General features: G+C 43.9%; 5 protein-coding genes across 5 annotated transcripts; 3 read left to right on the plus strand and 2 right to left on the minus strand.

Moving 5' to 3' along the window:
- Positions 1 to 23,333: 23,333 nt before the first annotated feature.
- LOC309411863 (sphingosine-1-phosphate transporter SPNS2-like) lies at positions 23,334 to 156,344 on the plus strand (the record flags this gene model as incomplete). Its single annotated transcript, XM_082008618.1, has 12 exons — positions 23,334 to 23,628; positions 60,077 to 60,142; positions 86,296 to 86,432; positions 107,144 to 107,295; positions 109,518 to 109,584; positions 112,209 to 112,351; positions 113,524 to 113,676; positions 115,089 to 115,278; positions 122,107 to 122,172; positions 129,674 to 129,772; positions 141,085 to 141,248; positions 156,302 to 156,344. The coding sequence occupies 12 exons, from the start codon at positions 23,334 to 23,336 to the stop codon at positions 156,342 to 156,344; spliced, it is 1,575 nt and encodes a 524-aa protein (XP_081864744.1).
- Positions 156,345 to 169,635: 13,291 nt separating this feature from the next.
- MYBBP1A (MYB binding protein 1a) lies at positions 169,636 to 228,264 on the minus strand (the record flags this gene model as incomplete). Its single annotated transcript, XM_082008609.1, has 27 exons — positions 169,636 to 170,271; positions 170,905 to 171,029; positions 172,209 to 172,310; positions 184,073 to 184,186; positions 204,032 to 204,100; positions 205,953 to 206,084; positions 208,381 to 208,492; positions 209,730 to 209,864; positions 210,704 to 210,861; positions 211,626 to 211,790; positions 212,506 to 212,646; positions 213,321 to 213,410; positions 214,110 to 214,261; positions 215,370 to 215,457; positions 215,865 to 215,973; positions 216,577 to 216,780; positions 217,541 to 217,666; positions 218,265 to 218,372; positions 219,194 to 219,483; positions 221,888 to 222,005; positions 223,967 to 224,134; positions 224,425 to 224,615; positions 225,587 to 225,694; positions 226,110 to 226,184; positions 226,589 to 226,672; positions 227,856 to 227,951; positions 228,097 to 228,264. 27 exons carry the CDS (start codon positions 228,262 to 228,264, stop codon positions 169,725 to 169,727), a joined length of 3,975 nt encoding a protein of 1,324 aa, XP_081864735.1. The 3' UTR covers positions 169,636 to 169,724.
- Positions 228,265 to 229,300: 1,036 nt separating this feature from the next.
- On the plus strand, positions 229,301 to 239,375 carry EIF4H (eukaryotic translation initiation factor 4H; the record flags this gene model as incomplete). Its single annotated transcript, XM_082008704.1, has 7 exons — positions 229,301 to 229,359; positions 234,956 to 235,137; positions 236,115 to 236,179; positions 236,288 to 236,387; positions 237,055 to 237,120; positions 238,981 to 239,139; positions 239,239 to 239,375. 7 exons carry the CDS (start codon positions 229,301 to 229,303, stop codon positions 239,373 to 239,375), a joined length of 768 nt encoding a protein of 255 aa, XP_081864830.1.
- A 13,883-nt stretch (positions 239,376 to 253,258) lies between these two features.
- On the plus strand, positions 253,259 to 265,944 carry LAT2 (linker for activation of T cells family member 2; the record flags this gene model as incomplete). Its single annotated transcript, XM_082008757.1, has 13 exons — positions 253,259 to 253,922; positions 254,592 to 254,631; positions 256,176 to 256,219; positions 257,105 to 257,159; positions 257,722 to 257,765; positions 258,177 to 258,215; positions 258,777 to 258,807; positions 258,957 to 259,012; positions 260,471 to 260,536; positions 260,851 to 260,922; positions 261,339 to 261,407; positions 262,266 to 262,350; positions 265,887 to 265,944. Exons 1-13 carry the CDS (start codon positions 253,835 to 253,837, stop codon positions 265,942 to 265,944), a joined length of 747 nt encoding a protein of 248 aa, XP_081864883.1. The 5' UTR covers positions 253,259 to 253,834.
- A 3,023-nt stretch (positions 265,945 to 268,967) lies between these two features.
- RFC2 (replication factor C subunit 2) lies at positions 268,968 to 276,298 on the minus strand (the record flags this gene model as incomplete). The annotated part of the gene is made up of 11 exons (XM_082008378.1): positions 268,968 to 269,078; positions 269,740 to 269,853; positions 270,191 to 270,271; positions 270,775 to 270,840; positions 271,214 to 271,371; positions 272,059 to 272,159; positions 272,777 to 272,878; positions 274,076 to 274,182; positions 274,597 to 274,638; positions 275,275 to 275,344; positions 276,177 to 276,298. The coding sequence occupies 11 exons, from the start codon at positions 276,296 to 276,298 to the stop codon at positions 268,968 to 268,970; spliced, it is 1,074 nt and encodes a 357-aa protein (XP_081864504.1).
- Between the last annotated feature and the right edge of the window lie 12,060 nt (positions 276,299 to 288,358).

Raw genomic sequence — 288,358 nt, forward strand, 5'->3', positions numbered from 1 at the left:
ATAGCCTGGCTGGGGTACTGCAAAAAAGAGGTGTCTTTAGGTCTCCTGTGTCTTGATGATACTCTCTGCATCTCCCTGTTAATGGGAAGAAGTTCCACTTGCTGTGTGGAAAGGTTGTGGACTGTGGCTGTTAACAATATTGAGGAGTAATCAAAAATACTTTATGAATGGGGAAACTTGTTGAAATACAACCATGGTATATAAATAACTGATGCTATCATATATCATGATGTGTTGATGAAGATTCCGTTAAGTAAGATGCTTAAGCCAAGGCATCTTGTGACTAACAGGATCGTTATTCTTTTGTCTCTTTTTCCATTACTGCTTGCTCAGGACTAGAAGAAAGGGAAGGGAGGACCAACATGGAGAGACTCCCAGATAGTTGCATTAACTATAGATAATAAAGATCCAAAGTGCACACAAGTTAACAGAAGCAGATGGTAAAAAGATAAATGAATGGGAATTGGCAGCATACCTAGAGTAACCCTAGTCTCAGCAAAACAGGGAAAGAGAAAGAAAAATAATCACTGTGTACCACTTTGAAGTGACTACATGGTATCCCTTCATTTGCTGGAAGGCTTCCCAAACCCAGTCTTTGGGAGCTTTACTTGTAAATTAACACTACTGAGGATGCAGTCTAGTTCAGTGAATTCTGGTATAAAGTGAACACACCTCTGGAGGATGTATTATCAACACAAATGTATGGATGGTTCTTCCCTCATTGGTTTTCTTTATGAGAAAGTGCAGTGAAAAAGATTATTCCCATCAAATTATTGACATGTATCCCTTATGCTTTCAGAGGGAATAGCAAGATTGCAATTAAATTTATCCTTATTAGCATTAAGGCAATCATGTCAAAATAGATCTGAATAAGCATCCCCAAGGAGTATGAAAAGTGAAGAGGAAATTGTTTTTACATTCTTAATTCTGGCTGTTGGTTTTGGTCTCCTCCTATGTTTCTGTGCTGATGAATTATACATGTCGAAGAGAACAGTATCCCCACAACACCCAAGCTGATCGCAATCTTCTCCTGGAAAACTCCTCAATGGACTTGGTCACCTCTCCTTTAAGATTTTTTTTTTTAAGGAATTTTGGCAGATGGTTAAACAAAGGTAGTCATTTGCATAGGACTTGGAGAAGCCCTACTCTGCCGCAACCTTCCTATGTGATAGTGTTGAGTCTCTTAAACCCAGTTATTCTGTTATCAAGGTACCTCACTCCTTGTCCAATACAACAGACAAGTAGTCATTACATCTTGGGCACCCATTGCTAAAATGGGGACACCCATGCCACTGGGTGTTTGAGGTTAAGTACATCCGACAGCATGAGCTGGACAGTAGCTAAGGTAATGATGCCCATGTAAATAACAGCAAGAAAATGAGGTTGAATAACAAAATGCAGTGGCCTGTGAGAAGGGCTATTTTCTAAAGTGTTACTGACGGAGATATGTGCTCCCATTAGGTGTATTTAGAAAAATGCCATGCTAAAGTCTCATGGAACCTGTCTGACTTTAAAGAATGAGGCCAGTGGGAGTTTTTTTGTGGATTTGATGATTGGAACAGAGTCTGGTTCTCTGTGGTAATTTGTTGCAGTGAAATGTTACTGGCAGCATTAACAGATCTAGTTCTGCAGATACCTTTATTTCACAAAAAGGATCTGCTGGCTAGTTAAGTGCATACAGACCCACCCTAAATCTCTTGCAAAGGCTACTGCTGTGAGTGATGCTAAAATCTTCTAGGTATGGATGGTGTATCCTGTTGTATTCAAGGTTGAACTGATTATCAAATTTCAGGTTAAGAAGAAACTCTGATGTTCCCATTAACTGGTACCATTGGAGCTTATGTCTCCCCCACAACATGGCAATTTCCTAGGACTGTCAGGGCACTACTTATTCAACAATGCCCTCTCAGGGACCAAAGACACTTGCAGTGACCTGCCCTTCTTTGTGGTCTTTGACACATGACAATTATAGCCTTGTTGTCAAATTTTGGGCCTGCCTTGGAGGGGCGTGTGATGTGAGTACTGTGGATCCCTCTGGACTGAATGTCTCATGTATGGTTGTATGCCCTTGTGGCAGGGGACTAGATTCAGGCAGTTGGGCCATATGTCAAGATGCTAAACTGCAAGTGGTTTTTAGAGTGGTGACATTTCTATCTGTCCCTCTCTCAAGCCAGGGATATGTGGAAAAAACAAAACAAACAACCCATATAAATAACTGATCTTATTTTTAACCAAAATAATTTCATTTGCCTTGAAGCAGTATCTTGAGCAAAAAATTAGCAGAAAGAAAACAAAACAGAAAGCATGTGAAAATCATACTCAGCCCTAAGTGTGAGTTGTCTTGTCCCTTTCAAAAGGCACATATAGCCAAGAACAGCCCTGCAGTAACAAACCAGGGCAGGAGCAAGATGTTTTAGGAGTGGCAAGTGGCTATCAGGGTTTCTGCACGTGGTGCAGAGGGGCTTATTTAAGGGGGTATGGGCGACTGATGAGCATTTGGCAATTTTTGTACATCTGAATCCAAGTGCTAGGGAAAGTAAGTTACAGGATGGTCACAGCATAAAGACAGATTTGAACAATCAGCTAGAAATGCCTGGAAGGATCTGGCTGTTCTTCTTCTCCCGCAAACCTGGGCTGAGGATCAGGTTGCGTGGAAGCACCTTCAACTTTTAGGAGAATAAGGTTGCTCTTACCCCTCTGAACAGGTTAGGTAGAAGAAAGTTGAAAATAGCAATCTCTTCTGGGAACATTCATAGATGAAGGCAGACTAATAAAAAAGTGTTGCTGTAAAGCTACTAGTTTTAAGCAACTATTTATAATAGGTAGCAGAATTTCTGTAGAAAAACCAGAATACTTTGTATTCCTCCATGCACCCAACCCTTCTGCTTGTAGCTTGAATGATTTATTTTTTTTACATATCTGGTATTGAATTGTACCTGCAAAGTGCTGTATTTCTTCTTGCTTTAAGGAACATCATGTGATGCCAGGAACAGAGTTTGAAAGACTGATGGCAAAGAAAGTTGGGTGAAAAGTTTTGCTCTCTTGACAAATGGATCCTTGTTCCTGCAAATGGCTTTATTCTCAGCATTACTGACAAGCGCATGCAAAAACTTCTGATACTGCCCTAATGTTTTAGACATTGCCTGTAAGGGCTCTAAAGGTAGATCTGATTTTTGGCTGGAACTCCAGACTTGAAGCTGGGAAGTAGAACAGGTCCTTGGAGTTAAAAATAACAGGGAACACCTGCTTTTGCCTCTTACTGAGCAATAAAACATCTTTTCCAGGCTCCTTTGCCCACCTTTCTCTCGCTTTTTTCTGTATCCTCTGCACAAGGACATTATGGGAAATCCTTTTCTAAGTCAATAGCAAATTATGAGCCATTGACCACCTGGAACTATTCCTGGTTAGAACAAGCAGAGAGTCAATTTCTGCTGTAATCCTTCTCATGTCCCTGTTCCTCTTGCAAGGACTGCTTTAGCTAATGGAGCAGAGAGCAACAAGCAGTCTCTGCTGGTAGCAAGAGAAGGGGAGGAAAAACAGGAGAGCTTGGCCAAGAGCATCACCTGTGGTTTTACCCCAAAACACTGATAATGAAGGCAAGGCATGCAAGTGTTTCTGCAAGGAGCAGAAGTTACTCTAAGGCCAGTAAACTAGTTAGGGACCTTCTGTTGCTTCAGATACAGCAACCTACATTTATTATTTTAACAATTTGTTTCCTTAGGTCCACAGACCTTTATGCCTCTGCTATAACTAGAAGGGAGATACCTCTTTATGCAGAAGACTGAGGGTCACTACAGGTCTCAAGCTACAAAAAAGCATAAGCACTAGTGTTTCATATGGCAGCGAACTACATATCGGACTGAGCTGGAATTCCAGATCTGCCCATACTGCTTTTTTGAGATGCTTCTGTTAGCTCTGCCTGATCTGTTGAGATGGTTGGTAACATAACGATCCAAAATAACTGAAGTGTAACTATTTGTTTTCAGCAGAATGGGGTCTTACGTTCAGATAAAACTTTGAGATGCTACTGTAAATGCTCTACCCTTATTATATCTTAGTGTGATATGTTAAGACAAATTAATTAGTGTGTAGTATGCTGTGCCTTTGTGTACCCCTTTAGTACCACACTTCTGTTGCATACTCTAAAAATACCTTGTTTCCTCAGAATGCAGGTCTGAATTCTGCTGAACAACTTCTTTTGGCCAGAAAACACTTTTCATTTTAAAACCATGCATAATGTAGAAATTTACTTAGATTTAACCAGTTTTTACATGTGTTCTATTGAAATTTTGGTTTATTTTTCTGCTGGAAAATAGAAACAAAAAAGCTGGGTCATCTCTAAGTATTTTTTTGTTTTTCTGTTTAACTAAAAGAGAAGCTAGCTATTGATAACCTAATAGCCTTCTCATTCTGGCACTAGCCTGAAGAGAAGATGGAACTTAGAGACTGATGTAGGTGAATGGTGACTCCACCGCCTCCCTGGGCAGCCTGTTCCAATGTTTGACCACTCTCCATAAAGGATTTTTTTCTAATATCCAGTCTAAACCTCTCATCAATCTATCTAAATATAAAATATATGAAAAGACAACTCCAGAAAAACAGACTACACCTTCATCTATCTAAATGACCACAGCAGGAATGCAGGAAGCACTCCCAGGAGAGAAATAGCACTTACCAGTGCATACAGCAGCATCTATGAAGTGCTTGCCATATTCCAATTAGAAGAGGATAAGTATCCTCTTTACGCTGAAATGAGGCTGCCACAGAAACTGGAGAGGAAATGGTGTATTTCATCAAAGGTACAGACAGCACTGTAGTACCCAAAGCAGGCTCCTGGACTACTAGTCCCCTGTTCTGGCAGGGACCATATGGCACAACTTCTGAGGCAGCATCACCAGTGGGAGCAATTCCAGTATTCCTGTAAGGCTTATTGTGCAAGGTGTTCTCCTGCTCCTCACGGTGCAGGCTGTCAAGGTCAGCTGCCAGGGTGAGGTTTAGTACTTAACAGCCTGGTGAGGTCCCTCATCATCAACGAGTGAAATACATGGAGACAGCAGAAGGGATATTCTATTTGTTAACATGTTCAGTATTAATTATTTAGCACGTAGGGCTAGGTGTGCATTGGATCCCCTACAGAGCAGTGGCAGTCACTCCCTGAATTGCCTGAAGACCAAGGCAGAAGGCAAATATGATGCAACTTAAAGCATGTTTTGACTATTTCAGAGTTAAAGGGATAGGTGAGCCAGACTTCTTCTATTGTCTGCACTCTGTTTGCAGTGGCCAATCTTTAGGAAGGGATAGAAAGTGCTCTCTTCCTTCAACTAGAGCTAAGGCACAATGACCTTGTAGTTGTCTTTACAAGCAGTGCATTAATTCACTAAAGAAACTGGATATCAGGCATGTTCTGGTTCAAATATTGTTTCTTCATAAAGTATTCAGGCTTCATAAAATACCCTACGCACTCAATGTAGCAGCAAGCAGTACTTGTGTATCTATGGCACCCTCCAACCAGAAAGCTCAAAACTAAAGCATCGTGTGTTTTTAGCCATTTACCCATGCAAGGATATTTTATAGGCAACCACATCTGGGTTACAGGAACATGATTGTTTTAACTGGCTACTACTAGGCTGGTACAGGTCTGAGGAGGCCGTCCCAAGTTCTGATGTCCCTATATTAACTGAGTTTGCAGGCACCTCCTGAATTCTTTCCCCCCCTGTGTTTAGTCTACAAGAGGAACAGACCAATTCCTTAGAAACCTGTACATGATTGAGCTTAGGAAGGGCTAAATGAAGGTTAATGTTTCTTCTGAAAAACCTTCTTTGCTTTCTGCAGAGACAGGTTTACAATTAGTAAAAACAAAACCCAGGCTTGTCTAGTTCAAACACTGCAAGTTCCAAATGTCATTTGGAGGCTGTTAGGATTCAGTTTCTGTTTATACACTTGTTTTCACCAGAGAAAGACTCCCTTTTACTGGGCCAGAACCAGCACAGTCACTTTTCAGCTTAGTCACTTTTCTACTTCGGCCAAAGCCTAAACCACTAGAGGTCAGGGGAGGAATGGACAGAGATACCTTCTGAAAAATGGAAGTAAGGATAGAATTTGGCAGGGATGGTATTTTTTTTCCCACGCCTGTATCATCTAGGCGAATTTTGATAGACTTGACTTTTTTAGATATTCCCCTGGGGAAAGCACAGGAGTGTTACTGGCATTTAACATCTTTATTCAGTCCTTGGCTTTGCTACAGACTTACAGTAGGACCTTTAGCAAGTCATTTAATTGCTCTGTGCCACAGACCCCCACCATCTGTCATGTGGGGTTTTCTATTGCACGTTGTGTTTTCTTAATTCATGTGAAGCAGCATGTGGCAGTGATTCTTTTTCACTGTATGTGGGAGAGGTGATATGGGAGAGAAGAATGGGACCCCTCCATCCACTGGAGCTGACTGAAATGGAGATAACTCGCCACCTCTTATCTCCAAGCATTTCTTTCACCTAGAAATATTTGCCAATAACCTGGCCTGAGGTTCAACTGCAGGGTGAAGGCGCTCTGACGTAGATGAAACACATTTACCAGATGGTCTCTTCTAATTTTTTTCTATTTTTGCTTTTCATCTGGAGCATGTTGGTTATATGCAGAGAAGTCAGTTTGTGCTTGCCAGATGAGTTCCCACGGGCGGAACACAGGGTGCTAAGGAACTTGGTCCTCCTGCAGCCGTGTCTGGAGGTGAGCTGAAGGTGGTAGATGGCCATCCACCAGGAGAGGGAGCTGCCCGCCCTCTGAAGAAGCGGACAGGCTGGTGTGGTTATATGGGAATGCAGGACCTGAGCAATGCCCTGTGCCCCCCTCCCGGCAGAAGGACAGTTTGTTACCTGCACCTCCTCCTTCAAATGCTGGAGGGAGCCCAGGGGAGAAGGGCAGGAGAGAATGTGAACAGGTCTTGCATTGGCCTTTTTCAAGGCTGAGACAGGTGTTTATTCCCACCATTGTTCTTAGAGCCAAACAGTGAGACTTGGATGCAAGTGACCGGTATTCTGCTTGCCTGCCTGGCTGGGATGGCCATAACAAAATCAGTGGGCACAGGATACTGTAGAGTATTAGCTTTGGGAACCCTGTCCACATGGGAAAGGAATGCCAGCAAACTCCACGATATGCATTTAAATTGCTATGACTGAGCTGGTGTAAGAACAGTCTTCACTGTATGAATATTTTCAAATTGCTTTGAGTATTTCTTCCCCCCTTTCTATTTGTCACTTTTTATAACAAAATTGGACTAATCCAGGAAATGCTTATTTATGTTCCAGGTTGAGCATAGCCATGCAGGGCACGGTACGGTTACACCTAGAGAAACATTCCCGTGGAGGTATGCTCAGCACCTGCTGCGGACCTCCCAGGTTAACCAAACGGCGTCTCTGGCTCATGTACAGGGCACGTGCTCTTACTGCCTGTTAGGGGCTGTGAAATGAGAGGTGAGGAAGTATTGGAGGGGATTTTAAGGTGAGTCATGTGTGTGGAGGATGTGGGATTTCTAATGCATCTGGTTGTTCACACTATTCTGCAAGAAACAGAATATTTCTTTGTTCCTATAAGGTGGTTTGATTATAATACTCAAAGCCTTCTTCCCCTGCTTCCCTCTGCTTCATGGTGGTAGGATTGTGACCTGTCCCCTGGGGGTGGAGGAAAATACTTCACATATTTTTCCTCATCACTGCTCCTTTGCTGTAACTCTCAGCCCTGGTCTCTTACAGCTCGTGGCAGCAATGAGTCTCTTTCTAACTGCCATGGGGAGCACCTGTGAACAGGATCTTCTGGGTTGCTGTGTAAGGGAAGGACTGTGGCTGTTGTAGTACCAATAGTAAGCACACTCTTCCATAATGAAAGAAGTGATTGCTACTCAGAGGAGTATTGGGCACGTGAGAATGACTGCACTCACAGCTTCAGTGTTAGTGCTGCTCATTCTCCATCTGCTCCAAGGAAGATCCAGGAAAGTTGCCAGGAAAATATAGTAGTAAATAATGTTTCTGTTGCACATGCCATCAGAGACTTGCAGTGTTTTGCAAGCTATGCTGAAGTCCTGCTACCACTAGGAAATGGGAACACATTCTTCTGCTTTCTGGTAATGTGCATAATGGGAGGTGTTAGGAGAAGACTTAACCCTGGGCAGCATGGACCTGGTGGAGTCTATTTCCAGGCTTGCAGTACGAACTCTGTTATGGGAGGAGCACAGGAAATTAGATGGAGGCCTCAACACGGCAATTTCAAGAAACTGGAAGTGCTACCAGATTGCTCAGTGAGGTAAAAATCCCGCAATGACAGAATGTTTGTGCTCCTGGGCTTGTTATACCACAAAGGCCCACTGGGCGGGACGCTGCACTTTCCTTCGCATGCCATAGCGATGGCACTTCTCCATCAGGACCCCGTGGTAGCTGTCACGGTTGCCTTCCTGAGAGGTTACTGCTTCATCCAAAACTCTGTGAGACTCTTCTGCAGTTTCTCTTATCAAACATCTTATATTCAAACACTGTAACTAAAACTCCTGGCTACTTCTCTGCCCCTGTATGTAAATCTGCAGCTCTAAAATGTTTTGTCCTTGCAACAAGCATCATGGAAGTAGCCTGCTTTGACTTGCAGCGCAGAGCAGACTGTGTTACTGTAGTGCCACAAGAAGCACACTGCACCCAAAGGCAAAGAATTCAGGCTCTTTTCACTATGCAGACCCAGCCTCTCCCCTTACACGGAAATAATTCTTTTGAAAAGAAACCAGAAAAATAAACGTGAAGATGTTGGTGTGAAATGCCTTGACTACAGGAGCGTTGCACCCAAAGGCAGAAGGAGCATGGGCTGGCAGTGGTGCCCAGTAAGAAGCCAGTTCGGGTTCTGTGCTTTATCCAAGCTCATGCTGCAAGAGGTGGGCAACAGCCTGTGGTGAGCCGGGTCAGAGGGAACTCGCTCTGCCTCTAGGTTCTAGCATGGGCAGGCTGGCAGTGGCTTGCCTGGAGGCTGGTACCGGGCCTGCCAGCGACCAGCTGCTCTATTTGACAGCCTTATGCTAGGTCTTGCAGTGCAGTAAGTTCTGATGCTCCTTGAGGGCTGGCTACTCTTTCTCTGTTTCTTCCCCCCCTCCTTCCTGCTTTTAGGATCTTTTCAATAAATAGGTTCACAGCTTGGTGCTAGATATATTTATTTGAGGCCTGACACACAATGGGTAGGTACCTCCTCATTGCAGAACATCCGATCTGGAGCTCTTTGCCACTATTAAAGATCAGGACAAGCCAGGCTGCTGGTAAGCCCTTTCTGAAGGGATCCCTTCTTTCCACATCTACAAACCTAGATGATGATTCTGGAAGAAGCTGTCCCCTAGTCTTGGATTTCCTGCATAAGGAAGTAAAAGGCCACTGAGGGGGCTGCACAGCCATTGCCATTTATTGGGGGACACCTGCCATGCTGGCTGGTGGTGACAGCTTTCCTAGTAGTTTGCTTTGCAGCTGCTCAAACTAATCGGAGTTTAGCAGAGAGTAACTTGCTGCTCATCTAGAATCTTATTTGGACTGTCTGGATGTTTGAGTATTTGTGCATGACTTCAAAGGTGATTACAGACGCTGAGTTCCCCTTGGAAATGCTCATGGATAAGCTGGAGGTTATCAGCATGAGAAAGTTCTACAGGTATAACCTATAGATATTTGTATGGGTCTTGGAGGTAACATTAACTTTTAAGTTGACTGTGAACAAGTGAGCATTCTGTGGGTTTATCTGTGCAAAGGCTTGCACCCACTTGGCTAGCCTCACTTTTTTTAATCATGTTTCCACCAAAGTGGTACTGCTTTCCTATCTCTTCACGGAGACTTTACTTTTACTTGGTGATTACTGAATGGAGGAAGAAAGGACGTGAAGTGGCTTGTCCAGGGCCAGCAATGGAGCCTGTCAGAACTGCATTTATTTATCTGGTATAATTTTTCCCCAATGCCAAAACCATACCTCTCCTGGTTAGATGGACTAGGGCATTCCTATGGCCTGGAGTTAGCTGGGGTTCTGCCTCCTATAAAACTAGGGTGTCTGTGGTGTGGTTTGTTGTTTTTTTTTTTTACCCTCTCAGTGATAACTGAGAAAAGCAAATCAGCTCCTACCTGTGTGATCCAAGCAAGCTGTAAATCCACTCTACTGTGTTTGTGGTGGTAGAGGATGTTTCCAAGTGCTGGGAAGAAAAGCTGCCTTTTACAAAGTTAGTTACCTAATTACGATGATTTTATGGCACACTTCTCCATGGGCTGGATGTAGAGGAAGGCAGGGCTATTCCCATGGTGCTCAGATGTGAGAAAGTTTGTGTTTTACCACCCATTCCTCAGCGAGTTCAGTCCACCAACAATCAAGGAAAACCCAAATGCTAAAAAAATTTATATGAAAAAGAAAACCCACAGCACATTCATGTGGTATCAAGGGCCAGCTACTTTGTGGTGATAAAAGTGCTGTGGCTTGTGTATTGTGAGGACTTCACAGTTCAACAAGTTGTGGTTTCTTCAGAGAGAAATATCTGGCAGCTTTCTTTCAACAGTAATATTTCCAAGGCCTTGGTTTTGCTTATATAAGCAAAAGCTGAAGACTCAAGGGTATCACTGAACCTATTTTTCATAATGGTAGCAAATGTTTTGTGGATGGGATCAACAGTGATAATAAAATAATAGCTGTTAAAGCTTATCTTCTAGCTGTTGTCTGGCTGTGGCGCAGACTAACACTCATGCAAACAGAACTAATGGCAGGTGCCATGTTGGTTTTTTTTTTTAGCATAAAAGGTAGACTTTATGGTGTTATTTCAAATTTCTTAATCTTCCTTGCAAGCCAGAAGTTGTGTAAATTACTTCTCTGAAATCCATCTGCATTATCCAGAAAATTCCACATATGACAACTGCTACCCTTTCTGTCTTGTGCTAATGACAAGACAGGCTGTAAGGAACTAGAAAAGGAGAGCATGGATGAAAGGTTCTGCCAGGTTGTTGCTAGAAGGCTTCTCTCTTTTATTAGAATCATATCTGCATAAAATCTTTGTAGTGTTATTAAAAAGACACGTATTACTGGGAACTAGCATACGAAGACAAACCTCCCTGATAATAGACTGGAGAGCAAATGCTATTAAATGTAAGGTCAGATAGTCCTGGATATAATATCTAATAGATTTTTCTCATCAAAATGTGCCTGAATCAACAGATGATATGACTTCAAATATGATTCTTGCAAGTGTTAAGGATATGATAAAGAAGCTGCTGAAAAATATTATCCTAGCCTTGGTGATCATAAATTGATTCTATTTAAATTAAATGAAAGGATAAACAAAAGGAGGTTTGCGATTCAGATTTTCTGTTTCAAAGGGAAAACTGATTAGGGAAACCAACATACTTGAATATGGAAAAGGTCTGGAATTTCTTTGCCAGCTACTGTACAAATACTACCAGGATCTCTCCTGAGTACAGGACTCTCTAGCACATGGAAGGAACTGACATATAGCAGCAGAAAGTGTTTGAACAAATCTGCCTGTTGAGAATAGGACCAAACAGGTGGAGAAGAGGGGACAAAATCACACGGCACTGAAATGAGATGAGGGTAGTGAGTAATGACGTTCCTAACAATACATGAGATCTTAATCAATATTTGTGTTGGTTTACATTTATGGAGACTTAAAAAATGTAGTGGAATTGAAATGGATAAAATACAGTAGTACAGAATTGCAGGGTTATGAACCTACAGATCAACAAGGATTTATGCTATACACAATATCTAGGTGCAATCGGATGATGGACAACGATAGATGTAAGGGCCGCTCAAAGGATAGATCTGACCTGCCAGATAGGAAAAACATGTTTGTAGTTCTAGCATCGGGAAAGGATAAGGGGGTGCTAATGCCTTGTACTAAGTGGAAATGAAATCTTAACCTGGAGTTTTGCATCAGGTTCTTAGCTCTGAATCAAGTGCAGAAAAAGCTTATCCATTTCCCAGTCATCCCCAGAACCCATTTTAAGAGGAGTCTACCCTGTGAGGGGCAAGATTCCATCTATAAATACACTACAGGAATGAGCAAGAGGAAGAGAAACATATTTAAACCAAAGGATATGGCTGGCCAGGAACTAACTTAGTCTGGAAACAAGATAAAAATTTAGACCCTCTCTGTTCTGAGGATTATAAAAGAATCTCTAAATTGGAGCTGTGGGGAAAAGAACCTTATTTTAGAAAATGGAGGTCTGGAAGGCCTTTCCAGCCCCATGTTTTATGGAAAGGATAATGCAGATAAAACTGACCTAGCTGACATTAAAAGCACCAGGTGCATTCAGGAGATAATTTTTTTGCCTCTGACTGGTGATAGAACTATTTTTTTAGGAGCAGCATTAAGGTGGGGTCTGGTTATCTCCATCAGTGTTTACCAATGCCACTCACTTCTGGTTTTTGGGATAACTGGGCAGCTTTCTGGACAATACACATTTTGTTACAATACTTTCAGATCTGACTTGTGAATCCATGTTGAACTTATGTATTCAGAAAGAACATGTGCCAGCCCCTCCCTTTACATTCTCTTCTCCTCAGAGCAGAAAACATGTTTCCTGGTTCTGCAACCAGGCTCTATTCAATTAAAGGAACTGCTGATGGCAGTTCATGCAGCTTATGAATGGCAGGAAAATGTGAGTTACAGTTGCATTCAACCAGACCCTCTACTGCAAGACACGGACCTCACCTGCAAAGGTTTTTAATGTTTTTTACTGTGATACTGTGTGGAATTCATAAAATAAGGCATAGGATACATCTGTGTGAATATTGATGTTTGGGTCATTTTAGGAAATGATGCAGGTTGGAGACCATATAACATTAGTCCTGCTGCAGTGGATTTTTTAATATGCAGCCCAGCCCTCTATACAGTGAAGAAGTCCGCCAATGAATGCTCAGTGCTCTGACTTAAAAACAAACAAACAAAGTGTCTCTGCAACCAAAGTGTTTTCGAGTAAACTGGGATGTGGCAAGAATTGATCTGTTGGAGTCTTCGTTGCCATAACTGTGTCTGGGAGCTGGTGTGTTGAAGGAAAGTAGGACTCTCTTGTAGGTGTCCAGGCAGATAGCCCTGAACAGCAGCAGAGTGACAGAGCTTCCAGTGTTACGCTTCCAGACATAGTATTACCTTGTTCCTTTTGCCTTGGCTTGCACGGTTATGTGATGGGATGTACGAAGAGCTGCACATTGGTCTCACTGCAGGTTACACTTCAGGATGAGGTTGGAGATCAGCTGCAGCAGCTCAAATGAGCAGTAGTTATGCCAATGTATCTATCTTAAATGACTCAGCTGCTAAAAAGAGCTAGTTGAAAACTATAGTCTCAAGAAGTTTGTTGTATTCTTGAGAAGTAAGCACTTAAGGAATGACCTCTAGCTTTGTTCTGACTTTGTAATGCTCTGCTATTTAGCAAAGATTATAAAACTTGCCCTCTTGCTGTATATGAATTGTGGTTCGTTGTCTTTTGCAGTAATAAGCATAATAAGCATGGAAATGGACAAGTGATAAGACCAGCTGTCACTCAGGCACCTCAGTAGCACCAATTGTCGCTTGTAGTTAAAGCCTCCTTTTTTTTTTTGTCCTCTGCACTTGCTCAGAAAAAAATGCTTTTGAATAAACAGAAGCATTTGCCCTAAGTTTTATTCTTATTTTTATGTGTGTGTGTATGTATATGTACATGTATATACATTTCAGTTTGCCTATATTTAAAAACAGATTATCAGAGCAGATGGGACTTTTTCTGGCTATTTAATCTGATAGCCTTTATGTTATAGCTATAGATTCTGTAAATTATTTCCTGTTTGAACTACACAGGTTTTAGAAAAATACCTAACATTGACTTGAATAATTTTTGGTAAAGTAGAACTGCTACAATTGCTGGTGACTTGGTCCAGCTAATTATCCTCATTATTAGTAAATATGCAGCTTGTTTGTATCTATGTAGCTTCACACTCTAGCTGGTAAGAGCTTTTTTACAGTTTTTCACACAGATGACTCTGTAACAGTTGAATTAGTTCTCCTAAGTGTATGCACAAAAACCTGTGCAAATCAGCCCTTGGCCTAAAAATCTGAACCCATTTGTGTTTCTTGAATCTGTTGTTACAAAACATCATTTCCAGTCCTTTCACCTTTCTTGCAGCTGTTTCCTCAGTGCTCTTCTATTTATCAACAGCCTTGATGAGTTGAGTGGTAGTCAACAAAACTGTACTTGCTGTGTCAGAAGTAGATGTGACACCACAGTTGAAAGGTGTTACTACTTGCCTCCTACTCCAGGTTCCTGCGGTGCTCATAGCTCTCTTGCCTATAGCACCACACTGGGAACTCACGTTTAATTGACTTGTCACTGTCAGCCTAGTCGCCTTTCCAAAGTGACTGCTTCCCAGAGTAAAATCCTTTGTCCTGTAAGATCTGTGGTCTGTGTTCCTAGCCATTAAAATGTATTATTCCACCTTGCCAAGCAATCCGTATCATTCCAGCAGCAAGCCCTGCTGTCCTTATTTACTAAATGCTATAGCATTGGAACATGGTTGTTGATTGTTTTCTTCCTTGTCACTGACAATGTATGAAAACAGACCTAAAGTTCCTGAGGGACTCCTTTGGAAACATGCTTAGTAATATACCCCTACTTATAATTATATTTTGTGACTTGTTATATAGCCAGGTTTAATTTCATGAGTCATGGTAAGTCTGAACTGTTGTGGATCCCTAATCGGCATGTCACGTGATACCAACTTAAGTGTTGTGCGAAAGTCCATTACAATGACTTTGCTACCTTTCAGCAGGCAAGCAAACTTTTGATCCTATTAAAATAGAAATCAATTTCATTTTGCAAGTTCTACCTTCTACTAAACTTTTGTTTATTGGTACTAATTACATGATCCCCCTGTTTCTCTATTGAGTCCCATGTCAGCCCTTACATTATTTTACTCAAGACTGATGCTAGGCTGGCAGGCCTATATTTATGTTTTATAAAGTATTGGCACAGTATGAGCATCCTTCTAGGCTCCTGGAAGTTCCCTCTGTTAACAGGTATGAGCATGTCTTGTGTCAGCAGACTAGAGAGCCCTCATCCTATTCTCTTTAACATCTCTGAAGTTCTGACTTAAAAGCACCTAGGCCTTACTAGCTTCAGACTGCAGCATACTCTGATGTTGACAGCGCTACTCCTTTATCTAATGATGAGGTAGTATACTGTCAACACTACTCTTATGTTAAAATAGACATGAAAATGAAAATATTCGGTGTCCTTTTGCTTTATTATCAATTTGTTTTATTTCTAGATACCAATTTATCAAAATTTGTCTTTTTATGGTAATAGTATATTTTTTACAGCTTCTTTCTCCGTAAATGAGTGGCTTCCTAAATTGCTATAATTCTCTAATTTTTCTTTTAACTAATTTGACTTATGATAGTTTCAGCTTTGTGAAACAGTCCCTGTTAAATCACCAAGCACTATATACTGGTCAGGTAATTATTCACAGGCTGTATTCTATTTGCATACAAAAGATGATCCAGGTGTAAGCAATCCTACAAGAATCACAGCTAACATTTAATTATGTGATCAGTTCCCTTTTGTGTTGAAAATGAAGCCTAATTTGAAATTTCTCTGATTAGGACACAAGATTACTTGAACTAAGAAACAGTAGTTGACAATAATTTACAGAGTTGCAGTTAATTTTGTAATTGGCACCGCATGTCCCTTTACTCTGCATCTACCTCACTGAATTCTTCTCTCCCTTAGCCTTCCATCCCCAAAAAGTTAAGCTTAAATTCAAATCTACCCACCTCCTACTCCATGCTACTTTACTTAGGCAGTGGATGCAGAACCTCCTTCTTTCTCTTTCCTTTTAAGACATGAATGATCTCAGAATAATTTGGATGTTCTTCTTCAAATTGCTTCAAATTCCCTGATCTTGTCTACATTCAAACAGTGATCCCTTCAAAGAATCTCGCTAGTACCTGTAACCACCATTACCTTGGGTAGAAACTTAGCCCGGCTTTTTAATTTTGGAATAATGCTTTGGCTTTGAAGAATGACTTTGCCTTTTTTTTTTTTTTTTTTTAATGCTTATGGTATAGAATTTGCTGTGATATACGAAGAGCTCTTTGACCAATGTTGGGCAGGGCAATTCACTAGTGAAGCAACCCCTGCATGTTCTGTTTTCTTTGATCAAGTGGACCAGTCATCAGTGTGGACTTTGGAACTTGAACTGTTGAACCACTAAGACTAACAGCCTGTTCCTGCCATCCTATATACCTAGTTGTCAAATCCTGTCCCATATAATTGTAGAGACAATCATTCAGTCCAAGGATGTAACTGCTGTTAGTCCAGAAGAGTGCAACCCCAATATCCTATTATAAACCAAATGACTTCACTGTAAATGCTGAAAAGGCATGAAAATTACTAAGTGTGAAATAAAATAAACCCGTCTTCCAAAAGCACAGATTGGCCCTTCAGGTGCTGAGGCTATAGCTGTTTCTTTAACTGCAAATGCTCCAGCCCACATGGAATCCTATAGATTCAAGTGACCCTGATGATGTAGTAACAAAAAACACATGAAGTTATGAGACTGGGATTGTAATTTTGGGGACAATATCTGGGACAATGGATTCTGAGCCCTAATTACAGCTGCTAGTATGAAGCTGGAATTTTCAAAGTTGCTCGAGGAAATTTGGTCTTGAAATGAGTTAAGTCAATTTGACTGAGGAAACCATGCAGTTAGAGCTGTACAGTTTCAGCCTGTTCTACTTTGTGTGACCTCATCTTTTATCTGCCCTCATGTGGGCAAAAACAAACAGTGGAATCATTTCTGTTAATGTTGTTTTTGTAAGGATCTCCTTCTCATGGCTTGAGCCCTTTTGTAAGATGCCAGGAAGCTGTTTATAAATTGCTAACTGCTGGGTCTGTCCTTATTGTTTTGGGATTCCTCTGCTCCCACATGGACTTGGCAGTCCCTTCCTAAAATGCTGGGGTAGTGCAAGAATGCTATTTCTGGAACTATCCATTCCACACTGGATTCTTAAATGCTAGTTAATCAGACCTCAAGTATTTAGCTGTTCTGAGAAGAGGGATGCTAACGGCAAATATGCATATTATCATCTGCAGAATCTGACTCCTCTAGTGGGCGGAGGCAGTAGTTCAGGCTCAACATCCTTCATTCAAACATGGGACAAAACTTGCCAAAAATGTGGCATACTAGTAATTGTAGTCCCCGCTGGGACCTGAGGTGAGACCACAAACTCCATTTATTTGGAGCATTGAGACTCCTCTGAGTATAATAAAGATCAGTACTTCTGGAGATGGATCACTACATCCAACAGTCCTGAATGTTAAAGGCCATTCCCAAAGAAATTGTAAAGAACAGTGGTGGTGTTTGCCTGCTGTACCATCTGCCTCTGGATACTGGGACTCTGAGCAGTCTGCTATGCCTGTAGATTTTTGGTTTGGGCGTTGCATGTGCTTTTTCTTGTTGGGTGTGGGGAGGGTAGGGTGCTTTTGGGTTGTTTGGAGGGGGTTAGGGGGTGGTTGTGGGTTTCTTTGGGTTTTTTTTAAGTTTTGGTTGCCATGAGATGTTATATGCCAGGCAGGCTGGAATGCTATACAAATGTCGTCACCGAAAAATTTACAAACAAATATTCAGGCGCTTATGTAGGATTGTAGGGGAGGGTGAGAGCAGCTGCTTCTATTGTTGCAAAAGCTAAATGTTTTCATGGAAATACAGCTGCTTCTGCATCCAATTTATGGTTTCAAGCACTACAGCATGAGGATTAGAAAGGAAGGGGGCCTTGGGATGCCAACTTCTGTTTGTGCATTTTTCCTTTGATTCACTGCCTTTGCCTCCATCACATTTCTGTTGAATTCAAGGAATTAAAACACCACTATGCTTTCAACATTGAGATTAAGCCTAATTTGCCTTCTGAGAGATTTTTAAAACTTCTGTGTGTCTTGGGGCACTGTTCGTATCTTCTCTGCTTAATGACATTGTTCTGAAGGTGACACGTGGTCTGGCTGTGTTGCTCTGTGCATACGGCACCCTGCACAAACAGATTTCAGTGCACTAGTGCTCAAAGCTCTCCTCAGTGAGACACGTCATATGAGCGTGGAGGGAAAAGGATGATAACCAAGGGGTTACCCGCATCACTGAGCGTTGAACACATACTTTAAATAGCTAAATTGAGGCTGGTCTCTCTAGGTAGTTTAAGGGTGAGAGCCTGTTTGAGAGAGTGACTGCTGGAAAACATGGAGGTATATGCTAATGTGTATCTGCCTTCGCTGGTTTGGAAGACCTGCCTGATGCTCGGCATGTCTCCCTGGTACAACATCTCACACAAGAAACCTCTGAGCTGGATGAGCTTGCAAATGCTGCTGCATAATATCAATTGTTAGTAATAGGTTAATTCTGCTAAGAAGTTTCTGAAGAAAAAAAGAATCCAGGAGATAGAGTAGGCATAATGGGAATATAGGTGTGTAATTGCAGGGTTGAGATTCTTGTTCTTGCAGAGCTGCCATCTGTTTGAAGTCCAAGAATGGGTAGGGCTAGAGAGAGATCTGTCACTGTCCTGTGTTTTGCTCTTGCAACCTTGATGACCACCTGACGATATGACCTTTCATAAACTTTCATAAAATTTGGTCAGGATAAGGCTCATATCTGGATAACCTAAAATCTGGGGTTTGTGATCCCGCAGTTTGGTGTTCTGTGTAGCTTTATTTTTTCTTATGTGAGAGACTGTGTCTGTGTGTGTCTCCCTGTGTTTGAGTCCTGATTTTGAACCAGATTACGCAAAACATGGCAAAAGGACAAAAGTAGTTTTGTCTTGTAACTACTTCCAGTCTAACATACTAGACTATTGTAGGCGGTTACTGCTCCTGATAATAGTGGTGGTGAGACTGGTGTACCTTTTGGCAAAGCATTACTTCAAGGAGACTCCAGTCCTTTGACAGTTGTGTATTAGAGATTATTGTTATTTTTTCCAAGTACAAAAAGTGATTTTTTTCCAAGATTTTATTTTTAACTGAAGAAGGAATCTGGATTCTAAGTAAGCTGGGCTAGAGATGGAAAGGCATTTTCTTTTTATTTTCATTCTTTCAAAAACAGCAATTTGATGTCCTCTTGATGGTCTAGTTCTGTGGATGTTCTAGGATGTTCTGTGGATGGCTGTGGTAACTGTTTAGATTAGGTAAGGTCCAACGTGGTTATCAACAGGGCTCAGGTCTGGATTTTGCCTTCCACAGGTGGTCCTCTGCAGAGTCCCCCCCCCCCCTTCCCCTTACAGCAACAGCTGGCAGGGGGGAAGGAGGTGAGAGAAAAGGCAGTTGCTGGCACCAGAGGATCAGCCATCGCCCCCTGGGAGAGAAGGTGGCAAGCTGGTCATAAACTTCCTGTGGGCCAGGTCTTGCCCATGGATCAGCTATTGGACTCTGTCACCGTAGTTAATACTGGTGCGTTGGCAAATGTGGTTTTGTTTCCTCAAAGATAAATTATAGTTGTTGTCAAACAGGAGTGATTTTGCTCATACCAGCCACCCTTAGAACTCTGGAGATAGGGAAAAATCAGTAAGTGCAGACTAGGATAAAATAAAATAAACATTTCCAAGCTTTTAAGATACTAACAAAATAATGAAAGGAAGAAAATAATCGCTGAAGGGATAAGCTCTGACTGCACTGGGAGAAAGCAGGGCAAGTAACAAGTGAATTTATTCTTTTCCTCGTTGAACACTCAGCAAGATGTCTGCAAGTACTCTTCAGCTGAGCATGGTTAAGGACTTGTGCATGGTTTCATTTGGTCTCATCTGGACAGATATCTGTGTTTGAGGCCACTGGAACAAGACAGTGATGGGGTATGGGCTGAGGTGCTTTTAGAGACGTGCCCAAGGATATGTTAATTCTCTGAGGAAAGGCTGCTCATTCTCTTATCTCTAGCTTGTATCTGTTACCTGGAATCCACAGACACTGGCCAGAGCTCATTCTGGAGCAGAGATGATATGCATAATTGGGAAGAAGCAGAAGGATGAGCTAGCTAAATCCAGACTTGCTTTTAGTTGTGTCCACACACTTCTTAGTAGTGTTCCCAGTGTGAGGGATCTTCCTAGCTTTTAGGATACAGTATCACCAGTATCTAGAAAGATGGTGTCCATCTTTATCACCAGGGCTATGAGAACACTACTGTTTTGCAATCAAGATTAGGTTGGTGTAATGTGCTTTCCTAGGGGCTATGCTCGGATCAATGTTGTGTGCTTGGTAAGAAGAATAAGAACTCGTATCTTCAGGGTTGGGACTTTAACCCATCACAGCCTGACCTCCCATATCATCAAATTACAGTCAGTTCTCTCTGCGTGGAGTCCAATAGCTCAATTTGAGTGTTTGAGTTCAATAATGCACTTTGTAGAGAGGCAATTAACTTGGATGCAAGGACATAAAGGAGTAGAGAATACACCCCTTCTTTAGCATTTTGCTCCAGGGGATAATCACTCTGTAACAAATGTGAACCAGATGATTCATTAGGATTTTTCTAACTCCAGCTCTCAGACATTGTTCTGGTTCTTGCTATGCCTTTTCCCACTTGATTAGAGCTCTTGGAACTGGCATTTTTCTCCCCGTGATAGAACTTGCACACTGTAATCAAATTGCCTCTCAACAACCTGTAACAGCAAAACGCAGCAATGTGTCTGAGCTAGAATCTACTCTGTTCCTCTTAAGAAGTAGTAACCAGTGATTTTAGCAGTTCAGTCATATGAATCATCCTGCCAGTAAGGCCAATTCCATCACATTTTTTCCAGTTCCCTCTGCTTTTCCTTTACATAAATCTCATGACATGGATGCACTGGCATCTGCTCTGTTTGCCTGTGAATTTCCATGTACCATGAAGGTGTTAGGGTTGGCTGTAAGACCCTGCATGTCCATGTAACTAACTGCCTAACCAAAGCTCTTTGCACTGTATCTGTAGTTGTCTCTGAGCTGAAACTCATCTATCAGAAATAAAAGGATGTTCTCCCAAGCCCCTTCAGATTGGTCCTGTGTTGCTCTGTGTCCAATGGCCATCAGAAGCCTGCCCAGACTTCGGAGCATATATATTGACCTGTAATAGTAAGTTGGTAATTGGGCTGGTTTCTCTTTTCTTGGGGATCTGCTGGATCGAGGGGATTTGGAGAAGCCACTCCCCAGCCTTTTTAGGCAGTTAATTTTAATGTGCAGTAAGCCACTTCGGCTTCGGTGTCAGCTGTGTGTGTGTGCTTGGTTATTAGTTACAAATGACAAGGAAGAAATGAAATTAAACTTCCATTTCATGAGAAAACTGTGCTTTCTTAGTTGCTTTCAGGAGAACCATTTGATCCATGATATTAGGGTCTTTAATTTTGCCTTACCTTTTAGTCTTAACATCTTCTGAACAGTGTTTTCTGTATGCAAAGCCCAGGGGTAGCCCAAGCAGTGAAAAAAAGAGTGGAATAGGCTTCGGAACAGACCATACACATTTGAGGGCTCCTGGATACTTTGGCTGGTCTTTGCGGGACTCCTTGATGCTGCAGTTTAGCTGTGTTTAGTGCCTGATATGTCTAACTTAAAGAAGGCACAAGTGTTGCCTCCACTGCTGGGCAAGCTGCGTGGTCTCTGTGATGCCATTTCATTCCTTTTCTTTCTTTATTTTTCCCCTTCCCCCCCCTTCTTGCTATATAACATTCTGGGTGACCACTGTCACTTGAGCATATTATGTATACCACTTGAATTCTGAAATTAGTGGGAATGTGAAGAAGCAGTTTTGTTAGGATAACCATTACCATATAATCAGTCACATCTGAACTGCAGATGCTGCTATGGAGTTAAAAATGATTCCCTAGACTTCAACAAGTCAACCAGAACATTATCCTACGTTGATCCAGCTATGTTGTTTCTGCTACCGAAACTAGCTCTGGAACACCTGTGCAGACCTATTCTCAAGATAAAAATGTCACTTACCACTATTTGGGAGTGTCGTGCGTCATCAGAAAAGGCGCTTGCTCCTTTCCTCAGCGGCACGTTGCTCAAACAGCACCGAATCGCACGCTGACTCACCAGAAAGTGCCCTTTTCACCGCAGTATCCTGGGGGTTCCTTCTGCAGTATCTCACCAGATTTCTGGCATAGTCCGGCCCTGGTGTCATTGGGCGCGAGCTGTGCGGAAAGGGTGTGACACAGCCAGGTATGTTGAGCGCACACACACCACATTGTGCCTGAGCAACTCCGGTTTCCTCAGAGGTAGGCGACGGGAGTTTTGTTTAAATGCGTATCCCAGAGACAAAGGCTTTAATCATGATACGGTTTTGTAGGTAAGATCAACAGACTGAGAGAAATGTGAAATCGTAACCTACTGGTCTTGGATGAGTGCACGCTGGCGCTCTAGCAGTCATTTTATTTCTCTGTTTTCAGTTAGCTTTTGTAGTCTTACTACAGGTATGACAGGCTGGAGCCACTCTGGTTGTGAAGACTTTTATCTCTTTGAAGACTTCTCCTTTTGAAATGAAATTTCTCTTGACTGTTCTTAGCTCAAAGGTGGAACTTTATGAGGAGCGCGATGAAACTGTTTTCGGTGCAGGGAATTTTAGAGCAATTTAACTTCTTTTGAAGATGCACGTTGTTCCTGAAGCAACTTCTGTGCAATAGGAAAATTGTCCGGGGCCAGGCAGGAAGCTGTGAGGTTGGTAGTGCATTCCTCACCCTGCCTCACGCCACTGTCCCTCCCCTGACAGTCGCCTTTTTGTGACTGTAGACAGTTCTGGGGATTGAAAGTAGGCAAGAAATTTTATTTTCGGGTACGTTCTTAAAACCATATCTGAGGGGGGCCCTGCGTGGCACACATGGAGTTTACTGTTGGATACAAACCAGTATTGCGGGACTCCTTGTTTTTGTTTGGCACTTTTTTTTCCATCTCACGCGGCAGTTCTGCCCATCGATGTGTTCTAAGCTGCTGCGCAGCGCTGTAGAATAATAAAACCTAGATGAAGGGGATCGAGTGCTTCGCCCCGCCGCGCTGGCCGCGCCGAGCAGGTAAGCCCCGAGCTCTGCCGGCAGCGAGGGGCGGGCTGGCTGAGGCGGGCTGAGGCAAGACCCCTGCCCGCCCCGGGCGCGCGGCGGCCGTTGGGACGGTGCGCGCGCGGCTGCGCGCGGCCGTCGGGGCGGGACGGGGCGCGCGGGGGCGGAGCCTGCTCCGGGCCCCGCCCCGCCCGGGCAGCTGTCAGGCGGCGGCGACCGGTCCCACAGGCAGGCGGCTGGGGTGGCCGCGGGATGCGGCGCTGAGCGCGCACCGGCCGTCACTCCGTGCCGCGGTTGCCTCCCGCAGCCCATGATGTGCCTGGAAAGCGACGGCTCCTCCGGTAGCAGCCCGGGCTGCGGCGGGCGGCTCCGAGCCGGCGACGAGGAGGAGGAGGAGGACGGCGAGCGGGGCTGCTGCGGCCGGGGCGCCGAGGGCGAGGTGCAGACCCTCTCGGGCAGGATGAACCCGCCGGCGGCCGGCAAGCACCCCGAGCGCCCGGCCGCCCGCCACAAGGCGCCGAGCCTCGGCCGGGCCCGAGTGGCGGCTGCCGGCATCCTCAGCGTGGGCAACGTGCTCAACTACCTGGACCGGTACACGGTGGCAGGTGAGGGCTCCCCTCGGCCTCTCTCCCTGTGAGGGGCCTCCCCTGCCGCCGCGGGGCGGGCCTGTGCCCGGGTACGGTGCAGCCGCCTCCACCCCCGCCGGGCCGCGCCGGGGGCTCCGGTTCACCCTGCCGGGGCTGGAGTAAAGTCGTGAAGAGATGTGGCGTGGCCGGCTGCGGCCGGTGCCATTGTGCAGACCCTCCGGTATTGTTCTCTAGTTTGTCTGAATTTTACCGAAAATAAAAGGAGGTGTCCTTTGTCTCGCCTCGATGGCGGAGTGAATGTTTGGGCGGGGGGGGGGGAGGTGTCAGAAGGGAGCGATGCCGGGGCGCGCTGGCAAACGCGGGGTTTTACTTTCCGTGGTTTTATGGGCGGACGGGTGGAGCGTGACTGATCTACGGACGGTGCCGGTGCTGCGGGGGCAGGTGCAGCCGCTGTCAGCCAGGCACCGGCTGCTGTGCGGCGCGGGAACGGAGGAACGTGATCGCTTTTGGTTTTGCGGGAGAAAATCGCACCGAAGCGAATCACCTTTGCTTTGTTTCTGCCGAGTCCCTCCAGCCTGAAAAACCAGGCTATCCTCCAGCCCCTTGGCCGAGGAGGGTCCCTTCTCTGCAGAACTCGCGAGCAGGGCCCGGCAGAGCTGCCTGCTCGCTCTGGCTGGCGGTGGGGCGATGCGCAGAGGGAGCAGCAAGGCAGCCGCATTGCACTTTGCAAAGCTTCTGTTTTCTGGAGGTAAACATCTTAAAATCGTGCACTCCCTGACGGCCGCGCTTCACCAGCGGTACTGCCTGAACGGCACTGGGTGCCTCGGTGGTTACTACCACTATGAAGCTCTGCTCTGAGACAAATGTGTGGTAGGATGTTTGCTGTACAGTCCCTAGAGGGGACTCCTCATTCATTCTTGTCAGGCAATAACAGCAGGGAAGGAGATGATTACCGAACTTTTTCTAATTAGAAATGAAGTAGGCTTGTTGGTATTCAACTGTCTCATGTAATTAAAATATAATACATATTCTGTGTTTGGTAATACTGATAACTTTATCTTCAGAGCTTATAAAGGGGGTTGTGCATGTATAAATTTTGCTCTATGCATATACATATTTTAATCACTAGGACTCAATGTGGTGTTAAGCAAATCAGGTATTTGTTTATACTACATTAAAATAATATATGTTTGTAGGGCAGTAATAGAGTGCAAGGTAATAGAGTGACATAAATCTAGTCACTGTTGTCAGAGTAAGTTGGCCAGGTTGGCTTTGTTTTGTCTGGGGTACGGAGATGGAGAGAATTAGAAGGAAAATTTAGCTGACACTGTTGTGGCTGCCTTATTATTTTCAGACAGGGCTTGCTCCTTCAGGAAATGTAAAGGCCAGCCTCGGGAAGTATTGAGTACTTGGTTAGTAGTCAGTGAATTACAGGAGGAAGCTTGAGGATACAAGGCTGATCTGTTATTATTGAAGGAAATTGTAGTTTGCTCCCTCACCCTCAAACAGGAATCTCTCTAGTAGAGAGTTTTACCACAAAGTACCATTTTCCTTTAACGCATGGAAAGTTTTCTTTTCAGGGAGCTACCCCCCCACCTCGTGCACACGTGTTTTGTTTTTTTTTTTAAATCACTATCTTGTTTACCTATTTGCTCTAGTGCTGTCATCAAGACTCTTGTCACCTGATTTTTCAGCCTGCAAAAATAGAAGGCATGGGATGCTCTGGTAAAGGAAGGGAAGGGAGAAACATTTCTGTGAGGGCTGAAAAATGCCTGATCAAAGAGAGAATAAAAATGCCTGCCTACTGTCATGTAGTATTGCCAATATTTCTAGGGTAAGCTCTGGTTTTACAGTGCTCAATAACTGCCCTGAGGAACTTGTCTGTTAACATTCAGCTTGAGATCAAAGGTTTCAGATCTTGGACATTGGACTTTCCTTTGGGGACAGAATCAAATTTTGCATGATATTTTTTTCTTCTATTACCTGGTATTTATTTTTCAAACAGGTGTTTTATAAAGTGGTAATCCAAAATAAGGAATAATTTAAATTCAGTCTAATAGAAGAGGTTGTGGTAATAAAAACGATGCGTTTTGAGCTTAAAACTGACTTTATAATAATGTCTTCTCTAAAAGCAATCTTTGCTTTCATATTTTGGGTCTTAGTGCATACCACATGCTTATGTGACGTGCACTTGCGTATGAATCAAGCTAGCACTTTGAATATTCAGCTCATGTCTCAAGACAGGTAATAATTACTGAATACAACTCTTCAGACCTTCAAAGTACGTTTCAAATATGAATTGTTGCAGCAATGTAATGAGGGAGTTTAACGCTAGCCACGTTATGGCAGGGGAAGTAGCATCATAAGTTATGATTTACCTAAGGCCAGTGAACAGTTGTGAGAACTAGAATTAATTTCTGGTTCCGGCTCTATTTGAAACAAGTGTAAGAAGAGCAGCAGTACCAATGGAAACTGGTTCCTGAGGATTTGTGTCTCTAGGGTGATCCCTCCCGTGGGTTCTCTGACGTCAAATAAGACTTGACCTTTGTCATTAACCTTTCTCTTCTTGTCTTATAAGAGTCTCTCCTCTACCAAACCATTTTTTTAAATTGAGAGTGTTGGGAGCTTTTGGACTTCTTCCTGCTGTCAAATTTAGTCAAAAGGAGGTCAGTGGACTCAAAAGCAATTAGTAGGTAGCTGACAGATGGACATAAGCAAACAGAGAATCCAGTTGTATGGGTATGATACAAGAAGTACATCTTCTTTCTTACTTAAAAGCTTGGTTGTGATCATTTTGGTCTTCCTGGTCACAAATGCAAGTATTAAAAAAAAAAAAAAAGTATGTATTTAGTGTATATCTATCATAAGTATACGCAAGTATATATTTAGTTACTAGAAAAAAAAACTTATGTGGAGTTCTTTGCAGATGTAGTACCCTGGTTATCTTCTGCTATTTTCTAAGATAACCACCCAGGAGCTAGGTAAAATGCATCCAGTCAATGCAGGGAGATCTTATGTAATAGAAAGAACTAGGCTGACCTCTCCTATAGCACATCTTCCTCCTAAAAATAAAAAGCAAATGCTTTTGTATTGCTATAAAGTAAACAGCAAATGTGGTTTTTCATGGTGTTCACACTCTGGATACAAAGGCATTGTATGTAATATGTTGTTCTTGGGTAATCTTTTTCCAGGTGCAATAAACAAGGAAGTAGCTGCCTGTTTCCCTAGTTTTGGTTTAATGACTTCGCAGTATGGACTTACATGAGTTTAGGATGGGATGTACTTTTTGGTATCTGGGACATTCCACAACAGAACTTGAGTGCGGTTTCTGACAGACGGGACGTATATATAGCTTCACACCTGACACTAAATTGCAGCTCTTCTGGGAACACATGATGAAGCTGGGCCTCCACTGAGGACTGGCCTGCTTCTTACAGTTTGAGAAGTATCTTCCAATACTTTAAAAATAAAAAGCCTGCACAGTAGTAGTGGATGTTTCAATAATGCCCTTATGTTTATGGAGAGTTGGAAATTTCCAGTGTGTATGGGGAGCATTAAAATATAATGATATTTGGGAGAAGCTGTCCCAGACAAAAAGTGGGAGTGCCTCTACTGTGGCTCCTCTAAACAAAAGATTGAAAACTCTGTGCTGAACATTACTGACTTGAAGGGAAATGATCCTCTGCAATTTTCTTAATAGGTCTTTGATCACACTGGAAACAGTTGCCTATGGAAAAAGCATTCTTTCAAGAGCTGTGATATTTTGCTGCTATTAGGAAAGCAAAGAGTAAGGAAAAGGGAAAACTAACAGTAGTGAAACCACTGTACATTATCTGTGAAACTACAGCATTTCAGCCATCTGGTGATGCTGGGACATACCTTCTTCCTTAATGAAGTTTTGGGAAAAGTCATCTTCCCTTCAGAAGCTTGGAATGTGGTTTCACAATTATGCTATGGATGACCTTTTACTATGCCTGCTGTTGACGACGAAAATAGTCTTGCTTCATCAGGGTGTCACCTCCACCTTCTAATTCAGACGCTACTTCCTGGCATTTTTGTAGTGCCTTTAATTTAAAGGTAATGATTTAATTAAGCTGGAGAACTATCCAGCAAAGTAAATGAGTCTTAGTATCCCACTACAGAAGGGGAAACAGAGTTGTAGAGTGTCGGCGATTTGCCCGTGGTAATGTAGTTAGTGGCAGAGTCTTGGCTGGTGTTAAGCTCATCCTTGAGGTTCTCTATCCCTGAGACATAGTATGCCATAGGCTTTGGTCTGCTGTTTTTGTCCTGTAAATGTCTGTAACTCGCTAATAACCATATTTGTGTTAATTAGTCTCTCATTACAACACATAGTTGCAAATCAAATACCATTCTTTGAAGATACATACATGCAAATGATTATTGAAAGTTGAAAGTCAAGTTTAAAACTATGTAGTACAAGCTGTAACTGAAGGGTTAGGAAAGGTTCAGCAATAACTCTCAACGGCAAAGACGTTCAAACTCTCAAGTTCGAAGCCAAAACTGCTTCTTTTTACTTGTGAGCTCACATTTGTGATAGTAATATATTATGTCATAGCATGTTTAATACTGAGTGATCTTCATGCAGTCTGAGATCTCATACATGTAACGGGATACAGCGAGCCCCTTATGCCCACTGTAACAAGGCTGTGCTCAGTGCTCACGGTTTCAGGGAGGAAACCAGTAAGTGCCAGTGCCAAACGCTTAATTTTTTGTCTCTTGTTGAGCTCATACCAACCTAAGACTCAGCTGTGGAAGGAGTGTAATGTTGGAAAATACTAGAAAATAATACTGGCAGAACATACTTGAGCCAGCAGTGCCACTAGCTCACGCGTGTGAGAATTTCCAAAATGATGACAATGTTTTGCTTGGACAATAGGTACTTGTTACTGGCTCAATTCAAGTAGTACTGCACTGTGAGCGGAAGATAGAAGGACTGAACCTCGTGGCCTTCAAGAGCAGGCGATAGAAAGCACTCTGCAGCACAGTGACAAGGACTGTGTAGTAGCATCTAGTTCTCTAACATGGTGTTTTCCTGGGGTGATGGGCTTTATTGCATAGTCAGCAGCTTCCTGTTTGCTGGTTCTTATGCGAGTTGGCAGAGTTTGTTCCTGAGTATTTTACATTTCAAGTGAAGTCTTACTATGTTTAATCATAGTATTTTTCTTCCTTGTGATGTAGGTTTGCCAGATAGTAACTATCTTTGTTATTATGTGCAGGTTTTCCTGTTTGACTCCGAGATCTTCTTTCATGCATGTTGATTAATTTTATCCCCAAAGCATCCAAGTCATCACAGTCAGTGAATGTGGCCTTTATTACATGGAGTTAAGATCCTCATAAATATTGAGTGTGTTCTTAAGGATAATGTGATGAGCTTACAAGTCCCTTGATCTCTGAGACTGTCAATATCAGGAGCTGTGTGGAAAAGCTGCTCTGGTCAAAATTGCGGGGAATTCTGTAATCATTCCTTCAGGAATTTTTCAAATACCATGCCAAGCTGTAAATAGGGTTACATTCCATCAGTTAACTTGATTTTAGTTGTCCCTATTTATTATACATTTATGCTTTATTGCTTCTGGTAGACTGTACATCAGAAGAAAATAAGTTGCCGATTAGGTAGCATGGTGGGCTAGTAAGTTCAACAGGTGTTGTTAAAAGCTGGTGACTTTTCCCTGAATATGAAATCCCATAGCCCTTGCTTCGGCTTTCAAGTGCTGGGGAGCTTGTCATTGAAAGGTGTTATAATGTGTCACCTGAATCAAATAAGGTTTGTAAAGGTCTTGAGGTTCCTTATAACTGTTAATAAAGGCTCATGGTACCTGTTCATGAGATTCAATAGGAAACTATAGTTTTATTTTACAGGTAGAAATTAGGAAATTCAGAGATCAGAACTCTTTCTGAGTTGCTTGTTTGCATCATCATTGCTTTATGTGTAAAATAGACCAGGACATCATTGTGCAGCTTCTACTGAATCAGATGGTGCACCCAAGATACTTATAATCCATGTATATCACGAGATATCGGAGAGCTTTAGGCCATGGATAGGAGAGTCTGATGGAGACAAGAGACAGTATTGGTTAGTGTAAGGGGCCCTGGGAGATTAGCAGATATGACTTATTTGGTAGGCAGCATAGTGAAAGAGTGAGGAGGGATTTGAGGGAAGACAACAGTAACTTTCAGCGAATGTTTTTACAGACAGCATCTACTAAACATGATGAGCATCACAGGAGAAAGCTGAAGATGTCTGTTGGAAATGGATGATGAAGGATGATGCCCTCCTGCTGGTTGAGAGAGTTTTCTGGGAATTGTCACTATGGATGTAGGGTGATGAGTGTTCTAGAAAAAAAACAGTGTATGTTCAAAATGAGTTCTACAAAGGATCTGTGAAGTGCTGGAGAGGCCATGGAAGTTAATGGGAGCTGAGCAAAATGGGCTTGGGCTCAGAGCCCAGAGAGGTGTAACAACTCCTAGTGGCTTCCAGAGGAGTTTGGATACAGAACTTTGCACGGACCTCTCTTGAAAACTGCATTTTTGGTGAACTGGACTGAAATTCTTGGTCTGAAAGTCAAGAAACAAATCTAAAATGGGTGCAGGCAAAATAAAAGAACAAACAACAAAGCCCCAGACCCTTAGTTCTCTTAACTACTAGAAACCTCCCTTTGAATTTGGTACTATTAAAATAGTTCACCGTACTATTCATAGACTGGACGAGTACTTTACTTAGAATTGGCACACACAATAGGCATCTCGTACAGATTTTTTTCTGTTTTTGATAGATCTGTTTTCATTGTTATTTTGTGGATGTTTCTGTCTTATGTAACCCAACTACTTCTGTAGTGTTGCAGGGAAAGGAAGCGAAAGGGAGGTCATGCTAATTTCAGTGCTTCTGGTTTTACAACAGTATAAACAATCAGGAAAGTGAGAATGTAAGGTGACTGAAGGGATGTAGAATCCTTCACTTTTGAGGTCATTCCTTTAGACCTGTTGCCTGTCAGGAGTAGCTGAAGGTTTCTTTTGGAAGGCTCTTGAATAAGCTGTTCAGGACCCTCTGATGGTCTCTTCCCACTCTTAATGATGCTGTGTGTTTCATGAAAGTGTCCACATAAGACATGGCTGGGAACCACCATGTTATCTCTCAAAATATAAAATGACAGAGTAAGGAATTGAGTTCTGTCAGGCTGATCCTTCTAGACAGCAATGAAGCATGTTGGAAGAGCAATGTAGCTGCTCCCACCTTTTCTGTATTTCGGTTTTTGAGGGAATAAATATCAATCGTCCTTCTTCAGAACTGTTCATCTTCTACCACAACTGAAATCACAGAGCAATTTTAGCTGAAGAGAAGGGAGAGAAATACAGAAGAAAAACTCAGCTCTATGCTTGTCAGACCTAAACTCAGGCTTCAGCAATATGAACATACTAAGGTTATATTGTTGATGAACAATATTATCTCCTACAGGCTTTTTTTTTTTTTTTTTTTTAATACCTTTCCTATGCTTCTGTTGGTGGCCAGGAACTGCAGTGGCTGAACAGAACAGCGGAGGGAAAAGATCAGGGTTTCTGTGGAGAATAGCTGCAGCAGCAGCTTGGTGCTTGGCTGGCAGACTGAGAACCACATGCTGGCATGAAAATCCTTTCAGCCTTCACATGTGATGATGTTTTTTTATTTTAAGGCTGCATTGAACCAAAACTGCAGTAATCCATTTTACTCCTTATTCAAGCTTCTGCCAATAATTATGTAAATAACAGAACACAGTTAATTATTTGTTTCATAGCTTCCCATTTTCTTTGTGTTAGAAACATGTCATTATTGTCTTAGAATGTGTGCCCTGTGTTCTTGGCAACATGGAAAACAACAAGAGTGGGTGAACTGACAGAGTCAACAGGACTTCTGTCTGTGTGAGGCCTGCACGGCTTGAATTAAACCTACTGAAAGGTTAACTTTGATTTATATGGCTGTCCTATGATTTGATGATCTGCTCTCCCTGCATGTTCTCATTTCAGAGAAATGATCCTTTGGGAGAGTATGCCAACAAAGCAGTACAAATCTGAAAGGGGAGGGGGGTCTTGCCCTGTTGTTGACTTGCAATTTTTACTTCTTTCTGCCTGCCACCTCTGTATTTCCTGATTTGTGCCTCTGTTGTAGTGGTGACTTGGGATGTTTTGCATTTATGCTGGCGTATATAGTTGCTTTAGCACAGTTTTGCTACCAGGTGTGCAGTTTGGGAAGTTTACAAACCACCATGTGCTCTTGCTGTATACCTCTTCAGTGAGGCTTTTCATTTGAAAATGTGAGACTATGACAGGATTTAATTTTTTTTTTTTTTTTTGCATGAGATACTGGATTCTCATTTTTACACTGCCTTTAGTGTTGGGTGTTTTTTTCCAGAAGGGTTGTGCTTTTAAACTTTATCCCAGCTAGACCCACTGTGGCTTAGCGATCCTGAGCAGCACGAGTTAAATAATTTGATGTGACATCAGCTGACCAACTTACGCTACTATCCAGGCTTTAGTAACTGAGCAGGTTGGTGTATGAAATGTTGGTTATGGGACACTGAATCAGAGCTGCTTAAACACTTTGGGACAGGGACTAATTTTGTGCAGTTCTAGGCATACTGTCAGGGCTAAGTAATAATTAATATAGAATTGCAACACTATTAATAAGTGCTGACTGTATAAGTTTGGAAACAAACTATGCAATAAGGAAAAATGCTGTCTAATGCACCAATGCGGCTCAAAGAATGGTCGTTGCATGTGTTTGTGTGTTAATCTATTAGAATTGAAATACTGCTGCAGCTATACTAATGCTAAAACATAATAATCTTGTTATTTCCATCTAGCAGCCAGAAATGCTAGCTAACTTTCAGCATAACAATCTTCCATATATTCAGGAAACAAAATACCCAAGGGCCACTGGTGACTGACAGCTACAGTGCTCTGATTTAAACTGACAGCTCCTGATCAGTTGTATCTTGGATGTGTTAGTTCCTTCTCTGGGGAAGAGAAAGGGAGGACAAAAAGACATGGAATGTGATAGTATTGGGAGACGAGACTTTTTTTTCCCCTTTGCAATTTTTGAGGAGCTTGTAACTTAGAACTACCAAAAAAGGTACCTGATTAATAATGCTTGGAAGGGCAAACATTGATCTTTCAGAGATGACTTCTGTATAACAAGATAGGGAAAATTCTAAGGTGTCGGTTTTTAGTCACTGATTTTTTACTGTAACAACAATGTGCCAAGATTCCTGAGCTTCTGATGATCCATTAAGCTATGGTGTTTGGGGCATTAAAAAGTGTGGGTGTTTTATTCTCAACTGGTATTAAGGCAAGGGAGATTTTTTTTTCCCCCCTCTCTAAATGAGAGGAATCCTGGTGGTTTTGTTCATCTCTGCTTTCATACAGACTGCATAAATTACACAGTCCCTAATGAAAAACCTTGAGTCACTGGTCAGAATGTTCTAATTCTGGTCAAAGGTTGAGCACTCACCCACTAGTACTCCACACAGTGAGTGCATCTTCTACCCTTTTCTCCCTGCCTTTCTCCACGACAGCATGTTTTAGCTGTCGAGGGAATAACCAACTATTTCATTTACCTCTGTGCTCATTTAATCTATTTTTTTATATGTATGCAGGTACCAGATGCTTATGAGCAGTTTGCAGTGTTTCACTAGCATGTCCTGGTGTGTGCTTGCCGGCTCTCCGGTATACTTCGAACTGTATACAGAAGTGCCAAAAAAGCGATAGTATTAATGACTTTGCTTCTCTTGCCTATTTCCTTATAGCAGGGTCTTGGGAGAACTGCTAAAATTTAGGGTCACTTGCTATTTCCTTCATAAAACATGTATTTTCAGGTAGCCATCTTTGCAGCCCTTACATGTTGCCCAATTCCAACTTGACATAAATGGATATCACTCTCAGTTATTTTCGAAGCTTAGATGTGTGACCAGTTTTGGAAGCTAGTGTGCTGATTTGTATGTGCTTTAACACCCATGAAGTTGGGCAGACCTTTCACTACTTAAATACATTTTGGGTCATACTCTTTAAGTTGCTGGGGTTGGGGGTAGGGGAGAAGTGGGGCATCTTTAAGAACCTGTGTGTCTCAGAAGTTACAGATGCAGTGCAGGGAAGAACAGCTGCACTTCTTGGAGCTTATTTCTAGTGAACACACATTTGTTGAGTTGCTGCATAGTGCCCTTCCAGAGGTTCTTTGTCTCTCATGTCATGCTTCAATAAAGCTCTTAGAAGCTAAAACACTTTTCCAAGTAGGGTTAAAATTACCTTTGTCCTTAAAGGTGTGCTAAGATGCATGAGATACTAAGGCACATTTTTGGCAGCTATTCAAGGTACAGTGAGTATACTTTAAGTTGTTACAAAGCTACCAAAATTCTCAGTTTTTTGGACTGTGGATCAAGAGGGATTGCAACAGTAGCTGAAGAAGAGAGCAGTAAATCACTTTTGCTCTGCATTTCATTGTTGTTGTTAAACTTCTTTTTCTCCTTTGGAAATGACTCAAAATTAGTAATGCTTCTGTAGTCATATTATGTTAAAAAATATGTAATGGTATAAATGTCAAACTCAAATGTACATCATTGCAAGCTTATATTTGCCTCACAAGTGTACATTTAAGTCACTTGCATTGCCCAAAGCCACTTAACAAGAATAAAGTAGCAGTAGAGCTAACGTTTGAATAAAAACATAAGTTACGGGAGTGGCTGGGTAGAGGTTTCTATCTGTAAGCACATGCAATACAATCTGAATCGGGATTTAACATTCTTGATTTAAATATTTAGTCAAGCTCTTGTTGTACCATCCCTTCACGTTTTCGATGTGAATAGGGTATACATTCATCACCATTTAGGAACTACTGGACGTTGTAACCCGACAATGTTTGGTTTTATTCATTTGAAGACTTGTGCAACTGAAGTACAAACTGCTTCAATCTTGAGTATGAGAGATTTCCTATGCAATTGCTATCTGTAGCAAGAGGTTTGTGTACACAGAACAAGCCCAGCAGTGAGAGTTCAGTATGTCTAGATGGTCATAGACATTCAGCCTCTGGTCTCTGTGCAGAGACTGCGAAAAAACAACAGGCAGGATCAGTCATGGTGTGGATGTCACTAGTTAGTAGATGTAAATCACTGATCTGATAATTAAGCTGTTTGTAAATTTCACTAATTGTCCTTTTGGTTGGCAAACTCAGTATTTTCCTTGGTAGATTAAAAGAAGTACATAAAACTTTTTGCTTGCATGAGTTTGGCTTTAGTGAAGGAAGCTGGTAAGAAGAACGTTTATTAGCAGCACAGTTTTTCCAGTGTTTTCAGGGTTTTCTTTTGTCCTGCAAGAGTAAGGTTTGCTTTTTCTTTTCTTTTTTTATCAATGCCATTGACATAAGAAGATCACGGCAGCTTCCATCTGAACATGTTGACTCCAGTTGCCTCTGCTAGTGTTGAGTCATAAAGACAGGAGACCTAAAATACAGATCTTACAGTCATGCAGAAAGTTTCTATTTTAAAAAATAAGTTTGTAAGTATGGTGTTTCTAAAATATATCTGCTTCTTTATAATTACACACTTTAGATATTAATACATATAATTTTGAAAGTATAATTTAGACGCCGGTAGGTAGTGTCATGACAATTTTAAGGTACGTTTAAAAAAATCCTACCTAAATATCCCAACAAGAGCAATTTTCTTTTTTAGTGATATTCTTGGGCTTAGTCTGGAAGACCTGATCCTAGACTCTAGTGTTGTTTTTTGTTGTTTTAGTTTTTTTCCCTTTTAACCCAGAATGCAGTAGACGGACTTTTTCTGTCTTTTAAAGAAACAGTCGCAGGGCGCTTCTGTAAGATAAGGGCTAGAGGGAAGCAAGAGCACACTTTGCGTACTTTTAGGTTACAAGTTATGGTTAGAAAAGAGCCTCCTGGCAGCTCGTAAACAGCCAAGTAGTAAAAGACTTGGTTGGTGGTAAGCTGAAAGAGTGTAGCACCTGCAAGTGTTATGGATGAAGTGTCAGTCTGTGTGCGTGGTGGTGTGTTCACACACAGATTCCAGACTCTCCTGCTCAGTGATGTATTTCTTTTAACAGATTAGTTTCCCTTTAAATCTGGGATAGTGTCTTTCCAGTCAAAATTGCTATGCGGCATGTGGTTTGCTGAGGGGAAAGCAAGTAATTTTTTGTCTACCGAAGGATCATGCCATGTCAGCTGTCTGATCCCCCTGTAATTTTGCTGTGGACCACTGTTTGGTACCCCTGCTGCTGAGGCTGCAGCTGCATGCGCCCTTTACGTTCAGCATGGGTGCTCAGAGGGTCCTCACTCTCCTTTTTTTCCTTCTCTCCCTCCCCCAGGCTCTCACTTGTGTGTAATCGAATTAACCAGTGGTACCAGCCCCAGTGGAGAAGAGCTCCTCTGTTAGAAAGCTGTCCCTCTAGAATTTGCACGCAGATTTCATCATTTGCACCTGCCATTGCTGGCTGCTGCTATGACCTTGTGTGCCAGCAGCCTGTGCTGATAAGTGTTCCCTGTTCCTTCTATCTCAGTTAATAGTTTTAAGGACACTTAATTCCTTGCGAGTCTTCTAAAGCTTGTCTTTGTCCATAAACGCTCTGCATTATCTTTTTACAGGGTCCAGTTGAAATGTGCTTTCAGTGCATGTAATAAAAGCTAGAAAGGGCAGTGTTAGGAGTTTCTGTTAAATACATAAAGGAAGGCAGCAACCCAAATCACCAGCGATTGGCATCAAGTGATAACTGTGCAAGGAGGCTGGGTCATTCAGGACAGCAGCAGTCACTTGTGGAATGCTGCAGACTTCTATTTGAAATCTGTTGTAGGTTGGTAAAGCCTTTCTTGCTGTTTCTATTCAGATCTTCCGGGCAGTGTGCCTTCTCTGGGGCGCAGGCTGCTGCCTTTTCCCCATGCAGGGCCCTTACCAGCTGCACTTTGAGTAGGATCGAGGTGCAGCAGTACCTGAGTGTGAAATGGCCATTGGGCTGTGAGACTTGCCTTCTCTGCACAAGTTCTTCCATCATGCTTTTCCCTGTCTGATGAACCCCTTGGAGTCAAACCAACTCTTTTTCAATGTGGAAATTTGAAATCACTGCCTCCATCAGTACCTACAGGATATTTTTTATGTCATGAAGCCATCTCATTTAACTGTCTTTCACTTCAAAGTATTCACTTGATTCAATCCAGAATTCTTTGATTCCACACAGACTTTGTATCCACTCTTTCTGCCATTGAAAATCAAGACAGCATTGTGCAGTGGAACTTTCGAAGAGCCCTGCTTAGACGAACAGTGAACTGTGGCATCTGGTTTCCTTTGGGATTTGTTGCTGCAGCCCCCTCATTGTGGATAGTTTTCGTATGATGTTTTCATTTGGGCAGTGGATGTTGCACATCACACTGGTGGGTGTTAGGTAACTATACCTATGGAAGGGTGGATCTCTGACAGAATCGGAGTGTTGGGAGAACTGAAGAGGGTGCAGCCTGCCTTATTGCTTCTGCTATTGAGCTGTTAAAAATATTAATCTCTTTAGCTGCTAAGTATCTCCCATTGGTGATTGCTAAATGTGGTTACTTATGTACAAGCAAGCTCAAACAATGGGAAATATATGAAATATGAACCCTTTCTTTGTGCTCGGGTGGGAACATTCATCTTGCTTTGGTGAGGAATGTTCACCTCGCATTTCCGAACATTGTATTCAGCAGATGAGCTGTTTCCTCCTACTCCTTCAGGTTTTGGTTTCTCCTTTGGAGAAGGGGGATGAGAGGCTGTGCTTAGATGGACTGTTAGAGTAATTATCAAAATGAACAGGCACGACTTTAAAGATGCTGTTGTTTGATTTTACTGTTATTGGGTGGAGGGTGGTGGAAATTGGCTTGGTTCTTGTTTTGTTTTTCCACAGTTCAGTCTGTTGATGTGTAGATGAGCAAGAGTCACACTGGGAAGCAGTTGCCTTTTGGCTCTAGCGGTGTCCCCAGTGGGAGAGAAGACTGAAGAACACAAGCAAACCTCAAAAAAAAAAAAAAAAAAAAAAAAAAAAAATCTTACAGCTGACAGCCTCCTGTCAAGTGGCATATTTGCAAATATTATGGAAATTTTCATGTTGCTACTGAGTTTTATCTTTGCTGGGTGACTCTGTCACTCTGTTAAATTGCTGAGAGAAACCTCCTTGTACAGGCATGGGCATAATGTCACACATCCGAAGGTGGTAAGAGTAAATTATGGGGAAACTTTGTTCCTGAACAGTTGCTCTCAGCCCAATTTCATGGAAACTTAACAACACAACAAATACAAAACCTTAAAAAAAAAAAAAGCTTCCTTAAAAATAGAGATGAGGTTAAAAGGAGACTGTGTCTAATTTTGTTAGCGTTGTGGTCTTAATTTGTCGCTTCTGGTGACTTGAATTCCTCACAAATTGCTGGTTTGTCTGCAGATCTGTAATTCCCACACACTGTAATTTTCCCTTAGAAATGTTGGCCACTGGCAGCTCTTTTCTGAGCTGGAATTTTGAATGTTTTAAACTCCTCAGCGTGGTCTTTTTCTGTTTAATCTAGGTGGAGATGCTTGCCTGTCAGGGAGGACTGAGAAGCTGTCTCTTGTGCTGTAATAGAAAGCCCTGAGAAGGCAGCAGCGATGAGCAAGGTGCTGGGGTGCAGAAGGTGCCCGCTGTATGTGTGAGGAATGTGCTTGGTTTGCCTTTTGGCTGGAGAGAGAAGTTTGTGTTCTTCAGCAGCACTGTAACCATCCAGCAGAAGGATGTGCTGGAGAACCAGGCTGTCCTCTTCTAGGACACTTCAAAATATGAGATCAAGAGCTGCTGCAGGAAAAATTCCAAGGTGTTTGCTATGCAAAATCCAAGAATCTCGCAAATAATCTGCTCTGCTCTTTAGTTCCTATCAGCTTGTGGAAGCTATTGCTTTTATTGCTATTGCCTTTGGCTGGTTTGAAATCACTAGCTACATTGTTTGAGTTTCAGTTAGCACCCAGTCTCTCATTTTAGGCCATATGTTTAATTGTTATGTCATAAACTGAAAGAATATATCATTTATTGTAAAGTCTGAAAAGTAGAAATGCTGAGATGAAAGGAGAGGTGGGTCTGAGTTGCATTTTCATCTGTGTTTCACCATTTCAGTTGACTTTTCATCATGGTGTTTTTTTGTTGTTGGCTTCTTTTAGGAGCCCTGAGAAATTAAACCTTATTCTTTGTTTGCCTTTTACATCAATTTTATCCTCTGAGCATCCTCTGTTGTTGTTATAACCATTACTGTACTCATAGTCTCAGTATGGATTTCTCAAGTAAGAGGACATGACAAGTAAATGCAATTAACCAAACTATTCAGATCTCTAAGTGCTTGTGATATAACCTAACCTGTGGATGGAGGTCAGTCTTGAAGTACAGAGATACTTCAAGCTCCAAATATTTTTACTTTTCTGCTCAACTCTAAAATGAAGTGGAGCTTTGATACTTACTAAAGTAGTTATGGGTACTTTTTAAACAAATCTGAAATGCCTGGGGAAAGCTTTCTGGTTATATACTAATTACGTATTATTTCCATTTACAGTTAGGAATTGCAATTAAGAACTCTGTCGTGCTGTGTTCTGTGCAGACGAGTAACGACGACTGTCGGGAGAGCGGAGCTCTCTGCTTAGCACATGGATCACCTGTGCCATACCTTTACGCACCAATTCCTTCACTGGCCTTTCCTTATGTATAATAGGATTCTCTCTGCTGTTGACAGCCATCAGCCAGTAAGGCTGATCATTGTTATCTTTGCTTCTGAACAAATTAATGGGGTTCTATGTTGTTTACTACGAAGCAGAAGACTGGGTCTAAGCAGTTTGAGAATGCGTATGTGGTGCAGCAGCAGCAGTAACAGTGCTGCAGTGCACTCCTGTGCAGTCCCTGGTATGGCAAGGAGGCAAAACCACATTCTGCAATTTTATGAAATAAGAGTGTGTAATTTAAGCAAAATGCTTTACTTGATAGGCTGCAACCATTTATTTTTCAAACATGCTGTGAAATGTTAGTATTGGGTTTGTATAAAAATGTTTGATTGTGAAGGAGGAATGTTTATTTTGGGTTGAAAAGTTTCAGAAAGGAAATTATATTCATATCTTGATCAAAGTTGAGTATCATGAAGCTTGTAAGGAAAACAGCTGGGCTGAAATCTCTTCATGTTAGTGTGAATACAGGGCAGTTGCAGAGTGCTTATACTGTACAACTGAGATCAAGATTTTGCTTCTGTATTTTCCTGTGTTAGAAAGGGTGAACGGAAGAAGGAACAGAGAGCTCAAGCTAGGTTTTGGACACTGCCATGAAGTATTGCCGTTTCTGTTACCGCAGAGTCCTAAGGTCCACAAGAGTGGATCCTTTTGCAGAAGTCCCTGTGCTCTTTAACCCTGCTGCACTGCTGTAAGTGGTGCTGGAAGCAGGACTGCAAAGAGAAAGGACAGGGAGGAGGCTCAGTCATGCTGGGGGACTTCAGCAGGAACACGTGAAAAATGCAGATGGCCCATGTTGCAGAGTGACCATCCTGCAGAGCTGCTGTGTGCTCTTGGATGGGCACAGCCTCCCTAGCTCTGCTTTCCCACCTAGCATAGCAAGACTGTCTAGCTTATAAGAACTCCTCACAAATAATCAATACTCACAGTGGTCCTGTAAGTTAATTATTATTAATATCCTAATGTTGGTGGTGATGCTGGTGTCTGCCTTGTGTTTGGAAACTGAGAACAGCAGCTGGAAGAGGTTGATCCTGAAATGGCTTCTCAGAGAAATGAAGGTATCTTTTCATCTATATCTGCTCCAGTTGTTTTCAAGCTTCTAGAGAAACACTGATGCTCCCCGAGCTGCCCCTTGTTTGGTAAGTGCTTTGCAGTGTGGCAAAGCACCACGCTCCTGAAAATGAACAGGCAGTTAATTTGTGAATGGGTTGACTTGCATACCTAATCTCCTTTCACACCTCCTGTTTGCAGCTGATGTTAGTGTGTATTAAAACATGAAGCTTTCCCTGTGTTATGCTGAGAGAGAGAAAGTAAGTGTGTGTGCGAAAGGGGAGAAGGAAGGTAAGGGCTTTTAAGTAAAAATATGATGATGGATGGCATTTAAATACCTGTACTTTGACAGAAATTGATGATGTAATTCAGAGCCTATCAATTAGTATGAAGGACTTGGAGAGGAAATTGTTGCAACTGAAAGCATCTTTAGGAGGCTCTGGAACTCCTCTGTATCTAGCTGGAGCAATGGAGGTAAGTATTAAGACATGCTTCTGCTGAAATAAGATGTGCATGGTCATTTCTGAAGGCTTACTTTGAATATTTGTAGGCAGTAACATTGTTAGTTTTGTCTTATAAGGCAAATTAGTTATTGTTTTCTGCAGGGAGGAGGAAGTAAAGCAAAAACATGTTCCCCTTTCCCTTCCAGGTGCTTTTGTTCCCCCTGTAACTGTGGCCATGGCCACACAAGTCGTCGTTTTGGCAGGTGACTTTGGGAGCAGCAGCAAGTGGGTCAGGGCAGGGCAGGTAGGTGGAAATAAGTAGATGATAAGCAAGGGACTGGGACACTGTGCCGATCAGTTAAGAAAGATAAAGCAATTAAATTTCTGTGGGGGTGAAAAACCAGATAAATAATCTGTCCTTTGTCAGGACAGATAGCCTTAGTAGTCTTTTGGTAGCAAAGCAAAAGGCAGAGGATTTTATTTACTTCCAGCTTTACAGGAGCAGGGCTTGTTTCACAGCAGTTACATGGAAAAGAGGGCATTGAGTTGGTCAGGATACCTGTCAGTGACAGAAACAATGGGTTGTTTTCTTGTATTCTCCTTTCATTTGTCCCTCTGTTAACGTGTGGCCTTGTTGCCTTAGGTTTACGCAAGCTTTTTGTATTAGGAATCATCGTTTTTCTGTTTGCAAAAAACAAATAAAAGGCAGGGTGGTGGTGGTGTCTGATGGGAACTTATACCTTACAGAGATTAATTGCTACAATAATGAGCAGGCCTTTCAAGTTTGCCATGGAACTTAGAAATCTAAGTACTTTTTGTGTGTGACTGAATTTTATTCTGGATTTGGAGCCTGTTTTTTTTCTGTTTTGGGGATTTTCTGCACAACCATGCGGTTTTGAAGAGTTTAGTCTTGAAAGAATTCAGTGACTGCAGCAATAGTTGTTTTAAGGAGAGTGCCAAATATCGCAAGGGTAAACCAACGCACAGGAGATGGCAGTTCTTAAATCCTACTTCTTAAAAAGTTAGGGCTGATTCTGTGTTTCTTTAAAAAGGTGCGGCATGAGGCAGAGTGTGTGCTGTTGTCAGATAGGGAGCTAAAACAAGACAAATGTCTGCTGGTGACTCCAAAAAGATTTGCCTTCTGTGAAGCTTCTGCTTTCCTTGCTGAAGTAGGGAGAAGGTTTCTCAAGACTCCATCTACTTTTATTAACCTCCTTCCTTCAGTCCTACTTTCAAGATCTTAATCTTTACCCTGAATTGACACATTTCCCTAAAACTTGCTGTAAAAATAAGTTCTTTAAAATTATATACACATAAGGTTTATTAGAGAGTATGTAGTAAGGAGTCAAGAAATCTCTTGCGTATATTTTTAAATAGTTCTTGCAGTATGACTACCATTAGGTTTAGGCTGTTTTGTTGATGCTGTTGCTGCACGACAGCAGAGATCTCACCCCAGCTGCATAAGTGAAGGGTGTAAATATTGGAACTAGCAATTTTATTTTCTTTGCATTTGAATGAAGCACAAAAAAAAAAAAAAAAAGGCATCTTATCTGACAAGCAAACCTGACGATGGCTGTAGGAAAACACTTTTTTTGTTCTTGTGTTCAAAGCAATTTCTGCAGTTTTTCTCCACTTCTCTACTGCACAGTTTAGCTGAATGGAGATGTATTATGCCTCCAGCACTCAGCAGGATTGTTATGTCTATAGATGTTTTATGCAGTCATTTCTTTTTGCAGTATCCTAGGGTGGTGTTCCTGGCGTGAATATTTTCTTTCTCCTTGCCCCAAAAAGTGGCATTGATAGCAATATAAAAACTAGGAAATTACACAAAAAAGAAGGTAAGAGTAGAATGGAGTATGTCTGCATTTAACAAATGCTTTCATCATTTCTAACATCTGCATCTTCTAACATCTAAGATCTTCTGTTGTCCTTGAATATCTGCTGTCTTCCTCTGGGCCCTTAAGAGCATCAGAAGATAGGGAACAGCAGTTTGTGACCCCACCAACAAGGAAATTAATTAAGTGTTCTCTGAAATTCCAGGTCATTTAGAAGTAATTGCAAGAGAATTCTCTCAGTCTCTGCTATTTCAGATATCGAATTGTATTTTCTTACCTGTAGCAGGCACTTAATAGGAATGCAGCTAAGTAAAGAAAGAAATTTGAAGTCAGTTCAAGATTGGATAGGGTTATGTGTGTATTTTTAAATAGTGGTCATATAAAAGTCAAACTGCTGATTGTGTTTCTGAACACAGAGAAAACCTACAATATTTGTGTTCTGTTTTAGTGGGCATGGAGCAGTTCTGATTCCTCAGTCAGCTTCATCACAAAATGGGAGCAAAATGAGCAGGAGACAAAACCAAATCCATTGCATGGTATTTGAGTTGACATGAAAGGCAAGTTTCTTAATTGAGGAAGGAGCAATCCAGATATTCCAGCAGCAGAAAAAAGAAGTTAAACTGATTTAGGGCATGATTTTCTCTGAATATGTCTATCTTATCAGTCCTAGTAAATACAGCATTTTAGGATTTGCTTATACTTTCATGTGGAAGTCTCTTTTGTTTTAAACAGTGCGTTGAGAAAAGGACAAACGGTAACTCTTTCCCAACTCAACTTCTGTAGTGAATAAATGGGTGACTATGATCCTTCTTGCTATTAGGAGTGGTATATATTAGGAGGCTGCTAACTTTCCATGTGTTCGCTACAAGTTTTAGATTTTAGGCAGCACAGCAATGGAGGTATCAAAAAGCAGTAGATACGTGATAGGCCCTTCTCCAACTATTTTTGTTCTCTGTCCAACTTTTCAAGAACAACCAGCTATGTGACAGCTCCTCAAAATTGCATCAATTGCCTTGCGGATCACCAGGTGCCTTCTAAGCATGCCTGGGGTATTTCAAGCGAGGTGTTAATAAGACTCATTTCCTAGGCAGATTGGTGTTCCAGACTTATATATGCATTAACACAAATAATTTTCCCCTCAGTAACTTCTAGGGTTTTTTATACATTTTTGATCCTTATGAAATTTAAGTCTGTGGTTGGGGACTGCAGGAGGCTGATGAAGAAGTATGAACAAGACTTTCAAGGTGATCTACTTATGAGTTTTTGTTCCTTATTAATTTCCATTGTTGTAATGAACAGGTGGCTAGTGTAGTGAGCAGGAGGAGCACAAAGAGCAGTTTTTCATATTTCTAAGAAATGCATGGCAGGTAAAGAAAGTCTACTGGTTTATTTCCTTTCCCAAACCACTTGCATTTGGTCCTTCCTCACTTCCACTTTCTTTTATGTGCCAAACCAGGCAGAGCACAGCGAGAGTACAGCTTTGCAGTTGTGCACAAATCTCTTTCACCTTGCCACAGAGAGAGGAAGAAATTGGGCAACATAGATGGAATTCTTTTTTGTGTGATTTCCTTCCTCTCATTGCTGCTGTCATGAACATGTGAAAATTACCTCTAGCAAAACACTTAAGATGAGATATAATCTGCCAAGGGAATTTGGGCGTACAGTACCTGCTTAAAATAACAATAAATTAGACAATTGGATGCCATATTCTCAGTGCAGCTTTAAAAGTATCTGGCTTGAAGTATAATTACAAATAAGATTTAAATGATGCCATTTATTTATACAAGCTTGCTATGAGTCATGAATTGCATCTTTCTAAATTAATGAAAAGATTAATTTTCTCTCCTTTCCATTTCCATCATCCCTAATACCTTGTGGGGAATAGCTTACAGAGTCAATGACTTCTGGGACCCCATTTGAAAACCATGCCAATACGGAGGTTGGTGAGGAATGCTGCGGCTCCCTCAGTAAAGTGCGTACCTCCTGGGAACACCTGGCGTGCCTGTTCAGACCTGCACAGAGCTATCTGCTGCTGTTTGGGTGGCATTCATGTCTGGCTGTTGGACTGACTTGAAAGCGCCATCACTAGCTTGGCACTTGCCTGGTTGAAAATGAAGTTCTTTGTGCTATGGTAGCTCACATACCTATCTTGTCAGGTTCTTGTGGATTTACCTACCATCTATATATGCTAAAACACGTTCAGCGGTGAGCTATATCTGTACTATGGTGTGTTCTACACTTGTATCCGGACCAAACTTCTCTTAGTTCAGCACTGAGGGATTACACGAGCAGTGGTCAGCAGGTGCTCTACAGCCCAGCTTCCCGGCAAGTATCTTGCACACCATGTGGTTCTTGGAGTCAAGCATGATTCCAGCCACTGTCATGAGCAGAAGGAATAAAGGCTTTCGGGCATGACACACTTCTACAAGATCGCAAGTCTGCTCTCCGCTTGCAACAGGTATGTACCGCACAGCAGAATGCTTGACAAGGAGTTTCTTTTATCTGAGAATCACTTTATGTGATAGCACCGATTTTGGTCCTCAGACTTTGCAGTACTCCCTGAATCCTCATTTACTTTAAATTTACTGACTGCACAGGGACTTTATAGTACTTTTGTGAGTTACTTTCAATAATCAGACAGCACTGAGGTTTGGGGTTTTTTCCCCTTTTGCCTCAGACTGGCACTGCTTTTTTTTTTTTTATTTCATCCCCTTTATATTATGTAGGGTTCTAATGAGCATACATCTAAGATGCTTTATTTTCTTCTCAACATCTAAATCGAGAAGAAATGATCAGAAGGATTGACATGTGTCCTAAAAGAAGTACCTTTAATACCAGTGACTGACGTGCAGGACCAAAGAACATGGATTACTGTTCAGATTGAGGACTGGGTTGCCTTTTAATTTTAAAATGGATGTTTTCAGTGCAACAGCTTGTTCACGGGACCCCAACAGGCTATTTCTTCAAAGGGAGCTTTGCATTTTATGTTCTATACAAATCTGGTGGCTAAGCATTTTCTTCCTGACCCCATCTCTTCAGCTGTTTAGATATTTGTATGCAAAAGTAGGGTGTGGGTAGGGAGGGAAAGATAAATACTGTTTTGCTTTTCATACATTGCTGAAATGTGATAGTCCCTTATGTGCAGCCCCTGTGTCTAATCTTGATTATCTCTGAAGATTTAACAGTTTTCCGCTTCACACAAAAACATCCTGAGATAAGGAGTAAGAGTTTGGGACTGTCTATCCCAAAAGTGATGTTTTATTGGCCAGCTATGAAACTTCAAGTTATTAAATGCCATTGCAAGAAATTTAGCAAGGTTCATTTTTCACCAGCGTTGTGTGGTGTTTTATCTTAGTAGAAGACTGACAGTGTTGACTAACAGAAGAGAGAGTTGTAACTGATACGGGAGGATGCTCACATTTCCAAGTTTATAGGTACAGTGGAGTAATACTGCTGGCTTGCTTCTGTATAGAGAGGAAAAGCCTCTGTGGCTGGCTTTAGGTCTATAATGCATCGAGGTGTTCTGAAGCAGGAAAGTCACTGGAATAAAATGTGGCCACTATGACCAAAATAAAGAACTTTAGCAATTCTAATAAAGGAAGACACGAATTGCAATGGAAGCAGTCTCTTTTAAATAGAGGGCACTTTGTAAGTCAGTCTTCCTACATTATACTTTATTTCCCTCACCCCTTACTCTCGTAATCCGTTGGTCAGTTTTGGCCGCACGTGAAGAAGGAAGACTTCTCAAAGATACAGTGCTGCTAGAGGGTTCATAGAAATTTGGAGCCAGGGAAATGAGGGAGTCAATGTAACATGAGCTTAACATTTATTAGAAAGAAACCACAAAGGCAAAAGATTTTGAACATCCGCCGCCTCTGAAAAAGCTTGGAGAATGCTGTTTCAAGACGTAAAGCCGTAGGAAAACAGGGATCATTAGTTACTAAAAAAGATGTGGGCTTCTATGAGCTATGTGCTGTGGTTAACTTGATCTTGTGATTAGCTGTCCTGACTCTGAGGTGCACCTGTCATTAAGGAATTAATGCACATTTCATGAGCAGAAGCTGAACAAATTAGAGCCTTTTACTGTTTGTAGTTGAGGGGGGGAAACCCAAACTCCCTCTTTAGTTAGATGTATTGCAGTGTCTCCTGAAATGAGTGGAGGCGATGTTCTTTTTTCTTCTACTGCGTTGTTAATTATTACAAATGAAAGTGTAGGTGACTTGCTGACAGCAATTAAAAAAAAAATAAATCTGACTCTTGAGAAATGAAGGGCTCAATACCATACTGTTGTTTTTTTAAAAACACACATCTTTCTGTGCAAGCTGAATGAAAGGGGTTTCTGTATCCTGGAAAGGATGTACAATTATTAATTTTTTTTCCCAGGTTCCTGTACTCATCTATTTTTAAGAAATTAATTCCTGAATGCCCTAAGGAGTAGTTCATGGAATTTGGTATTGCTTTGAAATTCACGCAATGAAGTTAAGATTGTCACCAGATGATGTTGAATTGCAGTATGGTGCCTAACACTCCTAGCATGCTGCAGGAAGAACTGGGGCTCATCTTTGGCAAAGGAGGAAGCCTACTCCAGTGGGTAGCAGTCCAGGCTGGGGCTTAGGGAAAAGTAGGGAGCTGGAGTCTCTCTCTGGGCTGTGCTGCTCAACGAACGTGAGCTCAGATGCATCGCTGCATCTGTCACTGTGTCCCATTCCCCATGTTTAAAAGAAGTAATGATACTGACCTAAATGATAAGTGCTTAGTCCTTCCTAGCTAAAAAGCTCTGTAGAAATGTTTCTGTTTGCACAAGTCTGTTGTTAAATTCCCAAGTGCTTGTTAATATCATTTCATTGCAACATTTCTCACTGGTGAGTGTGCTCACTATGGTGTGTTTATCCACAGGAAATGTTTCCTTTTATTCAGTCCTAGTCTTTCCTTCAGAGTGGGTGTAATTTTTTGATTCCTTGTTTTGCCTTGCAACAGTTAAAACAGAGGCAGGCCTGTGAGCTTTGTCATATCACAGACGCTAGTTACTGTGAAATCAGACTTTTGATCAAAGGCCTTTATGTTTGCAATAGCAGAGGCTCAGCAGCCTTTATCACCTACCCACAATCTACAAATAAAGTTTGAATGTGGAAAGTGGTTAAAATGGGTCTGCTTTACCAACATAGAAATAAAAGCTGCCCTAAATCAGAGAGCCTCTCTCTTAATAATAGCAACAATGGAAATGTTCCTGTCTGTTTTTTATTTGGGATGCACATGTCTTTTAATTAATCTTCCTTCTCCTAATTTCCCTTTCATCTGGCGCTCTTTCAAACACTTCACAAGAATATAATAACCAAGCCCTACTGTATCTGTGACACACATGATTATTGTTATTATCTTCATTAGACTAATGCAGACTCTGAAATTCTGAATGATCAAATAACTTACCTAGGGTTAAATAGTCATGTAGTGTCAGAATGGGGAACAGAGCAGTCCTGTCTCAAGCCTGGGTTGAATTCAGGTTTTGCTAATGTGAGTGCATCATTTAGGAGTATGCATTGCTGTCCATAGCCCTTCTCACAGAGGTCCTGTGGCAATGCAGCCATCAAAACTGTTGCTGTGGAGGGTATTTTAGCCTCAGAAATTGCTACCATTTGCACTGAATAAGACACACTATAAATAAAATGGAGCAAATCCTGTTTGTGCGATGAGGATTTCCTGATACCCCTGTAGTCATCACATGTAGTACGCCAATGACTGCTTCCAATTATAGAGAAGTCCTAGGTGTCATGCTTATTTTAGTGCACTCTATTCTCATCTAAGTACACACCCTCATGCAGGTATAAGTTTTTTATACACAGATTATACTGCTCTATCAGCTATGGAGCTATTGTAGAATGTAGTAAATTCTTTAATTAAATCAACTCCTGTGATAACTCCAAGGCTGGTTTCTTTTCTCTTTTCCCTAATAGGGCTGTGGGTAAGTTCTGGGTTCTTTAACAAGCTTTTGTGTCCCCCACAGATCTTCTCTGAATAGCTGTGTGTCTTACTAATTAACTGTACTAAGCCACTTGCCTTGTCAGCTAGATGAATTTAAAGACACGTTTGCTAATGCATCCATTGACAGTTACTCATCATGCTTGATTGTTTCCTAGCACAGCATGGCTAGGACCCAAAATGAAATACAAATGCTTGATGCATTTTTGTGGGAGGTGCATGCACACGCACGTGTGTGCGCGCAGGAGTGTCACATTGCTTTGTGCTTAGGGAAAGATGTTTTCAGTCAGTGGGAGACATTGGGAGTGGGCAATGACAGAAGGGCATTTCCACCTATAAGCAAATTAAAAAATACCTGTGATTAGAGGACTGCATGTAGTAGGATTCTTGCATAGATCAGTGCAGTTGTGGTAGAGTTCCCTGACTGAATACAAGAATGAGGAAGGGGAAGGAGGAAGGGCATATGCACCGAGTGTGGGAAGCTGCTGTACAGATCATAGTGCCCTCCAGATCACTGGGTGGGTGAGGAGACCCAGAAAGTCCTGATTATGGTGCTGTAGGGAAAACAGGTGGATGCAAGGCTGGACTTGGAGTATCTTTATCCTCCTTTCTTTATGCAGGTTGACAGACTCATAAACCTATTTGCCATATTCAGCAGTGGCATCTCAGAGATGTTTAAAGCATATATTTAACAGTAAGGGCCATTCTGGGATTACTAAAGTTAGGGTAGGTATTTTTATCTGCAGCCAGAAGCTTTTTCATCTGAAAGTTAAAACAAGATGATTTAGGTAGTTAGTTGAAATAGTAGGGCTTTGCTTTTTGTGTTGTTTTTTTTGTTTTGGTTTGGTTTGGTTTTTACAGATTTCCTGTCTTAGAAGTGGGCTGCAGCACCAGGTTTGCATCACAGTTTTATCCAGGTTTCCATCTGTGGAGTGTATGCTATAGGCAATTCCAGCTTTACCCGCTTTTGCACTTAAAGCCTCATGATCCTATCCAGTTCCAGAGGGAGATTGGTGCAGTAGACGTTAACTAACATTGCAAAGCCACTTTCTAAAATCAGTACGCAACCTGGCAGGAGCACTAGGGATGTGCTCATATACCCCATCCTGACGTGAAGTTGATTACCAGAACTCTTTATTAACCCAGGACCGTGACAGTAGAGCTGTTATGCTTTGAGTGAGAAACCGGTGATTCTGTGTAGCAGAAACCTGCCTGGAACGTGCCTGACGTTCCCTGCTGGGCTGCTTTACCACCTGGCTGCTCTTCTTCTGCAAGCCACTCTGTACAGGATACCTCTGCATCTGGAATCTCCCCTGCATTTTAGAAAACATTCTTTGTAGTAAAAAAGAATAGGAAGCTCCTTACAATTATATACAAATATACCAGCATGCCCTGGACAGCTTGTCATGTTCCAAAATAGCTTCAAGGCATTGCTAAGCAGAAGCAAAATGGAAATGAGAAATGAGATGCAGTGGAAGTATATCTAATCTGAGTGCATATTTCTACAGATTTGATAGAAATCTTCTTAACTGGAGAAATTAGCTGTCATCTGCTGTAAATCATCAGTCACTAATTACCCCAGTTGTTCACTCGTATCTCAGTCTTCTGTGTCACAAAAGCGTGTGTGGCTATAAAAGGGGAAGGAGTGGGTAAAAAAATCCTCACTCTAATGTGACATTAGAGAACGTAGAGGCTTTCTTCCATTAGCCTTTGCAACCTTGAAACCTGCAATTTTTTTATTTCGCTCTAAATAATTTTTTTTAGTTTAATGTTTTGAATCAGTTTTATTGTCGTGAAATGTGATGTATTGACAGCCTCAGAGACATGACTGCTTGTGCATAGAAGGTAGTCCCGGTACCACAGGCTTTTTGGTGAGCTTCCTCTTCCCAGCCTGCCTGAAAATCTCGAGTCCAACTGGGGCTGTGTGAGAAGATAATAGTGCAAGTTCTCATGGTGTGCGTGGCTGAGGCAGGCAACAAAGTGACCAGCTAGAGGTTATGCTTGCACAGAATTAGGCTGAGAACTGTTATCCTCATGTCATGCATGTCATTAGTTCTCAGTTTAATACTGTTAAAATATTTGCATGTACTTTGGCTAGTTCCAAGGGAGTAATACCTGCCTATTTACTAGATAAGGTGATACCAAGCGTTCAATAGGATATGGTAGTATGCTTCAAATGTAAGTAAGATGATGTAAAAGTAAAGACATCAAATTGATTCTGAGAACAAGAGCCTAATCATTATGTATTGTCTCTAGAAGAAGTTGTAAATTATTCTTTCTTTTGTTGATTTTGTCTAGACAGAAAACCATGAGAATAGAGCTGTGAAGTCCATAGCCACATCCATACAAAGCCAGCAAAAATCTCAAAAAAGTTCTCCAAAAAGAGATTTTGCAGATGCTTATTTTAATTTCCTCGCAATTTGTGGCTCATGCCAGTGTCCTGACTCATTGTCACTCCGGTACAGTGATATGCCGAGTTTTCCAATAAGGAAAACAAGGGAATGGTGAGTCACTGGCTGAATTCATATGCACTTGATGTGCTCTATCATTATCTATACTGTTTTTATTTATTTTAATTAGTTCATATACAAAGTCTCTGAGATATGTTTCATTGCATGAATTAGCTTGACTTGTTAGTCTTCTGTAAAGATGAGAAAGCCAGAAGACTAGAGCTTTTGGTGTCAGGCGCACTTTTTTCTGCTATAACATGCATAAAGAGAGTGTGAACAGGGGGAGAGTCTTTGAATTTTCTAAGATTTGAATAAGTGGAGCAATAATGTCCATATTTTTTCAAGTTCTGCTATTTGGTCTGAAAACCTGTTAAGACTGCTGATTTAGATCTGAAATGGCACAAGAGCAGCCTTTTCTCTCGGTAAAAACTGTGTTTTGTTCTGTGTTAGAGCAGAGGTATTGCAGTGCAATGTGTGCCTTGCTTGGTTTGTGTAAGTTAAAAAACTCGAAATGGGGTCTGAACTGAGTCCTGAAACAGAATAGAGATGCTAGATGTGGGAGAAGGGTTTGGCCAGCTTCATCTGAAAGCTGTTAATGATTCCTGTCATTTGAGATTACTAACATAAACCTTAGCTACTCCTTATATTTCCTTTTGTTGTTTAAAGCTGTAACAGCTTCTGATTTTTACCATTCCACATAAAGGAATCTTTCCAAGTCTCAATGAATGAGTGTGTTTTTAAGTTCAGGTCTAGGTGACAATTCATTTTAGCCTGTTCTTTCAGCCAAATCACGTCATTTATCTGTAATTGAAGTCTTTCCTTGGCTTGTGGGAATCACAAGGCTGATTAAGATAGGCTAAGGCAGAAGTCTCAAAGTGAGATGAGGCAGGGGTGAAATTAAGGATCTCTTTATAGGGAGCTCTATGGCAGGGGTGGAAAGGAGAGCAAAGTGACACTGTCAGCTTAGTCTCACATTTGACCCCCATGTCATTTTGCAGTTTTACTGGTGAGACCTGTTGTTGCATCGAATCATAAATGGAAAATCTTCCATGTTTTGGAATTTATGTAAGCTCTTAGGCTCATGTTGGCCGAGTATCCCATGTTCTCCATTTGACAAGGGCTTCCTTCCCAGCCATAGTCCTGGGAACAGACCTACGCTGTAATTAGGGAGATGAGGGATTTGATTAGGGTGTGGTTTTGCCAGTGAGGCACCCAGCATTTGGCAGCCACAGTTGCATTCAAATTCCTATTTGTTTTGAATTTTTTTTTTTTTTTTTTTTTTTTTTTTTTTAAATCTGAGCAGGACTAGCTGTCCTGTGCTGCCTTCCGTAGATGGCCTGGCCCTCTGTTAATGATGCCTTGTGCTAACTGATTCTATACCTGATGAACTTTTTTTATTTCCTCCCACTCTTGCAGGCAGTTTTATGATAAGACTTTGCATACAGTGTTACAGTGGAGCTAATGTAGAGGAACCATCATTTTTTACTACCTAGCCCCTGCCAGAGATAGAGGGAGAAATTGTTTTATAATATATTTTCTTCTCCAAGCCCTTAGTTAATTGTATACCTTTTTTTTTTTCCTAATGATTAATTACTCATTACATGCCATGCAAGTAAGCCAATAGCCTTTGGGAATGAGTGAATAGCTCATATACATTCCCACTGATATTATAATAATGATAAAAACATTGAATGGAAAAAGTGGGTGTGACAGGTGGTGCAAGTCTCTGAGGATAATACTGGTTTTAGATTCAGAATAGGAATGTCACTACAAAGCAGACAAACTTTTATTTAGTTACCCAAGCAGTAGTGTGCCTGGCAGAGCGTACAGCACCTATCCTAATGAAAGCCCACTGAAAATGCTGCTGAGGGTAAACAGCAAGTCCTCTTGCGTGTCAGAGCTACAGATGCATGCCCTTACGGGTTTGCACTCGATTTCTAACACAGTCTTCTGAGATGAGCCTTCAGCCCATCCCTTGTCTGTCTGCGCAGGTAGTGGGAGGCTACCGGTGTCTGTGAAGGCTTTGAACCCTCACACTTACCTACTCTGGGGTTTTGTTAGCAGATTTTTAAGCAGCTGTTTCATGGCCTGTGAATGACTGCCAGTGCTGGGCGCTGAGCCTCTGGCTCATTCTGATCCTCAGCTTGAACTGCTGTGCTGGATTTCACTCTGCTCTGCTTTATTACTCAGGGAAACCCCTTTCTAAACATGCCGCTGTGGGTGTTGGCAGTTGCTTTTCAATGCTTTCTAGGTCACAAGTTTCTTGCATGCCAGTGTGAGCAGCTCTTGGGAAACCCTTGTTTTGATTTGTCTAGTTGCTGGTTTTGTTTTGTTTATTTCTTTTTAATCCTGCAATACTATTTCAAAACCAAAGACTGTTTCACCAATGTGTATTGTCACGTTATGCAACGGTGGAAATTAGTTTTGCAGAAGGTAAGTCTGTGTGTCAGGGAATGCTTTCATGGCAATCCAAAGAAGATGGTACTGTACTTTAGTTCTAGACTTGCTCGTTCTGGTAGCAGTGGGAATTTATCTTGAGGTACAAATACCAGCAGGGCTACCACGGTGGTTTTCTGCAGCTGAGTATTTAAATAGGGTCCAAATTGCGAATCTGGTGTTTAATAGCTAGTGGGTGGCTGAGCTGAAGCCAGCTCGTTTAAAGCTTTAGGGATCTGTGTGTGAACTGCAGTCACACCTCGGTGTTGCAGTGAAGATACAATCACAGAGACCTCAGAATAAACTTCTCTCCACCTAATCTTTTCACATGTCTCCGAACAGACAGGTGTGTACACCACTCCTGTGTCTCCTTAATGCATTATTTGAAACAGGTTGAATATGGCTGCAGGCATGAGGAAGAGCCTGATGGTATGAAGGTGGCTTGTGCCTTTCATGACTAGGAGGCCAGGGCTTGGCTATCCCTGCTTAGCTACCTCCACCTGAGGGAGCTGGTCCTGGAAGAACCAGGGAGCATAACCCAGGAAGGAAAATGCCTTCATAGGAGGAGAGGTAGGTAGCAACAGGTAATGGAGGAAAAAGAATTGTCAGTACAGAATATGCTCTGGCTCTTTGTGAGCCAAGGGAGTGTGTGAAGCAAGCTGGATTCTCCTCCACCTCCTTTGAGGCTTCCCCAAACAGAGGTGCAAGTCCAGGGCGGCAGTGGGGCAGGAGAGAAAGTGCTGGGAGCACACATGATTGCTGCCAGTGCCCAGCCTGCATCGTGTGGAAAGTTGTCTTCTGGTTTCTTTCAAGCACCATAATTTTTCCCCATTACAAGATACCTTTAAAAATGCATGTGCTTTTTAAGTAAGCAGTTATGTTGGCCAATGGTATTGCAGCACGCACGCAGTGTGTAAAGAATGTGTATTGGCGTTTCTGACGCAAGGCTTGCTGAACTGAAAACCTGTGGCTTCGTTTCTGTAGCTTTGTGCTCAGTGCACAGGCTAACGCTGTATTTTGCACCTGCCTTGGAAGCAGTTTGAAATCAAACCACCATGTTTTGTTTTGGTGAGTGGAAAATGGGGCTCTCCCAGGGAAGCTCTGATGTCTTTCTGCTTTGAAACTGTGATTTCATTGTGGCTTAGCTTACAAACACTATTTCTTACTGTGGTGACTCTTTATTCCTATATACAGGTAGCAGTGGTTAGGTGAAGTGCCCACATTTATTTTAAATATAAAGGACAACTAATGCACTGTGCACACCATGGACTAGTTCTGTAAATGATGGTTACCACAAAAAACGTATGTGCTAAGATGACCTTCTGTTCTGAGTACCTTTTTACCACGTATCAGATGACCTTCCAGTCTTGCAACTTTTGTTTTGTGGTAGCTCTGGTCAGTAACACAAAGTCTTATCTAGGCAAGCAGCTTGCCTTGCATGATCAGTACTACCTACCTCCCTAATTTGAAGCCTGAACCGTGCACTTCCAGGAAAATTTGCCTTTCCCAAGGCATTTCCCCTAACTCAGAGATAACGTAGGCCATTAAATGTGGACCTGCATTCCAAGAGCCTCAGAATCAGGTCTTTTATATTCACTGTGAAATGACCATTAAAGAATGAGAGGCAAGAGTATGCTGGATCCTGCACTAGATCCTAGAAATGCTCTGACAGTGTAGGTGGATGAGGTCAGCCACGTTCCTCTTCCCCATTTACTTGACATTCCCTCCCTATCTAACACTCCACGCCCAAAGACCTTTTATCCTCCAAATTGCTCTTAAAAGTCCTCTTCGTGCCCAGTGCCCGCAAAAATCCGATAATTGCTTTGGTGTCTTTGTCAGGTACTTTGACATTAGTGCAGCAGACCTAGTAAAGTAACCTAGATAGGGATGAAGTAACTAGTCATTCCTCTGTCTGGGTTTCCCAGTAAGTCCTGTCTCTGTGCCCATCTTGATCAGCACTCCTGGCTAAGTGCTGCCCGTATTTCATCTCAGGGAGTTCCAAGCTCTCTATCAGCATTAATAGTGTCTGGTTCAGCTGGTAAGATACTTTGGAAGGTTGGCACCATGTTTCCTGCATGTTTGTTCAGTCTTGAGAATGCTGAATGTGCTTAAGAAATAATAGGTGATAGCACTAACGTGTGCCATGTAATCATAAAGACATCCCACATGGCCGTCAGCCCTCCTGAGAGGCCATCTCGGGAAGAGTGGTGCCTCTTAGCTGCTTATGGCTATTTTGAGATCCTCCTGGGACATAGGTATGAGCTTTAATCCAAGAAAGGCTTTGTCAGCCACATGTGGTGGCTTCCCTTTCTTGGATTGCATCAGGTGTTGTGAGACACCTGGGAGCACATGTCTACAAGCAACATGATCATTGTCTGGAGCTTGGCTCCAGTCATCTCTGCCTTCCCATCATCTAGAAGCAAAGGAAAGTCAAAAGCTCTTTCATTTTCCTGTATTCTCCCCTGGACTATCATTGCTTAATTGTATCCCTAAATCTTATTAAAGTTTGGGGTGAGTCATTGCCATGGCAAAGTGAAAACAGAGCTGAGCAAATTTAAGAGGGGAGGAGTGTCTTCCAATAGGAACGTGCTGAGCAAGAAAACTCCCACAGCAGTGAGAAACTCCTATCACTTCATAAATGTGTTGCATCATCTGCTTGCTGCTGCCTTTAATTTAGTTCTCTACATCCCATATCAAAACACCTGTAGTCCAAAGAGAATATAAAACAGACTTGGAGTAGGAAATTCATGCTAATTAGACATGTAGATCTCTCTTAAACATCTGAGACCTTCCTCCAAGCTCACACAGGACTTACAATTGCGGTTCCACGTTGTCCTGTTGCATTGACTGTCCACAGAACCCACTTCTCTCTCCACCACCAGAATGAAGTTGTAGGCTTAATCCAAGGTGGCTGCACTTCAGTGTCCTAAATGTATTTAATTTGTGGCTACAGTAGTTTTAAGCTTGTAAAACACATTATGATCTCTTGTGGAAAAAAGCACTGTGGAACTGTAAAGCCATTGTCACTGGACAGATAATTTCTTTGTAATGAACTGGAAGACTTCCTCTGCTTTACTGTGTAGGCACCACTATAATCCCTTGCACTTGCTGTTCTCGTTTCTGATGCAAATCCAGAAAAAAAATCTTCTTTCTGAGGCTATGTTTTCCATCACATCCCAGGCTCCTGCTCCCTGTAACTTTTGGTGATTTAATGTGCCTCGCTGGCATTCTGGTGTGGCTGGGGATATGTTGCTGTAGGCAGGGCGGGCACCTTTGAGGTGGTGGAGGGAGCTCTGGATGTGTGTGTGTGTATTCCATCACGGGATTAGCACAGAAACCCAGAGCAGTTGAGACCGGAAGAGACTTGTGGAGATAATCTAGTCCAACCCCCCTGCTCAAAGGATCTGCCTTCTCGGACAGTTTTAATAAGGCAGGGCTACAGGTCTTAATCTCCCTGTTCGCATCACTGAATCTGTCCCTTTGGTATCCTGTGGCAGGACAGTAGGTTGTGCCATTTTGCTTCTTGTACAGGTGAGATTCTGATGTTGGCTTGCTCTTGCCCTTTGTACACCACCTATTTTAGAAGGTATGAATCCTGCTTGGTGATCACTTCAGCACAGAGGTTTCTACCATGAAACCAACATCAGGGTAGTGTGTCTGCACTAGCTTCAGGGTAAATTTTTTTTCATCAGTTACCATCCTAACTAAAGTATTTGCTGGGAACAGTACAGTTAGAGTGTCCCTTACTACTCTGTTTTTCCTTGCAGACTTTAGGTAATATACTTGTAGCCTGTTTCACAGAGTTTAATTATTAAAATGAAAATCTTTCATCATGTCAGCGGGAATTGAAGCCCCATCCTGAAAGAAAGGTGGGTGCAAAACTTAGCCCTTTGTTACTGAAGTAAAAGAAGCTTCAAGTTATTTGGGCTGAACAGGAGCATGGCATCCATCAGCAAACCATTTGCCCATGGATCAGGAGGTGAATGGGCATCACTTTGACCACGCAGTGATATACCTGCTTGGATTAAGTCTTGTCTTGAATATGCCTGTAAAAGCAAGGAGAGCTTGGATCTCTCTGACTTGGCTTCTCCAGCTGGAGTGTCTGGGGCTCAGCTGCAGGGAATTAGTAGGGTATTTCATTTCTGTGTAGCACAACTGAGTGATAATAGGAGAACATAAGAAAATACTGTATTTGGTATTTCCTCTCTTCTTCCATGTTGTTCTTGAGAATGTTGATGGGTTTATCTTCTATAAAATCATGATTATAGTACCTGCAAGTTGTTCTGACTTACTTCACCTGATGTGGGCAGTCTGGGACCAACCAATAATGGAGCATAAATTGAAGGTGTTCAGAGCTGGTTAAGCTAAATAAGGTTTCTAGGTTGGGTTGCAAGAGAACTGTTTTTTTGTGAAAGGGTGGGACACCAAAGGGAGTAAGTCAGTCATCTAAGCCACAGAGGGTTTTACTAGGCAAATATAAAATTTATTTTTATTCAGCAGATATTGCCTGGATAATGATATCTCAGTTATTAATGGAGCAAATGAGGGAAGGACAGCCAAGAAATACCAGGGCATTTTGAAAACGGAGCCTACATCTAAGAGGAAACTAAGAAGTTCCTGTTGCAATTATAGTAGACAGCAGTGTTCCAAAGGAAGAGAAGGGACAGGGGAACACTGTGTCACGCTGGTTATAATCAGGCAGTTAAGACTTCAGAAAATTACAGAATCACAGAATAATTGAGGTTGGAAGCGATCTCTGGAGATCATCTAGCCCTGCTAAAAGCAGGGTCAACTAGAGCAGGTTGCTCAGGACTGTGTCCTGTTGGGTTTTGAGTATCTCCAGAGATGGGGAATCCACAACCTCTCTGTACAACCTGTTCCAGTGCTTGACCACTCTCACAGTAAAAAAGTTTTTTCTTATGTTTAAATGGAATTTCCTGGATTTCAATTTGTGCCCTTTGCCTCTTTTCACTGGGCACCAGTGTGAGGAGTCTGGCTCTGTCTTCTTTAGCCCCTCTCCTATCAAGTATTGATGCACGTGGATAAGATTCATGCCCTTCCCCACCCGGAGCTCAGTGCTAAACAGTCTGATAGGGTATGGAAGTGGGGATTGTTGCACTAATGTTACTGGGCAGATACTGGTAGTCTAAAGCCAGCCTAAATGTTGCCCTGAGTAAATGGTGATGTATGAGTAACATAGAAGAGGACAAATGAGTTTTCTTGCTTTTTCCTTCATTTTCTGTATCTTTTTTTCCTTTAGTACCTTTAATTTATGTCTGTTTTCTTGGAATTGTCCCAGATGTCTTCTGGGAATAGTTATCTCTGGATCTTTTATCTCTGTGTGTTTGTCATTTAGTGTGATCCTGGCAGTCCCAAAAGCCAAGACATTTATGGTGAGTGAGTTCAGGGTGCTTAGTTGATTCCCGTGACCTGCAGTGGTGGGCAGGAGATCAAATTTTAAACTGCAAGTGAACTCTTATAGGTGGTCAGTATAGTTGGAGAATGGTGTTTCTCATTTTTTAAAAAAGATACTTGCATATCCTCAGTTTTGGGGAAGACAGTAGCCTAAATGAGGAAGTCCGAGATGTTAAGAGAGCAACTGTCTCTGTTCCAGACCCAAGAAGTCTGAGTGCAGTTTGCTTAGACCATAGACAAACGTTCAGGCCTAAGGATCTGTATCTGATGCAGCTGGCCCATCTACAGCCTAGCAAATGCGTGTCCCCCAAGATGAGTTATAAAAGGTCTCTTGTAGGTTTTCCCTGTTGTCTAGTTGGTTACAAAAGCATGGCTGTTCATTTGTACCTGACATTATATGTTCTTATATGTTTGATACCCAAGTGCTAAATCTAGCTGAATATGTGAATGCTACAAAACCTGTTAATATTGTTTATGCCAATTAATATATGGGCGTGCAGGGAAGAGAGAAGGTTGGGTTTGGTTCTGCTTGTAGCTGCTTTAAAGCTAAGCATTTGGTCACTTACCTTTACTAAGCTATTTTAAATTTATTTTCTACATTTGTTTTGGAAATGAGAACCCCCCAGAACTAGTTAAATGTGAAAACTTCCATCATTGCTCCTATTGCTGTGTCATATCTCCTCCCAACAGAGATTTGTTAAAACTTGCCTTGGAAGTTAAATTGAAATTTGTTTGTCTTGTTAAACCATTTTAAGCATCTAAGACGCAGAATCAGCTTCTCTATATTTCCATAAAATAATAGAGGTAAGGGAACTGGATTCTGCAGAAGACAAACAAAAAGAAAACCCTGATCGATCTTAAGTAGAAACAAAAGACCAGTTTCTCATGCATGAGGATTTTGTTCCCAAACTCTTTGCATGATGTTACATCTACCTACCTCTGCTGTTACTGTAGTAGCCGAAAATTATTGAGTGTGCGTGTATAGTAATGAAGCCAATGTGCAAACTTTAGAAGTTAGGTGTCTGCTGGAATTTGAAGCTTTGCTGATGCTTCACAAAAGGTTTGAGTTGTATGCTTTTCAAAGGCTGAAGGCACTGAGTATGTTCTCTCTGTTTTCCTCGCAGGTGTGTTACTAGACATCCAGCAGCACTTTGGAGTCAAAGACAGTGGGGCTGGCTTGTTACAAACAGGTAAGAGCATTTGTTTTCTTGCTGGTTTTTGTAACCTTTCTCTTCTCAGATGGGCACTTTCAGATTTCTTCAGTTATGGCCCTTGGGCACATCAGCTGTGAAACATACTTTTACTAGGAAGATGAGTGAACAATGAGGGATTTTTGGTTTTTGATTTGCTGGTGGGCAGAAGATAAGGGCTCAGAATGACTTAAGTGCAGAATGGGCCAAAAGCAAACAAACCTAATGAAATTATTTATGACAAGTAAATTCAAAAAGGAGATGGCTACTTCCCCTAGATCAGAAAACTCATGATAAACCAACAGCAGGATCCTGTTGTTCTCACTTAAATCTCTGTGGGTTGGTAATAAGTGTGCTGTATGATGCCCTTCATGTGCTCTACAGAGAATCTGCTGAATGTACAGTAACTGGTAGTATAGTGTGGCATGAAAATGTAAAACTCATCAGGACAAGTACCTGAGGATGAAAACTGCAGAAAAGGCTAACAATCACTGTATTCATGGTAGCTCATGGATTAACAATATCCCTATGATTTTGGTACTGTTAGCTTCAGACATTTCTCTCCTTATTTTTAAGAAAGACAGACAATTGCAATTGTGATGTCCTTTTAATGTAGCAGACATTTTAATGTTGCAGACAGAGCTGTACAACCTCAGGACAAACCCAGCTTTTCTGGCCTCTAGTCCTGAGGTGAGGAGTGCCTTTGTCAATGGGCTGGATTTGGTGACATTGAGTAGCAGTCTCATGTAGTTATGACAGCACATTTGATCTTTATGCAGAGTTGAAAGGACTAGCCAGAGAGCAAATGCAGTATTATGAAGAGAGAAACAGTCTGGTTTGGAATCTTCCTACAAAATTATTGGTTGGTGTTGTGGTTGTCTTGTCACTGTCATCTGTCTGAGGGAACCACACTGGAACAATTACATCTCTGAAAAAATTAGAATTCAATTAGGATTAGAAATACCAGAAAGACATTTTTTTTTCCCCATGCTTTTTTTTTTTTTTTTTTTTAATGCTATCACAGTGAATACCAAATGCCCGTCAGGAGCTTGTCCATGAAACTGTAGCCAACAATACAGCATATAAAATCATGCATTCTTTATGATCACGCTAGAGGTGAGAATGTTCTGGAGCTCCATTGTTGGCCTTTGATTTCAAACTATGTGAACCACTGCAGTATCTCCTCCTTTTTATTTTCTGCCACCCATGGCACAGCAGGGTCCTCATCTGTGGTTACGGCTTCTTGGTAACGTTGCAATACAAACGATTAATAACAGTTTGTATTAAGGCCTTAAAAATGCTCTCCTTATGGGATGGTAGAGTTCAGCTAAGCTGATATGTGCAGCACATGTCCAGAACAGAAGGCCTGAGCTTTACAAGTGTAACTGATTATAAGTAGCATCAATCAGTTATGCCCAAAGTGTCACTGGTTGTCCATCAAGTTCTTTTCTACAGCAATTATTTGTATTTTTTTATTGTACTCAGAGGAACAGGTCTTCAACGTATCATTAGACATGAAGTGCCTTCAGGAAAATATTCTGGTGGAACATGACACTTGCCACAGCATTGTATTTAGTCTTCATTCCCCTCAGTGGATGAAATCCTTCTGCAGATGATTTACTGATAGCAAGTAAGAGCTAAGCTCCAACGGGGCGTTTCATTTGTTGATTGTAAGAAATGTTATTTATTTCTCTAGCAAACATAGACAGCATCTGAAAACAGTATCACTGAGATATTGCAAGATTGCTGCTGAGTGGGTGTTGAGTTTTGTAACTGATAACTGTTCCTTTAAGTTTTTTTGCTGATCTGAAAACTGAGGGCTTGACTTTGCCCCTGCAATGTAGATAATAGTGTATTAATCGCAGTGCCATCACAAGAAAAGAGTGCTCACAAAATAAAACACCATTTCATGTAAGTAAGGTTAGCGGCATGTAAGTGAAAACTTATTACATGTATTACTTCAGCTTAACCAGTTTCTGTGTTGGCAGCTGGCCCATGGCCCACGTACCCTTAACTCCGGTGAAATAAAACACGCTGGCCTAAACCACCATAAACACTACTTTTAATCTTTTGTCTGTTCTCTAAGTCTGACCTCTCTAAATGTGCAAATTGGCAAAAATGGATGCAGAGTGTACAAGTATTTGACCAAGGTTGCAGATGAAGCCTATAGGGGAGCTGCGACCAGGACTGATACCTGCTAGACCTCTGTCTTAACCTTGAACAGTTTCTTTGCAAGCAGAGAGACAGAAATACCATCTTATTCCCAAGAGATGGTCCTGCTAACTAATTGAGTGATGTGAGACAAAAGACTGCTCATCCTGAATATGTCCTCTGAATAAAGAGTGGATTAGTCCTCAGGTTGTTAATTCTGCATCTAAATGAGTCCTAAATTAATTTACAATGTTAATGAGGGGGAGTGAAATGTAGTATTTGCTGGCAGTTCATATCGTTCATCAAACAAGCTTTAAAAAATAATAAAGAAAATCCTTTTAACTGGGAAACAAGACTGCACACAGTGTTTTAGGAAGAGATGGTACTAAAAACTCAAACAGCAACAGAAAAAGAAATCTACCAAAGGCAATGTGTGACCCTGCATTCATACCATAACCCATTCTTTGCAGGCACAGCCAGTCTCAGCTCTCTCACTCCAAACATTCAAAAGCCAACTCATACACTCTCAGCTTCTGCTACTCTCTGGAAAGCAAAGGTGACTGTTTTCTTAGGAATTGCAAGGGCAGACTTTGAATTTTTGTCTTTTGTATTAATCCCTAGGATACAAGTGGCTCTTTGCCTAGGACATACAATGAAAACTGGTTAGAGGGGCACTGTAACTCCCTGTACAGAAAAATCACAGGGACACTCCAGCCTCATCCACAATGGAAAGGAGCAGAATGTGGTAGTCTCTGCAGCAAGGATCCTGTGACAGCAGAGGACACAGTGACAGATGGATTGCAACTGCTGCTTGCTCCGTAGCATTGTAGAGTAACAGGCGTATAACTATGTTGATTCCAGAGCCTCAGTTCTCTCTTGATGATGCTATAATTCTGTGCTGATCTTCCTTTTTAAAGCCCTACACATGCAGTTATATAAATATTAGTTAAGTACTAATTATACTGTTACTGCAGGTCTGCATCCAAGCTTTCTTGTTCTTTTTATTTCTTCCTGGCTGCTTTTCCCAGATGGGGAGAGGATAATCCTGGCTGATCTCAAAAGGTGACAGAGCATCTCCTTGCCTACTTGAGCTGTACAGCTGTGATCAGTCAATACATTTAAAAAGCCAAATGATACAAAAGGTCTTTCCCATGTGTGAGGTTAGATGAGTGCAGCAATTTGGACTCACCAAAACTACAGGCCTCTAAAAACAAAAGACTGAGAAGGTGAACAACTAGATTTGTAGAACTGCTTCAAAATAGTGTTATCCTTCTATATATACTTAGACCACAGGAGTAGCGCCCCAGTGCTGTACTTGACTTTTCACTAGGGGTTTTTTCCCTTCTTCAATTTTTGTGCTTTATTGCTCTTTCCACTTTCCCTGCTCTTGATTTTATTTTGCTTTTGTGTCTCTTGCCAGTGTCTATTTAGCACACAGGAGCTCTAATAATAATATAGTGCCTGTCTCTCAATACAGTTTGTCTTCTGTAGACCTTAGGATGTTTTATATAGGAAGGGATAATGAGGCTTGCCTTTTTCTACAGATGGGGAAACCAAGAAAGCCAGATGGGAGAAATGACCTGCCCAAAGTCACACAGCAGGTCTGAGGCAGAGCCAGAATGAGAGCTGCGGTCCAGTTCCGGAACACGCAGAATTCAACCAGGTTAATGCTTAGACCCAGAGATCTGGTACTTGTTAATGGGCACCTTAATCTTCCAGCATAGGTAGCTCAAGCTCAGGGGAAGGCACATAAAACAGTGGGGACTTCTGCAGGTGGAAACTGTGAGGCATCAAATGGAGGGTACGGCAAGGATTCCATTGAAATGCAGAGGGTAAAAGTGTCTGTCTTCAGAAAGAGCATAGGGATGTCATTAGAGAAGACCCTGGTAACCAAAAGCTTATACCATAAGGTCAGAAGCAAGGAAATGTAAGGAAGCGAGAAATCTGGAAGGACTCATTAAAAGTGAATAATCATAGATAACTGGGGCTCTGAAAGAACTTGTCTCTTCTCATGTGGAGAGAGATGGGCATTCTCCCAAATGCCTTTCAGCCCCTGGTTTCCCAGGAAGCCTAGCAATGCCAGGTACTTTCTTAAGTCTTATTGTGGGCTCTTTTTTCCTGTAAGGGTCAAATCCAACTAAAACCTCTGTTCATTTGAAAAGTGAAATCTTTACCTACCTGAGTTCCTCTACCTCTTGAACCGACCTAGTGTACCCTTGCACTATATTGCAACCTTGCAAGTATGTTAGCAGCTCTGGTGTGCGGTGGTTCTGCCAACCGAGCTATAAGCACGTGCAGTTAGTAGGGGACTTGAAATAGTGGAGTGCAATGATGGGATAAATCAGACTTGCTAAATTGAAAGTTTTTCTTTCATCTCCCTTTGACTCCCATCTTCTTGTCATTGGCTTATGATGACAGCCTATACTGCTCTAACATTTTTTATTTATTCCGCACAGAGACCACCTCCTCTGCATGCTAATCTTGAGTATGTGTATATTACATGAGTTGCAGGTGCTGCATGTTTCTTTTCTGCCATCTTTTTCTACCTGAATTAGATACTGTCTTGCTCCTCATCTGTACTATGCATAACTGAATCAGATCTTCATCTTTCGCTTCCTATGGCACCTGCTTAACTGTTTTTTCTAGAACAGAAGAACTCCTGGGTGCTTTCTATTTAAAATTCATGGACTTTCCTTTTGAGTGAATGACTTCTTACACCAGAGCACCTCCCAAGGCCCTGGTGTCTCAGGTGTCCAATCCAGAAGGTGACACAGAATGCTTTGTAGTTGGTCTTCTTGATTTATGACTGCAAATGGTTTGGACCACCATGTTCTATCCAGAGCAGGTCATGCCACTGTCACCTTCCCTTCCCCCAGCCATGCTAAGCATTCTTAAATCCAGGTTACTTCTCTGTCAATCTGGAGTTCTGAATGCCAGGACAAGGTGGAGCTCTCTTTCTGCCAGAAGTAGATCCTGTAAGTCGTATCAACAATGAGCAAAACCTTTTTCCCCATTTTCCCCTCCATACCTGATTTTGTATCATTTTTTCTGAACTTCTCCAGCCTTCTGTAGCATTCCACTGATCTAGGGATGAAACAGTTTGTATAGGACACCTCCGGTTTAAGCAATAAAGATGAAAAAGCAGGGCTCTGTGTTCAGTGTACCTTGATTAATGTTGTGACAAGGGTAGGTCTTTTACTTATCAAGGTAGAGTGAGTTGAGATAGTCCAGAGCTTGACTATTTCCCGCATAAGTCCTTTACAAGTTCCGACAGTCCTTTTTCCCTCTGTGCTAGAATGGTATCTGATATGCTAAGAAGCCATGGCAATCTGAGGGTCTGATTCATGAGAGTAGTTAAGCCTATTTGGAAATCCCTCTGCAATCAAGAATGAAAGTATTTTCTCGAATCAGTGAGCAGGTTATAGGAAAATGTGTTTGTGCCCTAGCCCAGTCCCCCATACACCAAGGACCAAACTATAAAAATGCTGTTTACAGCATGCGCTCTCACCGGACAGCCCTAGATTGCAACGTAAATAATCTTTGGTGGAGAAAAAGGGGCAGGGAAGGGAGGGGAAGATGTCCTTGCCTCCTGCTGATACGAGGTAAGTGCTTGCGCCAGTGTTGCACTTTGTCTTTTTATTCTACGTGTCAGCAGGTGAGTGCAGGCTACTAGAACAGGGACACTCTCCAGACTGGCTTGTCTTCATTAATATCTTGATTTTATGATACTGCATGGCCACTAACACAACATAACAATTCATTTTGCCATCCTGTCTTCCTGCTTTTGGGAAGGAAGGTTTGTCCTAACTATTGCCCTTTCAGACAGGGCGGGCACTTGGCCTGTTTGGTGCAAGAGAAACTTGCACTTGTGTTGCCTGTGGCATGTCTGTTCTGCAAGTAGATATTGGCCTGTTTTCCTGTAGGCTGTAGTTCAAACACCTCTTGCCAAGGTTGCATTGACTTCTGTAATTTATTACAGAAAGACTTCCCACAGATTTTAGAGAAGTAGTTACCATTCCATCCAAAGTCCTAACATATCCATCTCCCCCTACACATGTTGCTCAAACCTCAGAATTTCACTCAAGCTCTTCATAGTGGAAGATGGGATTTTTCTTGGTATTGTGTAATTCTTTTAAACAACAACTTCCTCCTAATAGCAGCTATGCAATCTTACATAGCAGGCATCTGCACTGCACTGTTCCATACACAAATAGCTCAGATGGGCTAGTCTTGCCCCCTTTGCTTTTTTCATTGGAATTTTGAAAGAGGTTTGAGTTACATCAACAGTTATTTTAATATTGTTATGAGACATCTAATGGCTACCAGTTGCTGGAAGAGAAGTGTGTACTTATATTCAATACTTCACAAGTAGCTTGCTTTTTTCCCTTCCCCTCTGCAGTGACACTAAAAGCTTTTGGTAGTGAGTGGAAAACCTGCTGAGCTTTAGTTCTTGCTTTTCGCTGAGCCTGTAAGTTTACTTTTCAAGTGTGGTGACCAGAGGAGTGTTTGTATGTGGTCTAAATCAGAAGGAGCTCTGTATTTTGTCACTATACCCTGATCTAGAGCTGTGCATACAGTTGCTACCGATACCTGTTGGGCCCAATTTAAAGGTGTTAGCCCAGAGGGGATGAGTTTTTGCCTTGACTTTAAGGGAAGTTGGATCAAGATCTTCTATGAACTGGGAGTGAGAAAATAGAACAAACTTTTGTAGTACATTTTATGTATTTAATATGCTTCATCCCAGGCGAGCCATAAGTGTTCTCTCTTAAAAGATTTATTTTAAGATTGTTTTGGTTTTATCTTGCCTCCCACACCTGAAGAACTCTCATTTTCTTAGAGCACATGCGTACAGTTCTGCAGGGCAACATACTGTGTTGTGAAAAATGTAAGCAGCTATGTTCATACAGGGATCTGAGATCAGGTGATAAAGAGGTCAGGCTTGGTCTGTACCCGCTGGGAGATTTCCAAGTTAATATAGTATAGTTGGAAGCATTGCTGTTGGAGCAGGTGTTTGATTTGAGAGAGAGAGAGAGGGGGAGATCATTTGAATAAAACAAATAGTCTTGACAGAGTGTGAAGGAGCTCTGGAGCACTGAAGGTACTGTCTTGCAATGAAGCGAAGGGCACTGACGTTAGTTTTGTGATACAGCAGCTCTCTGTCTAGTGGACTCTGGGAGTACCAGGATGTCTTCGTAGTAGTGGGAATGTTTAAGTCCTAGACTGGTCCATGCGATCATTTTGCTTCTCTAATATCCTGTCTTGAGTTCCAGGTGGCGTTTCCTCCAAACCAGTGCTTCTGAAACTTTTGGGCTGAGTACCAGACTATTTTGCATCCTTACAATCAAATTTCTGTAGTGATTTATCATCAGACCCCTATAAAAGTAATATTGCTATGTGTCTGGCTGTAAAGAACTTGCTTTTACTTGGTGGAACACAATTTTGGGAACCGTAGCCTTTAACTGTTATAAGCTGCTGAAACAGGTTGTTTTTTTCCAGGCAGAAGCAGCTATATTTCGGTACAGGCTGCAGCAATTCCCATGTATAGACCCATACACACTTGAGAAGGAGTGACTCATTTGTAAACACATATACCTGGCTTTGCAAATGAATTCCAAGGCATCAGTTACGTAAAAAGTGAACATTCCTCACAGTATTTGGTAGTGTTACAAGCCTGCAGAACTAGATTCCAATTAACCCAAGTAAGTCTGAATTGCATGAATGCTGTATTGTTACACCAATTCAAAAGGAATCTCCCAATGCACTCCCCTTACCCCCAATACGTGCACATATTCCAGGATTTCTCCTGTATGCTGATGTAAGGTTATAGAGAAAAGACCAATTTTCTGCTTAGATTACGCAGGGAACCTGTTTTGGGTGGGAAAACATTACTGATCATAGTCCATTACTTACCCCAATTCAAAGTTAATTCTCACAAGGAATGTAAATGTAGGTAAACGTTTTTTGCTAAAAATCTCTTCAGTAGTTTTCAAGTTTTAGTCAAATGACTGAGGATGGCTTAGATTTTTAAATCTCATCTGGAAAACAGTTATTTGGTAGGATGAATAGTAGCAGGAGGGGTTCACACACATTCTTGCGTTGTTTGTGGTGGCAAGCAGGGAAGTGCTTTGGTTTTCAGTGGAAAGGATGTTTTCAGGGAAAGTTCAGATCTGACATCTTTTATTCCCCGACTCAGTTATACGTCAGGTTATTCCTAGTTAAGCATTTGGACACATTTAACCGTTTCTTCCTTCCAACCTTTTCATCCACTAATGTCTACAGAGGCAAGATTTGTTTTGCATATTCTCCTACCCTGCAAGCCTGTGATGAAGTGCTTCTTAAAACTGACCTTATGAAGAGTTTTGGCTGAGTGAAATTTTCAGGATAGGATTTGTCTATCTGGTGTTTTTGGGGGCATTTGGGTTTGTTTTGTTTTGTTTTCCTGAAGGATGTTTGAAATATGCTCCAAATTCTTTGTTTTTAATTCCATCTTAATCACAGTTACTGGTTTTATCCTTGCCTTTACCCACCCTGTGATTTGGGTGGTCCTGGTCACCACAGCAATTGATGGTGTTAGCTGTCAGCTCCGTGCCTGTATATTTAGCATCCTGTGTTTTTTTCCAACCTACCTGGCAATATGAATAACAATAAAATTGCCTTAGTGCCCTTGGCCACACCTTTTAAGCACTAGAAATCATTGACGAAATCTGACAAAGAAAGGTACTATTTCACGAGAGCCTTTGTGACTAGAATGAGTCATGTAAGAAAGATGAGTGAGTTAAAGAATAACTTGGACACAAAAAAAAAGTAAGGCTTTGGGGTTTTTGCTCACTCTGGAATGTGCAGGGTGCTTTAGAGAGCCATGTGTTATTGAACTGAGCTGCATTCAATTTAAGAATATGGCCTGTTTTTAAAAGCAGCCTTCCATTTTACAGGTGTAGTTTAGGATATATAGATGCTTAACTTGCTAATTGTGCCTGCAAATCAAAGTAGTTAAATGGCACTAATTCTACCAGCAAGATTGCTCCCAAGGCAAACTGCAAGCTCAAAATTAGTGATTGAATTGAGGATCTTTTAAAAACCTGATACTAAAAATATATATTAGTTCAGAATGACTGATGTAAAGAGTTACTATGGTGAGAACCATGCAAATGTTTGACTACATAAATCTATCTGCTTTATCAGTCTTCTTGAAGGTAAAATTCAAGAACAGGAACATGAATATGTCTCATAATTTTTGCTGGTTTGGTCCCCCCCATCCTCTATTTTGTTTTTAAGTTGACGTCTTTCACCATCAAAATGCTGCCGATATGATGTCACCCAGGCAGGGGTTCACAGGAGCGCTGCTGGAATGTATAAAGCCAAGGGACTACTGTGTTGTTATAGCTCATGACGCTGAAACTGTCATCAGCTATGTGGTTGCTTTTGCTTAGTCAAGTGGGCCTATAAAGAGGATCTGTCTCTAAGGGTTATTTTGTTGCGTTTCTTATAAAATGTGATGAGATCTTACAAAAACCCCTACTTCAAGATGTCTAGCTTCCCTAGAATCTGTCATAATCTGTCAAAACATCAGCCTTGCAAGTTGGCTATTACACTGAAGGTACTTGGAGTTTTGTTGGCTACGGAGTCGCTGTCAAGGGACAGATGTTTTTAGATGTGGATACAATAATAAATGGAATCTAGTAGACTAGTGCCCTGCTCTGGCTCTTGTGCTGTCTGGTGTCCTGGGCCATTAGTCATTAGTGTGCAAAAATCTGTTGTTCACAAGGGCCGTTCAGGCTTGGGTATGCGAAACAGAATTGAGCATGCCTTGGAAACATGACCTTCCAGTTCCTCACAAGATCACCGAGGCTAAACCCACAAATGTGTATCTAACCTGCCGATGGGTGAGGTTGTCGTGCTCTACTGCGGTGTGGGTCTGCACAGTGCCCTGCCTCCATCAGCTGGCATCACCAGCCAAGAAGTGCAGGTGGTTTCATTTCTGTTTTGCCTATCCAGAGCCTTCAGTTACTTCCTGATTTTTTGATAACGTAGCAGCAATCATGCTGCGTGCTAACTGCTTTGAAACTCATGGATGTGATAATATGGCAAAGTATTAGCAAGTATGATACAAAATACATCATTTGTAGGAGGAAGGCTGGCAAGACAAAGAGAAAATATTAAAAGAAAATATATCTGGAAAAAAATGCAGGGAGAGAGAGAACAGATTTTCCTGAAAAGCAAGTTGTCCAAAGTTGCCCTTGTTCTCACTGAGGATGTTCATCACTGAGGATGGCAGCAAAGGTAATAATACAGGTTATTACACAATGGATGTTGAATTTTTATTAAAAGCTCCCCAGTGAGATATTCATACCAGCTGCTAATATTGTACCTTCCAGTGACTTGGACAATACAGTACATGACACACTGAGCTGAGAACATTTGCACTGTGTGTAAAAGACCTGTTAATTTTCCTTGTTTGTACTTACTGAACTTCTTCTTTACTCCAGAAACTAGACTTCATTTTCTAGTCATCAGGCAAATAACTGTTGGCAATACCATGATGGGTTTTCCCCTAAGGTTCAGTTTTCAGCTCGCTTCTTGGGACGTTTATGATGGTGTAGTCTCTAGGGAGGGGAATGGAATAGGCACTGAACGCAAGCTGACTTCAGATAGGCCACTGATCAGTCATCAGTCTCACCTACATATTTAGGCCTGACTGAAATGGGCTTTTTTTAATATGTTAACAATCCCTGGATTCACCAAATATTGTCTTTCCTTTTTTCCATTAATGTAATTGATGATGCGTGAAGGCACTGCATTTGCAAACCTTGCGCATTGCAGTATTTATTTCAGTATGTCATTTTCCAGTAGTACTCATTCTACCAGCAAGATACTACTCAGAAGAAACTTAAAATGAGGGATTATTTAAAAGAGGGTTCAGTTATGCACCATGGCTATTGAAGCTGCTAGTAACCATGTGATCTTTTACAGAGGTCTTGTTCTTTCATACACAGATGCAAGTTTAGTTGCAAAGCTCACTCCTGGAGCTGCAGTTCAACTTGGTACTAAAGTGTTTTTGCAAGTCATGGATTACACTTTGGAAATTCATGTGAGTGATGATCTTAGAAAAAACAGCTGTAAGACAGACAGAGACCCGATTCATTCTCCAGTGTAGTTATGATCCTTTTCCTTTTCCAAACCATGGCAAATTAAACATTGGGATATATCAGTTTTCAACAGTTTCCTTGAATGAATTTATCCCTTTTTGAAGGTCATCCAGCCACCCTGAAATGCTTTCTCTTTGTCTAAATTGCCATTTATAACAGCAAGAGGCAAGAGCATTTCTAAATATTGCCAGCAAAACTGAATCGGCAAATAATTTCTGTTGAATAGTACTAGCCACTTAGAATTGTGAGAGAGGCTTCCTTACGTACTCTGTGATTCCTCTTCGTTGTAGGATGAAGACTGCTTGTCATTGTAGGTGTTTATTTGTGGCCTGCTGTTTGATCAGCTCTCTTGTCCTGCTAGTCAATAGGTAATTGCAAATTGCAGTTGATAGCAATGTTTCGTTGTATTTACTTTGTGGTACAAAACCCTACTGAAATGTTGCTGGCATCTGAAAATGGGGATGGATAAGCCTGTGGCTCTGTGCCCTGGCAGACAGTTGTTTAAGTGCTGATGGGTGTTGTGTGGGATTGGGTAGGAAGTATTTATGACCTCTACCCTGTGCTCAGACCACTGCTGCTTGAATGATGATGAGACTCCCTCTAAAGCGTGCTGGACACGCAAAACCGTGGGAGTTGAGGCTATTCTGGATGTCATAAGGTCATGTTCTTAACTTCCCTGGCTCGCTTATGGATCTTGTTAGGAGGTTGGGGTTTGGGGGTTGTCTGGAAAGCCTGTCTCTTGTAGTTTAGGTGACAATCCCCACAATAAGCGTAAGTGGAGTCACCCGATGTATTCAACAGCAAGAGAAGGCAGCACAGTAACTGCTGAGAAGCTAGAGCCATGTTTTCTGCCAAAGGTAGATCTTGCTGTCTGGCACATCCAGACTTTTCCCTGACCTGCACTGTACTGTTAACCAGCCTAGGTTAGTGGTTCAGTGTTTTATTTCCTGGCCCTTGCAGCTACTGGTGAATCGTTTTTGTCTAAACACACAGTGTCTGTGACTGTGCGAGTATAATGGCTGGGGTAAAAAAAAACAAGTAAGAATTATTTCAGGGTACTGGGTAAGTGAGAGCACAAATGGTTCCTTCCTTGCCTTTTAGAGAATTTGTGACTCATAATGGAACTAGACAGCAAGTGCATTTACACACACCACGCTCTTGGCCAACGTGGCTAGTCCCATTCAGCCAGCCAGCTCCGGCCCCTCTGCATACCCACATTTTGTCTTCACATGCACACACTTCACTTCCTTCTTACAGGAGTAGTTTGAAAGATAATCTGTATTATTAACTTTCTCGTTCTTAAAAATAAGGGGGGGGGGTGTGTGTGCAGTGTACAAGTACATGAAATAATGAACATCTTAAAAAGGTGTGTGGTTTTCTACTGTTTTCCTCATAATGCAGAAACAATCCGTACAGGTCACTTTGCTGGAAAGCACTCTAAAAGCTTATCAGTGAACAGTTAGCTTGTGGAAATGAATGCTACAAGGAGTGTTGTCAGGGCCAGAGCTTAAAGGACCAGATCTCGATGTGGATGCCACATTATAATTCTTGGGAGGGCTTAAGCCAGATGCTGAGTAATTCAGCTGCCTGTGAAGGAATTTTGTAGACTTTCCTCGGAAGGATGTGATTGTTGTCACTGTCACAGATAGGATGCAAGACTACATGGTTTTCTGATCTGTTGCCATTGTTCCTGTGTTCTTACGAAGTGGTCTCCTGAGGTTGTGTGAAAGATCTTTTACTGGGGGACTTGTTACTATTTATTCACTGCCAATGCCTTAGGCAGAAAGATGGACACTGCTGTTAAGGAGAAACTGTGAGATTCCATTGAGAGATGCTTCTCTTTCCTTCTGTGTTGCTGCTTTGAATTGAAACCCAGTCAGCAAAAAATTCCCTCTGTAAAGTTAGTGTGGTTTTGGTCCTGTTCCTGAGGGGTGGTAGCTTATATAGCAACAGTTGTCATTGCATGAGACGCTATTGTATTTTACAGACAATTGAGCAGGACGGAAGACTGAAATTCTCTCTGTGACCAGCAAGCGGCTTTATAGAAGTAAGGGTTTGGTGAGCAATGTTAAGAAATTTATGTGCTTCCTCCACAAATAAATGTGAAACTACTGATGTCAAGCACTAAGATCGCTGGGAGGGGGCAATGTTGGAAGAAAAACTTTGAGGAAATAAGACGATGCCAAGCTGTTGGATTAGCATCAAACAAAAGCAATTACCCACAATGGCTTTTTCATCCATATCTTCTGTGGATTTTACCATATTCACATTCCATGGTGATTTCGATTCCTAAAAAATTGAATTAGCATAAGGCTGCAGATGGCAGGTTTTTAAGAGCAATACTGCTTGTTGGTGCTGCCTGCATCTTAGAGCAAGTGCATACAAATCAGATATTTCAGATGTCCTCTGGAAGTTCTTGGATTGAGAAGTAATATATTGTCATCTCTTAAAATTCGTTTTAATCTGATAGATGTTTGCCTTCTTCCAGATAACGAGAGGCAGGCCATGTAAGACCAGGGTGAAGTTAGTCTGTTTAGAAATTTATAAAAGATGTGAACTGACCTCTGTGAAAGAAGTTGGCTACAATACACAGAGATGAATCAGTGTTTTTTTCCCTTCAGACTGATAATTTTCTGGTTATTGAGGTTTTATTGATTTTAAAAGATGCCGTTTTCCTGGTCTGCTAAAAAGACTCTTGAAGATATTATGGTTTCAACTGGAAAAGTAACAATTTTGCTACCAAACCCTGACACAGTTTTATTTGCACATGTATAAATGTTACGAATATGATTCCTTGTCCTTCCCAGTCCAGACCTGGGTGCTCTGCCACTGCACTTCCATGCTAACACCGAAGCAGCATCTGGAGTGCACTGGAGGTCTCACATTCACCCCAAAGCCTTTCCTGCCCATTTACCGTGTGTTTACATGCTTTCCTGAGCAGCTTCTGGAACATGTAATCTGCAGATACATCTTCAGTTTTAACTCTCAGCAGGACAGCTTTGGTGGATGTCAACGATAGACATTAAAAGCTTGAGAGCAAAGTCTCATTTCATACCTCTGTCCTAGCCAGAGTAGAAAATGTAATGAGGCTGTCAGTGCTGTGTTAGTTGATAGCCAATTGCATAATTAAAACGAGAGTATGGCCATTTTCCTTTCAAAAGAGGGAGCATGTGTTTTGCCAAGCCCACTGTAGATGGTACAACAGCCCCCTAAAGAACTGTAATAATAATTAAAAAGAAATCAATCAGTCTCACTGGCTGCCTGGGGAGAATGTCAGCAAAGAACTGTGTCCCCCCTGCTCCCAAAGGAGAGCCGTGTGGGTTTGCAAGGCTTTGATGTTGCTTTTCCTTGCCACTCTCAGCATCCCCTCAGTTCACACCAGCACAGCCCTCAGGACCGAGAGCTGCAAAATCCCCGCTGAGCTTGCGGCCCGGGTGGAAGGAGATGGCTGAGGGTCTTTTTCTGGCTGAAACTACTAGCAAAACCAGCATCTGTGCACCAGTCTTCCGCAAATCCCTTGCCCTGTGATGGAACTGTGACAGAGTTAGCTGTCCTGTGCCCTAGCTGTTTGTACGGCGTGGTTATAAAGTGCATGTTTGGTCACTGCAGGCTTTCTCCAGCTTTGTAAATGCAACCAGCAGCTATTAGGAGCTCATGTGTAGAGATTAGCAAGGCATTCCTACTGTGGAATATTCATTTATTTGTGAATTTCCTTTTAAAAACAAACCCAAACAAGCCTCAAGTCTGACAAAAGCTCTGGGATAAGAATGACAGATGAACATTTCTTTTAGCAAGTTTCCGTGAGTACCGTGGCATCAGGAGCTCTCGATTCCACTCTAAAGAGAAGGGGAAGCATTTCCTATCGTATTTTTTCTTAGGAAGCTGCTGCTGTTGGTAAATCACATGTAGCAAAGAATATATTAGTAATACGCTGTACTTTCAAAGTGTCTCTTCTCGCTCCTGTTCTCTGTTGCTGCAGGAAGTAGGTTTTGAGATTGATGTCCCTTTGAGACAGAATAACTCCTATTGCACGCTAGGTAATGATTTGAACGTAGAATGTTAGTTGAGGTAGGATGCAGGATTAGTGGTGCGGTGGTAAAGAGGGATGATAAACCTCATTTTAGGTTGAAAACAGTCTTCCCACCCTATCTCAAATTGGAAACAAGGAACATTATTTCTCTTTATACCAGATACAAATGATGTGTCATTCTATTAAGAGAATAACAGATTTAAAGTATTTTATTGCTAGTTAAATCTAATTCATGGTACTCAGTGCAGATTTCGGGGATCAAGGGATTTAGATTATTCTGCATTATCAGCTTTAGGCTGTCATTTCTTGGTGAGTTTAAGTGCATGCTGTGGTTGAAAGGGCTTTGTGGGCAAAGGTGCACATAACTGTTCCACAGCCCCCTGATTTTGCTCTCCAGATGGCCACACAAGCTCTAGTACTAGCACAAGGGAAAGTTTGACCAGTTCTTTCAAAAGATTTCACCTTTCTTTCCAAAGGCTTGTGTGAATGTGGTCGTAGTCTTGTGCCTAGTATTATAATTGCAATGGATAAAGAAACATATCAGGTGGAGAAAGGGAATAGAATAAAGTAAAGACCCTTTGGTTTTGTGGCTATCTAAATGCTTCTCTCCATGAGATCCTCTGGGATCTCACGTCTAATTCAGGACTGACCAGAATGAATACGAATTCATCCTAATTGGCTAGCTAAGTTAATGAACTTTCCCTGCAACTGACTGGACAATGGCAAACCACCCCATGTCACGCACTGTATGAGCACTGAGGCTGCAGCCAGGACGGGATGATGTCCTCTTTCGCTCCACTGTGTTAACCTGCGAAGTTCTCAAACAGTCAGGGCCAGTTAAGTCAAACGGAGAAGAAAAAGGTGACAAAGCTTCTGTTAACTGACTATCTGCTTCATTACTCTGCCCTGTGAGTGTGTATGTGCAGGGACAGTCACTTGTGGTTTTAGGAAAGTAACTGTGAACCACATTTCAGCTTTTAGAAGTAATTTTAGGTGCAGCTCAATAATATGTTACTAAGCCATTACCCAATCAAGCTGGCAGAAATGATGCAGATGCAGTTTTGTCTTCCTAATTTTTTTTTTTTTTTCAGTATAACATGGGAATAGTTGTACCAGTCCAGACCAGAGGTCCTGTTAGTATATTATTCAGTCTTTGGTTGTGATCAACAGCACATATATAGGGAAAAAATAAAAGAACAGAATGACATTATGGTGATAATTCCCTGGTATACCCTGTCAACTAGGTAGTTGAGGACTTTCTGAACCAGAGGAGTTATCTTTAACAGTCCTTAATTACTATTCTTCCAGGACTTTGTCCAGTCCTGTTTTGCAATAACATAAACTTGGAGCTCCCATAGCCTCCTATGATAAAATCCCAGAGTTTCGTTAAGTTTTGTGCATGAAATATCTCCTTTGATTTGAATTTTGCAACTGCCAGTCTTATTTGATGCCACCAGGTCAGTCTTCTAAGAGAGGAGATGATTCAGTTTTCCCCTTTCCCATGCTACTCATGGTGCTAGATCTCTGCTATATCTCACATCAGTTGTTTCTTTTCCAGTATGTTTAATGTTTTACTGTAAAATGGCCTGTTTCATCCTTTTGACTTTTTGATGCTCTCTGTACTTTTCCCAATAAATAACCTTTTATGTTACTGGGATGCAGTAAACTTACAAATACTAAAATGTGTACCGGCAAAGAGGTTCTGATCTCTGCTGTCATTGGGGATTCGTAAGCAGTTACATCTAAACAGTGGGCTCTAATGCCCCCTGAATCAAGTGGGAGTCCTTCCAGTGCATTTGGTCAGGAGTCTAAATCAAACCATACTAAAAGCATTTTGTAGAAATACAACTCAAAGTGGAAGTGGCTATAAAACAAAAGTGGTCTTGACTTATTTAATCATTCATTTTTGAGAGGCAAGAAATGCAAAAGCAGAGTTTAAACACTGACAGATGAGCTCATTTTCTGAGTTCTGCTGCTAAGTGTCAGCAATCTAATGCTGTCTTAGGCAATAATTTGCACACATTTTGTATGATACTGCCATGGAAAGCAAACTCTGCCACATCCTCCTGTTCCTGCCACCTCTTTTTGCCCACCAGGTAATGAACCAAGTTGTGCAACTGACCCAGATGTGCAGATTTTTTTTGTAATTGATGGGGAGAAGTGGTGTCTGCTCCTCATATGTTCTAATGGGTAAATTTAAATCCCCTAATTAAACACACTCTGTAGCCACAGAAGATATTCTGCTAGCAAATACACTACTTATTTGATTGCAAAAGATGTTCATTGGGGTTTGCTATCTGCTGTTCTTCTCGGAACCAGCTCACTGCAGGGTTTAGGCACAAGGGAAGCAGTGGACTGAACGCTGTACGTTGGAACTGTTCCTTTGGATAGCTGCCTGCAGCATTGTATTATGAAGCACATCTCTAGGAACACGGTAACTGGTTTATTGATGTTCAGGTTGCCCAAATCCCTTTAAAACAATAGTAATGTAATCACTGTAATTCCCAAAGTAAAAAGCAGAAGGTGGGTTTGGGTTTTGCCTCTTTTCTTTTTAAATTATGTTGTCTGTGTACAGCTGTTCAAACTGTAATCAAGTTAACTCCTGCTCCCAGAAAATTTGCTGGACAGCCAGAGAGACTGAACAGCACAGTAAAATGCTAGCTGTTCCACTGAATGCTTAGATAAAAAATTCTGAAGTACAGCATGATAGAATTTGACCTCAGTGGATGTGGAAAATGGTTGTGAAATAATAACTGTGAATAACCTTCTACTTAATTGCTTAACAATAAGCAAGATGTGAATGGCTGAATCTTTAAATGCAGCTTCAATTGACATAATATTGGAAATTAATTTTTAAAAAGTGCAAAATTTGAGTGCTTAGGTCTTGGCTTTAAATTCAAAGCCATTTTTTCCTTGCATTTACAAATGCTGATCACCTGTATCAGGAAACCAAGACTGATTTCAAACTTTGCAATGTTATAGCAGTATTTGTGAGGCTTAAGTGAGAGGAGCACCGTTACTACTCTTTAGGGAATGCTGGTATGCTATGGACCATAAAAGTGAGGATCACAGAGCGATTCGTTTTATAGAGATACTGGCTTAGGTCTATAGAAAGTAGGCTGGAGACATTCTTTGTCTTTCCTTTAAGTTTATGTGGGAGGCAGTATACGTTATGGCAGGGTTGGTGTCCTCAGCAGTGCGTTGTATCTGATCATTTCTGGGCCCCTCTGTCTTCTAGTCACAAGCAGTAATGCTTGCTGGCTGCAGGCACGTGCCTATCTCGGCCCGGCAGTAGCAGTGCCAGGGTCAGCAGTTGACAGCTCACTGGTTATAGTCACCTCTCGCTGGTGGCGATCAAACTGTCCTATATCCTCTGAACAGCTGTTAAAATGGGCTCTTTAGAAGACCAGAATGACAGTAGTTCATGTCTTTAGCGATGGTTTTACTTCCACTACTGCACATGCAGCAGTACTTGCAGATGGATCTGTTGAGTGTTTCATGGTTTGATTTGTATTTGAATGATTTTGTCTGTAAGCCTACTCTATTGGACTCTAGTCTTTGCCAGTCCGTGGACAACAGCACTCACATGTAAGGATTGTTTCCCTTTTTAGGCTTCACTTTTGTTAAAGTTATTTCTTGTAGCTGTTATCTAGGCGTTTGGGACTAAAGAGGAATATTTCTCCATCCCTATATAGTGATGCATGGACTGAGTGAAATACCTCTCACATCCCTAACATCACATAGTCACCACTGTATAGATCAATGATATACTGTACTATATATGGCAGTTTTGACAGCAGTTACCTATATTTGACCACAGTGGTTGTTTTTTGCCCAACACAGTTCCTCTCAAAGCTCAGGTGGTATTAGTGTGTTACTAGACTGGGTTTCTGGCTATTCTTATCTCATTTTCTGTTTCCAAGAAGTGGATTTCCCAGCAATTCCCACTGAAGCAATTATTCTTGTTGGCTAGGGTGAACAAAGTAAGCCTTCAGGATATCCTTTGCTGGGAATATAAGGGCCAACTCTTGGAAGAATCTGGTTTCTGCAGTGAGGAAAAGGGATGGAGTTATCAGTACTGAATTATTCCTGGGGCTGCATCTTGTGTGATGTTGATTCAATCATGAATTTGCCAGGAAAGCTGTGTTCAGGCCTTGTCTGTCTTCACAAGTGTGTTTTTGTAATTGGGTTCTGACCCTGTCACAGCAAATGAATTTGAGTGGTATCGTACAACAGCCTTCTTCTCAATGTAAACCTGTATGTCAACTGTGTGTGTATATAGTCACCCTGAACATGTTGTTTATGTTTTACATCAGTTTTCTCTAAGGAAAAAAACTGGCATCTCATGGTGCAACATGCTCCCTGCGTAGAAGGCAAGATTGGAGCTTGCATACTGATGAGTGGCATCTGCAGTGAGGGAGGGGCAATCTAGAGTGTCCTGCCAGACACAGACATACTGAAGAAATGCAAAGAGTGTGAGTAATTAGGTCCACACCTTTTATAGTACTGATTTTCTCTTTATTAATTTGCTGAGGACACAAGCACACAGAAATGAGGCATTTATGAAATTCTCTATTTCATCTTGTATTGTGCTCTGTTCTGGAAGAGCATTTAAGGCCATGTCCAAACCAAATATTTGTATACTGAAGTCCAACTGACTTGGTGTGTTCTCAAGTCTTATTTTTTTTTTTTTTTAAAATGCTTCCATGTTCGATACTGTCACTATAGGACAGCTTTGCATGACATACGGACTGATGGTGTATTTCAAAGTGCTTTACACTTGTCAGAATCTTCTAGTCTGCATGATAGTCTGGAATCCAGTGATCTTGTGTTTTGCACTTGGCAAAACACAGTAACACGATCCATCTGTTGGCTGTTGAATTCGAAATGAAGTAGGACAAAGTCCATGTGGAGAGTGATGTAGCAGCATACCTATAGTGGAATTTGTGATAATGATGATTTGACGGGTGATACTTTGTACAAATAATTGTATTATACGAATTCATCTTCATCAAAGGATGAATGTTATAAATCACATTGCTGAGATTTCCCAGAGCCTTGGATTGCCCCATAGGCAGATGTCACTTTTACCTTGGTCACATCACTGTGGTTATCAGGTTCAATGATAAATAGTACGAAAGGATCGTCATTCTTTCTTGGCTTGGATAGTGCTGTAAGGAATTAACTTTTAACTGTGGTTGTAGACCTTTAAAAATACCTTTAGCATAGATATGGTCCTGTAAACAGGGCACTGCTGAAGCTGGAAGACCTGTGTGTCTTCAAGATTTCTGTAGTTCATCCTGGGTAGTTCACTTTCGCATTGTCTTAATTTCCTTAGCCCTGAAGTAGAAATTAATGATATTTAAATTCCTTTCTAAATTGTCCCAAGCCTCGCTGTGATTAAATGTGCTGTATATGTATGTGCTGAGTAGTAGTAGTATCGCATAAAACTATGAGGAAAATAAAAAAAGAAGCATTGTAAAAACACGTCTTTGAAACAGAGGGGCTGGTTGGGCTGTTGGGCAAGTCTTTATTCACCATTGCAGGTAGATGGCTGCTGGTCCCATGAGCAGCTTGAGTAACACGTGCATTCACGACCGAAAGTCCCTGGAGTAGAAGTGGCTCAAACAAATCCCAGCAGGGCAGTGTCTCATGCAGAAAGAGCAGTATTGTTCTAGTACACACCCGTAAATTATCCCATCCAGAGCGAGCTGGGTGTTTAGGTGTTCTCATTGTTTGGAAATTTGTTGTTGGGAAAATGTTAACAACTTCACAGCGCATAGTTCTTTGCTGTGTCGAAGTGGATTGCCAGTCCCTTGAGGCAGAAGCTGTCCGGGTTTGCCTTCCACTGAGCCAAACACATTGTCAGCACTCAATTAGACATGTATATACAGTTTCATGCTGACTCAGAGCTCCAAGATAGCCACTATTTTTTTCTTGTTGAGTATCCCCCCGTAGAGCGAGCAAGCTATTTTTACCTGAATCTTTCTAGTGTTATTCCTGATAGGAAAAAATAAACCCTGCGTGTTTGAAGTCAAAACTGAAAGAAGGGATCTTTTCTTGGGGGTGCCTGTGATCCTCTAAACCTTTCAGTTACTGAGGAAATGCAGCTTCTGTGTGTGCCTCTGTGCTCTTCCTTCTTGGTTATGCTACATGGAGGACCTGCTGGCAGGAGAAGCACCCTCTGAGCTACAAAGGGCTGATCAGTCCATGTAAGAAAAGAGCAAGTGAGACAGAGACAACAGTGTCTTTGGAATCAAGGGGTGGAAAGCTGATGGGTCAGAGCCGTTTCAGGGAACAGTTGTAGAGCCAAGCTGGTAAACTTTTATTTGGAGGGAAAAAAGACAAAAATAAAAGCAATGAAGTCTAGTTCCAGTAGGCAGGAGCTTTTTGTGGCTGTTAAATATAAAGTCTACAGTTTTTTCCCTCTCCCCTCATCTCCTTTGCTTCGACTGTCTGGGGGTTTACTTTTCCACTGGGTACACAGCCAGCTCTTGAGAGGGGAAAGTGTGGCCTGAATAGCAGTTCCCTGGCCATAATCCCTGAAAGATGACTGAAACTACAATACATGAAGTAGACAATAGAGGCTGGGGAGGATGTTTTCCTTCTCTGGTGTGTGTTTGGCTAGGAAGTGCAAGATTGTTATATTTTTTTTTTTTTTATGCTGCACATTTTTGTAATTCCAGCCATGCACAGAAAAAGCTGGGCTGCGAAGGTGCCTGTGCACCTGTACAGGGTGGGACAGGCATTCAGAGGCAGAAATAGACACCGAGCCATCCTGTTTGGGCAATTAGACTCTTCCTGCATTCTCACCACGGTCGGCATTTCAGCGGCTAAGCCACAAAGGGAGGTATAAAGACAAATGTGATCTCCTTTTGAAAATACCTGTACTTAAAAGAACCTCCCTCCTGGGATGGCATTCATTATGTCTCTGTTTATTCATCCTTTGCTCACATGATAATTTGCTTCTGCAGAAATGTATCCCAGCTCCACCCAGTGCTGGGACTGAGCCACTTCTGCTGGCACGGTTGGAGATCGTTTACCAAGAGAAATTAGCTGTACAGCATACATAATGGTGACTGACACAGGTATACCTGCCCACAGCTGCTCTGAACATCATCACTACCCTTTCAGTAGCTCATCCCAAATCCCAGTGGATTCCTAACTCTTGCACTGTACATCTTCAAGAGTTAGTAATATTCTGAGATGGCTTTAAGTGTAAATGGGAGGAGTTGTTGTTCACTGGGGAGAGGCAGACGAAATGCCAGCCTCTGTCACAGCTCTCTCCTAACGTAAAAGATTTGTGGCAGTGGGTTGAACCGAAGCAGCAGCTGCTGTGGTGTCACTTGGATATTGATTGGGGAGTGGGTGAGTGCAAGGAGCAGAAAATGCTGTAGAAGAGGGGCCAGATAGGAAGAGGCTGGCACAAGTGCCGGGCTCCTTTACTAGGATGCATCCCTCTGCCTCGCACTGCAGCCATCTTTCTCTGCAAATTAATCCTGTTTCTGCTGTGCCTCTCTCCAACTGAACATGCTAGCAGGTTTCTGTCTTCTGGATAAGATCTCTCCTTCATGGTCATCAGTCGTTGCAGAACCTCAACTCCTCTTGGTCTAGAGTAACTCAGGTTTCCATCCCACCTGGTAATGTGCCCCAGATTCATTCACCTCCACTCTGCCAACCCAATCTGTTGTTCAGGAGTCTCGTCTGTCATTTGCAGGAATAATTGCAAAAATTGATTCATGGGAAATGCCTGTAACAGGCACATCCTTTTGACAGACCACACAGCCATCATATTCTGCATTTATTTGAGTCAATCAACGCTCTGATGCATATTTGGGTCATAAATACTCTTGATATAAATTGCATTTATTATTATGACAGCTGTGTTCCATTACCTATTATTTGTCCTTTCGGTTTGCACCTTGTGGAGCTGTCAGGTCAGCTGCTTACTGATGGCGAAGCTCACAGCTCAGTTAGAAATCTCAGTTAAAAATAAATTCTCTGAAGGGAATTGGGTAACAGCAGGATGTATGTTGTTGGAAATGCATTGGACATTCTTTTTTTTGGTTTGTTGTATTGGAAAGAGGAGGTTTGCACTTTTTGCCTGCTTTTGCCCAAATTTCAGAATTAGACTTTGCATTTATGATCCAGAGGTCATTGAAGCTAATAATCCTACTGATTAATGTGAATTTTGGATCACACTCCCCATGTCTCAAAGCTGAATTAATCAGGTTATTCGATATTTGAAATGGTGGGATGCTGACTTGGATGTTTCCAGTTTTCCCTTGGAAGCTCTTTTAGCTTCATGTCTTTTTACATCGTAAAAATAGCAGAATATATGATTCTGAATTGAATGAATTTCAGTGTCCTTCCAAGGGTAAGGTCAGATTGCAATGGGCACACTGTTCTGTACGAGTCAGAGTCATTTTCTGCTTCTCACTCCCAATAAACAGTCACACATCCTTCGTGCCAGGTTGCACCAGCTTTGGAAGTTGCCGAGCAGTTTGGTGTTAATTCAGGAAAGCACTTCTTCATGGAATTGATGACTCTAAAATGCTTAATATAAGCATGTGCTTAAGTGCCTTGTTGGACTGGGGCCAGTGCAGATGCACCCTTGCAGAGTAGAGATTTGTAAGCCACTGCTGGTCTACTAGAGCCAAGTTCACTGGAGATCAAGGGTTTCAGGGGTGCGCAGCTCAGGGAGCTGGACTGTGCTGCAGGGGTGGGTGAGCATGACAAAGTGCTCCTGTGTAGGAAGACGGGCAGTTACCCAGGCAGTCCCTGTCCTGCGACTAAGCAGGGAACCTGGCTCAGCAAAACGGTGGGGCTCTGGGGCTACCCCGAGCATTGCGTCCAGGAGGTGGGAGCCTGCGTGAGCAGGGACCTGTGCTGGAGACGCGCAACAGCCCGGTCTGGCAAAGCTGGGCTCTGCACCAGGGTGTGTGTGCTGCAGGGAACGGGCAGCTGCCTGGTCTTCTGAAAAGGTATCAGCCCCCCATGGGGACTGGTTTCCTGGGGATAGAGTGCTAAGCTGGGTTTCAGACTAGTTGTGTAGCTTCTGTGTAAAACACGAGGTGAAAACACTGCGTAAGTGCTTGTAGCTGCGTTCAACAGGTTTTGTTTGCCCAAGGATTTTGGGATAGGCGCAGGGATGGAGCGTTCTGCCTATCAATAGGGTTTATGTGCTAGCTTAACTGCAACGTTGCTCATAGCATGACTATTGAAATATGTGTGATTTAACAGTGCATGTGCTTCTTTTCATGTCTTAACGTTTCTGTATTATCGCCATTTATTTTACTCTAAACATAAAAAGAGGAAAGCTGTAATTCCTATCAAATATCATAGTGCAAAATTGATATACACATAATCACGGCTCACAAAATATAGATGCAAATGGCTATGTATTATTTATAAAGCAGCTTTGACATCTTAATATATTAAAAGAGACGTTTAGATCATTTCATAGTTCAGCATCCTGCATGTTTTTGAGCTATCGTATATCATGCATGAAAAATTAATAATTTGGGTCTTAACCGCCTGAATTTTATGCGTGCATTCCAAACAAAGGGGGGTGTGTCCTCGTCTCTTGCCTTTTTTTTTTTTTCCCTATTCTATCCCTCCCACCCACTTTTATACAATTAAATGTAGACGGCTAGGATTAGACAATGCCAAAAGCCCACCCTGCCTTCCAAGAACTACCCAATAATTAATGTGAGTCATAAACCTGAGAGTAAAGCGGTATCTTGGGGTATTCCAGTGTCCCACCCAAATCCTTCTGGGTTTACTGAATGCAAGGCAGAAAGTGAAAGTCAAAAAGTTCATACTACTTGGCAGTAAAATTAATGCGGTTGCTCTCATCCAAATCTCTAATGAGGACAGACAAAAGCCAGGTATAAATCAGCTTAAAATCTAGGAATTTCTGCTAAGTTCAAATTAATAATGAATACGGTGCGAGTGCCTCCTTTCAGGCGTTTTCAGTGGTGTCACTGGCTAGATTGGTTTGAGCTAAGCTGGAGGAGTGAGGTCGAGGAGATTTTGCAGAGGTTTTATGCTATTTGTGCTATCAAGAGCCTCAGTCCTACATGACAGAAGGTCTTGGGTTAATGCTTTGGGTTTTTTGGGGGGAAGCAAAGGGGAAAGGTGACCTTGTAGTCTTTCAGATGAGGACATTCCTGGCCTGTTAGGGCATTCTAGGTTAAAACTCTTTTAGTGAAACTGTTGCTCAGTAATGGATTTAAATACAAGTTCAGTGCAGGTGAAAGGAGCTAATGAGGAGGAAGGAGTTTTCTGTCTAACTACAGGGCTGGTGCTGGTAGGATGATAGTAGTTAACTGTTTTTCCTCACTGTTTCATGGTTGCTTTAAAATACTGCTAGGAAGGATGAAAGAACTTCAGTTTCTGTGGCCTATTTCTCTCTGGTCTCTACTGCAAGAGACAACAAGGAGCCCTGGGCTTGATTTCTGTTTGCTTGAAACTCCTTCCAACCTCTGCTTCACCTTCTCAGTGACATTTAGGCAGAAGCTCTTCATTTATTCTGCCCTGGTTTTGCCTATCCCCGGATACTGAGCTCTCAGCAGACTGTAAGGTGCCGGTGCTTTCAAATGTAATATGAGTTCACTGGTTTCTTTGGGAATGAAAAATCTGTTTGATTAAGGAAACACTGACTTCTGAAGCCCTATCAGACTGCACGACTTTGTAAGGCAGGGCGGCAGAACGTCTAATTAAATGGAACTGCTCTCCAGAGGATTTGGCTTGCAGAAAATTAGTTTTCATGTGCTTGGCCTGATGTTTATTAAATGTTTCTTTCCTTTTCCTCTCCTTTGCAGTTTTCATCTGTAGTTTCATGGTTGCGGCACCTATCTTTGGTTACCTCGGTGACCGTTTCAACAGAAAGATCATTCTCAGCTGTGGGATCTTCTTTTGGTCAGCTGTCACATTTTCAAGCTCCTTCATCACTGAACAGGTAAGATCTTTGCAAAGGCACTTTAAAGGGTGTCCTGAAAAAATGGACAATATGTTCCTAAAAAACGCCCATCACAGTGTGCTCAAGGGGAACATATCCCTCTGGTGTGGATTTGACATAAAGCGTATTGCATTATCTTACCTTTTGTAGGTGAAGTGTGGTCTGGGTAACTGTGTTTTCTTAACTGTGAAAGCTGTTATTCTTTGATCATCCACGTTTATTAAAAAAATAACAGGTGAAGCATATCAAAGCAAGAGTTTCTGTTGAAATAAGGGTTTTGTTTTGAGGGAGATCCTAAAGAAACTGTAAAAGGCTTTAAAAATTACTTTGAAAAAAAGCTGTCCATGCCTATATAGTGGTTCTCTTCTGATATGTAAGAGAAGCTGTTGGAGTTTGTTGGGAAGTCTGCTCGTCGTATGTAGAGTGACACAATGCGTCCAGCAGTGGTTTTATACATGTGCTTTGTTTCCAGTCCGTCAAATGCAGTAAAGGTGGATGATAGCATAGAGATTAGACATAGTTTCAGCTTCTTTAATGCTAGTTGATGGGTATGTTTGAGGAACTGATGATGGAGTTGTCAGGGTCACTTAATTTTGTCAAGCTATGCACAGCATCCCTCACCTGCTTTCAGGACAGCAACAGTACCCCATTTTGAGGACTCCTCATTGCATTAATTTTCTTGCCTGTAAGAGGTACTTGTAGGAAACAATGATCTGGCAGTTTCTGGGGAAAAATATCTTCTTGTTTAAATCATGTTCTAGAGGAGGTTTAATTGCTGCAGGTGGCAACATTCCTGGAGAGACAAATCACAGCTCCTGGCATCATCAGGCTGATTTCCCCAAGGGAGGCAGGGGCATTCCTCATCCTTTCTGTCCATCTGCGTTCCAGAGATTGCAGCATTGTGGTCGCGCCTAAAGAACGACAACCAGAGACTAAAACTCTCCGCCCTGCTCCCTCCTGCCCACACACATACTCTGCAGTTTCTAATAAAAGAGAATTTCCACCTAAAGTGGGCAGTGGCAGTCACGTGTCTGTCTGGCTTTCGTGTTGGATTGATTGTTGCTGCATTTCTAAAGAAAAATGCATATGGACAAATGTAGAAGCCTTTAAGTCAATAAATTGTTCTGGTTTAAAATTGGGCAGGAAGCATCCTTTCTAGAGAAAGAACATCTCCCATCTAAAATGAAGAGGGTGTTTTGGCTTGCCTTTTTTTTTTTTTTTTTTTTAAATTCCTCTTCATAACATTCTGAAAAAGCAACAGAGCCCAAAGAGGGAAGCATTTCATGAAGGAACCAATTACCTGCTTATAAACCCTTCTTCTGTTACGAACACACATTCATACTCAGGTTCTCATAGCTCTTTCTGTAATGGACCTAGTCCTGTAGTTGCAAGTAGTGGAACATTGGAACTGGACTGATGTAATCTGTGTTTTCAGAGTTGATTTTCAGTTTAAGGATTTGGGGCTTATTAGTTGAAATAGTTCAGGGATTAATATATATGGTCATCAGTATACAGGAGCTCAGAGTGGAAGTGGCATATTTTTAGCCAAAGAAAGGGAGAATTAACGTTTATAAAGCCAGATTATGTTTGGAATCCAAATCCCAATTGTTTTGGAAGTCACAAGAGAGCTATAATAGCCAGACTTGGGTTAATTTCTCCTGGATTTGCATCAGTACTAACTCTGGACCCAAACTACAACCTTGGATAAAACCCACCCTAATACTGAGAAAAATCCCCTGTCCTGATTGTGCTGTGATTCTCAACTCTACCGGAAAACTTGCCTGTTAAGCTAGGTGTCTCATGCCCAGCTCTTGTTATCGGCTCCAGGAGATAATGGAAAATCTTTCAGCTGCTCTGTGGATGTGCTTAACCCAGTGGCTGCAGCAGTTGAGCAAGGTCATAAGAATAATCCCAGCTTCACATAGTATCCCTACCACTCTGGTATCCTTTTTGGAGGCCTGATCTCTAATTGGGAAGACATGCCACATTGAACAAGGTGAATTTCTGAAGTACTAATGAGAAAAAGGGTCAGAGAAGAGCTGATGCAGCTTTTTTCCTTTAGACGGTGACTAACTAGGTATTTTTCTTGATCTTTGACTTCTAGGATGTATTTGAGGAGCAAAACACTGGCTCTTCACTCAACATTTTTTATTTCTTTTAAGACTGTAGGTGTGTTTGTCAGGGAGGAAGGCCAGGAACTGAAATATGAAAAACTCTTGTCAGCACAAATAAAAGCAGTAGTGAGGCTACTGTAACTAGGTAAGTACTCACTCCCAAGTTAATATGAAAACACAGGGCTAGAAGGGGCAAGCTAGCACAGGCTGAGGCCATTGAAAAACTGTACAGAAAACTCCTTTATGTGGCGACAGTAAAAATACTGAACTAGGTGAGAAACAATAGCCATTCCACAGAAATAGCAAACTGTGTTTTCAGGCATCGCCTTTCTTCAAATTTTGACAGTGTCTAGTGCCTCGTGCATGCTATAACTGTGTAGTTAGAGTACACTTCCTCAGAGTTCAAATTTGGAGTGGAAGTGGAAGGAGACAGCTTAACAAAGGCAGAAAACAACTACATTGCTCGTGGAGTCCAAAGGCACCCAGTTTGTAAAGGTTTTTGGCAGTGTGTTGTTGATATTAGTTCCTGGTTGAAATTTGGACACTTAAAAGAAAACAATCAAAATGCTATCTTTTGTAATTTATTGTGCAAATAAGCATACAGAAAAGGACATGTTAATTCTTATCTGTCAAGTTATTCAATGAAGAAATATCCATGTGGCAAGAAAAGGACATGGAGTGAGAAATTATCTCAGTGAGATAGATTTTGATCTGGAAAAAAGGAGCAGAGCACAATGAAACTGTTCATCTAAGATACTATCTAAATGCTATTTCATGCTGTTTGGGTTAAAAAGATAGTGACTGAAAATTGGCAGATAAAACAGGGAATTGGATATATATGCTGTGCAGACATGTAGTTGCTAGAGAGCACCACATTAAGGTTTGTAACCACTTATTAAAATATCTTTAGTTATTTATTACCAAATATCTTTGGGCTTTTAACATGGAATAATGACCATCAAATAAATGAAGAATGAATCTCTCATCTGCTAGCAGCTACTAAATAACTAAATAATAGGCTCTCACAGGGAAAAAAGAAAATCAGACCAAAATTTAAGGATAGTTCCAGAGTATATAGGAGGTGATAGTTACAGAAAACAGCAATACATGAAGTCCATGCCTAGCAAAATAGAAACAGGACAACTAGATACTTAAATGTTTGGTTACTGTTCATGAAGTCTTAAATTACATTTAAAACAAATCAAAATAAGAAACACAAATACCATATCAGAGAGTAATTCAATAAATACACTTGCTTTCATGGATAAAAATAGCTAATGATAAATTTAACTAAAGAAAATCATCAGAAGGTCACTTTTTATTCTGTCAAATAACGTGATTTGATACTTTATATTAATGCACAATTTCTCTATAGAAAAATAAGAAATTAGTCCTCCTCTACGTTGTCTCTGGTACTTTCTGCTCTATAATATTGTTTAGCACTTTCTAAAATAAAAGTTGCATTAAAAAAATCATTAACAAACTTGTTTGTTAATCTAAAATTAGTTAAAATTGGTACATATTTAGACATATCTCTAGATTAACTCCATTTATAGAAACTTCAATAAAGTATGTATATGTCTTAATTTGTATTTTGTAAGTACAAACACCTGCTTAGAAATTACCTCCCTTTATGTATGCCTTTTAATCAGTTCTGCACCTGTGGGTAGACAAATTTTGGTACTTTCACCTGCAAAACCCTTTCTTGTCTTGTTTTTAGCTTTTGGCAAGCATTTGGAAAAAACACTTTCTGGCTGTTGGTTCATGCTCCTTAATAAATCAGCAAAAAATAAGTATACTGCTGTGCAGTATAGAGTTGTATCACAGAGAAATGCACTGAGCACACAGACATCATGGCGTTTCTTTACCAAGATGCATTTCCATCCATGCAAAAAGCTAAATATGTGTCTGTCTTCCTCTGTATCAGTATAAACTCTAATTTAATAAGTAACCAGTTTTTTCTCTTAAGTGGCATTTTGATGAGCATAGTGCCTGACTGCCTGTGTTGTGGCTGATCATCTCGAGCTGGTTTATATTCCAGGACGTCATTGGAAAGAGTCTGTAATCCCAGTTGCACCGTTTCTCTCTTTCTGGCCAGTTTCACGTGAAGCAGCTTGGTTATCGGGAGCGATCAGGCCATGTGCTGAGAGTTTGTTTCTGGCTGCTGGGATATCCACATCTATTAGTCATAATAATAGTTCTTACAGCTGACTACTTTGCTCAGAAATTTATCGTAGACAAAACCTTGCTTTTGGTGATAACCTTCCTACCCCTCTCAGCACAAACTTCTGAGAGACTGAGACCCCTCTCCCTTGTGGGCAGACACCAGCTTCTTAAAGCAAGAAGGAGCTTGGAGGTGGAAAGTTGCAGACAGTTTCCCCTGTCTTGTGAAATACTGCTATTTCCCATGTAAGTATCTTGAAAAAAGCATATTTCTATGTAAAAGGGATGCTGTTTTACAGATGAGCAAAGTATTTTGCTAACTAGTTTGGCTCCACTAGGCTGAGAGACCAAGTGTACCTAATAATCAGCCAGACCAGGCTGTGGTAACGCGGGTTCGCTGGGAGACATCAGAGCTGCAGATGGTAGAAAGTTTGGAAATGGAAAAGCAAAGAATTAACATGGTGAACCAGGAATGTGCCTTTGAGTCCTTCAGTTCTTGGTAAATATTTCTCTTTAAATGTTGATGTAGCTAACATGATGAAACCTTTTTGCTCCCACTGCAAATTAATCTGGATAGGTATTTCTACTAGTGTTTCTTTTTCTTTTCCTCTCCTTTTGATTTATCTCTGAAAGGGGAAGAAATAGTCAGCTGTGGAATTCCAGTTAGCCTGCAGTGCTGGATAAAGTCCTGTCTTTCAGACTTGCCAGATGTATATTTATTTCTAAAGCTTGTCTTTCAAGGAGTGCTAAAAGAGAAGCAACAAATTATGTGCAGTACGGAACAAATGGTTAGTTGGGTTACTTTTAAAAAACATAAACATAAACCAACCTCACCCCCCTACACATGGTGATTCACTACAAGGGGGGGAAAAAAAAAAAGCCTGTAGTCTTACATGCTCTGGCAGAAGTTGTATTATAAAAGATACAGCTTCTGTTCCTTTGCTTCCACTGCATAAGATAAGTCCACGGTTTGAAAAACAGAAACAAACAAATCTAAAAGCCCCAAGCCATCGTTTTGTACATGAGAAGGGTACTGAGTGTTATCTTTGAAGTCACCATGAATTACCAGATTGCTTATATCCCCACTATTCCATCCTATTATTTTTGAGCAGAACTCTCATTTAGAAAGAGGCAAATTAGATTCTCCCAAGCAACTTTGTGAAGTCTGCTGCACATACATTCAATCCCTCCCCTTACACGCAACTCCTGATGGTTCGTGTGGCTGTTACAGAAATCAGTGCTGGAACTGACACAGGGTGTTCATGGATAAAGGCTGTTACTTGGCTCTGGTGTCTTTTGCCAGCCTTTAACGTGGTACTGGAACCCTACAGATGAGCACATGCTATTGACATTTGGATGTCTGCACGTTTGCCCTTTTGCTAGACTGCTCAGGAAAAATACAATCCACTGCATACTCTCTTATCGCAGAGGAAGAGATTAGGGTGGGTAATATCCTGCAGCAGTGCTGCTGCTCTAACTGCCAGCAGTGTCAACGCTCAAATTGCTAAGTGCTATTATTACGGCTGTATGTGTAATGCTGGTATAGTGCCCCGCTGCACTACCTGGTAGCTGTAACCTGCTCCTGCTTTGCCTCTGCTAAGATGAGACATGGCAATCTATACTTCTCTTCTCCCCAGCTACCAGGGCTCCCTCCTCACCGCAGGAGAGCTGAGGGGCCGGGGATCAGTGGGTGCCAGGAGAGGAAGGATGCTGTGCTGGAGTTGGTGGCTCTGAAGTCTCAGAAGAGAGGGAGAGGATAGGGATTCTCATCACTGCTTTACATGGCAGAGTGAAATCCTTTATGGACTGATTCCGCCTCACTTTCCCTCTCCTGTATGCCTGAAAGCAGATGGTTTGAGGAAAGGTAATTCCCACAGCCCCCTTTAGACCTGCTTCCCCTCTCAGCAGCCTGCTATGCAAAAGGCTTACTTGCACTGCAGTGTGCTGGTGATGGCATTGCCCGTCAGTAGAAGAGATGAGCCTACCTCAAGTCTGGTTAAGTGTACCTACACTTAAATGGCTGCTGGAGGTGGGGATGAGATCTCTAAAGCTGCAGTTCTTAGGAAGTAGGAATTACCAGGTTCCCACAGCAGTTCTGCTGTGAGAAACTCCCTCTGTGTTTTCATAGCTACCTGACTCTCCAGCTCTAGCTAGGACTAGGTCAAGACATTACAAAATCTATGCTCCCTGGACAAGGAAGTATGAGAGTTTCTACGGGAATTGAAAAGCACCATTTCTTTTATTCCTCTCCAGCAAGGCGGCACCTGCTGCTCCTCCCCAGTGCTATTCACAGCACTCTTACTAGTTGTACTATCTTGCATTTTTTAATATGAATTATGTGAGATATACTGTAGGAAAAGAATACTCTATTGCTTATTCCTTCAATAACGAAGCATTGGCTGCTCTGGTCTTAAGGTATCCTGGGCATCTGTCAAGTCTGCTAGCATCTTCAGCACAGCTGATACCAAATACGGTGTGGGAAACTCTTTTCATGTAAGAGCAACATCTTCTCTTGCACAGACAAGTGTAATGTTTTGAACTCTTGAATTTTGGGCCCTCATTGTTCCCTCAAATTTTGCTGACCTAGGACAGAAGAGGTGGGAGAAGATTTATAAAGAAGAAATAGTCACAGCTTGCTGAAATAGAGTGCAGAATTACTGTCATGTGTTTGTCTCCTAGCTGCTTTATATTCCTACCTTGTCCTTTTCTACCTGTCTCTCTTCCAAGGGAAACTATAAATGAAAAACAAGTTAGGGTGTTCTCAGATTATCAGCCCCAAAAAGCCAATCTATGAGAGGAGGAGGCTTTTCATAGGTGTTACCAGAAATTGAAGTGTTGTATTTTCTGCTGTGAGTGTTGTTTTTTTCCCTCCAGTATTTGGAAGATACTGGGAAGAGTTATTGAAAACCCAGCTGGTGATGGCTGCCAGGGGAGAGGCAGAGTACAGTTCCAAAGCTTACTCAGAAAGCTTATTCATGTGATGAGAAAAACTAACCTAAGAAACTATTGTAAGGAATATGTCTACCATGCATTGAGTTTCCTGTCTGCAGTGTGTCTGGAACAGGATGGGTTCTGCTCTCCCCTCCAGGACCTGAGAGCAATCAAGATTACACCCCCCAAGTCCCACCTTCCCCAGGGCAGAGGCAGTCTGGCACCACATCCCATTCCAACTCCTCAAATCACCCCAATCGTGTGCTCTTGTGTTCATAACTGTGCCTCCTGCCCTCTGCTACCTACTTTTGGGTCATTAATCAGTCTGAAATCATGCAATATCTGAAACACTGTGGATGCTGAGAGAAGAAGAGATGTTTCTGTGCTGGAACCGACGCATGCTGCTGCAGAGGCTTCCCTTGCCAGTTCATTAAAATGAAGGCAGCAATTTGCACTAAAATGTCAGAACTGTTCCTCTGAGCTCAGGCATTTTCTAGAGCAGGTGGACAGAGGTTTGTGCTGGGAGAGTATCAAGAAACAGGCTCGAGGCTTAATGCTAATTTGCAGCAGGTCTCTGTGAGGGCTCCCTGTAATTGCCTAACCTCTTTTTTGGAGAACCGTTGGTTATGTAGGTTACTGGAAGATGTTGCAGTCATTATCACAGGGTCTGTGATTGTGGTTCTGATTCAGCTCCTGCTTTGGAAGTCTGTGGGAACCTTTTGTGTGTCTTTGTGGGGATTGAGTCAGACCCCACATCTTTTTAAATCAATACGCTTACATTTGATGTCATTTCATCGGATCATGAAAATACCTAGAGACAGCAGCTGGGAACTGTGGTGCCAGCATGAAAGATCTTTACAGGCTGAAGACCTTTACAGCGGTGTCCCATTTTTATGCAGGAACCTGAATTTACAGCCTCTGGGTTGAAGACTAGGAAAGTTCAGCCACTATGTCAGTTAATGGATGGTTTGGAAGCAATGCCTGCCTTTAACTATCATCATGCCTGTCCTGCTGTTACTGTGCCTGAGCAGGAAATCTCACCTGGGTCAGTTATTTTCTGAGGCGGCAGAGGGAAGAAGGCATATTTATCTCATTGCCAGGCTGTGTGTGTCTTGGAAACATTCCTTCTTCTGGTGTTGTCTATTAAAATGTATATTCTGCTTGTCATACTGCAGTAGAGGCCTAACCCCAGAGTATGCTGAAGGAACGCAAAAAGGATGGCTTATCGTGTCAACCCTGTCTTATTGGAAGGCTCTATAATGCTTTGGCGTCATGCTGTATAAATAATTATTACAGCATCTTAAGTTCAGCCTCATTCAAAACATCCCAGGAATGGAAAAATAGGGAAAATTCTCCTTGAATAGATGGACTGAACCAGCTCGAGGGAAAAAAAAGAATAAAAATTTTTAAAAAGTTAAAAAAAAAAAAAAAAAAAGCAATGCTGCATGTAAGTTTCCAATTGAATGTTAAAATATAGAGTAAGGAATTATAAAATTTCCTATCAGCTTAACATGATCCCTGCAGAAAGTGTTTGTGACCTGAGGAACTCAAGTCATTCCCAGTGCAGTCTCCGGTGTTGCATGCTGTGCTTCAGTAGTGGGGAAGTCTGGCTTGGTTAAAGGAGTTCAGGAGTCAAAGTAAGGCACTATGCAGTGTCTGGACGGCACCGTGTGATCCTGTTCCTTTGGAAATAAGCTTCCCAGATAACTGTGTTTTGATGGTATTGAGAGGATGCCAAATTGGTGTGGTAGAACATGTCACTGTACCTTCGTGCTTCACTAGGGTGTTCTAATATGGGTCTGGCAAAATGTTACGGTTTGTTTAAGGATGCAAACTGACATATACTTAGCATGGATGTAAATGAGGCAGCTTATGGCTTGTGTTCTTGAGGCTTATGACTTGGAAAGAGGCATGATACTTCAGGAGAGTTCGGTTAACGATGCCTCACAAACCAAGAAAACAAAATTAATTTAACCCAGTTTTAGGCTCATTAGGAGGCCTGGAAACAAATCTAAACTTTGTATTAGAACCTTAGTGGTTCTTGAAAGTTGTGCATATTGTCCTGAAAAACAGGATGCCGGAGAGAGGGAAAGTGTTATTCAGCCTCTTTATCTTGTGTTCAGATGCAAAAGTATGGATTTGGGCCTTTCTTTGGTTGACCTCTTGGTTCCCTGCTCATATAAAAGCATCAGTCATACCACAGGAAGTGTAAGCGCTTCTTCAATGGTACACACAATCTGTGGCCTGCTGGGTCATGCATAAAGGCTGAAAAAAGGACCATTGTATTCTGAGTAATGTGCAAATAGTGTGAAGATGGGAAATGTCTTACAGTACCAGGTACTAAATTAGTCTTTTGAAGTGTTGACATTTCTTTTAAATGCATAAAGTTCACATGCTATACAAAAGACTGCATTTGCAATTCAGATAACATTGAATTAGAGCACTAATCTCAAACCCATGTAATAGATTTTGAGCTGGAAATCCCTGGGAGTCCTGCTGATCGTCATGTCTGAAAACATGATTGAGGTAGTTTCATGATATGATAGTGACAAAACATGCAAATGCATTTAATATAGTTAAAAAGGATTGTCATTTTGGTAAATAGACTGGCTGTAGAGAATGAAATGAAGCTACAACATCACAAAACCTTGCTAATGAATAATGCTTCAACTAGCATATTACAACAGTTCAAAAAGGATGATGAAGAAGAAGCAGCTGCTAGGAAGGAGGAATTGGTAGATGCATCAGGTTCTCTCTGGAAATCTGATGCTAAAAATGAGCCATCTCTCATATGTAGGCCAAACATACTGCAAGGTCAGCCTTTCTCACAGTGCTCGGTTGCTTCTGGATCTCAATTGAGTCAGAAAGCCAGAGAAGTGTGAAAACAAAGTAGGAATAAAAAATTTCAGAGTTTGGAATGATTCAGATATTTTTTCAGCAAAGTTGCCTAAAAGGTCTGACCTGCTGGTGTACTTAATTTTTTAGCATATGCAACGTAAAATGCGCCAAGAATCAACGGAACCAGCAGTGTGGGTAAAGTTGCCAGGACTATAACTTTGTGGTCATTTAATTTAGACATTCCATTAAAATGTGTCCTTCATGGACTCTCAAAACTTGTTCTTCTCTTGAAAATGCATATAGTTAGGGCAAAACATGCACACCTGGGTGTCTCAATCAGTTGGCTGATGCTTTTTTCAGAGTGCTGAGAATTCATAGTTTCTGCGATTGTCTGGGGGATAGGAACATGGGGTTGAGCTCTCCAAGAATGAGAACTGTCTGTTGGATTTGACTATATTTCAGTTTAAGAATTGGTCCAAACCAAAGAGTGTGTGAGCCAAGGCAGCCCCTTGGGTTAATGTAGTGAGATCTCATGCATTTCTGTAGATATCATTGAAGGTGGAGTTATGTCAGTGTTACGTATCAGTGCCTGTAACTATTTGTTCTGAAAAATCTGGTATCTGTTTATAACTGGGTTGCTTGGATTCAGTCTTTGCTTGTGACTCGCCTGTGGCTGGAACACAGCAGCCTGTGAATATTCCTTAGTTTTGTTTATGCCAGGTCGTGTTTTAGCTATATTTGAAAAGTATTTTGAAGACTTGTGTGTGTCAAGAACCTGGCATTGTTTCCACAGTTGGAAAAATACATTGTAGTTCTCCCAATCCCTATTTTTGTGATTATGTTACGGTTGTCTCTGCACAGCTCAGGATGGGAATGGCGATACTGCCTAACGCCAGAGATATTTATTGCAAGCGCTGATAAGTGTATCCCACCTGACAGATCTGGAACAAAAAGCAACAGTTTGCTTCCGACCCAGAACTATTAAGGTTCTCAGGGGAACAGTTTTGGAAGATACCTTCTGACCAAGCTGCATGTAGTGGTTTTGTAATATGGATAAATGACCACTGTTTCAGCCATGTGAAATGCTACGGACTCCTCTGTTTGTGTCTTACACCAGATCCACAAGGATGAAAAGAAGTGCTTTAACTCAATATCCTGGCAAGCACTGGTAACATGGGGCTCTTTATGATCCCTGTGATCTATTTGAAAACATCAACCTTTTCCTTTTAAGGTCTATTTTATAAGTAGCTATGCACATAGCACTCCAAAGGGTGATGTTCTGGCAAATAAGCAAGCTAATCTGTTACATTCCTTCCAATTACATTCCAGATCCCTGTCATTAATGCAATATTAATGACCAGGAGACTAAATTGAGAACATAAATCCCACCATTTGAGTGTCATGTAATATTTTTACCACAGGCAGGTCAATCAGATGAAAAGCCCTTCAATTAGTAAGCTGAAATGCTGCTTTGTCTCAGCTGAGGCTATTGTCAGGACCTGGTGGTGCTGCTTCATCACCCAGTGTCTTGTAACTACATTACCTGTTTGGATGGAGAATAGGAATTGGGCTTACTCTTTATTCCCCCCCCGCCCCCCTTCTTTTTTTGTGCTACCCAAAAATTACTGAAAAGTAGTAGAAGAGTCTCTCGGGACTGCCCCAAGTTTGAAGGGAGGGCAATGATGGAAACTTGGATTTCAGGCACTGCAATTTTAATGTCGAAAGCCAATTTCACATTCAAAATTCGCAAGTAGCTAAGAAAATCTTGGCCCTGGTTTTTGTACTTGCAGAGCACACAGCAGCTCCCTGCTGAAGCTGGGAAGCGCTGTGGGAGTCTTGCTACTACCAGGGTGGTTTTGTTTTTGGTTTTTTTCTCCAGAGTGCTTAATTAGGTGCTTCACTTTAGAGCCTATCTGTAGGTATCCAGCTGTTAAACACGGTAGTTGCTGACTGAAGGGTGTGATGAGTGAAAAAGGAATATCTTACAGTCTTTATTGGTTATTTTTACGTACTAAATCGTACATTTCCAAATAAAACTTTCCACATTCAATTAAGTGTGCCTGAACAGGTCACCTGGGAGAACTAAAGCCATTAGCAAATACTAGAGACAATCAAAGGAAAGGTGAGTGGACTTTGCTTCATCTCCTTTGCTCCTTTCTATATTTAAATATGTATTTTGTTCTCTTTCTACTTGCTGTAGTCTCTCCTCTTCCTTGTGAGTCTCTGAATACCAGCTGAATTTTCCCAAAAGGGAATTCTTCAAAGGTTAGGTGCTTAGAGCTGAGAATTGGTAGGACACTTAGTGCATCCAAAATGACCTGAAGTTTTAAAGTGTTTGATATAGTGTAGGTGGATGCTATAGAAGAATCAGAACTGCTTTAGAAGCTATACTGTAAGTCCATCCTAATTGCAAAGGGTTTATATATTGACCCTTAAGCAAATGATTAATCAAGTGTAATAAGATTTCAATAACTCAGTAGCTTGCTAATTAAATCTTGACATGGTGTACCAATCTTATCTATAACATGCTTGTAGCCTCTACGCATCATATAATAAGCATGTGTGTATAAAACAAATGTGAATGTGTGAATAAAATGTGTACAGACTTGAAGGAAGGCCCAGGGCATTTTCACTTCAGTGTTAGTGATCTGCCATTCAGAGTTCAGGGGAAGACCTTTGGGTAAGAGAAGCGTCCTTCATTGGACGCAAATACTTAAACTTCTATACTTCCCATGCCAAGCAGGCTTCAGGGAAACAAAGTGAAGAAAAACCTGCTTAGGGTGAGTGCAACAGAGACACAGTACATGAGGTGGTGTCTGCCATATGGATTTAACTGAGATTTTGAATAGCTTACCTTTGCTAAAGTGGCATCCTCACTCTAGAACTGTGCTTCTATCCCTAGGAGAGCCTGTAGTGCTGCTTCAGTGTATATCAATACCTGATAGGAGGCAGTAAAGATGGAGCCAGACTCTTTCTTCTCAACAGTTCCCAATGAAAAGATGAGGCAATGGGCACAAACTAAAATACAGGAAATTCTATTTAAACTTAAGAAGAAGAAATGTTTTTACTGTGAGGATGTCCAAGCTCTGGAACAGGTTGTCCAGTGACGTTGTGGCTTCTCCATCCTTGGAGATATTCAAAACTCAACTGGACATGGTCTTGAGTAACATGTTGTAGTTGACCCTGCTTTGATCAGTGGCTTGGACTAGACTACCTCCAGAGGTCCTTTCCAATCTCAACTAGTCTCTGATTCTGTGACGTGCATGCAAAGGAGAAGAGTAGTTTGAAAATGGTGATGAAAGTCAGGCTTGGCATCAAGAGTTCAATTCAGAGAGAGGAAACTGTAGAACTTAAATCCACTGGTGATAGAAGTTATGGGAAGTGTTGTGTGCAGTAGTGACTTAAAAGGCACCTGTGATTGTAAAGAGATGGGAAGTGAAAAGTAGTTACGGGTAAGTGATGACATGCACAGTGAGGGAAGAAAGAGGAGTCTAAACACAATCATGTCTCTGCAGTGGGCCAAATGGCAAAAGAACCAGCAACTGCAGTGAATCTCCCCTAGGCTACCTTGCCAGCATGACTCACGTCTGATAAGGGAAAAACATACTGTTGGAGGTGAGAAGAGTAGTTTATAGTTACATTTATCAGACAGGTAACTGTAGCATGAACCTCTAAGTGTACTTGTATCTCTACAGAAAACAGATAAAATGCTTATGGCTCACAGCATTGCGTCAGAGCTGATAACTCATCAACCTGTCACCAACCAGGCTCCAATCATGTACCCTGGCTAGTTGCTATCTATGCCACCCAGAGTTTAAACATAATCAACTCCTTTAGGTTGTAGGAAATCCTGGAAACAATGCTTACCCAAACTTTTAGTGGGGGAGAAAAGTACCAACCAACGGAACGTCACAGTAAACCGTTCTCACCCCATGTTATTTTGTATTTTGGTCTTTCTACTGGCAATCCCCATGAGGGATTAGTTAAGATTACTTGTAGATAAAGGTAGATTACTCGTCTTCCTTTGTTCCTGTGTGGAGATCTTCCAAACTGTAAGATATCAAAAGGCCAAAATTTGGCATGAATATTCAGTTACTTAAAAATCTGGGCTGGACTTGACAGGAAGACGTATTCTTCAGGACTGGCATGGAACAATTCACCGGTACTAAATATGTAACCCTGGCTAGTTCTTTACAATATTTATTCCTCTTTTGTTAAAGGAGAGTTAGAACCATTCACATTTGAGAAGGTAGGGCCTGTGACTTTGTGGTCTGCATCTAGATTTGACGCACCATTCTGAACAAGTGTGTGGACCCAGGACTTGTATCTACCAACGGAAGCCATGTGCCTTGGTTATATGTGTTCAAAATTTGTAAAGCTTTAGGGGTGCACAGAGGTGGAAGATGTATTTAGGCTTATTTATTCTGCTATAGCTTTTGTCATCTATCCAGACACAGAATGGAATTTAAAACATGAACATCATCATTTAATGTCCTCTTGTCCTTCATGATATGTCAATGTCCTTGTTTGACTTGGAAACTTTGAGGTTCTTAAATGTGCCCCTGTCATTACTGGGAGGGCTAAGAGAAATGGAGTGTTTAGTACTTCAGCAAATATGTCACCTGCATTTATAATGTCATGCCATTGCTCAGGTCTTCTAGTGACTCTCAGCTAACGAGCTGGAATTTGAACGCTAAGTTTACAGGAGCCAATGCTCTTAGTCACAATACTGATACCCAGAAGCATGTTCCTGGTTTGGTCTGCGTCATGGTTAATGGCTCATCTACACTGTACCTGTGGTGGAGGGTGTGGTGTGTCGTCTCTAACCACTTAACCTGCAAAGCACTGATACGGTTGGGAAAACTTAGTGGAGTGCAAGAGGAAATGGTGTTTGCCTGGCCAGAAAATACAGGTTCTGCTCGGGAAAGGCAAATGCTTGCACATGAGTGTAGCTGTCAAAAGGGACCACTGTTGTGCAGCCCTTGAACATATGTTTGAGCCCTGTGGGTTTTACTTCGGTGAGCTGACTCCTGCAGTATTTCAGATTTATCTATCTTCAGCTGATCTAACTGATCACTTGTGACTGCTGTGGTACCCTGGATGTTGTTGGTGCAAGACCCTGCCAGCTGTAGAAATACAAGAGTGTAACTGCAGTACAGTGCAATTCAGTTTACGCTAGAAACTTGGGTACATTAAATCAATCCCAATGCTTTCTCCTTAGTTTATTGTCATTCCACAGACATGTATTTTAGGCTTTGTGTGGCAATCCTAGCTGCCTGGTGGCATGGATAGTTTTCCTTACCCATGTCGTCTTTCCAAGGATGCAAACCTTGATTCTATATCCTTGTTTGCTGCATAATGTTTATATAATAAAAGAAGGAAAACATGGCAAACCTCAGCAGTTCAAATGTGGCATTTCAAGGTGCTGAGCCCTCTTTTACAGAAGCTAAATGTAGAAACCGTAGGAGGTTAACTCAATGTCCTCATACAGGAAAGGGTGCAGGTGCAGTTGCTGTAGCTGTATGGAAGAGCCTTCTTTTAGACTAGCAATATCAGTTCAAAGCATGGCTTGCAAGGGTGCTGTGCATCCATACGAGTAACGTGTACTACGTTAGCTGTATCTGTGTGATCCCATCGGTCCGTGTGTCCCTAATCTGAAAGAAGCATGTGTTCAGCTCGTTTTGTGAGACCCTTACAAGCTATTCCATTCAAATGCAAATACTTAATAACTGAAGCTTAAGGATCATATGATTCTTTAGACGGTAAATCTGGTGGCTCAGAGTTGTACACATATTTGGCAGATTATAGGTTTATCACTGACAGCTAATCTTTGAGAGAACTGTGGCTTATTTCCTTTTGTTAACTAATTAAAAAAGGAAAAAGAAGTTAAAGCTGTAATTAGACCTATTAAAACATGTATTACTCTCTCAATGGCCTATGCAACTGGGATAAATGTATAATTAAGAGGTTTGTCCAAACATGATTAAAGCTAGTCATGTGTCCTAGGCCATCAAACATTTATGTGTGCATGAGATTGAGAGGAAAGTCAATATGAGAATGTGAATATAAACTATGTCATACTTTGCAGAGAAAGTACATGAACTATCATCTGGCATATTATAAATATTTAACTCAACTGTTTAAAGCTTTTTTCAGATGAAAATTCTGGAAAGTTTGTGTCACGCCTATAGCTTCTAGTAGGATGGTGTCATTGGCAACAGCAATCAGAGCAGGGCCATCTGACCCCATGATCTGTCGCTGCTGTTGCCTATGCTTCACTGATAGTTTAAGAAATTTAGAAATTAGTAGGTTTTGCATTCCTGTTAGTGATTGGTGCATTGCCTGAGGCATAAGGATTTGTATCCCTTCCAAAATTCGTATCTGTTTTGGGGGATTTGGTTTCTTTTTTGTTTGGCTTTGTTAGTCTTCAAATTACAAAATAGTGAAGTCTTCAGCTTTAGAACTAAGGCATATTTTTCCTCCCGTAGCGTTAAGAGATGGGAGGAGAGCAGGTCCATTGACTTACCTACCTCACATACGCACATATGAGTGCTTTCTCTGTGTGCTAGTTTCTGTTGATGGCATCTCTTGAAGGGAAATTCCCTGGAACACTGTGGCAGTTCTGGGTCTCTGGCAGCCACCATTCTTTCCATATGCTGATAGTTTATTGTATATTGGAATCTTCCCTGGCTTGTGGTCTCATCAGCTGCTTTGTGGCACATACAAGTTGGAGAAGGGGACTCGGAGCACCTTTGCATCACAAACTACGCCCAGAGCTCATAGCAGTCATGTTGTATGATAACACCTCTCCAGCCATCCGCATCCAAGCTGGTGCCCAGGAGCCCTGCTGCAGCGTGGCTGGGACCGCGATACTCTCTGTAGCGCTTTAGGCTGAAGCACAGGCAGGGAGGGGGATTTTTGTCATACAGTCATTCGAAGAAAACCATTGCCTCTCTACAAACCAGGAGATGTGAGAAGCTCTCATGGAGGTGCAGACATCGCTGACATGGCTGCTAACCAAAATTAAAGACATAAATAAATTGTTTGCTATAATAACTCTTTGTTTCAGAAAACTTTGTTGCAGGCACTGACCCAGTGAAGACACTGAAGTATTGAGATTGCTGGACTTAACCAATGGAAAAGCTCAGGTGCTGAAGGCTGTCTGAGGTGTTTTCAATTTTCCTGTCAGAGTGAGAACTATTTGCACAGATGAACAAATTACAGAAGATCTCCAAAGTAATGTGGAAAGGAATAAACTGCTTGAATATATATCTGTTCCTGCTTGGGGAACAGTGAAATTCAGTTACAAGTCTTAGCTGCCTGTACTGCTTTTAAGCACAGATAATTGAGAGAAGAATTTGACTGGTGTCAGCCCTTTTTGTCTTACTAAACTGCTGAGAATCCTGGGGTAGGGGAGAGAGGAAAAAGCACTTGGGGGAAAATCTGGTGCAGAGGAGATGGTAGAAGTGTCCTGCTATGGCTGTGGAGGAGAACGGTGCTTCCACTGTCTGGGTAATAGCTGACTTTCCCATTTGTTTATGTTGGTTGTTGTGCTCTCATACACTCAGAGAGAAATGTGCTTATGGGTGTATGTGTATATAAATACACACACAAAAAAATAGCAGTTGTCTGTGTTGCACACACGGTGGTTTTGGGACCGGTTTCTAAGTGGTTCACGGTATGTCTGTGGTCCAAATGAGTAGCAGTGTAAGAATTTTGGAGTTGTTTTGTTTGGTTTTTTTCTTCCTATATGAAAAATGAAATGATTAGGCCTCTCTCTGAAAGGACAACATTTTGTCTTGGGGAGCTACCCAGCTATCCCTCTTCAGAGATGATAAAAACTTAATTTTGACTGACTGATTAGAAGATTGGGGGTTCTAGCTTAATGTGACAAATTACTGCATAATTTTGTTGTAGAGGTTTCAATAGGATGTGTGCCAGCCAAAGATCCAGAAGAGATCTTTCAGCAAGATAAGAAGAGGCATTAGGTCTTTAATCCTAGATATAGCACTCTAAAACCATGCACAGCGTAGACCTGATTACAAATAATTCCCGAATATTGTTTTAGTCTGATGTATATTTTGCCTAGTTGTTACACCTAAATAGCTGCATTGTCTGTAGTCTCGAATATATCACCTCAGAAGGGCAATACCATTTGTGTCTTTATGTAGATCATGCTTTTATAAGACTGCTTTTATTGCCAACTGAATTCAGCATCTCATGACTTAAATTTGGATACTGCTGCTTCAGAGAACATAGTTTGAATATTAAACAGCTATTTGGAGTGTATAAGCATGGGATAAGCTCAGGAGGAGGATTCAAGGAGGAACTGGGGGAGAAGAATAAACATGTTACTTGTTGCAGATGATTTCATTGTATTGGGTCTCTGATTCAGTGGTATTGATGGAACCTCAATACCTCACTCTTCACCACAACAGGAAATTTTTGTACAGTTTTCCTGCTTTATGCAGGGATTATAAGAGGAATCTTTAACAGCATTATTTGGAAAAAATTCCTGTCCAGTCAGTGTATTCACTGGGAATGATACTGGCTGGTGAGCTCAAACTTGCATAATTTTTATGTAGATATTTCAAATTTTAGGAACATCCAGTACATTTGCAAATTTGTCATTCTGCAGGTGTAACTAGTAGTGTCTACATACTCATTCCAGGTCTGGCAGATGGCTATTTTGCCTGTCACCCTCTATGTGATCCGGATCTCAACCTCTTAAGAAACCAAAATCAGCCTCCAGTTCCCTCGCTTTCTAATTCTGCGTGACTAAGTCATTCAGCATGTTATAAATACTGTTGCTCATTCCAAATACATTGGTTACCTGTGCACCAATCATTGTCAGCATATTTCTGCAGTGGAGTGGTTTAGCATTGGGTAATTGCATAAATTAAAAAGCTTGAGTCACAGTATTGCCCTTTCTGCATACACCCACCTGTGTCTGTTACGTATGTGCAGCTAATGGGAGATAATATGAATGATAGCAGCACTGCTAACGCCCTGCCAGCAAACAAGGAACTCAGAAAATAGGTATTGATGCAGAATTTACGTCAAAATAAGAGGAAGTGAAGAGTGCACAAAAGTATTTATTTTGTGTGACTATAGGAATCCTCAAGAAATTCTTTTCAACCACAGGATTACTGTGAGGAAAACAATGAAAATGTGTCAGTAGTGGATTTTTGGCTGGTGCACGTGTCTTGATGTCTGCATGGCATTTTCCATATTTGTGAATGAGAGCCCTGTACTCTGGCTTAGCTTTGCTGCAGGGCACAAGGTCCATCGCTTCCCTGTAACTCAGCATTTCCTCATCTGTAGAAGGGGAATCAGTAATCACTAATTGTTCTCAAAGCACTTTGTGTTTAAGGACATGTCGTAACCTCTGCTGGTTTTCTCACAAATGTTCTGTAGAATAGTAACAGTAAATTGAGAATTTGTAGAGGGTACATTTGTAGAAATAATTTCCTTGGGCTCACAGTTTTCTGCAATTGTTTAATTTCTGCACCTGCAGTTACTTCTGGGTGTAGCTCAAGCTGCTTACATGTCTGAGAACTTGATTGTGCTCATGTATCAGGTATTTAGGCATCAAAGTATTGTGCCTTGCGCCTTCACACAGCAGCACCCAGAAAACTGCAAGTGTGCTGAAAGAGGTCGGCTTGAAAATCAGGTCCTTGCAGTTTATGAAAGTGTTGGCTGGAACAGGGAAATGGGCCATGAAGAAAATTCTGTTAGGTGAACAATTCCTTTTTGTCCATTTTCGATTGTGTTGTGCTGAATGTTGAGTCCCTCTCCTCATCCGGTTGGATTGCCCTTTACTCTGGGCAGCTTAATGCCTTTGCAGGCTGTGCTGTTGCCTTGTACGACTGAATCCTTCAGCTGGTGGTACTACCTACTGAGCACACTGATGCTCCTATGCTTCACAGTACAGCTCAAGGCTTATTTCTTTGTAGCTGTGTCCATCTCAGCTCAGATTGTACCCTGAGGTTTTTCAGAAGTGTTCAGTGTTGACTTACTCTGCCTTCCTGCTGTGAAGGGGCGGTTGATGCTTTTTTCCAAGGCAAGTGGAGTGAGAATAGGTGCTTAGCACTGTTGCATTTCCTTTATTAAGTAGCTTCTAATCAAGGAGAAAATGGAGAATTTAGGGGATTGGAGGTTCAACTCTTTCACAGCCTTGAAGAACCTTCAGGATTTCACCAGTCTTAACTTGTCCCTTGGCATGCTGGGGAGGTTGGCGCTTTGCTTGGCGGGTATTGTTTTTTCTGGATCTGAGAGCAGGATTCGTTACACTCGCCCGCCTCCCCACACCTCCCTCTGTCAATGCAGTTTGCTGGCACTTGGGCTTAGCAAGGGTGAGCTGCATCCCAAGAATAAACTGCATGTCTTCTGCCTGTATTAGAAATATCTTCTTGGGTGTCACTGGGTTAACATGTATTATTATTACTTTTCTTTCATACCTTTCAATCTTCACAAAAAATACCTTTTCCTCCACAGCAAGAGGCAAATGAAAAGAGCCTGAGGTTTTAAAAAATAAATGTGTACAAGGTCACTCTCCAGTCACATGTGTTCCTGTTTTCCTGTTTGCGCACCTTTCACTGTTGTCCATCCTGAATTCAAAAAGACAAGGGGGGACCTGCTAAGGTGTTTTATTTCTTTTCTCAGTATTTCTGGCTGCTGGTGCTCTCACGAGGTTTGGTTGGCATCGGTGAAGCAAGTTACTCCACTATTGCACCAACCATCATAGGAGACCTTTTCACCAAAAACACGAGGACCCTTATGCTGTCTGTTTTCTACTTTGCAATTCCTCTTGGCAGGTAAGTGACATGACGCTTCTTTCATCTGGTTTTAGCTTTTCTCTCAAAGTAAGCTCACACAGATCTGAAGTTGCTAATGATGATAGTTCTTGTGTCTTTGGTTGGAATGTTTTAGGCAGGAAAATATTGTGAGCAGTGACTAATTAGTTGCAGGAATTGGATTCTTTTTCTAGCACTGTTACTGGTTCAAGTGTGACTTTTGGGAATTCGTGGGAAGGATTTTTATTTTTTTTACAGCAGTGGGGTGGAAGTGGAATCAAAATATTTTAGCTGACTTTTTTTAGCATTATTAAATTAAACTATCATTTTGAATAATGTTATATTGCTTCTCTGACTTGTTGCTTTGATTCATGTGAGATCTAGGCCGTTTTTAGGCAGTGCCTTTCAGGTTACTGTGAAATCAAGATCTCTTGAGATACTGGGCTGAGTTTTCAAAAGTGAGCAAATGGGTACCTGCTTCTATGTGACAGTTTACATATCGGAGGTTTCAAGAGGAGTATGCTATATAACATATACAATTTGAAATTTTGGCTTTTAAAAATACACTTTTAGATTAGGTTCAAATTCTGCCCAACCTTGAATTTGGCCAATCTGACTAAGTTTGGAAAATGCTACTAAACCAATCTTAGATGACTTGGTAGTTGCAATAGCAGTGGCCAGTCCATTTTAGTGCTCTTGCCGCTGAAACATCAATTAGTAGAAATTGTGAAGTCTAGTGTAGACAACAAGGCTGAAGAGAGAAACTGTAATGATCGTTCACACTCAGTCTTAACACAGGATGGCAGAGAACAGCCAAGCCCGTAGATGCTTGATGAAAGCAACAGACAGAATCAGATTTGGAGTAGATATTTCCTCTGGCACTTTCTTTCAGTGGAGTCCCCTTATCAGCCCAGTGCAGTATCTGATTGCTGGGACAGGAGAGATTTTTTTAAATAACAGTGGACCCTCTATTGTGAAGGTTGTAGGCAGGGTGGATTCGCATAGTTTGCATACCGATTCCCGGAGCTGGACAGCATCCTGTGCAAAAGTGGCATCATAGGTTCCTTACCAGCAGGATAAACATGGGCAGCAGTTTAATCCACCTGAACTCGGGGAAGAACTTCCAGTTTAGGGTGGTGCATTTTACAACTTAAAGCACTCATCTCTGAGATCAAACTCACAAATTTGCTCTTGAGGAAAAAGAGATAGCCAAGTCCTTAACTGGTGAGAAGAATATTTTCCCAAGAGGGCCAAGGATGCCAAGTATTTACATAAAGAATTCAGTGAACTATGGATAGCAGGAAATGACAAATATTCATCCTGCTGAGCCTGATTCTGGGACTTCATTATCTCAATATCCAACAGAGGTGTGGATCTGTGGTTTGATTTGGGGGCTTGTTTGTGTAAAAAGCCCAGTTTTGGGGTCATTATAGATGGCAACCTCCAAAGCTTATCAGACTGTTCAACAAAGGCATGTGATGGCTGACAGCTGCCCCACAGCAGTCCTGGCAACTTTTAGGCAAGGCAATCTCAGCAACAAATGCAGAGGTTTTGAAAAAAGGGTATTCACTTCTGTTCAGTTCACTTGAGGGAAGCGTGGCTACATTCACCATTATCTAGTTTCTTGTGAGCTACTTTTTGTTACCACAGTGTAATTCTCAGCATGTGGCTGAAGGTCCTGTTGTTCTTTTGTCTTCCGAGTGGATTTCCAAGTTTCAGGTCTGATGTTCTCCCATCAGACTGTCTTGCATATTCTTCTTGGTTTTTCTTACAAGTTTAGGGAAAATGGTCTCTTCATGGGTAATTAGAACCAAGTACTATTAAATGTCAAGGAAAAAAAGTAATGGTGGAATACGGTCCTTGAAAGGCATTTCTTAATTGAGAGCTTGAATGTAAAATTGTTAAGTATTCATATTGGTGCACAGAAAGGCCTGATGTAGAAATTAAATTGGGAAATAAATTCTTTTTGAGGCTTTGTTTCCATCCACTGTAGATTGAAAGGTCAGCTATAAACTTGAGGTCAGTGTCCAAATTCTCATCAGATTTTGAGCATTTTTAGACCAGCAGTGCTGGGAAGAGTTGCGTATTAGCCACCATCCGCTTCATCCCCTGTGTTTCTTCCTGCAGGAGAAGAGCACCTAGGGGACATGACTGTGTGCCTCTTTTTATTTTCATTTACAACAGCTGCGTTTGTGGTACTCTGTTAAAGCTCTGACTTACTCTCATCTTTGTGTTTCTTGCAGTGGCTTGGGATACATCACCGGGTCAAGTGTGAAGCAAGTCGCTGGAGACTGGCACTGGGCGTTGCGGGTAAGCCACTCTTAATAACATCTAAATGACAGTTGCATCGGTTGATCAGTGTTCAGAAGAGTTCTATTGCACAATTCCTCAACCTGTAATTATATATAGAAGGTAAAAGATTGGAAATTACATCTATGGATATTAAGCACATAGCAGATGCATTCTCTAAGCAAATGGGAAAGGTATGTGGTTCTGGCTCATTGTACTTTTTTTTTTTCCGTACCTGGGACCAAGAACTTTCTAATCACTTTATTATCAGTCAACCATGATTTCTTGATGAGGATGGGAAGACGAGTCATTGGCCTTAAATCAACTCAACAGTCTTTCAGTCCCCTGCTGTCAAGAAACTCTGAGAATGGCTTCCTGCTTTGAGGAAAAAACACTTTGTTCCAGTTTCCGCTTGTTTTTCTGCCCTGAGACAGTCGGTTTCCGTCTATTTTAACCTCTTGGGACCTTGATAAATGTGTTGAAAAGATAATACACTCCAATCACATACGCACAAACAGATCCTGCACACAAAGATGTCTTGGAAGAGCCGAGAGGAAGTGGCCCAGCAGAACTGTTTTCTGACCTTTGGGAGTCTGGGTGGCATGAGGCCCCGTGAGGTGCATTCTCTGGCTCTGGCACTTCATGAAGGCAATGAATCTCATGAAGCTTAGGCCAGCACCATTTATAACAGCAGGCAATGAAATACATGGGTTCCCATCTCAAGCAAATGTGCCCTTCTGTGACACAGGCCATTCCCTCCCTGTCCAGCACGGGTAAGCAAAGCCAGGAAAATCACCGTGAACAGTTCATCTGCAGCTAGGAGAAGGGAGGGTCGTTTCCAGCTGTGAAGCTGAAATGAAAAGTTTAATAGCCTACAGCTTCACATCAAGAGGATGGCTACCTCATTCAATAGCAGAAATGCTTTAAGGGTAAAATTAATTTTTGAGCAGAGGCCAGCACAAGGAATAAGAAACCCCAGATCCCTTCCTCCTGGTGTGTGGGCTTTAATGAGGTTGATACATTGGAGTGCTGTTTCTATCTGTAAAACCCAAATGATTAATTTGTGCAAAGAAATCTTCACTAGCATCTTTCTTTTCAGATGAAGTCTCCATAGTTATCCTGACAAATCCAGGCTGTCTGCAAGGCTGTACCCCTTATGGGGTCATGAATTCCACTATAAATGACAACACTGATGCATGATTCTCTGACTGTGCAAAACTGTGGGGAATCTCACAAGCTGCACACTTCTATGATGGTTGCTTTGGACAGCATTGCTTTGTTTTCATAGTCAACCAGCACATGGTGAAAGCTTCCAGACATCAGTGTAAAGCAGCCTCTGTCCCTGTGGCAATTAGTGTGCTTCTGCAAGATCTGAAAGATTCCCCTACGTGGTGCTTCCCTCTGTGATCTCCTGTGATCTCCAAATCTGTGGGAGGTCAGGAATAATCTGTACTTCAGTGGGCTGAAGAAGACAGAAGGGCACATTGGCAAGTGGCAGCTTTGTCTCTGGTTCTAGCAGTAATGTCAGCGTTTCATTGGAGCATTACTGAGTATCAATGGATATTGTCCTGTTGGGGGATTAAGCCTTTAGATAAAAATCAAAGAGACTTTAAATTATATGGCCCTAGAAAATCCCAGCATTTCCTTTTTTTTTTACCAGTGCTGTGTCTTGTGTTCAGCTGTAATAAGGATACTGTATCAGGCTTCATTTATCCCTGGAGGAGGGATTTTCCTGAGTCTCCAGATGTGAAAAATTTTTGCCTTCCCTTACCTAGATGAATTCTGGGTTTGTCATCTTTGGACGTGAAACACTGCTCCAGGTGTAAAGACCATTCTCAGGTTATTATTGGAAGCTTTTTTTTTTTTTTAACAAGAATTTATTTTTTAAATGACATGTATAGAAGAGATGATAGTTCGGTGAAAATCTGTGTTCCTGTTTTCCTAATGGAGCTATTTTGCATTCTGACAATGATGGAATTTCAGTGTCAAAACAATAATCAAGTTTGTAGCTTGCAAAAAACTGTGGGATCTTTGTATTTTTGCCTAGTGATTGGGAGAAAGGATTGAAAACTAGGAAACTTAACCTTTACTGTCATTTTCCTATCTTCCAGCCTGAATTTTCAATGTTTCTTGGTCTGCTGTACATTGAGGTACTCTGAGGAAGCTTCCTGAAAATGGGAAGCCATTGTGGGTTAGCTGGAAGGGGGGATGCATGTCAAGCAACAATTTTCAAAACCAGCATGCTCCCTTCATCCAGAAATCTTTCACCTGGCCTCATTGGCTTTAAAAAGCTTCTATGCTGTCCTCAAAACTAGTTGGTCTGTTAGCCCAGTTGGGAGTAGGTTTCCGAAGAGTTAACCATCACTGAAGAACCATATTCAGATGAATCTTGGTACTTCAATAATACAAAGAAATGGACTGTCTTAATCAGGGCACTCCCAAAGCTGCATGCTTCCAGAGTGAGATAATAAAGTCCAGGGAATGACAAGGAGGAAGGAAAGGAGCAGATGCCTCAGTATGCTCAGATTCTGGCTAGCTGGAAAGAATTGAATTGCTGAAATGAAACTAATGTAATCTGCTTCTTCCCGACTAGTCAAAGCAAACCCTGCTGACTCCTGTGCTAATTCCCTGTTCCTTTCTTGCAGGTATCTCCACTCCTGGGAATGATAACAGGGACACTCATCTTGATATTTGTACCTGCTGCTAAAAGAGGAAATGTCGAACAACTTGGGGGACAGCTGAAGGCTCGGACCTCATGGCTAAGAGACATGAAAGCACTGATTAGAAAGTAAGAGCACTCTAGTAAAAAGCATGCTTTGCCTCTGATGCTTAATTGGAACCTCCAATGGCCTGTACTTCTTAGCGCTGTGAGACTGGCGAGTGACAACGTGCAAGGTGTTGCAGGAAGCTTAGTCTGTGGACCTAGGAAAGAAAATCACAGTTACATTTTCACAAGGTATCAACTGCAATGACAGTGAAGGATTCCAGCTTTTGCTCTAACCTTTCCAAAATTCATATTACGAGAGAGTCTGCTTTGTTTGGCTCATACTTCAGACAAATTCAGGCTTTTGAAGTGTAGAAATTGCCGTGTTCCTTTATTAATTGTTGTGCCACTTGTTCAGACGCTTAGATCTTTTTTCTTCCTGGAAAGAGCTACTCTGAGGGGAAGAAGGGAGTTAAATGCCAGAGCAATTTCAGAGGAGAAAATACACAAAAATTTGCACTACATGACAAGTTTAGATATATATGTTTATACAACCACATGTGACTGAATGCATGAGCGCAAAATATGTTTGGGTGCTTGTATATGTGCATAATGCTCACAAGTGTTTAAGCAGCTGCACTTGCTTCCAGAAAGCTTGTGAATGTGTAAATACTTACATTTGTGAATGCAGTGTTACATAGGAATTCTGATGGGAAACTTGTAGTGTCCTTCATTTTTAGAACTGCTGGCTAGTATGCCTTCCTGGTATTGTCATCCAGTATCAAAGGACTATGAAAAGTGATGATGGTTAACTTACCAATATTTCTATATTACTTATTTTGTTAGTTTATCCAAGTAGTAATCATGGTGGCATGTATGGGGAGAGAGAAGTGAACCTGGTACTCCAGGTAAACAGGTGATATTATAGTGAAAGCCCTGTAGTTCACACATCATGTCTTAGTGACTAAGTACTGATTGTCTCCTGAAACGGTCCTGTGAAAAATGGTCTCTCTGAAGCGCCTCTGAAGAGTTGAGTACACTATTATCAATGGAGCAACACATACGAAGAAATATTCCATGCCCTTTATTCTCCATTGGTTTGTACCTCGTATTGTCTCTGCTCCTTGGCAAAGGGAGGTGGGTAGTATGGGGGAACACTGTTTTGTCACTGAAGCACTGGCTCCTATCCTGATGCTCCTGCTCTTCCACTTTCCCCTCTAAACCTTTTCTTGGTTTTGTCTCTTGCATCTCCACAGCCGCAGCTATGTGTTCTCATCGTTGGCCACCTCAGCTGTCTCCTTTGCCACAGGGGCGCTTGGCATGTGGATCCCTCTCTACCTTCACAGAGCACAGGTCGTGCAGAAGACAGCAGAGACCTGTAGCTCGCAGCCCTGTGGCACCAAAGATAGGTGAGATTCATACTCCACTGCTTTAAAGAGGGGGGAAAAGGGCGGGGGGGTGCGCTTATTTACCAGAGGAAACAGGCAAGTCCCACGGAGTCAAGTTACTAGAATGTCTGTAATTTCCTCTAGGTCTTTGCAACAATGATAGGAAGTGCCGCAATTGTAAACTAGGTTTTATTTCTCTTCTTTTCTTCATTGCATGAAGTCAAACCAAGGGAGAAGCAATGACCTCAGCTCTGTCTTGGTTCCCAGGCTATAGTGCAGCAGTAGAAAAGAGACTGCTGTCTTTGCCTTAGAAGACGCTTGGAGAGCTGAGAGAGAATTTGGTTTCTTAAGACCCACGCTGTTTTCTGTGATAGCAGCAGAATCAGCTGGCAGATTGGGTAGCCACGCTGGTGACTATAACTCAGGGTTCCCCTAAAGGCTGTAGGGACTGACCCTGAAGACTTATTTCTGTGTGAGGGAGGACTTCACTGTGTTCCATTGCTCTGTATACTACAGTGTGCTGAGTTTTGCTGAAAAATGGTGCAGAGATCTGGGACACTTTGGTCTGGATCACTTGATATTATGCAGTGGTTTGGTTTTTCAGTCCCAGTCGTATAATATCACTTGCGGCACATAAGCTATGAAAAGTAATTCATTGTTTTGTGCTTTACCATGATGGCACAAAACATAAAATGCTAAAAAAAACATTTCTCCAGGTGAATAAAAGATATGAAAAACTGCCTTTTTTCAGCCCTTTTGCTTTTTAGCTTGTGAGGGGAAAATAGTATTAGGAAAACCTTCTTGCTCTAGCTGACACAATCCCATCTCAAGTAAACTACTTAGTGGTTTGGAGTACCATCAACTAGAGCACCCAGCGGGCAGTCTCAGTCTATTCTGCAAAAATGCAGTGAGCAGAAAATACAGCTCCAGTCAGACTGTCCATCTGCTGTTTACAAAGAGAAGTTTTCCACTCCTTGATGACACCTATATTTTGAGCTGCCCTGGAGCTACTGTAATGTATTCACCAAACATTCTGTAATCCAAGTCCTGTACATACAACACAGGGAATCCTTGACAGCTCCTGGCTCTTCAAATTTAAATTAACACATTTCAAATGTGTAACATAATGGCAAAATAATCTAATCAGGCTGCTTTGAAGTAGTCTGAAAGGAGTTAGAAAGTCAAAGTCTGTTGAAAGTCACTGATATTTAGCGTCTTATTAGGTTTCCTTTCCCTTAAGCTTCCCAGTGCCTGCTCTGTCCATGATCTCCCCTTTGCATGATCAATGTGCAGGTTGTTATTTCATTTGGGGCATACATAATTACCTGTGCAGTGCACTTGATAGGAAGCTCTGTTCCACCTAAAGAAGCAGTATGAGCCCTTTGCATCTCTCTGTGTGTTGATCAATGCCTATGTTTTTTTTTTTTTAATAGCTTGATCTTCGGAGCAATCACATGCTTCACTGGTTTCCTGGGTGTAATCACAGGAGCTGGGGCAACCAAATGGTGCCGGTTAAAAACCCAGCGAGCTGATCCTCTTGTCTGTGCTGTTGGCATGCTAGGATCAGCCATCTTCATCTGTCTGATCTTCGTTGCTGCCAAGAGCAGCATCGTGGGAGCCTATGTAAGTATAATCCTTTGCATATGCCAGTGTCACTCTCTCTACCAAACTCCTTAGAAGACTGCATGCATTGTCCCCTGCAGGAAACCTAAGATATTGGTCTTGCTTTTCCCCTTCTGAGTGTCCTTCATTTTTGCCCTTTGGCATTTTTGGCACTATCTAGATGTGCCTGGAGGGAAAAACGATATCTCAACTATGTATCCCCTCGCTAACTGTCATCAGAATTTAGAGCTGTGGATTTAGCGCACATTCCCTGCGCCTTTGAGTTGTTTTATCTATAACTCTACCTCTGTTGCTCTTGCCTAATGTTTTGGTACAGGAAAATTGACCTCTTTCCTTACACAATAAGAGTATTGTAGCTGCAGTGGTACCAAATTATAACTACAGTATAATTTGTCTGTGGGCATGCTTTTGGCTACCTATAAGTACCATTAATTTCCATAACTAGGTAGCTTGCTGCAGACCAATAGCAATTACCGTGCAATTCCAATTTGTTGTTATCTGTACTACCATAGCACCTGGAAGTCCTAGTCATAGCCCAGGAACCCACAATACTTGGTACTGCACAGATGCAGATTAAAATATGTCTCCTCCCAGAATGTTTGTAATTGAAGTATATAAAAAGACATAAGATAGATCTAGACAAACCGACTGAAGGGAAAAGGAAAAATTCAAGTATAATAATCCAGTCTCAGGCTAGAATCTTGCTTTCAGTAGAGAGTAGAAATCCAGTACACTGAACAGGTTCCAGGTTCCCTTTCAATGTAATAGAGAGAAGCCTGGGACCTGGGAGAAGTTTTTGAAGAGAAAGCATGAGATAGTTGGAGTAGTGGGATAATTTCTGAAAGCCCACCTTTAGCTTCCACATTGCTGTGCATGCTCCACCCAGCAAGGAGAATTCATTTACAATCTACAACCAATCTACTGCAGTTCCTTGTTTCTCTGTGTTTCTAGCACTAGCCTAGCCGTGGTTATTTTCTGAGTATTTCAATAGCTTCCAATCATTATGGGGAAACACAAGAAGAAAGAGCAGAAGTTTAAAAATATTAAGACAGAATCAAGAATGCCTACTCTGACTACTTAGAAAGTGTCAGAAAGAGATTTGTTCCTCTGGTTTGTGTCATGGTCTAGAACTAACCTTTGATTCACTGATTAGCAGAAAAATGATCACCTCAGACAACCTGTAAGAGTTGACCAAGCATTAACCTTCCTTTTATCATCAGCTGTTTCCAAGTGTCACATCTCTCCGCCTGCCCTTCCCCGCCACCTTGCTGTGCAGCCAGACCTGTGATTTTTTTTCCTTTCTCAGACTTGATGACAGACATGTTCATTTGTGGTGTTTAGTCTCTTTATGCAGAAAGTTTCTTTTGAAGCTTTTCAAAAATTTTGCATCAAAAGGTGGCTCTTGGTCTTATTTTAATCTTTTTTCCTTAGTTGTTTTTTTAATAGCCATGTGACTATTCTGCATTCTGTAAATATGTAAATATAGATGGTATTATTTAACCAATCTTAGAAACAATTTATTTTTATTATGTATGAGCAGTAAATCTAATAGAGTGTCAATGATTTGCAAAGGAAGTTATACCTGCATATGGAGGGGGTATGAGGAATATCAGCCTATTTGCTGATGCATATGTTTGTTGCAGGTCACACTGCCTCTCTGTAGCCTTAAATATGCTTACTCTGCTGCTGGAAACTTGATGCATAGAAAGCAGATAAGAGTCTAGTTCAAGTGCCAGCTGGGGAGTCGGAGAGCTGAACTCTATAATAGATTCTACACGTGATAGTTGGCCAGCCGTTTAACTTCGTTTTGCCTCTGCAAAAACGAGGATTCTTAACTTAAAAAGGGTCAGGATAGCTTAGATCATTAATGTTTGTATATCACTTGGACTTAGATGATCTGTGGCCTAGCCATCTGCTATAAATTAATATTAACAGAAAACAAAGGCACAACACCTCTTACTGTTGCTGGTTAGTGTTACAGGTGCTAACCCCACTGAGAGAACAGGTTTATGTTGGAGCTACCAATGTCTTATAATACGGGGTCTTGTCATGGTGGTGCTATGTATCAGTTGAATTGTCTTTTCAAGGCAAATTTCAAACATGAGCCCTTGTTTTTTCCATGCCCTTCAATGCTATTGCAGTCTTACAGACTTCCAGAGTGTTTAATTCACTTTTATTTCCCTAGGAGACCTGTCTTGCAAGTTTGCATGGTGTAACACTTTCTCCTTGCTGTTTGTTTCAAGTCTCATTGGTCCAAAAAAAAGGAGAGACTCTTCTCTGACTCTGGAGTTGGAACACCTAGATATGGAGGACAGCATGATGGACTAGGTTACCTTCCTTATCTCAAAATCCATGATAATAGCTTGTTCTGGAACGAATGCAATAAAATTTATGGGTGGATTTTCTCATCTCTGATAGCTTCCTTCACAGCTGTGCCCTGGCGCTCATCCTGAAACAGCATTCTTGAGTTCTGTGTGACTGTGAAAGGCAAGAGCAATGTCTGTTCCCCAACATGGTGGTATTTCCAGACCTTCTGTACTGTGACTGTCCTTAGATTTCTGTCATTGATCACACCATGCTAAAATTGAAGGGTTACTGGTTTTGCGCCCCATATTGGCTCAGAGCGTTAAAATTATCACTTTTAAGCATTTAGGTGTGTTCTCATGAGATGGTGTTCTCTCACACTGAGCTGTGGTGGCCAGCAGATCACCATCTCCCTTCCCCGCTCTAGTTAACAGTTGAGAGGTTTTAATTTCAACTGTTACTGGCATCAGCATAAATGAAATGTTCAGCACTCCAGCAAGAATAAGCAGAGCCCTTGCTTTTTAATTTCTTGGCTTTTTGTGTTTTGGTTTTTGTTTGGGTTTTTTGGGTTTTTTTTTTCAGAGACCTGCATATCCTTTGGCATGATCACCTTGTCCCTTACAGGCTGTCAACTGTCTGCTCTCTTCCTCCCCTGAACGTGTGTGCTTTTTCTCCCGTGCTCAGTCCTGTCTTGCCAGGTGGTTTTGGTCCCTGAGGGCAGCTGCTATTCCAGTTTTGTAGCAGCCACTCCTACCTGGAGCAGATAGACAGACTTCTTTTTTACATCCAATCTTTTAGTACTAATCCAGTAAATTATTGGCAGTGGTAGAAGTGGCTGGAAAGGTGGAATAAAACAGTGTTCTGTATCATTTAGCTGCCCAGACACTTGTATTTCTATCTTTTACTATCTTGCTTAGCTGTGTAGTCCAATCAGTTCTTACTCTGTTTTCCTTATGGCGTGTGTATGTGTGTTGTAGTCCAGCTCCTTACAACAGCAATTTTCATATCTTTAGGTCCTGCTCTTTCTGAAATATGTACTTTTTGAAATGTTGGTTTTCAAACCTGTCTCTTGAAGCCCATTAGCTGTATGGCATCATTGTATCACACTACTCAGACATTTCAACAGCAGATTTTAGACTAGTTTAAAACTGAAAATGACTGGAGAGAGAGGCTGTGCTTTGCCTTCCTTTTGACACTGTTCCAAGTTCCTGTTGTACCCTCGATTTCAACATCTATTTCAATTCCTCAAAGACGTTTTATGATCTCACAGAAACAACAACTCCCAGAGTAAAACCCATAGAGCTTTTACAGCATCTCAGGCTCAACTCCAGGGACTTTCTGTTGGCATGGTGTTGGTCACTTACCTACTTCTGAGGCATTGATATTGCCCAACACTGAGATGGAGTTAGACTTGCTTCAAATTCAAGAGTACATGTGAGAGTCTTACCCACCATTTCAAAGAGAAATACAGGCAATCATGACGTAGACCGATACGCACTTTGCAAATAGCTGTGGAAGGAGTTTATAACCTGCTTAGATCTTGCTGTGAGAGCTGCTGGTGTGACCATTCTGAAACTACTTGCCATTTTTGTGAATCAGAATTTGCTAACTGATCACGTAAAGAGAAGACTTGAGGGGGATAGAACTTCTATCAGCTCATCACAGATAAGCAACTGGACACCACATGGAGATGGTGAGGTATTATACAACACAGCTGGATTCAGGAGAGGATATATCTCTAGAGCTGAAATCTCAGTGTAAAATGAGGCTTCTAAAAGCGTGTCAGGGGTCAAAACCGTGACCATTTCAGGAGCTATTCATCTGTTCTGGAGGCTGCCCTATTTACAATAAGCCTCCCTAGAGTCTCTCTCCAGCAGAAATGCCACATATCCTCATATGCCTTATGCAGTGGATGAACTGATTTTTATAAATCCCCATTAGCAGCTGAAGGACAGACTTCTTTTAATACTAGTATCTTTTGTCCTACTTTTTGATCATCTTCTTGCTCTCCTTTTCCTTTTACCAGTCATCCACATATTAAGCACGTGTTTCATGGAAATGTGTTGGGTGAAATACACATTCAACAATTCAAAACTGGTGTTTTGTTGCCACTCTGAAGTTTGTGGCATTTCAGTGATTTTTATTTATGGGACTTGTGCTAAATTCCTGCAGAAGGGGCAAGTTTTACTTGCTGCGTGTAACAGTTCGTGTGTGTGTATATAATTTATATAATCTCAAGGCAAGCAGTTGCCTGTTTGCAATATTGTATGAACAGGCAGGGCATATCGATGCCACGTTCAGAAGTGTGATTACATCTTTCTCAAGCTCAATTTAATCTATCCAGCCACAGAACCCCAACAACAGCAGATGACAAAGTTGTAGTAGGAAAGATTTCAGAGCAGGTCCTGAGAGCCCACCTGGGGCTCTGGTATGCCCTTGCTACATCACACATGGCTTCAACTCCCATCGGCACCTTCATTCATTGATCTGTGTTTCTTAGCTTGGCAGTTGTCGTTTCTAGTGAGAGGCAAGTTCAAGACCAGTGGACAGGGGGAAAATGGAACGAGGAGATTTCCTAGCTGCCCAGCTGGGCTGAAATGACTGGCTCAGACACCATCACAGAGGAAGCAGATCCAGTCACAAAAAGAGGGGACAGGGAAGGGGAATGTGTGGGAAACAGACAATTTTAGAAACAAATAGAGGAAGCTTTCTCTAGGTCAATGCATAAGCCTTGCTATAAATAAAGCAAACTATTCCTGGCAGTGACATGATGGCCTGAGGGATTTAGGCAATCTTAACCCGTGTGGGGGAAAGACAATTGCAGTGGTCACATAGCTACCAATTTTGGAGGTCCTTCTCACACCCCAAACTGTGCCTGTGCAAGCGGCAGGGACCGGGGCAGTGGCCATGACTGTCAAAGTCTGTCAGAGCTCACAAGAACACCACAAAACAACATCCATCTGTGAGTGTTTCCTCAAAGCAAAGTGTACTGTGTATTTCTTGCCGGCTTTGTTTCATTAATGAATATTAGCCTATTCAACCTAACAAAAACTGAACATAAGGCAATTAATAGGGGAGTCTTCAATTACCAGAATCCAAATCTCTATAGCTGTTATCTCTAACTGCCAGTAGGGATTCCAGGAGTAATGTTTTCTCTCTAGATGCCACAAAAAGAAATGGGTTAGCTGGGCAAAAAGCAACCTTTGGGGGAGATTAAAGGAGTTTTGCTTGCCTTCTTACTGGTGGGGAATGGGGAAGCTGGTTTTTACAAATCTGGTTATTTAAGGAGCATTTTGTCTATGTGTTCTGCTCTTCATAATACACAAAGGAAGAGGGAGACATGAGGGTGGAAGCTTTTCTGTCCTTGTTTTTTCTCTGTTAAATTTCTTCACTAAATTGTTAACATACAACATAAAAGGAAAAGTTTCATGATTGAAATATGAGTAAAAAGCTTTTTGATGGAGGCGATGTTCCTCCTGAAGCCACATCACCCTTGCTCCGTTGGACTGAGTTTGATGAACATTTAATGATGAGGCCAGGTTAAATTAGTTTCTCCTCTTGATTATTTCCAGTCCTTCAGTTGCTACAACTGTTTGTAGAACTGTTTAGTGAATTGCACCATGGAACTGATTTGGGTTAAAAACCAGCAAAAGAAGCCCCTCTTCCCCTACCTCCCCCAACAAAAGATTCTTTGTCCCATCTCAGTTTCCTGCTCTGAATCCCTGCTTGGCTCCATTGTACCAGCACAGCTAAGAAGGCAGTATGGGATGGGAGTGCCTGAGGTGGAAAGGGTATGTGGTGGCTGTTTATACCACACCACCACAGAAAGAAGCTCTCATCCCACTACATACACAGGTGGTTTAATGTATCTCATTGACCATCTCCACAGAGTCAAGAACTGTATTTCACCTTAAGACACTGATGTTGCAAAACCCATACTTAAGTCTTGTCTTGACTGTACATAGATGTTACCAGTGTAACGGCTGAGATGTTATAGTGCCTAGATCTATGTCCCCCTCAAAAAGGACGGCAATATGCTATTGGGAAGGGAAGGGATCTTGCACATGGAGAACCTCATTTGGTTTGCTACAGAGCTTTAACACATAACTTGATTCCTAGTGATGAAAATGACTGTGTTTTGGGGAGTTGTGGCCTTGCCTTTTCTAACTGGCTTTTTTGGAACAGAATGATTTAAGTGTGGAAGCCCACAGCTGTCTCTTCTTGCAGGCTTCTCATGTTGTTCTGCTACTAAATGTGTCAGCCTTTTATTTAGCTGCTCTGTAGATCATAAACAATTTACACTAATGAAGTTGCAGGCCAACCCACTCGAGCTCTGATGAAAATCTATAGTTTTCTAATATTCGGGATAAACCACAAAAGTAATCAGGAGTGTATTGTGTACAGAAGAATCCTTTGCGTAGGTTTGAGACAAATAAGCAACAAAGGAAAGTTTGTGACAGGTTATTTTTCCCTTGAATGTCAAGTGAATAAATCTTTTCTTTTTTGTGTGTTTTGTTGCAACAGATTTGCATTTTTATCGGAGAAACTCTTCTGTTTTCAAACTGGGCTATCACAGCAGACATACTAATGGTGAGTGTACTTTGGAACAGCATCTTTCTCTTCTGGTGGCCAGTTTGTCAGCTTGCAAGAACAACCTGAAGTTCACAATTTCTTCCAAATACCCAGCCCCTACTTCAGCCTATTCTTTTTTTTTCTTTCTTTTTTTTTTTTTTTTTAACTTGCTGAAGAGGAAAGTGAGATAGAGGGAGGAAGAAAAAGATTGTTGTCCTTCATTCTGAGCACCAGGGAGAGAAAATGTCCAGAAGGGACACCATTACTGAGTTCAAATAGTTTCCCCAGATTTCAAGTATTTTGCACAATCCCCCATATGCAAAGAAATCAGCCAACATTTCCTAATAGTCAGCACATTAGTGGATTTTGTTATCAATAAGTAGGCTTTGTTCTCCAATAGGAAATCCTTCCCTCCCTCCCTCCTCTGACCACAAAGGCAGCCATCTACCTCTCTCTCTGGCTTAACTCCAGCAAACCTACCATTCAACACATACACAATAGAAAACCACCTCTGGGAGAGAGGAAAAGAAAGTATAAAGAATTTTTGGACTGTGTCCACTTTGTCCAAGAGGAAACTGTCAGGGACTTTTCACCTCATGTCCTTCATTTTCCATTCTTTTTCCACCATAGAGCTTTTTAAGTCTTTCAAATTGGCAAGCTGACCTCAGCAGATAGATTTTCATACGAAATAGTCTGGATGTTTGTTAAAGAGCCTTGCATGGTTTGTAATGCTTCCATCAGAGACGTATGGAGCCTATCAAAGATACTGCATGTTGAAATCCCATTGTGAGGGAGGTTACCTGTTGCTTATTGTATGAAAAAGAAAGAAAGTACAGGACTTGCCTGGGGTCTTTCGGCAGCTTGTTGACAAAACTAAAAATATAATCAGTCTGACATCAATAGAAAACTCCCTTGACTTGTATTTGTTGCTTATGCAAACATCAGCAGGAAAACAATCTGGCTCAGTATTCCTAGATGTAAAGATAATGGTGTTGATATATTGATTCAGCAAAGAACTTCAAGCTTCTGCTTAAGTTCTGTTTATGATTTAAGTTCAAGGTTGTGTTTACATTTTGTTTACATTTTAAGGTAACTCTGTAGTTGCCATAACTGTGTTGCCTGATGAACTTTCAATCTTTAACTCATTTGTGCAGAGAACACTTTGGGAGGTAGGGTGGGGTGGTTAATCCCACTTCTCTCAGATGTGAATAAAGCACAAAGAACTAAAGGTTATCAGTGCACTTCAGTAGCATTAGATAGCTTTTAATTACCAAGGTTTGTTCCTCCTACCGGTTTATCTTTAGTGTGATAGAGCTCTGCTTGGGCTGAACGGGTGGTTACTCTGTACTTACATGGGTTTTGCAGCTTGTGCTGAGTTCACGGCTGCCGCAGCCGTTCTTTAGGTGGTATCTCAACACTTAGATGTGCATTCTGCAGAGAGCTGTGTTGAGGAAGAAATTACGGTACAGTATTAGTAGTTGCTCATTACTGCTCCTGCCAGAGCTTCCTGTCGCACCCTGCCTGTGGCTGTGATGTTCACAGGAGCGCTCCCAGCTCTCTCTGGTCAGAATTAGCTGTCTGGCTTAAATAGAAAATCTTTTCTAGCATCACTAGCATCAGCTGAAATAAGTGGGGGCCTGGCCATGGAGCACATCTGTAGTCCTCCAGCAGTGAGTCTCAAAGAGCAGCTGAAGTAGTCATCTCTGCTGCCAGCACAGCACAGCTGGAGGGAAGGTACCTGTCGGACGTGTTCAAGGTCCTCCAGACAATCTGTGCCAGAGCGAGAGCTGAAACTTGACTTATGTTGTCTCAAGCTAACCTCAAAAGACATTTTTCAACCAGCTACTTCATTACAGCAGGTGTACTAAGGATGCCATCATTGCCCCATTTTAATTACTGAGAATTTTTGTGTTGAATTCAGTGTGACTTCAGTATCCTGTAGCTTTTTAATAGCTTTTATAGGATTTGCCATCTGTCTTATGTGACCAGCATCCTATAGCCTGTTGCATTTTGTAGGGATGCATTTGCAGTTACGTACATTGCTTTAGTGCAAACGAACTCCATAAGAAATGATTGGAAATAATTAGAAATAATTTCTTAGTTCAAATTTTCAAAACACAGGAAAGAAATTAAAACTATGTTTTAAAACTTGGACTTCGGTAATTGATACCAGCCCTTTAGCTAGGTATTCTCTTGTCTGCTTAGAGAAATGAACTGAGTGTCATATATAATGCCCAGCTTACTGCATTATCAGCACAAATAGACCTGTAAAAGTGCTATACAAATAAATGTAAACATCCACTTAGATCAATGCAGGCCTGTAAACAGATGGTCTGAAGTGCATTCGTATTACACAAGGGGTTTGAGAGGCTGTTTAGTCAGACAATAGGTGAGAGCCAGGGCTACAACCATGTTTGACAGACAGCTTTGTAAGAAGTCGTAGCCAGAGAAAGGTGTGGATATGCTTTAGCAAGATGCACTTTAAATGTTTGGCAAATTAATTTCTGCTGATTACTATTTATTTAGTGTAATCATAATTGTGTTTGTTCTTGCCTGAGGCCGGTAAGGAGTTTAAAAGCATTATTAGCGTAAGCCTAACAATACTTTCATCATATACATAAATATTATCCTTTTTTCATGGATAAAAAGCTCTCAATACTGGCTGAACACTGTTCCTGCTGATCTCATTATGCCAGAAGTCAGGCTTTTTGGAAACTGCATCCCAAATGATTTAGCATAGCTCTCCCAAGGTTTACAGATCTCTTGACTGCTTAAGAACCCTATCTGGCAAGTTGGTAAGAATCTTCAGAGGTTTTGCAAGTTTAATTTCCTTGGCAAAACAAGGTGTTTTTCTTATTATCTTCAAATTTAATTGTTGGCTCTTCACAGTTTCGTGCTTCCATCGCATCTACTGTTCTTGCCAATGTAGTGGTCTGTAAGCAGCTCCTCAAATTATCTGCGGTAAAAGGTGCTGAGTGCTAGGTTTGATAATCTGTCAGCACTGCAGAATGTACTGCACTGCCTGAGATTTTAAAAGGCTGATATTTGTTCCAAATGCAAATTTGTACAAAACAGGCCTTATTCTCCTGAGCACAACTCTCCAAATCTCCTCCCAGGCACATGCTCAGATAGTGCTTAGGGAAGGGGGGGATGGTTCTTATGGAGCATGCTAATTATGAAACAGATTTTATCAGCCATCTTTGCAAATTGGCCTCAAAATTACCAGAACCCCAAAGTAGCATTAAAACTGCCTTGTAACGGCAATAATGAATGAGCTTCAGTGCAGCAGCCAAGTAAGTAATGTTCTGAGACATGTTGAGTGCTTGGGACTTTGTGGAATCTGGTCCTAATACTGGGTTTTTTCCTCCATAGCACATCTTGAAAATAAAGATGATGGACAGAGGCTTGGTGGCATTTCTGTGTAAGAGCCAACAGGCAATTTAAAGGGCCTCAGCTATTGCAGTTAGAACCTCTTTAGGTCTTTGCTGAGAAAAGCCATCCTCCAGTTTATGCAAAGTCCTGATACACATGCAGAAAATGCTCTGCGTATTTATTTTTTTCTTTTAAAACATTAGTTCTTCCTAAGTGATCATAAGCTGCCATGGAGGAGGCTAGCCTTGATGTTTTGCTGTAGAGTCAAAGTCTTCCTTTAGGCTTGAAACAGGCAGAGTGTGATGCTCAGCTGTGCTATAGGCGTGGAGGAATGTTGCTTTTGTTCTGATTACCTTCCCTATAAATAAAAAACACTTATTTCTGCAGTATGAAATAGTGCCCTTTTCTTACAGCCAAAGATAAATAGCATTTCTAGAAGTTCTCACTGTTGCTTCTTTCAGTCTTCCTCCACACACCAGTAATCCGAGTGCTGTGGTTTAGGTTTTAAGGCAGGGTGAGGAGTGCCTTTGAATGAAGGTATGCAGCCCGCTTCAAACACCACAGCTCTGGCCAGGAAGGATGTGCCAAGGGGCACCTCTGCAGGTCTGTGGGGCAGGGGTTGCAGATGGATGTGCACTGCTCCATGTTGTGCTGTGTTTTGGAGACCCAGGTGAGCCTCCTTTTACTTAATTTAAAAGTATTTTTTTAGGCAGTTTCTGCCTAGCTTAAGTGACGGGTGTCTCTCAGGCTGGTTTCTCTGGATCGTAGCCTTCGGCTTTTCTGGACAGTAGTTGTAACAGGGATACCTGGACTATTTCCCAGCTCTGTTGGTGGCTGGAATGGAGTTAGCGTGTTGTTTTCTTTGCCTTTGGTCCTGCAGTGCCAATATGCGTTGTCCTGAAGATTTCTGTCTGACCCAGAAAGAGTAGCAAGCTGTTTCAGAGAGTAGAGTTTTCTGTCAAAGATTAGACATAAACAACAGGACTTGCCTCTTTGGCATGTGGCCTTTTACTGGGAGAAGGGTGATCTCTCCTTGGCTTTCCTGGTTAACTTATTTCAGAGCAACTCCTTCTGCTGGTTTCACTACAGGAAGGGGATGTCAGCAGTAAACCATGGCCTTTCTGAACCTCTATTTAAAGAGGAGAGGTTTGCCAAAGCTGCTTGGTCAGCCTCCCTGCCCATGCTCTGTGCTGCCTGCCTCTGAACCTGGAGTCAGAGATGAGCCAGGACAATCCCACAGACTTCCGCCTCGGCTGCTGTGGCTCTCCCACCTCCACTTTCTGTGGGATGTTCAAACCAGGCCATGTATGGTTTGAATTTAGGTCTATTTTAGTATCAAAACGCCCATTTAGAGCTGTAATTTACTGCTGTCTTCCTAGAACTGTAGATAATGTATGCTACCAACTACTTCCTCTCCATCAGAATAAAATGCTTTTTAAGCAGGGATAGGGTGGAGTATTTTTTTGTGTTTTGGAGATGCTGGTTTAAGTCTTTTTTTTTTTTTTTTCTTTCTTTTTCTTTCCAGTATCTTTTTTAGAGGAGGAGAAAAATCTCATGTTCATTCACTTGCTGTATGTTGGACTTTTGGTTGGGCAGGGGATGGGGGGGCCGTGTGTGTGATTGTCACTTGAATTTCAGACTAAATTTACTAAGTTTTGGCACTTTATAGTGCCAAACTTCTTTAGCTAGGCAAAGTGGAAACTTGCTGGAAATTGCGTTGCTACTTACAAAACTACATGGATGCATAATACAGATATACATGCAAAATTATGTATACTACATGGGGGGGTATTCATATGTATGAATACATACAGACACATATACACACATGCAGACACATATGATACATGAAACTTCTTTCTCCAACTGACATCAGTTCACTGCCACTCCATGCAAATGGTAAGTTTTGAATAAATTTGCCATTTCCTTTGTCAATTTGCTAAGAAAATAGATAGAATATAGAGCCAGGCAGGCTTTCTTCTCCACATTGATTAACATAAAGCTCATGGAAAGAAAAAATATTTTAACTTAAGTTTAAAATTCTGTTTCACAGACCTACGAAACTCTGGACTCTTGAATTAGGTAGTGTTTCACTTTATCTTTTCAGATGCCCTTTTCTCAAACAGCTCTTGCAGAATGCTCCTCCATTGCACCTGTGTGAACTGGGGCCAGGTGGGAAGAAGAACAACTCTCAATTCTTTTTTTTTTTCCTTTTCTTCTGTGTAATCTATCCAGGTTGCACCCATTACCCTGCATCTTTCGGGAATGGTAATGAATTGTGTGGTTCTCCTACTGTTTCAGTGTGACCTTCAGTATGTTTCTGTGTCTCTAATAAAGTCTAGACCTTATTTTCCTCTTGGGATTTCAAGTCTGTTTTGAGCTCTTGCATGCAGAAGGAGGACAGTGTCTAACACTCGTAGCCAGGTGGCTGCTGTGGATCTGATCATCTTTTGCTCTTCTGTTGCACAACAGGAGTTTAACAGGGTACCCATTTAAACGTGGTGTCAGAGTGTATTAGCAGTGTGCATTTGCAGCTTTGTCAAACCAATAATGAAAGAACTGGCAGGTCATTCTCAAAGCGCATGTTAAAACCCGAAGTAAAAGCGTTTAATCTAATTTTACCCATCGTTCCTAATTGTCGCTGCTTGGAGTGAGGTGATCATTATAAATAGGCATCAGTTCTCTTCGAGTGTGGATTTTCTCAACGCTGTTTTCTTTTCTCTTCTTTCCTTTTTTAATGGCTAACTCTTTCCACTGCAGACAGGGCAACGCACCTTCCCTAAGAGGAAGTATTAAAGCACTGAAACAGTGCTTCAGATCCTGTGCCCTGAGATATGTCGCTGTTGAGCAGTGAGTTCTCCCTACCTCAGTCAGCTAAGGTAAATTCATCTCTGTGTACATTTAGCTGGGGGTATGCCCATCCTGAAATGTCACAATTAATAAATGACTTCAGCAAAGGATTGCAAGAGTGAGTTGAGGTCTGGGAAGGCAAGCCTTCTAAAGAAAGACTAGAGGCAGCCCATCAGAGAGAAAGTGGACAACTAAAAGGGATCATGGTCTACAAATAGCTAAACAAGAGAGACATTTCTGGCAGGGTAGATAGCTCTTCAGAGAAGCAGAAAAAGGCAGAACAGTGTTTAGAAGTGGAAACAAAACTCACTTGGATTTACAGACCTATTGAGTTCTTCATTACTTACAGCCTTTAAATCAAAACAGGATCAATTTCTAAACCGGGATATATGGACTTGATGCACATGTTTTTAGCCAGCTTCTTTCACAAGTTTTATGCGGGAGACAATTACTTTTTTCTGCTCCTAAATGTGTGCTATGAAATTAAGGTCATTCCATAGGATGAGTGTTTGCTGGGTTTTTTTCTTTTTTAATTTTCATCCCCTTCTGTGGTTAAGCCTCTATTTTCTGTGAGCTCTGGTCCCTTAGCGGGGAAGTAATTTGTGTTTTCCACTGATCCTGTGTAGTCAGACTGATACTGAATGACCTGGCTGAGGGTGTTGTGTCCTATTAGAGGAGTGGAGACCACCCTACAATATCTTGGCTATGGAAAATTTTTCTAATGTGTCTTTGTCACTTTTCACAAGTGGAATTGCAAATTTTTGTGAAAAAAAATAAAGTGACTAGAGATGGATGTGTGACCTTTCATATGGTTGTGAATTGCTTATGGTTTAGGAAACAAAATGATATTTTTATTATGGAAAAAACACAGCAAAGTCCTCGTTTGGAAGGCTGGCGGTGCTGAGCAAGTTACGTGCTGCAGGCAACCTTGAACTTCGCTCTCCCCTCAGCCAAGCAAAAATATAGGCTGAGGAGCAATAGCAAAATTTCTCATGGGCAAAGTTGTTGGTCAAACTCATACACTCAGTGCCGCTGAGAGGTGTGCAGACCAGACAGAGCTTCCTTCCCTCAACACCTGCCAGCGGGCGTGCTAGAAAGCCAGGAAGGGTAGCAGAGCTCCCCAGTTGCTTGAGCCACCCGTGGACTGGACAGTGGCTGTGTCTGCCAGTGACATCTGGGGGAGCTTGTTTACTTTGTCCTGGCCTGGGCATAGACTGAGCAATGCAAGACAGCTGGACGGGTTCTTTTGTTCAGTTTCCTTATCGTTTTTTTTTTTCTTTCCCCTTCTTCTTTGCAGTATGTGGTCATTCCAACACGCCGTGCAACCGCAGTGGCCTTGCAGAGTTTCACTTCACACCTCCTGGGAGATGCTGGCAGTCCTTATCTGATTGGATTTGTAAGTGCTCACAGCAGGTTTTGGCAGGGTTTTGTGCCTGTGTTTATTTTTGTTTACTAGCTGCTTATCTAAAATGCCAAGTTAAACCATGCTAGGGAAGGCAGGCCTGTATTTATCAGCAGAATGGGAAGTGTTGCAGTGCAATGCAACTTTTTTACATGCTTATGTTATCTGTGGGCTAGAATTCAAACCTGGAAGGACCACCTGGGCACAAGAAGTGAGCTTCTAAATCTTTTTCGCCTAGGGTATTTCTAAAGCTCCTCTGTAAAGGAGGAGTGGTTGCTTCTGTGGTTGTGGACATAGATCCATTAGAAATTAGTTGGAACAGTCTTGTGTGTGTGTGTGTTTAACTGTTAATCCGGTCTCGTAAGCCAAATATCTATTTATGGGTAGCAACATGCAGCTATTCTGACCTGCTGATATTTTGAACCTCTTTTGTATGTTGATAAATGATGGTACAAAATCCATGGCAGGATGGGTGTGTACGTTTTGGGGTTTTTATTAGTATTCCTTTCTGGTGTGTATGTTTTGGGTTTTTATTAGAAGTATTCCTTTCTATTACTGCTGCAGTTGTTGGCCTTGGTCTGACTGGAGATTTCCCTTATTATGCCACCGTTATCCTAGTGCAGAGCAAAACAAGACCTACTCCAAAAGCTGGCAGTCAGAGACCATTCACAGGTGAAAACATAAGGCCTGGGGAAATTTAATGAGGAAAAGAAATCTAGATATACTGGGGCCATTTCTTTCCCTTGCATCCTTCTGCGGCATTTGATGCATTGAGTTTCAGAGAACACCATTTATAACATATAGTAGCTTCCATGTAAAGCCTTAAGTGGCACCGCTTATGTTGTGTTGAAGGTACTACAGTTTTCCAGTGATGTAACTGGGATCTTCACTAGTCCCATCACCTGAGAGACAGAACTTTGATGTGCTTTTCCAGCTCAGTACTGCTGTGTGACACAGCTGCTTCGTGCCGTGGACCTTTTTTTCTTTTAAAAAAACTGTCATTTCTCATTTATTCATCCCATAGACACTGGTGTGTGTATCTATACATATTTATTTATATATGTTTAATTTTGTGCGTGTATATATTTAAATATACATAAGTATTTACTCTTGAATGCCAGCTCCCAAAAATGATGTAGCCCTCTGAAGCACACATGAAGAGACAGATACAGAGAAGGCTGAATGGACCAAAGAAATGAGAAATATCTCAAGAAAATAAATATGTACAATTTGGCTTACTCTTTATTTACTTTGATGTTGTGGGTACCCTGGGAGAAATCATCTTACTTTAGAAATTACTTGAAAGTGGCAAGATCAAAGAAGTCACTGGAAGAGACTGCTTTATGCAGGGCAGGCGACATGGGGAATGTCAAGTAGGAGAATTAAATAAGCAGGCCAGCGTGCTTTGAAGGCAGGCGCCAGCGATGAGAGGCAGGGTCTGACATGCAGGTGAGGCTGTCTCAGGTGACTCTGCTGCATGTTCCTTCTTTTTCTTACGTAAGAGGGACGTCCAGGAGGAATGGAGAAGGCCCTGAAAGATTGCAATTAATCTTGAAAGTTGCCTAGGGCTCTTTAGTGTCACAGATTTAAAAAAGACTTTTGGTTGTAGAAAATAATGTGCCTTGCCCTTCTGGTATTGAGAGATCAAGCAAGTTGTGAATTACTTAAGGATGCCAGCCTGAAATAGCGGCCTTAGGCTTTCCTTAGACTGGGAAAATATTAATTATGTTTTTGAATTACTTTTTGCTAATGCTGTAGTTGTTGGGCAGTTCTCATTTAGGAGGAGACTATCCAAATGCAAGGCTCTGTGGCAGGAGTGCAGGAGTGGAGCACTCATGTCATGGAAGGCACCATCATCCTTTTCTGTAGCCTCTGGACTGGCTTGGCTGACTCATGCTCCCTGTGCTACAGTGACTGAAAGGTCAACTGCAGCTTTCGCATAACACAGAAAACAAATATTATTTAAAGTGAAAGGACAAACAGCCGACTTCTCCACCCAAGCAATCAACTTTCTTGTTAAAATCTGCAGGTGTTTGTCATCGGAATTGTACAGCTGAGTTGTAGGGTGGAGACCTTCATGCAGGGCAGAGATCTCACTTGGGCAGGTTACAGAAGTAGCTTGGATTATGACTAGGATTTTCAAGGCAATCTATTGGAGCTAAGCAACCTACTTCTGTTGGCTTTAAGGGAAATTTGGGAATCCAGTTCCCATAGTCCTTCTGGGAACCCCCAGACTGAGGACATCAACCCACACTGCTGTTACTTCAGAGTTACCATGAAGCAGACCAAGAGCAAAGTGTAGGTCTTGAGAAGAGAGGATAAATCAGCTGAACTGCTGTAACAGGCATGCTCAGAATTGGTAAAATTCAGCCTCCTGATCACTCAGGGTTCGTCTGAGATCCTGAAGGTCTGACAATTCTTCTGACTGCTTACAAAATTCTCCTGAAGCTCCCTCGCTAAATGAGCAGTGCTTTGATCCAGATGTGGCCAGAATTTTACATGGTTTTGGGGAGTTCATAGTGAGATTCCCTCTGGCAGTGCTCTTAGTAACAAATCGGATACCCATGTCTTGGTAGGACTATGCTGTCGCAGGCAGTTGTCTCTGTCTGCTGGATACCAATAACATTTGTATTGATCTTAAGTACCTTCTATGTTCCACATGAGGATTGTAACAGCTGCAGCCTTGTGTGCGATTGCTCCCTTGCTCTGTGGTGTGCCAAAAGAGTTGAAGGTCAGAGTCAGGTTTTTCTGTAGTGTCCTGCAGTTCCAAATCTTGCAATGCAGTTCCTTATAATCACCCAGAGCACCAAATACGTGTTGGTGTTTAAAAGATGAGTGGAAGGAAGCATGTATGTGTGGTTATTTTTCATGTCTCTGTAAATATTGATAACTTTTGTGGTGGTAAAAAGGCTTAAAATTGACTTACAAAGAAATTATGCAAATGCAGGTTTAGAATGGCAGCTGTAATTTGCATAAGATTTTACTACCTGCCAAGCACTGAGATCAATTACTATAAATTAGTGCTGCCTATTCATTCACAAATAAGAAGAGGCATTGCTGCAGTATTTCATTAGATGAGACAGTTTTCAGGACCTTTGTGATAACCTGCAGAGTTTAAATAATTCCTGTTTAACAACGTGGAGTATAACACCATGCTTTATTCCTGAGGTAGTCAGTGAGGAATTTCACCTGTTCAGTGCATTACACCCAAATATCTCTTCAGGTGACATACTTGTGTGACTTTTCCATCTTTGAAAGGTCCCACGATGCAGACACGGTAGCTGAAGCATGGAACAGTTGAGAGAAACACCCCAAATCCCACCACTCACGTTGAGTGTCAGATAAAGGTCTTCTAATTGCTCTTCCTGTGCCCTAGACAGCATTTCAAACTTAGAAGAGCCGAGTGGAGGTATCCAGCAGTGGAATATGAAATACAGTCAACTCTTCTCATGCTCCAGCTCTTTGTATTGTTAATTCTGGTTATATCTTTGTTGCCCTTTAAAAGTAAATATTTGTAAGAAGTGCTAGTGAGACTGTGCCTGTGTGTTCATCTGTGCACATGCATGCATGAACCCGTCTTCCCTACTCGGGGTTTACATTATTCCTTCACACAAACAGCAGTCTTCCTCCACTCGCTGACACACTCTTTTGCTTCAGGAAAACTGAGTACAGGCAGTAATTTTTTTCCCCTTTTGAGGTTGTGCCTTGGTACTTTTTCTTTCCTCCAAGTCTGTCATTTGCTTCCTATCCGAGCACAGCAGTGCTTTCCTCTTCCACCCTTGCCTTGCTTCTAGCCCTGGCTGTGATGGAAGACAGGACCTACTGCAGGCTTTGCTCTCTCTACATGTGCCAGGGAAATTGCTGCTGTGGGTGGTTGGTGGTCCTTGCTGCTCTGGTGCTGTTGGCTCTCCCGTTAATTTAATAAAGCTTCCTGCTTTATTAAATTCTTTCTTGTCGCCCCTGTGCACCCATCCATCAGGTCTAGGGGTTGAAACCTGTCTGTACCTGGTTGTCACCTGGCAACATCAACGTGTGAGGACGGTGTTCCAAAGTGCTGGAGATCAGCTTTCCTCCACCAGCAACTTTTGATGGGCTAAAAGCTACTCCCTGTACTCCGCTGGTGGTGGTACCCACCTGTCCTGACTTCCTCGCCTGCTGCATCTTCAATTCACCTGAGGGACACAATCTCCAGCCACTCCGGCCAAGCAGTGTCCGGACAGTACGCCACGGTCTGGCAGCTAGGCTCTGTGAGCTGGGGGTCCCGCTCGCTCCTCCATGTGCTGAGGGTCACGCAAAAGCTCTCCCCATCGGTCTGTCTCTAGTGATGCAAATGGCAGCGCTACCCGAATTGCTGGCTCTCCGACGGCCTCCTCTTGGCAGGCGCCGCGACTGACCGCTGTGTCGGTCCGCAGTGCCCAGGCATGTTGTTTCGCCTGGCAGCAGAGATCGGAACAGGCATCTTGTCTTTGAACAGTCTCCTTTCGAAAAAGAGGTCTGAGTGTGAACGACCTTGTAATTAATTGTAAGCAAATCTGAGCTGTTCTGCTTTGGTTTGATGGGGTTTTGTGCAACTCCTAATATCACCTGGAAACATTTTAAGAATAAGCCTATCACTTGTCACCCTTCACTTTTTTCCCTTCCCCAACTTTCTTATGTGAGTAGGTTGATAAACTAGATCTAATGAGCTACTTAAATAGCAAGAATGCTAATGACCTTCCTTTAGCATGTAGTTAGCAGAACAGTGTTAATTATCACTGGTGCAGAGTATCAGGGAAGGCAGATCAGCATTTGATTAGGGGCAACTCTGGGAAAATTGTAGTAAATGCAGCAATTAAGATACTTTTTTAATGAAAGTTATAATTGGAGGTGTAGATTTCACAGGCTTCTTGTCCCAGTTTGAGACAGCCTTTTCGTTGATTTGGTTTCAAAGGTATTTACCCATCCAAGTAAATATATAAGTATAGAAAGTACTTCTATATGTAAAGACTTGCCTGCCTGAGGAAGCGGAATTCATGTATTATGGTTTAAAATTTGTTTTTTATGGTTTAAAATGCTATGGCTACTTCAGAGTGGATCTGTGGACACGCTTACTCTGAAGTAACATTTTTTGCAGTTTAGTTTGCTGGATTAAAACAGGCCACAGCCTGTTGAGGCTCAAATCCACTGCTGTCTGACTTAAAAGCAGGGTAGTGGAATAAAGTGGATTGTTGCGATGTGATGCTGCAGTCCGGGTGTTTTGTCCCTGTCTGACCTGTGCAGCCATTCCTCAAATATGGCCCATTACGTGCTCGCTGGTGATTACATACTGTCTCTTCTGCCAAAGCCGGGTGCGAGATGAACTTTAGTTCAAAAAGGCAAGGATATCCTGTAAGAAAAATGTGCAAATTATTCTTCTAGCGTCACTCTCTGTTTTAAGGACTATCAGGAGCTATTCCACTGCTATTGTTGCATTAAGGATGGAACAGAGGTCTCAGTCTTGTTGCTTTTTGCAGCTTTTTACATGTTCTCATATTTATACTATATATGAGTGTGTATAGGCAGCATCTTCCATCACCTGATGGAGATAGTAGGTGAAACGTGATACACATTCATGTTTTTTATTGTTCTTTCTTTTCTTTACCAAGTGCCAGCTGCTTGACTGGTGTTCTGTAGCCCTAATGGTATCACTCCTCCCGTAGAGATCTTCCCCCATATTCCTGCTTGCATATAACCCAGATTGTGGTGGGTAAAATGGGACTTGCCCTTGCAGTCTAACATCTGATGTACCTGTGTCAGGGAAATAATGCAAGGAAGAGAGCTCCCAGCCCCTCATCCTTATTTTCTGTTTCTTCAAGCAGTAACTTTAAGTGGAGGATTTCGCCATTTAAAAGCCTTTTTCATAGTGCAGAGAAAGGCCAAATCTTTGACACGGCTGCCAGCTGCAAAAAAAACCCCCAAAAAACAGGGAGAATTAAGCACCTGGAGACCAATCCACACAGGATTTATCTCTTCATTGCAACAAGCTAACAAGCTTCCCACTTCTGATGACTCAGCAACAGACAAGATTTAAATCTGCCCTAAAAAACTGAATGACTTCCCATATATAAAATGCTCTTTGCCAAGGGTTCACAGCCTGTTCTGTTTTTTTCCCAGAGCTGCTGTGCACCTGTCATTTCCCGTGACTTTGGTTAAAAGTGCAGATTCTCAGTATTTTTGGTAAAAGGACGCTTAAAGTATGTAAAAGTATCTATTTTCTTTCCTTCTTACTTTTCGAAGAGTATTCTTAGAACTTAAAGAAAGCCCAGAAATCCAGAGCTGATTGTCGTTTCAGTCAGGTATTTCAAGCTCAAGACGTCCCATCTGCTCTGTCACTCCTTTTCAGTGCACTAAATAAATAAGTGGCTGCTTAACCTGAGCTGCCAAGGACCCTGTAAACTCCCGATACGGACACAGAGTTTTCATGGTGCTGAGCACCTTTCAGAACAAGGTGTCTGATTTCTGCAGTGAGGGGGAATGACTTCCTCCGCCCGGGATTTACCTCCCAGGAAGGGGTCTGTGCTGCAAGGAGAGACGGGGATGCTGCTAAAGCGTGTGCTCCCAAAGCGCGGTCCTGTGCCACAGACCTTATTTCTACAGGCAAGTGGGCACCCCTCCATCCCTACACATTTCAGTACCTGTGCTCTCTCATGTGAGCCATGTTCCTCGATTGCATGTTCCCCATGGTACAAGGCATCTCCTGCTGGGACAGGAGAAAGTCCAGACCTGGAGAGAAAGGCAGTTAATGACGTGAAGAAAATAGACTTTCAACCCTCTTCAGGGTAAATGTTGGCTGGAGGCAAATTTTACTCTAACACCAAGAGATGTACAAAGTCCATTTGCTGGCATTGCAAGCAGAACCCTTGATTGAGTCGTCTAAATTATTGCAGCCTTTTCAGAGAAGCACCACTTACTTAATGCAGCCTGCTAATGCTGGGAGGGGGTGCAAGGGCATAAACAGATGAGCCTGCCACGGGGGATGCAGTGCAGGAATCCTTGCTACAGGTATTGCTGGGGCAAACTCGGGTACCACGCACAAATGCAGGATATTGATACTGTCACCAGCCAAGTATTGAATTTGGTTGTGATCTCAAAAGGACACAATTAAGATTAACAGAATATTTTGCCTTTTTTTCCCCCCCCTTCATCATCCAAACATGCCAATGTTAAAAATAAAATACCTTTTAGAATATAATTGGTTTTACCTTTCTGTGGATTTCAGAATGAGTATCATAAAATAGTTGGCTTTACTTCCTCTTTTTATAATGTGTTCCTCATGCCATTTAGCACAGTATAAATGTTTGTGCTCCCCCACAGGCCCAGCAAATTGTTTACTTGTACTTTATAAAATCCCTTCTTTTTGGTTTCTAGACTTCATTTGCATTCATATTAGATTTTTTTTCTTTAAATCTAAGAAATCTTTCACATGCATCTCTGAATTCAGAGTGGGTGAACCTCAAACCATTGTGGTGACACGGTGGGGTTACAGGGAGTGCTGTGTTAGGGAACTGTACTGAAGAGAGGAGCCAGGGAGAACCTGGCTTGTATCAAATTGGTAATCATGAAAATCAGGTATTTGTGCCAGATACTGCAGTGGAAATATCCTTTTATGTAGCAAGATTTGTGCCCAAGAGGCAATGTCAGAAATTCAGAAAAAATCAAGCAATTGCAGAGGAATTGAGATGGGCGACTCAGCAATGAGGCAGGGTAGATGAAATTATGATTTCAAAGGTGTTACCATTACATTGCCTAATTAGTAAATCAGTTTAATTTAACCACTCATGCTCTTCAGGAGAGACAGTAGCACAGAAGCAAGCCATCTTTCTAGGGCTTCAGCCCACCTGAGCTTTTATTACGTCTTGTAATACAAGCTTGTCCAGTGTTCCAAAAAACACAGCACATGCTTCCCAAGAAAGGTAATGAAGTTTCCATTTTTTTCCTCCATTGTCTTCTGCACTCAGATGGAGACACACTCGGAGATTTTGGGTTTGTGGATCATGCCTGCTGCAGTTGTACTGTTCATTCTCCAGCAAGTGGGCATTTTCTCTAGCTGGACTCCATCCAGTTGGCTGCCACAGGCTGAATACAGGCCGTTTGTATTCTGTTGTAAAAATGTCATGAGCTGAAGTGTATTTAGCAAAGTCATTCCTCTTGGTCTGAGATCTATGTTACAGTGAGGGAAAAGAAGATGTGAACTTCCATAGTTAGGATGTTATCTTTTGATTAGACTGCAAAGCAGCAGCAGGACTTCCATATTGATTTTCCATCCCCGAGTTTTGGATAAATGTTTTGAAGTTTTTTTGCCACCTACCAATCGGCAGAACAAAGAAAGGAATCCCAGACATGACTCCATGCTGAAGAACTGGCACTGACTGTGTTTGCAACCCTCACTTCTTGTTACTCATGGTAGAGAGAAGAGACCGAATATGATGCTAGATTGGGTCTTGCCAAATCACAGTTGGACAACTCAGGATGCTATCATTGCTAGGAGTCTGGAAAGCCAAAAACTGGCAATACAGAGCAGACCATTTGGCAGACAGTATGTCATTCTTGGAGCCCAAGTCTGTAATTATGTCCTGTGTCCTCTTGAGAGGAGATGCCAAAGTTCCAGTCTTAGCAGGTGGCTTGTAACTGAGTGCAAGAAAACAACAGGAAATAGTGACTGTAAGTTAACAGCAAAAACATATATGTGTGCCCTGATAAAGTTCTAGAGTTAAGGGATGCAGACGTGGGTGAGGGGATTATATGAAACCCAGATGAGAAAGCCTAGCTGGCTTGGTGGGAAGAATTATACCTTGGATGGGAGGAAGCACTGCTTTTTCTAAAATGTGCACTTAATATGTTGGGTTAAAAATGAAAAAGGTAACAGATTCAATAATAACATGATTTGTTGGCATAAAAGGTCAACATGATGCCTTAAAAGAGAAGTTGTGGGGCACGCTACATTGGGAGGGTTTTTTGTTGGAAACTTCACATTTTCAAAGCTGGTTTTAGCTTAGAATGTCAGGTCATCCATATGAGAAAGCAATCGGGAGCGCATGCCTGGCTTTTCATCCTCTGCTGCTGATTTATCATATCAATTTGTCGAGTGATTTATTGTCTGGTCTTTCTGGAGAATAATTGTATCCATTCCCAAAAATGAAAAGTGCTTTAGAATTTCTAAATTTCTATTTTAGAATAGCCTCAATTCTGGCTATTGTGCACAGAGGGGCTGATTCAATGCCAAATTTTGCTTCATAATAAAGAGTAAGGGAGATGTTGGGAATTAAGGTTTCTGGATACAAGAGGGAATAAATTACCACCGATGTCCCTGTCTTCTGGGTGCAGTGCATGTTCTGCTAATTTCCTGTGAGTGCATTATACATTCAGGTCTTGTTTCTATTTTTTAATAAGTCTGTCAGACTAATAGCCACTCTTATTTGCCTTCAGTCTAAGGACTTTTTTTAACTATCCGTTCTCACGAGACTTGTTCATAACAATCCTGTTTTGCCTTGTGTGTATTATACACTGTGAATAAAGTTCTCTTTGAGAGGACAGGAACACCTCCTTAGCTGTATCACAAGCACTGAAATTTTCTCCTCCTCCTTTCTAGGGCAAGGAAAGAAAGAGAAGTCTGGTTAAAAGCCTTCAGTTCTTCCTGTATATATGCTTTTCAAGTGTTTATTCACTCCTTTCAAGAGTGCTCCATAAGAAAAGACAGTCCTTCGCTCTGTTGTGTGCAGAATGGTTTCACCTCCAGCATTGGGCTGGCCGCTCCTCCTTTCCTGTACTGTAGCAGGAGTCAGGCTGAGCTGTAAGACGGGTACTAAGGCACTGAGACCACCAACGTGCCAGAGTCTCCCTGCTAAAGCACACTCTGTGACCTGTTCATTGAGTCCCTGGGAGCGTCATCTTTCTGTCATCTTGTGTTGTGCTTGGCCTCTGCTGGGGCATCTCTTCACATACATTTACCTTCCAGGTCGCTACAGTTGGCTGCAGGGCTGCGAGTTGGTGATTTCTCCTGCGTGTGACATTTGCTCACTTGATTTTCAAGTGTCTTTAGATTTAAGCCTTGAATGTTGAATTTTGCTTGTAGTTTGTGTCTGACACCACCTTTTTCATTAGCAGTAATGTAGCAGATTAGAAGTTGTTGTACAAGCTTTGACTATTTCTGGAACCCATTTGCCTGTGTGCACAGCAGTAGGATTTTACGCTGCAAATTCCCTACAGTCTTTTGGTATAAACTAGTATTTCTGCCTCAACAAAAGGTCACAGATAAAAACAGAGCTGGACATTTAAATACCCGGTGCCTTGAGATTCATCCCTACTGCTGCTACCGCTCTGTTGGATTTATGGAGAGTAAAGTTGTTTGCTGGACAGTAAATATTAAAATGTGATTGGTTTAGCTACAGACAGTCATTAAATATTACTGAGTTTTAGCAAAAGCCTTTCATAATGAGCTAAATATTGGTATTGCATGTCACTGCTCCTTTGTGTAAGCGCAAACTTGTGTTCGCTTTCATATAATTATGCTTTTTGGCTGTCGAAAGATGCAGGTTGCCTTAGCCCATAAACTCAGTGGTGTGTGGGTCTTCGGTGTGAGTGCAGCCCCTATGCCAGGGACCTAGTCTGAGCCTGGAGGGCAAAGTTCACATCTTGCACACAATTACACTTCAAAGTGCAGCAAGCTTAGGAGGTTAGAAGAGGGAACGATGCCTGTACCTGACACAGGAATAAAATCATGTTAGAGTTCTGTTTCTGAAAATCAGATGGGATCCTTGTTTTTTTGTGAAAAACATTTCCCCCTTCCCACCCAATACACAGAAACAGAATTTAATACCTCCTTTTGCTGAAAGGTAGGTAAGCTGTAGGAGTAAGCAGTGCTTAATAGAAATTGGAGAAGATCTCTCAGTCACCCATCAGGCAATGCCGGTGTGGGTCTGCTGGCACCCCGGGAGGCTTGGTCAGTGCAGCAAGGTTAGACACCCACGCATTCAGTCACTGAAGCAGCCGGGGAGAAGATGAAGAGGGCTGTGGGAAGAATAATAGATCAGGCCAGGAGAGCGACAGGGAGAGGAGAACCCCTGCCAAGCTGCTCACAGCGTAAGTTGCTCAAGCTCCAGAGTGGCATGTGGAAGCCTGAAGCATGCAAAGGACAGTCAGCCTTTATTGAACACACAGTTCCATTTTAAACCTCATGCATGTGTTCGGTGGGCGGTTGTTTAGGGAATTGCGTTCCCTTCACCATTATCGTGTCTCTTTTTCATCTAAGTGACTGATTTTTTTTTTTTTTTTCCCCCCTTCTCTCCTAGATCTCAGACCTGATACGACAAAGCACAAAGGAGTCCCCAGTTTGGGAGTTCCTCAGCTTGGGGTATGCACTCATGCTCTGCCCATTTGTCGTTGTCCTAGGAGGGATGTTTTTCCTGGCCACAGCCCTCTTCTTCCTAAGTGACCGAGCCAAAGCTGAACAACAGTGAGTAACCTGGCAATTGCAAACGGGGAGGTACCGAAGCCTGTTTTCTGTCTTGAATGTTAAGCTTGTACTCTTTCCCTGGCCTTGGTCCTTCCAGGTAAAGGATGTCGGGTTGTGTGTTAAGAACCTCAGCTCAGCAGAGTGCATGACGCTGCACGAAGCACAGGGGCTTGGGTCATGCTGGCTGGGCATCCTTCCCACGCTTCTGCTCTGGTGGATTTCAGTTGTTGCCCATACAGCCTGGAGGGGAGCACAGTATTTGAGATCACAGGCCTCTTTTACCCTTGCGTGAGCATGCCACAGCCCAGGCCATCTGTGGTGAGGGGTTGCTGTGTGTTGGAACCAGTGGACTACTAGATGAAGAGCAAGAGATACTTTACAGAGCTTGGTGGTTAACTTTGAGTGCACAGTCCTATCTCAGCCCCCTGTGCCCTGCTCACTACCTCCAATACACAGGAACATCAGGCAAGAAGGAAGCAAGCTGTGTATGCGGGGACATACATGCTCAAGGGTCGCTGTATTAAAGATAGTCTTTCCCAGTCCCTTATTGCAGCTTGTAAAAAAAAAGCTACTGTTTTTCAGTAAAGAAACCGATTCGGACCACCTCACGGTTGGCAACTACAGTAATTCAGAAGACGCTTCCACATGACATACAAACTTCTGGGGTTAGTCTCTTTCTCATAATTGTCAAAAAATAATAGTATCTATGTATAATGTCATGCTGAATATGTGGGCAGGTGACTAGTCTGGTGTTGACTATAAGTTGCCTTCACCTTTCTGCCATTGGGAGGAGGAGGTACTCTTGCGGCTTGGCTGTGAGAGCCATTTGCATTGGTTCAAGAACGACAACATAGGCATGCTGTTGTAACGTCAGCGCTGCGTCGGACATCCACATCAATGGGAACGTTGCATGAATGAGCTCTCCCTGTGTAAATCTCGCTGCACAAGGGTTTGTAATGGATTTAATGACGCAGACGTAGATATGTGGAGTGAAAAAATACAATGCAGACATGTAAACAGGCCATAGTAATTCTGCAGACAAAGAGAGCAGAGTATACCTTGCTGTACCTTAAAGGGAAGGGCCCTGGCATATCGCTGTCAGTAGATGGGATACAGCTAGGAGGAAAATAAGGTGTTTGGAGGTTGACATAAGTGTGTGAATGATTTTGGTGATACTTTCTGGCTCGTACTGTCATATCAGATGGGTGCAAGAGATTTGGAAGCAGTGCCACAGGCGGTGCTGCGGCCCTGTAAGAGCAGTTCCACCTTCCTTTTACTAACATGCACAAAAATCAGAAAAAGAAAAGGTTTTCTGCCTCCTGTTGCCTTTAGGTATATACATTCCCCCTATAATGAGGTGTTTAAACATAGTGGAAAAAACAAGACCTCATCATGTATGCTGTAAGGAGGTTAAGTCCCACACGGTTGAACTTCAGTGTGACTTTGGAGATGTGACATGACTGTTGTGTGCTTGGTTTGTTATCTGCATATAAGGGCTTTAAATTACAATAAGTGAAATTGGAGATTAGATGTTAGGAAGAACTTCCTAAGATAAAAAAAAGAGGTAAATGCTACAGCAGATTATTTGGAGAAGATATGAAAGCTGTCGTGTGTTTCTGAAGGCCCCCCTGGCTTGGTTTGAGGCAGGAAGATGGGAACTGCTCTCTGGCAGCCTTCCAGCCCTATTTCTGTAATCATGCACATAAACTGTACATGCAAGTCTAAGTAGCTATCACCTGGGGACATGGCATGATGAACATAAGTTTCTAGGTGCACAGGGTGGGGTGGTTTTTTTGCTGCAAGGAGGCAAAAGTTTTGTTTAGTGATAGGGTAGTAATAGAACGCAGCGGATGAAGTCCTCCTTGCGCAGCTATAGCATTAGCCTTCGCTCAGGGCCCCCACCTGCTCCTGGGAGAACTTCAGCATTTGTCTTCACTGTATTGAGAGGGGAGAGCACTCGTTACACTTGTAATTATGGTGGAGAGATGTGTCCCTTTGTGTTGCTAACATGGCATGACAGCATCTCAGGTGGTGAAGGAGGATTTCAGTATTCAGGTAGTGAAGAATTTTGAGTCACTCCCATCTTTATCAGCATGTCTAACCCCACCTGGACCTTTATACCGGGCAGTGCACTGTGGTATCCAGCCAGTATCACCGCTCCAGCCGAGCTCTCGTGGAAGAGGGCTTTCTCAGGAGGCACTGCAGGTCAGAGGCTGGTCGCTCACTGGTTGACTCTGCTTGGGTGCCAGCACTGGTGCGTTTTACGGGATTGTTTTGCAGTGCACCAAAACACCAGCTTTGCAGCAGTGTTACTGTAGGAAGGAGATCACATCCCACAGCTCTGCTTTCTCCTGCATAAAAGTGTTTGTTCTGGACTGTTGCTGTGTAGCCTGAGCAGATTCGGTAGTGCTCTGTTCACATCCACAGCATACCAGCTTCCCAGCCAGTTTTGAAGAAACATATTTAGAGTTCAGATCTGGTTTTGTTGCACTCTGTCTTTCTGCATCCTTCCCTTTCCTGGTCTGATTCACCTTTGTTTATGAATTTTATATTATTCAGCTACTGATCCTTCGTGTTGCAAACTTTGTGAGGCACAGACGGAGAACTGTTGTCATAAATAATGACTAAGAAAGCATTTTCTCTCAAATGACTCCTACTGCACTGTTTCTGGGATATGCCCACTACCATGTTAAAAATACCCTGGCATCTTGCCGTCAGATGCCTGGAGAGCGCAGCTTATTTCAGGTTTGACACATTACTGAACAGTACGACAGTATCTTTAATAAGGTTGTTAACTGCAGAGTGAGGCTCCTCTCCCTGCCACGTGCAATGGCGTCTGTGCTGTCGACTGGGTCCCCTCTGCCGTTGCTGACAGGTTCAGCGGTCTCCTCGGAAGAATTTATGGGGGAGGATTTGTTTGTTAGCTACATGCATGCCTGTGAGAGAAAAGACAACAGAGCATTTTGCTGTTAGTCGCTTAAAACTCCATGCTGGCCTCCAGATCCGACGTCCAGCTCCCACCTATCTGACAGGCCATCTGCACTTGGCACTGCGCACCTTTGGCAAGGATAGCTTTCTGCCTGACCAGTCCTCCCTCCTGTCCTACCTGTTACTCGCTGGGTACAGGGGAATTTCTTCTTCAAGATGCCTTGTTTTCCCTCTGCAGTCAGTCGTGCTGCTCGGACGGCAGGACTTGGAAACGTGCTTTGCCAAGAGAAATCAATTAACCTGCAGGAATCACAAACGCCGGTGTCGCACGCCAGAGATGGAACCCATTCATCACCAGTAGGGTCAGGGCACGCAGGGCAGATGTCACAGGCCTCTCCAGTGAACTAATATGGAAGCAAAGAAGTGTAACGCTGCTCTCTGCAGCTCTGCCTACAGAAATTAAGCTTTCCCTGCTTTAAATTTCCATGCCTTTGTGAAAACTAGTTCAGGGTTTTATTGCTAGCATTTTTTCATTTGTTTGTTCCTTTGTGTACTGGTCTCTGGGCGTTTGCTTAGAGAAAATTTCTTCTTCCAGGCAGGACAGGGTATCAGGATAGCAACCTCTCTTTCCTGTAAAGCTTCCTCCAGTTTCCACCACACTTCCTTTCAAAAACAGAATTTCCAGGCTTTCAGTGCCTCGTGACTTTTTTTACACTACTTTTGTCATTGCCACAATTCCTGGCATATTTTGTAGATTACTTTTTTAGCACAGGAATTCCAGTCACTAAGGCTGTCCCTCTCTCAAAAACACTCATGAGAAAAAATTGTTTATACAGCAATTCTTTTTTTTTTTTTAATCATGATTCTTTCATAACTATTTTCATAATGCTTCAAAAATTTGACAGTTTAAAGAGGCTTTTAGTAAATTTAGGACTAGTAGAGAACACAGTACAGTACATCACTCTGTAATATAATCCAATTATTTTTGGTGCAATTTTTATAACACAAATTCAATGACACCGGAAGTGATAAGAGAGAGAAAATGGTTAAGATTGGTTTCTGTAAGAAAACTCACTAGTAATAATAAGTACCTCAATTCTTTTTTAAACCACGCAACTACAATTTTTGCTGTGATTTTTCTTGACTAGATATTAGGAAAAATTTATTTTCTGAGAGAGTGATCAAGCATTGGAACAGGCTGCCCAGGGAGGTGGTGGAGTCACCACCGCTGGAAGTGTTCAAAAAATGTGTGGACGTGGCACTTCAGGACATGGTTTACTGGGCATGGTGGTGTTGGGTTGATGGTTGGACTTGATGATCTCAGAGGTCTTTTCCAACCTTAACGATTCTGTGACTATACTGTTGTTCCTTTCCTGTTCTGTAGTACTGCAGTGGAGGGTTAAAGCACTCACATTTCATTTCCAAACATGAACGCACTCTGAACTGTATTTCTCTTACCTGTTTGAGGAAAATTTGTGAGACCCAAGCTTTGACATCCTGTGGAAGATGATACGTACAAGTACAGTATCTTGCCATGGCAGAGCCCTACAGAAACGGATCAGAAAGCTGACAACTTCACTTTTATTCCCTAGCTCCATCACCGATACCTGTGCAGCCTTGGCAGATACCAGCCAGAAGGCACCTTTCAGAGGCCAGGAGTACTTCAGGTACTTCACTCATTGGAAGTAAATGCTCAGCGCTGCTGAGAATTGCATCTGTGGTCTCTGTGTGTCCTCTTCCTCGCTCATAATGCAGATAACTTGAAAAAATAAGGTATTTTTGAGAGCTGCAGAAGAAATTCCTACACTGGTACTTATTAGAAGCAATGGCTTTACCAGTAATTGGGAAGAATGTGCTCTTTTCATTATGGGAAAAACAAAGTTCTTTGGCCAAGCTGTGACAACTTTTGGGTGCCAGGACATATAAATCACTGTAATGCAATTAGCGTGTAACACAATTCTTTTCTGGGCAGTCAGCGTGAGTGTCGAGCATCTGGAGCTTCGCTGAGCGGTGATCGTGTCTCTGCACCGGCCTGTGGGACCACTGATGCCCTGCAGCCGGCTCAGGCTGACTCTCCAGTCCTGTCTCCAACAATAGCCACTCCCAGCTGTTGCTGTGGAAAAACCCAAACTCACCCAGTTTTTTCCTGAGAAACCCCCCTGTGCAGGTGTAGAATACTCTACCCCTCAAAGGACTTTTTTTTTTTTTTATCTCTTTTTCTATTTAATCCCTGATCTTATACCTGGAAGCTTGAGATTTTCTGGGTTATCCCCATATCCTTTCAGAAAGATGCTGTGGATAGATATCCAAGTTTTAGAATTGTTCAATCCCTCTCTGCATCCTGCGTGATATATGCTGGATATTTTCGCCAAAGATACAGCAATGCAGATCAGGCAGCAGGATGCAACTGCAGTGTGTATCCCTGGTACAGACGTGAACAGGAATAAATAGCCGCACTGATGGTAGCTGGTCAGAACAAAAGAATTTAAGTATTTAATTAGCTCCCACTCAGCACTTCAGAGAGGTCATAAATGGTTCACCCATTTGTTTACATTACAAGAATCAGGTTCTTTAAACAGCTCTAGTACGTTTTTCTTCTCTCCTAAAATTAAAATTAAACATTTAATAAGAAAAAAATTACTCTTAACACCTTTGATCAGGTGTGGAAACTCTTGCTGAGTAGCAGTGCTGATTAACATTTCATTTGCAATGTGGTGGGTACAAATGCTAGAAAGAAAATACTCATTACAGACTAGATAGTGCAAGCCATAAAAAGAACAACCCCTAGTCCGTACACCTTTTCTGCTGTCTTAAACAGGGCTCAGCTGCAAATTACGTTACAGGAAAAATGAGAATAATCCATTTTCAAGCTCTGTCTTCTGCCTCGCATCAGGCTTATTTTTAGCCTTTTCTAGAACTAGATATAAAATTATCTCCCAATTCTCCTATTGCAGCAATTTGAAAGTGTCTGACCTTATTTTTGCTTTGCAGATTCTATTACGTGGGGCAGGGGAAGGACTCGCAGAGTTGTCAACCGTCTTTTCTCTGATTTTTCTGTGGCAGCAGTTAGAGACAGAAAGGACCCATCAGATGACCTCATGTTGTTGCCAGCAAAGGATAGAGCCCCCTCCATTAATAGTGTCACAGGTATTAAACTGGCGTGCTAGACTCGTACACAGCATGTTCCATTCTGGTAGTTTGCATTGCTAAAAAGAATATTTTTTCTGTGAAATATTTTAAGCCTCTTTTTAAAGAGGCTGGACGCTTACTGTGAGATGTCTCAGTGCTGCATTGAAAGAGAGTTTGAATTTGAGGATTTCAGGGCCAGCAAGTGGATTTAATCAAACAACTCCCATAAAGGGATATTTGAGGAACAGTTGACTCAGTGCTGATATTCAGCTATTTAGGGATAATAATATGATTGCTTTGTTTTTGACTTTGCAAAAGAAGAACAATAATTAAACATTTCCTACAGTCATATAAACTCACAATTCTTTTTTATCCCAGATAAAGTGTCCTTGGCCTTTGAAGGCACGTGAATTTACAGCAAAAGGCCCAGATTAGGATGCAGAGGATCTGTGATGATGGAAGAAGAGAGGCAAGGAGAGTGTTCTGGATATCTGAGAGTGGCATGACAAAGATGCATAGACTGCAGATGAAATAAGATTAGACTATTAGATGGCTTATATGGATTTGAAGGGTTGGGAATATGAAGGGAAGAGGTCGTAAAAATGTAAGTAGTTTTACTTGCTGGGAAAAGCCTGCTTGTAGTGCTGTTTGGGTTTTTTCTCTCCCCTGTTTACTAGCCGTGTTTGCAACTCCATAAATGGAGCTAGCAAATACAAGAATGTAACGGCTTGGGACTGGCTGAATTTTAAATGCTTGTTTGCTTCTTCAGTTGGGAGCTGCTGGTTTCATGCAGATGGAAAATATGATCTCATACAGAAAAAATACTGATTTGTTCTGTTGCTTTAGTTGACCTGCGGATTTCCTGCAGGTTAGGTAGGAAGATGCCAAAGGTCAGTTTGGTTGTTCACAGACATTTTGAGCTCAATTGTGGTTCTTACACAAAATGCTCATGGCACTTGAAATATGTTGTTCAAGTTAATTGTTGGCAGCAGGAGCTTTGCTTAAGTACAGGCAGAAGGATTGAGCCAGCTGGTGTTGGCATAGCTCTTGCTAACTGCAGGCTGCGGAAGAGGCTGCAGGCAGAACTTCATGGTTCTCCAAACCCATCAATTCCCCATGTATACTGCCCTTTGGAGGTTAATCTCCTGTGCCACGGAGAAAGGAAAACAATATTCCTAGACTATTCCTAGCTACTTACGTGCTGTTCTACAGCAAGGATGGTATTTCTCCATGTGCCTGAAGTTACAGGAAGGCAAAGCTTATTTGTCTAAGAGCACTAGATCAAGAACTACTTGGAGTTCTACTGCTGTCTTGGCGACTGACTGTCTGCTGTGACCTTCAAGAAGTCAGACGCTGTCCCTGCTCATCAGCAGTAAAACAGGACTAAAAGCACTTGCCCACAAGGTATAAGGGGCACTTAAACCACATGCTTACAATGGATTCAATATGTCAATTTGCGTTGTCATTGCAAAGGACAGTTCTTAGCATGCAGGGACTTTATCATGCAGGAAGATATTTTAAACTCACGCTAAGACAGTTCCTTTGCTAAGGCTGCCCTGGCACAGATAGGAAATTTGATCAGAACCCACGCAGGTAACTGGAGCTCTGAACAAAAGGCAGCCTTCCAAGCCAGAAAACCTTTCTGATACAAGGAAATAGAACAAACCATGAAAAATTTAGCCCTGCTAGTCTGTTTCCTGAAGCCTGTCACAGTCACAGAGCATATTATGAAGGTATTGACTTTTGTCAACAGTAAATGACCTCTTCATGTGGAGAAATCTCCAAGGCAGATTTTCAGCACGTGGTGACTCTAGGTGTGTTTGGAGTAATTTACTTGTGGTTCGGTCCTTGGCCCGAATGGCTTCTTTTAGTGAAACTGGGACAAAACTGTTGGGAGTATTACTTCCAGTGCTTCAGTAAGGAGTGTCTTACGGGCTCTGGCTTGGCTGTTCCTAAAGTTCTGCCAGACCACTATCACATGCCAGACAGGACTGTTACAGCGGAGCAAACCAGAAGGACGGTTCCCCATACCTGGTAGCTTAGAGGTTGGTGAAATCAACCACATTGTCACTCCTTCGGGAGTCCACATTAGCGTACCACTGCAGAGCAGTAAGGCAGACTTGTCTCTGGAGTTCATTTCCATCCAAGTCCTTGATACCTTAATGAGTGCTGTTAACCGTTCGTCTTCACATCTGTTCTGTGGCAGCTGCCTGGAAAAATAGAAGGAAAGGTTATTGATTTTTTCTTTATGCCAGTTTTCTGTCAAGATCTGTGAAAGAGGAAAAATAGAAGCTGACCTATGTTTCTTCCTCTGGAGGCAAGTACGCTCAGCACCTAGATTAAATGAACAGATGGGAAATACTAACAGAGTCGGCGCAGCTTTAAGGGGCTGTACCGAGTAGAGACCAAAAAAATATTTGCTGTACATGATTATCATATTCCATTTGCTAAACCCACTGACGTGCAGGAAGAAAAGGGGATTTAAGCCAATTAATTTCTTTAGTGCAGCTGGCAGAGCACCTGCCATCACCAGCATGAAGCTCCCATTGGGCTGTCTCCATGAGAGACTGATCCACCATTTCCATCTCCAGAGGGAAGGGCAACTCTATGCCAATGGCAGCCAGGAGGGCTACACACAACCAAGTCCTGTTTGAGCCTTGGTTTGGAGTGCTTCAGATTTACACAAGCCCCAGGCTTCCTCTCTGGGTAGAAATGAGTGAGTATAAGCAGCCAGCAGAGCTAAATTAAGCAGTGGTTTCCTATGCCAATGGAAGCTACTCCTGTGCCTGATGCTTTGTTAAATTTTGTTAGTGTTCTGCTTCGCATCCTTTTCCTTTAGCAAACTGACCTCAGCTCCACCAAACAGACTCTGTTCCTGGGAGGCTGGATGAACCCATCATGATGCATCAGGAAGCTCAGGGCGTAGACTATTTTTAGCTGTGCCAGTCTTGTCCCTGTACCACTCACTGGGATCTTTCTAGGTTGATGTATTATTATGGCTCACCTTTCATGCATCTTCACTTCCAGTCATTGTTTTCAGCTGCAGCATAGTAGGAGCCTTTTAAACCAAAGCACTGAATTTCTGCAGTAAGGCATGTTGTTAATCGTGTCTTGTCCCAAAGTTACTGACTTAACTATCAAAATAGCTTGAGTTCCGTTAAAAAAGGGCATGCCCTCTGGAAGCGATCCTTGATTGGGCTCTTCTTACACCCTGCTCAGAAGGTAATAGGTTGCACTAAGGTTTAATGTTCTGCAGACATTTTTTTAGGGAGGAGTTGGAGGCACAAGTGCACCTAGCAGATTGTTCAGCATCCTGGGAGAACTCTGTTGCAGAGTGGGGAGCCAAAGCAGTCTCCTTCCAACTGCAGGTGAAAATGGCAAGTGTACTTAGGTACTGGAGGACAGTCATGGCTAGCATGTTTACGTTCTGCACTGCTTGATTAAAAACTCTGTGTAATGAAGGGCATAAAAGGTACACCCTTGAACGGGAGTCTCCAGCCTGCTGGTTTTGCTCTTTGTAGCGTCTGGCAAAAAGGTGGTGCGTTGTTGGGACCAGTGTGTTACACTCACAAGTGTGGTAGAGAGCTGAGCTGAACGAGAACTCTGCAGTAGATAAGACAGCTGGGTTTTGCTTCTGCAGTCAGCAAAATAGTAAGAGAAAGCAGAACAGACATGGACATCTTTGATTTGTTTCAGGGGCAGAAATCTTTGCATGAACTCAGTGCCCACACGCGTGGCCTTGTTGGCATTGTGCATTACTGGATGAAACTCGGTGCATGTAATGGACTGACTCGAAGTCCTCAAGGGAAATGGGACAAAATCCCAGTGAAATGCAGCTGTGAATCCCTGTGTGGTGAAATACCGGTGAGACAAAGCAGTAGGGTCTGTGTAGAGTATGAAAACGAGGTGTGATAATGTACAAGGGGTGACTGGTTGTGTTTTAAGGTGTTTCCCTGTCCTGTGTTGCCTGTTTGTATTGCTGGCAGGCCAACTGCAATAAGCTTTATATCCTCTTGAAGCTGACTCTGTTTATGAGGGTGTTGGCAGTATGCAGTCAGTGATGGAAAATATGAGTGGGATGGTCTGTAAACTTGTGTCCATTTCCCTCCTTTGTTTCCTACAATGTTAATGTGTTTTGGCAATTGGCTTCAGCAATGATTTGTTTAAGGCAATTGATCCCTGCAGTAGCAAGGCGTGGATGAACTGAGCCCCGTATGTGACACGTAACTTCCGTGACCTTTTGCGCTTTCTGAACCATGGTTGGTAAATTAGGGGGTGGTTATTGTCCAGAGAGAGGACTTTGCCTGTGCCTAAGCTCACCTTCTGCTCCTCTGCTTTAGCGATCTCTTTCCTCCAGCCAGCTGCAACTACACTTCTCCTCTTGCGTCAGGGAGACCACAGTGACAGCATTACTTCCACCCTAGGATTTTAACTGGCCTGATGGACCCGTTTGTGTGCATTTGGAGATCAAGAAAACCCATGTGGAAGGCTGCCCCAGCTCTCCCGCTCCATAATTATTTTGTCAGCTATCTGCAGGAACACAGTGGTAACAGCATGGGCCCACCTTGTGTGCAAGTAACTTGCTGTGTTCATTGATCAGTTGGTAAAACTTACCGTTACGTCTGAAAGTCATACAGGTGTGGAGCTACAAATGATTCTTTTTCTCGCACGGGTTCAGACAGCAACATTAGATTTGACTGCTACTGATGAGTTTCAGTAGCTGGCTTTGCGGAATGCTGCAGCTGGCTGGGCTGCTAATCATCCCTGATACACAGGTGGAGGGTGTCATCAGCTCCAAAAAAACCCAACCTTTAGCTAGCTGTGTTTGAAAGAGATTTTTTTTTCATAGACAGCCATGAAGTCCCTTTATCTTTCAAGGATGTCTGTCCATGTAAACGTTTCATCACCTAAAATTTCTGATTTCGGTGTGTTCACAAGGTGTTTTGGAGAGGTTTACCCTCCCAGCAACATCTGAGAAAGCTCAGACAGGGGGGGAGTCTACTGAAGGGTGCTATTAGTGACTGTTCAATTGGTATTCCTTCCTAAAGCGCTGCTTCAGACAGGCTCTTCATAGCATATTGCACGGTACTTCAGAAACACAGAATTCTCTCCAGTGAAATGAAGGAAGAAGGATCCTTAATCACAGGCAGGAGTTGCTGCAAAGTGTAGGGATCTATCTAGCTGCCTCCCCACAGCCCCAGTATTCTTGTCTGCTGAATGAGCTCCCGCTAGTCAAAAAACGAATTATTTGCAGGCTAGAAGGACCCCACTGAAGCATTTCATTGTTGGTTGTAAACGTTAAGTGATGTTAAGTACAGCAGGATGTAAAAATTAGGACATTATTTCCTAATATGCTTCTCTGCTATGAAAACCAGAGCCTGACTTGTTTAGATAGCAAGAGAATGGGACTTTCAGAAATCTGTAGGACACTAAAATACATGTGGTGTTTAAGTTATGTATGAAACAACATTAAATGGTGTGACAGCATTCACAAAAGCTTTATATAAGCACAGCATTTCTCTTGGAGTCTTGTGCATGATGGTGCTGTTCTCCCGGACATCCTGTTACCTGCTTCAGTTTGACCTTATGAGCAGTGATGATATATTCAGGGAGCTCAAACATTCAGCTGCCTATATATTATGGAAAGGCAGTGGGACATACATCCTGTCACTGCTTCTTGCAACTTCACCTTAAACCACTGGAACAGAGGGAGCTGCAGGTGAGAAGGGAGATGTGGGCTTTATTCTTGCTGGCACAGGTGGAGCAGAGCATTCTTGGATTGGATGTGGGCAGCAAAACCTCTTTCAAAGGCCTCAGAAGAGCCAGATTGCGCCAGGAACTGTACAGCAGTGCTGGCTGTATCGCAGACTGTGATCCGGTACCTGTTGGTCTGGTGACCAGCTAGACTGAAGGGCCAGAGCATTGGGAGAATAATCTCTGCACTATTCCTGAAATAGAGTATAGCTGACCTGTAAAAGATCCTGGCCACTCATCCGTTACCTTAAATTTGTCATCTTCTTCTTATGCAGTTCGCTAACCGGCTGAGGTGCTGTGAAATTAGATCCATTTTACATAGTATAAATATTTAACAGCTCTAGAGCATGTAGTTTAATATTAAACAGACAGTCTTATAAATACTTCAGAATTATAGATGCTGTCACACTACATGGAAATGGTTTGATAGGATCTAGGAGAAATATTTAGGTTTGACAGGGGAGGAAATGATGGGGTTAGAAGGAGTCAGCCACATTTTTAACTGCTGGAGGAGCCCGTAAAAACAACTAAAAAAGTTGTACAGCTTCTGTTCTTGAAAGGCAATTTGGGTAAGTTTCCTCCTGCTCAGGAAATAACAGAGTGGTTCCCACCCCACTCTCTTCAAGGAATGAAAACATTCACAATCTTGAGAAAACACTGCAGAGAAAATAGAACCATTTAGGAACCAATGTTTAGTCAGCAGATATCCCCAAATCGGAAGCGACAATCTATTCAGTGTGGGATTATCGTTATTAGAAAGGCAAATGGGACTTAAACAGGGATTTAGATGCTCTTGAGCCTTGTTAGCTTAAGTCCATGTACTACATTTTACTGCCTAAGAGAATCTAAAATTTATTATTAGTGGGTTTGTGTTAAAAAAAAAAAAAGTTTCACAGCTGACCTGCTGCCACCTGTAAGCGGAGCCTCATTAAAATCGGGCTGTGCATAAGCCAGTGACCACTGTCTATAACATGGTGCTTCAGAGACTGCACTGTCTGAAATTCGGGGGACGATTTCAGTTCTCCTGCCCAGTAGCTTCCTATGTGATCCCTGAAAGTCACTTCTCTCCCCAGCAGGTTCTCAAGTCATGTGGGGTCTAATTTCCCATGAAATCTTCTGAACGCATTTCAGGATTAGCCCCCCCAGGCCTCTGTTCCCATCTGTAAAAGAGAGATAAAGCAGAAGTTGAGAGAAATGTGTTAAAATGCAAAGAATGAGGAACTCTCATGGCCTGGGGATAACGCAAGTACTTATGTGGGAGGTACATTCTATCCCATAGGAGGCTGAACTATAAGTAACATAGGAAGGAAAGTTGTGTGTGTGTTTACAGTTCATCTGTCAGCAATGCAGGTGTGCTGTCTGTGCTAAAGAGAATGTAATGGCAAAACTAACTTTTTCTGTATCTTGTAAATGTGTGGAATGGATTCCACGTTGCGGGACGTGACTTTCAAACAACATTACGGTGAACTCAAACAGCTGGAGTTTTGGTATCCTATGATAGCTTCATAACATCATGGTTTAATTCCTACTTCTGAAGTTGACTGCAGCATTACAAGGGGACCTGTTTTCTCTCTCTGATGTATTCTGATAGCTAAAGCACAGTTACAACGTTCAATACAATGTAATGTCCAATGCGGCAGGGCTACCAAGAATGGTAATTCTACCAAGAAACTTGGGGCAGCTCCTGCATGAAAAATATTTCAGTTTACAGCCTTGAAAGGCAGAAAAGGCACACAGGCTTCTGTGCATCTTGTTTCCAACAAACTTTCTGTGAGGTTGGTGGGAAGTTAAGAGCTGTAGGCTGAACTGGGGCAATTTCTGATGCAGAGATTTCTTGGAAGGTGTCCCTTAACCACTGGTTAATTTTTATCGTGGAATAAGTGTCTGAATCCAGCATCATCCCTTTTCAGCAAAAAACTGTCCCCTGGGTCAGGTATGAAGTCTGGTGAAGCACCACAGGTGAGTTTTAATGACTCGGCATTTTCCAAAGGAAAATGATGTTTCACTGAGAAGTTCATACCTGGTAGGTAGGACCTCGGGCAGTGATGGTTTCTGTGATCTTCCCTGTAAGCCTGCCCAAGTTTTTCACTGATTCAGAAAGAAGCTGTGCTTTTGCATGTGACGGCAAAATCCTGCTGCAGTCCTTTAAGGTATAAAATACTGTTGTTTCAGTTTCTTTGTTATTTTAAGTTAGCGCAGCCAAATGGTATGAGAAGACTCTTACTTTGTGACTCAGATTTATTCTCCCGTTGGCCAAGCACAGCTAGAGAGCATTTGGGTAAAAGCGCTCCAACGTGGCAACGTCAAGCCAGGTCCTTAAGTGAGGTGAGGGTTTTCCACTGTCTTTACTAAAAATCCAGGAGTTCCCACTGACATCAGTGAGCATCCGGGATAGAAAGCACGTCCCAAAGGTCTTGTCTTTGCCTTACAGTCTACACAGGCCCTGCTGTGCTTAACGCTATCAAAGGAGCTTGCTCCTGTCCCTAAGTAACCATCATCCAGGAAGGCATGAACAGTGTGGGAGAGGGAGGAGAGGTGATCTGCTGCAGCAGGAGAGCTCCTGGGAGGAAGGCAGAGTTGCACAGGGCATGTACTGCAATGAGGAGGAGCAGGTCTAAGGGATGAACTTTATAAAACTATTGCTGCCTTTTCCCTGGGCACCCCGTAGAGCAAAGAGGAGCTGTTCCCCTCACTGTCCTCAGTAGCAGGAGGTGGCAGACAGCACGTTGCCGAGAACAGCTTCTGCCTGGTCACGCTGCAGTCCTCACTGGCCTCCATCCATCGCTTGGGAGCACGTGTCTGGAACAGCAGCAGGTCTTCAGGAGCTGAAAACTGAAAGACAGCTCCTTTTTTTCTTAATTTAATTTTTATCAGTGGTGACCGTTTACATTTATGCTGTCAGTCTGAAGGACACCATTCAACAGCCACTGCATAAACAGTCTTGTTACTGGCTTAGGAAACAATTGCTATGTCTGAATGCCTTTGGGACCTTCCCAAATCCTTGTCAATTAGTGTCAGCAACATTACTTGGCATGTTCCAGCAATTCTCAGCATTGCTATCAGACCCCACTTGTGAAAGGGTTTCAGCTTTATACCATTGTGCAGGACAGTTATTAATGTCCTATCTCCTTAGAAACTGATTAGCAACAGGAACCTGGATTTAATAGGCTGGTGTGTTTTTAGGAGCCGGTTTCTTGGCTAACTGCAGCTCTCACATGTCACTTTTGTTTTCCCTTCACCAGGGTGAATCAACTTGTGATGCCACCAGCCTCTGTGAAAGTCTGAGACGGTGAGTGACCCAAACCAGCAACTGGTTTTGAGCTGCCCGTCCGCTCCAAAACCCCTGTCAGCCCATATCTTTCCTTATGAATTGGAAAGAAGTTAACCTTAGACGGCCGTGGCCTGCACCTTTGCTACCCTTAACCCAAACTGGAACAAATCAAGAACAGGGAAAACAGGGGTCAGCTCAAGTGTCCTTTGTTGCATTGAGTTGCTTCCAGAAAACTGGTGCTCCCTTCTCTGAGCAGGTAAGTCCATGCAACCCCTATAGACTTGACCAGCAGCAGGCGTGATCGTCTGAGGTCGTGTTCATAAAACCTGCTGCCTCATTGCTCTTGGTCCAACATCTGCTCACTATCAAATGACCATTCCTAGCATATTCCAAATTTTCTGCAGAAAAATGTTTTCTGGTAGCGCATGAACTTGCATGTTGTTGCTAGGCCTGTCCCCACTGCAACCCCTGATCCAGGGTGACAGAGCTGAGGCCTCGGCGGCGAGCCAGAGGGAGAGTCCCACTCCTGCTGCCCTTTCTTCTCCTGTGTTCGTGCTATTCTTATCACTCACCAACAGTCACAGCATTGCAGCGCAAAGCTGTGACGATTGATAAACACCTCCCAGCGTTTTACTATCGCCAGAATTAATTAAAGCAAGTTTTTGACAAGGAGATTTCTTTCCCATAAATTAAATGCATTGAAAGAGTAATCATAAAATCAGAACTCAGTAACACACTTAAAAACGGCCTTTTGGGGGAAAAGATTTAATACAATCTGTAGTACAGCAGATGTGTTATTTCCACAGAGGGGAGTATATTCTGGTATAGGCTAAGGATAGAATAGGCCTGCCTGTACCTTGCAGTCTCTGGGCTGGATCTGTACTCACATATTGTCATTTATCAGTAGCTTTTAGACAAAGTGACATTTTTTAAAAGAAAAAAAAGCCTCAGAAAAATCTGGGAGCAAATATTAGGGTGGTATTGTTGAGACTTGTCTTATAAAACACTGAACACTTGGGTCCTGGGCACAACTAGGTTTTTCACTGTACTTCTCTTTTGGCCCAGTTTTATACAGGTTGAGAGAAACCAGGCTGTCGTTACAGGGAATTTTTCTCTAACCCAGCAGTCACTGATTTTTAAGGTCGGGGCAATTTCCTGCATAGCATGGAGCACAGAACCTCTCACAGGGTATCCTGCAGCGAGAGAGCTGGTTATCCTTTCCACATAATCTGGGAAAGCTGCTGGCCACTTAGGTATGCCACAGCATGCACAGGTGGTACCTCACCAGTCAATAGCTGTGCTGATGTTGTTCTTTAAAGCAAGTGTGTATCACCAGCATGCTGGGAGAAGGCCAGGGTCTGCTCTACCTTGTTAGCAGCAACACCAATAGCTGGGCTCCACTGTTGGGGCTGTGCATGCTGGACTGACCCCCTGAAGTGGGCTCTCCCAAGGACAGCAGTTTTGAAAAGTGACGATTCAGGGCAAGAAGCAGTCTCTGTTTTCTTTAGCAAACTGGTGGGTTAAAAACAGTCTAGCAAAAATTAACTCTGTTATCCACTGAGCTGTTTCAACCCACATCAAGAACAGTTGTACCTACACAACTGACATAAACAAGACATGGTCGCTGCCCTTAAATAAAATAAACCTGCTACTGGTTCACTTCCTTGGGCAGATTTTGCCTGAATTACAGTGTGTTTGTGTTTCCAACTCCAAAAGTACATCCCGAAGTGCTGTCTCTAGACTGGCCACGCTGTGCTGGCCTCCAACTTGCGTGGAGGCAAGGCGTCTCGTAACTGGGCTCCACCACAAAGCTGGGGTGCATGCGTTCACCATTACCAATCCATTCCTGCGACTACCCCATTCACCTCCTTTTTCTCTTCTTTGTTTGCAGTTGCCACTGTAGGAAACGACATGTGGACTCCTGCTCCCACCACCACCACACCACTTTCAAGCTTGAAGCTCTTCTGTACTGGATACCAGTGGATCCTTCAGCTCCACAGCACCCTGGACGGGTTATCCAGCATCAGATCCATCGCACCACTCCGGCCTGCAGGGTCAGGCACGAGGAGATGAGCAGGGCAGCCTGGAACACAAGAACTTCTTGAGCATAAGGACATTCACAGGTTCCTCTGAGCATCGAAAGCAACTGTCCACTGGACCCAAAATGTGCTACCCAAGTGAGTGACTGTAGATTGTGTATATGGTTTTAGTTGTAGCCAACAAAGTCCACATCGTTTGTAGGGCAACTTACGTCCTATTGAATGCTGCTGTTCTGTCAGCACTCCCACACCCAGAGACTGCACTAGTTGGGGACCTATTCTGTACATCACCTTTTCTGTAACACTGAAGGCTCAATTCAGATTATTATTTTTTATTTAAATATGTCATAAGATGCTTTATCTCTGCTGAAGAATTAGATGACAGATATATATATATATATTTAGATAAACAGGTTTTATTTAAACATTTAAAATCTGGAGCTGCCTGTGCAACCACACCAGACATGAATAACGTCCACAACTCTCCTTATCTCAGTGCCCTGGTATCAAGCACCATAGGAAGACTTCCAGTGGATGACTGCCGGTCGCCTGAGGCTGAGCAGTGGGACAGAGGAGAGAGTTTCACTGCACTGGGTATGCTGGTGGTTGTTACAGAAAGGCCCAGAAGAACTTTGGACAGAAATACCTAGGGGCTCTAGAGTTTGCTCGACATGCTAAATTCAGCCTTGCCTAGGAGGTTCACAGGTTTTTAGAATACCAAAATCCATCTGGCTGAAGTGCTTTACCTAGGGCCTGGTAGTGCAATGCTGCTGTGCCAGTGACATCATGCTTTGTTTACATGCGTATCACATTACACGTAGTGTCAGTACTAATTCTCCTTCTGCCAGTATTGTCAAAGCAGGCGGCTGATACTCCAAAGCTGCCTCCTTTGGACCGAGGTTTAATGCACACCCAGCGCCATGCGCGGACCCAGGCTGCTCTCGCTGGGGTGCCAGTTGGTCACTTTGATCTTTGCGAAGACGCATCTGAGATTTTTAATCCACAAGGCCGGTGTCTGAACTGTGTCAGTCTCAAATGCAGAAGCGTGTGTCTGTAAAGCAGTCAGAGTGCCATTTCATTACAGTCTCGTTCCCTGCACTTGGCCTCCACTATCATATTTATGCTATGTCAGCTTGATGAGGCAACAGCGTGGGGAAGGCAGGTGAGCACGAGCCCTGGAGAAAGAATCAGGCTTCCAGAGAAACGGCTTTGGTCGTGAACTCCCCACTCCCTTTTTTTTCTGTTTAGATGTCTCCCGCAGTTTAGATACTCCCCTCCATTTCAGCACACGTCTCAAGCAGGTGAATGCACCTCACTCTTGTACTCATGTTTAACAAGTGGCTGCGGTTGGGCTGCAAGCGGGACTAAATCAGCAAAGGAAATGCCAAACCAGGACTGGATGCGAGTTAAGTCTGGAAGCTGGCTGTCCCGACTGTGGCCTAAGTTTGTTCAGAGGCACAGGAAGGTAGTGCCAGTAAATCTGGGTTTTATCTCCAGGATAAAACTTCCAGGATGTGCGAGGACCTACCGTACAGTACTGTAGTAGAGAGGGTCGGTAATTCCAGTTACCAGCAAACTGGTTAATACTCACTGCACAGCCAGTCCCTGGCCAGACAGATGAGGGCAACTCCTATAACCATGTGAGCCTTTCCTCCTCATCACACTCCACAGGACTCTTCTGCAAAGGTTGCTCTGTCACCTAAAAATACCTTAACAGTAGCTTTAAGATTTGGCTAAATAACTAGAGCCAGAAATTTTCCTCGAGTGCCTGGGCATCCTCTGGAGAACAGCAAGTGGGTGCTAGAAATAATAAAGCAAAGCAAATCTAAAACAATGCTCCATTTCCCACCTTGTGCCACTATTTATGTTCGCAGGGGGAAACACCACCCCTGTAGTCTAGGAGCCAAACACTTGGCTTTAAAGGCACATGAATTTTTGATTCCTATTAAGAAATTCCTTGTTAAGCTGTTTAAAAAGAAACAAAAAGCAGCCGAACAACCAGTCATTTCATCTGAGACCGAAGATGATTAGCCACATTTCTTAAATTGCTCTTTTGGTAGGCTTTCTCTGTTGTAGCATTTACTGTCAACAAAATTAAACATTCCTGCTAAAGTTCAGAGATTAGGAATTGTCCTTAAACTTAATTCTCAGGAGTCAACAATGAAAAGGGAGCTTAAGTGTTCTGTAATTCCACAAGTTCTCCTGGTTTGTGACAAGCCCCAATCCTTGTTAGGGCAGCACAGTGCTGTTACAGGAGGCCAGCTTTATCTCCTGTGCATATGAAGGAAAGTGCTGTGACTTCCTTTGAACAAGGAAAGAGGGAGAGGAGCAAGCAGGGGAGTGAGAAGTCAGTCCTACCGGCAACAGTTCCACACCAAAGGATCGCTGAATCCCTGCTCCCACATGTTCCAGGCTAAGGCAGGGAAGCCAAAGCAGCAGCTACGACAGCTCAGAGATGAACAGAAGGGAAAGGAAACTTAGCCTTTCCACTTCCTGCAGATGCTGCTGCTTTACACATTGACAACCCATATTTGAATGGCCAGAAGCTGAAAGGTTGCGTTTCTTGATGAGTATTTCTTGGTTTAGCTGTGAAGAACTGTTGTTAGTGCTTCTGTAATGGTATTCAGTCTATTAGAGGGAAACCAGCTCACTTAGATCAAGGGTCTGTAGATTAAGGTAGTAAGAAAGAGGTACATCAAGTCTGGACATGAAAAACATGTATTATCGAACAGGAACTGGACCTATGCTGCCATACAAGCCCCTTCCCTGGATCCTAATGTACTGTTGCCTGCCCCATTTCTGGCCCATTGCAGCCCATTTCTGCCAGGGTGTGACCTGGGGAGAGTCACTGCCTGGCCTCAGTTTACATGCAAGGCTGAGATACTCGCTGCTGAGATGCTGTATAAACCAGCGATGCTGTGTTTCTGTGCTCTAGTAGAGGTCAGAAGTTCCCCATTATTAAAAAAAAAGACTTAAAGTATTGTATTATACTGGTGCTGAACTCTGGACTTAGCAAACAATATTTTGCTGGTTTCCCTCGTGACTCCATTTTATGTAGGTACAGATGTAACCAGGCTTGGAAGCTGTTAGGGTCATTTGGTTGTTGGCCTTGTGGAGCAGTGGAACAATTTTTGGTATATACATGGGAAGAGTTTCTGCAATGAGAAGTCTAGACTGAATGCATATTACTTATATCCAAGCTGAGTAACAACCCTCATTGAAATTACTGTTTCTGGTTTTATAAAGGAAAATATAATTAGTTTTTAATGAACAATCCACATATTTTAGTATCCATCTTGCCAAATGAATTAGGATTCCAGCCTGTCACTTAAATAAGTAGTTGTATGGGTCATCAAGGTTATGTCTGTGTTCTAAACTTCAACACAAAATTGAACAGTCCCAATAAGGACAGAAATACTTTTAAAGCCACTCGGCTCTTGCACACAAAATCACCTCACGTGAATGAACATTAGACTACCCAAACAGGAGCCCTCGAACGCACGCGAAAACAGTATGGGGAAATACTACCAGAAGGCAGCGAGCACTACGCACACCCTCCCATCCCAGCACATACACATCTCCTCAGGACAGGGAGCCAAGCGAGGGGAAAGGCGTCCAGGTTATCAGCTGGTGCTGCTGTGTCTTGCCCCCAGGCCCTGGTACCTTCTGCCTCACCCTGTTCCTCAGGGCTGGGACTGGCCCTTTCCCACTGCTCTGCCCCTGTTCCCCACCTCCACCCAAGGGTCAACCGTCGCCGATGGTTTGTTGCAAGGTGCAGGTTCCTTACGATCTCCCCGCACCCTGCGGGACTTACAATGTCAGATGCTGCCTTACTGCATTCATCAGGGTCTGCGCAGCGTGTCCAGAGCGCGCTGGGGAGGGTCCGTCGTGCCCCTCAGTTAGTCACGAGGGCTTTCTTCTACTCCACTTCGTAAATGGTATTTTTTTTTAAGTAAGCATTAACTCCCTCCACAGCTAATACTGCATTTGCACCAATGCACCCACCACAGAAGCAATTAGGCAGCTTGTACACAGTGAGAGGAACAGAGGTAGCGGGAACTGCACAGAGAGGCAAGGAATTGACCCAAAAAGCAGCAAGCTGCCGACCCAAATAACTGTAATGCCTCCTGCTGCCATCGCTCCCAGAGCTAGAATCGGGGTGAGCCCAAAAGCCTCTCCCCTTTTATAGACCACCCAAGAGAACCTCAGGGTGACTAAACCCTATAAATGAATGGCCGTTCTCTGGAAAGCAGAGTTCTTCTCTGCATCCTCCATCCTAATTGTTTGTTTTCTTCTCCATTTGCTTTATTGTTTGGTAAACCAGCACTTAGGATCACTTTTGCTATGTGATGTATGGGAGTATATAGTATATTTTCTTGTTATACAAGGGAAAAACATAAAATAGTTTTCTGATTTCTTTCAGAAGCAAATGACTATTTTATTTTTTAAGAGCAATTGATTGTGATTCTCAGAGTATAAAAAAAGATAAATAAGCCAAATATATACCTTTATGTAAATTAAGAAATAAAAGTATTTAAAACATACCTCCTGGCTCCCTTTCACGTGTCACTTCTTGCTCTGGTTGCGCACTCCTGTGGTTGCCGCCTGCAGGGCTGGTCCCTGGGACAAGGCTGCCTCGAGCTTCACCAGCCATGCAGCTCCTGCCGGGAACGCTGATGGGGATGGCAACGAACTGACCTGGACCCCAGCCTGGCTGCAGCACCCTTAAAGAGCAGCCATGAGCCAGGAAGGTCGGAGGGAGCAGGGGGGTGCTGGGTGACAGCCTCCTTTTCCCTGCGCGTTGGCTGCCAGGATCCAGCCCAGGGTCAGAGCCAGGGGAAGGAGTAGTGGTGGGCACAGAGGTCCTGCTCCATCCCCTTCTAGGCCCCTCGCAGCACAGCAGCGACACATGTAAGAGGTAAAAGACCTGTCTGATCCGACTGATGAAGACAGCTAATGTGGGGGTAGCTGTGGGTCAGGGTGCTCGGGAAGACAGGCAGGGAGCAGGCCAGGAAATTAATTCCCAAGCTGTAGCCATGGTAGCCACCAAAGCTGCCCTTCTCCAGGGTTCTTGCCAGCTTCACTGGACAGTGGCATCTCGCCTGTGGGCAAAGGGGCTGGTTCTGCTGCTTCAGGAGCTCTGCAGCCCACCTGGGTCCCAGACAGGGTGCATTTGAGTCTCCCCTGAGCAGCCATGGAAGAGACTTCCCCTCCGCATTCTTTTCCTTCAGTGCAGTCCGAGTGTCCCAGCCAGGACACCCCTGCAAGCAAAGGATTTGTCACTTAACCCTGATCGCCTTTTGGCAGTGCATCTGGGGGCTTTCAGCTTAATCACACTGTGTAAATGACTTGATTAAGCATAATTTCATCAATTCTGATGTTCAGAGCAGCTCAGCAGCTTTCGCTTCCATCAACCAACAAACAACTAATGTGACCGTACTGTTCACACATTCATGGACAAACACGGGCCTGGGCGTGCACACACACCTGCCTTCCCTTTCCATAAATCCTCCCCATGCTGTTTCTGTAAAGCTCTTACCAAGACCAGCTGCAGTCAGACAACAGCCTTGCTGCTTGGGCTTGCGCCGCGTGACTACAGTGACCCACGCGTAATGACACCGGGCTTCACAAGGTGACGCACAGCCCTGAGCTGGCTCGTACAAGCTGATGCCATTTATGCTGTAGGTGTCCTGGACCAACTGCTGGTGCATTTACCGCGGTTGTACAAAGAGGCCCCGACTGCACGGCCACCTCGCTTTCACTCGGGCTCCCACACACTGCAACCATCTCCTAGTGCCCCTGGCAAAATCTCTGTAGCACATACATACACTACATCATTAATTCAAAGTAAGCCAAAGGTTTAGCATTTGAAAATATGCTTAGACAGACACAACATTTACCTGGCTAGCAGTCGATTCATCCTTCTCTGTGGCTATATGCGATGACCAACAGATGCAAGGCAAGTCAGGAGGAAACCCCTGTGGCCAGGCTTTCTCCTGCCAAGAAGAGCCGTAACGTGAACGTGTTTGCTGGCTGGGTGCTGGGCGCAGAGGTTCCACGTGGCTGGCCAGCCCAGGACACCCTCGCCGCACAGCCAGTCTGTCGGGAGTGTCACTGCCCCCATCTAAACCAGCACCAAACAGCCGCGAGTGTCCTGTCACCCCGGCACATGCTGCTGCCCTCCTGCTGAACAGTGAACTGGCTGGTTTCTCTAGTCTCACAGCACAAAGCCGAACACCACAAACCCCCTTAACAACCCAGTTTGAGCCAATTCCTGTAACCTTAGGGTTATAAACCTTCCGATTATAAGGAATTAATCCTTTAAGAGACAGCAGAGAAATGCCGCCATTAAGCCCTGCTTTCACTATGGTTTGAGGAGGAGCCTGAGAAAGGGAGAAAAACAAATACAACTCACCATTTTGCATGCTGGACTTGCAATGGAGTGTTTCTGAAGATGGCAAGAACAGGCATGTGGCTTCCCTGTCTGTGAGGTGTCTCTCGGGTATCTCTTGAGCCTGTCCCAGGCCATATTTTATGTAAGGAAGTCTGGAACAGCTGGAAATAAGCTTGGGCCTCATATCTTGGCAGCAAGAGCAACTCAGAACAAATCCCAGGTTTTGTTGTCCCACACTTCAAAGCAAAAGCTATTGCTGCTGTTTTTCTCTGGAACGGGACTGGCTACTGCCGAGTTGATCACAGCAACTGTATTTGCCACTTAGCATTGACGCTACGAAGCACATTGGCCACAAGTGACACATCAGTGCCAGGGCATCGCGCTGCTGGATGACACTTCCCGCCCCACAGGGACACATTGCTGGCGCTAAAACCCAGGGCTTCTCCTGCATCACCAAGATCCCACCGCTACAGGGCGGCTATCTCCCCCCCAGCCTTGGGAGCCAGGTGGCTGAGCCACCGTTTGCCTCAACAAAGGGCAGAGGGGCCTCCTGCCATGGCAGAGGTTTGAAAGCCACGGGCTGATCAAGACTGACCTCATCTGCAAGGATGAGATTCAGAGAGAGGACAGAGACCGGAACACGGCTGTTCCAGCACAGGCTCAGCTTGGGACAGGTAGATTTTTAATCCCATTTGCAGGGATGCTCGTTTTACTGTCCAGCTTCACCTGGCTGCCACATGCAGCCTCACTTCCCTGCACAGAGGAGCCAGCCTTGCCCCAGCTTTTACATCCTGTCCGGCTCCTCCACTAGCAGTTCAGCACTGGCTCTTCTGCCAGTCACAGGCAGCCGGGAGAGTCTTAATGCACCTTGGGACCAAACAGTCATGTCTTCGGTTAAAACAGTCCACAGCCTTCCCACTGGACACAGGCACCGGGCTGGGAACGGCGGTTCGTAGCCCTGCTCCTCCCAGGACTCCACCTGCGCCGGAGTCTCCAGCAGTGCACCCGCAGAGGAGCGCTCAGTCAGCTCAGTGCCCCAGGGCCTCCAGCTATTTTCTTGCATTCAGAAAAACCCTTGAGCTGTTATCACTGCCAAAGAGCTCCTGAGCCCAGGCCAGCTGAAAAGGCTTCATTAAAATCAAAGCATGCTCTATCCCCTAAAGCCCTAAAGGTCCAGCAACAGACAGGACATGAAATCAAGCAAAATGAAACCTCTGCAAGTGTTAAAAGGCACAAATAAGTGCCGGTGAAACATGATTTGACTTGGTGGATTAGAGACTGCTTTCTATAAACTCTGCATCAAAGCCAGCCTAAAGTCAGGTAATTTAATTGGCAAAAGAGTTGTTACCGATGCACAACTCGCACAACGCCCCGCAGCTTTGCTGTCCCTTCTCCCCTTGACCGCTCTGCAAGTGCTGAAGTCTAAACACACACATGAGCATGGCAGCCTCCACGCTGGCAAGGCAGAGGTCAGAGTCAACCCCTCTGTCAGACACAGCGCCTGGCACGGCTTCGGCCTCGTGCTCTGCCCTTCCCTGGTCTCTCCCCAAAATGACGGTGACAAACCGATCCACACGAACTCTTAATCTCCATGACCCTGGGAGACATCCCGGAGTGGCTTAGCTAGCCTCCGTGGCCCCGGCGCACGGTCATGTGGGCAAGGACCCACCTGGCAGCAGTGGCCACGGCAGCTCCGGGCTGCCAGGCAGATGCACTCTCTGCAGACAGAAGGTTCCCCCTCTTTGCTGCCTGAGCTACCTGGATAGAGCTCTCCCATCCAACTCACTCCAGTGAGCTGCTAAGTCAAAACCTGCTATTTAAAGCAGGCATATATTGGCAGCAGCGAGCTAGAAAGAGTAGATAGATACAGAAAATGATGCCTCTCCCTAGTAAAGGCACCGGCCCTGCCACGTGCCACGCGCAGGGGAAGTTCCAGCCTGCTGCGGCAGCTCTGCCGACAGCCCGGGAAAGGCTCTTTCTAGAACTTAATTTTCACCAGGACCTTCTGCTCTCCCACAGCTTGGCTACAATGGCATCTCTGGGCCTGCAAGCGATGGAGAGCTCAACTGGTCCTTAAAACACCTCCCTGTGCTCTACAGGGCAGAAACCACACCCAGTGAGGGGACACTCGCAGACAAGGCTTCACCCCGAAAGTCTCACAGGGGCCACAGCATCTGCTCTGCCCCTCGCCTGCCAGGCCCAGGAGCAGGCTCATGTTCCCACAGAGGAGCGAGGTGGCATCATCCAAACGAGAGAGCCTGCTGCGGCATGGCCCTGGCACTGCTCCAGGCTGCTCACAGCCCTGCTGATGCGAGCACCAGGCTCGGCTCCCACGACACAGTCAAGCTGCTGCCCTGCTGCACATCTGAAGAGACGACCCAGTGGACTCTATCACTGTCTTCCCACTCCCAACACACCCATGTACCTGTGTACTCGCCTTGCTTCCCACCCACCACACCTACATGCCATTTCTTCTCCTCTAGGTCTGCAGGGGCAGTGGTACAAGGGTGTCCTACTTACAGGCACAGAAAGGAGGAAAGAAATCATTAGTGAAGACAGTATTCAGATTTGAAACCCCTGCTCCCCTTCAGAGCATCTCCAGGTCATTAAACACGGGTGGCCCCGACCTGCTGGCCTCTTGTATGCTGCATTTGCATAACGTACGAAAAGTCATCACCCAAGAGACATCTGGAGGGGCTTAGCTGGGATTGAGGTTTTAACAAGGCAATGAACCAGTTTTCAGCATTAAATGGCAGGGGCAGAGCAGCATCCCCAGTGCCAACAGTCCCCTTTGAAGCAGAGGTGCCCTTTTTCTTGGAGACAAGGCTGGCAACAATAATTGCCAATACCCCCTGGCTGGGAACAAAGACTTCCAGCTCTTCTGCAGGCTGCAAGAGCAGCTATTCCAGCCAAAACCCTGCAAGAACCTTCAGATTAATAAGTGTCTTGGGAGAAAAGGTCCAGCAGGATGAGTCCAGCCCTAAATTGCTCAGAAATGGTGGGTGTTTGAGGTGGGGAAATCCCAAGAATGGGAGCACCACGCAGAGATGCAGGCACCAGCCACTTCACTGAAGGTCTGATCTGCATTGTCACGGCCACCTACCTGCAGCCCAAGCCTCCATCCTACTTGGGGACCAGTGGCTTCCTGCAACCCCTGCTGAGGCTGAAGGCCGTTAGTGTGCATGGGCCAAAGGAGAGCTTCCCTTGACATGCTAAGCGACCTCAGCAACCTTGCAGAGCTCCCCTTCACCTCCTGACGCAATTTGTGCCACTATCTGAAGGGCACTTGATTTGCAGATTCCAGCTCCAGTCCACCTACTCCTCCTCATCCAGGACGGACATGGCTGTGTCCTCCAAGGCAACGACAGCGCTCCTCAGTCCTGCCTCCCTCGAGTGCCAGAGGAAGCCAGCTGTGAAGGCCGAAAGCAAAAGGCAGGGAAAGGAAGGATGTTCTCTGCTAAATCCTGCCAGCAGACGGGCACAGTAACTCCAGCCCCCACCTGCTGCTAACAGGAGCCAGCGCACTCCTTAGGGCGCGCAGCAGACCTCGCGGGATCACTGCTGTGACACGGAAATGAGAGGAGGGCTGCACCTACCCGGGGGTCCGCAACTGAACGAGTCTGCGTTGCTGCCAGCAGCTGCCTCCCAGGGAGTTTTAACACCATTTGAGAAAAGAATCATTGCAAAGGCAGATAAACAGCCATGGCCAAACACAGCCCTTTGCAGCTCTTCTCTCACCCCCTCCAAAAGCAACGTGACACTTCCGGCGCCCTTACCTGTATCTGGTGGTTGCAGACCCACCCGTGGGACGAGAGCCGAAGGCACAGCAGGAACAGCCCTGCTCCAGGGCCCTTCACTCTGCCAGCAGCCGTCTGCTTCTGACAGGAGCCAGCACCAAACACCCCCGCAGGAGGAAGGAGAGCACCTGGGCCTTCATGGGGACTGCTCCCTCCAATGCTGGGAGAAGAGGCAGCGCCAGCCACCAGCCCACATCTTCTGACCTCCAGGAGCAAGGTGGTCAGCAGGTGGGGATGAGGAAAGGAGGGAGGAGGCTTTAGAGGCAACTACAACACGAGCAGGGTTTCCAACACTTTGAGACTCGGCTCTCAACAAGAACCAGGTACCGAACGCATCGGAGAACCTGGTCCTGGCCCCTCCACAAGGGCGATGGCATTCTGGCGGTCCTGGGGATAAACAAGCAGATACAATTCCAAGCAGTCACCTTCATAGACTGTTGTAAGCCTGCTGGTAACAGGTACCTTGCACGCCTGCACAGAGCCTGCTGGCCTGGCAGACTAGCAAATCAATCAACCACTTCAATTATTTCACTGTTTTATTGATGTCCCTGTGTTATCACAGGGGCCATCAGCCCTCCTGCACCCGCAGCAAAAAGGCAAAAAAGCCAGATCATGGTAGTTATTGATGAGACCCGAGTGGCCAAATTGGATATATCTGACCCCACAATATGCCTGTGCAAGCCCATTTAACTCCAGGCATTTAAGAGAGAAAGCATCTTCCACCTGGAAAAGCTGTGAGTACTGCTGGGCCTGGGCAAGACAGAGATGTGCCTTTAGGGGTTACTTCTGAACCTCCCACAGGGCTTGACTACACGACTCAGCAGTGCCAGCACACCTACCGCAACTCCTCCGGGAAATCCAAACAAGCCTCTCGCCTCTGCCTTGGGAAATGGTGGAGACAGGAGTCTCCCAAGCACAGGCTGTTCAGCACTGCCAGAGAAGAGAGAGTGGGCATCTACCAGAGCCTGCAGGGTATGTGACCTCCTGAAGCTACCTGTGTTGTAGCTGAACCCTCCACACAAGTCAGACCTGCAGCTTTACAGCTCAGCATCATGGAAGGTTTATTTAAAGTCATGAAGGACATAAAAACTACAGTTATAAAAGATATTAAAACAGTCCTCTGAGCCACACTAGCTATGCCAGGCCTGGGTGAATCCATGGAGTTTACTCGTGCGGCACTAGAGTTTTTTTCTCTTTTCTTTTCTTCTTAGCTTTGTCCTGCTTCTGCTGGTTGGCTTTGCTGGTTTGCTTCTGCTGGGTCTCCTGGCTGACACTCCCCTTGGTTTTCTTTGCAGCTGGAACCTGCTCGGCTTCATTGCCTGCATCACCTTTTCTTTTTCTGTTCATATTCTTCCTCTTCCTCTTCCTCTTCTTCTTCTTGTCAGCCACAGCATCTCCTTCATTAACAGCTTCCTCCCCACTGCCCGCCATTGCCACTCCGTTCTCCCTGACCCCTCCGTTCTGATTCTTGTGTTTGCTGCTACCAGGCACGAGGCCTTTCTTCTGCTTGGGGGCTTCTGTTCCTGGGGGCTGCTCCTCTGGGGCTGCTGGTTCTCCATCTTCACTAGCTACTGGTGCTACCCCATTCTCCTGGATGCTTTTCTTGCGATTCTTGCGTTTCTTAGTCTCTGGCAGGAAGCCTTTCTTCTTCCGCTTAAGCGTCTCTGCTTCCTGCGCAGGCTTATTGGTTGTCTTCTCTTTCTTGGGCTTCCTGCAGAGAGAACGCCAAAAATCAAGAGCAACTTAGTTTACAGCCAGGGAGCAGTGTGATCCATGCTACAGGCAGTCCACGAAGGGGCAGAAGCACAAGAAAGGTGCAAGCAGCACAGGCACGCTGCAAGGATGAACGTTATCCCTGGAGGTGGTCCTCAGTCTGCATAGGGGCAGGTTAAACGAACAGTGGGAGCTGGACCAGGACTCAAAAAGGCACAATTGAGGAAGACCTGAGGAAGAACCCCCTTCCACAGACCAAGTAGCACTGTACTTACCACCTTCTCGAGCACACCTGCCTGTGGCCCCATGCAAGGCTACCTGAGACACTGTCTGTCTGTCCAAGGTGACAGCCCAGCAAGGTCTTCACTGTGCTAACAATCCTAAGAGGTCTTCCAGTAAGAAGCCCCAGCAGACCATTCCAGTCTCATCTAGGCGGCCTTTTGGATGCATGCAAGACAGCCACTGCTGCTGCTGTTCTCTGACAGAGTCCGTCAGCAACTTCACCACCACCCAGCCTATGCTGCTCTGCACCAGCTCAGTCCCCAGAGAGGAGTCCTGAAAAGGAAGACAAGTAGGACAGGCAGGCAGTCCTCCCGGCAAGCCAAGAAGCCAGAGTGCCAAGCATACATACGTGTAATTCAGCCAGCGCATGACGTTCCAGTAGAGAGAGTCAAGACGTGCCGAATTCCCAATGCCTTCTGGCTGGTTCAGAGCTACCAGCACTTTGTCCAACTCCGTCAACTTCACATGCAGCTTCTGCAAGAGGCAAGTACAAACAGACAATCTGCAGAGTGAAGGCAGAAGACACACTCACAGCAGCAGGGTACAGGCCATCCTTGGAATAAGACTATGGCAGGAGTAACCAATCCTGCCCAGCTTCTCCAAGCTGCTGCCCTGAGTCCATTTCGACACCACTTCAACTTGGGGCAAAACCTGGTGAGTCACACCACGCCATCAGGTACAGGGTTGGCTTGAAAACTGGGTCTCTAGCATGAGGGGCATGAGTCTAACAGCTAGAATTGTACTGGCATAAAAGGGACTGAAAGGTCCTTCGGTCCTCTTTCTTTTTCAGTCCATGGCTGGGAGCAGGGGGAAGACGACACATGACTGTGTACCTATCTAAAAGAAAAGCAGCAGCATTTTCAGTCTAGTTTCTAAAGGACGCAATCATGCTGCCTCTGGCTGCCTTTACAGCTTCCGTAACCCACTGGATAATTTCAGTAAAACCAGACAGAACAGGGTGTCTCAAAGGCTATTCAGTTCCTACAAGAGCCTTGGAAATAATCTCTCTCCTCCACCCACTTTCCTATTAGGTCTTCACAAAGAAACAGGCTGCGGTGTGAGCCCAGTGCTTATCAATAGGAAACTAGGCTTCAGCAATTCTGCTGCTTGTGTTATTTTGCTCTAGTAAATAAGACCATGTTGGAGACTTATTTTGTCACCTATAGAAAAATCTTCTCATGTTCAAAAAAAGACGTTTTTCATTAAGGAAAACAAATCCCCAGAGCAAAAGTTTCACTCCCACTCACAAAGCTTCTGAGTAACTCTCAGTTTCTGGAAACTAAAATGTCTGGAGTGCAGTGGAGAGGACAGAGTAATCATCTGGGACAAAACCCAGCTTGCCCTCACTGTATCCCAGGCCATATTTCTGCTGCTAAGAAAGAAGATGACACATGCATTTGTGAACACTGCACAAATACTTCAACAAGCTCTTGGAGATGGGCTCACAAGAGCTATGGATCACTCCTTAGACATGAGGACTCCTCTGTCCTCAAGTCCAGCTAGGCATTCCCTCCAGGGGTACCCTCGGTAAGAAATGAGGGGGGATGTAGTGACGGAGCAGTCACAAGGTAAAATCCAAACGTGACATTTAAAAGAGGCCTTGGTGGTATTCAGAAGAACAGCCATTTGCCACACATTGGGTCACACACTCACCTGCTCTGTCACAGTTTTGAGGAGGAAGTTCAACAGCTCCAAGCTCTTGGCAACTTTCTCCTTCTCAGCCTTCAGGATACACTTGCCAACCATTTTCAAACTCTGCAAATTAAATGGGGAGATGGAGAAGCAGCATGCATTAAATGAGGAAACAAGTCACTCTTCCCAGAAGAAACCAGAAAATGAGTAACGATTGGCAGGATTAACCTGTCACCAAAATAACCCTGCAACACAAAACCCACCAAACTCTGGAAATGCTCAGGAGAGCACATGGTGGAAGCTCCTGATACCCAGGTTAATTAAGAAACAACTGGACAATGTAAGAGCAAGCATACCACGGGGGCACAACTTGCTGCTCTCCCTAGTTTCTAAGCTAAAGCACGACTGGAGACATGTTGCTGTCTCTTGGAGAAAAAGAGGAAAAGGAGTATCTGCCCCCGCCCTGGAGAGGCTGGGGGGCTGCCAGACAACAGACTCACCTGAGGGACAACAGCCACTCAGCTGCAGAAGCTGGGATTTACACGTAAAGTGCTAATACAGAAATCCATTAACACTTACGCCTAGGAAATCCCAGTTGCCAGCACTAGAACAGGGCTTGTCAATCAAGCTTAAGTTCACTGAAATGACCAAGAGAAAAAAATTTCATCTCTTTGTGTTCCCTTTATGTGCTGCAGGGTTTCTGAGACACCGGAAGGTCTGGCTTAGAGGAAAATCACTCCAAGGATAGGTCAAATAAAAGCCAGAGTTATTTACAAGTGGAGAAGGGCAGAAAATAGCCAGAAAAAGGCAGCAGGATCAACGAGGTGGACCAGAGGCTATGGGGTACTCATCCTCTGCCTGCAGCGGGTCCACGCAGCCCCGCTTACATGGTAGTTTTCTTCCCCACTGTATTTCTGTGTGGAGGCACACGCCATAGCAAGCCCCGCCAGCTTGCGTGGATTACACCAATATGAGACAGGGTTTGCGGGGACAGGCTTATTGTAGACAGTGGCGTGCCCCACCGCAGCCTATTTCTCTAGAGGAGGCTGCAGTTGTGGCTAAGCCAGCCTTTGCCTGGAGTTCGAACACGCTGGCCCAGTCAATGGGCAAGGTCCAGCCCAGGCTCAGCACCCTCAGTGCCTCACAACACACGTCGCTGGTAAGTCACTGCGCCAGACCTGTACCCAGCAGTGGAAGGTCGTAGTTCTCCAGGAGATGCAACCTCTTCCATTGGACCATCTATTGTTTTTGCTCCATTCAGACTGGAAGCAATTTTAAGGACTCTGAGCAAACTATTCTCCATCTGTATCAGCATAAAGCTGGCAAATGAAGTAAAAATCCTTGCAGACACAGGCAGAAGAAATTTATTCCCCAAAGCAAGCTCTTTCAGTAACGATGCCCTCAACAGAAAAATAATGATGGTCAGCCAGAGTGTAAGGAACGCTTTTTGCAGAAAAAGCAGGGAGACCAGATAACATATCTGCAGGAACGGCAGCCTTCAAGTAGAATTATTTACTGTCTGTACAGGCTCCACACCCTAGGATTATCTTTTTAAAATAATAAAGATATAGTTATTTCTTGACCAGGATGGTCCACTCAAGCCCTGTATTAGAAAACCACAATGTTCTGCTGGCTGGAATTCATGCTGCAACTTCATCTGACTATCAATAACTTGCTAATTACTCTCTCCTGATATAGATAGATGCGCTGCAACTCTATTCCAGAGCTGTCATTAACCTAGAAGGTCACACAATTCAACAGCTCTAAAGTCTCTCACATAAAACAAGAAACAAATATAGGGTGAGTGATTAAAAAAAAAGTCTTTTAAATCTTCACATGTAGGATATAACACCCCATGGACCATGCACACTCTGTTTATTAGGCTTACCACAATAAATAATAACAATAATAATGATAATAATAATAATTTAGAAATCAATTATGAAAACAAAAAAGACCCATTTTCTTAAAAAATGTCTTTGCAATTGGAAGAACAACATATTGCCAGGCTAACAGTCATTACTTGTTGTTAAAGTAGCTTTCAGAGAGGCTATTAAGTTGAGATCCTTATTTTGCCAAGTTGCATACAAGTTCACGGTGAGCGAAAATCAGTATGGATTGTCAGCGCTTCAGGACAAGAGGAATCAGGGCAGTACTGTGAGAAGGAGGCACAGTGAAGTCAGCTGTCATTTCATCTTTTTAATATACAAACATTTTAGAATTAAGAAGGTGTTAAAAATAAATTGCATTTTCTCTTCACTGTAGATGAGTGGTATATGACCGCATTTAAATTGTGCTGGCTTGACTGTGTCTGTTCTTGCTGCCATCCCTGCTTCCCAGAATTGCCCTGATGCTTTGAAGGGCTTGAAACAAATCCTAGTGAAGTCAACAGAAAAGTCGTATAGCTCTGAAAAACACCTGAGGGGCTGATTTTCAGAAATCTGCAAGCAGTTTTCACCTGCTTGGGAAATTGGGATGTGCGTCTAGTTTGGGGTGCCCAACCAAATTCATGCAGACCTGTAGGAAAAAAAAAGGGTGGCTTGCCCAGCTGGAGATAGAAGATTGGGGTGCCCAACCAAATTCATGCAGACCTGAAGAACAAAAAGGGTGGCTTGCCCAGCTGGAGATAGAAGACATCACTGGTCTAGCGACATCAGCACTGTAAGACTAAGCATCTGTATTAAAAGCAGCTTTTTGCATGAGTCTGGAAACACAAGCACAGTTCCACCAGCATAAATAGCCAGAAGCAATCCAGTATAATTTAGGTTATAATTTAGGTGCTCTGCAAACAAATAGCTCCCTACTGAAATGGATCACTTTTAAACAGCTCTCAAAGACCAGGGAGGAACAAGGAAGAGGGTAGGGGTTGGTGGAGAAGCCAAAGTAGCAGCAAAGAAGCAGCAGATAATTTATTCCTACAGAATGCACAATTTTCTTTAGTCCAGAAGCAGAATGGATTGGTTTAAGGAAGCTGGATTCACATAAAGTCTTACTACTTCTCAATATCCGTCTTTTCCCTGTCCCTTCTGCTACAAAAGGTGTAAAAGAAATTTACTGCAAAGAGCACAAAACCATCAGCACCTCTGTATGTGGTATAGTTGAGACAGTCAAGCCTCCTTAAAGACTTGAGTCCAATTCCTGCTCAGCTCAGTGTCACTTATTAGCCTGATCTCATCACCACTGTCTCAGAGTACTTCCCCATTAGGCATTAGATGAGATGGTATCTTCTGCCATGCATGCATTGCTTCACTGTCATCCTCCTCTAGCAGGGAGTGTACACAGTGCGGCGTTTGATTCGTGTTAGCATGCGACATCAATACAAACGTGCTGCACTCTGGTTACATAAAAAGAAGCTGATTTTGGACTGGGGCTCCTGGCAAGCCTTGGGGAACTGCTCCCAAGGAATGAAATCCCAAGCCTCTTCAATGGGAACCTCAAAAGCAGCTTTCCCAAGCATTTGTTGTAACTTCTTGCTGTATAAGGTACCAGCCATTGTCTTGTGTTTATGGTTTCGCACAAGAGATTGCCCCAGTCTGCTCCCTCGGTCAGCTATCTGAAAGATAAAATAAGCACTGCCACCCCAATTGCACAGGTCAATCCTTTAACAGACCTACCATGATTTCACTTGGGTAATGTATAAAACACAATCATAAAATTAAAGCAAAAGTATTATGTAACAGAGGGCAAACTGCAACACATGGCAAACATGCTTGAAAAAGAAAAGTAGTATTTCAGTCATCTGCAGCATCCTCAGCAGAGCCTCAAACACTGATTAGATCGCAAAAGACTTGCACAAGGTTGGCAAGTATCTCCATTTTACATAGCATGACTGAGGCACAAAGCAGGGGGTTTGCTTCCAGCTATGCTACAGGTCAGTGGTGGAGGGTTAAGCGAGAACCCAGAATAACTTGTCTAACCACTTGTTCTGTGATTCTCTGCCATGTGTTGTTCGCAAAGGTATCCAACTCTCCCTTCCCCTGCCCTCTGAAAGCATTACCAACCTAAGAGTCATATAACTCAATCACTCGATACTAAAAGCAGAGAGACCACGTGGCTTATATTCAACAGCCACACTTGCATCACTTGCTGATTATGTTGGGGTTTTCCCATTTTCTGCTTTTCTTACTCTGCTTTTTCAGTAACAGCCAGTCCCACTTTAAAAGGACTCTCAGTTCCAAGTCCAGCTCAATAATACCTGTGACGGTTAATCACGCCTGTACATCTGAGCTGTCAGCAGATCTGGGTAGGTCATTTTCCAAAAGGAAAAAACATGGAGACAGTTTTCACAGCTGGAACTCCCATCTCATCTCAAGCCAATACAGCAATACAGTTCCTGCCTCACCCTACACAGATTCAGCTGGCAGAGATGTTTTGTCTCATGTCAAACACACCATTTCCAAAAGCCTCTGGCTGTTTCTGGTGGATGGCACTCCTGGATCCAAAGTTCTCTGCTTCTACAATTTCTACAAGGAGAACAGCATACCTCCAACATCTTACCAGTCAGCGTTTTTGCCTATATTCCCAATTTCTGGATCACACATGGAAGTATCCCAACTACTGCAGGATGCAACCTTCATTCCATCTCTCATTGCACTTCACAGCATTCCTTCATCTTCACAAAGTATAAAACAATTTTTTTTAAGAGCACAGAATATAAATACCTGCAGTAATTCAGTCATACAGGTAGGACAGAAGGCTGGCAGCTAGAAAGAGGTGTTAACCACACAGCTCCATGCCTCAGTTTCCCAGGTGGGATTTTAGTCTAAGCCCAAGACTCCACCGAAACCTGCAATACAGCAAAAAGCAGTACACGTGCATCTAGAGCCAAAGTCAGCATCCCAGCCAGTGCCCAGCTGTCCCTGCAGGGCAGACAGCAATAGGCTGTTACAGGGAGCCAGGCAATGTTTCTGGAAGCCTCCGCATTCACACCCACCTGCAATCTCAGCCTGCCTGCACCTCTTCCCCTTTCACAGGTACCACAGTGGGGGACACACTTAGCCCAGACTTACAAAACACAGCAGTATCTCAAGAGCGCAGAGGAGAGTTCTGCTATCAAGAGATGAGCACGTTTCCTAGCTTGAACACCATTAATAGTTACGCATTCCCAGCACATCCTTCAGCCTGTTTCATTGTTCAAAACAAACAGCCCTTCCCCTCCGTGGGATCAGCCTGACAGATCCAGCACCGCTCCGTGAGCTGGAGAAGCCCGGCCAACCTGCATTCCTTCCGTACGCTGTGCTATCTCCATCCTTCCCCCTCCTCCCCCGTAACAGATCCGATGCTGACGGATAAACGTGCAGATTCACGGCTGAACACAGTGCCAAGTGCCTTCTGCAAAACACGTACCTCCACCCACCCTGCACAACCTTACACTCCTGGCACAGCCCGAGGTTGCTAAGGTAAACTCGCTTCTCCAGCCACAAATAGTTCAGCAAAATTTCCACCCTACTGAACGTCCACAGTCACAACGAGAAAGTGCTTCAGAGGTCTGACCTCAGCACGCTGACTGCCTGCACGCTGACTGCGAAAGCGCAAGCTTTGCCCTAGCTCCATGCTGCACGCAGGGTCCCAGAGCAGAGACACAACCTGGCACTTTGCTGCTGCTGTGGCTCAGGTCCCTGTGGTGGAGTCACACCAGGCAAGCGGCTTTGGGGCCCTACAAGCGCGTGCCCGCTACCTGAGCCGACGCACAAGGCTTCCCACGTCCACATACAGGTAAGCGGAGAGGTTTGGGAGGGGCACAGCCTTCCTCTGATATTTAGAGGCTAATAACAAACTGACAACCAAATGAAGTATTTTAGTATTCTGTATGTTCATAGCTCCTGTTATTATCCGATGTAAGCACCCTCACCTCACCTGTGATTATTCTCACATTTCTCCTGAGAAGTAACAGGTAAGCCAGCATCACTCCCTCCATTTCACAGAGGCTCAGCGAGGCCAAGTGACATGATTGAATCACGCAGACCGTGGCAGAGCCAGGAATCAACTCTGAGCTTCCCAAAACCCAGACAAGCCACCCCCAAATACTTCCTTTCATCACAATATTCACTACACAATAGAAGAACCCAAGCTAGAACTTAGGGCTGTATCATGGAAGACAAAGAAGTGAAGAGGGAAGAGAATAACGCTTCACACCAGTTTCCATCTATCCACAGAGCCAGATCCATTTCCAACTCCATGTACACAAGGTACTCAAGCACACAGGAGAGGTTCTCACGCCACTAACCTGAACAGCATAGCAGCTGCTGCTCAGAGCACTAAAAGTAGAAAAAAAAAAAGGCACTGGCAGTCCCTCCTCCCTCCGTTCTCTCTCTCTAAGTTTCTGAAGACTGAAAGTATAAATTTGCAAAAATTTTTTCCTTGCATCTCCAGCAGAAACAAGTCATCAAGAAATGCTCACAAAGGGAAGGGAACCACCAAGTTTCTGCTTGTCCCTGACCAAGAGAGAGGGAAGGACTAAGCAGACCCACAGGCTGAAGGGTATAGCTAAAGGGCATTTTTTGCAATGTTTATTTTGGCTGTTATTAGAGGGAGGAGCCCAAATATCCAGAAGCCATTCTCACAGAAAATGTCAATGCTTTCCCAAGTTTAAAGATCCAATTGTTTGTTTTTTCATAGACCATATGAAAATGCAGGGGGGAAAAACCATACAGGACAGCTGAGGGGACAGAGGAGAATGAATTCTCCACAGAGACATCCAGTCCTCTGAAAGCATGTCAAAGATATCAGTTAAATCACTACTGGCCTCATTTTACAAGCTAAGAGGCTGAGAAAGGGCAATGAATTAAGATTTTATAGAGATAGACAGATAAAAGTTCAGGCAATTTTCAAGAAAAAAAATTGAAGCATGGCTTTTTTTAGAGATTTGATGAAGTCACTGTTAATAATTTATCTCCCTACAAATTAAGACGCTGATAATCAAATGTGATGCCCTTCAAAAATGAGGCTATATAGTAGCCTCTCTCTCCCCACACACATTCTGAGTGGCTCCAGCTAGTTATTTGAACTCCTAGCTGAACACCACAATAGCAACAAAACCCTCTAATGCCATACAGAGAGCATACAGTAACTTTCAAACGATATGAGTCTTGGAAAAGAGGTCTTGGGTTATCTGTGCCCTCCCTCACATAGGCCATATAATCCCCTGTCTGTCCAAGTTCATGCCCTTCTACAGAAACATGGCTGCCTGCCCAGTCCAGGCCTAAGTAAGACCTAAGTGGAAGGAGGGATCACATGTGTCTCATTAGGATTATGTGTGTATTTATCTGCAAGTCTCCAATACTGGTGACTGCTTTGCTCTTGCGCTGAACTTTGGTCTCAGATCCTGTGAGCATTTTTACATTGTGGGATGCCTTGATCCCATTTTGGTTTCAAACAGCCAACCTGAACACTATCTGCTCTGCCTGTCCCTTATGACATTGACAAAGCAAGCAAAGGAAAAAATAGGAAAGTTGGGCCCTTCCTATGATGTACTTACTGCAGAAGACAAAGGAAACCCCCAGGAAACTGCTATGTACAAAGCCAGAGAAAGCAGTTTAAAAAAAAAACTGGCCCTCAGAAAACTGTTAAGTTGCTCAGACATGAAAATATATGTTTTCTGGAATATTCCTCAAAATCCTTTCCCAATTCCCTCCAACTTTCACATCGTAACTGGGAGTTGCAGCATAAATTGGGAGTTACACAAAGCACCTCAGCTCAGGAGGACAAACCAGCCCTTGGGAAAGGGATGACATAAAAAGGTAATGAAACTATGTATTCAGATCCTGGAGCTTCCTGCCCCAAATCTGTCAGTGAGTTACTAAAAAATTGGCTCGCCTTCAAGATCACTCTAAAGCAAAGACAGCAATTTTGTAACTTATGAGAAAGACAACAGAAATACATCTAACAAGGGGAACAAACACCAAAATGTGCTCACAATGACAACTAGGAGAGCTGAAAGACCAAACTGAGGTGCGCTTGACAGAGTCAAAAAGACAGCGTGCGAGCCCTAGCAGCAACCCCCCAGAGACCCCTTGCCAAAACTGTGCGACAGTTCCCCGCGTGAAATGGGAAACTCGAGCCTCCCGGGTGCTGCCAACTAGCCTCATTGCGTGACTCCGAGCCGTCTGAACTCACAACCACCAGCATCCTCCTCAGGTGACATGGGGACAGAGATTGCTATCCAATACAATGGGATGTTCTGAAGCCAAGTTCACAAAGAGTCAGATTGTCCATGCCCAGAGGGTCCCTGGGACGTCTCAAGAGACCCAAGTTCGACTCTTGGCTCAGTTCCCAGCCAAGCGTGTCATCTGTAAAACAGCGTAAATGACTTTAGTTTACTAAGTAAATGAGCTCTTAGGTCTCTGCAAAATACTTTCTTCATTACATCAAGAACTCACTGGTTTGAATTTCCTTTGTAAAGCGCTTTGAGACCTACTGATAAAAGAACAAAGCTCTCGAACAGGAAGTCTCTTGCAGATGCTCTAGCATCTCAGGTGAGCTCTGTCATTCACAATATGAAGCAACTCTATTTTTCATACTGTAAACACAACTGAGTCGTCTAGACTCAACATTAGAATAAACTAGAACAACTGTAGCAAGGTTCTGCTTTGTTTAAAGTAAATAGAACTAGGGAGGCTAAAACTGTGCCAGAGCTATTTTTCTACTTCCTTACCTTTGGTTACTGTCCAATAACAGACAGCTCACGGGGCAGTCCCACAGCTCGTAGACACAGCTTTCTGCCCAGGTGACCCAGCAGAACAAGCCAAAAGCACCAAGGAGGGCTCTCACAAGAACAAGTCAAGTCCCAAGCACCTGCTAGGATATCAAGACTTCCCTCACTGACAGTAAGGAGATGGCAAACATGAATCCCTCATGATTGTGATATATGTTTTATAAGCATGCTTAAACATTTTGGGAACAAATAAGGTCAAGTTAGCTTATGTAAGCACAAGAGCCATTGCCTCGCAGCAGCCAGAGCTGCTATTTCAGGAAGCTGTCTCTTCATTTAAAGTTCCTGGCCATTGATTCTCCTTCATCTGCCCCTTAGTCTTACATGCATAATTCAATGATATCCAAGAGTGCAGTTTTCTCACATTGCTTCTTTCCCAGTTCCAGCACGAATCACTGCCTAAAACCAACCCAGACTCCCTGCTCCTCACCAAGTGATCCTCAGGTATGCAACGCAATCACTGAGGCAAGACAGGATGAGAAAGAAGGCACCAGGAGGGAGCATCTTACCCTCTATCACAGCCTTACGCCTGCAATGGCAATCCTGCACTTCAAGAGCTACCAACCCCATAGCTGCAAATCTGACCAAGGACACAGAGAGCATAGCAAAGCCTTCAGGTGACAGCTTCCTTGCGAACAATACCGCCGCTTGAATTACAAGTGCGCATCAGAACAGTCAGTTAAAGAGTTGGCCCCCCAGGTTATTTCAGACTTCTCCCTGCATCAAAGAAAGGTACAAAATTCTGCATTATCAATTTTTCCTCTTAAAACAGCTATTTGTGAGGCATGGTGGCAGGAATGGCAAATGACAGCAAACGCAGATCTTTCAACTAGAGGTAGGGCAATAAAACTTCATCATTTTCCACAGCATCATGAACTACTGCCCTCAGTTGAGGTTCTCAGGGGTGATCACTCAAGTGCCAACATCTACCTACTTACATACCCACCTTCGAAAACACGGCTGACCTGGAATGGTCATCTGAGTCTTGTTTCAGTGGGCAAGGGACGAGACTGAGCTGCAGGAGGAACTCTCAGTTCTGCAAATGTCGTCCCCCCCCGCCCCCTCAGCTAAGCAGAGGCACGTGTGGACATCAGGGACAGAAAGGGCTATCATTTAGCCCAAGCTCTTGCCTGACACAGTCCAAGCAAACTCACCCCATAATTTCAACATCAAGCCCGTAACTTCCACCCAACCCGTAGCTTCTCTTTCAGTCAAGCACACAATCTCCACCTGACAATTCAGAGCTAATAAAACTTCTTCAGCAAGTTATTTTAATGGTGGATTACTCTCTTTGACAAATACATACTTTCTACAGATTCTAAATGTGCTCAGTTTCTAGTCTCTGACTTCTGCTACAAGGGATTTTTTTTTTTTACTATTTCCAAAGATATCAGTCATGATATGAGTATTGTGCTACTACACCATAAAGCCACTGCATGTTTTTACAGCTATTACTCAGATAAGGGAGCATTTCCACACCACCAAAGAGACACAGAATACCTTTTGCAGCTTTAGAAGGTTTTGCAGCACAAGTGTCAGCCTTTGGCTATGAATCAAAACTGTTACATGGAATATTAAGTCCTTGATCCCTCTCAAATACAGCAACATTTAAAGAAGTGCAGCTGCCCCAGCTCCAAGGAGCCATATCAGCACTGCGTCAGTGCAAGGGGAGAGCAAGAGGAGGGGAAACAAAACCCAATACATGTAAGCCCACTAACAGTGCACTCTGTCAAAATGTTATGTCAGGGCTTTTTCAGGCCAAAAAGAGAACTAGCACCTATATGCCACTGCCAGTTAATAGTATGTGAAGCCTCCTGCCCGCAGGTTATACCTTGGACAGCCCAAACAAACTGACAATATTTCCCAGGAATTTTTCTTTAAACACAGACAACCACAGAAATGAGAGGCACTGAGGAAGCTTTGGAAGGAAAGCTCATTAAAATACTGGATGGGTTGCAAGTTGCTAAAGAACAACATAAAGGCATTGTAAATGTTTGTGGTTTCCCAGTGAATCACCGAGTCCTGCAGGTATTCAGCTGCTAGAGAGAAACATAGCGACGACTGGGTTGGAAGGAGTGGCATGTTTTATGTAGCTGGAAAATAAAATCGTACCTAACTCCACCCATTGGATTCCTGATGTAACCATTAAATAAAACCTATTTAATGAAACCCAGGATTACCTGCTTCCTCAAGAATAATAAACAGCACCTCTGAATTCTTTGATTTAAACCTGCTCAGATTTTGTCCCTCCTTGACAAAAGAAAACAGAGCTAATCGTTCTGTTCCAATATGGTAAATTATAGAATAGCCTAAATTACCATGTAACCAGCATTTAAAGAAATAAGTAAAGAATGAAAGCTACACTTAGAAAAAGGTGAATACTACAGTTACGTAGGAACACCAAGACTGGAATCTCCCATGTCATCAAGTTTCGTCACCACATCATAACATTAATTTGGCTGCTCGGTTCCCCCCCCATCAATCCAGAAGAATATAATTGAATGGCATTTGCTTCTTCAGTCTCCTGTCCCACAGATCACCTCCTACATAATAGCTGCATCCAAAAACTGTCTTCAGGTACAATCTGCACTTGCCACTGAATCAGGAGCCCTGCAATTTCTGTCACTCTTTTTTTCTGTACGAATTATTTTCCAAGGTTATTTTAAGGTTTCCCTGATCAAACAATATTAGCAAGGGAGTCTGGTCCAGAAGGCCTGCAACACACCAGGAGTCAGAAGTCCAGTGCACCTCAGCTCTATCTCTTTGGCCCCGAAGTTCATTCAAATACAGAACTTCCATAACATTTTCTGAAATTAAGTAAATGTTCACAATACCTTTCAATTCAAAACTTATTTTTTTGAAACCACCTCAAATTGATCTGTATGAGTGTATTCCCTAAACTCAAGCTCTGTTTCTTGGATCCATACACAGGCACTGCTGAGCTGTACCAAGCACATTTCTTGTACTTTGTGAAAATACATCTACACAGCAGTGTTACAAGAATGCTGTAATCCTGGTGGACACTACTCAGACCTGGTGCAAGCAGGCACAACCCCTCTAAGATCAGTCAAACCGAGCACAACCGCAGGCTCCAGCTCTACGAACCAGCACCACACTAGGAAAAGCAGCACCCATTAGGTGCTATCTGTACACTGAACATGTTGAAGCTTGTTACCTCTGTCACTTGGCTGATGCTTTCTCTGATCAATTCCTCCCACTCCTCCTCTGTCACGAAGAGCTTCAGTTCACGAAGTAGGAGAACCTTCTGGAGAAGCAAACAGGCCTGGGCCTGAAAGGGAAAGGGGAGAGGAGACGTGAAATTCTGCACTCTCTAGGGAAGGTGTTAGCAATGCAAATACCTCGCTGAAGCAACAGCTAAGCATAGCATCCAGGGAATGCCTTGTTACAGATGCTGCATATCCCCACCAACATGTAGGTCGCCGTTAGAAAACATTCTCTAGACCCCAACAGAGTCACTCCTCAGGAGACAGGGTGGTGGGTTTTGGTTGAATGCACATGCTTAAAAGAGAAAGTCAAAGGAGAGGGATCATGCCACTTCTAGGTTTAGGCATTAGTACCCAAAATATGCTTTCGTAGATGCTCTGAGTGCATCACTTTCAGTCTCCAAAAGTCTTCAGGCAGCCCTTTGCGTGACTGTACCCTTTACTGTGCCCTGATGAATGCAGTAGGCACAAATAAACAAAAATAAAAGCTGGCAGGCTAGCAAATTCTTGGTTTCAGAGGAACCCTATATAGAAACTGATGTTCAGATCAGCCCTGAGCCTTGTCCTGGAGTCAAACTTGCTCATTAAATCTCTACGTTAACACAGCAATGAAAAGAATAGCTACTAGAAAACCAATAATAATCTGAAATCTTCTTACAAGTCCTTTTCTATTCCAGAATTCCTATTTTAAGGCTTTCTTAGGTACAAGAAAAATGCACCAAGAGACTAAAGCAAATGATAGAAATGCACAGAACACACTACTGAGGATTGGTGCAAATAAATTAGAGGATTTAATGGGAAAATTTTTGTAGCAGCATGGAGTTAGTGAGCAAATTCTACCCACATATAGCCTCTAGCTGCCATCACACAGACCGAAATTGAATGCAGGTATAAATACCAAAAATCATTGGGAATTACATCAAGAGTTAATCTCATCCAAAGAAAGCAAGGGCTGTCATTTTTTAACCGCACATTGCAAGTGAACCCACCCTACAGAAAACAGCTGAGCAGAGTTTGTAAAACCCTTTATCAAAGACACCATTGAGATCAAAAATCTAAGAGCCCTCAAGAAAAAACGCAACCTGGCGATACCCAACGTGGCCTCTGGATACCTCTTGGGTCCAAAGGAAGCAACCTGGAAAACATGTAGCAGGAGGCTAAAAACTGGCCATATGGCACCCACGCTTCTACTGGAGCATTTTTAGGGAACTATTTACTGAAAAATTCAAAATGAGGAAAGAGAAGAAATCCCTGGATCTCCCAAGAGCAAAAAGACCACCCAAAGCTGTAGGCAGTCAAACAGAAAGCCCCACAAGCTCCAGGAGGTCTTCCTCCCTTCTGGGAGGGGCAGGACACTGAACACAGGTCCCCCACCGGATTAGTCCGGCACTCATATTTGTGTTACAACAGAGTAATGTCACACATCTGTGTAAGCTCACCTCCAGTTTGCACTAGTACGGCCAGTGAAGAGAATTATCCAAATAGAGTGAGCTTTCACTCACAAACAGAAATTCTGTTCTTTACTCGAGGGAGAAAATGCGGCAGGGAACCAACAAGATTACGTCAGGAGATTTATGTTGATTTAATGAGAGAGAGCACCCTAATGCCATATTTGAGGCAGGCAAGCTTACATATTCCTTGTAATTATGGGGAGGCTGTGTCTTACAGACCAAATTATGGCATGTCTGCATGCATGTACCAAATGTAGTGGAAAGTCACTTCAGTGCAATTACAAAGAGAACGTGACCCTCAGAGTAGATGAAAAGCCATAATTCATTCTGAAAGGCTCAAGCAGGGTCATAAACCTCAAGGCACTCTTCTCTTATTTGACAATTACAAAAGCATTCAAGTGGGTGCAAAGCACAGAGAAGGGTCCTGTTAAGCCATCCTGATAGTACCTCAGGACTACAGATTTACTCAAGAGGCAAACAGAGGACCAGAGGCAACAGTGATAAGGGCCTGCTCAGGAATCCTACCAGTCAGCAGTGGGTGGGAGCACTACAAGTCAATGCGGAAAAGAACTGGAAAGAAATCAAAGCCATCCAAAGAAACAAGGAGCTCTGGAGACCTGACACTCAAATGCTGGACTGACAGAACCCTGAGTAGGACTTAGTCCTCAGTAAGCACTAAGCTTGAAAATTATTTTAAAGGAAAGGAAAAAACTCACTGAACATTCCCTTCTGTGTGTCATAAATGAGAAGGTCAAAACACCCAGTCACCTGAGAATCTCGGCTGGTGCTCTTTCTCTTTAGTAATTTTGTCACACTCATAGCTTTCACACCTCCAGTACATATATTAGATTCAAGCAAACAGAAAATACGTTTGGAGTTTCATGTAATTAAAATGTTGCTATTGCTGTACTCAATGCAATCCTGTGTTTCCTGATGTTTTTTTAACCCAATAATAATTTAGGACTAAGCATGAACAACTTTTCTCATTTGAAAGAATAAAAATAACAGATTTACTTGCTGGTTGAAATAAAATCTGGCTTAAGAACATCTCGGTCGGAGAGCAAATGTGACACTAATAATTACAAGGTCCTCAGTGCCCAGTACCATGCTATGCTGTAGTTTAAGGTTATCATATTCATCACAGAGTCAGTGACTCTTCTACTCCTACAGCTAGTTATTAACACCCCAGCTAGTTCAAATCTTTTGCATCAGAACACTACCCCCATAATTTCTCACAGTCCATCATTTACCCTTAACATGTTCATGATGCGTCTTTTATACATGATATAGGGACCAGCTGCATGTTTTAGCATCACATCAGAGACCAGCAGCAATTCGAAGTTTGGAAAGTACTCCCACAAAATCCAGCACAGACCTGGAGCTAAACAACTACCTGGTTCTGTCCCTCTCCCTCCTGCCCTGCCCAGCATCACTGACTTTTTTAAATGTCTTACAAGCATTTGGCAATTTTGGAGGCTGTCAGAACAATATTGTTCCTGAGAATATCATCATAGAGGATTCTATGCATTTTCGCAGTGCCAAATCAAGCCTGCTCTGTTCATGACAGTCCTAGGAGAGAGACAAGTATTATGAACACTTCACAAGTGGACAAAAATAGCAGAAGACCCAAGAGTCCCAGCTACCAAACCCCAGTGCAGTTCAGAAGAGAAAGTTGTCATCCCCCGATACGCACAATCTCTGAAATAAGAACACGAGAGAATAGTTACAAGCAGCTGACAACCATATTAGAGCTTTTTATTAAGGGCTGAGGAGAATGCTGCAGCCCATCCTGTGCCCTAGGAGCCACCCAGTTGCCCAATCAATACATTTTCCCCTTAATGTCAGTTTTTAAAAAGAAAGACCATAAAATAGTACAAAAATAAATAAAAGCAAAGTCTATTCAAGCAAGGATAGTAGATACATACATACACTCCCACATATATCTATCAACCATATGACTAAATGAGGCAGAAAAGTTCATTATCAGTCCACGTGGGAGAAGAGAACACACAGTAACTAACAGCAGTGCTGACCCTGTGATTTTCTGCCAGCTTTGCTTACTTCTTTCTTATCTACAATGATTACACAAAACGCCATTCAGTATAAACAGTCAAGACTTCTTTCTGAAATAGAGTAAACGTGCTCACTGCAGTGATGTGCTGGTAATTCCCAGATGTGCTCACCTACCTTATTTAGATGCTAAAAAGGAGTGCAAGCTGGTGGCGTTGCTGGGTTATACAACCTACCTCTACCTTTCGCAGTGAAGGACAAGACATGCAGCCTGACTATTTAAAATGGCAAGCGACAGATTAACCCCTACCAATTCAGTCACTGTTTTCTTACTGAAAGCAAATATCTGGCACAGGCATAGCAGCCGCGTAGGTCAGAACGGCAGTTCTCCCCAGCCAGCATCCAGGTGATCTGGATGGAGGGAACAAATCAAGATGTCTTTCAATCCCTGCAGTTCTGAAAGAGAAAAGCCCAAAACCAAACAAGCCTTTGCAATGGTGCAGATTCTGTTTGCAATGTTGAAGAGGTGAAGGCCCAAGCTAAATTCAGGGGTTTTTTTCCAAAGAAAAACACACCGTTAATAGGAAGACACTTGTTTCTGATGCAGAAAGAAATGCTTTTCTCAGTCTCAAGCGTTTTAGGAGTCTGGCTGGAGGTGGCTTTGCAAGCATGTGAAAAAAGATACTGCACAGACACACTCCCATGAGAAAAGACACTGAAATCAGTAGTTACCCACTGCCACCATCGGAGGAGCAAGAAACCAAAGATGTGCCCACACTGCAACACGCCAAACACAAAGTCTGAGTTTTCACACAGCCATTTTGTCAGATGATCTCAAAGCAGCTTGCAGGCTACAGCTGATTAACCTTCCAAATTCCCTTATGGCATTTCCAGCTTACAGGAGAGAGGAGGTAAGTTTAACTGGCTTACCTGAAGCACATGGCAGGACAGAAATGCCTCATTAGGTCTGACCCAGGACAGTATCTGAGCTACATCAGACCTCCCTGCACATTGCAACAGAAGCAGCAGGGAGTTTAAAGGCTTACCAAAGATATCAAGATGGATTTTACCCACCTTATGCCTATTATTTTTGCATCATGGACACGGTTTTGTCAACATGAATCATGTCACCAGCAGGGCAAGAGCTTCTTTTTCCTTTTATATATATAATACATATATAAAAAGAAAATGTTACACGGCAAATCACAAGTTTATGCAACTCAAATATATTTTTAGAGATGAAGAAGCATCAGGAGCTTTAGTGCTATCATCATTTCACTGCTCCTGGAAGTCCAGGAGACACAAACATACAGGTGGTATCACACCATACAAGCTACTGGTATTTCAGAGCACTGATGTCTCCCTTCTGGCATACATGCTACAGCAGCAAAGCTACAGCATAACCTGACCTGCCAGCACATCTGAACCAGTGCCAGCACATGTTATAAAACAGCAGCTCTCCGTATGTAATCCTCAGCTTTAAGGCTATTCTACAACCATAGGGATATGGAAAAAAATTGCACTTCTAGAAATTCTCACCTACCAAGCCCTTTGAGATTGCAATCACATGAATCACATACTGCATTTGTGACATGCTACCAGGAAAGCTGGGATAAGAGAACATATGCCAAGAATATGGGAAATTCTAAATAAGCTTTCTTTGAATTTTAAGTAATAGTCAAACTATGAAATAAATTCCTCAGCTATCTGCAATTTGTTACATGTTTTAAGAAAAACACAACCACCCACCCCACAAAAACCCAAACCCACAGCACACTCCAGCTTACAGGACTATTGGTTATAGGAGAATAACCTGTCATTTATTACTACAAGGCAGGATATCCAGAGCACCACAGCAAAAGTCTCCTCCAATTACTGTCAAAGCTTTTGTAAAAAGAAAACAGCATGCAAAGCCATGAAGCAAGTGCCAATCTATCCCCATTTCTGCTCCCACAGTTAAACTACTCTATTTTTACATTTACATTGGGTGTGGGATGGAGAGAAAGGCTCCAACTGAGCGTTCTTGAGTTTCAGGACTTGCTTTTCATTTCTCTACCACACTTGTTTCATGCATTTGAGCATTTCTGAGCCTATAAGCTACGAGTCTGTCTGATAACGGTTTGGCAGGCAGAGTCCAAGTTAGGAACAGCCTAGAAGCTTATTCAAAAGGGCAAATTATCAGAGGGAAAGGAGAATAAGGCCCACATCACCGGCGCTCCCTGTTCCGTACAGCAAATTCACAGCAGGCTGTTCAGAAGCAACGGCAGCTCAATTTATGCTATATATTGCACAAGTTTCACAACCTTCCTTGACACATTATAATCAGAATTACAAAAGACCGAGCACTCCAACGCTGCGGGCAAGACAGTCCTCTTGGCTGAGAACTGTCATGACAGTATTTAACAGAGGACTTAAACTTGTGACTAACTTAAAGCTCTGGATTTTCATACAGCCTGCTAACCTTAACGGGACCAAGCTGCAAATGCTCTGGAGCAGGTGAAAACAGGGAAAAAAAGGATTCTTTCCAAAGTTAAGGGCAAACAACGTATTATCCTTCAAGATCCTTAACAAGTATCCTCACTGAGCAAGCACCAAACACCAATTATTTACTTAAAACACACCAAATCTACTTGTAGGCTCTAGATGAAAAAGTGAAAACCAGAGGTGATTAAGAAACGTTTGCCAAATCAATTTCCCCCAGTCCACAAGCTGTGACCGCAGCATTTCACACGTGGCACGTGCAGGCACACAGGTTTCACCTATGTTTCAAATTCAAGGGGAAGGAAGGATAAGGCAAAGCCCTTCCTTGGTTTAAAAACATGCTGCCAATGCTCCAAGGCAGCATCATAAATTTGACACCTACTTTTACCCCAAGCGCCTTTCCTGCACCCTGCTCCTGGCTGCATCCCGCGTCCCGCCCGGCCCAGAGCCGGCGCCAGGCTCAAGCGGAGCCGCGCCGCGCTGCACGGCCGGTACCAGAAAGCCTCCCACGCAGAGCTCCCGCCCGCGGGGCCTGCCGGATGCGGGGACACAGGCAACGCAGGCCCGCGTGGCAGCAGCGCCGCAGCGCGCTGCCCAGGCCGCGCCGCCGGCGCTCAGCGGGGACGCCGTGTTACCCGTCACTACACAGGCTCCTGGTGCCTGCAAGCAGAGTCAGAAAGAGCTCATGCTGGCCCAGCAAAGACCATGAAAATCCCCTCTGCATGATCATCTGGCTCAGGACCTGAATTCAGTATTTCCTGCTACAATCCAGTGCCTCCAGACTGGTCAATCGGCTCCTTCAAGACGTTCCCTCAGCCGGCCTTGACAAGGTGCAATGCTGTTGTCTGAGGCAGGCAGAACGTGAGCAGGATAGAACGTGGCCAGCACTGAACCTGTCCTACCAGATGGCAGTTTCTAGGTCTGCAAATTTGCCCTCCTGCCTCCAGGAGCAGACAAGGCACAACAATGCAGAAGAAGTAAACACTAACCAGAAACCCCCACCCACGAACCACCACCCCTGCTCCCACACCTTCCCTGTGCCCCAAACACCATGCTCTGGGCCAGAAAGGAGCTTCCTCCTAGCCCTCCCTCAGTCTGGCCTTGCCAAAAAAACACCAAATAGGACATTTATGAGCCCAGGAACAAAATTCTCCTTGCCAAAAAGTGATCAAAACAAATCATATTTTACAGCTTAAATTAAGTTTCTGCGACAAATGGATGAGAAAAATTTTGCAAGGCTAGTTAATTACAACATGTAAAACATTTACATGATACCTAAATCACATTTGACAACGTTGGATGAGAAAGGCAATCATCCTCAGTGTACTCCCACCAAACATCCTAGGTCATCAAGCTCTTCCAATTTTCAGTGTTTTAGAATAAGCCAACCTGCACTGCAAGCCAGCTCCATGCAAAGTAGATTGTACCTGTTCTTCCTTCCTAGTAAAAAAAGCAGATTTCCACAGATGCAGCAGGATCCAGAAACCTTTAAACAACTCACAACAGCTTCCATATTAGCACACTGAAAATAATTGTCACACATGAGACAAATTTTGCTCATTTGATCGTCATCATGCAGATGATCTCTTTAGGCCTTCTTGAGTGCAAAAAATTATCAATGAGCTGTTGAGTTTGTGGGGGGTTTTGTGTTAACTTTTATTTCTAAACCTCTGAAACAGCGAACATCCCCCTCTCTAGCTAGTTTCTAAACAAGCTAAACAGTAGTTTGTGAACCCGAGGGTTTATGTGTCCTCTTAAGCTGTTGGAACATATGACCCCAGTAATTCCTAGCGCAGGTCAACTTCCCAGTCACTATCTCAGCAATGGAAAAAATGGAAAAGCGATCACCTGCTCACGACCTCCTGGGAAGCAGGCGAATTGGGTCTCTCACCTCCACGAGAGAGGCTCAACACCAATGACTCGGGGATGGTGGAAATCTCTTGCTAAAACGCCTGTAAGAGAAAACCAACTGCACAGGATGTGGTGGTACACTCAGATCTTGGTCCCCACTTTGGAAGCTCTGCTTTTGGATTTGAGGTTTTACTACCCTGCTTACTGAAAAAGAACAAAGCTCCCTGAAGACAGGAATTGTGACAAACTGACTGTGGAGACATCTCCATCTTTCTACCCCTCCTGTTGACTCCTCTCCCCTCTTAATTTTTATTATCCTTCATAAACCTTCTCACCCGTGGCTCAGATGTCCTGCTTTAAGCAGCAGCAATGAGAAGCTAAGAAATCTATACAATTCTACTACTATTCCCGAGGCCCCGAACAGCAGCTGTGGCATCAATCAGATGGGCTGTTAACTTTATTCTGCTGCTACTGAGTAGTTGTCTACACCACAGAAAGTTTTATCACATTAGCTATGCTGGCACATCCTCCTCCTCCACAACATGAAAACAGCTGTTGCAAGACACAAGCACTTAAACCACCACCGCTCCATCTGGAATTATGGAAAATGTGGAATAAGCTACACCCCACAGAAACCACCTTTATATAATGCAGCTGCACCTACACTAGCTACGTCAGCCTTAGCCCTACAGGTAAAAATAGTCATTGCCTTCACTGACAAAGTCACACCACTATGTTTTTTTAAATGTACATGAGCTAGCAGAAAACCTAGCACTAGCAGTCAAGACACTGGAACAGCGTGCCTGCAGACCAGTGCATATATACAGTATTCACTTACATACAGGTTTCTTCATGCCCTAAAACATCATTACTTAATTTGTTTCATCAGATTACTGCAATTCATGTTCTCTCCACTGCTGCTGAGGAGTGGATTTTCTTCCACGCTTGGTTCCTCTGCAAACAGTGTTCTGGAGGATGTTCTCGTCAGAGCAAAAGCCCTGTCTTAGACTTGCCTAACTAGAGGAACCCATTTGTGAAAGCCTGCTCAGGACAAGGGGTGCAGCAGGACATTTGTGCCCAGTACAAGTGGGCACAGGTAGAGCTGCTTTCTTCGGCACTGTTCTCGCTGGCAGCTGGGACAGGAGGAGGAAAAAATTAATTATAAATAAATAAATAGATAGATAGATAAATCGAAGCTCCCTCCTACGGTCACTACAGTCTAACAAGAACTAGTGACAGAAATAAGATGGTCATAGATTTTAAAGGCAGTAGAGATGTGTCAGGACACACAGGGGGAAGATTTGACACTGCAGTTTTTCAGAGGATATCTGCACCTTAAATACTGAGCTTCAGTGGCAGGCTTTCTGCCCAAGATGAAGGGTCTGCAGGACATTTGGGCGGACAAAGCAGTGAACATCTAAAGTAAGAGGCTGGATTCCTGGGCCAGGCCTGGCTGATGGCATTGGCTTTCAATGTTTCATGTGCATACCACGAAGACAGAGACAGTGTGCATTGAGGGCTGGGAAAGACAGTGTTTACCTTGCGCTCTTCTTTCACCAGAGGCTAGCAGGCAGACCCGCAGGACACAGCAATCCATACAGACCAATCCATATATTGATCTGCTGCTTTGGTGAACACAGAGAATCATTTCTCCCAGGGGTAACCACTTACCATATCAGAAAGGCAAATCAGTCTTAATGTTTCCCACCAAAAAAAAAAAATATCTAAAAAATGTATCTTCTTATCCAAAATTCTTAAAAAGATGTGGTAATTAAGTGAGCCATGAGAACACACGATAAATCAGTAGAGGAACACAGACGAGCACCCATGTGCATTGATGTTTTCTTGCTCTTTCCATAATACCCAGGACTGAAACATTGGTGGGGAACAGTGGTACCACAGGACATACTGAGACCAGAGGAGAAAAGAACAGCAACCAATTCTGTGCGATGCTTCCAAGCTTCTCCCTTCCCACATTTAAAGAAAAAAAAAAAAAAAAAATCAGGAAATATGCCCATTTCCCTCCCCACTCCCAAATACACTTCTCTCCCAAGTTAAGAACAAAGTCACATTTTTAAAAAAAAAAATCTAAGACGATTTGGTTTCTCAATGTGGCACTGTTTATTTTGGAGCAGTTCCACTTCAGTTTTACAAGCTCCTCACTCTAAACACCAGAGCAAGAAATGCCCTTTTGTTAAGAAATAAAAGGAAAGATTCTCACAGAATGTCCCAGTAGCTGAGGCTCAAAGAAACATTACCAAATATCAAGAAACCTCTTGCGAAATCATCTGCGGCACTATCCTTCCTCTGGACCCTGGTTTTCCTCTTGAGAAAAACCCAACCTAGCCCCAGAGCTTTCATTTTGTCAATTTTTATTTTACACGCATACACATCGTGTTATCAAACATCAAGAAGCTCCACTGACACCTCAAGTGACTCACACACCAAAACCAAAACTGTCCCCTCCAGTTCCCTCACCTGGCTGCTCCTCCCAACACCTTCTAAGCCAGATGTCTCCTCTGCACAACAAAGACAATTTTCCTCAATTCAGGACAGACATGCAATAGGATTTTCTTTAGGCTATTCAGAAGGCAGCTACCGCATAACGCAGCCTATTTAAAGAGACTTTGCTGAAATCAAATTTAATAATTTAGGAAATTTAAGAGCAGTACGCGTTCAAAAAAATAAAAAAACCCACCATGTTGCCTAGGCATTGTGTGCCTTTTAGCTGCTGTCCCCGATTCCCTAGACCAGTCTTGATGTTGCAAGGACAAAGGTTTTCATCTTTTCAGAACATTTATCAGCAGATAATGAGAAATTAGAATTCCAATTCACTCAAATGTCAACTATTGAAGTTTAGCTTTCAAGCAGTATAAAAGTACTCACACGTCAGTAAAATTGTTAGCTTGGAACACTGAAATAAACAGCATTGCTAAGCAAAAAAAGTTGGAAATTGTACTGGGTTGAACTTGGTAGATTCATCGATTCGGATGCTTGCCAGCAGATCTTTTCATTTTGCAGAAGCCATTGAGAGAAGCACCATGATATGACAGACTGCACATTGCCCTTGGGGAGCAGGACGGCGTTTGAGACCCTGTTCTGCTAGGAGGTTGCTGAGAAATCCTGCAGAGAATCTCAAGTCCTTTCTTGTGCTTTAACATTTGCAGAGTGGCATTTTAATACATGCCAAGAGAAAGCAGAAACAGAAGCAGCCAAGCCCCATTCCTCCCCCACCCCCAAACTGCAACAAAAAGGGACCTACACCCCTTTCTACACGAACTCTTAAGAGCATCCTTGTCAGTGAATACAACCCAGGCTGGCATTTCATTTTACGCTGCAGAAGCCCTAATTTTTCTTCACTTGCCAACAAAACACACCTTCCAACACACCTTCTAGTATTTCCAAACCAAGATCCAACAGCCCACTGTAAACACAGCAGAAAGCATTACCCAAAACTTCAACAGAGCAGGATTCTATCCTGATGTTTTTATAGTATTTTGTAGCATGAATATAACTCGAGCCCATATGACTGAGATAGTCACCAACTTCATCACAACCACAGACATTTCTTCCCCTCCTGTTTTTGTTCCACTGTTATTAAATACAGGGCAATGACCTTGCCTCCAAGTAAACTTTTCCCATTTGCTCTACACAAATATCTACTCATCAAATTGTCGAAGAGGATATGTTTGTCAGGCTGAGCAGAACACACTTGGGTGGTTCACTCTTCTTAAAAACTATCAACTCCCCATGTGTCAGATGGCAAGTTTAATTTGGTAGGCTAGGAAATTACTCAGTCTTGGAAAATGGCTGCAATACGGTCTATACCTAACTCAGCAAGTCCATGCGATATGCAGGGCTGTTAATGCTACTGACCAGTCCCAACCTTGGATAGCTCTTGCCAGCAGCTGCGTCTACAGTAACAACTGAAGTGTATGTGACCTTTTAATTTTTTTATTTCTTCCCAGCAACAGTCTAGAATGTTTCCTCCATTACTGAGGATTTGCTACATGATCAACACAATGAACTGAACAGTAGCGAGCAGAAAAAACACAGTCTCTATCTCTAGAATCACAATAAAGAGGCAAGTAGGAGCTTTTTCATGTTCCGTTTGTGCTGCACTGAGTATGCTGGAATATAAAGACTGGGACTGCTAACAGGGCAGTTTCTCTGTGCCAGGCAATTAATGCCTGGTATCACTATGGATTTGTATGTGGGCAATGCAGGCACCTATCTGCTAGACATTTTTTGCAAAAGACACAGGGATCATTAAAAGGCACCAAGAAATACAACCAAAAAACCCAGTATGACGGAAAAAACAAACAGCTAACAACATGCATGATGTTTCAAAGAGACCCTGCAGACTCAGTGATGGGGTCCCCTGTTCCACTGAAATACACCATGAGTACACGAAGTTCTCAACGCAAATACAAGACTCATGCCACGGGATTTCAAGCGCTCAGCTTAAATGCAGTCAGGAGGACCTGAAAAATTTAAATATTTTTTTTTTAATTTTCATCCATCTCACACAAGTGAGAGGAAAGTATGAGAGAAACATGCCTTATAAAGCAGTTCACTGCAGAGAGCTACATTTTACTATGGCATCAGACACCTTTCCAAAAAACAGAGACTATTTATAGATGCAGTCAACATCCTCCAACTCAGCAAAGGAAGACAGTTTCTTTGAGCTCTCCCAATGCAAGAGACCCTCTCAAAAATGAAAGGCTGGCAACCCACAACCATCCTAAAGACCTATGAATTAAAAATCTCTACACAAAAATGTAGAGCACTCTGGCTCTGGCCCTGGCCCAGGAAAGCACTCAAGCATTCAACTGTTCCCCCTTCAACTTCAGAAGAACAGTTTACATACCTAGAGGTAGTTCATGTCACGGGGCTTTGCTGGCTCATGATCAGATAGCATAAAAATGTGCCAGAGCCCACCCATAGTTCAGCTTTACCTTGCTATAACACAGGATCTCCTTGACCATCTCCTTATACAAAACAAAAACAGGAACAGGACACCAACTGGAGCCAAAGCATGTCAGTTGGACATACATTTTCCAGCTGCTAATGATTTCTCTTCACTGAAGAGAGGGTGGATACTGAGCAGAGGAAGACAAAAAGGAAGATGTCTGCAGGCAATAGCCACTGTAAAGCTGTATCACACAAGAAGTTATCACTGCCTGTGGGTAACTCACCCTCTGAAGGTCTGCTCACCTCAACCGGACCCTGGGACAAGCCCTCCCTAGTGATACCTCTACAGAGGACACAGGCACAGTGTCCCCTACCGCTGCCGAGGGGATGGAGGATGCTTTGAAGGAATGGTACCATCATCAGCTGCATCAGCAGCCCGGTTCTCATTTCTGATGCAAAGGACGTAGAACTGAACTGGTGCTGGTACTTATCTGGGGAGGTTCATTTTGCTTCATTGTTAGTAACAGCTTATGCAAAATATTCCATAACAAGTCTTTCCTATACCACCTGCTGGAAACTATCTGTGAAAATGCAGGCAAGGCACCTTGCATTAATGTAGTGACCCATTCATCTGTCAGAGCACGAGGAGGAATACTCCTGCACATACACACAGAGGGGTGCTGGCTTCTGATGCTTTGCGATGCTTTTACTGTTCTTCCTGCATTGAAATTTAATTACCTTTTAACTTAGATATTTACATAAAACATAAACTGTTCAGAAGGATAACTGTCACCCAGTCAAGTCCTCTTAGGCAGGACTTTGGGATCATATTTTATTCTTCTGGTGATGGCTGCTCTGGCACAGAATTGCTTCAGCTCTGTAAAATTATGTATATATATGTTTGATCCCTTTGGGGAGACTGCCAAAGCACCAAGATTAATTAGCAACTTACCTAAAATACACTCTCTGTTAGATATATCTTAAAGGGTTGCTTGTCACAGACTGCTTTCTAAAAACACATTTTGAAATATTAATGAATCTATATGACAGAAGATGACATTTTGAACTCTGTCTCAGTGCCCATTCTTATCTTCACACTAAGTAAAATGACTTTTATTAGTTTCATGACAGCTCTGCACTTACATCAGCTTTGCAGAGTTCTAACCAAATCACAGAACATAAACTCATTTGATGGACAAATATAGCATCATTATGCTCCCAGCTACTGCAACATCCTCAATCAATATAGCTTTAAATGTAAATAAGACAACAGGGATGTATCCAAACCAATGCGTGACCGCAGTGCAGAAATAATGGCAAAGGCTCTTAGTAATTGTATGGAAACATACACCCCTAGTGCCTTTCCCAAGGGAAAAGAACAGGGACAGGTATCAAATCATTTGCCTAAACCCTAGGAAAATGTTACAGACCAGAAGTGGTCTAAGTGTCTGCCAGTACAACTGAGACAGGGACAACACCTTACTCCTGCTAGCAGTGCATGTTTCATTTACTAGCCTTCCTTTCCAAACTAGTTCCAATACCACTGGTCAACAAGCTGGATATCTCAGGGGAAAGCATAGTTGTTCCAGTCCAGGCTTCCAGAGAAGCTGTGCTTCAGCCTGTTTCCAGTTCAGAGTTGGCACTTGGAATATGCACTTGACTGCAGAAGCCTGCATCAGCAGTAAGCCTGGGTACTACAATGCAACCAGCCACACGCTTTCCTTCTTCACCTGGGCCTCAGAGTAACAGAGTAAGTTTTTAGGATAGAAGCATTAGTTCACGGACTCATCCAGTCCTCTGGCAGTCCCAGCGTGTAAGGAGTGGGGGGAGCACTGCAGTAAGAACCTCACCACAATTAACAGTGGACCACCGAGGGGTTTGTGCTGTAACAGCATCAGAGGGACAGCCCAAAACTGTACAATTACAGAACTAGATGTTACTGTAGCTATGCTCATCATACTGATGATGCTAAAAATAAACCAGGAAGACATTCCTCACCTAAGGCTCAGGAGGGTTCTGGTATGTAGCTGAGTCATGCAATAATCATTAAATTAAACACATTTTGATCCCTGGTTTACGCTCCATCAGCACAAGCCAAAAAAACAAGCCTTTTGTGCATACCGAAAAAGCAACACTGCACCCACTGAAACAAGGCTCAAGGAAGTAATTTGAAGGTCAAGGTCTTCTGGAAAACAATTGCAGTAGTAAGATCAAATTGCATTAAGAAAGGAGGAAGCGAGAACAAGCTCACGTACATTTTTTTTCTAAACAGAATTTGAGAGAATGTGTTTAGCGCTTGTGGAAGACACCAGACTGACAGCAACATCCTTAGTCAACAAAACAGCACAAGCCCCCCCAGCTGTTAGCACCACCCACATTCTGCTTGGCTAACTGCAAGGCTTCGCACTGCCAATGGGATCATCTGTGCCAGAAGCTTAATGCAATTCATTAAACACTAGGTCAACACAAAGGTAAAACACAAGCTCCATTTTTGATGACTTGTCCTTTTCCAATACCAGCATTATCAGTGAAGACTACATCCCTAGCTGTCATTCCTACCTAAGCTACTTACAGCATATGCATCTATGCAGGTACGGGATGTTAGCTACACTTTACTCAGATGTAAGCACCTTCTTGGTAAGAGAAAATTATCAAAACTGCCTACATGTAAAAAAACTTGTGATACGTGCACCGGTCCCATTTTCCTACCACTGAAGACATTTCTGCTGGCCATTACAGCAAGTACAAGGTCATAGTGTAACTGATTCTCAGGACCTCAGTCCTCAGAACTGCATCCAACAAGCTGGATTAGACTACCCAAAAAACTTCATTCTTTACCACCTTCTTTCTTTTTTACTTTAACTTGTAGCACTTCTCACACACTAAAGGTCCTCTTGAAAAGCTTCATAGTAGCTGTTTACAATGTAGTGATTTCATACAATTTCTACCCACTTCTTTCTACAGTAGACAACAGCGCAAGAACACATCATGGACATGAGGCTGGCCATATTCTGAGAAGACACTGCAGCTTTAAGTTATATGTTGGTTTAACTTAAACATATGGGAAAGCAAGGATCAACAAGAGTTTAGGAAAAAAGATCCTAATTGCTACTCTAGTAAAAAAACCCAAAACCCACAGCAAAACCCAACAGATTTCTCAGTTCAGTAAGTAAAAGACATCCAAACGTTACTGTGCTTAGTTTTTAAAAGCCTGAAGCATTTTAACCTGCACACAGGCACCTTTGGGATAGCAGTCTTTCTTCTTTAGCTCCACACTTCAAGAAATTCAAGAAATTCAAGAAATCCAGAGTTGGAAAAATAGGCCAGCCAACAGGTAACAGTGAACATTCAAAGTACCAGCTGCCAGGCACAGTGCATTTGAACTGGCAGAATATGACTCATAGTGTCCAGCAGCCAGTGTGGTCTCACAAGAGGTGAGAAGTCCAGCTCAGATGCATGAACTGCCTGAAACAAGGTGATTTTGCAGATCCACTGTCACACAGATCTTCATCTTATATCTTTCTGATGTATAGGTTTAAACGGGTGCTAAGTGAATTCAGGGTGGGATGACAACCCCCCTTCCCTGGTGAAGCATCCCTTGCCCTTCCTTCCCCCACTCACAAATGACACCAATCTCTCCAGCTCTTTCCTTTTCCAGGGAAAATGCTGAACTACTGTCTCCTGCAGGCATCCACTCTCCAGGAGTAACATCAGAGGAACAGAACTCGGCCACATATACAAGCTTCAGTTTCAATCAGACCATTGCAAATTCACCATTCTGGTTGAAAACTTGTTATACAGGTTGAGCTTACTGCTAGGAAAACCTACCAGCTCAACCACTGTGAGCCAAGTTTAAAACTGCCTTAAGAGCTCTCACCCCCCAAAGTGCTGTTCGTTTTATCTCACAAATTACTTCAGTATGGAGGTGAACAACCTTACTGCTGCTTTAGACAGGAGGAACAGTGTCAGAGGAAAAGGGCTAACTTAAGTCAGTCACACTATCTAAAGTTTTTGTTCTAAAGCTTCCTTTATCTGTGCTAAGCTTTGCATCAAGATGTACCCTCTGATACACCTGCCTTTGGGTATCTCCAGAAGACCCTTCTCTACAGCGATCACACAGGCCAAAGAAATGCACCTCCCAGAATGGCATGTAACATCCACCCAATAACTACAAACTCTTCTGTCTTTACAGACACAACACTGCTGCCAAGCATTCGATGTTCTCTGGGTTTTAGAGGTGAGCAACTGGGGGAGATAGGATATGCAAAAAGGCTGCAGCAATGCAAGACCCAGTTGCCAGAGTCATCAGGTACAGCCAACAGTCCACACAGACAACCTCTGCTTTCCAATATTCTCATATTCACTTCACAGAAGCTGTAATTTTATATTAACAAACACTGCTGTTTGATGAAACAACTCGCAGCTTTCACCCAGCCACTCCTGTACCTGCACTGACCATCTCCGTGCCCTGAACAAGACCAGTGAACTGATCAAAGTTAATTTTAAACACAGCAAAAGGGGAAGAAAAAAAAAATGCGTGCAGGGAGAAGGGAAGTTTTCAGTCAAATCATCCTCATGTCCATTTTGCGACTTAATTACATGAACGCTTGGGCACCAGACAGACAGCGAGGTCCCCAGGGTCAGAACAAATGGCTGGGGCTGAAGAGGCCAGACTGCTCCTCTCCAAGCCAATGTCAGCTGAGCGGCATTTGAACAGCTCCTGCATTTCCTAGAGGATCCTCTCTCAGTTACAACTGCCCAGAAATTGAGTTCGACAGACCTGCAGCAGCCCACAACAGAAGGCACAGGAACAACATTTCCCATACAGTTCAAGTTTGCTGCTTCTTGACAAGACCCCAGGCAGGTCCAGGCCCTGCTGTACACCTTGTGGCTTACTGAGCACACAGGGACACGTGCTGCAGAACACCTCAAGCAAGCTAGTGGTCGAGTTTGACTTTACACTAGAGGCCCCAGCAAGAGCAGAGACTCCTGAAGTAAGAGGTGGGCATGTATGCTGCTGGCCACAAGATCTTGCTTCAAAGGCTTTAAAAAACAAAACCACTCAGGGATCAGTCTGGCTGACAGGAGAGATGGAACAGAACCCCTATCTCCATGCTGCTCTCACACCCATTTATTCGGGGTGAGAAGGAAGGAACACCCCCTTTACATCCTCCTCATGAACTACTTCTCCTTTTGTTCAAAACTACCTAAAAGCCCAACCTGAAGGCGCATCCCCTTCTCCTACCCCCTTGGGAAGGGTATCCCCCCAGGCCAGCTGGGATAGTGGCCAGCAGCCCTGCTGGGCCAGAGCCCAGGGTTCATTACCAGGCCAACACAAGCCACCTTGCCAGAGCTGTGAGCCTCCACCTTCCCGCACAGAGCACGGCTCTCCCCATGCAGCATGGCCCTGAGGACTCCCTGCCAAAGGGATGTGCAGAGCCAAGAAGTCAAAATCACAGTGGGATTAGCTGTTCATACAGACGCAGCAGGCATAGCCAGAATGATCAGCATTAATAACAGCAGCGTTAGAAGGGGAATTAATCCTCATGTCTCTGGGACTAAGCTAGTTTAATTATTAGAAGCAAATACCCCACTTACTCTGACTTAGGCCAGCCTGGAGAGGTACCAGGAGACCTTTGGTGTCATCAGGACTCCTGTTAGGACAGCCCCTCTGGTAGCTGAGCCCCAGCCTCTCCACCTCACACCCCCCCACAGTGGCTGCCAGGAGCTGCAGACTCCAGAGAAGTTATCCCCCGGCTTTGCCCAAGACATCACTTTGCCACATACACCCATCCAGCCTGTCCCCTACCTGCTAGGGTACCACCAAAGCACATTTGCACTGAGAATCGGTGAAAAACTTAACTGAAAACCTGGCAAATTGGACATCCTGAAAAGAAAGCAGTGTACAAAAAATGTAATGCTGCAACTCCAAACTCCACAGGCTTTACACAGCTTACTCTCCACGTTGCCTTTGTTGAAACAGTAGTATATCCATGTCCTCTATCCAGTCTCCCACACACAGCACGCTCCACGTCCTCCCCTACTCCTCCCACCCACAGATAAACAGGCTCTGGAAACAAAGCTTGAGCAGATAACTGTGGAAGCCCTGAAAGAAGGGCAATGCTATTCCCTGTGGGGAAGCAGAGATACCCACATAATGAAGCTGTCTGCTTGGGATGCTGTTCCGGTCTCTTGAGGGTAGGATCAAGTATGTGCCTTACAATTAATTTGTTTGTTATTTGTGTAACACATCCTTATTTCTATCCACTGAAATTACTAATGGCTTAATTCACTCTCTTTTTTTGTTGGGTATTTTTCTTGGGTAAAAGAGCCTGATATGCAATTACTGACAATGTAAAGCAGCCTTACTGTAAACACATACCTAGCCCTTCACATCCCCTCCGATGATCAGAAACAATAAAACAGCTATTTATGAAACAGAAAGGTCGATCTAGGATGCACTTCTGCAGGGGACAGATGCATGTTACAGCTAGGGGGTGGGAAAGTTTGAGACACAGTGCTACTGGCCTAAAGGGCTTTTGGTTATTAACTGTGTGGAAGGCACCCCCACTGCAGCGCGTGCTGCAGTGAAAATCCAGACAGGCCTCATTCCCCGATCATGCAACAGTGAGCTGTGCACTCACCCTGCAATGTTTTATTGATAAGGCTCCGCTAATTTTGTTTTAGTCAGGCACATGCAATCAACCATCAAAAATCGGATCTATGGTACAGGTGGTTTTAAACTAGACACAGAAACACATGGCCTAGAAAATGCAGGACAGCTGGCAAGGCATGGAAGACTCAAGAAGCTAACCTTGAGTTAGCATTAGGAGGCAAGGATTACAACACTCGGCATTAATACAGAGGAACATCTTAGTAAAGAAAGTAATCAAGGAATAAGCAACTGAAGGCAACTCCTAGAACAATCATGCCTCAAGCCTGAAAGTTGCAGGCAGTTTTTAAAGGGGATGCTACCAAAGAACCCCCGTGACTGCGAATATATAAGCTACTTTCACAATTTCAGTCACATACCTGAAGCAGCAAGGCAGTATTTGCAAAAGCTCTCCCCCCAGGGAGCCCACTTCTCAAAACTGGGCAGCCCTAAAGGCAGCAATAAGCATATTAAGCATCATCTGAGCTGCCATGATTAAGTGACTTCTCCAACTATTTAATACATCTTTGTTTGTTTGCTTTCCTTCTTACCTGCTGATGTTGCCTGGCTCCCGCTGTGATAGACTTGACAAGAGTATCTACTAATGGCTTGCACATGATCTGTAACAAAGAAAGACCCAGTCTCTTATTAGTGGTTTGTTGACAGACAGGTTTGTTTTTCAAGCAGAACAGTCTACATTTTACATAGCTTCTCGTGTGAGAAGAAAACGCCACAAGAAAGAAAGTGCCCAGAGATCAGCAACAGCTTATTTGAAAATTAACAGCTTTGCTCACACCAGCCCTGAGTGAAATCTTGATCACAAGGAAATCGGTAACAAAAACTCTCAAATTGGAAAAATCAGGCAAAGATTTCACCTCCTGTGTTCTGCTTGGTTTTTGATTGAAGTCTGCATCTGCCCCACACTTTACTTAGTCAGTTCACTTCATGCAGAGGAACAGTCCCAGAGGCAAAGTAGAACATGCTGAGTAAGACTGGAGAATGTCAGAGCTTGGGGAAAGCTCTGAACCCACATGCTAAAGGGGCCAGAAACAACTGTGTCAGGACGAAAGCCTCCCTGGAGACAGGTTATCTTAAAGTTATCGCCTGCAACAAGTCCTGATCAAAAAAATCTTTCTAGAGGAGAGGTTATTGTCAGCAAGGCTTGATGAACCTCTGCTCTGGCCTAATCTGCCAACTCCTATGCTTATAGGCAACATATTTCCAAATTGAGGGACACAAGGAATCCAGACACAAGAAATGAGAAAGCATCTGGATTGCAAATACTTTACTGACATACCTCTAATGTCATCTAACAGGCATTGGAAGGTCTGGCCCTGACAAAGCATGGACAGCAGTTCGCTGCACAGTTCACTGACATATTGTGCAGATGGTTATTCCAACCATACTACCCGAAATAGTTTCTTTTTTGGGGTAAGACAACTACTAAAAGAACAGATAGCTCTGCTAAGTGGGCAAAGTCCAGCTTTCAACAGGCCAGTATCTGTGTATATTGTTACCTTTGTTTTGTAAAAGGTATGAGCTTAAAGATTTTAAAAGACATTTCTGCAAGGAACAGTCACATGGAATCCATGGGTTCGAGAAACCTGCAGATGGGATCTTAAGCTTGCTGTCCATGTTGGCAGCACACAACCCTTCTCTTCCCCCTCTCTCACTAAATTAAGTAGGTGGCATTGTAGGCTGGTGTCCTAAGAAACCTGGTATGCAAAAGTCTCTCCCAGGTGGATTCCCTCAGAGTCTGAAAGCATCTTTGCCCAGTTACACAAGCCTGTGTCTCCACCCACCCTCCTGTTAGACTTGAATTCTAAAAGGTTGGAGACCTTGAGAAAGGCTTCTGGCAACTGTCTCAACCTCACACGGACCTAAAAATCCCTGAAGAACTGTATGACATTCAGACCCAAGGCCTGTCCTCATAGTGGAGACCAACTCCAGGCAGAGGTCAAGTTTGCAGGAAATACCTCAAACATTTCAGACACTGACACTGTCTGAACATCTGGCTTACAGATTAGAGCCAAATTAGACTCTATGCTCTACAGCCTTCTTGGAAGAAAACTGGTAAACGGAGCATGCAGTCAGAGCAAAGCTGGAGAGCAGCTACATTAGCTGTTTAAAGAAGCTGGCCCCTTCCGCCTTTGTGCAAACCTTGCTCACCCACGTTGTCTTAAATACTGTTAAAAAATTAGAGCTTCTTAGGGAAAGAGCAGCTTTCTGTTAATCTACATTCTCCGTACAGTATCCCAATCCAAACCACAAATGAGATCCTGGCCTTCTGCAATGTTGCTATCAAAACATGCAGTATTAAGAGTCTGCGCAGGTAAAGATCCTAGGAAACTTTACAGCAGTTTTAAAAGCCCACAATAAAGCGGAGAAGTTTCTCTCCGTACATTCCCTAGAATTACAACTGTACTTTGGAGCCAGCAGAAGACAACATACCACACAGCCAGCAACACTTACCGGGAAGCGTGTGAAGAGATCATGGAACATGGAGCTTGTAAGGGCACTGTTCCGTTTAGTCAAGAATTGTGTCAATGCTTGCTGATATATTACAGACACCCTCTCCATATCCAAACAACCTGTGTTCAAAAGCTATAGAGAGAAAGAAGAACAAAAAGATTTCCAATGAAACACAAGGATGAATCACTAGCAATGAATTAATTAATTTTTACCAGTGCACACAGATTTTTCAAACAACTAGATATTCTTGGGCAGCTTATATGATACAGGCCTACGAGATACAACACAGAACCACGAAGAAACACAAAATGGGCCCCAAACATGCTCTCCCAAGTACCAATAGCCGTATGACCATGTTAGTGAAGGACAGCACAGCTTTCTAGTACGACTACATACACTGCATGTAGTTTGGTATGGTGTCGGGGCTGTACTTCTAGGTTTGCAGTGGGCATGTGTAGCACACGTAAGGTTCAGAGAGCAATTAAGACCATCCTGCAGCAGATGTGTTGTGCACATGGTGTTCTCAGCTGTAGAGCTATCTGAATCTGTAGATATTAGTGTATGTAGATATCTAGATCTACATAGACTTAGGAGCTATGTCCAGGATTTCTAGGTACCCAGCAGACAAGCCCTAGCTCTGATCAGGGATCCAGCAATCCCAGAACTGTGTAGATGCTCTGATATCCCCCTCTGGTGGGGAACAAAAAACCCAGACATGCAGCAACCAGCTGAGACCTACACAGGCCACATGGATCTAAACTAACACCACAGGGATGAATGAAAAGCGAAGTGTGGAGCATCACATCCCAGCTCTTTGGGAAGAAAGAAAAATTAAGGACCAGGAGGTCAAAGCTGTGACCTTCACAATAGTGGATGGGCCTTTCGCAAACCTCTGCCCAAGCAATTCCATGGCCCCATAGAAAGTTAAAGCCATGTTAATGTTGTGTCCTGTTCTCAGGTCAAACTCCCAGTCCTACTGCAGCTGAACACAGGTTAGAGGAACAGGGGAGATGGATCTTGAAACGTATGACCTCAGTTTCCTAGTCAAGTGTCTATACACATCTGCAGGGAAAAAAAATTGATTCCTCCTCCCATGCAGATGTTGACTGTAAAAAAAATTTCTTCTGTAGTAGCAGGCTTTTCCATAACTTTGGCCACTGCATCATATGGTCTGCTCTAGTTCCACTTTCCTGCTTCCTGAAAAGCTCCAGATCATGCTCACAAAGCACTACTCACTGGAAACACACCACACCTTTGTCTCTGGTTCCCCACTGCAAAACCTTCCTGGCCTCAACACAATGCCAGCACCAGCAGCATCACGTAAACCGAACTGTGTCACCTCCCTCAAACCAGCAACTCACTTCAGCTGCTGGCTGTGCCCTTGGCTGGTCAAGACCACAGCTCTGTTCCCGCAGGAATAACAGCCTTCCCTGTGAAGCTGCACAAGCATGCTGTGAGGCATGTCTCACTCTAGCCTCAACGTCAAGTATGTTGTTTATATTCCACACAGATCTCCCACTTTGTTTTTCTTTCCAGAAAGGCCCAGCACAGAACAAGAACTGCTTGGATTAACACTCTCAGTGTCTCACTAAGCCTTTAGAAACATTGGCTATCTTTTCAGCCACTAATAATATCTCAGTGTCTGTAATTTCCAGGCCCTCCCTTGTCATGAGGTAGCCCTATTTATTTTCCTCCCCCACAATATGTCAACAGGATTAAGGCACTAATTCCTGCACACAATTTGAGAGGTTCAGAGGCAAGTATCAGGCTAGCTGGTGAAACACTACTTGCTAACTTTCTAGTGGAGGTGACTGGACTGGGCTGCCCAATATACAGGGTCACCAAATTCAGGAGACCTGTGAAATTCAGCAGACACAGTAGGTGAAAGGGGACCAGACAATACGGCTCCCTGAGTAACAGACACCCATAGCACAACCAGAGGAAGACTCTCCCTGCAAACAACTACCACTGAAATCAGGGCTGCTATACACTCTCTTCACACTGAGATAACTCAGCCCAAAACTCAGAGATAGGAGTTCGCTCTCATCCACTGTCCTGCGCCTCCCTGTTTCGCAGCACCCTCCCAGAAAAGAACTCAGAGTGACTGCCAAGATGTTAATGGGAAAAAGTAGCAAATTAGCCAGAAGAGCAGCATAAATATCCATCAGGCTTCTTTGGCAATTAACCTGGATACACTGTACATCAGCAACCCCTGGTGGCTATGAGCAAGGAGGCACTGCAAAGGCAGGAAGGCAAGGGACAGAAGGGGATGGGGAATTTGACAGCTTTATGGAAAAGAAATCATGTAGACAGGTATCTGCAGGCAGCAGGAACAGTGAGACTGAATAAGCAAGACGCACTCAGTGACATGGGGTAATGCAACCTTACTGGTAAGAAACACCGCCTCAAAAGCAGCCTGCTGTCTCACCTGACAAGCCTGCGGGATGGTGTTGATCTGTTTCTCTGGCAGAGGGGTAGGAGTTGTTGATGATTTATCAGACATATTTCCTTTCAACACTTTGAGCAGGTATAATGAAGCACTAAAAAAGAAAAGAAAAAGGAGAGAACATAGCAGTTACCACAGTGTCATGGTGCCATTGCAAAGCCAGCAGAGGGCAGAGGCCAGTTGATGCAGGCAGCTTATTCTGTACCAAGGGAGGTTAAAGAGTCCACAAGGGCCCCTTCTCTGTCTAACCCACTCTTGCTAGACCTAAAGACAAATCTTAGGAGGCTGCATCATTTCATTATCTGTCACTGCAGTCAGACATCCCCACTATCAGCCTGGTTTCCTCAAGCTCATGCTTTTGACTAGCACTGCTTGAGGACTTCTGCATTTGCTCAGGAATTCTGAGCTTGCACAGCTCAGCCAGCACTGCAGTGCAGCCCTCTTAGCCCAGGCTGCTGTGTGCCTGGAGAACTTGGGCGTATCAACTGAGAGAGCATGCAGACAGTCTGCTGCTTCTGAGAGATGTTGTATTAACTGGGCACAGCTCCACTCAGGACTGCCGCTGCCAGGAAGCTGTCAGGGAGCCGTGCAGCACACACAGCCAGCCCCACATTGCCAGGGAGTACCACAGTTCCTGCACAGCCAAGAGCCAGGTGTGCTGCAGACCCAACACTCACTGACGGTACTAGGTTCACCATGCAACGTGGTACTCACTGCATACACAGCTGTGCTGAGAAATCCCAGACGGAGTATGAAGGTCCTCCTGAAACTGCCTGCAAGTCACTAGAGAGCCTACTGCTAAATGGCACTTCCATTTACACCAGGAAACAGCAAGATTGATCAGGTTTCCCAACAAATACACATATGGCTTATCCTAACCCACCTGTATTCAGCAGCAAAGGAGTGAATCCTGGTACGTATGGTCAGAACCCATAATCATTATTGTCCTCATTGTGCTATCGTGGAGACAGTAAACTACTGTATTTACAAAACAATCTTTGCAGATTGACTATAAATTGCACTCATCCCCGCACTGAATCACACACAACTGATGAAGCCTCAGGGAAGCACTTCCAATCACTATCAGCAAAGCTGTACCAGACCATTCCTGTATCACAGAGCCCACAGAAGATGATCACCAAAACACGGACATCTGTTTGAAAATGCTTCAGACTGCCAGGATGACTGACTAGCCCTCATGTAAGACACTGATTTTGGCGCCTAGCCTTCATCGACTCTCTCACTTCTCTGAACTGTTTTAACATGCAACTTTATGCCTCTTACAGACCAGCCCACAGCACCAAGCAGAGACGCTCCTTTTTAACACTCACCTGAAATAATAGAGAGCCACTGAAGAGTCAGTGTGCTTGCAGGCTTTCTTCACAAGCCTCTCCACAAAAGCGTGCAAATCTTCTTGCAGGGCATCCACTCTCTTGCAGTACTGCTTAGTTCGGCACAATGAGTTCCTGAAAGAGCATTAAAAACAAACCCAAAGCCATTACCTACAGAAAGAGCTCTGGGAAACAGATTGCTATGAACCCTTATCACATAAACAAAAATGGTGCAAGCTGTGGGCAGCAAAAGAGGCAGTTATTGCTGTGGCACAAAGGGTGAGGAGACTTAATGCTCTTCGTTTTCAAGCACCTATTTAGGCATCAGAGTCAGCTTTCCTCCAAAGCTCCCACAAACCCTAGGAGACTAGCTGCCTCAAACCCTGCTACTGCAGAACTGCTTCTCAACAAGGGCTAGAGAGCAGCACTGATAACACTTTAGAGCAGCGCTGAGGATGTCAGGGAGCAGCGCACAGAGGACAAATCATGACACACACCACACATTATGTCTGTGTCTAGCTTGTATCATGCCTCACTTCTGGCCCTGAAAAGAGAGAATTTGCACTCTGCCTGTCTCAATAACAACTTGTTGGGAGTTTTGTTCCAGCCAGAGCAGCAACTCTGTAGGCCTAGGGAGTAGTTGCATGGTCTGACTCGGAGGTCAGAGGCCTGTGGAGATATTCAGTGACATGACACCGTGCCTGCAATACCAATGTTTGTTCTTAAGGTTTCCACCTGCAAACAGGTTTGGCACTTGAAATCCCTTAGACTAGAAAACCCAGATCCTTATTTCTTACCTGCAGGTTATCACTAAGCATTGTGTGCGTGTGTGCTGCTGGTAATCTAATTCTACACAATCTGCAAGTATAGCAATTGTCTTCAGTCTTAGAAAGACCCACCTCTGGGATTCAACCAATACCACTGGTGTGTACCAAAAGCCATTGCCTATTACCTGGAGGACTAAGGACACTTACTTGAAGATATTGGCTGTTTTCTGGAGGAATTCAACCTCCTGCTTGTCAGAGTCTGAGCTCATGCATTGTTCAATCACCCGAAGCAGGGGCTCGATGATGTCGAACACCAAGGGGTTCTCTGATTGCTTAGTCAGGAATGCTTCAATGAGATCCAGCACCTGCAAAAACAGTTACTGACGTGAGAACTAATGCAGACAGGGGAACATGATGATCTACCCAGAGCGGCTCCTTCAGACTGGAGGGGGCTGAAGAAAACTATTTGCAGCCAAGATCTGTACACCTTCTGCTATCATTTGTACTGTTAGGGCATGAGAAACTGAAAATTAAAAATTTGAAATTGAAGATTAAAGGCTGTCTGTTGACTTCAGCTTTATTTTGTGCAGTGACACCACTTAGAAGCAAGAGTTATCAGAATCACTGCCACATGGACAGACCTGCAGTCACTGCAACTTGGTACAGATCTCTGTTAGCACTATCGACTGATAGCTCTCACCCCTGCATGATCCCCCTGACTTCCAGACAGTGCATTAGCACAAAACCAACCTCTTATAGCATAGCATCAGGATGAAAATGTCGTAAAGCCAACGGCTTGCTACATTGTTCAGCCTTCATCGTGGCTGGTCTGACACCAGACATTTCTATACCTGAGCAGCTGGAGATATCCCTGGATGCCTGAATACCCTGGACAGTCCGTGCTGACACCAGGTGGCCTGAATTCAGTATTACAGTCACAAATAACCAGAGGGTGTTAAACATAATCCTCTCGATTTTACCAGTGTAACAAGCCCAAAAAAACCCACCTTACACTGCAAAATTACCAGAGGGATTTCATGCATGTCACACTACGGCACATCAAGCTTGTCCAGTTTACAAAAACCGACAGGTAAATCAGAGGTCTTCACACCAAACACTTATCTCTCACCTTAATCTTGAAATCCCTCCGTAGGATCTTCTCTTTCCGCATCCTGTCTTTCTCATCCTTCTTCGCCTGGATCCGTTTCTGCTGCTCCGCAAAAAGGGCTGAGATGTTCTTGTCAAGAGCCATCATAGCCTCATCATCCAGCTCTTCATCGCTCTCATCTCCTCCCTTTCAGAATGCAAAAACAACGTCATCCACGTCATTCAAAAAGACAGTGGGGAGAGAACCACCACCAAGACCAGACTCACAGTAGGGACATAGCTAGCTGTAGACCCAGAATAACAACATGGGGAGGGAAAACAGATGCTCAGACCCACGAGAAATCTATCTTGTATTTCCTGTCAGGTAATCCTGGCTGCACAGTACTAACTCGTAGAGCTAGAGATCAGGAGAGGGAAGAAGCTGAGGTTTTGACACTGACTCCCTCTGTGCTGTTGCTCGTTCAATAAAGAGGTTAGTATGTTGATATGTCTGTAGCCTTTATAGCAATCATTAAACCATAGTCCAAAGCTGCTACAAGAAGTCTCCAGAGTAGCCTACAAGGATCACACTCCTCCACGCAAGCTAGCCAAAACAGGCACCATGTAACAGTATCTCAGTGCTTTAGTTCCTATCAATCTTGTTTATTACAGGCAGGAATACAAGCTATATCAGGCTAGACTGAACAAGGTAAAGCACTCAAGATGCACTAACAATAAATAAAAGAACAAGTGACTTATTCCCACAGCTTGCTTTGAAGATCCTGACCTCCTGCTTCAAATGCCATACAAAGATGACTGCCAGGGTTATCACTGTGTGGGCTCAGATAGGATGTGGGTATTAGATAATCTTTCATCACCCCAAACCTCCTGGTATCTGATCAAGGAAGGCAGTGAACACATACCAATGCATTCCCTGCTTGGAGAACATTCATCAGCTGACTGCGAAAATCATCATCAACTTCTTCATTCTTTTCCTCATCTCCACTGTCATTCTCTTCCTCAGTGTCGCCTTCATCTGAGGAGTCCTCGCTTCCCTCCTCGTCCTGCAGAAGAAAAGTTCATTTCCTGACCCACCATTCTTCAAGCCCTACTCAATTCTCAGGTGTTCAGAAATAAAAATTCAAGCCTCCCCTCATCCCACTGCCTTGCTTCCAGCCCTCAGATTCAAGCAAGGACAGATAACAAGATACCAGAACTTCACAAGAGCTGGAAGCAGAACATAATACAGATTTCTCTGTCATATTAAATAAGTATCAAAAAGAAGTGCCCAAGGAACATCTGAAGTAATGGCCCCCTTTTGACTCTCCTTTCTGCTAATGCTTATGCTGCTTTGCAACTTGAATCTCTGCAGTTCTTAAAACCTCAGATCTTGAATTCAGATGGCTGTGCATCACAGCAGTGACTCAGTCTGTCGCTGCAAAAAAAGAGAGGCCTGTGCTAATTTCAGGATGCAGTCATTTGTTCTCAGGAAATCATCTATTCAAACAGCCATACCTACAACAGCATTTTCCTTTAAGGCCAAGAGACTAATAAACATGCACTTCCGACAAGCCATTTGTGTGTCGCACTTTTAAAATAAATCCTAATAGAGGAACTGTGATTTTACTCAAGACAGAAAAATGCAATTACGTCCATTACCACAGATCAGGAGAAACATTATTTTTAAACAGTGAAGGTCTGAAGAGTATTTGTCAATGGCAAATGGCACATCAATTACCATGTCCTGTGCAGATTTGATCTTTTTGTCAGATTCTTCCATCACAACAACAGCACTTTCTTCATTTTGCTCTTGGTATGGGTCAAGAACCTGCAAAAAACAGGGACTTGTGTTTTTTCAGTGTTTTGATGCATTTCTTGTGTACAACAGACAGGAATTTCGGCACAGTAAGCCAGCTGAATAATGCTAAGTAAGAGCATTCAACTTTCTGGCTTACAATATCATGTTTGTTAATATGCTAAGTTCTTTCTATAAGTAACAAAAAAGATGGAGAAAACTGAAGAGGTTGGTGACACCACACATTTTGATTTGTTACAAATGAAGTATTAGGTTCATCATATAAAGTACCTGACAACACATCTCTGCAATCCACATATTACTCTCTCAGAGGACACCACTTTACTCAGTGGTACAACCAATTCAGATTTTCAGTGTCACTTATTTTTAGCACCTCTATGCTTAGCCTTTCTAGAAAAAATAAGTTGTTACCATTTATACTTTAAAATCTACCATCGACATAAACTGACACAGGAATTTCTACAGCTTAAAACTACCAAAGAATACAGCTTAAAGTAGCAGATCTCGGGTTCCTATGAAAAAAACAAACAAACAAAACAAACCCCAAAAGACCTTTTTTGTAAGTTACATTTAGAATTCAGTAGCACACATTTATCAGACATTTTCTAACTCAAGGAGGCTTTTACTCAACCTCAAAACAGAGACATGCTTGTATATCTGTTAGGGATATGACAGGCAAACAGTACAATGCCCTATTAGTGCCTCACTTACATCCAGGATCAGCTGCAAGCCCCTCTTGGTCAGGTTAGGGCATATCCGTACAAACACGCTCTTGGAAATCCGACGTATGAGTAGGCTGGGCTGGGCAAGGAGGGAGAGAAGGATTTCCACCATCACCTCAACCCATCCTGGCTCTGTGTTGTCTGCACAGAAACAAACAAACAATGACAGGAAGAGACAAAACTACTGCAGTGGCACATTAAGAGACTGCAGAAAAATTCACCAAGGCAAAAAAAGGATAGTCCTAGCTGACTATTACAAGTCAGCAACACAGACCAGAAATAATCAAGTGTGAAGCTAAAGATCGCTGCTGTATGGAAGGCTAATAACCATAGGGAGAAAGAGGCCTGAAATTGTCTTTAGGCCACTGCAAAGCCTTACCAGGTAACAAACCATACTATTCATTAAATCATTACTTAGATTAGCAGTTCTGGAAATCATGTGACACCTACCTGGCCACATTAAAGCCATCAGCAGCTAGTCAGCAAATGTATACACATTTTATAGTATTTCCAATGAAATCAGGAGTCACTGCAGCCCATGAAAAGTGCTGACATTTGAAGCTGGTCCATTAGTCCAAAAGTTTGGGAATCCTGATCTACATACAACCAAGCCACCACAGAATCACAGCTTTTATTTTCACAGTACCCTCAAATTTACACAGAGATTTAAGGAGAACAAGATGACCACAGTTAGAGCTGAAGTCAAAAGACCATGCCAGGTTCTTTCCTCGTCAAGTCCCAACCTAGCTCCACAGGCCCTAAACAAGGACTAACCAAAATCAGCAAACAGGCTGTATCTACACACAGGTAACATTTACTTTGCCCAGAACTTGAGCTCTGAAAGTACCAAGCTTCAGGCCTGCCAGCGGTTAGGAGAGCACACAGCCTTGCCCGGACAGATACCAGCACTTCAGTCAAGCTCTTGGCCAGCACAGAACAAGGACTCAGAAAGACTGAATTCCCTTGGACACTGCTCATCTGAGCAATGGCCAGCTCTGAAGCACACCTATCCTTTAAGAGGCACACAGGAGCACAACCCACTGAGGATGTGGATAGAGAGCTGGAGCAAGAAACAAGAGATGTAGAAAGACAAGCAAAGAGAATGAAGGAGAGGGATTCTCCTGGGGAGAAGTGCATCAAGCTAAAACCGATGCAGTCAGAGTGCTTCACTAATGCAGAACTGCCATCTTCTGTCTTTTCACAGACCATTAACAATCCCACTCCATTTCTTTCTGTAGGAAGGACTCACCAGTCTTTTTCTTCTTAGGTTCTTCGCTGAATGCCCTCTCCGTGCAGTTCAGAAGGTCACTCAGAACATCCATTGTTTCAGATGGATTCTGTTTGATCGCAAGCAGAAAGTAAACACCCTCTCTGAATTCCCCACTACCAACAGCAACAGAAGGAATATACCCCGAATCTAAGGAGCTCTCTAAGTAGGTACAGATATGAAAATCAGCTACTACAACCCTTTTGCAAAAGAAAACATGAAACTAAGTAAAAATTGCTCCACTCAGCAGCAAATCAAGGGCAAAACCCATGCTCAGGCCAAGCTTTGCCCTTGTAAGTTGATGTCTACAGTCAGTGTAAGAATCACAGTTTATTAACTGCCTAGTTGCCCATTTTTAGAAGCCAGAGGCTGTGTAAGATTGGATCTCTGAACACAAAGAAACTCTCCAGCTCAGTGTTCAGAAAGCCTAACTATCAGCCCATTTTACACCAGTCAAATATGCTTCAGAGGTCTTACCTTGAAAAGATGAAAGGCCATTAAAAGCAGAAGTTGCTGGAAAGCAACAACTTTGGCACTGTCTGATTTATTTTCCTTCTTCTGCAGATTCTTCACAGACTTAAGCGTTCTGAAGAAAGAAACCCTCTTGAGTCTTTCATCATTACAACAGCAAATCCTCTCATATGATCAGACTAAAAACATGACCAAATCTACAGCACCATTTTCTGTACTTAACATTTAATTTATTGAAATTGGACATACATATAGTACACAATCTTAACCTAACAATAGTATCTCACCTTGTGTGGCTTATAAAAACCTCTGCACTTGGGCACAGACTAGATTCCTACTACTACAGCCAAGGCCAAAGGTCTCTACCTTTATGGGAAATCAAGCTCAGAAAAGAACATCAGAAGAGAGCCGCTGAGAAGTTAGTACAGGTATTATTAGGAGAAAATATTAGCAGAGTTGCAGTCATCTTTGAGAGAGGGACTGTGAGCAAAAACAGAAGATGACGTGGCCACCTACCCATAGTTTACACACAGAAGGAACAAGAAGAAAGGTATGGGGTGATGAGAAATAGAGGCATCCTGAAACCCAGTCGCAGGTGCAGCATACTCAAAGGGAAGAAACAGAACTGCCACCGCTGTGAAATGGCTTTGCTACAGCGGCCAGAACAACAGCAGGAGGATGAGAGAATACAGTTTCTCATTTATTGGCCCAATCTCACCTCTCCCAGGCATCTCTCTGTTCTTCGGTAAAAGGCTTCACAGATGTGATATGCTCACTGGAGAGCAACTTGTTGGCATACTCAACAAGGAGAAAGATCCACAGCTTCCCATCTGCAGTCACACCATGGATGTGCTTCTCCCTCAAGGCTGCAGCCTTTGCTGTATCCCCCAAAACAGCCAAGGTATTTAAAGTCTGAAGTAAACTGCAAAGAAAAACAGCCAGCATGTTACTGTCAAGAGGAACCAGATGGCCTTCTCACACTTTCCAAAATAACACCAAGTAGAGCACTCTCATTCCAGAGCTCTGGTCACTCATTGCAACCCAGATTCACAGGGCCCAAGTTTCAACCCATGCATGTATCCAAACACAGTAATGTATAGCTCATGGTCTTGGTGTCCCCAAGCACATCTGGTGCCCCCAAGGACACTGACTATTATTCTCAGTGTTTCCCATTCTGTGTCTCACCATGTCCTCTGCTTTCCCTCTACTATCACCTTTGGCAATCACCTGAAAGCATCCATTATGACCAACTCCATCTCCCTTAGTACAGGGAGGACTGCAAAGCCATCAGCATCTCGCATGCAGAGTGGACAGAAAGCCAACAGCAACCCACACAACCCCACCACCTGTCTCTTGGGTCCTTCCACTTCTAGCTTGCAACAGAGGCAACAGAAACCTTACGAGAAAAAGCAGTCTGAACTCAACTCTACATCTACCTCATCAACACACACATACTCAGCAGGTTTGCCATGCTAAATTATGTTTTTATTGGACAAAACTTAAGGATTTTGGGGAAATGTAGGATCTCTTTAAAAAAAAGCCATTCCCTGGTCCTGGAGTCAAACAAATGCTCCAGTAGCAGCTCACAATCCCAAACCTCTTGCCCGGCTGTGCACAGGCTGATCTTATCCTCAAGAAAAAAGGAAATTTTCAAGCTTAAAGCATGCAAGCAAAATCCTTACCCAAAGAAGTAGTTTTCTGCCACTGAATGAGCCTGTTCATCTAGAGGCTCTGATGGAAGGACATTTGCCTCTTGTATTTGGGAAGTCTTTTTCTTAGTCTCAAAGAAAGCATGGAAGAAGCAAAACCTAGAATGGACAGAAACAAGAACAAAAGTAAGAGCCAGCTTGGTCATAACAAAGCAAAAACAGCCCAAGCGTGCAAACCAAATAGCGTCACATATTCACCACATTTTTATTCAAGGATTTCCAAACACTGAAAAAAGTCACTATTTACAATAAGACCCTTTCCTCAAGGTACACAGGGTAAAGAAGGGAGAATGATGCTCAGGACTTCACAAAAGTGAAGTGCTAACACTTGAGGCCACACAATACAATATCCAGACTGTCAGATTTGGGTTATACTCTCCAAGATTTTTAAACTGGCAGATAAATATTTACTAAGATCTGATGCAAAGACCAGAAATAATACCTTCAAGCAGTCTAGGTAACAAGGAACCTAAAATTTACTGAAAACATGGACTAAGATGATTTTAAGTGCCTGAACTACTTATGACAAGAGTTCGTCCAAGTTTGCAGAAGGTATTCTAAATGACTTATGTTATTGGAATATTTCCATTACTGAATTTGCCTAGTGTCACAGGGACAGCTTACTTGGAATACTGCTGTAGAGCTAAACAGAATTATTCCAAGCACATATGTCATTAAATCTTTAAATCATTCTCACCTGGAAATGTCCATCACAAGGCTCTCTTCTTTTTTCACTGGACTTTCAATGATATTAGCAAGACGGTGGATGATCCATTTTCTTAATCGAGCAATCTTATGCTGTGTTCTTTCAGTAAGGAAGTGGACACAATCAGTAGTTTGAACACGATCCCGAAATAAAACACAAGACACACAATCCACCACAGCGACAGGTGACTTTCAGATATTTAGAGGCTAATGATGGCAAAGTTATATAGTAAGAAAGCAACAGGGTACATAAGAAGAGATATAATCTTCCCAAGTTTGCTTGTTAATATGCAAAAGACAGTCTATTTACCCCACTGAGACACTGCAGTTTACCAAAAAGTACCCACAGGACCAAGTTGTGGGTATTCAGTGAGCAGCAGCGCCAAGGAGGATAGAACTTTCTCTGGGGAAGTTTTCCTAGCTGGAAATTGCTACAAATGCCTATCAAAGACATAAGTATTTACGGGCTACTTGAGACATGGAAGTGGGTGCTTTTCTGTGGGGGCCAAGGAGACAAGAGCACTCAGGCCAGTTCAGTAGTCAGATAAAAGGGATGCACAATTCCCATAAAGACCTGAGAGTCTGTAGTGAAAAACTAAGCCACTGGACATTTTTGCCAAAGCAGCTGTCAGGTCTAGAAAAACAAGAGAAAAAAAGCTGCTCTGGTGATCCAGTCTGCTCTGGTCAGGCTGGCTGGTTCTCACTGTGTTTGCTCCTATTTGCAGAATTGAATTTTGTCCCAGCAATAAAGTCAGATGCTGGGGCTAAACTTTCGGGGACAGAGGAAATAGAACAGGCAACAATTGTCAACTCATGCAAGGCACCAGCAAACGGTAGCTGTCCAAACCAGACTTCACACAGGTAGCTAATCTAACCACAAAACAGAAAGACAAAAGGAAGGTGCATCAACTATACACTCACGTCTTTACATTCTCCTGGTTCTGTTTTTGCCGGTTACTTGAGAAGTCTAAGCAACAGTCAAAGTCTGGCCTGAGGAACATGTCTTTGAGCCAGTCAACGTATTTTTGCAATGCCACTGGCTGCAGGTGTCTGACTACCCTGGAAGAGCTGGAGAACACTGGATAGCCTTGATTGGTGAGAGTAGAGAAGCCGATCACCACTGCCAGCTGCCTCTCTGGGTCATCACAGCTGTTCAGAAATTCATCTATATATCCTTCCATCTCTGGAGCAAACTTAAATCTGTCTGGAAGCTGAAACATAGGGTCAAACAAGTAGGTTAGGAAACTCACGCTGAGTCTGAGTGTCTTTGTAAGCACAAATCACTTTACAGATTTGACTGCAGTAAGTAAATTAAAGTCACGTGCCTGACCATTTGTCATAAGGCATACAGCAGGTCATCAGTTTCACCTCATGGTCTTCCTCACATAGGAGCAACCACTGTAAGCAACCACAGAATCCTGTCATGTACCAACTTCAACTCTTTAATTTGCACCTTCCCGAACAGCCAGGCTTCAGTGGGCTGGACCACATGCTGGCCAGTGCAGCTAAGCTCCTAGGCTGATCAGTTTTTATTTTGGGTGAAAGTCCAGGGTGCTTCTCACATCATCTGCCTTAGACTTTCCCTCAATTTGGAAACTCCCCCACATCACTTCCAGTCTCAGCTAGCAGCCCTGGAGCCTACTGACCTACAGTGGGTAGAACAAATCCCAGCTGCTCTCCCTGGTGTCTCAGAAGTGTTGAGGCATTCTTAAAAGAGGGGGAGTTGACATGTTTAACCTAAAAACCATACCCTGAGGTGTTGCTGTTTTGTGCTAAGTCCCATCCTCAGTCCTGCCACTGATCTGCAAGGCAGAGAGCTGGCAGGCTGCTGGCCTTGGAACACTGTCCAGCAGCATGCAGACTGACAGGACATGTCCCATCTCACCACACATCCCATCTCCTTATGTTCTTTCATAGCTCACAGTGTTCAGTTCCACTCATTTGTTCCAGAAAAAAACAAAAGCATAACTGGAGAAACCTCAAAGAGGGCAAGCTGTGGCTTAATTCCAAAAATGCAATGCAATTTTCATAAACTAATAAAACAACTTGTTTGCTATAGTGTCATGATCAATACAGTGACCTGGTGGGAGCAGAAACAGTAACAGAAGTCTCTGGAACACTGTTCTTTTAAATAAAGGGGCTATAAATTCCTAATTAACTACAAACCCATCCAATTATAACATAAATACCCCTGCAAGAAATCTCACACAAAACACAATTTAGCAAGCTCCTGCTTCTACTGTTGGAGAACTCAATACTTGTGCATCAGTACGAAAGCTGGGAGAAAAACTCCAGGAGAGATTGCTGTAAACAGGCTAATAACTCACAACAGGAGTTTCATCAATCATCTTTTAACAAAAGCAAATCAAGTACATTTGCTCCCCTGTTGAAAAAAAGTGGATTCAGGAAGATAACTGTCAGTAAATATCAGATGCAAACTTTCTCTTGTTCCATCTCCAACAACAACCAGAATCCCCCAAGAAAGTACAAGATAACAGTATTTGCTTTCCAAAGCAAACAACCCTGTCAAGGGATAAAACAAAACAAATGCACAAAAACAACAACAAATTCGAACTAAGATCTTTTTTACTTCCTCATTATCAACAGTATTAGGGGTTTCTCTTTCCATTTAGTCAATCATTGGCTTCAGTGGATTTGTACATTTCAGACAGGAATTAAATTAACAAATTTTTTGATGCACGTGGAAGAACACGGCCTAATTCATTGGGCAACAAGTATAAAAAGCAAGAAACAGGAAAACAACTATGTCAGTGGATAAACCCTGGAGAAAGTTGGTCCATACAGGGAAGCACCATGGTAAGCATTATTTTCAGAGCAAGCCTGTATCTATCTATTGGTGCTTTGATACCAGAACAGAAAGACTGCAAAGTCCTGTTCCTCCCAAGAGAGGACAATGACTTTTGGGCCTACATGAGGAGGCTTAGGATTATGTTACCACAAAAAGCCAAACCAAAGCCTGTTTTTATCAGTATTCCCCTTTTATTCTTCCTCCCTTTATTGCAGGGCTGTGTTGTTTGCTGGCTTCCCAGGAGGGAAGGAGGAAGAGGAGTTCCAAAATCCAATTCCCAAATAATATTTGTGCTTAAACCTCAGATGTGCGTATTGAAACAAACACTAACATAAACAAAAGCATGAGTTGTCCCTTTTTGTCTTTGCCTTCAAATGTTCATGCAACACCCAGAACAATGACAGACAAAAAGGAGCTTCTGGACACACAAAATCAAAAGGACTGTTAAAGGATGACATATGACATTGTCAGTATGCTGAGGGCTGCCCTTCCTCTGCTTCCCCCATCGTTAGAGCTTTCTCAGCAAGATCAATGAAAGCAGGTGGGACACTGCTGAACAATTTCAAAACCCTTAAAATAAGTCTGAACGGAAATACACAAATAGGCAATGACGATTAAACAGTCTCTACTCAGCCCACTGCAACCAGCGGTCATACAATAACCTTGCTTTTAGTAAGAGCCCATGGTCTAAAATTACGTAAACTTTTTTTATACAAGATGATGTGAAACTAGAAAGGGGGCTGGAGAGGTCTTCTGCTCAGGACAGGGCCTTTAGCCCCAAGCACGAGTACTTTCAGAAGACCTACCTGAGTCGTTACCACGTGTTGTCCATAGTGCTGCATCACCTTCCCTTTGAGAACCATCTGTAGCTGATCCAGAGACAACAAGGGGAAAGCACTGCCCAGCAACCGGTAGCACATGTAACTGAGTGGAAACAAAGAAGATGCCCTCAGGTAGAGGCACAGCAGTAAAGCCACACACAAGGGAAAGACAGAGAAGAAGTGGTGGGACAGGCTACATGGAGCATCCAGGACGGCAGAAGTCAAATTCATGGATCCTGTGTTCAAAAATCCTACTGCCCAAAGCTTTTCTTGTGACTAGCATAGCTGTTAAGATCTCTCCCTGTAGCAGGTCCTTTGCTGTTGTCATGATTTAACCCCAGCCGGCAACTGAGCCCCACATAGCCGCTCGCTCACTCCCCGCCTGGTGGGACAGGGGAAAGAATCAGGAGGGTAAAAGTGAGAAAACTCATGGGTTGAGATAAAGACAGTTCAATAGGTAAAGTAAAAGCTGTGCACACAAGCAAAGCAAAGCAAGGAATTCATTCACCATTTCCGATCGGCAGGCAGGTGTTCAGCCATCTCCAGGGAAGCAGGGCTGCATCACGCATAACGGAAGACAGATGCCCTAACTCTGAACGTCCTCCCCTTGCTTCTGCTTCCCCCAGCTTTCTACGCTGAGCACAACACCCTGTGGTGTGGGATATCCCTTTGGGCAGTTGGGGTCAGCTGTCCCAGCTGTGTCCCCTCCCAGCTTTTTGTGCACCCTCAACCTACTGGCTGGTGGGGTGACGTGAGAAGCAGAAAAGGCCTTGACTGTGTGTAAGCACTGCTCAGCAGTAACTAAAATATCCCTGTATTATCAACACTGTTTTCAGCACACATCCAAAACATAGGCCCATACTAGCTTCTCTGAAGAAAATTAACTTTATGCCACCCAAAACCAGCACAGGTGCCTAGAAATAGATGAGTCCTCACCAGGAGTTCCTTCCTCAATCCACTTTCTGGATCTCTTCCCCCCAGATATTTATTTCCACAGACCTAATAAAAACTTACTTAGTTTTTGACTACGCAAACTTACTTAGTTTTGACAGCAACTTGCTGTCAAATTTAATCAGAATTGCCCAATGGGCTCAGGAGTTATTAGATGGACAGCACCAGCCTTATTTCTGCAGGAAATCAGGCTAAAAAAAGCAACACTGTTGTATGCTTTGAGCATACAAAGGGTATTTTCAGAATTACCCAAGCCAAGTAAAACAAAACAAACTGCTCAGGCTTAGAAAATGGTTCCCTTTCACTGTGATACTCATGTAATATGTTAAGAATTTTTTTTGTAGGTGCATCTCTACAACTTTTAAACTCTTGATCTAAGAAAGATTTAAACCTGGCCACAGACTGACTCGCTACGGTCCAAATTAAATTACGCTCCCCCAAAATGCTCACAGGTTTATATTCTGGATTTTGCAGCATTTTTAATACAGCATGAGTCTCAACAGAAAACTTAAATACTCCTAATAAGATCTAGTATTAGAATTGGAAAAGGACCTGAAATAGCTACTGTTATGATGTCTGCCACAGCCATACCCTACTTAAAAACACAGACCATGTCAGGATCCAAACATATATAGGCATTTTAATTCAGTCCATTCCACAAAGCACAAGTCCAGCAGTATTAGACACAAATTTCAGAACTAGGGTTTGTCTACACAGGAGTCATCCTTAAACCACACAAAGCTAAATGACTCTCCCTCTCAACTGCTTAGAAAGAAAGGGACAGTACAGCTCCTCCTCCAAGTCTTCTAGGAGCAAGCTATAGATTTAAGACACCTTTATGCCCAATGAGGTGCATCACCTTTATGTGCTGTACTAGTTAAATTTAACCCCAAATTTGTTATATCTCACAATTCTAAGAGAAATCTTACTAACTCCTGGATTTAGGCTCCCTATAAAGTTTCTCGTGAATACCTAAATAATCAAAAGCAAGTGTTTTCACACTGTTCATGAGAAATCACATGCTCCATCCTACCACAGGGCAGCAGCAAAAGACTGGGGCAAGAAACAGAAGGATAATATAGAAAACAAACAACAATGTATGTCAAAACAAACCTCACAGGTCCCGATTTCTCCTTCAATAGCCCATTCTCCACACCTACATTCCAGAACAGTTCAAAGGCACCTTCCTTCAGTGAAACTTGTAGCAAATCAAACACTACACCAGGCAACTTCTTGTCCTTCTTCTCAGACTTGGCAGCACTTTGCAGAAGCTCTACAAGTCTAGAAGAAGAAAGAAAATAAAGCGAGAGATCTGGCCTGGAAGGGGATTGCTGAAGGCCAAATTCATCCTGCTGAAGGACACAGAACATTTCCTGAGCATGGCAGACTGTGCCTCTTGGGAGAAATGACAGAGCTATAATTTAGGAACCTGCATAACAGTTAGCACCTAACCCATAATAGCACTTGCAGTGGCAAACACAGGCAGGCATCACAATGAAAGCCACATTTCTCCCGCTGCTAGCCAAGAGACCGAGAAAGTTGCATGTAATGTTCCTTACTGAAGAGCTTACCTGGGAATATTTTCCTCATTTACAACTGTAGGTGAGCCAAAGAGCTTCTTCAGATTTTTAGGTTTCAGAACACCAGGGAATTTCTGTATGGCCACAAGCAAAAGGTGCAGGTTCTCTGGAGATGTGAAGGCTGAAGCAAGGTCACTTTGCAAGATGCCAAAGAGGATCTCCTCAAACACAGTTTCAGGAACCTAGACAGAAATGAAGGTGAAAGCATGTGAGAAACACCTGAGGGCATTTTACTAACTTGCTGTGGAGTATATTCAAATATCTGCATTGTAGGGCATTTTACTAAAAGTTTGCAGTGTTATGGAAACTTTAGAAATAGTCTTTATGGTGACACAACCAAAAATAAATAATGGTATGTCCGGTACTGCCATACAGTCCCCAGGTGCTTAACCATGTGGAGTAGGACAATACGTTGTCATCAGATGGCAATTCTGGTCAACTGACTCCAGCTGCAATTGTTCTCTTGCCGGCTTTTAATTATATCTCCCAAAAATAAGTTACTTGTTGCAATAGGATTTGCTGGTAAACAACTCTGTTCAATGGTTTTAGAGAAAACTGGATCCAACATTTTCATCATAAAATAAGAAAAACACAAACCTGCTTTAGTTTGTATTTTTTACAGATTGGATTCAAAATACATTTAAACCTAATGTCAAGACTATATGACACTGAACACTTCCATACAAAACATTATTTAATTTTGATTTAACACTGTTAGACTTTACATCTACAGACAATATCCACAGAAGAGAAGGAAATAGACAGACTCTTCTTTTACGTCATACTCGGAATTCCTTTACTCCATGTCCCTACATCCTTTCACTCCCAACAGCTCAAAATTCAATCTTAGGCCCAGGCTTGGTGCATAAAAAATAAGGTTTGCTGCCCAGAGTTTTCCACATATTTCTCTTCAGAACAGCAGAGGGTCTAATGTACCATCCAAGCAAGTCAACTGGGAAAAAACAGACTACAGGTTTGTCCATGAAGCTAAACCAGAGCATCTCCCCACCAACAGTATAGGAAACAGCTCCCACAGATTAAACCCACTCTTCCACACTCACCCTATAACTTTCAACTACGAACAAACCATGGAAAAAGCAGTCCCCGAAGCAAAGTCCTCCCTCCTCCCACCCACCACGTGCTGCGGCTATACCTCAGACATGATATCAATAAGAGTTTTGCGAGGGAGATCTCTGAGGTGTGCTTGATGATGTGCCAGCTGCTGGAGAAGCTGGATGCTCTCCAGCAGAGCTTTCTGGTCCTAGAAAGGAAAGATAAGCCAAAACCAGAGGACATTTATCAAAGATTAAGCTGAAGGCTCAGGTAATAACCCACTCTTGAGACCCTTATGCCTGTTTGTAATAAGAAACCTACACCTTCCCAATAGGCCACTCCACTTTTCCCACAATGGTGTTTTCTGGCTGTGTATAACAACAGATGCTTCCAGGAGAGGTAGGAGCCTCCTGTACTATCTGACAGTTTCTACATTCTAGTCAGGAACAGACATTTAGAAGGCACAAAAAGTCTATGGACAATGCAAAAGAAATTAATTGAACTTGATGCTTCAAGTCCCATCTCATCAACTAGCCAATGACCCAGCCTTTCCCTCCAGATCCTCTCTCCACTTCTGACAGCCCTAAAACCAGTACTAACAACATTAACAATGGTAACGTTACCTTAACAAGCCGGCCAGATTGAAACAGAGCCATAACTCCAAAAAAGTTTCCAAAAGCAGCATTTCTCACAAGTTTCTGAAAGGAAAAAAAAAAAAAAGGGAGAGTTAAAAATCCACTAAAAATGCATTTCACTTAGATTTCACATTCAGCTACAGCTCTGATCAGTAGAATAAGATGCCTGGAAAATCTAGCCTTGAACACCCTGCCATATGAAGATAACATACGGAAAAGCAACCCCCTGCACTATGTTTAAGAACTGTCCTAGATTATCTTTCTGTCACATGGATGATTCTCAGCTAAAACAGGGCCAGATGACAACGCCATCAACCTCCAGTTTTTACAAATATTTCCGTCATTTTATTACAGTCATTTGTCTTAGCAAGAACCCCAAAATTATAGTACCGAGGCACCAAGCATTCCAAGAATAGAGAAGTTAATTTAAACTACCTGTTGGCCAACGCTGCTGTGAGCCGACTCACCTTTTTCACTTTTTCCAGATTGTGTTTTTCTTTTATCTGTTCCAGGACACTGCACATTGGAATTTCCTCAAAAGCCTGTAAAACCTGAGGGGATGGATGGGATAGCTCAGTTTGCAGTTCTTCCATTTTATGAAGTTTTATCAAACTAGAGCTGAACAGTTGTTCAGCATAGCAGCAGATGTGCTGCTTTATTAGGCCAGAATAGAGACAACTAGATCAGTAGATGTGTCAGAGTAAGAACTAGTGTAGACATAAATATATCTGCTGATACCTCCTTTTTTTTTTTTCCCTGTACATGACTTAGCAGGATTAATAATGAGAACATTTTGCTGCAACTGCATGACCCTGTAACAGAAGCAATGAAACTTTTCAGCATGGGCAAGGCCCTGATCTAAGTGGGAAGAACACAGGCTCTTCTGTATTAGCAGCTTCTTAGGTGAGGTGAGGTCAGATCCCACTGGCGATCCCAACTGCTGGCACTCTTTACTACAGAGTCCTGGAACAGTTTGGGTTGGAAGGGACCTTTCAAGGCCATCTCGTCCAACCCCCTGCAGTGAGCACGGACATCTTCAACTACAGCAGGTTGCTCAGAGCCCCGTCCAACCTGACCTGCAATGTTTCCAGGGATGGGGCATCGACCACCTCTCTGGGCAACCTGGGCCAGAGTTTCACCACCCTCATTGTGAAAAATTTCTTCCTTAGATCTAGTCTAAATCTGCCCTCTTTTAGTTTCAAACCATTACCCTTTGTCATATCACAATCGGTCCTGCTAAAAGGTTTGTCATCATCTTTCTTTATGGGGACAAACCAAGACCCCATCTATATTACAGACTCAAACAGCATGGGGAGAAAAACCCTTTGAGGTGCATGTTTAACGGGTTGCCTTTTCAGATCACACACAGAAACAGCCCGACAGCAGACACAATTCAATTTTAAGAAGTCCCAATAATTCTAAATGCATCATATTTGAAAATCTGGAGAAATTTTGCAAGTTAAGGATGGTTCTTAAAGCAGGACAGAATTCTGTAGCGTGAGTAGGATAGTGGTACAGCTTATACCTTTGTGACTGTACTGTTTCCAAGACAGACTAGCATTGTTTAAAAGCGCAGTTTTTCTACGCTCGCGGCAGGAGCCTTCTCTGCCATCGGCATGGAGGAGCTGCCGGGCGGGAGCGCTCCCAGCCTCCCGGGGAACCGCAGAGCGGGACCCCAGGCACTGCTGGAGCTGGCGACGGGCCGCAGGGCGCTCTGCTCATGGAAGTACTGACCTGCGCCAGGGCCAAGCTGAAGCCAGGGCGGGCGGCCTCCCGGGTGGCTCCCAGTCCTTCTACCAGACGCCTGAGGCTGTACTTCAGCTCATCGTCCTGAAAGAAGAGACTCAGCTTCAGCGCTGCCCACGCTCCTCCCAACCCAGCGAGCGGAGGGAAGAGCCGGTGCCGACCCGACCCGGTGCCCGCCCGCACCCACAGCCCCTCCGGCCGCCCCGGCCCGGCCCGGCCCCCGCCTCACCTTCCTGCCCTCCCGCAGGTGCCGCAGGAGGTTCTCTGTGGCCGCCAGCCGGACCTCCCGCTCCGGCTTGGCGATGTCCCAGAAGAAGTCGAGGAAGGCGCGGCCCTGCCGCAGCACCCCGCGGGGGTCGGCCGCCACGCCGCCACCCTGTCCCTCCAGCTCCGCCATGCCGCCGCACGTGGGGCCGCCGCCGCCCTCCGCCCGCCCCGCCTCTTCCGGGGCAGCAGCGCCCGAGCGGGGCCGGGCCTGTCAGCCCCGCCGAGCCGCGGCTCCCCCGCAGCGCCCCGCGCTCCCCTCAGGGCCGCCCCTCAGCGCCATGTTCCCCGCCCCGCAGCCCTTGTTCGTTCTTCCCCTGCCCCACGGGCTCCCTGTGCTCCCCCGTGCGCTGGCCGCAGCTTTTGAGGGAGGTTTGAATCCTCTCCCCGTAGGGAAGCAGGGATCGGGGCGGGAAGAGGGGTGAGGGGGGCAGGGAGCGCTCCGTCCACTCGTCTCAAATGTGGCGGCTCAGCCGTGCGGGGTCAGAGGGCACTGGATGTATCGGTCATCGCATCAGAAACCGTATGTCCTGTGGTTTTAGTATAAAACCTGAAATAATGGCCTAGGAAAAGGAAACAAATCACTTCACGCAAAGGCTACGTTTTTAAGGACACCGAGGAGGTTTCAGGTGCAGCCCATTATTTACAATAAAGCACAGCGCTATTCTCCAGCCGCCATGCAGAAATTGGGCACGTTGCTGCCTTCCTTCCAGCCTCCCTCATCTGGTCCCAGTCACAGGAGCGCAGAGAAGAACTGTAACGCCCGGAGCATGAGCTGCCTCTGCCTTTGATCTTATCAGCCGCGACAGCGAGATGATTTGGGGACTAATACACCGGGGCGGCTGAAGCAGGAGCCGGAGGCCTAGGCTCGTGTCACCAATAAACGCCCAGCCCTGATCCCGGCAGCCCGTACCGGCGGCTGTCCCGGGAGCCCCCAGCAAAGCCGGCGCAGGCAGAGCCGCGGCCGGGCAGAGCCGCGACAGCCGGTGAGCGCCCAGCCCGCCGGCACTTCCCGACAGGCAGTAGCGCGGGCAGCCCCGGCGGGGCGGGGAGCTGCAGACAGGCACTGCGAGGGGCAGCCCTGGCCCGGGCTCCGCCGTATATAAGCGGCGCGGGGTCCTGCGAGTGCGGTCCTGTCACGCTCGCACGGGGAGGAGGCTGAGGTGGCGATGGCGGATTTTGATCCTTACGACGATCGGGCCTACAGCAGCTTCGGCGGCGGCCGGGGGTGAGCGCGGCGCTGCGGGCGGCGCCAGGGCTTGGGCTGCTGGGGATCGCCTAGGGCTCCCCCCGGAGCTGGGAGGGAAGGAAGGAGTGGCGCTCCGCGCTACCCCCCCTCGGCCGGGCGAGGAGGGGGCGCGGCCGGGCAGGGCCTAGCCTGCCCCTTTCCCTGTGGAGATGGCGGGCGGGCACGGCGGGGGGGCGGGCGGAAAGAGGGACGGGGACACGCTGCCTCTAGGAACCTTTCGGGCCTGTTGTAGCCCGCCGCCTTCCCTTCTCCGGGGGACTGGGGTGAACCTGGTGGGGCGCATTTCCCTCCGGCCTTGGCGAGCCCGCTTTGTGAGGCGAGGAGGAGGCTGTGGTGTCCCGGGAGTGGGTAGCGGCCGTCCACTCGCAACGTGGGGCGAGTGCCACAAGGTTTAGGGCCTGGTGGCTTGGGGGGCGCTGGGAAGGAACGGGAGGAGGAGGGTGTCGCTGTGTTCCCGCCGGCCCAGAGGCGAAGGGAGGGGGGGTAGGGAGGTGCGGGGCCAGAGCCAGAGTAGGCCATGAGGCGCTCCTGCAGGGACAGACCGGAGACGGGAGGAGGGAGCTCCCCGGGAAGGACTGTAGTGGGGCGAGAGGCCCCTGTGCCGGCGGCGCGAGCTCCGCACGGCGAGGTGCCCCCGGGAGCGGGCAGCGCTGTGATGCCTGCAGCGGGGGGGGGGGGGACGGGAGGGCTTTGTGGTGCATCCGGCCGGGGAGGACTGTGAGCCGCCGTCCTGCCTTATCTGGGGTGCTGGCTCCGAATCTCCCATCTGTAGGAATAAGGCTTATCTCGTCTCTGTTTCTTTGCGGGAGAGTGCATGTAGGGGAGGAGCTACAAAAACAATAACTAGCAATTAGGAAGTTTGTCTTGTATCAGATTAGGAAGATACAATTAGTAATTGACTTTTTTTGAAGACTTGTGACATACAAGTTTCTGTGTGCACTGGCATAAAACTGTGAAATAAACTGTCTTTGCGAACAAATTTTAACGAGCATGCTATTTTATAATCTAATCTTTCAATGTATGTTTCCTGATCAAGAGTGTTCTTGTCCTTTCTTGTTTTTAGAGGAATAAATAGGTTTCATTTCAGACTGTTTAGGCAATAGGGAGGAGCTACTACTGAGGTTATAACAGGAGCAAGTTTCCTTGTCTTTGGAAACACTCTAACCCTTAACCTTTGTAAGCTTGTTTTTATGCATAGATACCCTTTGTGTCTAAATAAGAGATGTCTCAGAGCAAAGAGATGATGTAGCCACTTACAGTTCTGTTATTTGTTAAATTCTATAACAAATGACCTTGTCAGCAGCCTAAAGTGGCACTTGACACTCATAATAAATTCAGATGTTACTATTTGGTCTGCCCTAGTCAATGTAGGCATGTTCTATGAAGTAATAAAATGAATGTTAAAATGTTACTTTCATATTCAGATTTCTTTAATAGAGTACTTAAACTTTCTCTCAGGCAAGATGTGGATACTTGTTTTGGTGAACTGAAGGCGTCCTGCTGATTAGTAGATGCCTTTGCAGATGAGAATGTACGTACCCTGAATTAGCTGTAGTTTTAAGCCTCAGATGCTACTAATATTAGAGTGCAACTTGTACTTGCATCTAATTTTCCAGTATTACTAGTAAGGTACTAACAGCTAATTCATGATTGCAGACCATAACAGGTCTCTGCTTTGTATAAAGTCATGTAATGTGTAGCGTAATGAAAACATGACTCTTCTTGCAGGTTCTGATTAAAGAATCTCATGTTAACTTCAAGTGACTCCTACTCATTTTTAGGTGCTCTAGGACTGTAAGAATAGTGTAAACTTAATTGAGATGTAATAGTTTTTCTGGACGTTGCATTTTGCATAACCTTTGGTCCGTATAGAGAGTGAGCATAGGATTTAAGTGTGACAGATAGAAAACAGTAATTCTCAACAAGTTCTAACATATGTAAGATATGTGCCTCTCTCTCGTGCTCTTCAAAATTATGGTGGAAGAGCAACAGAATATAACTCTGGCGTGATGAGACGGGATTTTTCTAGTGCACTGGTTAAGACCTGAAGCATAATACTATGGTATGCAAAAGTCACTTTATTCCAGATGAGGAACATGCTGCTGGCTTTAATAACAAAAGGCTTACTATAAAAGCTTTTTGGTAAGTGTTTTGGAGCCCGAAACTTGACACAAAAATCTGTGCTTAAGCATACTGAGGCCTAGCTGAAATTCTGTAGAATTGTAACATCTCTTGAGCTTCTCAAAGTTGAAGGAAACTGAGTATTTCTCACTCCTGACTTGCTGATAAGCTGTTTGTTTAGATGTGGCTCTAAGCACTGGGCTTAATGCTGGACATGTTACCCAAAGGTTAAGATTCATCTGCTGAAGTAAGTAAAAGTGAAAATGGAGAGCTAGTCTTCATCCTTCTGGCATTTTGGATCCTGTGGCTTACCCATTTAGTGTTAATGAATGTCTCCTAATTTTTAGGCTTGGTTAAGCTTTTTGTTGAAGACATCTAAAGCTTACTGTAGATCTCTGGATTGCTTGAATAAATCAAGTTCGGTTGTGGTCTTGGAGATTCTTGACAAAACTTGTATTCTGGTGAGCCTTGTGCAGCCTCTGGTAAAGCACTGACGTTGGAATCCAGTTAGGTTGTTGTCTCTGTGCTGTGCAAAAAGAAAAATACTGAGCTATTGTTTTGATCCTTGGTGAAAGGCTATTAAACTCAAACTAGCTTTCAAAATATTCTTTGTTTTGAACTTTGACAGATCTTGTTTTCTGGAGAGAATAACTAAACCTTCTAAAAGAATAGCTTCAAAATGAAATTTTAGCTGTTCTTTTGCCTCAATATGGCCTTACAGTGTCATTAACTCAGTCCACCAAAAAGTAAGGCTAGTTGTAGGGATGTCTGCTTCTGCATTTGCTAGAAGCAAGCTTTCTTCTTCATCTTTCTGCTTTGGTTTTCTGAAAAAGAAATTAAGTAGTTGTGTTTCAGATTCCCACATTAAGATGACATAATTATTACCTAATTGTGTCTGAGCAAAAATTACTGAGTGGGAAATGCAGATATTCATTTAACACTTTGGTGTGACCCAGTTCACTTAGTTCAGAGATGTTTTTAATTATAGTTGACTTTTGTCCTATTTTGTTACAAATGAGAGCATCTTTCAATCTCATTGTTTGGTTAGTGAAGTTAGCCTTTTTTTGATTTTGCTGCTTCAGTGTTAAAAAAATGTAGGGAAGTGTTAAAAAAAACTCTTTTTGTGTTGCTCTAGCTGGATTCTGTAGGAAACTTCATTTGGAACCTAGTTAATGACCATTCCTGTTCTTCAAATGGAGACTAAAATAGCAAATATATAGTTATATGTTTGATAACTGAGGCCTTAGTAGATCAAATTCAAGAGAGTTTTCTGACTTGGTATCAGTAGGAATTGCACAATAGGGCATGGATTTCCACACACACACCCCGTGAAGCTCTGGTGTGCTATGGTAGAAATAGTTTGTCTGTAGCACAAAAAATTCTTTTGGGGATTGTGAACTTGAGGGTGTGGTTTCAGAAGCAGCTCAATTGATCTGAGTGGAGGTTGCTGTTGAGAGCAGCAGTCTGAGCCCGTGCTTTCATTTTCCTTCCCATGTTGGCACAAGTGTTCTTTGCAGCTATCGAGATCACCTTACTGATCTGGCTGAGAATTCAACTTCAGGATGAGTTTTTAGGTGAATCAGCTCACTGGATGAGATGACTAGCAGTTCAAGGAACATGGTGAGAATGTGTAGAAGGGGGGAATGCACCTTTCAAACTCAGCTGAAGCAATTCTGATGTTGTTATAGAACATAAAAACTAACTTTTTTTTTTTTCTGCAAATGTATGGTATTTTAATAGCTGTCTGTAAGGCCATAGGAGAGAATTAAGGACAAAGGCATGGAACTCATTCTACATACGACAGAATTCTTTAGAAGAGCAACTCTGCTTTCTTGGAGTTCCTCCTTAAAACTCAGACTTGTGACTAAAGCTAATCCTGCTATACATAGGCAGCACGCATTTATAGTAGCTTTAGTTCTCCGGTATGTTTTTGACTTGTTAATGAGACAAAGGCAGATAAGGAATATTGTCAAAAATGCTAAAATATGAACATGGGTGGACACTAATTAAATATATGTAGGTTGTGATTCAAGTACTTTTAGCAGCATGCTGATAGTGTTGAATAATGACTCCTGCACGGAGCTGCTACCGTAAAAAGGTACAAATTGACAGGCTTACCTAGGAAGAGTTAAGGAATCTTGTTCAAGATTTCTGCATTATCTGATTCATTAGTAATAAAATATTTATTCTGGAATGAAAAAAAAAAAAAGCAGACAAGTACATTGCTTGCCCGATGGATTTTCTGCCTGCATGTGACCAGCCAGAATAAAAGGAAATAATAAAATTGTTTGACCTTCTGTATTTTAGGTAGGACTCTGCAGAAATTGGTCCATGTCACACTAGCAAATCCTGGTTTGGTACAGTTTGTGTTCCATTGTGCTTTTAAATGCACAGCGAGCCCCTGGGAAAGGGAGCAGACATGAACAAAGCCCAGTGAAAGTAAGACGTTGAAGAGAACATGGGCAGAGTAGTAGGTAGGCATCTCAGGTAAAAGTCAAAGATTGCTTAGGTGGGGCAAATGGTGTTGGAACCAGTGACCATGGCATTGTGTGGCCGAGAAGTCCAGGAGCTATAACTTAAGGTTGCCTTTTGCCCACAGTACAAATCTTGCTGTCTGTACAGGAGATCAAAATTAGCTTTAGAAGATTAGGCTCCGCAGGAAATTAACATTATATGTTTTATTAATACAGTAAAGGATTTAGCTGGTATGCTCTAGTTCCTCAGCAGCCAATGCCAATAGCCTTACTGAGACTGAGGGAAAAGACAGCCTAGTTTACCTTGATCTGTAATTCACAAGGCATGAAGGAAGAAATAAATGTCCAAATAGCACTGAAATTGTTTTTTCTGCCTTGGAACAGCTCGCTCAACCAAATTTATGTGATCAATTCAAAGTATTCCAGTCCAGATATCTGATAGTTAGGGCAATAACCTCAGAGTTAGGATGAGGTATTTGTTAAGCTAAATGCTGCTGAAAGAATGTAGATGGTTGTGGAGTAGATGTTGATAATATACTAATTAAAAGCATTGGATCCAGCATAATTTCAGGAAAAGCTGAAGAGCCTGTGCCATGGAAGTATTTATTCTCTGCTATTCTTAAAATCTAGTCTAGTATGTGTTTTTTAAGTAGTAACGTTTTTGAGTAAGGGACAGTAGAGAGAACCTTATGTTGCTTTTCTTAAGGGATTGCAGGATGAGAAAGAAGTTCATTCATCACTTTGTTACTGAGTTCACCTGCAACGTATTTAAATATATTGTTCATTTTTTTCCCACTGAAGTACTGGATCAGGTAATACTAGAAAGGAGTTGGCCAATAGTGGAGGTGGCAGGTACAGGCAAAGGGATAGAAAAATTAACCAAAGCTGTAGAAAAATCCACTTCCAAAAAGTCAGACAGCCTGAGCGGTGCTATATGCACTGGGAGTCGTGTTCCAGAGACACTGTGCTTTTCTCAACAGGTCTCGTGGTGGTGGCCTTGGTTCCCGCAAACAGAAAGAGCTGCCAACAGAACCCCCTTTCACAGCATATGTGGGAAACCTACCCTTCAACACTGTTCAAGGAGACATAGATGCCATCTTCAAGGATCTCAGTGTAAGGAGTGTACGACTAGTCAGAGACAAGGAAACAGACAAATTTAAAGGTGAGTGTTTGGAATTTTAGTTGTAGGAGAAAATGAGGAACTTCTAAGGTCACTTTAATCAGGAATTTCAGTCCCTACAGTGCAGTTAGCTTGTTGATCTGTGTTTTGTTTTTTATGTTGACTTATGCAGGTTTCTCACTCACTAACAAAAACGCATTTCATTTGAATGAGATTCACTGTTGCTTCCATCACCTTAAGATACAGACTAACCTGTACAAGAGTCAATATTTGCCCTGCCATAAAAGGACTTTCTCAAACCTTGTTCGTCTTGTGTGAATTCTAACAAAGCTGAAGCCTCTGACCCACTTAAGATCCGTGACCTTAAGTGTTGAGTACTTAAACAATCTTTCTTTAGTTCAGAAGACTCCCATTTCTTTGGGTCTGTCTCTTTTTTTAGTAAACAAGGAGAGAAAGCAAGTAGATAAGCTATTGAGACAATTGTTATAGAGGATGCAAACCTGATTTCCATTGGAATTGGCCAGTGGAAAGGGAGTATATTTCTAAGTTACTTTTAGGGGTGGGAAAAGGCTTAACTCGTATAACAGAGGGTCTTAGAAAAAGAATTAATTTCACTAAATGATGACACAAAAAGACTGCTGGCCAAGCAGGTACTTCAGCTGCTTGTTTAAAAATACTAGTAACCAAATGTCAATATTCAGCTAAATAACTGTGTAAAGGCGTAGATCAAATTAATCTGCAGTGAGAAGCCTATAGTAAAGGGAATTAATCGGGCTCTTGGCATTCGCATAGTGCCCATACAGAGTTCTATTTCAGGATTTGTCCCCATCATTAATAGGCATAGGTAAATGTATTCATCGTTAGCGATGTTTGGTTTCTGAGTTGCATGTCTTGCACTTACCAAATCGTAGCTCATGTTTGAAAGAGAAGGGAAGCTATTAGCAGATATGCAGGAAGAGTAGCTTCTTACAAAAGCCTTTTAAAGGTGCTGGCATTAATTTCTGAGGTTCTTTTTACAGGATTTTGTTACGTAGAGTTCGATGAGGTGGAGTCACTCAAGGAAGCTCTTACGTATGATGGTGCAGTAAGTATGCTTGCAATTAATTTGTGAAATGAAAAGATAAGCACACGTCTCAGACTCCTTTGTTTGGAGTTGGTACATTCTGAAGAGATTCTCCCCTTTATTTAACAGCTTTTGGGTGATCGATCACTCCGAGTGGACATAGCAGAAGGCAGAAAACAGGATAAAGGTGGCTTTGGCTTCAGAAAAGGTGGCGGTCCTGATGACAGAGGTGACTTCCATTTTTCTGAATAGCTTCTTAAACATAATGGTTGTAGTTATGACTTCTGGTGCTAACTAATGCTAAGACAGGGCATGCAAGTAAACACAAAGATTATGTAGGAATGAGAAATGTTATATGTATTTACCCATTTCTAACCTAGCTGCTGCCGCTCCTGAAATGTCTGGAATAGATGTGCTTTGTGTCCAAAAGCTGAATGTGTTGTCACTCCTAGCCCAGGAAGTGAGACCAATACCCCTAGTAATGTACAGTGTCTTGCAGAGGATAATCATAAGCCCAACAGTCTGATCTGCTACTATTTTATTTTGTTGTAAGAAAAATGAGTAAGCTAAGTAAGCACAAGTAGACAAGTACTTATTTTGGACTATCTCTGGTTTCAGTGTAAAAACAGGCTTTGCTATACTTGAAGCTTCATTGAACTAGATGCGCTACAGGTTTCCATTGAATGTGTATTAGAGAAACTTTTCTGACCACTTGTTCTTGATTAACTTAAACTGATGTTTTGTTCATATGGAATGGAACTTGGTAGTACCGAAACGAAAGGATTTTCAAGCAGCATGACTTTGGATATTGAAGGACTGAAACTTTGGTTTGGTATCCCCTTGATCAGCCTTTCCCGCAGCTTTAGACCTGAACACAATTGTGGCTTTTTTCCTAGGAATGGGAGGAGGTTCCCGAGAATCCAGAGGAGGTGGATGGGATTCCAGAGATGACTTCAATTCTGGTATCAGTATTAACACTTATACAGATAGGCAGCCTAAAAAGCACAGAGTTGTTCTCATTTTCATGTCAGCTACATTTGTCCCCATTACTGTTTTGATTGAGTCTACTGTGTGCCAACTTTGGACATCCTGCAGCTGCAGTGGGATTCTTCAGGGGGAATCTTCCAGTGCCTTATAACAGAGGAAAGAGTCTTGATTGTAAATATTACGAAACAATCCTAAATGACAGAATGCTTGTTCAAATGTAGCCTATGGTGTCTAGGTTTTAAGCATTTCTCAAACATGAGGCCCAGTACATTTCTGAATAGTAGCAGAAACAGACAGATCGTGTGGAAAAGCTGATACTGTATTCTTTCAGAGCAGAGGCTTTCACCCTCTTAAGGAGATGTGAAATCATTAGATGTGTATCCCTGAAGCAACTGACTTCTCCAAAGATGTATTAGTGTTCCAAAGCACTTTTAAATGCAGAATGTTCCTAAACTTCTAGACCTGTTACAGTAATTCAAGTTGCAGCAAATGACTGAGCTTGCTGAGTGGCAGGTAGTGATGGAGCCACTGGGTTTGCTCTTGACTTCCAGTCAGTTTCTAGCTATTGGAATCCAGGGTGACATTAACACAATTTCTTTTGTCCTCTGAAATTGTGGGTTTGGTCCATTTTCTGATGGGGAGATGTTGGCAAGTGCAACTTTGCAATGTCTGGCCTCTGCGTGAGTGGAATGGACAAAGTAGAAGGAGCGGTACTGAAGTGTGCCCTGGGCACGAGCATGAAACTGAAGCATGGTGCTGGAGAGGCTTGCTACAGCGCTGCGCTTAACCTGCCTTTGTAGCTAAGCATTCTGGTGTCACAGCTTTATGTCTTTCTTGGCAGCTTCAAATGCAGATGCATTTCAGCTTGTTAGATGCTGGATGAGTGATTTGCAAGCCAAAAGTTTAGCATTTAAGTCTTAGTTGCTACAGAAGCTTTTCTTCTCAGGTTGTACAGCCCTGCTCTGGATTGAGTCTTTAAAGATGGTTGTTTGGCACTGAAGTAAAGGACAGTTCTGCAACGCTGCCAAATACTGAAGTGGGAAAGAAAATATCAGTTGTGAACAAAACTTTCTCTTCCAGGTGGCTTCTGAAAAACTGAGTATATCCCTTTGGGGGTGCTGTTAGCCTGAGGTGTCCTTCTCCCATGGAGTGCAGATGATGGGGGCTTGGAGACATACTCAGGATAGTCATTGGTACAGAATGGAACTCTGGCCAGTGACAGAGTCCTTGATGGTTTTTTTGGTACATAAATGGAAGAAATGCTGAAGAACTGAAGAAAAAGTATTTCATTTACAGTGTGAACTGTTTACTTGTAGTACAACTAAAAAGCCTTTGGGTTTTGCTGTGTTTTTTCAAAGCCTTTGTTTTATAAGGACTATATATTTCACTACTGCCTAGCTATCTTCCCATTTGCTCTCTCCTGCAGATTTCATGCTAAGGCTGTAGCCAGTGTGACCTTCTGGCTACAGCAGTACTCTGGGTACTTGTCTTGTTGTCTCTGAATTCAGCTAGTGGTGTTAGCATTCTGAAGCTGCAGCTGAAGCTCATATTTTAAGCTGCCTTGATGACCCACTCTCCAACACTGCAGTAAGCCTCTAGGTGGATAAAAGTGTTTCTGAACTTGGCATAGTATACTTGAGTCATATGGATTCCGTTTGAAACCTTCTAGAACGTGTTAGAGATCTGTGAAGCAATCTGTCTGTGGACAAAGGCTCTCAGTGCATCATCTTGGACTGACAGCAGTGACTTGCAAGGTTTTCCAGTCACCCAGATAAAAATCTAGATTAAAAGTATTGCAAAATGTGCTCTTTAAATTTACTGTCTTCCGTCTTCAGGATTCAAAGATGATGACTTCTTGGGAGGCCGGGGTAGAGGAACCCGTCCTGGAGACCGGCGACCACCAGGTGCCTCAATGGGAAGTGGTGGCACTGGTCGCTTCAGAGATGGGCCTCCCCTCCGTGGATCTTCCATGGACTTCAGAGAGCCAACAGAAGGTAAACTCCATATCTTCTGAGACTGCTGCTTTCTTTGTCAGGTTGAAGCTACTAGCCTTGACAGACAGACCGTAACACCTTAAATCTTTTTTCTTTCAGAGGAAAGAGCACAGCGGCCCCGACTTCAGCTCAAACCTCGAACAGTTGCTACTCCCCTCAATCAAGTAGCCAACCCAAACTCTGCTATCTTCGGTGGAGCCAAGCCCCGAGAGGAAGTAGTAAAAGAGCACGACTGAATTTGGGGTTGAGAGGGAATGGGGAGGCGGGAGAAAAAGCAAGACAGTACAGAGTGACTAGCTCTGCTGGAATGTCAACCCTGCAGTTTACCATTCCTGCCATCTGGCATTTGTCCTCTTTGAAACCGAAAACACAGAGCTTGTGAATGCATGTCAGCTGTTAACAAGTGGTTTTTAGTACGTTCTTGGCTTTGCTGTATCTAGTGCCTGCTTTGTGCTGAGTTTCCCTCTTCTGTTTCTTTCCAAGCAGCACAGTTGCCAGTAGATAAGACAGTGTAGCTGCTTCCACATGTGTGGAGGTCTCTGGACAAAGGTGCTGCTTCAACTTCTTCGTTTCTGGGTTTGTTTTACTTTAGAAGCGCAGGTTAGACTTAGTTACTGCCCTGTATTGTTTCCTTTGACTTCCTCAGTGCTCCTCTTCTGACCTGCATGTCTTGTTCTGTATTGCTGTGGCTCTGAAGAGGAAAACTGGAGAGTCCAGATGAGTTGAACAGAAAAATTTACAGTTCTAACCAAGTAGTGAAATACCATTTATGACAATTGATCATAGTTACTATATACAGCAGAGCCCCTTATAAAATGAAGGGGGACAGCTGCCCTTTCACACAGGTTACCAGGAAATGTCAATTTAATAGATGCAAGCAAAATGGGCTGACAAGAAGCCTGGTGAATAGGTGGTGGAATCAATATGCATAAAGCATCTGCCAGCAGACTTGTGCTGGTGGCTGTCTATTGACTTCAAAATGGTATGATACTACACCTCTGAGCTCAAGGTTAGTGCTGCAAAAATGTGCCTGTTTGAGCACAACTGCTCACTGGCTCTTTCTGCTTACTTTTTTTTTTGGGTTTTACATGTTTGGTAAATTTTTAAATGAAGTTTCTACAAATAAAATTGACTTTTTTATTTTTGTTCAAGGAGCGTATACTTTGCCATGCAGTATGTAATCGCCATTATCCCCTGTATTTCTTTGCCCAGTGGTGTACAGTTTTAAGACCTCTGCTTTCAGAATACCTTGAAAATGGGCAGATTAGAAATCGTTCTGCTATAGATTCTCTTGATGTGGAAGTTTGGGTGAAAAGCATCTCTAATTGCTGCATCTCTCTTCACTTGAAATGTTTCCTGCCAGTGCTATGTGGGAGGAAGGGAGGGGAGGCTGGAGCAAAAGGAGATGGTTGATCTCTAAAAACAAAACCCGGATCTATAATGCTGAAGTGTAGATGTGTCCAACGCATGAGAAACTTGGGCCCCTAATGCGAGTGCTGACAGCTTTCAGATAAACCTGCCAGCACACCAGCGTGCTTGCAAGAGGAGGCTGGAAGCATGGCTGCTTCACTATCAGCAGCATCACTGCTGGTAGTGAGTGTCTTCCCTAAAGTTACCTGCGTAATGTCAGAGTCCCAGCAATTTACAGAACTACTCTTTCCTTCCTTCTGCCTCTCACTTAATCTGCTTCTGAGATAAGAACCATTTGTCTAACACTAATACTTAATTTAAGACAGACATGCATTTGTGTGGTTGTATTCCAAACAAATAATTGACCTATTTACATCTTCAATGTGGAAAAGATTTTAAGAACAAATTCCCATAGAAAAACTCACCTCTAGTCAAGACAGTTGACTTTTAAATGTAAAAATGAACACGAAAAAAAGGAACAGAATTCCAAACACTTAACACATTCTGCTTCATAACAAAATAAATTTATGGATATGGTATTTTGTGAATGATCTTTTAAATAAAAGAAAACATTAAGTAATATTTAACATTGGTCTTTATTTGAGTCTGCTATAGCATGTTCTCCCCTTCAGTTTTCAAATGTTAATTTGGAAATTTGCTCCCCCATATTTTATGGGGAAGCAGTACCAGACCTGTTCTTATACAAATAAGGGGGGGAAGAAAAGATAAAGGGGAGAAATTGAATTAAACAAGTGCTGGAGCATGCAGGACACAGCAAAGTGAAAGTTGTGTACAAGTGGAAGTGAGCCCAAGTTCTTTGTTCTGTGGCTTCAGTATAACTTCAGTTACAGTGCCAAGGCTGCCAGGCAGAATTTGGAAGCGCTACAGCTTGCAGCTCCTGCAGCTTGGTGTGCCGTTTCCCACAAGCTGGTTCTGCTGCCCTCCGACCAGAATCCCCTGCCTGGTACAGGGCCAAATGCACGTCCTTCAGCCTGAGGAGCGATCGGTTTAATCTGGAGCCTTTGTGGCAAGGCGAAGTAAATAGAGCCATGTGCTACTGTCTTGCACAGTTTCTCCCAGCTTTTTCAGCTGCCCTGTTTCCCACTAGGCATAACTGTTAGTGAGGCTGTTGCCCTGTGTCTTTGAAGAGCATGTGTACTGCAGGGTAAGGTAAAAGAGGGAGAGCTGTGTTTTTATTGAGGAAATGAGCTCTGACCTTCCTGCTGGTTTTACTGCTTTCTATAGCATGAAAGGATGGGAAGTGTTCCTACTCATTCCACTCTCTTTAGACCAGCTCTTGAGACAGCTTGAGCAGAGACCCCAAATGCTGCTCTGGAGCCGCTTGCTGAAGCCGTGTCCGTGCTAGCACCTATGTGAGTAATGACCTGAGCTCATCTGCAGGAGTCAGGCTAGCTGGGTGCAGCGGTGTCCTTCAGCTGCTGCTGCAGGGCTTGCTCATAGCTGGTCTTGCAAACCTCCTGATGATGGAAGCAGTAATTTCATCATTCTGCGTGGAGGAAAGTATCACTGATCTGTGAGAAAGGTAGACAGGAGGGATATGGCTCATCTTAGTCCTATAAATATTTTTCTATATCTGCTAATATGTGTTTGGTCAAGAGTTTCCCACTAGTGAATGTAGCCTAATCCCAATGTCATTTAATATATATTTTTTTAGTAGTTCTTTGTATGCAAACATTAACGCGTTGCCTGGTTTCTTCGGAGCATTCTGCATTATGCTTCCAGTATGGCTTAGGGTCAGACTCCTCTGCTCCTTTTTCTTTTCCCCCCTTCAAAAATTATATTTTCCTGTACAGAAGCGTATCAGACTAGCTTGTGTCAACCGTTGACAAAACTATATTTAATATATGGATGTGGCATTTAAGTTTTGTAGGAGGAAGCAAGATTATTTTTTTCCCCATCCCACCAGCAAAAAGCAGTTAGGGTTTAATCTGCAATGCTTAATTTTACCTGCAGCTTAAAGCTAAGCCTGGCAAGGCAAAGCCTAGACCGAGGAGGTTACCAGCAGTGCTCACAAATGGCTAATTCACTTTGTGGCTATTCATACTCTCACCGAGTTATTTCTAGTAGCTGTGCGGGGCTTTCTTCAAACTTGAACTTAAAAAATAAACAAAGCTGAAGTCAGAAACGCAGCAGACAGTTTTTGGAACAGAAATTTAATTAAGGCATGGCGCTGCTTTGCTAGTGTAGTGCTTTGTGGTGTTCCTGCAGCTGGGCTGCAGGCGAGGAAGGCTGGTGTGGCGTCTCTGGAAGAGCTGCGGGGCGATGCAGAAGTAAGCAGCGTGCAGCCAACGTGCTGCCAAACTGCGCTGTCAGCCACCAAAGATTAAACCCCGCTGAGCTCCCAAGCCCAGGAGCGGTCGTGGGAGAGCTAATCCCAGTCCTAACGGCAGCAGCCCAGTGCTGGCACGGGTGTATTGCCAACTCGCTGGACCGTGCAAGTCTGTAACGGCATCTGAGGGGGCTCTTTGCGCTTGTGGTCACGAACATTGTCCTGACGCCTGAAGAAGGAGGTGGAGGAGTGGTCACTTCCTCAAATGATGGGCTGCTGCTGGAGTCAAGTTAAACGTGTGCCCTCGAGGGTGGCTTACTTGCCTTCCAAAGGTAGCGACAAGATGTTAAGCTACTACTGAAATGCGCTGGCACTACTAAAAGAGTCTCCAATGCTGACCATGAATTCCTGAAGTTCCACTAGGTGTCCCAGAGCTGGTTGCGATAGAGAGTGATTGTGGCCAAGACTTGCTGCCCCAGGGCAGCTTTGGATGACGCTGACATTTTTCAACTTGTCTTATGAATTCTCTTACAGTTTCAATCCTGATTTAGCACGTAGTATAGTAGGAGCATTTGCTACCTGTAGTACTAGCTGCTGACTTGTCTTCAGATCGTGAGAATTTTAGAGCAAATCCTGTGATACTGCAACCCCTCCTTTTTGTGGAAAAGATTTAAGAATAAAACCGGCACATTTTGAAATGCATGTGCGACCCCTTCATCAGAGCACTCGAGTGTAGCAACTTCCAGAGCCACCCTTGTCCCGCTGACTGCTTTGAACAGAGCTGTTTGGGGGGCTGTTTGCCCAGAATCCCCCCGTTCGCCTGGAGCGTGTCGGACAAAGGCTGCGTGTGTCAAGTTTGCTCCAGGCAGTGCGGTTTGAAGCCGGGCATAGATCACTGGTTTTCTACACCGACCTCCTTCCTTCTCGGTGTGTGGAAGTACGTCTCATGATTATTCACACTGGTTTACTGCAACAACGTGGTCGATAAGCTGTTAACTGTGAATGAAATCTTTAAATTCGTGTTAAGTGTATGTTTTACATTTCGAGGGTTTCAGTATTTTGCTACCAGACGAGAGCGAAGGCTCTGAAGGAGTGGGGCTGGCCACATATCCTGGTGTATTCTAGCGCAGAATCGGTTCCCTTTGTTGTTCTCAAGGGAGCTTCTCTGGGCTGGAGTACTGGGATGCAATTTTGTAGGTGATGCTTGTCTTAAATTTTTAGAAAGGGGAGTTTCTGTGGCTGAAGAGGAATTTTGATTTCCAGCTGAGATTGAAATTTTCTAATCTGGTAGTTGAATCCCTCCTCTCAAATACCACTTATCCCACTGCAGGATTTTAAGGAATCACGTATGTTTGCAGTGGCAGAGGGCCATCTTTTACTGGGTCCGTACATTTTATCTGTATCGCCTGCAGTTCATTATTACTTGTGATACCACTCACTACATCGGTATTAAACCAAACTGATCAGAAGCATTTAAAATGGCATCATCATGTTCTTTGACCCTGCTTTCTGCAATGATTTAACCCTTCAGTGCCAGATGCTTGACCCTCAAGCCTGACATACGTCAGTAGTAGCAATATCCCAATGACACTATGTTCTGGACTAACTGGAGAAACGCACTACCAAAGCCGTAGGTGTACAGCTTGCAGCCATCCTGCGCGTTAGGGATTGCGAAGGAGCTGTGCTGGCTCCTCCCCGTGTCTCCAACCGAAGCTTAGGTGGGCACAAGGGACGGGAGAGCGGGTTCTGGTTGCAGATGCAGTGTCGCTGTTACTAGGTCTAAGATCACGTTCCTCGTCTCACTGTAGCTGTTTGGGTGACTAAATCGAAAGCATTTCATGGTTTCCTTTTCCATAGCTGCAGCCACTCCGTTACGTGACGTTGCCTGCTCAACGGCGGGTTCATTTTAACAGCGGCTTTCCCTCATTTCTGTCCCCTTTGCAGCAAAGCGCGTCCAAGGGCTTTAAGGACTTTCAGTGCTGTTGTAGAAACAACCTGCTTACCTGTAAGCTCTCAAGTTCTTGTGTGAAGCTCTAGAGCATCCCAGGGTTGATGTTTTGGGTACGTTACTGCCGGGAACGCTGCCGCCACCTTTCCACCCAGTAGGTTCCAGCCACGTTAGTGTTCCCCATGGTAGGGATTTGCTTCCTACTATGAGATTGTTTTGTTCATGTCACCGTGCTCCCAAGATCTGCCTCCTTCTTTTAAATAAACCAAAAAAATCACTAAGTACCTCTACAACCCCCTGCAAAATCTGTACTGTAATGAATCTGTATAATTTGTATTGCTGTATAAAAATTCCAAATAAAAGCATTCAAACCTTCTAGGTTTTTGCGTTCAAATTTAAGAAGTATGGTGTCTACAAGGATGAACTAAGCAGAATAAGATCGGGAGGACGCTTTATAGCACCGTAGGGATGTACAGGATTAGTCTTTGCAAACCTTACTTGGCCGAATTTTTGTGAAGCACCCAGAAATCCCAGCTGTGAACTGACTTTCCACTGGGTGGTAGCAGCATGTATCTTCAGCGGCAACGGAGCCGCTTTCGGTTTGAGCTTGGTGAGATCAGATTTGCAGCGGGGCGTGCAGCTGGGGCAGGGGAGGAGGTGGCACTTCCCCTTTAGCTGGGGAAATGCTCATGCAGCTACAGCCAAGAGGAAAGCCGTTTCTTGGTCTATACAGAAATGCACATGCACTAGTTTAGCAGGACAGAAAATTTCCTCCAAGTCGTGACTTTCATTAAAACTGCCACGGGAATTTGGCAAAATAAATAATTAGTGGTTGGGATGAGATGTGTGCTTATTCTGGTCCCAGAGCGAGGGGGATTTGAATGCTGGTCTGCTGCAAAGTAGGCAACGCTTGGCTCACGCATTTCATGAGCTCTGGGAGAAAGAACCTGCTGGAGCTCGGAAACCTTTCCTCAAAACTTTCAGCATTGGGTGTGTTTCTGCAGAAAGGTCGGGTTTAGGTGATGCATTGATCTCTAATCCTCGTTTCACTGAGAATTTCTGATCGGCATTAGTTGTAACACCTGGCTCAAGCAAAACCAGCTGGTCTTTGAGCAGACCCCACCTTTACCTGAAAGGATGTAAACCAGCCCCCAGGGGCTTTGCTCTCCCAGACCCAGCAGGTAAGCTGGCCAGTGTGGAAGATGGGTTCTTGCAGCCTCTCTGGGCCTCATGGAGATCTTTCTACAGCTGGTTAGCTATGTATCAAAAGGTGGAGAAAACAAAAAAGAGAGTTTGGTTAGCTGATAAAACTGGGTATATGTTACGTGGTTTTTATAGGGGGAAAACAAAACCAAGCTGAAGAGGGTAAGCTTTGAAAAGGACATGGAAAAGTGACATTGTAATGTGGCATTTTATATGGCGTATTGCAGTAGATCAAAGCATGATGCTCCTCTGTCTTTGATCCTTTATCAAACCAGAAATGGTTTCCAGCAGCGGGTCTAGATGAGGCACAGGGGTTGTAGGAGGGAGCAGGTAGATGCAGGGTAGAGCCTGGTATCCCAAGCTGGGCTTGATGTTAGAGGGGTTGGTGTCTGTGCGTCGGAGGGGGACTTGGTCTGGCCTCACAAAGAGCAGAACTTGTGGCTGTGTTGGTAGGTGCTTGGAGTGAGGGCTCTCATCCTAAACCCCTACACCAAGCCCTTCTCATGAGGCATACGAAGAAGAGAGCCAATATCTATGCAGAGGTGCGTGTTGCTGCAGTCATTACCGTCTAATCACAGCTAGGAAATGAAGTTGCCCTCTCGGAAGGACTGATGTCTTCCAAGGGCATCGCTCTACCCAAGAGCTGTTGGAACGTGCTGGGGATGACCCTGCTGCTTTGCACCTCGGGCGCGGTAGCAGCTTCTACCCGCTCCGGAGAGGCTGAGCGGTCGCGTGTGTCAGCCTGGAGCGGTGTCATCGTCAGGAGACGATGAGGGGACTGACACGAGGTGCCTTCACTGCAGCCCGTGCCAACTGCGGGAACGTCCGTACCGCGGCAATGAGTCATCTCTGAAGCTGTGAGACCCATCGGGGAACCCATATGCAAGTACGTGGTACCTTTTTAGAATCAGCTGGTCCTAATAAAATAGACTTCTGGTATGAAAGAGACAAACCGTAATTGTCTCCAGCATATGCAGAGCAACAGTTTTGCTATAAACAGCTTTTTTGTAAAACTTCAGTTACCGGCTTATGTTTAAATAAGGTAAAAAATGCTAGAAGGACCCTAATACTAAATACTTCACAGCTAAGACCTTTGCTAGAAATGCCAATTTTGCAGCAACTGTTTTAGCAGTCAGAAATGCATTTCACATTACATAATATCCTTTATACAGAGGCCAGCCAGAAACCATGCAAGTAATTGAAAGCTGGGTCTTGCTCTTCTAATCTTTGGTTCAGTTGACAGGTACTGGATTCAGGACAGGCTTCTGCACCCGGATTTCATGTGGGAACGGCTCCGAAAGGTCCGTGAAAGCAATGATTTTTGCACCTCAGGTTAGAACTGGAAGAGAGAAAGTCTAAATGTAGTTGTACACAGTGGTTAACAATCTTAATCAAAGCAACGCTTCCTCTGAAAGCTTGATAGCAAAGCTGCCGTCCCAGAGTTGCAAAAGTTGTAGGCAGTCAGCTAGTTTATCGTTTTTCTGGTAGAAGAGCTGCCTTCGATCAGAGAGAGGGAGGGATGTAGGTAGCTGGTTGTGGCAGCTTGAGAGTGCCCAAATTTAAATATAACGAAATTTCCTTTTACTGGATAATTTACATGGCTGTACGTAGGAGAGGGGTTGCAGAGCCTTCGTGAGAGGCAGCACGTTTGTGGTTGTGAAGCATGTGCCCGGCTGTCTGCTGCACGCCGGTAGCGGCAGCCACACAGGGCTGTTACGTGCATGTGGAGACTTTCCTGTTCCTAGAGCAGGACACGTATTTCATGTACTGTAATGGGCTCCAAGCCGGTAGATAAATTCCTCATTATTCGTAAACCCTCTTTATTCTATTCAAGCGCAAAAAAATAAGGAACTACTATTTATTTTTTTTAAGAGTACAGTGAAATTGTGTCTGATGTCTGCAAACCGCCAATGCTGACGCATAAGAAATAGTTTTATTCTTACAGCCCCGGGCAGGAGCTCTGGGTTTGGCCGTTAGCAATGGTGACCTCAGGCTATTTGCTGCCTTCAAGATTTGATATCAACTTTTCTGTAAAAGCTAAGAGAGGACTTGCAGTTTGCTTTATCTGCTATGAGTTTTTCCAGGCAGCATCTGCCGTTTCCAGCGTGCGGCGTTAAATCCTGCAAAGGCACTTTGCTAAAAGGAAACTTGAACTTTTTGGGGAGGGGGGCACCAGCCACACCTGAAACTCAAGGGCTGCTTGGGAAGGGCCGTTGGTGGCGTGCGTGGTTCCTCTCCATCTCCCCGCGGCCGATAAGCCGACGCGCTCCTGCGAGAGGCTCCCCGGGGTGAGCTTGTACAAGCGCCGCCCGCAGGTCCCGCTCGTGAGCCGGCGAGGGGCTGACCGGCCGAGCGGCGGATGTTGGGTTAGTGATTCAGATGGTGACAGGAAACCAGAAACTGGCTAACGAGCCCCGGCAGAGCCGGCTCCAGCGCCGGCGGCTGCGGGCGTGAGGTGCCGCAGGAGATGGGACAGATGGGGGAGAGCGGCTGAGGCTGCGGGTAAGGTGGGAGAGGGAGGGATGGGGAGAGAAGATGCCTGGGGGTACGTGGGGTTTGCGACAAGGCTTTGGGGGCGGGTGGGGTGTCCCACTGATTTCGGCGAGCTCAGAGATCCTAGGCTAGACCTTGGTGACCCTTTTACAGAGGGTTCGAGGTCACCCCTGTAAAACCCCTCGGAAAAGCAACGTGCTGGATGTTGCTTCCCACTGCAGCTCGTGGCCATCACCTGACAAGCTCTAAGGTACGAAAATTACCAAATATCTCTTCTCAGCAGCATTTATACCCCTCTGGACCCAAGATGAGTCTGTCCCATACAACCTGGATCTCCTGTTTTACGCTACTCTTCTTTACATCTCCCCACTCCATCTGCTGATGGCAGCACAGCTGTTTTTTAATTACGTTATTTCTGCATTCACATCTACTAAAATATTCTGGAAGATTCAGGCAGAGCTGAGCTGCACTCATCCCGGATCTGTTTGGACCTGCTTCTGGCTCCTGCCTCTCTCTATGCCTCCATAGCCCAATCCTATGAAATAGCTGACTTGAACGACACTTTCTGCGTTTTCCATCGGTTTCAGGGCTGACTGGCATCATGTATATGAATGTATTTCATTTACTGCATATAAGTGCTTGAAATTGCTAATCCTGGCTGGAAATATCTTTGTCTTTGCATCAGTTTTCTCTTGCGATCAGTGTAATATGGGCCATGAGGTAGACACTTCAGCAAAATACGGGATAACCTGGTGTCATATTGGCTGATTTTCATTGCCCTGGGCTCCATAGGAGTACTTATTTACATACATACGGGTTGCCTATATCTGTAATGCCTAATCTGGCATCCCCCTGGACTCCGCAGCGGTGGCAGAGGATGCTGCATGGTTTTGATGCTGCCTGAAACAGGGGGAAGTTAAGGACAAATACAAGATATTTCTGTGAATTACCTCCTTATGCTGACATGCTTGTTGTGATCAGGATTTTGCGCTGTATTTTCCACCTGAGGTTTTTTTAAAGCATTTTACGAAGTAATAATCTATGTGAAAGTTGATTTATCAACGCCAATTTTCCCTCTTGTCCTGTGTTTTACTGAAATGCATCTACTACTCCCCTGGTACAAAATAGAGCATGGTTTGCTTGAATAGCTGTACAAAACCAGACCTTACCTATAAGGCATTGGCTTTCCTAAGAAAACTTACACTGGCATAAAGTCTGGTAGAAATGGGGTGTGCAGACCTCTGGAAAGGAGCTTTTTTAGGGGGGTCAACGCTGGCATGGAAGTGGAGGAGCTTCCTTGGTCTGAGACTTGAATTTCTAAATGGATGGGACTTTCTGCGGCAATCTGTGCAATGCAGACAAACAGAAAGTAGTGTTTCTTTTCTTAGAAATGTTAGAGACATTGAGTCAAGCTGAATTTCGCATCTGTTCAACAAGTCCATGTGCTAAATTTCATATGGCGAGGTTTTAAATTAACTCTCCGCTTTGTATTTCTTGCCGGTGACTCATCCAATCAGTCTGAATTAGTCTTAATTTATTGCAAACTGGTGCAGACCACAAAACTTTCTGGAGGGGAGAGAAGATGACTGTGTTATATTTGCCTTTGGGGCATTTTTTTTTTTACAAATAGGTTGAATAGAGGATATAAACCTGCAATTTTGGTCTTTATCTTGTGATGTGAAGTTAGGGAGTAGGCTTGATGTCTGCAGAGGGCTAAAATGACTTCATCAGAAATGATCTCACAGAAAACCGGCCATTTTTGCCAATGCCACATCAACACATTCCTCACTTTACTGATTTTTCAGCAAAAAAAGTTTAAGTATGTTTTAAGTACTCTTACAGGGTTTTTAAGTGAGCTTTTTCCCTCTTTGCTGCCGTTGGAAAGTTCTTCTTTCCGTCCATTAGGAATTTTATTTCTAGCCTGTGCATATCCAGCTTATACCCGCTCATTTCATAAGCCAGTATTATCTTATTTAAATTTAAACAGCTTTTCTCACTTTGGTGTTTCTCTCTCGGACAGAATGGCGGTGAATGCCCGTGTACTCTCACTCTCTGCTTTAGTAGAGTTAAAAGCAAGAGACCTTCCAGTCTCCCCGGCTAAGAGAAACTCCCCTTCTCATGGCTGTTTATAGTGAGCCCCGTTACTGGGTTTACTCCTTAATTTAGGACTAGAAACCTTCCGTGCCAGTAGCTGGGCTGACAAGACCTAGCATGTGCAGGCTGGGTGCTCTTTTGCAAGTTTGGTGATTCTTCTGATTAAAAAAAAAAAAGTTTGTCTCTCTGACTTGCTAAAAATATCCGAGGCCATGAAAAGAGCAGCCCCTGTTGGGGAAGGCACACTTCCCCCTTGCAGGAGAGGTGCCGTGCCGCAGAGATTGCGGCTGTATCCGGCCTCCAGCACGTTCCTCTCCCTGGAGTCGCTTACCCGGAGCAGCTGCTGCCGAGGGATTTCACGGGGCTGTGGAGCTGGGGCAGTGCTCGCGGCCGGAGGCACGTGCTGTGGCCGCACCAGCTTCCTTGTGCAAGGAGAAACTTCTGCCAGCGCAGAAAGGGACCACCCCCCCCCCCCCCCAAAAAAAAAAAAAAAAACCAAAACAAATAAAAGGAGAACAGAGAAGTGTATAAAGAGAAGAGGGCATTTTGCCGTGCTCTGAATTTCATTCCTAAAGAGCTGAAACTAGATGGGAACCTGTTTTCTCCTTGTGTTTGAATTTGGCATCTTGAAAACAAGGCTGGCAGCAAGTCGTCAACTCCGTACGTCCTTCTGATATGCTCGGGCCTTATCACAGTCCTCAGTTGCTTGAGCCTTTTTATTCTCCTCTCCCGTCTCCCCAAGGCAAAAGCAGGGAAATCATGTTCAGCCTTCCAAATATTTTATTTATAGCCCATCAGCCGTGAGTAAATGCCTCCAGCCTTCTGCTTGTCATAAGTCTGTTCTTCACCTTCCTCCATTGGCTCCTTGCGAGAGGAGGTTTTACACCGAAAGAAAGGATTTCCACGGGCCTGGGTGCTTGGCGAACACCAGTGACCCCAGGGCTGGCGTTGTGCTTGTGAGTGGGTGCCGGTGCGAGCTGTCACTGGGGAATGGATGTGTGGTGCCCTGCTCGGCAGCCCCTGCAAAGAGCCACCTTTTGCGTTCCTGTCGAGTGAGGGGCTCGGGAGCAGCCTGGGTTTGCCGCGTTACTGCCCTGCTGAAGAAATAAAACCGGCTCTAGAAAGGAGACGGTGGCCTGTCCTACAACGATATAAACTAGGTCAGTGTTGTCACGCACCTTCAGCTCTGCCTTGCCTTCATTTTTAAAAAAACAGAAGACCCCTCCAAAAAAAAAAAAAGAGCAAAAGGAGAAAAAAACCACCACGACCAAAACAGCCCAACAAACAAACCAGCAATGCTACAGCCCTTTTTATAATGAATTTCAGCCACCATCACTGGGCCAGTTTCCCTCAGCTGCCTCTTGATGCTTTGGAGATGATCCGCAGCTCATGATTTCCATGGGGGGTGTTGAGCCAAGGGAAAATGATGTGAGAAACCACATGGTTTTGACCAGGCTCCATCCCTGACGTCCCTGCTGCAGCTGGGGGTGCTAGTGCTGCACCTCTGGGGTGGCTCCATGGGGGCCTGGGCATGTCATTAATCTAAAACGACTCGCGCCAGCTTCTTCAGAAAGTGCTGCAAGAAATTTTGCAGGGAAAGGTCCCCAAGGGGTCTATAAAGAGCAAAGCCAGGAGAGAGCGAGTGCTGGGAGCTGCCACGTCCTTGTGAGCCCAGGCAGTCCTCGAGGGGAGCAGAAATAAACCCAGTTTGCTCACAAGCAGAGGATGGCCTCAAAGCCAAGTCGTCACCCCGCTGGCTGTAGGGTTGCTTTTGGGCGAGCGAGGGGCTCTGTGGAGCAGAAGTGGGGGACCGTGTCTTGCCTCTCCTTCCCCTGCCCTACGCTGATTTACACCACGACCATTCATCCCGTGCCCTGGCAATGGGGACGCTGGTGTAGCACCGGGACTCCAACGCCAAATTGGACCGCACCCCCCCCGCCGGCGCCCGCGGCTGCAGTGCCCAGCGACTGGCAGGGGCAGGAGGATGCTCGCTCAGCACCGAGAGGCTCGGCTGCTGCAAGGAGACCTTCAGGTTTTCTCCTGTGGGAAGGGGGTGTCGATGTGGCTTGCAATTTGGGCAGGAAACGTTATTTATTCCACTTTACACAAGTGGAAGCAGAAGGTGCTGAGCAGGGCAGAATGAAGCTGCTGTCTTCTATCATCTGCTATCGATATTTTTCTTTAAGTATTTTAATTTTTAAAAATTTTTTGAATTTTTAAATTATTTTAATGATTTATTTTATTTATTTTTTTATATATACATATTCGCCAGCCCCAGCCCATCCACAGTGGCTGTACCAATACGATACAGGCCTGAGCTGTAATACGGGAGATTCAGGTTAGGTGGGTGGCAAGCTTCCTATGAGGCAGAGCAATGACATGCTGGCCCTTGGCAAGCTGAAGCGTCTCCATCTCTAGGGGCCAAAAAAGAAGTTTATTAAAAACAAAAGTACATTAAAATAATCTGTAAGCAAAGAAAATCTGGCCCCAGGGAACAGGAATGGGCTAAACAATCTGTCCCAGACCCGGCAGGCTGTTTTCTGCGATATTTACAGGATGTTTTGTGTTTTAAAGGAAGAAATTGAAGCCAAATCACGGTGATTGTTACAAAAGGTTAGCTGCCGTTTGTGGAGGAGCCGGTCGTGGAAGGGAGGGGAAGACGCGGTGTCTGAGCCGGCTCAACGCAGGAAAAAGTGTGGGGAATTTAACATTTAAAGTCACTGCGCTGCAGGGAAATAGCTGGCGCGCCTCATACGGAGCTCTTGGCAGTGTTGGATATTTCAAAGCACCGCCCTTTTTGCCCTCGCTTCTAGCTATTAAAAATAGTACCTGCTGACAACGTTTGATGGTGGCAACACGGGTTATGGGGGTGGGAACGAGTAAATCCAAGTGTTTTACCTCTTCGTGCCGGCGTCCCCTTCGGCGGGCAGAGGGGAACCCCCTGAGCCTCTTCCCTTTCCCCGCGGTGAAATGGCGGGTCGGTTCTGGGCACCGGGGTCTGCTCGGGTCTCGCCGGGTGGCAAGCGCGCGGGCAGCCCCTCGGACGGCAGCAGCGTGGGGAGCGGGCGTCGCCTCCGCCGCCCTAACGCCTCCTCTGCGTCCTCGGGGAAGGCCGCGCGCTCGGGGGCACGCAGGCAAAGGGCGCGTGGCTCCCTGGGGGGTAGAAGCCTCCCGAGCGGCGGCCGCGCGCCCCGCGTGCCCCCGACGCTCACGGGGCTCCCCTCGCCGCTGTGTTTCAGGCTGGATGCGGCCGGGCCATGGCGCAGCTGGAGCTGCTGTGGGCGGCCGCCGCGCTGATGCTGCTCGGCGCCGCCGTCAGCCTCTGCCTCAAGTGCCAGCTCTCCGGTAAGTCCCTGCTCGCGGCCCTGCGGGGGTCGCGCGGGGCAGACCCTTTGCTCTCGGGTGGGTTTGGTTCTCCGCAGCCATCGCTGGCCCGCGGAGCTTTGCCCGACCTCGCAGGGACGCTGCCGGCGGCTCGGGCTGTGGAGGGTGTTTGCTGGTGGCCAGAGAGCAGCTGGGGGGAAGGCCCCCCCGGCCCTGCGGCACCCCTTCCCCGGGGCGGGTGTGAGGCCGTGGGCCGCAGGCCCCTCCGAGGCCCGTCTCCGGAGGCACGAACGCTGCAGGGCTCCGGGGCACGCGGGCAGGAGGAGGGCGGGCACGGAAGGAGAGTCTGGGGGATAAATACAAGGAGGGTGGGGGGGACCCCCCGCCCCAGTGGGGCTTCGAGCCCCCCTCTGAGCACTGGGTGGGTTTTATGGGGGGAGAGAGGCTGCAGTTTGGGGGGCAGGAATGGCTGGCCCGCTTGCTTTGTGGTGTCTGAGACAAATCCTACAGCTTAAACCTGGTTTAAAAAAAAATTAATCAAAGCCGTATCGCAACTGCTGCTTGCTGCCTCCGCTGTCCTCTCGTGCTCCCGGCTGAAGAAGTTTCGTGAATGTGTTTTATTGGTCTTTCTGTTCCTTAACTCCCAAATTATCCTTTCCTAAGAGGGTTTTTTGTGTCCTTGTCTTCCAGCTACCAAGCGAGAGAAGCAGCCGGGCAAGCGGAGGAGCCAGTAAGTTGCCTTTCACAATCGCGCTTCTCCCCCACACAGCTGACCCGGGGTGAGACCCTGGCCCCAGCCAGACCCGCTCCATGCCTCACAGCTGAAATCCGGATTTACATAAAATAAAATAATCCCGGAATGAGGCGTGCGGGGTGGCATACCCCCACCCAGGGCGCTGCTGAAGGGGTAATGACTTTACAATGAATAATCCAAAACTAAACTGAAGCTCTGACCGTGATGCCTGTGGGTCATTAACTACTTGGGAAGAGGTCTGGGAGAATCGGAAGGGCAAGTCCTCATCCCGTCCCATCGTGCCCCGAGATGAGGTAGAGCAGTTGGTAACTCCTTAAACAAGACCCTGCCCTCGGCTGGACCCTGTGCCAGAGCAACCACCGACCCGCAGCATAAGCAATGAAGGAAATGCGCCGTATGCGCAGGCACACCCCCTTATTTCCTTCAGCAACAGACAAACCACAGCTAAATGATAGAAAGAAAAAAAAAAACCAAACCAAACCCAGCCTGTAACCTTCAATCTAGGAGCAAGCGTGGTGCGAAGGGGCTCTGCGAAGGCCCGGGGGGTCGGAGTGTTTGCTTCTGCCCCGCTTGCCCGGGACCCGGGGAAAGGCTTCGGTGTGGTCCGTCGCAGACCGACGGAAAAGCCAGCGCGGGCTCCGTCCCCCACGGGCTCGTACTGAATCATCCCGACTTCTCAAAATTTATACCTGGAGTGTATAAATTCCAGACTCGTGGTGCTCTGTGCTCTCTTCAGAGATCTGTTGTGGCATAGTTGGGGCTTTTTGCAAGCAAAGTGGTTTAACTCGGCATATTTGCAGAGTTTGCAATGAGGTCCTTTGCCTGACACCTCCCTGCCAGCTCTGTGCCGTGAATACTGGCTTGGGATGGGGGATTGACCCGAAAGGAAGGCGGGGAGGGGGGAAAGGGACACTTTCAGGGTCCCAAAGTCAGAGTCAGTCAGTGCCTGCATGCACCTGCGGTTGAATAGCCAGTGAATCCTCTCGTGCGCTGAAGAGGAGCTTTCCCGTTAGCTAAAAGGTAGAGGTTATTGGGCATCTATGTTATTTTTATCATTGATCACGTATGTTATTTTTTTCAGGTTGATGTTAAGGGATGTTGGGAGGGGCAGGGACAGCAGCGGAGATGGAGCAGTGACATTTGAAGCCATTTCATGGGTGAACATCCGTTTTTTTCTGTTGTGAAAATGCTCTTCTGGCCTTAACTGGTGCCAGAGTGTCAGAGTAGGAATTATCCTAAATGATGCTTTCCTCATCGCTGGGTCCTTCCCTTAGCTGACGTCGGCTGCTCTGCCAACGATCCATAAGCACATTTTGACTTTAAAGGGTCAAAGAGGAGTCCGGGAAACTGCTCCCAGCTCGTGTGGGTCCTGCCAAGCGATGCGCCTCAGCATTTCACCAAGCCCAGAGTAGAGGCTGTGCTCTCTTCCCTTCGCTCAGCAAACAGGGAGGTTTCTTGCGTCTGTTTTCCTTGTCGCAGACACCAAAATTCAGCTGAGGTCGTACCTCTATTTTTTCCAGGTTCGAAAGCCAGCAGAGGTTTGAGGTGATTCGATCCCATTGCAGTGAGTATGAACATTGCACAGGGCTCCTGCGTTGTGGGGTGGAGCTCCTGCGTGCGCAGGATGGGGGGAAAGTAAAAATAAAAGGGTCACCTTGAAGCCGGGCGGTGAAATTATATTAGACTGAGACTGTCAAAGCCACCTCTGATGCTTCTAGTGATGCAAATTCTGAGCTCTAGGAAAAAATCTCCCTTCGCATTGAAAATAAATCGTTAAAGCAATGTCATTGAAATGCAATGCCTTATTAACTTCGCTCTTCAAACCATTCCGTTTGCCCTGTGAAAACGACAGTGTGGGTGAACCCGAATTGATAGGAGTGACTCATTTATCATCATCCCCTTACTGCTTCCTGCGGCAAGTTGGGTTAGGCGCTGACCTTTTGATTTTGATCCTGAAACGAGCTGCTGACGGGCTCTGTATTAAATGTCACCGTCTGCAGACGGGCTCTGCGGGGCCGCTCCTTTCCCTGGGACCTATCTGGGCCCGAGCCCACAAACCCTTCTGTGAGCCCTTGCTCCAGCCCAGCCTGACCAAAGCTCACGACCTACCAGCACCCCCCGCAGTGTGGAGGGAAGGGTGCTGAGCACGGGAAAGGCTCCTGAAGCAAGCGGGTTTGGGGGAGAGTAGGAAACAAGCAGCGATTGGGATTGCAGCTTCCTCCAGTGTGTGTTTGCTGGCTCTGCGGTCAGCACAGGCACCAGCTTTTCCTCTATTTGTTTCCCATTTTGGCCATTTACGTACTTTCGAGGAACGATTTGGAAGGTGTTTCGGGATGTGTTAGAAAAATGCTTGCCAGTACCGGGAATCTTCTCTGGTGGATGCTCTGTGCTCGTTGAAATATCTGCTGCTGCCATAATTGTTAACATCTCGTTTTGTTCTTGGTACTAGCTACAACCCGAAGGCTGGAACAAATTAAGGAACCTGAAAACTTATCAATAGCAAGGTAGGTAAAAAAACAAACCAAAACTTGACTACAGAGCCAAGGTTGGATGAACTCCACCCAACATATGTGAATGTTCAGGATTTGGGATTGGGTTCCAGACCCTATAGATGGGGCTTGGGCTATACTTTTATTTTTTATACCACTTTATCGATGGTCAGTAGTGGTTTTAGACTTTTTCTGGATTTTCTTCAGTCTGACTGCATTCTACTGGCAACCATTTAAATCGAACCCAATGAAATGAGCTGTGGCTGGCTGTAATAGGTACATCATGAAAAAGAAATAGCCATTCTTCGCTTCTAAGCAGTTTGACACCCTTCTCCCCATCGCCAAAACCCCCAAGAAATACATGGCTGCAATAACTCTGCTGCAGTATTCAGGCATAGCTATTCCCATCTTGGGATTTGACCCAAACTCTTCATTTCCCATTGCTTGATGTGTTTCCTGTATAAACTCACAGGGAACTTTCACGGATGGTCCTTCTGGCTTAGTTACTGCTGTGGTTTGTAACCCCTGGGACAGTTTGCTCAGACCTGGGATTTTAGCTCCCTTTCCTCTCTTGCAGGAAAACCACCAAGGAGCTCGGTGCCTCCCGCCACGCTGGATACGGTGAGCATCTCCCCTGGGACGGGTGCTGGTTCAATGCTCTCCCCATCCGTGCAGCCACGGGGGAAGCACATACCGCCAAATTCATAAAAGGGGGTGTTGCAAATCTCGGCTTCTTTGTGTAGGTGCCGGCTGGGAGCTCCCACCGGTTTTGGGAAGACGGAGCCTCCGAGAGGCTGTTTACTCACTGCCAGGTTAGAGCCACAGGGCCAGATTATTTAAAATATCCCCCCTGGCTGTCCCAACACCTCTGCCCTGGGGCATCCAGCCTTGCAGCCCCGTGCCCCGGCCTCGAGCAAAGAGCTGAGCAGGGGCAGAGCTGCTGATGCCGCAACGCTTGGTGGCTCCGTCATCGAACGGCTCCCATTGCTCAGCCTGAGCCCGAGCGTAATGTGCCCCTCTGCTTTTCCCCAGGGAGCAGGACCGAGCCCAGGTATCAGAATTTCCTGACAGGTAAAGGCTGCAGCCGCACGTCCGGGGCCATGGGGAGGGAAGGCTGCCGAGGCGATGGCAGGTTACCGGGGTTGAGAGCCGGTGGGGAGCGTGCAGGCAGCCGACACTGCAGCCGGCAGAGCTCCGGCTTGGCTCATCTAGGGAATTCTCTATAAAATGTGCTAATCTGATTAACAGTCAGAGCAGAGGGGGACAGGATGCTCACGAGCCCCCTGCTCCCTCCCAGAGCAGCGTGAGCCGGTGCCTGCCCGAAGAGGATTACTGGCACGAGCAGCTCTGCTCTCCTTTCCCAAACCAGGGCAGCCATTCCTGCTCTCTCTGCCAGCTGACAGGATCCGTCCCTGCTTTTCTCGGGGCCTGGGGTGGATTGGGACTGCCCCACCCTGCTCCAGCCTCCTGGCTCTGCTTGTGGACGGGCTTGGAGGCTGCGCCGGGGCTTTCTGGCTGCTGGGGATGCCCACTGTACTGCACTTGGGGAAGTCATCCGGCTGTGTTTTGGGACAGAGATTTGAGTTTCTGCAACGGTATGGTGTGCTGACAGCAACCCCTTTGTGCTTGCAGAGGACTTGCTTGAAGGGGATGCTGCCTACGTGTAAGTAGCCAGTCGCTGCCTGCCAGCACGAGCGAGCGGAGCCATGCTGGTCCCAGTGCGGTCGCGCGCTCCTGGCTCTCTGGTAGCTCAGGCTGGGAAGCCTGTGGGCTGCCCCGGGCGGGAGGAGATAACAGCGGCTCTTCTCGCAGGGAGCCCATATCTCTGGATTACTACAGCTGTGCCCGGTTCTTCAGGCCACCCAACGGTAAGGGCTCCATGCGAGCGACATGAGTTTCTTCTCCAGCCACCAGCCCGGCTGTCCCGTGGCTCCAGGGAGCCCACAAGACTTTTCTCACCAGGGTCTGTGCATTAATTTCTGTGCAGCCTGAAGCGAGCATGGCTCCAGGAGACACTTTCACTAAGGGGTGTAGCAGAGCCGTGGGGCACGAGGGATGCCCAAGCCCCGATCAGTCCATCCGTTGGCTCTAGATGGGACAGCCCGAATGCATCCATGGCTCCGAAGGCACAAAACACCTTGTTCTCACCCTGTTTCATCTCTGGGCAGCAGCAAATTATCCATTGCTGCAGGAGCGTTTGGGGCAACGAGGCCATTTTCCTGTTCGTGGTGCAGTCTGGTTTGGGTGGTTGGAGGTGGTTTTTGGCTGCGGAGGTTGCAGCCCCCCGGGGCCCCGCCCAGGCGCGCGGGAAAGGGCATGTCTTCGTCCAGAGGCTTTTTGCCAAAGAGAGGCCATAAAATATTTTGTACGCTTGGTTTATGAGGCGAGTGAATGAAGGTGGGATGAAATGCACCGCTCCGTTCAAACGCATCTTTTCAAGGCAAATTTTGCATCTATGAAACGTTTTTACCTCCCTGGGTACTCAGCAATTTTCCTGCGCTGACTCCGACATCAATCTATTTTTATCTAAAATGAATTTCAAAACATGAATCCTATTTTTTATTTAAAGAGACTGGAGGGAGAAAAATAGATTAAAAAAAAAAAGGAAAAGAAGTCTTGAGGTTAGCAATATAGGGACTCCTGTGGTTCAGCTGCTCACGGGCCCACCCAGAGAGCTGAAATAACCAGCAGTAGAACAAAGAGCTTGGGGCTTTTTAAAAATTATTTTAAGCAGATTTTGGTTCTAGATACCAGTAGATTTGTGTACTGGACTCAGACAGATGTTGTGCTTGGAATGGAGCTCAGTTCCTTGCTAGAAACTGAGAATAAGCCCAAGAAGACACGGCAGTCACAAGCTTAGCGCTCACTGGGAAGGAATGTCCCCTCCCAAGGGCTGCCCCGGGCCGGGTGCCTGGGGATTCACCCCGTGCCGGAGCCGGCCCTTGCCCTGTTCGCCTTGGGGGCTGCTGTTAAGGCTAGGAATTTGGCTTATCGGTTCTTGCTCCTACCCGTAAGGAAAGTCATGGTGCATCAGGACTGGCTTTGGCCGCTCGCCCTTGGGTGGCTCAGCAGTGGTGCCGTGGCCAGAGATGCTCAGCCGGCGCCCCACAGCGTTGGCGGTGATGGTGTTCCCGCGGGGCCGTGGTCACTCAGTTCAGCTGGAGATGCCCCAGGTCAGCGCAGGCTGTCGTGAAGGCTAATGATTTTTTAGCTAACGTGCATTTTATTGTGGGAAAGAGCCCTCTCCTGCAAGTGCTGAGGGACCTTCCCAGGTCACCCACGCTTCCTTACACTCTTTGTCCCCCTCTTCCTTCTCTCTCTGCCAGAGAAAGAGGAGGATTCCCATTCCTACCAAAACGTCCTCATCGGAGTGCCTCGTGGCTCTGATCCGGGTAGGTGTGTTGCCGCGGTGGTTTGTGTGTGCTGTGCAACGGTATCTGGAAGCGCGGGGAGGGATGGCGACCTGCTTAGCCGAGGGAAAACCCCCTCGTTTGCAGGCTCAGCTCTTCTGCTCAGCTCCACACCAGTGGAGCTGGGGTGCAGGGGCAGAGCAGACCTGGAGCATTTCCCCTTTCTGCAGGAAGATGCATATGGTGATACCTTACCGGCCAAGAGCTCACCTCCAAGCTGATCCCTTTGACATCCCTAGCAATTCAGGGGCTCTGGGGTCTGCATCGCTTCTCTAGGTCTTTCCATGTTGTTGCAGCCAAGATTGATCATGATTCCAGCCCCCAGCCTCAGGTTTCTCACCACATCCAGCCCAAGAAGGCTGCAGCCGGTGAGCTGCCAGAGGATGGCATTGGACCGCAGGATCTGCTTAAGGGCTTCCAGCCTCTGTCCTGGGTTGTTGCAATCAAAATGGGAAGTAAATTTGGTTTCTTTCAGCTACTTAACACAACGCTTTGGGCACTGCTAAAACCTGCCCTGCTCCTGCCTGGCTTGTTGAGCGATTAGAAGAGGCAGGAGTAGCAGGGTCTGATCCCTGTCCGTGCCTGCAGACGCCCAGGCGCGTGGTCAGGGCCGGGAAAGTGATGAGGCAGCATCAGCAGACCAGTGGCAGGACGGCAGCCGTCCTGCTGGAAACTCAGCCATGTGCGTGGGGCCGTTGGGGTGCGGCGGTAGGAGGGTGGTTTCACAAAGATCCATTTTTAGTCCGCTTGCTGTTCAGCATCATCCTCTTCAAACTCTTCTTAGTCACAGACGACGCTGTAGACTATGAGAACAGTGCGGCGATACACGTATGGAAACTCCAGCAAGCGGAAGGTATGTTCTCAGCAGTTGTTCACTATTTAGGGATGGGGCTCACGGGCAGGGCGCCCGTCGTGCTAGACCAGCATCGACCATGCTCAAGGCAATGCGACCATCACCCCTGTCTTCAGTTGTTTATCACGAGCAACTGAGGAAAAAATATCTAAGGCAATGTGCAAACTGCTATACGTACTTGTAATCGAACGCTGCTGTGATGGGACGTGGTGTTTCTAGCACTCGAAAGGCCACCATGTAGGTGGCCGTGCCTAAGCCCTGACCACGGGAGGCTACAGCAGAATGTTGCTCTTCATGTCTTACATCCTCGTGCATTTTGAAGTTGCCTGGCGCAAGCTCAGCCCTGTGATCCCCTCCGACAAAGAAAAGTGCAGCACGCACATCCAGGGGGTCAGCCCGCGACTCTCCTGCAGTAATCGGGGGTGCATGTTTCTTAAGCTAACCTTTAAACAGCAGTTTAATCTAATGTGTGGCTTCCTGTGAAGCGTAGGGGGTAGTCCGGCCTGGGAGATAGTGGTGAATGTATACGTACATATATATAAGGGCTTTCTGTCTCTGGTGTTGAAGCTGCCAAAGCAAACGGATTCTTGTTATCCTGTTTGTGCACTCTCTAGATTAAATCTAAGCCTGTTTCTTTTGGCTCTGAGACGCTGTCCACCCTCGCTGCTCGCAGAGCCTTTGCAAACTTGCGGTGACTATTTTGAAGCTCCTCCTGTCACCCGAGGTTTCTTAACCCAGGCGCAAAACTGTGTCGGCTCTGAAGGCTAAACGCCAGTGGGATGCGCAGCGTGTCCATGGTGTGTATGTGAGTTTAGATCAACCCGCTTACTGATCCGTGCTCCCCGTCCCCACTCGCAGCTCTGCAGACAGAAAGCTCAGATGAGGAGCCAGACTACGTCAACACGGCCCCTGCGTCAGGCCCTGCCCCTCTGTCACAGCAAAGGTAAAAAGAGAGAAAATGGTCGATGTATTTATTTAGGGGTGGGAGGATGGTGTTTATGCCAAAGAGAGCTTGGCCGGAGCTTTGCCGCTTGCTGGCAGGGCCGGCCGGTGCCCAGCAGCCCACACGGGCTGTGCAGGGAGCAGGGGCAGCCACAGCACGTCTCTGGCTGACGCCGAGCGGACTAAGGCTGACGGTGGAGACAGATTTGTCCCAGCCCCAGCGCTGCCCTCCTCCAGCAGGAACTCGGAACCGCTTCAGAGCAGCTTCGTGCGGCGCCCAGGAACCCCCGAGCCCCCAGGCCTGCGCAGCTGAAGGCTGAGCGGCGCAAGGGATTCCCTGGGCTCAGCCAAGCGCTGCCGGCTCTGCTACGGCCGCATATCCTGCCCCGTTAGCAGCAGCAACATGACGCTGATGAGGAAAAATTATTAAAGGCAATTAAAGTAAAAACCGTCTGCAGAGAGCTGCAGGAAGATTGCGTGACACTGGAGGAGTGGGTGATATAACACAGTGCCAGTAAATGCACGGTAACGTATGGAAGTGGCCGTGGATATACCAAACGCAGCGACAGGTTCTGCATTAGCTGTTGGGGCTCAAAATGGGCTCCCGGAGGCCTTGCAGAGCCTCTTCTCAGCAGATGAGTGTATGTGGATCACTGGGAAAGGGAAAGAGGGCAAAACCCCGCCGCTGTGCTAATGTATAGATCTGGGCACTGGCACTGGGCAGACCCCGAAAATCAGACCTTTCTGAAGCTGTGCAAAGTATTTAAGATTTGTCCCCGCCATGCAAAGCACAGCCACCCTACGCTCCACGTTATGGCGTTTGCTTTGAGCTTCAGCAGCCTGTCCCGTTGTTAGCTCTGACAAAGACTGTGCTGGAGGGGAAGCTGCACCAAAGGCAGGTTGTGGGTTTTGGTCAAGGATTCGGTGTGTGTCGGCCGTGGCACGCAAATCACCTCCCAAGAGCCCACGCACGTGGTCTGGCTGGTAGCAAATACAGCTCAGCCTGCCGGAGGCGTCTTCCCCTGCCCACCGACACCCGCTGCACCCCACGCTCCAACACCAGCATCTGCTGGGATGCCCAGCCCGAGGAACCTGCCGCAGCGGTACCTCGCTGCCAGGCACCCCTCTTTGCTTGAGCTGGAGCAAACCAGGAGAATTATCATTAAAATGGAGTTTTTTGGGTGGGGTTGCAGAGAAACTTGCTTTTTTGCAGAGAAACAACTTCTTTTCAGAAGGTGTTTATGGAATAGCCTGGCATTGTGTTAGCTAAGCATCTGGAGGAAGGAAGCCAGATTATCCATGAAAAAAATGAAAAGTGCTATAATGGTAACTTTTATAAGTAATTCTGCATTTATTCCTCTTCCACAGAAAAAAATTGAGGAGGAGGGGATTACATTTCTGCGTTAGTCACAGCTCTTTTCTGAGAGCTTTTTGCTCTGATAGTGGCTCGGTGGCACCGGGCACACCAGACTGTTCTGTTTGCCGTTTGTAATAGGGAGGGTGCCCACAGCCTTCAGAGCTGTGAGAGGAACAGTCAGGGCCAATAGATGCCCAAAACATTTAGCAAAGCTGCTGTAATGCCTGCACCTGATTTCGTGGAGACCAATGATCAAAGCAGCACAGGGGCTACCATACATCCACCCCCCCAAAGTGATAAATGATGCTGCGAAAGTAGAAGAGGGAGGAATAGCTGTCCTGCAAAGCACTGGTGATAACAGATTTTCTGGGAAAACCTCCAGTCATAAGCCCTAGCAAAATGCTATCATGGCTGTATGTGTGAATAGCTTCTGTAAGTAAATTAAAATTGCCAATGCACTTTTTGCCATTACAACGGTGCCTCTGCTGTAGCCTTTGATAGCAGAGTAACACTATAAAATCCCCATGTCCAATAAATGCCAGCAGTTCCCCACCAAGGGAGAGCGAATTCAGAAATGTGCTCCTGGCACCCGTGTGCCCTCTGCTCGGATATCGTCGTCCGGGAGCGCGGCTGGGGCTTCTGCTTGGACATGGACATTTTGTAGTCTACCTCGCTACCCGTCCTTGGAAAGAAAATAGAACAGGCAGCAGAGTTAAGGAGTTGAAAGCAGGGATTAAAAGTCAGTCAACTCACTATTTTTTCCCCCCTTTTCTTTTAAGTATTCTGCATAAAGTCTGAAGAAGTCCTTCGCTGAGCTGTAAGCACACCCAGCAAGCATGCACACAGGGAGAGGGGCGTCTTCGATCCCTCATTGAAATTCCTTCTCCAAATTGTGCCCAAGATCACGTAGAAGGGGTGCCGCTGAAAGGAAGGAATGCTCTGCTTGAAGTCCCACAGAAGTCCAACTGCAAAACTGCCACTGGAGAAAGCCCTTTGCCTGGCAGTGACCACGGGCAAGCCAAGAGCTCGTTATCCCGCCTCATGTCCCGGCACCTCTCCTCGAGGAAGGATGGCCAGTGCGTGTAACGTTTTCTCCTGTAGAGCATGAAATGAATCTTTAAATTGCTGAGCAGTAATGCAGCCAGCTACTTAATTTGTCAGGGTGACTCATGCACGATGGTATTAAGACACAGGGATTACGTTCTGGTCGAGTTCCTATGCTCTCCTCCAGACGCAGTTTCCTACAGCAGAGGAGCTGGCAAGGCAGAGGTTGCTTTTACAACAGCAGTGGTTCTCTGGAGCTAAATGAGATACCAACCTGTTCACAAAAGCTAAAGACTAAATCCCTGCTTTATCCACAGTGTGTAATTCACAGTGTCTGTTTCTGGCAGTTTTCCTCATGTTTCAGTATCTCTTTTATAATGATGCAAAGACACCGCAACAACCGAGCCGGTCCCAGCCGCAGCTGCCAGCCTCAGAAGCTGCACCAGCCTTTCAGTAGTGCTGTAGCCCTGAAACGTAACCCTTGTCTCTTCAGCCCTGAGGCACCGACTTGGCACCCTTGTACCACTTATTTATTAAAATTGAAAAGCATCCAAAGAAAAAGCGTTGGTTTATTATGGTTTGCTATGATGCAGATGTCCGCATGATTGGATGAGACAGATGGGAGAGCATCAGATGACACGGAACAGTGTGTGGGATCTAATGGGGAGAAAATGTAGCTCCTTTAAAGCCTTCTTCCTCAAAATCGGTTTAGAAAACCATGCTTCAAGAAGGCACGTGGCCTACGCTCACGTCTCCAGGATGGGTAAGCGCAAGCAGAGAAGCAGAGCTCAGGGCGAGCGAGCCCTTGGAGCGGGAAAAGGGGATGTCCGGTGCTTCCCGCTGCAAAGGACTTGGCTGCATGTATTTTTAGCAGAATCGCCGAGACCATGGGTAGCTGTGGTTCGTGTAGCTGGAACAGTGGGTGGTTTGGTGTTTGGCTTAGGAGAAGATTTACCTGTAGCTCCTACAAATGCGTTTGTTCCTGTTCCCACAGGACTTTTACAACAGAGAAAATCTAGCGCGCTTTAGGGATGTACGGTCGCAGGGAACTACAGCTGCATTCTGCTTGTCCCAGCTCCTCCCAGCCCAGCTTCTACTCCCACCCTCTGGTTTCCTGATGTTTAAATGCTCTGCAGAAAGTTTGCACAGGTCGGGGACACCAGCATCCCGGTGAGCCTGGAGCAGATGCAGTGACAGCCACAGCCTGTGCGGGCTCTGCGCAAGCTCCCAGGCAGAGGAAACAAGGAGGTGCCTTCATTACCAAAACAGCGTGCTTGGCCCTCGCAGGGCCATGGAATTGCCATCCTTGGTTCATCCTTGGTGACTAACTCAGCACCTGAAGAAGCTCCCACTTCCCATGAAGTGCTGCACACTGGATTTTTTGCTGGAGGGGAAGTGTGAGCTCCGTTTTCAGTGAGGTGCGGTGACGTTACACAGACCGGTGATTCATTTCGTAACCGGAGGGAGCCATTAAATGATTAGGAGAAGATTATCAGCAGTAAAAGATCCTTGGCACACAGTAATAGATCCAGCTAGAGAGCTCCCAGAAAGTTCTAGCTGTTAGGTGAGTGTGCAGCCAAAACATTAAAATACAAGATTTACTGCTCTCCTCGCTAAGCAGGGAGGCGGATTAGACCAACTACATTTTCCTGGTATAAGGTTCCTCCAGTGCCAAAATCTGAGTTTGAAAGTTGTGGAGCAAAAGCAGGCAAGGCAGGAGCTGGGTGTGGAGTATCTTCCCTGCGCCTGAGCAAATACCCCCCCGGCAGTTCTCCATAACAGCCAGCTGTAGCGATGGTTAAATCCTTTCTCAGCTTCGTAAAGCTCCCGAAGTACTTTTCAGCCAGTGACCTCATTACGCTGGAAGGTATCCAGGGGCTGTTACAGGAACTTTCATCAATGTTATTGCAGTCTTGTTCTGAAACACCTTACGTTTTTTCTCTGCAACAAGCGAGAACGCACGTGTGAGTGTGTGCACTGTCCTTTCGGGACTCGTTTTTAGGTGTGCAAGGATTTCTGGTGCTCAAAACCAAAATTGCCAGATCCTGTGCTCTCTGAACGTAATGCCAGGAGAAATGACACCTCCCCTGGGTCCATGTATCTCTTTCCTCACATTAGGTAGGCAGCCAAGTGAGCAATTCACTTCCTGTTTTCAATTTAAGACGCATTAGAAAAGCAGTTTTGGCACCGCTGGTGCGGCTCTCAAGTGGAGCTGGGGAGCCTTCGCTAGCTGCCGGAAAGCGGTAGCTCCGCATGCAGTGAGGGTGAGCAACCTGATGGGCTGCACCGGTGGCCTCTCGGATCGATACTGTTCCTCTCCTCAGGAAAAGCAAGTATGATGATGTCCCCCCAGAGCTGTAGAGGATTAGCCTGGAAGAGAGTTGGCTCCAAACTGGCGCTGAAAAGCGGCTACGGAATATGGTCAAGAAGAAAACCACTTAGACCTGGTAGGAACAGGAACTGTGAGCCTCCACGTTTCTCACCCTTCTGCTGGCACCAACACAGCCAACCAGATGACGCACAGGTAGGTTCATCCAGCGGGGTAAGGACCAGCCTTACGAGTCCTCCTAACACGATGTGTGCTATTTTATGAAACCTCCACTGTAACACCACTTCCGTCCCCGTCCAGCAGCGAACATACTTAACTAGAAAGCAAAGACATAGTAGGCTGGCTGTGATGTACAGCCAAAGGAAAATTAACCTACTCTTTAAAATGTGCCTTATTTAAGTCTTTGAGGACAAGAGCTGTGATGCTGTGTCTGTAGAAAACTCAGCAGCTTAAGCCCCTTAATACTGAGTTATTAGTTTATATTTAACAGTGTTTGTGCTAGTAGTGACAATTCACTGGCTGGGAATCAAAAGGTAAGTTTAGTAAATATCTAGTGAAGGAAGAATGTACTTAAGAGTATTACATCCACTATTTCAAGAGCTGTTAGCTTTATTCCAGTCAGGAGCAAGCTCAAATGTGTCTGTGCTTTATCTGTCAATTAACTTGCTCTCCTGCACTTTGAATTAAAAAGGTTTGTCTCCAGGCTCTGGCAGAGGAGCTGCAGAAAGTCTTGACGGGGCAATGTACGATGCCACCAACTCTTGCTGCTGAAACTCATTACCCCTGCGCCCGAGTTGGAGAAATGGAGGGTGTAACCAGCCACTGATTCAGTGCCAGGGCCAGTCTCCAGATTGAAGCTGATTTACGCTGCCAGTGAAGATCAGCGTGGCTCCGAGACAGCTGTGGTGTGGGCAACTGAATACTTGGGGTGGAAAGCGTCAACAGAATGGGGAGGGTGAAGTGCAGGCACCAGTAACTTGTACTTCGACCATGATTTGCTTGACTGCTATAATCAGAATGTACTTAATTATATTAAGATAGCTCCACTTGGAGATACAGCTGTCCGATCTGAGACGGAGGTGGTCAAGTTCAATTTATATTTGCTTTCACTCTGCATTTCACACTTTACTGCTCATCTGCGCTAGCAAGGTGGTTTCCAAAACTGAACAAACAGGAAAGCATGATGATGTAGCTTTTTGGTATGCTGAAACTATAGTAAAATGACATTACCTAACCCGGACAGCAGGAACAGAAAAGAGAACTCAAATGCAGAGCATCCCAGAATTTGGTGATTTTTTTTAAAATTACAGAAGCAATATCCAAAATAAATAGCTGGCACCATTAAGAAATGTGCAATGTTTCTCCTGTATATGTTTGGTGAAAATACCTTTCTTACCCACAGCACATAACTAGCACCCAGGAGTGGCACCTGCTCAGCATGCCTCAATTACAACTTCATTACCTGCCTTATTTTGGGCAAAAAGCTTTTCCTGCTTGGTCTCGGTAAGACCACCACTCCTGACCAGGCTTAAGTGTAATCACTAACAAGGGGATTCAGTTTTTCTTTCTCCTGCCGTTAGGTTGTGGTACGACTGCCACACGCAGTTTTGCTGAGTGCACTAGACAGACCTCATCGTTCTGGTCCTCTCTTCTACCTCAGTTATACAACAGGTAAGAGTTCTTGGGTCAAAGTAAATTTTAAAGCTTTATTGGTCTAAATTAAAAAGTACAAACCTTTTTTACAATAGATCCTGGTTATTTTTTCTCCATTTATCAAAACCAAGGCAACAGGCTCTTTGCATGCAGAATTCGGGACACACAGGGAGCTGCTGACCTTGCACGCGGGGCCTTCACCTTCCAGAACGCAGGCTCCAGCTTAGTCAACTAGCTAACTTGCTGCAGGGGCTGTGGTCTTCTGACAGAGCCTGGCCAGCAGTCCAGCCATTTGCAAAAGTGAGTTCACACCTTCTGCTATCTTCATATGAGTGTACCCGATTTCCTGGTGATAGAGACAGTGTAAAATCTTCTGTTTTCTCCCACAGTCCTTGTATAGTATTACTAATGACTAAATAAAACATAGCCCTCACTGTTGTGAGACCAACTTCAGAGTCACTCGAACTTAGGAGAAGCATATCTTCTCATGCAGGCCAATTAGAATGGCATTTTTTCTTCATTGTTTTAAATCGAAGCCTGTAATTCCCCACTTCCTTTGTAAGGAGCAAAGTGTGTGTATTTGAGGACAGGTTTTAAATGTGAAGAGTGATTCCATTACACCAGTTCACTGTTTGTCAACTGGCTGTTAATATAATATAATTTTTTACTATCTATTGGACTAGAATCAAGTATGGTCTTGAAGAAAGTTCTCAAGGAGTTATTTGAGGCTTTGATGTAAGTAATAAATTCAGCCAGCATTCTATTTCTTAAATCTAGTATCACTGAAGTGACTCTTGGCACTTCTATGGGTGGTTAGACTTCAAAGTGACTATTCTTACTGACAAACTGGTAACGCAGAATGGGAAAGCAAGCAGTAATGAGTTTAGAAATACTTTTTTTGCACTAATATATAGCAAATCTCAAAGAGAAAACCCTGAGGCTGCCCCTGTGTTAGGTATCATATCCTCTTCTTAAAAAGGCCCAAAGGACCCAGGTTAAGTACCAACCTTGATAAATTCCAGTTTCAGATATTCTGGCATTTGAAAGGTTTTACACACACGGAAGATGTTGCCAATCACATCTTCTGGAGAGTATCCAAGTCGCCACAGGTGGGCAAGAATCTGTGCAGGCAAGAATAATCCTTCATTTCTCTGTAGAACTTATGAGGTGAGTCAAGTATGCTCATTTTTAGAACAGCTGTATATAACTACTGGAACTGCATGTACTATTTATCAAATGATTTAACCTCAGTTGTTTAGCAAGTAATTTCAATACAACTTAGTTTTTTGGCTTATTCATCTGAACAGAACCCTGCATAAAAAGGATTTAATTCATCAGCTCACCTACATGGTATTGCCCTTATCTTAAAAAACAATACACATTGAATTCTTCAAAACAAGCAAGAATTCTGTAGAGAAAAAGTATCTGTCTATGCAGACACAACACATGAAAACCAACCTTGTATGCTTCATCAATATTTGCATTTATGCAGTGTTGTATCATTTCTTTCACAAGCAGAGGATGAGGCTCGTCACAAACCTGTATCAGAGAGAAATATTACACTTCAAAGTATTAGAAGATTCTGCATTAAACCCCTGGTATTTTCACCAAGCTTCTATACAGCTGAAGTACTGAATCAGACACAATCTATAATACAGATTAAATTTTAAGTAATAAAGTAACATGACTTTTCTGGTAACACAGCTATCCTGCCATGGCAGACTCAATAGCGCGAAATGAGAACACCCAAGTAATAGATTCAAAAGTTATCACTGTGAAGTTTCGCAACAGTTAGGCGATTCGTGTGCTTTGAGAGAGCTGGAAAGCCACAAAGTCTCAGGCGTGCCATTAGGGACTGCGAGCGCTCTCTCCCTTCTCAAAAGGCACATGCACCTTTTTTACAGCTTGATGCTGCAATTGCTACATACACAGTGCTGTCTGCAAACTGGCAAAGCACTTTCAAAGGTTGAGACATCTGACAGTAGGTCTCACACAGCTGTAGTGCTAAACTTCTAGCATCACTGATTTACGCTATTACTAACCTTAAAGACATTTTCACTGTTTATAAAGCCAAATCCAGAATGTGTGGACTGTAAGTTGTTTAAAGCCTGTGAAAGAAAAAATAAGACTTCACTTATTTTCTGAAGTGCTCTACTTCTCACTCACTCCCCTCCTCAGGATGAAATACACTTTTCAGAAAATGATGCCAAATAAGCAGTTTTCAATTAAGCAACAGAGTAAACCACAGATGTATACCGACTTTGTTTCCTCCCGCAAATTCAGTATCCAATTCCCACCACTTCACTTTTAAGGTGCAGATCCACCTTAAAACCTCACAAAACCAAATAGTTTAGTTACTCTTGTGCCACAGGTCACATCCCTTTTGCTTTACTTCTCCAAAGCTAAATCCTTGAGAGACACAATTCAAAGTGTTTTTTGCTTTAAAGAGAAGTCTTTGTTTCATTGCCTTTCTTCTTTTACCTGTCTCATATCTCCTTGGGCTGTGAAGATAATGGCTTCTAGTCCATCATCTGTATATGGTACATCCTCTTTCTCAACAATTTTCAGTAGCCTTGCAAGGATTTGTGAATCCGTCAGTTTGGTGTAACGCAGCACCGCACACCGTGATTGAATAGGTTCTAAGGACAGAGACGTGTAATTAGCATTTCCCTCTTTTCTCAAAAAAAAAACCACCCCACAATTGTTTTCATCTTGGAAGAAGTTATCTGAGTTTCCAACTCTTCATTTGTCATCTTTTAAAGAGAAAGAACAGGTCCAGACAGAATATGGCATCTCCTTAAGCATATACAATTGTTACAGTCCTTCACTCAAGCCCAAACGTGCTACTTGAGTTTTTCCAGATACGTGCAAATACGTATGAAGCTCAGCTGCTTCTGTTCTGGTTTTCTGAACGTATGTGTGTTTATCATGCTGTTTTAACAGCTAAACAAGAAAAGTCTAAGGGCCTACAATATGTTAAAGATTCTGTTTCAGAAAGGACAACAAAAGGGGTTCAATACTCAGTAAACAATACGTCAAACATCTTAAACTGTAGCAGAGTTGGATGGAGATTTAGCCCAAAGTATGAGAAATCTGCTTCTGCAGACATGCATAGCACTACCCATCAAAAACAGCTGTTCAGAGGGTTCACCGGCTACACAAATATACTCTTTTGTTAGCTGGTTGTACAGGTGGTTTGATTTTTCAGAAGTACCACGGTTTCTTGCAACAAGTGAATCTAAGGTATTTCTGAAAACTGCCTTGGAAGTTAGCCAACAGTATGGAGAACATGTGACAAAAACGCCTGGGGACTAGCAGCACGTTACCTATGATTTTGTCAGAGGCATTGCATGCAAGTGCGAAGCGCGTCGTTTTGGAATAAATTTCCATTGTTCTTCTCAATGCTTGCTGTGCTCCATCTGTCATGCTGAGGGAGAAAAGGCGTTAGGACAGACTTTGCCCTTCACTGACTTGTAGGTACAGCCTAATACCTATTTTTAGATAAGCTTCAGAGTTTACTGATATTAGACAGTGCTTTGCAAATTACTTGATATTCTGGCTTGGGAAACTAAGCAGCTTTTTCTAGTGGCATGAACAAATCACAACGCAGGTAGTCACCAAGACCTCCATAAAACTAACACACAAAATTAAACCATTTTACCCATTTATTAAACCATTTAACCACTCTGAGGAATACTGCTAAGACTACTACTTTCTACTAAGTAGAAAGTCCTGTTTTCATCCAGTGACATTGTCTACATAAGCCAGATTATTTTCAAAGAGAAAAAAACAGTAAACTGGAAGATGCTACTTCACATCCAGCTAAATCCCAAAGTCTTTCACCCCAATATTTAGCATCTTCTTTGAAGCAATGATCTCTGCGTGGTATGAGTAATCTCATAAGAATGCATATTTATTTCCTACCAAAATATTTTTGATAGCCTGATAGAAACACGTAAGACCGTCCAAGGCCGCAGCTCCGCAGAGAGGACAGATACAATGCATTTCACATAGTAGCTGAGGTCAAGAAAAAAAACAACATACCTGTCTGCTTCATCAAGGATGATTATTTTATGCCGCCCTTTTGGAAGTGTGACTTTTTGCTGGGCAAACATTTTGATTTTGTTTCTCACAACATCAATGCCTCTGGAACAATAATTCAAGTAATTCATGATCAGTTGGGTGAAATTACATCACGGATTTTATTCAGCAGCCACAGTGGCGGAAGCATTCCTGAGCTCCCTATTCTCCCGCTGTTTGTTCCTGCCCCTTCAGCTGTGCCAGTATAACTGTTGTGAAGCCATGCTGTAAGCCAGGCTGCCTGATTCAGATTTAAATGCCAATGCTCCTCCTTTTTGGAGGTTTTGAAGAAATAATTTAGCACTATCAGTATATATCTCTCTCTCTCTACATATCTATATCTATCTCAGTAACTTCACTTACAGTAGCACTATAAAAGGACTTATGTTTGGCAAAAGGTAGGGGTAATAAATGAACAGGAGCAAAAGCACTGAAGACTGCTTTGCTATTTTGCCAGTGCTTCACACAGCTACGTCCACAGACCCAGATATAATTCAGAAGAGTTTAAGAAAAACAGCTGGATAGACTGCGTCATTTTAGTACAACATGGACACTTTCCTAGACAGAGTTCCAACAATCCTTTATTTTAAAAATAAAGAGGTTTACTTTTTTTTTTCTATTTAGAAAATTAATGTTGCGATTCTATAGCTCTTCTATAACCAATATTAACAAAGACAGGTAAAATGTATTGTACTCATAAACAACTCTCCAGGAAACGTCCTCAGAATACTTCAGGACTGGTCTGCTACAGAACTTGGGAAATATAATTAGCCCTTAGTGCCTGACCCTTGGGGTAGAGTCAGTGTCCTCTACATACCTAACACCCTTATCCTACATTTTAATCCCCAACTGCCCTTATAGCCCTAATTTCTACCACTTCACTTTTTTTCCTAAGCACTGAAGAGTTTCATTACAAACAACTTGCTCCCTTTTCATTCTTAGGAGGATCTTGATGAATGCAGGAAGCTTAACTCTTTAAAGTAAATTCCAGAAAACAGTACCATTATGGATTCTGCACTCCATCTGTTTCTATTTTTGTGCATGAAGGGATCTATCAAGTTTATAAAACATCAAGTAGTAATATCTGTGTTGATAGCTGGACACCAAAGATTGCCTAAGCTTTAGTTGTAAAAACTGCATTAAAGTAAGTACTAGAGGCCTTAATATGGCATTAAGCCTATCAAGCCAGCCTGAGTTGAACTAAAAACAAAAATGGGTACTTGCTGCTTCATTAAAAGTTTAATAAAGTTTATTCATTCTCACCTGTCATTTGAGGCATTCAGCTCCAAAACAGCATCCTTTAATGCAGGACCAAGCAGAGCACGAGCCAGGCAGAGGATACTGGTGGTTTTACCCGTTCCTGGGGGACCCTAGAAATGCAACAACAAAGCAATCGCTGGTAAGTTTAATGTCATTTTCCAAGCTGTACTATTTACAAAGGTCCTCCGTCACGAAAAATAGCTGCAACAGAGGAACTGCAGCGAGAACATCAGACTAGAGGCCGCCCGAGTTCAGGATCCTGCCTCCAACAGAGGAGAGAAACACTGCAGGGAGAAACACAAGACGTGTTTCAACGGGCAGCTAGGGCCCAAGTTAGTTTTTAACAGAAGGTTGTTCACTACTTGTGTATTCTGCCAAGAACACTGCTCTGTGACCATACAGTCAACATCTCTCTTACCAACACATTCAGGCACAATGCAAATCCATACCTGGAGGCTATTGTGGCTAGATTTCATAAGCCAGGACCAACACAGCATAATACAGTACAACACAGTAATACGTACAGCAATTATAATATTCGGTACGTTCCCCTCTTTTGCAAAAACCTATGATAGAACAAGAAAAAAATTATGTAAGAAAACAGTGGGAACAAATAGTTTCTAATTCTATTCTATTTCGAGCATGAGAAACAGAGCTAGCCCATTCTTTTCCCTCCTGCTTTCAGTTTTTTTTAATTGAACCATAAGAAGTCGGTCCCTAGAATAATATGGGAATACTTAAAAGTACTTCATCCCACAGATCTTTAGCACTCTTGTCTTTCCTTTGCATCTGTTACGTGTTTGCTAGTATAAGCTTTCTGTTGACAAATACTGGATTTACAAACTAATTTGCCAAGGAAAATATTTTTCTTCTAGAAAAACTTTATTTCTATGTTTCTCTCTGTTGTTATATAAATTATATTAATTCTTTGAAACAGTAATATAGTAACAGCTACAAATTTTCTAAGTTGTATCAAAACAGGGCCAATTTAAACAATATCCCAACTCAAGAAGGCGTATTTCCTTAGAATACCATTCAAACATGTCCTAAACCATGTAATTTCTTAAGTAAATCAGAAAGGCTTCATCCATATACTCAAGTATGGATGTAAAAATACAAAAGTGCTTTTATTGGTCTGTGGATCTATGCAGAACTATGTTTTCTGAGCTAACCCGTAAAAAGATAAAGGGACAGCTACACACCTCCAACCTGCTTACAGTGTCTTCGTTTCCAACGATTTCACATAATTTCATGGGTCTGTATTTTTCCACCCTGTAAAAGCAAAACCCCACACGCTTCAGCACGTTTAATGAAACTTTAATGGAGCTTTACGCTGATAGAAAAGGAGAATTACGTTAAGGTTACATGGGACAAGGATGACTTGATGTGTCTTTAGTGCAAACGCTGCAGGGCTCCCCTCCGACTGCCCAGCGCAGCATTCCACAACACTGACTGCTCAGTGCTCGTTTTACTTCGGTTAGTACAAAAAAAGGAAAAGGAAGAAAAACATGCTCAACCTGGACACGAGCTTGGTGCCCGAGGCTGACAGCAGGGCTGAGGAGACACCGCCCTGTGCGCTGCGGAGTGGCTAAGGCACGGCAGGGCTGCCTGCCTCCGGCCGCCACGGGGACCTGCCTTCCGCCCGGGCTGCCCGGCGCCCTCGCCCCACTCCCACCCCACAGGCCGCAGCGCGGCCTGGGCAGGTTACAGGGCGCAGGCAGAGCCCTCCCCGCTGCCGGGACGCCCCACTTCCGAGTCAGAGCCAGCTCCTGCAGCTCGGAGGGCACGGGGGAAGGCCCCAAAGCGCCGGCCCGCAGGAGGCGGCGATCGCCCACAGGAGCCCCTCAGTGGAGGCGCCGCGCGGGTCCAGGCCCAACAGTGCGGCGCGAGCCCCCGCCTTCCCGCCAACGGCGCGCCCCGCCCCCTCTCGCTCCATAGGCTATGCCCCGCAAGGCCCCGCCTCCCGCCGCGCTCCGCGCCAATGGCAGCACGCCCTCGGCCCTCCCTCTCTCCCCCGGCTCCATCTCGCAGGCGCGCCGCGGCCACCGGCGTTCCCGCGCAGCAGCCGCCCCCCCGCGCAGGCCGCGCCGCCCCCGCCGCTCACCAGGGCAGCTCGTAATGGCCGCCGGCAGCAGGACCGACTCCTGGGGGCTCGGCGGGTCCCCGCTTCTTGCCTGCCGCGGGCCCGGCCTTCTCGTCTTCCGTGGCCTCCACCTCCATCTCCATCCCGCCGGCGGCTGGCCCGGCCCGGCCCCTGTCTCCCCGCCGCCCCCGTGAGGGGAGGGCCGCGCTCCAGGGCCCGCCTCGCGGGGCGGGACGGCGAAGGCCGGCCGGGTGGGCCCTGCCTCGCCATCCCCGCCCGGCCGGGGCGGCAGGCCCGGAGGTGGGCGCTGTGGACGCTCTCCAGCCGGTCCTGGCGGCCTCGGCAGCTGTGTGAGGCCGCTGGGGAGCGGCGGGGTGGCGGGGCCGGGCTTCGCTGAGGAGCGGCTGGCGGTGGGGCCCGGGGCCGCGCAGAGCGCGGCGGGGTGGGCTGGTGCTCGGCATTGCGGGTCTGTCTGCTTTTCCTGCCCTCCTGACTGGTGCAGCGTTAAGATAATAAAAATAGTAGCGTGCTTGCACTTCTGGAGGCGAAACCTTTGTTTCTTCTTCTAGCTAGCTTTATTTCCCCCTATAAAACGAAAACAGTAAGAGATGCCTCGCAAGATACTGTAAGTAGTTCTGTTGTAATGGTGGCGTGTGGTTCTGCGGCTGCCGTTAGAATTTGCGTATCGGTGCTAGCTTTAAACCTCAGCAGTTGCTGGGGGCTTGATACGTTTTTAACTCTGCTAATGCTCCACATAATGACATTTGCGTTAGCGCAGCGAGCAGAGGATATGTCCTTCGGTCTGGGCTCGGGTTCATTGGGAAGTGTTTCTAATTAAAGATCGGTGTGAGGCGGGAACTTGGAACTCTTCATGTTTGAAGCCCTGTGTGAGTGGAGATGCTCGTCTAAGGGAGTAATGTCCCGTCGCTTGCCATGACATCTGCATTCCAGTGTTACTGTTAGTGCCTGTTACTCGGTGTTTGGAGGATGGCACGTGAACGTTTGCAGGTGAGAGCGTCGCCTTCGGCCTGTGGCCTGACAGTGGTGGAGTTTGCCAAGTTCCTCATAAGGCTCTAAAACTCTGGAGGGTGAAGTTTCCGTTACGCAAAGTGCAGTCTCATATCTGAGTTTTTATGTAGGCAGGGTGGTTAGTGCTTTAATCTTGTTTTGCATTTTTTTTAATGTATTAATAGCTGTATGTTGTTCCTAATGGGTTTAGGATAAGTGTTATGTAAGGGTCAAATTGTAAGTGGTCTGCAGCCTTTACATGGCTGGCTGAATTAACTGTGGATTAACTTTGCCTCCGTTGGAGGTAAAGTAGAAAATTAAATAATAACATAATCATGTGGCATATGAGGGTGAGACAGGTGGCGTTTTTTTCAGTATTCAGCCTTTGCAGCACACATACTGGATGAATACATTGTTCCTGCAATACCTGAAACTCACTGTGTTACTCGTGTTTTTGAGTATAACTTACTGCAGTACTCGGCAGAACCCAACATGAGACGGTGAAATACTGCAGCTGCGTACAACACTGCTGGTCATAAAAGTCTGTCAGTACAGCACACCGGACATGCTTTGGTTTCTTGCCAAATTAAACAGTTGTTATGCTCTTAGGAAGTACCAGCTTCTAGATAAGATACAATTTTCCTGGCCAGCATTAATTCTTCCACTATATGTGCAGGATTGCTGTTGATAAGCACCCAAAGGACAGTAAGAACGGCTATTCATAAGAATTGTTGCAGAGAGCCTGATGACAGATTTTGTGATATGCTTGTGCAAACCAGTAGCAATGCGTGTTTCTCTGGAGCATGGTCTAAAGCGCCGCAGCCCCTGTGTAGGCAGTAAGTCCTCGCTTATCCACAGCGGTTCTATGGTTTACCAAACAGTAACAAGTATTTATTGAAGGCACGACAATATTGATAGGGATGCGTGGCAGACCTGAGCTGAAAGCTTTGAAACTCATCTGTCCCAAAATGTGAACTTTTTAAATTGTAGTCTGTATGTTGTGATTACAGGATACATCCAGGATAAAATGAATTCCAAATTCAGTTCTGAAATGGCAGAACCCTTTTGATGTGTCGTCAACAGTGCCCAAATACACATGCATGCAGCAGATGTGCTGTATTTTCCTGAAAGGAGAATAACCCTGAATTTAAGATTAATCTTTCTGACCTGTCTCCCACCCCAAAAGAAAGAGAGAAAAAAACTTACCAAGTATTTGTAATTAGTATAGAGTACAGATAAAGGCTTTTTGCTAATGATTTAGTTAGCAAGGGGAATGCTCGTCTTGGGTGTATTCAAACAATGTCTACTACTAGTAATGGAGATCACAATCAGAGAAATAAGTAGTGATCTTGTGGTCATCCCAGGAGCAAGGAAGTGCCTGATGTAGGGAACGGGTCCTTTAAAGGCCGTATGGAGGCTCTGTGTAGATCAGTTCCAGTCAAGGGCTCACGCTCTAGTCTCTACAGGGAAATTAAAGCCAAATGCAACAGCTTTTGTCAGAGGGTTGGGTAAATGCAGAAATTGTGGCAAAAGAATTGCTGTTATGCATGCTATGGTTGGTGAAACTGAGGATAGCTTGTTTTGAGTTTGAACAAGAAGTTGAAATTAGTGAAGACATTATAAGTCAGGCAGTAGTTGAAGACAGTAAGAGCAACAGTGATGAAAATGTGATGGGGGATGTGAGGTATAAAATCCAGAAGGCAATAGAAATGAAGTGCAAGAGAAGAAACTAACTTTAGGCAATCATCAGTGAAAAGTATGTCTCCCTACTGCATATTCAGTACAGCTAAGGAATAAAAACTTTCTTATATACAGTGGTTTTGGAAGGGAGGGGAGAGCTGCTGAGTATTCAGTGTCATTTTGCTTTTGGGTTAAATCTGTGAGTTCAGCTTACTGTTACTGTTAGGGCCAACACTAATATATGTTATCCAGCAGGTCTAAAAGGCCAGGGGCTGAGACCTTAGATTACAGTGTTAAGAGAAGTGCGAAGTGCCTTTGGCTGTCCGTTCCCCGTCCCCACCAGCCTCACAGTCTCGGCTAAAGCTGTCACCTCCGATTGCAGCGTGCTCTTCTTCAGCAGCCACAAGTAGGTCACGTCACACAGATGGTCTTGCTGCCGGGGAAGTGCGGAGTCCGCAGTCCCCTTTGAGGCTGCTCCCCGTTTGCTCGCTCTCTCCCTTTCACACAGTTAGGTGGGAGACAGTGGAATGAATTCTGATGCTACCAACCATTTTATCTTGTGTTCACTGAGGCTGAAAGCGTAAAGCAAAGCTGGTACAAATACCAGGAGTGAACGTAATGATGTGGTGGTTAGAAAGGAGGCTGGACTGGTGCTTTATGAAATAGGGCGTTGCTGCATTAGGGGGTTTTATGGGCTTGACATGTCTAAACCCAGACTGATGGGGGCCCTGGTTCCTCTAGAGCTGCTGTGCTTGAACCCTGAGAGCAAAACCAGGGGTGACGCTGTCTGTATACGCAGGGTATGGATTTGTTCTTGTAGCATCACAGCACCCCTCCATTCTTCCTGTATTTATCCATACAGTGTCCCTGGGAGGTACAGTTGTGCTTATCTGAGCTACCATTATGTATATACTGCTAAAAATGTGTTCTTAAACATAATGGCTGAGGTCACACATTCACCCTCCACCAGCGCTGCCATCTCTGAGTTTATTTCCCCATCCACTGCCTCATCTTTCATCTCTCGTTAGCATCTCTAGTAGCTGCAGAGCAATGGCACTTCACCAGAACAGCGTGGGTAAATAATACAGCATGACATCTGCCCACCCTGTTACCTGAGTGCTTTTATTTACAGCATCTCATTGCTTTTTACATTTTCATTAAGTACCTTTCAATGTTTGTGGGTTTTTTGTTTTTTTTTTTTAATGCTAGCACATGAAATTATAGGCAGCATGCTCTCTTAGTCTGCAGTTAGGAAATAATGCAGCTACAAGCGAGGCAAGTCACAGACCATGGTGACAGAGTAGCTGGAAAGATCAGATTCAGCTTATTGCTACCAGGAGACTCTAATGTTGTAAATATTTAGGATTCTTTTCTATAAACACCTGAAAATACTTTAAAAAGTGGATTTAGATCACCATGGTTTTAAGCCAGCAAAGCTTTATTATGATTATTATGAGTGTGTTGAGGAAGAAATTACAACTTGTCCAGCACTTTACACCAGGTTATAAGAATAGGGTTCAGGAATAACGACCTGCTAGTCCTGCTCTTTGGACGCTTAAGTCTATCAGTGTAATTGAAGTTCCCTTTTTTTTTTTTTCCTAAGCACGTAATAGAGAATGACAAGTGTCCAGAAGACCAGACGTGTGGTTACAGCTTTAGTCAGTAGAGGGAGTGCGGACACCTGGATTAAAAGCCACACAGGGTCACCCGTGACAGCCAAGAGAACAGAATTTCTCCTAGAATTCCTCTTTTGTCTGCAAAAAAAGGTAACTCCTTTAAGCATACGTTTTCCTAGATGCCCAAATGTAGCTGTTGGCTACTAACACTGTTGGTAAAGCTAAAAGTGTAGGAGAGGGGAATGATCCTTTGTGCTTGCCATGCTTTCCTCCTTGCAGCAACCACCCCATGAGCAGCCAGCCTCTTGCACCAGCAGCTTGGGGCTGGCGTGGAGCAGTACCTTTTCTCTTCCATGTCAGGATCTCGTGTCACCACTGTAGCAGGGTTCTGTTTGCACAAATGCCTGTTTCTGGGGGGGACACGGCCTCCCCCTTTTCACTGAGGAAGCTGAGAAAGCAATTGCGTGCATGACTTCTGTTGCCAAATGTAGGTATTGCAAAGAGCATCCTGCAGCAGCGAGTGCCTTGCTGGGACCCCATTGCATAAGAGGAAGATTCTTGATGAAGAACAAAAAACCTAATGGCTCTGTGAGTCTTCTGCTTGAAGATTCAGCCCTGAGCTGCTCTGAAACCAGAGGAGTGATTTGAGCACTGTGGCAGCTAAGCTCTGATGAGTGGGACCATCCAATAGTTTGAAATCGGGATAGACAGTCTGGGTTCATTTGTTCTGCTACCAGTGTGCCACTTAGCTTGTGTTTTCAGACATAACGCTTGGTCTTTGTGGCCTCTGTTTCCCATGACAATGGGAATGTAGACTGCCTTGATTGCTGTTTGTCAGAAACTTGAAAAGATATTTGCAATGAAGTTGGCACAAAGTGGGTTTTGTTTTGTTTTTTTAATAATTACAGTATTGCTTGGCTTTTGGTTGGACACACTGCAGCCATGATATTACACAGTACTTCTGTTTAGTGCATCCAGCATTTGTACTTTCTTGTGTTCGTTCCTTACGTCAGCGGTCTGGTAATATTCTCCACTGACTGCCCCTAATTGGTACTGCATGACATTATGCAATCCATTTCAGCTGTATCTAGTCTCTGAAATGCTGGGCAAAACTTGATCAGGGTCCTTGTTTGGCTGAATGCTATGAAATAAATCGTAAATAAAATTAATGTGTGCTCATTTTCTGTGAGTGAAAGATGAAGATAGAATAATCTCGTTTATCAGGAACCCAGGAATTACCAGGCTGTAGCACTCTGGATTCCTTCAAATCTGCAGAGCATGGACTTAGAAATATCAGAAGAAAGAGCTGCAGTATTCCAAACCAGGAAATCCTTGAAGCTTATATAAAGGAGGACTTTAGCAAACGATTAAGGTAAGATTGAGTCTGCCTTGATTGTTGAGCGTTAATGATAGAGGAAGTGAGAAAAATCTGACAAAAATAGAACTGTGGTTGTTATGTTCAGACCTCTGTGCGTATGGGTGAATTTTACGCCAAACGTTTGGTGTGGTTTTGCCTAGATATGCAATGAAAAATAGGACTCGTAGTCTTAAGATTTTGTTTTAGTGGCTGCATATCAATTTAGGATTTACAGGATGACTTGGTATCTGATATTAAGGCTAGAGCATAATACCAAAACAAGCACTCAGACTTTGATTGTCCCAAGAGTAAACGGCTTGTGAACATTTCCTTAGTCTGGGAGGGTGTGAAAGGAAGCAGTCCTGATTTGCTGGGTGAAGGTGTATTCTGCTTGATGGGGTTAACGTGCTGCACTAGCTGGCACGGTACACTTAGAGTTGGCCGCAGCCCAGCGTGGTGCCAGGACCACCCTAGTGCCTGCAATCCAGGCTCCGTTCCACATGGGCTAACTCCTGAAATTTCCCTTGCCTTAATTAGGTTCGGTATATCCTCTGATTAAAGACATTTGTTATTCATTGTTGCTAGTGCTACAGTATTGAACTAAAGTTATCACAGAAGTCGTCTGCAAAATGAGGGTGAAAGGTTTATTTCCTGCATTAGTCATCTGGGTTTTGCCCCTTCCAAGCGAACAAATCGTACTAGAGCACGACTTACCAAATAAGCGAGACCCACCTGCAGGTTTGAACACAGTGAGGTTGGAGTATCCTCTGGTGTGTAGTCACTGCCCTGAAAATACGGGATTTCCCTGCACCCAGGTTGCTCTTCTGCTGCTGACCCATTGTCGGGTTTTGCAGCCTTCCAGTACTTAAAGGGGGCTTATAAGAAAGATTGGGACAGACTTTTTAGTTGTAGGGCCTGTAGTGATACGACACGGTTGAGAGTTTTAAACTAAAAGAGGGCAGATTTAGACTGGATCTAAGGAAGAAATTTTTCACAATGAGGGTGGTGAAACCCTGGCCCAGGTTGCCCAGAGAGGTGGTCGATGCCCCGTCCCTGGAGACATTCCAGGTCAGGTTGGATGGGTCTCTGAGCAGCCTGCTGTAGTTGAAGATGTCCCTGCTCACTGCAGGGGGGTTGGACTAGATGACCCTTCAAGGTGTTTTCGAACCCAAACTATTCTATGATTCTATTCTATGAAAGCAGTGCTCTTCTGAAACACAAACCCAACAGAAAAGGGCAATAAGTCCCAATGTCGAGAGCGCCCCATTTAAGCAGCAGAGCTATTTGTCATTTAATTGATGCTGTGTTCAACTGCTAAGTAAGAATACAGGAAATTTCAAACAAAAGTTGACGCTTTTGCCACTCGTGTTTAGTATCCAGTAACTCTTGCTTTAAAAGTGTCAAAGTAACAGAGCTAATCTAATCAAAGTTAAACATTAGCTTATAGATCCCTTCTTTTGTATTTTTTTTTTTTACCTGCACTTGCTCAAAGCAGCTTTGACTGTGGCAGAAAGGGGAAATCCTTGTATCAGCCTCCTTTGTTTCATGCATCCAAAAGCATTTAAGAGCACTTTGGTTGCACAGAAGCTCTGTTTGATCAGCTTCTGCGGTTGTTTGTACAGCTTTCATGCTGCAAGTCTCAGGATGAAAAGTTTCTGTCAAAATTGGCTTGGAGGAGCCTGAAACCACTTCTTACATATGAATTGTGTATTATATTTTCGTTTGGTAAATTGACAGGCTGTCTTTAGGATATATCCATATACTTAAAGATATGCTTATACATTTGCAGATTCTATGTCAGATTTTGTAGAATGCTTTTGGGCTCCCTCAGGATAGGTATTAGACCACTAAAATTGTCACGAGTCTTACAGAAGCCGGACAGATGCTATGATACAGTACACCTAGCACAAACATTTGTGATGTGAGGATTTTTCTCACCTTTTATTTAAATGTTTTATTTCTTAATAGCTTGACTTTTAGTAAAGCTTTTAAAGAGCTTTGCATTTCAAAAATGTCTGTTTAAATTGGCTTCTGGTTAGACCACTTGAACTATTTCACTATTCTGGGAGTTTTTAAAGTGTTGTGGGGTGGTTGTTTTTTTTTTTTAATCTCCATTGTAGATATTTGCGACTAAGTTTTGTTGCGGGGGAGCTGGGCTGCATGCATTGGTAAGGGAGAAACTGTCAGTAACTGAAGAGCGGAGAAGTGTCGTGGCTCTGAAGGCTGAGCTTTCTGATACCAGCTCTGAATTTGCGTGCCTGAACTTCAGTTTCCAGTGGGTTTTGTATATTTGTGTGCTGGAAGCAGCTGGATGCATTTGAGTGGGATTTTCAAAATAAGAAAACTAATGAGTGTAGTCCTGGTCCTGTGGTAGTGCAGGAGAAAACTCCCACGGACTTGAGTAAAACCAGGATTTAATTTAGGGGTGGTCTTCAGAGGGTTTTGTTGCTTTTAAAATTTTTTTTTCTACAACAATCATCTGAGGTGATGCTTACACTGATAGACAATTATTTCTTCCTCCCCTCACCCCCCCCATATCATAAAGAGCACCTTAAATATTAATTTATTTTTTATCTAATCCCACCACATGCCATTATTAATCCATATGTTTTACTGCCACCCAGGAAAGCTTTGCATATGAAATGTTGGCATTATTAAATTAATACTGGCTGCTGCATCCCAAGGCGCGTTTTTCTGCCTCTCCTGATGTGTGAGGGTTTTTAATTTTCTTGTTTTTTCCCTTCCTTTCATTCTGACTGCCCTGCTATGACTTGTTTCTCATTTGCTCAGCCCTGCAGGGGAGATATTCTCAGGCCTAATATTCATTAGACGGTAATTAAAACAATGAAGGATGGATGTTAATGTAAAATGCTACATTTCTTTTGTAACTTTGAAGAAAGAAATCTTCCCCTGCGTGTATCCTCTTTTAGGAACCTGTCAGAAAGTAATAGGTGCCTTCTTTCTTTCCCTGCAGATTCCAGGTAACTGCAAGGGGGAGTTCAGGCTTCTCAGAAAGGTCTTTTTATAGTGTCCTGTGCAAAGTAATTAGAGTTCAGAAACAGACAACTCTGACGGTAAGGCTTACAAAATTAGGACCAGCCAGTGCCCTGTGTTAGGTTTGAGGTGCAAGGGGACCAAGGGTCGCTCCTCTGCACACAGAGCTTACAGGACGCTTCTGTGTCTCCAGTTAGCGGCTGACAGATGACATCTGCAGCTTCACGGCGGTCTCTCAGGAACGCGAAGGACTGCAGAAGACGGATTTCTCTACTGGTATTAAGGGTGGTCTTTGTTACGGGGGGCAGAAGGAAATGGAAGAGGGCTGTCTGGCTGCCTGGGAAGGCAAGGTCTCTTTTCCCGGGAAGGTGGTTATTCTGAGCTCAGGTGTGCTCCTGTTGGTGGGCACGGTGGTCTTGGGTTGACAGCTCGACTTGGTGATCTTAAAGGTCTTTTCCAACCTTAATGATTCTGTGATTCTATTCTGAAGGCACACACAAAACAGCCTTTGGGGTGATGTAGTTCTAGGGCACGAGAGGAGTGTGGCAAAGTGGGGAGAGAGATTACTTGGAGAACTCAAAGCAACAGCTTACGCAAACGGCTGGGGTAAGTATCAGCCTGTCCAAACCAAACCTCGGAGGGAACCCGTCCTGGCACGCAGCGACCCGGCAGCACGCGTTGCGCTGCGCTGCGGTGCCTCCCTGCGGCCCCCGCTGCGGGCCACTGGCCCGGTTTGTTCCCTGCTGTGCCGGGTCACCGCGCAGGACGCTCAGGGTGCGGTTTGCCCTTCGTAATCCTCCTTCCTACCATGGCAGGGAGGCTGGGAGGAAGGGAGATTTCATGCTTCCATCCTCCACCCCCGCCTCTCCTTCTTGGTGTCCTGGACACTTGCCAGCTTGCGACCCAGTGCCCCCAAGAAATATTTACTTCCTGCTTTTTTTTGCTCAGACCTCCAGAGGCCTCATTTTTCATGAATAAAATATGAGCTGTTGTCCTGGAGCCATGAAGGGAGGAAACCATTGCCAGCTGGTGTGGCCACTGCTTTTTATTGCTGTGGTTGCCGATGCCTTCGCCCTTGCAGGCAGGGAGACCAGAGAAGAGAGAAAACAGCTCCAGGGTTTAGGCTAGTGCCTGTTCGCAGTGTGAGCTGTGCTGTCTGGAGCCAGTACTGAGGAACAGCTGGCTTTGTAAAACCGTGTTCCAAGCAGTTTTTAACTGAGGAATTTAGATGTTTTGAATTGAACTGAAACGATCCATGATTTCTCTTTTGCTGGGAGCGCATCACTGGCTAATGTTCAGTTTTCAGTCGGTTGTAACCAGCGGATATTTCCCTGGTGTTCCCCCATTTTTTTTTTTTTTATTTGTCCAGATGAATGTAGACTTGTACAACCACTTGTCTTAGCTGAATCACATCTTGATTCTTCCATCTGTTTCCACAGTTTATCAAGATTATTTTTCATTAGCTTCATTTTTCTGCTTTTCTTGCAGCTCCTCTTGACTTGGCATCTTTTTCAGATTTAATAGACGTGCTATGCAAATAATAATGTTAAATAATAGCATTTACGCTGTTGGTGACTGTACTTGTGCTCCCATACTTTGAAGACAGAACTTGATGGATGAGGTGAAGGGGTGACGAATGCCACTTTCTTACCCATGTGGGTAAATAGCAATGTTATCTTACCCACAAAAGTATTTAGAATGTTCTTCCTGCGCTTTGGGAACTATTATCCCCCTAAACATCATTTGTCCTGGAGATTTTCAGGCTGCCAAGCAAAGCTTTTCATGCAGGTATTGCTTTTGACTATTAGACTGGTACCAGAGCTGAGAACAGAGACCGGTTCCTACACCATTACTGCTTCCCTCTCTTGATCATTCTCTTAACAATCCAGGAATGATAGTTCCTGAATTCAGTGCTCGTATCAGCTGAGAACAGGACAGTTTGCTAGATATAAGCATATTTTTATAATGGTTTCCAAGTCTGCTCTGGGACTTAGCTTATTCTGCATATATGCTTACTAGCAATATTTTGGTAGAATCTTTAACTGCATGGCTAAAAACTTCATTCATGTGGGCAGCACGCTTGCTGGAAAAGATACTGCCAATATGCTGATGGTGCAACTGAAATAGGAAAGCGTGAAATGTTTTGCCCAAGAAGAGAGAGTTTTGGCTTAAAATCTGGCCCTTGTCCACTATATTAAGTACCATTGAGTTTCTCCTTTAATTACTTGCACAATTACTTGGTGCAAGTTTTATGCATGTTAATAAACATGTCTATATGCAAGTATTTACATGTTTGTACATGCAGGATATTTGTATATAACACCATATAAGTTTACTTGTATACACACAAACTGAGCAGTAGCTCAGCTCTTAGACTCTTAACCCCTAAACATGAAACACAGATTCCCTCCCCCCCAGTGCTTATTTGGTGATTATTCAGTTGTTTCACCCACTTCTCTAGGTGCTAAAATAACACAAATGCAGTTGTTTCAAGTTATTCGGTCAGTGATTCAGTTGTCACTAATGTAAGGTACTGTTTACTGCTGCACTAACTGTGGAAGGTTTCTTAATCAGGTAAGCAGCTTCCCAAGCAGACAGAGCTGTATAAATTGAGTGTGCCCTAAGTCCTCTGTGACCATACTGTTTGTCAGAGACAACCATTTTTGTCTGGTCAGTGACTTGCTAGTTAACCGCCTAAAATGCATGCTGACATCAGGTGATAAAGGTGCTGAAAGGCCAGAAAATCTGACATACAGTCATTTAGGGTGAGTATGAGCTGGGCTTGAGCTGTTGGCGTTCTCCGCCTTTCAGGCGTTCATCTCCTGTAGGTGGATGCTACAGGAACACAAGTGCACTGAGTTACTTCAGCTTTGGCGCTGTGTTGGAGTGGAATAGAGAAGGACACAGCTGCACACACAATTTTTGTTGTAAATGAATACGCACTGGTTTGATTGTACGGTTTATCAGTCAGCCACTTCATTGGGCTTATCTGTTAGTGGATGTGAAGGTTTGACACGCAGCCAGAATACAGCAAAATGCCCTTTACGAACATCCCTTGTTTCTGTGCATTGTAATATACACAACTGTACTTAGTAAATCCCATCTCAGAATGGAAATATTACTTACTGAAAATAACCTCATGATAAAGGCGCTACAGAAAGTAATGTGCATACACATGCACGTTGGGCAAAAGTGGTATAGATGAACTAGACACACCTCATCTGGCAGGACTGTAGGTTATAAATGGGTTTATTAGAACTGGAATTTTATGGAAATTAATGATTGAAAAGACATGCAGTTGCTAGAAATAGTCTTTATTTCCTCAGTACATCAGTCAGTGTAACCTTGAGCAAGGCATTTGTCTCCCTTACGCAACTGGAAAACGGTAAGAGGCAAGAATATAATTGGAAAATCAAATGCTACAGCAAAGTGGATCTTTCTTGAAGAAATAAAGGATTTGCAGACTGAAAGCTTAGTGCTGTCTCTAATGGCATCCCATTGCACCCGTGTTCTGCTGCCTCAAAGCAATATAATGCAGGGAAAGGCCT

This window comes from Phaethon aethereus (assembly GCF_964289735.1).
Source record: "Phaethon aethereus genome assembly, chromosome: 19".
Classification (NCBI taxonomy): Eukaryota; Metazoa; Chordata; class Aves; order Phaethontiformes; family Phaethontidae; genus Phaethon; species Phaethon aethereus.